Source organism: Cinclus cinclus, chromosome 3, assembly GCF_963662255.1.
Source record: "Cinclus cinclus chromosome 3, bCinCin1.1, whole genome shotgun sequence".
Taxonomy (NCBI): domain Eukaryota; kingdom Metazoa; phylum Chordata; class Aves; order Passeriformes; family Cinclidae; genus Cinclus; species Cinclus cinclus.
The window spans coordinates 82,032,590-82,320,947 of NC_085048.1; the positions used below are offsets into that span (position 1 = coordinate 82,032,590).

A 288,358-nucleotide genomic window follows, 5' to 3' on the forward strand; every position below is an offset into this window, starting at 1 on the left:
GACAACAAGCAGTCTGGGCTTCTGTATTTCTTGGGAGAGTGTGCCACTTCCACCAGCAGCTGTGAAGTCTCTGGCTCCTAACCTGGTCTATCAAGATTTTTCAGAGATGTAACATTTGACCATAGCTGTGCAAATAAGCACTGCTTTTGCTTGCTACAGGAACAGCAGCATTAAAAAAACCCAACAAAACAAACCCACAACTGGGGGTCATTGGGAAATTCATTATTTTTTCTGTTTCTTTCTGAAATGAAAAGCAGAAAAATCATCTTGTGTTGAGTAAATTACTCAGTTTGAAAGTAAATGTTCTGCTTAGGGATATATAAAAAAAGGTCTAATGGGCAATTATAAATCTGTAAAAATAAATTGCTGTTTCAAGAAGCTAAACCATCTAATTTAGAAAATGTTGAATTGGAACCTTTGAACTTTTCAGTTTTCTTCCCCTAAGATGAAATAATTCACTGATTTTTGTAGCCGTTCGTGGTTTGGTTTGGTCAATGCAAAGCAGAATCTTTCAGTGAGAAGCAGTGACCCTGAAAGTTGTCTCCTTCTCCTCCTCAGGACCACCCCTAAAATGTCCTCCTTCTCCTGCCACACTCATTTTCAATTGCTGCAGCTTCCCTGCTGTCCTTGTCACTAATCAGCTCTCTGGCACATCCCTGAGACACTGCTTCCCTGGTGAAGGTCCTATAAAAAATAAGCTGCTACAGTGTTGTCTGCCTCATTTCAGCCTTATCCTCATCAAGGGTCTTTTTTTTTTTTTCGTGAAGTGACTTTGTGGCTTTATGTGTGCTTTCAGCTGGACAGTACACAACATTTATCATGGTCCCTGCTTTTCTGCCTGACATGGAAAGTGCAAAAAAGGGAAAAAGCAGCAAAGGTTGCAAAACTTTTGTGGACACCTGTGTTGTTTAGGAAGGTTGATAGTGGGTACATCATCTGGCTGAAGGACCTAGGATGCTTATGCAGACCTCCAGAGAAGATCCCCATAGCTGGGTTCAGCTGCTTTAAGAGGGGACAAAGAAGATGCTAAGCATTTGTTTTTAGTCTGATACTGCTGGGTGGATATGGAGCAGTGGGGTGCATGGAGCTGTGGATTTGGAGGTTCACTCAACAGAGGAACATTCCAAGCACAGGCAGGACTTCTGGGTATGTCCATGCCATCATGGTAGCTCAGGGCTTAGCTCTGCATGCCAGCCCAAACTCCCTGACTGCTCCTTATCCTTGGAGCCTGGCCCTGGTCAGCATGGACACAGCCAGCTGGAGCCCATGAGGCAGTGAAGGTGGGCCTGACTTGGCAGGCATGGGGAGGTGAACTGGGGCAGAGCAAGATTTTGCACACTGCTGCAGATGGATTTCCTGCGTCGTCTACATCGCCTGAAGCGATGCAGGGAGGGTAACCTGTTTCCAGAGGGCTGTGAGGCCGAATTCATCAGTGTCCACAAGGAGTTCAGAGGTGGCTTTGGGGAAGGCTCAGGGGAGGACGTGGTGCTGATTAGTCACTTGTAAATGTCCCCATGGTCACAGGGACCCTGGCACTTGCTAAACCCCATTCCAGGAAAGTAGAGTCCCTTCTCTCACATGCTCTTCCTTCTCAGTCCCCTCTCACTTCCCAGAGAGGAATGCAAAATTAACACATTTATCACACACTGTCTGATAAAACAGAGAATGATCAGTTTAGAACAGGTTGTATTTGCAAATATCTGAGCCCAAAATAACACAAACAAGCAGTCTCACGACAACTCCATGGTTGCTTTTCATCTGAAGCCTTTCACTGAGGTAAAACACGCCTCTTGCTTTGTTTTTCACTGTCCTCTGGAAGGTGATGCAATACATTTCCACACTCATGTCTCCAGTTAATCCAGCAAAAGCTTTTTAAGGGGCAACCAATAGGATCTCATTCAGTGACCCATGCCCACTGCTGGCTACCCCACTACTCTTGCCTGCTGCAGGGTGCTTCCCATGGTGGTTTTCTCTAGGTAGCCAAGTTGTCCTTGGTGCTCCGATCCTCAGGAGGAGATATTTTTGTCCACAGAGGACTCCTGATCTGAACTGGGAGAAGCTGAGAGTAGCTGCATTTCCAGGGTGGAAGACACTTTCTCCTTTGCAGTAAAAAGCAGAACCTGATTTTACCCACATTTCCTATCTGCAAACAGAAAATGTGGTGGTCCTGGAGGTGAATGCCCCACCTCTGTGACGACATACATTACAAGAGGAACAAGCTCCTCTTCCAGTATGGCATTGCTAGTACATCTAGCCACACCCTCCAGAGATTCTGGTGGCAACAGGGAGCAGCCTGAACTGCCATGGTCCACAGAGCCCCAGGCAATGCTCTCAAGGGGCTCTGCTTCCTAACATAAGTTGTGGTGGGATTTTTTTTGCTGTGGTGTGGGTCACTCCCATGGGGCTAAGGTCTGGAGAGGTATCTGCAGTGGAAGACATCTCTGTGTGGAAATCTTGGAACATCTGTGTGAAGAAAGGCAGTGACTTAGGAGGGAAGGAGACCTGTGGGGTGGATGGGACACTCCGTTAGACTCCATTCCCTGCTGTCACTGGCCCATGAAGAGACCTGACACTGGAAGTGTCACTCTCAGGGGGTTGTTTGTACAGACAGGAGTGGATGGAGGTGCAGAGACATGTGGGATGAGCTGTTTATTTTTAATCTATGCCAAGTCTTCAGAGCCAACTCCCTTCATTATGTTTCTTTCTCAGTTCTCCTCTCATCCCACCCTTCCTCTTGTCGCTGTCAGAGGCTCACAAGGATGATGGATGAAAGGCCTTAAAAGCAGCTGGTTTCACGTTTCATCACTGTCACATAACTTGCTTTCCTCTTTGCCTGATATCACTCCTGCCAGAAATGCCCTTGGCATCCCAGGGTGTTTTCCCTTGCCAATGCCCTGCAGGGATGGCCTTCTGGGATGGCCTGCTGGAATCAGGGGCCTCTGTAGTTTTGCAGAACCCCTGGATGCCTTGAGAGGAAGGATACATCACAGTCCTCTGCTCCTGGCAGCTGGAGACATCAGCTTTGATTGTGGGAAGAAGGGATGATTTGAGGTTGGCAGGGTTGTCCAGGCAGAAGTGACCAAATAGCTCTGATGAGAGAGGGAAGGGACCTGGGATGGGAAACCTTGGTGGTCCATGGACATGTGGGAGTGCCTTTGGGATTCTCTGTGCTTGTGTAGCCCAGCCTCCTGCTAGTTGTGTGCTGGGTAGCTCTGCTCTGCCCACAGGGAGGTGTGCTTCAGGTGCAGTGGGCATGACAGTGACTCCTCTGAGGATCAGCACTGGGTGTCTTGTGTCCCTTGTGGCGCAAAAGAGGATTCCTGTCATAGGCAGGAATACCCTTGATGTGGGTGCAGAGGAAAGCAAGTCCCAGAAGGACTGCAGTGCAAATGCCCTGATGCCAATGGATAACCACACTGCATCTCTGTGTTATCTCCCCTTGCCTGGGCGTGGCCAGACCTCAACCTACATCCCCTGTGCTGGCAGGCTCAGGTCCAAACAATGCCTCCCAGACAAGCCCTGATCCTCAGGATGGATCTGGGCAGGGACTAGGTAGAAAATATTTATATGATTTCTTCTCAAATTTTCTCTGTTTGCAGTGCAAGCAGGTGAAAAGCTGGGTTGCAACCTCCCCTTGCAGGCAGCTGTGATTGAATACCTAAGGAGGGTAGGGGAGGGAGGGAGAGGAGGACAAGAAAAGAAATGATTGAATAAAAAAACCCTGAAGTAAAATAAGAATCAGTGTGAAGTGAGAGAAGACATAGTAAATCAAATTCTGCAAAAGGAGGCAGAGAGCAAACATTTCAGCCAGGTCTAAGCCACCACCAGTTATTTATTCAGATAACATATTATTAGTAAGGAGAGACACTCACATCTGATATATATCTCCCAGTCCCAGAGAAATATGAAAATGCAGCTGGCTCTGCTCCTATCAGAACCATTCCAGATGTTTTCAGCTGGTGTCAGATGTGCTGCTTGGCATGACAAAGCAAACGGGGGAAAAAGCAGAGAGAAAGAAGGGAAAAGAAATGTCATCATCTTTTTTTAAAAACACAGAAGGAAAATAAATCATGGCTTCACATATTAAATGTTTCCCCTGGCAGCTCCTGGTGTAGTTGTCATTAACAGTTGAAACAGCAAGGGAGATAGCAGAACACAAGACTTCTATTTACCATTGTTAATCAAGCACTAATTGGTAGTTTAGACATTCTAAAATTATTGTGGGGAACATTTCAAAAGTGTCAAGAATCCAAGATCTGTTCTCAGAAGTGTCACCCTAATCTGATTTCCACATCTGAGTCATTAAAATGTTGTTGAAAATTTTTACCTTAGCAGTCACAGCTGACACTGGAGCATAAATTCTGGTGCCAGGCACTGCAGCACAGAGCAATGGCTGTGCCCCAAAGGTTTTGATGAACGTGCAGGAGGAAACCCAGTCACCCTGTTTTACATCTGAGGAATTAAGTTATGCAGGGATTAAAGGTGGCATCTATATTGCTTTACTGGGTAATCCTGGAAGCCACCCAGGCTGATGTGTGTGCACAAACCAGCAGTGCCACCCCACCTGCCCATGCACCATGCCTCTCGTGTGGCACTTGCTGATGCCTGCTGGCACCTCCAGGCTCCTGTCAGGCTTCAAACACTGATTCTGTGCTTTGGTGATTAACCATCTCTGCTGTGGACTCTCAGGTGATGAGCAGGGAAGGTGTTGAGTGAGGTAATGCATTACCTGTGGGTATCTTCTTGTCTGTGGTTAACACTGTCTCTGGGAAAGGAGGCTGGGAGCTGTTACAAAACCTCACTTTTTACCTTTGGTCATGAGAAAGAAGGAGTAAGCTGCAAATGGAACATAGAAGAAAAACACAAGCTCTATTGAGGAGAAGCAAACATGGAGCTGGGATGCAGCTGAGACAGTTACCATAGTTACTCCCCATCCCTACAAGGAGGAATGCTCAGGCAGCACTCCACTGCTTTGGCACACAGAGCAGAGGTGTCTTCCAGAGCTCAGGGGTGCTGCTGGCAGTGGGAGTCAGCTGAGGGGGACATCAGTCTCCTTGTCTTGAGCTTAACCCCTTACCTGTGCTGATGTGGGCAAGGGAAATGTCCCAGGTACCCTACAGCTAGCAGCCTTGGAGGGTGGGGCACAGCTGGGCACCCAGGACCAGTGCAGGGATTTGCTAAATTATGAGCAAAGCTGCAAGACTGCAAAGAGCATCTAGAGGTTGGTTGAAGACTTAGCTGGGGTGCTTGTGTAGATTTGTGCCTGGGAAACTGAGGGGGAAAGAGGGATCAGGTCAGGGTTTGCAGGATAACTGACATCTCCCAGTCCAGTTGGGGGATTGAGTTTAAATCTCTTCAAGGTCATTGGAAGAGGTGCATGCAGGATGACTGTGCAGATTGATATTGTGATGCATGGAGATGATTATGCAGCCCCAACTCAAGCTATGCTTTGGGCAGTCAGTGGAATGATATGACATGGAGCACACATTACTTGTATTCAGTATGAGCCTGAACCCCAGAAAAGCCAGCTAGAGGCTTGAGTCATGCTACTAGGTGACTATAGAGAAAGAGTAGTCATTTTTCCCCATCAAGAAGAAGCCTTTTATTCACATCAGCTGATGTGCAGTGACACCTCATTAGCTACTAGCTGGCTTTTCCTCCTAGAAAGAGTAAAGAGAGAGATGCACATGCAAGAGATAAGCAGCCTACAAAATGAACCACAGGGCCCTGGAAGGCGCCTTTTCAGCTCCAACCTACCAGTGGCCAAACACATCATGACACAGTTTGTGTCCTGATGGACAGCCCCAGCATCAGCCAGACTTGCTTATTCTGGCTGCCAGCAGTCCCACTGCTGCTTCCCTTAGGTGCAGGGCTCACTTGGAGTAGGATGTGCTCAGTGCTTTCCGTGCAACAGAGATGTGTTTCAAAGCCAGAAATCTGCAGATACAGAGAGCTGATGGAGAGGTGACAAGACAAGTTGTCAATGGAAGTTAGTGCCAGGCTGTCCTGTCCCCTGGGAAGAGGTCGGCATGGCACACAGGCTCCCAAAGACTCAGCCCACTCCAGAGGATGTAGTTGGGAGCTGGATATTGGCTGGTTGGGACTGTAACCATGGCAGCAGCAGCTTCTGCATCTCAACACGGCTTGGGGACCCAAAAAAACCAAAACCAAAACCAAGCCAAAAAAACAAAACAAAAAAGAAACCAAACAAAAAAACCAGAAAATAAACAGAAAAGAAATTAGAAAGTTTAATAATTATGTAAGCTTGGTGGCAGATCAGGTTTGCTGAATACCTTCCACCTAGACAGGGCCCACCCCTGGGCACCAGCTGAAGATGTGATTTCTAGAGGAAGCCAAGCATGTGCTTTGGGAAATCAGGCTGTGAGTATTCAGCTGAAGCCAGGGAAGGGGCTCTCCTACAAGCTCTCATTACACTAACAGGGAACATCGTGGGCAGAGACACGGGTACCAGCACCCTTGCTGTGCACTTAATAAAGTGCCTGAAGCTCCTCTATGTATTTTTATTAAAAAAGTGTCACTGCCTCAGTGAAAGGCAGGAGGGAATGACTAAATTGCTGTTAAGTGACATGTTCAGACACCAAATCAAGCAGAGTGCTACATTTTTAAATTAGTTTTTGACAGTATTTTCCCCAGCATCTCACCAGGCTGCAGCTTCTGGGAAGAGGTGTCCAGCCCCTCTCCTGTCCCCAAAGCAGTCCCCCCTGCTGGGACCTGCAGTACCATGTTCTCTTTTTGTGGAGGTGAGATGACCACACTGCCTTATGGACCCTGTGCTCCTGGAGTCTTTTAGGTACCTGGTGAGAGCTGGGAGAAGTGTGGTGGGTGCATCACCACATGTTGGAGCTCCTGTGGACTTCCCCAGCTCTTGTGGGTGCACGAGTGGCTGTGTGAGTGGCCTGTGACTGCTTCACACCATCATGGATTTCATGCCAGGGTGATGGGCTCTCTCTCCCAGGAACTGGCTGTGCTGACCATGCCAGACTCCTGCTTGACCTGAGTAAGCGACTCGATGGTGATCCCAAGTTTCATGGCTCCTCAGTATGAGACTCTCCTACTGCCAAAAGCAACTCTTGGTCCATGCTTACATCCAGATGCCCATCCCTTGCCCCAACCACATTTTGCCATGTCCCTTCTCTCCTGTATGGCAGCAGAGGCTGGGATGATGGATAGGGTATTGCTGGGGAGAAAATATGTGTGTTGGACTCCCAGTGGTGCTGTAAGCAGAGCATAGAGAGGCAGTCTTGTTCATGTTGCTCAGCACTAGAGAACATCCCCCTACCACCCTCTCCCTGGCAGAGTGGGATTCCTGAGCTCAGTTTGCTTCAGCTTGTCTGGAATTTTCATGTAGGGGATTTAGATTGCAAAAAAAGAAAAAAAAAAGACTTTGCAAGTTAGGAATCAGGGTAGGAGCCTCATTAGCTCTTACAGAGAAGACAGCAGTGACAGAGTGGGGAAGGCTAAAGGAATGAAGAGAAGCTCAGAGAGAAGCTGTGGACTTGTGCAAAGTACTGGATGTCTTCAGTGCTTTGCTCTCTTGCCCTCCTTTCCCAGCCCAGAATGCTGCAGGGGTTCTGTTGATGTCTGTGAAAAGTAGGAGCTGTGAGCAAAAGGCTGTGCTGCTTTAGCATATGCATTCCAGGTAATATGCTGGTGGATACCACGGAAAAGCTGATGCGAATTCAGGGATATGCTGGTGCAAACTCAGGGATAGGCATGTACTTGCCCAGCCAGGAGCCAACATGCACATCCCCAGCTCCTGTATCTCAGCATATGCACAGCCATGGTACCTCTCCTGCCACGAGACAGTGGGGCAAGGGGCCCATGTGAGCTTTGTGGCACACACGCCTTCATCCCTGGCAAGCAGTATTTGAGTTTAAACCTCCTGAAAGCATCACGAGATTTCTCTGAGATTTTCTCAGAGCACTTGGGCTGCATTTCTGGGTGCAGGCAGCTCACATGTAAAACTTAAAAACTCACCTGCAGTGCATCTCTTGAAAGCCTCTTGGGTCAGAGATGTGAAGACAGTCCATGGAGGGAACAGAGGGGGCAAGCTGTCATCTTCGATGGGCAGGGCGTTGCGAAGAAAGGAAGAGTTTTCTGTCTGACACCCGCTTGTTTCTCTGATCCATCGCTTCTCTTATGGACTATTAAAAATTAACCGAAACTTGTTCGTCATTAATATGTGCTGCCTTTGTTCTCCAGGCTCCTAGTACCCATTTGTAGGGCTTTTGTTATGTATTTTTCAGCACTTTGTCTCTTTAATTGCTCACTTCTCTCTGATGCGCTGGGTTGTGGTTTGCAAGTCAGCTGGAGGGATCAGAGGGGCATTTTTATTGCTCCCGACTGGATGTCAGTGGAAGGAAAGGCTCGGCAAGCCCCAGCTATAGCAGCCGAAGCTGCTATAGACCCTGCAGTCTGGCGCCTATGCACTGGATGCTCCTTGCTTCCAGGCAGGCAGACAGACAGCTCTTTAATCCATTACCAAGGAGAGGGAAGGAGGCTTTTCTGAAGCCTAGTCTGCCTTTGCTCCTTTTTACCCCTTTCCTCTCAGACAGAGTCCTGCTGCTTTTCTCACTCTCTGTTTTTAAATGATGTAGCTGTTTTTGGCACCCTGAAAGTGTGGGGCTGGCTGCAGTTCTGTAGTGCTGGATGCCCTGGGCTCTGCTGCTGGCTCCACTGCAGGGGCTTGCAGGGCTGTGGAGATACCTCCTGCCAGGACCAGGCTGGAGATATCCCCACAGGCCTTTCCCGATACTAGTCCCTTCTTCTGAACTTAAGTGCTGCCTTCAGTGGAGTCTAGCTGAGCCAGGCAGGCCTCCTAACAGCTTGTATGGTCTGAATCCCCACAAAAAAAAATGGATGCAGCATGGTAATCCCACCAGCTGGGCTGAGACTGAGCAAATGCCAGCAGGAGTTGTGAGCAGCTGCCCCACTCTTGACGTTGTGCTGTGGGCATCACTGTTGCTAAAAGGAGGTGGGCATGCAAGACCATGGTGACCATGGGTCCTGAGATGCCTTCTCCTGTTGAGGGCTCCAGAGAGAAGGGGTGAAACTGGAGAGCGAACTCAGTAGTAGGCACATAGGCTGCTATTGTTGTCAGGAGAGCTTTCTCCTTTGCTGACCTGGGAGGAAGCCAGGAAAAGAGATTATAGGATAGGGTACTATTGCTGAGTCTCCTGGGACACCCCATCACTTGAAGCGACCAGTCATCCTGGCAGTCAGGTGGAGAGCAGGAAGAGATGGGTCAGCTGGTTGATGCTCATGCAGAGTGAGTCAGTCCTCTGCCCACAGCTCCCCAGTGGGATGCTGAGTAGAGCTGACAGGCAAAAGCGAAACATCTGCTTCAAACCCTTGTTCTTTTTAAGCTCAGAAATTCTCAAGCCGAAAGCTCACCCTGTGGAACAGAAGTGCCCAAGGGAGATGTACCAAGACCTGAGGTCTCTGGTTCAGGAACAGGGGTCTGTTTGGCACTGAATCCTTCACTTTTGCAACTTGGCAGGGAAAAAAGACTTAGCTTCCCTTTGGGCATAGACAATTAAGACTAAGGCTGGGACTTACTACTTTGATCAACAAAAGAAAGCCTGGACAGCATTCTGCAGTTCAACAAACCATAATATTAGGAAAGGCAAAGATAATAAGAAGTTTATTGTGCCCTGAACCTCTGTGAAGCCCTGAATGGAGGATCTTTGGTCTAAACTACCCTCATTAATGTTCCTAATGGTCCTTATCAGAAAGGTTGTAGATCTCCAAAGTACTGATGTGTAAAAGCACACTGGAAGGACTCAAGTCCTTCTGAAAATGATGTAAATATTTTCCTTGGCTTCATCAGTCTTTGGATCAGGACTGGAAGCATTGTGGTCTCTGTTTGGCCACTGTGATTAAAACAGCCACATGCAGGGGTGATGGTAGGAAGTGTTAGAAGGGGCAAGGCTGTTGTCAGCATCCCCTCTAAGGGCTTTAATGCCCAACATGTTGAAATTTAATAATTAAGGAGATACTTTCAATTTTTCTTTTTTTTTTTTAATAGTCTAACAGCATGAACTAAGCCATTCAATAATTAATTGATAAACCTGAACTACACATGCCAGCACCTGAGCTGAGGGTGTGGGCTCAATCTTTGCAGACAAATGAAGTAAGAAGTAATTGCTTGATGAAGAAAATGAAGATATTAATGTAAGATTTGTCAGGTCCCTCATTGGAATTCATCACAGTGGGTCTGGGGCTTCAAATAGGATTTGTGCTGCTAATTAATCACTAATTAACACTCTAAATTGGCCCAAACATGAGGTAGGGAGGGAGGAAGCTGGGGTGATTCTAGACTACAAGAGGAGGGAGAGAGAGAAAAACCTTTTTTTTTTTTTTTTTGGTATGGGGGACAATTCAGAGGGCATAAGGAGGAGATAAATATGGACTGCTCATGCTGGACAACATATGCACATTTGTGTTTGCCATTGGGAGGGGTTTAGCAACAACGACATCCATAAGGATGATCCCAGTGCTGGATGGAGACTCAGTTCTGAGGAAAGGAGTTCCGGTTCCACTTCTGGCTGACTCCAGTCTCCTTCCTTCTCATCATTCTCGGGATATCTCTGCTGCTGCAGATGTTACATCTTGTCTGGGTGAGATTAGCAATTCAGCCTGACTCTGGTGCTCTGCTGCCTGAGTCTGGCTCCATGTACACCCTGTAGAAAGAACAAGGTGCCACAGCAAGGGGAGGTACCTCTCCAATGCAGGCTCAGTGTGGCTCTGAAATGCTGCTGTAATATGGGAAATAACAAATCCTCCCAGCTGCCACCTACAAATGGCAGCTCTACCAACAATGAGATGTGACACCTTGAAGCTGCAGCAATAATTTAAGTCTGTCTCACCAGGCTGTCTCTCTGTCTCTGTATGTGTGTTATGTGACTTGAGTCTCTCCCAATTACTTGTTACCATGTGGGACAGCTCCACAGGGAGGGACAGTGAGGGCTCAGTCAGTGTGCCCGAACCTGGCAGCTGGGTACTAACAAAACTTGAGGTGCACTCTTCCCCTCCATGTACTTTGATTTCCTAACTATTATAGGATGGTCACCTTTCCTGTGAATTTTTCTATTTTTTTTTCTTTAAGAGAAAGCTCAAAAGCCTATTTCAATATGATAAAAATACTAAAGCCTTGAAAAATGTTCCTAGGAGAACAACTTTCTCCTTCCCATCTTGAAGTTTATTCCCAGGACAACAGATTAGTAGCATTTAGAGCTACAAAGGAGCACTAGTTTAATCAATAGATTAAAAAAGATCACAACCATTAGTGCCAGACTTTGATTTTTACACTGCCACTACATTTTATCCCCTTTTGTGGCATTTTATAGCACTCAGGATACCTCTGTGTTACCCCAATCTAATATATGCCCTAATTTTATCCTATTCATCTATTCCTTTGCTATTCCTCATCTTCTCAGACCTTCCTGGATACATGTCCTGCTGTGTTTCCATCACTCATGAGTTGTGCCAGGTGGGAAGCCATCCCATGAGAGGCTGGCAGTGTTTGTGTGACATTTCCAAGACATTCCAAGGACAATCTCTGCATTGCCTGCTTTTCACTTCAGGACCAGCAACTCCTCATTTTGGCTCAGGGCTGACCAGAGACATGTGATTTGCCTCCCCAGGCACTACAGCAGAGTCCTGAGCTAAGCCTCTTCCCCTTGAAGGTGATGATGTGAACAGAGTGCCAGCCAGACTCAGAGCACCTGAGCAGGCTGCCAGAGTCCTCTGAGATGGGACTGCTGGGAATGGGATCACTTCTGCTGAAGAAAAAGTATTTCTCTCCTCTCCCCATTTCACCATTTACAGCAGCTGAGCTACTTACTCCCTCCCCACCCTACATGTTTTTGATCTTTGCTTTGCCCATGGTGACAACTCTGAAGCACTCTTATGAAGGACAAAGTCACAGGCTTCAGGCGAAACGTGCTGCTGTCAGCTGCTGCTCCAGAAAGGGCAGTGGCCAGAAGTGCCTGTGTGCCTCATGTTTGCAAAGAAAAATAAATGGATATAAAGAACAAACTTGTTTCCTCAGAAAGTCAGCAATGAAGGTCCCCTGAACTTGTGCAATCTTTTTGCTGCCTGAATGTGACTAGATATGTGAATAGATGGATTGAGGTGCTGCAGCAGGACAGGCTACAGACAGAAATGAAGGCACTGACAAATTACAGTGTTTCTTTGGTGTGGTTTATTCTAGAGACCTTGCTGCAGCTTCTAGGGAAGGAGTTACTCTTGAGGGAATGCAGCAAATTTTTTAAAATCTCAAGAGATAAAACCTTCCATAAAAATGCTATATTGGCTTCCAGCCAAAACCCCTCTAAGGAACGTCCCAGTGCTTTCTGGGCTTTAGGTTATCCATGGATTGTATGCACAAATATACTCTTTCCTTGTGTCATATACCCCGTAAAGGAGAATTTAGGTGTCAGCTGGTTTTACGACTTTTGGAAATTTTGAAAGCTAGAAAAACATAGGCAACTTCATTGAAGAGATCTACAAGTCCATTCTCTGACTTCCTGGTACAAGTCCCTGGATGAGTTTTCTCGAGTTCTGCTACACATGAATGGCAATTTCTATCCCAACCTCAAATTAATTGGCATTGCAGCTCTCTACTCCATTATGTTTACAGATGGGAAAATGAAAAATTCCCAAATGAGGTTTCCGGCTCTGTATTTCTGTCTCTGGGGAATCAATCTTCATGACATCCCCTCGGGCATTACTGATCTAGTCGAAAGCCCCCCCACAAGATTTTGTTTTCTGCTGATCATCAAAGTGTCTTCTTCATCAGATTTTCTCCTTGGATTTCAGGGTGAGTTGGAAATATTAATAGCATTTGAATACCATCTGTAAGCCCAAAACAGCTATATCCTCTGATAAAACACTTCTTGTTAGTTTTCTATCTTAGCTACAGAATGATTTCTGCATTGGTTTGTGTTTGCTCTGGTGGTGATGTGAGTTATACCCTGTTTCCCATGCATGAATAATCAGACATTGATTTGAGGGGGGTTCCTGCAATCACTGCAGCTTTTGTGACAGTCCTCAGGATTCTACGTGGGCAACACCTCACTTGTACCTTGATGAGGACACTGAGGCTCTTTTGCCAGAAAACACCAGGGGAACCTACAGCTATCATTGCTATAACTTCAGGAAAAAGCTGTCTCTCTCTAAAGCTCATCTAGGATGCACAAATCAGCACTGATCCAAAGGCATGGCAGACTAGAAATACTTGTTACTGGATCCCCAGTGCTACCTGTGGCTTCTGGATTCTCCTGGAAGGTTTCCTGTCCCAGAGGCAACCAAGGACTTAGATGAGGGTGTGAGCATTGCCTCAGTGTGCACACATGGTCCAGAGGACAGTGCAAGCTTCCTTCTTCAGTGAGAACAGCAAGCAGCTGCAACCTTGGAGAATATATCAACTCTATTTACTTCCACAGCAGGATTTTTAAGACAGAAGAGCCAGAGAACAGTCTCTGCTCTGTGAAACTCCTTTGGAATTGTGTCTTGCCACAGTAATTAAGGTGGGCGCAAGCTGAGAAGAAAAGCTTGGATAAAATAGCTCTATTTTTGGTGTGTGCTGGGTATATGGCAACTGATGGGGGAAAGAATGACATGATTATGGATATTCCTGTCCCTTCAGGTGGGATTTCTGCTCTTTGCCATGTGCTGTGTCCTGCAGCATTTCAGCAAAATGTAGGAGGATGAGGGTTGCTGATGCCTGGAAGGCAAAAGACTTCCAGTGAATACTTGCACCACACAGAATGCAGCCAAACTGGGATCTGTTACACTAGAAAAGACTCCAGATTAGGAGGTGGGGCTGTGCTGGCTAACAGGGATGCTGTTCCCACGTCTTTCACACCCTGGAATGCTTCCCTGGTCTCACAGACAAGAATCCCAAGACATATCCCAAAGTGCTATAAATCCTGGACCTTTTTCACTTTAGATGGTACAAATCAGATTTCCACTTTCCTAGCAGCATGGAGGCTAGAGAGTCCTGATTGCATTACTGCTTCACTGTGCCAAGAACTCTTCATCCAACCTATTACCTTAACATTCCTGCCTTCTGGATAAGGGATGTAGGTAGCAGTAGTGTGTACCTGGAAAACACATCTGCAATGTTAGTTTAGGCTTGTGGCTCCCTGGAAAGTCCTAGTGAACTGCAAGCAATAGCACTGCATCAGAGCATTGCAAGATAAAGCAATGCATTAGCTCTGTACAAGCAACTGTTACACCACAATAGCCAGCTCAAGCGGCTCTAATAGCTTTCTGCTAACTTTCTGCTGAAAGAATGACTCTTGGCTCGAACAACAGAGAGGTATCTGTGGCCAAGGGAGGTTCCCTTGTACCACAGGCTGCTGTGAGCTCTGTGAGGGACACTCCAACACTTCCAGACCAGAAAATCTGCAATCACAATGACTCTAAAATACCCACTTTGTTGACACTGAAAACCTTTCAGCTTCATAAATCAAACTGAGGTGAGGAAAGGAAGTGGAGGTTCTGCAGTGTGAGTCTGGAGGGTATAAACAGTGGAAGGAGCACCTTGAACCATAATGCTTGGAGTCAGTTTCATAAAAGTTTTAGGAGCTAGCAGTAGTGTCCTGGCTGTGTCTGATAGAGGATGGACGGCCTGGTACAGTCTAGGACAGGCAGATCTACAGCTAGGCAAATAGAACTGAACATGCAATACATATAAGGCAACTCAGCCTCTTTTCCTCCTGGGGGGAATGCCAGCCATCTGCCATGTCACTCAATCCTGTTAGAATACAAAATAATGGGAGTGGGTTGCAGAGTGGGGAAATAATCACATTTTTTGTAAATGACAGAAAAGGATCAACTGCCAGGGTCTGATCTGTCATGGCTTGTGCCAAGGCTCTGTAAACTTCTCCTGCCATGCCTATGGGAGCGTCATGTGTGACACTGGAGGGACCCTCCCTTAGACACATTCAGGATTTGATTTGCTTCTGTTGGCTACTTTAGAAAATTGCCTGCCTTAGGTAACCTGTCCATCTGCCCACCCTGGGGACTGGCGCCCTCTTCTTCCTTCCACTATCAGGGATGGAGCAGAGGGTGGGGATGCTGCTGGTACTTCACCAGAGGTGAAGTCAGCAAGAGGTGAAGGAATGGATGCTGGGGATGTTCCTTCACTGGAGGAACTACAGAGCTGACGCTGACGGGCAGAGTCATCAGGGCAAGACTAGACAGGGAAAGGTGTCACCTGTGCCTGGGGAGAAAGTTGTGGGGTTCCCTGGTCCCCTCCACAGCCCTAGCTGGCACAGCTTGGGAGAGACCATGCTGTGGGGTAAGGCACCAAGGGCAGGAGCCATCCAAATCTCCTTGGTCCGTCACCTCTTTTCCCTCAGCAGAGCATTCCCTGTCCAAGAGGAGCTAAAGTGCAGCAGGATAGGGATGTGATGTAGGGAAGGGGTGACCCCTCTCTCAGCCATCAGTGAAGTGTGCTGCCAGTGGCAGCAGGGCTGTAACTCTCCCCCTTGTAAACACTCAGCTGTTCCTTCGTTCAGGCAGATGTAAAAGGAAATCCAATGCCGTTTACAAGCTCCCAGCCCATTACCGAACGGGTTCATAAAGCAGCGAGCAAAGGCTAATCAATATGCTGAATGCAGGGGAGAGGGAGCCTGAAAGCATTCGCTAATCAGGGGGATGCTGCCGGCCTTATAAATAAGGAGGGTGTCTCTGATGGGGAGTGGGCCCGGGGAGCAGTTTGGCACCTTTCATCTCCATCGCCTCTAAATGTCTCACTCCAGTAATGAGCCCGGGCTCCTTTTCCTCCGCGGCGCGGAGCGGAGCGAGGAGGAAGAGGCAGGCGGAGCTGCCGCTAATGGTGACTTGCCACAGGGATCAATAGATAGGAAGCAAATTAACTAGGATCCCGTGGGAAGGGATTTGTTGATATGCGGGGTGACATCGGATCGGATGGCTGTGCCTTTTCGGAAATACCAGCCTGTAATGACCCCCCGAGGGAGGAGGAGGGAGGGGACCTTCCTACCACTTTGGAATGCTGTCTTTCCTCACCTAATCCTTCTATTAGCATATACACCGCTTTGATTTTTTCCCCCTAACGAGTTCCCTCTCTGCCTCTCTCCTTCTCCGAAGTGCTGCTCTCTCCCACAAAGCTTCTTCCACAGATGGCCCTGGAAACAGGGTAGGATCCTCAGAGCCCAGGGAGAGTGACCTAGGTAGCTTTGCATTAGGAGGTATTTGTAACCCTTTCTATGAGGCTTGCAGCCTTCCTGCCCTGGAAATGTGGCGTGTGCCTGAAAGAAAAGCCCTGGTCTATTTAGCTTGCCTCACTGTCATGGCACAGTGCTGTGAGGTGGGGAGGTGGGCAAGAGAGGGCTCAGCCAGGTGTTGCTCACCCCTTCCTTCTCTGGGCCTGGGGAACAAGGGACGGCTTCTCCAGGCAATGATGCTGGCAAACCATGCTCTTTTTCCAGCCAAGCCTGGCAGCTTGGTCAGTCTTTGATTTCTGTGTGAGCACTCCCAGAGATGGAGATCTCAGGCCCTGCTGCCAGCAGCCAGCACGGGAGGCTGGAGGAGGAGACTGTTCCCAGCCAGCTGCTCCACAGAGCAACCTCACAGCTGTGAGACTGTGATGAGGCTGGGATTAAGGAGCAAGCCTCTTCACCAGAAGCTGATGCAGCCTGTCCAGACTGTTAGAATTAGAGAATCATTTAGTTTGGAAAAGACCTTTAAGATCACCAAGTCCAACCATTAACACAGCACTGTCAAGTGCACTGCTAAACCCAGGCCCATAAGTGCTCCAGCCACAACATTAGGGGAGCAGCCCTAGTTGTAGAGTTTCCTCTCCTTCTCCTGCCTTTCTCCCTCACCTGCACATGGGTAGCCTGGCACTGTGGGTGTTAGTCTTGGCATTCTGCACCTCAGCTGGAGCCAGAAGAGCAGTCAGGAGGAAAGGTAAGGCTCGACTGCCTGCTGGGAAAGGCCGGGAGCCTTTCTGGGAAAGTCTGACTGGGAAAGGGCAGGAGCTGCAAGTTGTGGCACCTGCTGGAGATGGTTCAAAGAGGAAATCTGTGTGAAAGTAGTGCTTTTAAGAATTGGAATAGCTTTCATTATCTTCATGCTCATATGAAGCAGGCCTGGCAGAAGGGTGGGTGGATATGAAGGACAGGGGAATACAGTGGGCTAAGAAAAGCAACTCCTGAGCACACACAGAGCAGCAGGATTACCCTGCTGGAGTATCAGTCACACCTGCAGAGCAGATCCATTTTTAGTACCTCTCATTCACTGCAGATTTCAAGGCACAGCATAGAAAGGGATCAGTTGTTTGCTGAAACAGCCAGGAACTGTATTTCCCAGGGCAGTCAGCCAAGAGCAGGGAGCCTTGGATTCCTGGAAGCCACTACCAGCATCTTTGCAAAACAAACTTTGTGGCTGGACAATGCTGAACATTCCTCCCGGACCTGACAAAGGAGACCCTCATAGTCCTGAAGCTTGCTCAACACAGAAATCATGAGAGAGGCCTCAGTCCAGTGAGATTTTTGGAGGACACCCAAGCTCCCTTGGAAGTCCAGAGAGTGGGTGGGCTGGAGATGTGTCCCTAGCCTTGCAGAGGTGCATGTCCCGTGCCTCTGGCTCTCAACACTTGTGGAGGTGGCAGCAGGACAGAGACCATCAGTCTGTTCTGTGGCAGGCAGTGCAAGCAGTGTTCTGGCAGCTACTGATCTGAAGGAGCTGGGGCGATCTCCTGGCTGTGCTGCTTGTGCTGCTCTGGCAGGGAAAGTTCTCACTGCGCTGGCGTCCCCTCCTCACTGCCTGACAGCTTATGCCCCGGGGGGCTCATTTGGTGCACATCCAGCATCGAGTTCAAATCTCATTTAATTTTGCCCACACGCACAAAAGAGAAATTCCTGTTGTTTCTGCTGCTAGCTGCTTGACTGGCTGCCCAAACAAACAGGCAAGATAAAGTGACCCTGGGCCTCTCTGTTAAACCATAGCCAAGGCTCAATAGAGCAAGTGAACCTGCAGACAGAGAACAGAAAATGGCCTGAATTTACTCTGCCTTGGCTGTCCTCCCCACCAAACACTGCTGGCACTCACAGGAGTGGAGTCCCCTGGATACCTTTCCTGCTGGGGGGCTAGGAGGGCAGGAGCAGCTTTTCATGGTGAGGAGGAGTGAAGGAAGTCCTCATTTGGGAAACCGGAGCAGTGAGTGATCAGCATCTTGCTTACAAGATCAAGAACAGAATTTCTTTGGGAGGTATGCTTTGTCTAGCTGCTGGGACTACAGCTTGCTCATCTGCCCCAGTTTTCTTCTTTCCTCTCTGCTTATGGCTGAAGAGTCCAGTGTCTCTGGGCATAGTTAGGAAGGTATGCTAGGGGCCATGCTTTAACAACTTGAAAATAAAACTTCTATCACTCCTTCTGTCTCCTCTTCACTGCCTTCTACATCCTGCTTTCTCATACTTCCATCTTTCCTTCCTGATCTCTACCTGTCTTCCTTATCGTCCTTCCCATCTCTCTGTCCTGTTTGATCTTATGCTCCCTCTGCAGTGGAGCTGTGCCTTTCAAGCCGCCTATTGAAGGGACTTGCTGAAGGAGCCATTAGTTGGAAGCAAAGCGGAGGCCTGTGGTGGAGGGTGGGGAGGAAGAGCTGGTCTGTATAATACAGCTGTTCTCCACCGCCGAGTTAGGGTGACCCCCCCCCCCCTCCAGGCATCACTCAGCCACCTTGTGACAGCATTTCTGAAGAGTTTAAGCATTCCCATCTGCATTCCCTAATGAAGACCGAGATTCACAGAGCTCCAACTGCATCACAATCCCTTCCCTTCAGCCCCAATATGTGAAGCATGAGTATCTGCTGGAGTTTCTGATCCTCTGGAGGAGGTTAGCTCTTGCCAGGACGTGAGAGGAAGATGTGCAGCATGAGAAGGGACCTAAGAGAAATCTAGAGGAGACAGCAGAGGGTGGCAAGCTCCTGTCTCATTTAGGGTACCAGGAAACAGGTGAGAATAACTGTATTGTCCCACCAACAACACCTTGCCTTGTTGATTATCAGGGGCTGAGAGTGAAGCTCTCTTGCCTCTCGGTCACTGCTGGCAGTGACAAAAAGTGGTCTTTGTATAAGAATGGAAAATAAGATGGAGTTGGACATTCTACCTCTCTCTGCTAAAGCCCTTTGAGGTTAAAATGGTGTCTGGATTTAGGGACAGCTTCTGTTGGGACTGCTTGCAGGATCTTCTGAATATTACTGTTCTTTCTGTAACAGTGAAACCTGGCTGTTTCCCCAGCACCATCTGGGCAGTTTCCCTGCACAAAGCTCTGTCCTACCGAAGAGCCACCATGTGCCTGCAGGACTGCTTGCTCTTTCTGTGGCATCTGTGATCATGGAATGCCTTTGCTTGGGCAGAGAGATGGTGCCTGCAGGATGGCTGGAGTTCTGTGTTCAGGGCTTGTGCACTGCAGCCAGTAAAATACTGGGATGCTATAGATACAATTTCATGTAAGCAAATGCTCAAGATTCCAAAAAGGCAGCATTGCATTACTCTCCATCTGCTCAGTGCTCTGAGATCACTGAATGCAATGTTTGATATAAATGCAAAAGAATAATTATTTTTAAAAAAATTATTAATTTCCTTCCATTATACTCAAACGCACCAAGGATTGCATTCCCATTGCCAGGCATTTGCGCACAATCTCTAGAGAGTGGCTTGTCTGATGTGTTTATTCAGTGTAAATAAGTTAAATGCTGGGGAATTAATGGTTCTACTAATTGAATTTATTTTTGTAAATTTAATATGTCATCCTTGCCAAATGTGCCATCAAAAATGTGCATTATTATTTTGTTCATCTTCATGGTCATCATTGAAATTCAGAGAACACATTTGAAATCCTACTGCATGCTTGGAGGAAATGGTCTTTCCAGCAACCCATGGAAATACAGTGTGGGATTTCAATATTTGTATATCCACAATGATGGCAGTTGTAACACTGAAATGTGCTCACTGTGAAAGAAAGTATAGTTCATCAGCTTTTCTTACTCCTTGCATATTGATTCCTTTTTGGCTTAGAGTCCCTCCTGTGTTCAGTCCCTGCCCAGAGAGGACTTTAAAGCAGAGAGGAAAGGGACAAGGAAAAGTTACGGGTTTGTGTGCTTTGCACACATTGTGCATTAGGAATTATATCTGGGTGTAACTCGGCATCAGTCAGGTATCTTCTGCTCTAATTCTCCTGCTTTGTAGCTCTTATGGAGAACTGACTGCGATGAAAGCTGTTTGTGAGGACACAATTGATTTAGAAGATCTGAGTGCAGGAGTTTCTTTTGAAATCTGAGTGCTAAGAGGGTCTGTTAGATTTCTTTAAGCTCTTCATCCAAATCTTGCACCGCAGAAGGTCATGTATCTGCTGCAACCTCGGTATCATACTTTTGAGCCTGTTGTGTGGCAGTTCAATAGGATGGTTCAGAGATGGAGGAAGCTTCTGCTAGCCCAGCCAAGGAAGGAAAATGAAGCAAAGCAGAGAATGTCATTGTGCCATTGCCTGCGTGCTGAGTAGGCTACACAGGTCTGGCTTCTTCAACTCAAATGCCTTTTATATAAAGAAAGCTAAAATCAGCTCAGAGCAGCAAAGATGACCAAAGGTGGGAAGTGACCTGGGTGTGAAAAATTATTAACTGGGCTAGGAGTCCCCTGTCAGTAAGAGTCTGGTGAGGAGGTGTGGAATTGCGAATACCACAGAGGAGGAGAACAAAGAGCAATTGTTCTGTCCCAGCAACAGGACTGGGTTGGGGATGGGAAGGAACAGGCAGGAGGAGTTTTAGAAGAGACCAGAGAATGTGACTCCAAGACAGGGGTGTTGATGAGCTGTGAAGTGCCTGGAGCATACCAAATGTGAGTGGACAACTCTGTGTCAAAAAATCGGGGAAGTATTAAAGACAGGAATGACTTAGTATGTCTGGAACCCAAAGGTAGCTGAAAAAGTAATCTAGGTAAATCCTGTGGCATGCCTGCCCTGTCCTCACCTTCTGCTGTCTGGAGGCAGGCTACCACATGAGATAGTTCTTTGGTATTATCCAATATGATCATTATTGCACTTCCATGTCCATTGCTCAAGAAACACCCTGTGGTAGTCAGTTCAGCTCTAAGACCACTCAAGTTCAGAAAGTTATGTGACTATTAGCTGCTTTATCTTCCTGCCATTAAGTATCATTAGGTCCCTACTATGGGTCTAGCAGAACCCCTATGAGCCAAGAGGGAGAAATAATTGCAGCCCATATGCCTGAAACCATCCATCCCACTAAGGACTGCAATTCAGCTTATGAGCTGTAATCATATCAATTAACCTTTGTTCCACTGAACATTAGGAGGGCCAAAGAATTACAGTTTTTGTAATTAACCTCCTAAACAGGGATGTATCCAAAACAGAGAGAGATCCCTATGTCTCCCAGGCCTGTGCAAAGGCAGGGGGAAATGAAGATTACTGAACAAAGAGGGATTAAGATGCCCGCTGAGCTCTGTTGTTGCCTTGCAAAGGGAAGGGCTGCTCTGAGCCCTTGGGTCTTGTATGCCTCCCAGACGGGTGGCAGTTCTGCACCAAGGGCCTTGGATCTTGGCCAGAGAAAGGAGAGAGGTGGGATTAGGAGTGGGAGAAAGAGGAAGCTCCCAGAGCCTAAGTAAGGGTGAATAAAGGAAGCTCCTGCCCCAGAGAGGCACCCCGTGTGGTATCACAGCTCCCCTGGGATCAAGTGCTGAGCTGAAGATGCATGGGATGCTTGAGACCTGGTCTCTGCTGCTCTGTCAGAGGGTCAGACAGCAGAGCTGGCCTCAGGGGGAAAAAAACATGGAGCAGCCCATTAAAAGAAAAAAATGAAGAAGATTCACTGAGCAGTAATGGGAAAGTAATTGAGCTAAACTGAAATGTAATTGGAAAATAATCATGGTGAGCAGCAGTTTAACACATTTTATTGTAATCTGAACAGAAGGTGCTTTATGAGTTTGTGTTCAGCCCCATCTTGGGGCTTGTGGTGTGTCTATGATGTAGACAAAAGTCTTTTCCTGTGGCTTGGAATTGAAGCCAGAAACTGACTCTACTCCCTCATCCTCACTGCCACCTCTTTCTCCACATTCATCATTGGGGCAGAGCAGGAGGAAGAATCTGGTTTCCCCATCATTGTGGGAAAGGGTAATGATACCACCCACAGCAGACTGTGGAAGCTGCTGGCCAGGGAGAACAATGCTGGGAGACCCCACTTTGTGTACTGCATGTTAGTCCAGAATATTTTCCATCCATGCTTCATGGGTACTCTTCTGCTCCAAAGCTGCTTATACAAAATGTTCAATAAATACCCCCAGAAAGTGGAGGAGATGAACAAAATAATGTGAAGAAAAATAAAATGTCCCTCAGCCTCTAGGGAAGCAATATTGACCAGCTGTGGAGAGAGCTCATAATGAGCCCACTTTACCCAGAGAGAACAATAATACCCTTCCTTTCTGTAGCCCATGCTTGCCATCCTTGTAAATTGTGTTTGCTCAAGAAAATGATTTGTGCAGGAAAGGAGCCAGGCAGCAAATGCGAAATGAAAGGGATGGTGTGGAGGGATGGAGAAAGGTTGCAGGGGGAGTCATAGCTTGGATATGGCTCTGCACAGTCAGTCACTGTTGCAGACAAGGTCTGCAAGATGTAAAATGCTCCTCTGGACCCTGCTGGCCCAGGATCTGGGGGAGTGTGGGAGCCAGAGCTGGCAACAGGGAGTGGGTCTTGTACTCAGTGAGTGTGACTCTCATCCCAGTCATGGTTTTCCCTTGTTTCACCCAGGTGTGTCTGTTTTTTATGCAGATGGTGTGATCTCTGCACTGGCCACACTCTGTCCTGACAGTCACCCCAGGTTCTGAGCAATGCCCCTGCTCCCACCCCCTGTTCTGCTGCATCCATCTGGATGGAATCAGGGAACTTGCATGCTGGACTCACTGGCCACTCTCCTCTGGCCCCTTTACCCACCACTGTCTCCTGTGGAGATCTCCTGAGCTGTGGCAGAGCATCCAGCTGAGACTGTATATCTGGGCAAATGATCAGCCCCACAGGGGTGTAACCCAGAGTGCCCAGAGACTGGGCTACAGTTTCCCACCTGCAGTGGCTCTTGTTTTCTAGCCCATGACCTGGGGTTCCTGGTGGCCTCTCCAGCACCACAGTGTCTCTTGTTTCTCTTGTCATGTAGATTTTTAGAGAGCACCAGCTGCTCACCTGGTTTTAACTGTGCTATCTGTTCAGTGCAGCATCCCATCTACTTCAACCTTGATTGCACCATCCCTTCTATTCCTCATTTCCATTCCTTGCCCCCTTGTTATCTGGGGAGGCAACAGGTCTGTCACTTTGCCTTTCTGTTCTTCCTATTAATTTCTCTGCCTTTTACTGTCAGAGCATCCTTTGCCCGCTCCCTCCTTGAGCAGCATGCCAGTTGGGAATCAGCATCTCATTAGACTGCAATTCCCTTTACCTTGGTCCAGTGTACAAAGTGCCAGAACATCTCAAATTGAGCTGGGACTGTTGCCTCACAGACAGCAAGGTCACTGCAATCCAAGGAGTTCCTAAGCCTGTGTGTATATGAGGCAGCCCATGTTCACACAGTACAAAAGGCAGCTCTGCAAACTTCAGAACTGTCTGAGTCCCTAAAAGGGTGCATTCAAGCACCCACACACTGCAACATTTCTTTGGCAGATTTGGTGTTATTATTACTATTATTATTGCATCATTTATTTCCTCCATAATATCCAGAGCACAGACTCCTTCCTGCTTCTGTCACAGGTGAGAAAAAAGTGCAGGAGAAAACCCCAAATGGTTGAGACCTGGGATAACGCAGGAACCTGATAAGGGTGACTGATGATACAAGACTTGAGTGTGTGCTAGATCACAGACACATGGTGATCTTCCCTGCTGCGCTTTGATGTGGTCCATTGTATGGCTAAACCAGACTGGGTTTTTCAACACTTTGTGTTGTTCTCCATGGTCTCACCCCAGCCTTTGTGACAAGGGGTTTCTCCAACTGAGCTGTGGACAGCCCCATACTGACACCCTCATGGTATGTCCATCATCCTCTGCCAGGCAGCAGAGGGGTTAGGCTTCACTGCTCCCTGAGGAGAAATCTCTGGAAGCTGTTGGTCTAAAGCAAATTGGAAGAGCCCCCCTACTGTGTTCAATCTGTTGATTAAAGCAGTAGCTGATCTTTTTGTCATTCCTAGCAGATCAACCTGAGTTTTCCGAGGCTGCTGCTGAGCCCACTGTTAAGTTTGGCTGGTTGCAATGATCTGAATTTATCCTAAGGGTTTTTGTTTTTTTTTTTCCTTCTTACAATTTTGAGTCTACTTGGAAAATAACTTCTTTTTAATTTTGTGTTCATTGAGATTTCATATGGCAGAACCTGCCAACCTGGCAAAAAACATTTGATCATGAGTTGCTGAGAGCTGCTGAAGCAAATCAGACTAAACCAAGCTATGTGAAACCCAAAAATGCTAAGCTATGGCCAAACCAGACCAGATTCAAAACGACCCATCAGACCAACTACAACCAGAGCAAACCAGAGACCTATCTTAACTTGATCAAACAAATTAGTGTTTGAGTTAGGGGGAATAGAAAGGCTCTTGGGCAGAAAGGCATTTTCTTTGCAGCTTCTACTACCCCAGGAAAAGCTCTGCTCTGCTTTTCCTTGAGAAGTGGGCCTTCTGCTCGGGTGCAGAGCTCCCTAAGGTGAGAGAGTTGCTTGAAGAACTTGCCACAATGCCAAAGCATTTCAGCAGGGATGTCTTTTCTATCCATAGTAGAAGCCAAATGAGAGCAGAGAATCATCCTTACCGAGTATATACTTCCTTAGGAATCTCTGGAAAGGACATGGGAAATGGTGTCCATCATTATCATAGCACCGACTATGACTTTTCTGCTGTGGTTGACACCAGACGCTAACCTGGATTTCCTCCTGCCTGGAGGTGACACACAGCTATGATCTAAATGAAGGGATGTGCCTGTCCTTGTGCCTGTGCCACATGATCACAGCCAGCAGCACCAACTCATGGCCTTGCTGCTGTCCACTCAACAAGGTATCCAATAGTAATGCTGGTCAGGAACAGGAATTGTCAAATGGAACAGCTCCTTGGAGACCAAATATTTAGCAGGCTGTCACTATCCACTGAAGTCCCCTATGACTTTTCCTCATAAAAACAAGGAAACAAACAAATAACAAGGAAACAAACAAATAACCCAGAAGAAATAATTTTTTTATCATTCCAACACTTAGGATAAAATGTTTGCATTTAGACTTTCTCTTCTTCCCCATGCCTCATGTTGAGCTCATTACTTTCTCCTGCTAATTAGCATGCAGCCTGCAGGTTCCACAGCATCAGCTAAATATAAACCATCCTTTCATTTTTTCTTTTTGTTTGAGGACTGTTGACAGAGCTTTTTGTTCACTTGAAAGGTAGAGGATTAGCCATGTGAGGTTCGTTCCTCATGTCTGTCTCCTGTCATCTCATTAGCCAGGCATACATCCAAGGCAATGCACTGGGCAAGGTGTCAGACAGAAAAATGTCACAGCTGGACTCAAGGGAGTGAGTGTCTGGGCTCTCATTTGGCCACAGTCTAGTGCTGAGGACAGGAGCTTAGTTCTCATCACTCCTGGCTTTTCTTGCCTGCCTCTTGGCTGTTACAGGCAAGTTACCTCCTGTCAATGTGCTTTGTGCTCTCCACATTGTTTTTCTGGAGCAATCCTATTTGGGGAGAAGAGTGGCTGAGGTCTATGAATAGAAGAGTTGGAAGGAGATTGATGCCAATCATCATCCTTTTGGTTTAACCAGCTGGTACCTGTAAAATTCTTTGAGATTTGCTAAGAAATTAGCCTACAACACACATGGGGCTGTCATATGTGTCGTCTCCATGTCCTTTCATGCTTCTATCAACAGAGCTGGCCCCCATATCTCTCTTGTCTGCCAGCTTGTAATGTTTTAGGAGTGATGACATTCCAAACTGAGGAAGAGTGAACATAGTTTCTGATGTTAATTTCTCATCATTTGGTACCCCCTGTGTCCTTTTCATACCCATTAGGAGGACAGGGTGACATTAAGGGAGCCGCAGACCGCATTTCAAAGCCTAAGGGATCCTATCTTGGCTGAACTGTAGCTGACATTTCACCCACCCTGGGCTTTAAATTGCAGCAAAGACCCTCTGGGCATGATACACAACCATTTTATGGAGCACTGAAACAGCATTTTCCAGCTGGGATAATAAAGGAGGGGATTCTTTTTATCCAGTGGCTCCTGTTGGAACACATTATGAAATCCTTTGTGAGAGGCTTTAAAAAGTGCCTTTAAAATTAATTCAAATGGAGTGAGACTTGGCAGAGTTTGAAGTGGAAGAAAAATGTGGGGGATGGAGAATCTCCACACCAAGGGAAATAATTCCAGGAGCATGGAGAAAGCTTGTCAGCAGGATTAGATCTCTTTCCTCCTCACAAACAATGAAGCAGATGGCAAGACTCAGATTTCCCTCCCTGAAGTTGACACACAGTTGTCCAGTTTATCGCTGAGTCACAGGTTTGGTCACACATTCACTACCCTACAACAACAAACAGCTTGGTGTGGACCCTCAGAATGTGCATAAAGTGTTAAGATTGCTAGAGCCAGGGCTGATGTGTTAGAAGCTTTCTGGGGTCTCACAGTTCTGCTGGGGACCCTGGTGAAAGTGTGTGCTTTCTGATAAAGGCTTGCTTTCTGACTCAGATTAAAGGGTTTCTATAGGGAGTAAGGGATGATATTTGAAGATAGGGATAAGTGTGAGAATCTGTGTGGTAAGGCCTCTCCTAACATGTTGAAGTTTTCTTCAGAGAAAAGAGATAAAAATTAGTCCATGGCTAAAGCACAAGAGAGCTGTAGCTTTCTTTGGACTTGGTAGAGGGAGGGAGGAAGGAAGGGAATAGTGATTAGGGATCTTCGCAGTCTGCCAACTGAAGCCTTCCGGTGCAGTATAGGTCTTGTGTCATTGTGTGATGTCCAAAAGCAGCAAGATGGCACTCAAAACAAAAAGAGAAGCTAGAAATCCTGTGGCTGGATCACTATCTTGGCTCTGGTATCTTTTCCTTACATCCAGACTCATTGCTACACTAGAACCCCTAGTTTCAAACCCTTGATTCCTCTGTGCTTCTCCAAAGTTGATCCATATGTTAACTGTGCAAGCTGGGGTTTTCAAAGCTGAAAATATGCCTTGGGCTGTTTTAATGTTTCATCTAAATTGGGTCATTCATTTCTGAAGAGAAGATTAGGGGAAAAAACAAACGCCACTGCTCTGACCACACTGAGCAAAATTCTGACAGATGGGTGGCTGGGAAGTGCAAGGCTACATGTTGGAGATGGGAATAAATGTTCGTAAAATTCCACTCAACCTAACTAGAACTGCCCCAGTGAAAAGCCATGAATCTTTGCAAACTCCATGGCTATCTATTTTCTGCAGAGACTGTATCTGGACTACTCTCTCCTCAGAAGTACCTGTGTTTGCTGTGCTTGCTCTGCCTTCCTGTAGCTCCCGCAGCCCAGTTTGACAGCGCTTCTAGAGGCTGAATTTTCTGGTGCAGCTGTTGCTCTGTTGTATCACGGTAAAGTTTTCAGTCCACTAATCATCCTACAGTGCTACTGCTGAGAGTTGTTTCCCCACTTCCCATTTTCTAGAGGAGTGTTCCCTGGGATGCAGGTGAGGGTAAGGCTGGATGAGGCTCCCTCTCCAAGTGCTGCTCTAGCTACTGCTAATGGTGAATATTAGGAAGGACTAAATGAGGGAAATGCAAAATGTAGCAGAATGTTCTCATGCTGCCCACCCCAGGAGACTGGCTTTCTTTCTTCCTCTGTCACTCTGCTCCTTGCTGTCTTGGAAAGGTGGCATAAGGTAAGACGTTCATTGAGAGCAACTCATTTCTCCTTTCCTGAATAATGAGCCTGATTTGCACTGTACCTTATTATAACCATATGGAATAATGCTTCAAACACATAAAATCCCATGTAAACCCTGAAAAATCAGACTTCAAGATCTTTGCAAATCTAGCATCCCAAATTAATGATAATTTTGAATGAATTTGGCTTTTTTTCTGTCCCTCAGTTCACCAGGTGAAAAGATAATAAAGCCACTGGATTCAACAGGGGAAGCGCCGATGAATAATTCATTAATATCTGTGGTACTCAAATACTGTCATGAGCAGAACTTGGGAAAGGCTTTGAGGAAGATCTCGATTCGGCTGAAGACTGTGAATGAAGTGGAGCCAGAAAGGCAGAGGAAAACTGGTGGGATTGGAGCAGTGGGAGTCACCGTGAGCAAAGAAAAATGACCATCTGACATTGTGGTCCCTCGGTCTAGAAACCTTCTCCCTGGCTTCTCTGAGGGGAGATACTTGTCTGGGGGTGCTTGGTGATAAGACTGGAAGTGCTGAGGAACAACTGTGCCCTGATACTCGGGAATGGGATACCCAGATGGGATAAGTAGGTTATCTCCATTACAGTATTCCATCATGCAATTTCCACCTATAAAGAAGCACCAAGCTGAAGAGAAGAGACAAACGGCTGTCCTTGTGGGAATGTGGTATTAAAGGAGGAACTCCACCAAGCCCTGGCTCTACTCTGTGCACCAAGCTACAAGGCAGGACAATGTCAGCTGACTTAGCTGTCTCCATGCTGCTGGCCTTCATGACTCCTGCTCCCTGTCCACCCTGCAGCCAGGCATTAGACTGGGAGCAGGCAGCTTGTGCCATCAGCCCAAATGCAGCTAGCCTGCACGGGAAGGAAGAACATGTATTAAATATTAAATAGTGCATAGCCATTAAGCACTTCTGAAAAATTTCAGCTTGGGTATACAAACTCACATAACTGTTAATCAGTGGATGATCTCCCAAGTGGTAGTTTGTGTCAACAGAGTGGATTAAATGCTTGTGCACACAGTGCAAGGTAAAATCATCCCCAGAGCTCTGCTTCTCAGATGGGCTTCCTCCTGCTGTTTCTGACCCTGCATAGACAGTTTTCTCAACCCCCCAAACTCTGTGTCTCTTCCCTTAGTACCTCAAGATGCTAAGTTATTGAAGGGTTTAATTTCAAATATTGGCACTACAAAAGGGCAAGAGTTTTTTGAGAGGTGGCTCACATGTACAAAAAAAGAAAAAATAGGGCTCTTTGGCAATAATGGGGTGGTTCTCCAGTTGCTTGGCAATTCAAAGCATCTGACATGCTTCTCATGGCAAAATGATAGCATGAGCTCCCTTTATGCCACAGAAGTCCATACCTTAGCAAAAAAAATCAAAGTGATCTAAGTGATGGGAATAATCCATCTGGAGGATTGGTGGAGATAATATACATTCCCAGATGATCCAAGTGTCTGAAACCCTGGTCACTCCAACTTCTTCCATGGTATATCACCAGAACATCGGGACATGGATCTCCAAGTGCCTCATGACTGTCTTGGCTCCAGGTAGACAGTCTAGGTCGGGTCAAGCACTGAGATACTACTTTGTACCAGGTCAGAAATTACGTGCTTGTGATAGAAGTACACTTTGCAATAACCTGAGTAGTTTGAGCTCATATTTGATCAAGCAGTGCCACAGCAATGGTGTTTTCCACTGGAAAACTCCAGGTTATTGAAACCCAGAGTATGTAGCAATAAGAGCTGACTTCAGTGATGAGGAAAAAAAAATGTGCAAGAACATACATTTGTAGGGAAGGAAAAGTTCCAATTCGTGGCTTTCAGTTTGCAGGAGCTTTCCATTCTTGAAATGTTAGTTAATTCATACACAGAAGAAGAAGATAAAAAAGCCTTGAAAGCTGTAAAGGTTGAAGAGGCTGCATGAGTAGAGGTCTGCAGCCTTGGAGCTGTTGGAGAGGCACTCTTGCCATACAAGAGCCAGGCTGTCTATCAGAAGAACAGTATCTCCCATCTCCTCAGAGGAGTGCCCAGGCAGGCTCTCAGCCCTGGAGTGGTAGCCAGCAGCTGGCTAAGAGCACCCTGTCCAAAGGGCCATTTGTCAGTAAAAGGACATGTTGCCCCTGGACAAAGGGAAAGACACTGTGATTCCCTCTCCCTGCTGCTTTCCCCTCCCAAGTCACAGCTGGATCCATCCCTCTGCCTCTCAGATTGAGAGGAGGGAAGGAGAGAGGGGAAGATCTGCCAGCAAGAAGGGCTGGGTGATAGCAGTCTGTTTGTAACTCTCGATAAATGCCAGAGTGCAACCAGCGTGAAATGAAGAAATATTGCTTCTGGTAAATATTTATTTTATATCAGAAATTAGCATACCAAATGTAATTAAAAACAAATTTATGTGCACGACCCTCCCCCCACCAAGTCTGTCAAATTACAGCTTAGAATAACTAGTCATAAAGAATGTGGCCTAATTAGCAAGCATCCCAGCCTACTGCTGCTGCTTGATAATTACCCTACAATGAGCTTCTGAAATAAGGATTTCATTTCTCCTCTCTGCCCTCCTTCAGATGAAACCAGCACCTTTCTGCTGGTGAATACCGGAGTGCCTACATGCCAGAGCCAGCCTCGAAATCCCTTGCTTTGCTGAGCTGGGGACAAGTGAATGACACCTGTCAGCAGAGGCACCCCTCAATGTGGGGCAGTTTTTGCAAGGCAGGTGCTGGGGTGTCACCTGCGCTCTTCAGCTCCTTGTCCAGGCACCCGGGGCTTGCCTGAAGTGAGAAGAGTGATGGGATGGGAGGGCTTGGATGAAGGGAGACTGGAGACAGGCATCAGGAAGAGCAGTTAGAAAGGTCTCAAGACAAACAGGAAAGTGGGTAATCCTGATCTAGCATGTGGCTGCTTCATTGCTTATCCCAGGGCTGCTCAGGGAGTGCCTGCGTGCAGTGAGCCTGCTGCCTCTGTTCACCAAGGCATGCATGAAATAATAACCAGTTTTAAAGAGGGCTTGCGAGTCTTAAATCCCCTAGAAATGACCCATTAGCAGCAGGAGGAGGAAAAAAAAAAAGAACCAGATGGTGCCTTGTGAAAGACAGCCTTGTGGGTACTGTAAAACCAAGGCTGCCTTCCCCAGCCCTGCACAGGCTGAGCCTGTGGAGAGAGGCTGCCTGCTCCTGGGGACCAAGAGGTTTGGGAATGCGTGTAGCTCATTTTCTCCTCTTGAGATTTTTTACTCTCAGTAATGCCTGCATCTTGTGCTTGTGTGCACCCCTGTCTCACTCTGGCCCATTCCTTGCAGATCCATTCTCCCCCCACAAGCATCCACAGGCTCCCAGGGGCAAGGTCCTCAGGAGACTGCCTGTCTCAGTCTGCTTGTCTCTAAGCCCCTTGCTCCCCTTCTGCCTAGGGCAGAGGACATGGTGCTTTTAGGACCTGCTTTGTCTGACTTAGTTTAAACACTGCCCTTAGTATGAGACAAATGATGTAATGGAAGAGTCTGTTTTCCTCACCTGACCAAGCAGAGACCACAGGGTCACTCGCTGAGGTAAGAAAAACAGCAGTGAAACAAATTCTGCTCTGAGATCTTGTTTTCCCACAAATAGAGGCTAACCAAGACAAAGCAGAGGAGAGGGGCAGATAGTACTAAAGAACAACAGAATTAACTCTAATGGGAAGCGTTTCCCAAGAGGCTTTTTGAAAAACGCTTTTCATCAGCGCACAAAGAGAGGCATTGGCTTTGTTTGCCTTTGTCTGGGATGCTTTACCAAGAGGAATGAGGGCACGAAGAGATGAGATTTTGGAGAGAACCACAGCTGAAAGGGTCACTCTGGAGCTGAGCTCTCTGGAAATTCAGATATTTTATTGCTGATGGTTTTGGTGGCTTGGCTGAAAGGATGTAAGATCTAAGGGTATAAGGGAGTGTAAGGGAGCCAAAGGCTTTAGGGAGAAACCTTGTGCATGTCTGGGAAGGCCGTAGGGACTTCTGTTCAAGCCACCCACATCTCTAAAGGCAGAAGAACAGCGTTGTCTTACCCACTGCTTCCATCCCAAGTGGGATCAGAGACTTTGGATCCCCTCATGGGTCACTGGCTGGTGGGGCACTTTGGGTGTGAGGAACACAAAAATGCTGTACTGCTGCTGGGCTGAGACATGCTGGCAGCCTGAGGGAGGGCAGGAACAGAGGGAAAGGAACCTGGATGGCTTAGGAAAGCCTTCCTGTGACTCTGCAGTAGCCTCCATCCCCGTGCTGACAGTGCTCCCGACTTTATGGAGACTTCCTTCTCTTCCTGAAGAGGGCAGAGAGGATCTCCATGCTGACGCTGCAAATGCAGCAGCCCCAGGCAATGGTTTCCTAATTACTGTGCATGGCAGGGTCCTCTTGGGGATCCAGCAAGGAGGGTTATCAAAGATAGAGAAGGCTGGTGTTTCATTTAAGTCATTAGAGAATTCCTCAGGGAGCTGGAGGGAAGACAAAGTGAGAGGTATGGTGGGGGGGGAGAGAGGGAGAGGCAGGAGAAAAGGAAAAAAGGAAGGAATGAAGGAAGGTGTGGGCAAAACAGGATGGAAATATGGTGAAGTATCTGGAAAGCAGAAAAAAGAAGAAGGAAGAGTAGAGAGAAAGAAGGTTGGTCAAGGGAGGTGGAGCGGTGTGATGGAGGAAGAACGCCCCCATGTCAGAGGATGAGAAAAAAACCCTGGTATTTACCAAAGCAAGGAGCAGGAGCACTTCAAGTTTTTTTCCCGGGTGTGTGCTCGGGTGCTGTGGCCACCTCCTTCTTGTACCCCTCTTCCCTCTCTTTTAGCCTACTCTTTGTGTCATTTTCCCAGTGTTTCTCTCCTCAGTTAGTGGTCTGCAGCCATCTCCCTCCCCTGTATTGGGCAGCATCAGGCAAAATTTTAACCTTGGAGGTTTTTATTTTAATTTCTTACAGCAGTGAGAGCAGCTCATTCACTCACTCTTCATTTTCCTTCTTTCTTTATTTTTACCCCCTTTTATCCTCTTTTCCTTCTCTTTCCTTTTCATTTTTCTTCCTTGCTTTCTTCATTCCTGTTTTCTTTCCTTCTCTCCCCCTCTACCTCTCTATGTCTCTCCCTGCTTGTGAACTCCTAAGGTATTTTCCATCCCCTGCTTCCCTACCCTCAAAGGTGGGAAGCAGGCAGCTGCTTCCAGAGCAAGGAAAGGAGCTGACCAGCAGTGGAATGAGCTTAGCATTACAGGCTGTATTCTCATGAACTTCTAATTGGAAATAATTAGCTTGTTTTCTTTGGAAATATTTTCTCATGAAAGAAATAATTCTTTCCTATACACATTTTTGGGAGGATAACAGATTGCTTTTTTCTATCAGATATTATGCTTTGTAGATGGAGGAAGACCACAGATTTGTATAACAAATATCTCCTCTATTTCCACATAGGGAAGAATTACATGCCTGAAAAAGTGAATTATTTTCATGGATTATTTTGAAGTAATCTTTTTTAGAGGTTGTAAAGCAAAAGAGAAGAAAAGATAGTTTTAATGAATTTTGCTGGCATTTGCTGAATAGACAAAGCAAAATAACCTCACTGTAGCTATTTCACTGCTCTCTTTTAGCAAGGGAAACTGAGACATGCCCAGCTTCATGGGCTGACTCAAAGGCAAGCTGTGAGTCTGTAGGAAAGTGAAGCACCATTCCTGGCTTACAGGCAGTGCCACACTTGAAATGACTTCCCTTCTGGTCATGAATCCTATACATCTCAGCAGCTCAACATCTCTGGAAGCCCATGAGGTAGAGGGAACCACAGTTTTGCTTGCCCTGATGATGGGGGAGTGGGAGAGGGGCTGGATTAAACTAGGCAGCTGTGCCTAGTTGTCTTACAAACAGTTACCTCCTTCCAGGCTAAATTTCACCGTGCTTTTCTCCCACCGCATGCAGCACATTTGATCTCACCTGCTCCAGCTGCATCCCTCCCCAGCACCAGCTGCACCCTTGCCCTCAGGGCAGTGGGCACACTGGTTGAGAGCTGTCCAGGAAGGATGTTTCTGCAAATGAGGAGGCCAGGGAGGAACGGGAAGAAGATTTAATTGCTGAAGCTCAGTATATTTTCCAGAGCTTGCAATACAGATTTCTTCAAATACGGGATGTGTCAAACCTAATTGCTCTCCAGGCTGGCCTGCTCCTTAATTAGAAAGTGTTTTAAAGCCCCATGTCAACTCCCTGCTGATAAAACTGCTTTGCAGTATGAAATGAGATCCAGCTGCTCCAGCACCTTGCAGTACTGCTAGGACAGAGGAAGGAACACAGGATGCCCACAGGGCTGTGGTGTTGTGGGGTCCAAGGGTGGCCTCTACTTCTGGCTAACTCAGCTTCCCTCAGTCTGTTTCCAAACAGAACTGTCTCACAGGATATGTGTACTTTCCTGTGATAGAAATTCTCCTACTAGAAATCCCAGTTCAATGAGGACTCAAGAAATTGTCTTGGGTTCAGTATTGAGGCTGGACAACAGGAGAGCATCAAGGGGCGAGAAGGGGAGCTGCTCCCAGGCTTTCCCTGGCATGGAGATGCCACTGCCATCAGCCCTCCTGTCTAAGCTGGTCCAAGCTGTAGCAGATCCATGGGAGAAAGAGGAAGCAAGTAGTTTCCAGCACAGCTTCTTCCTTCTGAATGTGCTCCCCTCCTCTGCCTTTCCCCAGTCTGCCATTGTCATTTCCCAGTTGGCCGGCTCCACAAACATCTTAATTTCATGCCTGCTTGTCAGGGCTGCTTTGTGAAACATCTGAATGACATTAGCACAGTTAAAGAGTGTGACAGACTGAGGAGCAGCAGCCTCCTGTGATCTCCTATTCCAGATGGTTAAGTGACAAATCTCACTTCTGATATCTTAACTAGAGAGGTGCAGGAGGAAAACATCTCCAGGGAACACCAATGCCCCACCCCCAGCTCTGAGCCTTTACTGGGACCAGACAGCGGTTAATCCAGTCAGAAGGAGACATGCAGCAGATGCCATGTTCTTCAGGGACCCTGGAAATATTTTCCTCTCCCTCTGACTTGTTGCTCTCTCATATCAATTACATGCACGGCCATAAACAGCTCATCCATGCCCAGTGCATTTTTCTGCAAGTGTTTTTTCACCCAGAGACTCCTCTCACTGGGGTGATACCCTATCACATTGCTTTCAGAGGGCATTTGCAATTTCATGGGAATGCTCCAAGCCCCAAGGCATTGCAGGACGTTTGGGAAATGAAACTGCATTCACAGCAGTAGTGAAAGACAAACGTTTCTGGGGGTCAGTTCAGAGTCAAAACGTGGGGAGGGTGTGTGTGTGAGGGTAATGCAGTGGAGGATGGTGAGGTCCCTGGCTAAGGTCCTGTAACCTGCTTGCATCTTGCCTGCCTTGCTGGCTGCAGCTTTACTTTCCAGTGTAACCTCTCCTGGATCATATCTGGCTCCTGGGCACCTCATTAGTGTAAGAGTCTCCTGCTACCATCACCTCTGGGAGTGATAGAAATGCACTGTATGACTAGTGCTGACAGGTTCAAACTCTGCTAGCAAGAAAAACTGGAAGTTTCCGGGTCAGCACAACAATTGCATGTGTGAGTGTGTTTATGGGTTGCTATTCTAACTCTTGAAATGCAGCTGACCACAGCCTGAAGCACAACAGCTGATTGGAAGGACAGCACAGGAGGTAGCAGGGCAGGATGTGAAGAAAAATACTGTAAAACTGGGGAGGGGTAGTTAGTGATCACCAACAGCTGGAGTTTTGTGCCTTCTCTGCAGTATAGCAGTGTTACAATGCTTCCTTTTGTCCATGCAATGCAACGTAAATTCCCATCCTGGCTTGGGATCTGGATCCTGAGATGATGTTGTTCTTTCTCATGCTGTAGCAACAAATGTATTCTGGGTTTGCAGGCCACAAAAAATTCAATGCACAAGGTCAATATTGAGAGGCTATGTACTCCTATGCTCCCAGTTCTGTTCCTAGTGCTATAGGTACAGCATCTGTGTGTTTGCTTCATAAATGCCTGTGCCTCCCCTAATTCCTATTGCCCTCAGCCTCTATTCTCAAGATCAGACACCTCAGGGACAGAAACTCACAGAGCCTTTCCTGCCAGCTCACTTGACTTGCTTGTGTCAATAACCTGTACAGGGAGCTGAGCAGCTTTACTAGCCCACAAACGGGGAAAAGTGTCCATCCTTCCTGCCCTGATTCAGTCTCCCATTCCTGAAGAGAGGGCTCCCTGCCTCCTGGAGTGAGAAGCTGAAGTCATTAGTAATTGGTCTGGGCAGTGGGAATGAGAGACAACAGCTGATCAGAAAATAAAACCAGAGACTCTGGGGAAAGGAACTAAATCTGGCTTTTACTGATCTTACATAAAATAGCAGCAACCTGGTAGTTAGATAATTGCTTTTGTAAAATGCTTGGATTTCAATGTAATGGATGAAAGTTTCCTGGTGATGCCGCATGAATAAATTTGGAGTCAATGCAGGAATGCACTGCTTTCATCTTGATGAGATGTTTGCTTTTGGTGGCAGATGACTCACAATTGCAACTAATGCTCTGTTCTGTCTTTGCACTCAGATGCTGCAGTCTGGAGGCAGGTCTGACTTGCAGACTCCTGAGAAGTGCTCACAGGAGGTGCCTATCATCATCCTGGCCTCTGCCTGCCCTCCTCCTGTTACTTCAGAAATATCCTTTGAGCCTCTTAGAAATGGAAACACATGGGAATTAGTATATGCTGTTGAAATCCTATATTCTACCCTCTGCAGATAGGAGGCAGAAATGGGGTTGGATCCAGACAGGATTACTCTGGATAGCTGAAATGATCTCCAGTCTGGTCCCAGAAGAATGATAGGCAGAAAAATGAATGCAAGGGGAGCAGATATCTGAAACCTTGCCAGTGGAGAAATGTTTCAAGTTAGATACTCAAAGAAGAAAGGAAATGTTCAGGGGTCCAAGAAAGATGACCTGGCCTAATTTAGTTCACCTGAGTGGCTCTGGGTGTGAGGAATCCCCTGCCCCAGCCTTGGCTGGGACATGGTGTTGCTCATTATCTTCAGCCCCTGCTTCCCTCCCCAGGGAAACTGGAGGGAAGTGACAAGCAAAACAAAATGGAACCTGTGGGACTTGGAAAGACAGCAGCAAACTCCCCAGCCATGAGTAAACTGTGCATTTCTCAGTGCTTTTAATCTCCTTATTATAGTAATGGGCTGATAACTGATTGGGTAGTTAAAATGGAATTTGGCACAGGGCTGCCGTTCTCTGACTTCAGAGAGATTCTGCAGTAAACAACCTGGTAAAGAGCTATAAGAGCTGATGTTCTGCTTCAAACCTGTGCTAATGGGAATATGAAGAAGTGCAAGAGAATAAAGGGAAGCTGAATTTTTGTGGATAGAGGCATCAAATGGCCCTGGATAAATAAAGCATTTCTTGGCCTAGAAAGGGGGTGGTAAGAGAGGTCATCCTGTGGATGGAGATGAAAAGGCATGGGAAAAGTGGGAGCTGTGCCAATAAAGAACTCTAGGGTCACTGCCTTCAGTGTAAGCATCTGCACAATCCTGCTGCCATGGCTGCACACATAGCCTCAGCAGGCAACTGGCCGAGATGACACTGGTGGCCCCATCATCCTCATACCCTTGCAGGGGCACATCACATTCTTCTGATATGGTTCCCCTCTATTAGTCCTAGTTGCTCACTAAGTCTTTTTCCAGCATTTATTTTCTTTTTCTTCTGATGTTTTATTAATTCATAGATGCTGATTTTGTATTACCTGCTGTATTGTCTGCTATGAGGTCCAGCATGAACCAACATTTTGGCTAAGCATTTACCTTCCATGAATTTCCTTTGAATTTTCTAAACATTTCAGAACTTAACTCTATTGCTTTACATGATCTGACAGCTTTGCTCCTATCCTATCCTATCCTATCCTATCCTATCCTATCCTATCCTATCCTATCCTATCCTATCCTATCCTATCCTATCCTATCCTATCCTATCCTATCCTATCCTATCCTATCCTATCCTATCCTATCCTATCCTATCCTATCCTATCCTATCCTATCCTATCCTATCCTATCCTATCCTACTGCATATCTTACAATGTTCAGTGTAAGACTTTCCCAGCAAAGCACAGACTAATGTCTGTGGCCTGTGGTTTGTTCTTGTATATTCTCTCCTGCCCTTGATTTGTCATCAAGCCGTGTTTCTAAATAGGAGGAAAGGGATCTCTATCATGGTCCTAGCAATTAAGTTGCAGAGGATAAGAAACACCAAAGTGGCAGGGCTGTGAACCTATCTTTGTCTCCATCCCTATAAGCACATTTCTACCACACTACAGTAGAAGAAGGTGAAGAACCTCTTGCCACTCACCTTTCTGAGACAGGTGACAGCTGATAAGGCAAACTGCAAACCCCTCTGAACTGCTGGGCTTTTTTAGTTCCTCAGTTCTTAGGAATTTCAGTTTGATGACCTGATGGCTTCAAGGAAAATCCTTGAGCAGTCCTGCTGGGTTTACCCCAGTGAAGATCTGTAGTCGTGCTCTACCAATTACTTTGCCCGCTCCATTCTCCCTTTGAAAAACAGAAAGAAAAAGACATCATTATGAGGATCTGCTTTTACTTTTTTCTAAACTCACAGTCAAGTACATTTGTGGGGGAGACAAAAGACCCATTGAACTTCAAGGTCTCGGGCAGCAGCTATTTCCTCCATTAAGCAAGTAGACATGGGGAAATGAGGGAATGTGTATTGATTGATTTTACCAAGGTCCATTATAGGTTGTGTGGATTGAAATATCAATCTGACTTTGACATTAGGCAGAGAGGAAGCTGGACTCCTGAGAGGATGCTGTAATGAGAATGCACAGGCTTGGGTTTTTTGGTGGGCTCAGCAAGAGGGGGACAAACAGCGTCCCCAGGTGCCAAAACTGAGGCTGTGTTCAGATGCTGCAGGCAGCCATGTAGTGCTCACAAACAGCCTCCCAGCCCATCCTCTTCCACCTAGAGAACCATGGATGGTGTAGCCATGGGGTGTGTGAAGCCTCAGATCCCACCAGGAGCACATAGGGATTGCTCATGCCTGGCTCCACAGGCACCCTCTGCCCATGTGCTAGTGCTGAGAATGACACTTAACACTGCTCCTTCACTGGAGAAGCTTGGGGACTGCACTCAGTCTGTCCCTGAGTACTGGATGACTGTTGTGCTTGATAAAATAGCAGTATTTATGGAGGAGTCCACTGGAACCTACAGCCTGAAAGGTGCTTCTTAGGGAGAGTGCTGGCTCTCTGGCATGATGAGGTGAGAATGCCATTTGGAGGTTTTTATCCAGCTGCATGTAGCATCTTCGTGTAATGAGAGCAGAATCTGCAGAAACTCCTTGCTGGCCTTGCTCTGCAAGTGCTGGGAAGCAAGCAGTTCTGAGGGCATTATACTGTGATGCTCAACAGGGTTCATGGGCTAATGGATGTCTCACATGCACCTTTATTCTTGGCACGTGCAGAATAAGGAGAATTCACTGTGTAAATAAGAGCAAGTTCAGCTCCTTTAGGTGAAGCACTACTGCAAACCAAGTTGTGCTGATGCACACAGTGCATGCTAAGCTGTGGAACTCCTTGACATAAGAAATAAACGATGAGAATAATTTAACCAGGCTTGATGACACACACAGATAGGCAAACCAACATGTATAGTAGCATAATCTTTTGATCCATGGCATAAGATGGAGTTCTAGCTGTTCAATCTAGGGGGTTTTCCTAGCTGTTTTTTTCAGCCTGCTGAACACATACATCTTTGCTATATGCATACTATATGCATGCTTCTGTTTGCACTAATTTTTTTAGCAGGGGACTAGAGAGGTAACAAATGTGTTTAGTCTGCAGGATGCTGCTTGGATGATGTACCCTGAGTCAGAAATGCAGGTCACAGGAGTCTATGAGATTTCTTTCCTTCCCAGAGCTGTCAGTAAATCCAACAACACCATTCTAGAGGTCAAGCCCCTTAACCAGCCTGGCTGTTGTTTGGGAGAATTTGTGACCTTCTTCAGTTCTGACAGTCTAAAACATGCTCTACCCTCTGCTGGGAGAATCTCCTTGTCCTTTTTTGTCTACACCCACCTCCCTCATCCCAAACTTTGAACTTGTCAGACGTTGTCCATCAACTTGGAACAAACAGACATGGTTTGCTGCCCCCTCAGCTGCCTCCTTCATATCCCTGTCACTGTGGTTGCACACTAGATTCAAGACAGTGCTCCCTGGTGTCAGCTGGGCTCTTGTCTTTCCCTTCCCCTCCACTGCACATCATTTGTGTCTTTGTCATCTGTCTGATGCCACGATGCCTTCTCGCCTTGCCTTCTCCCTGGCCTCTCCTCATTAGATGCCACTTCCAGCTGTCGTGTTGGTCTCCTTCCCTTGACACAGTCCAAGGAACACCCATTAGCATGAGACTTCCCTTCCTGGCAAGTCACAGGCAGACCCACTCCTTTTGGGCTTAGTGTCTAGTTTTAGCATTACTTTTTTTGTACAGCTACTCTTCCCATAAGGTCAGAAGTGTCCCTGCCCTGTCAGAGACATTATTCTCTTGGCAGCAAACAGATATTTTGCCATAATAAAAGCCAGGCTTCTCAGAAACAAGCAACCTTTATTAGGCATCAGGTATGCTGTGATGTAGGATTATTAGGCTGGCATGGAAAAGCTCACACAACTGCTGGGGGTCCCTCTCCAGCCCTGCACTGGACAGCAGAGGGGTTCCCCTTTCCTGCCTGGTACTTCTCTATTACTATTCCTCCCAAGAAATTCCACACATGCACAGACCCGGACTAATGCCATCTAAGTGCTGCCTCTGGGAGCAGCTCCCTCTTTTTCTTCCCAGTTCCCAAGGGGTAGGTGATCCCTGCAGACTCGCCTGGGGATGACTCTAATCTTGGTCCTTACCCAAAGGTTTTTGCTCTGTTTTTGTGCTCCAGAGAGGAATTTAAGTGCCGGGGAGAGCAGAGTGCAGCAGAGGTCTCCCCTAGCTCCTCTGGGAGAAAGATGTGCTTCCCTAAGCAGGCATTCCCGGGTCATTCTACATCTCTTTGAGTATGGCTTTTCACAGAAACTGCCTCAGTCATCTCTGAGCTGACTAACACCCTCTGTGAAGTGAGCTGCCTTTTGGTAGCACTGCACTCAGGGTATGACAGGGCTGTGCACTGAGGTTCTTCGTGAAGAAAGGCAACCTATGAATTATTTAAGCACCTCTGTTTCTGGTTAGCTTATGACTAATGCTCATTGCACTAACCCCTTAGATGTAGCACGTTAAAACTAATGCAGAAAATATAATGGATTAATTGCTTTCTAGGTAGTAAGGTATACACAGAGCTTTTGTGGACTTTCGTGTGTTTGTTTTGCTTTTAGTTCTAAATAGGTATGCTGAAAGAGAGCTCAGAAAGTCTGCTCAGGGACTGAGAGTCCACGGTGGGCCTGAATCATTTTTCAAGGTCAACAGGGAACAACGGGGAGTGAATACCACAACAGAGGGAGGAATAGGAAAGAAATCTTCTGATTTTACATTAAGGTTTTAGAAGTCTTAAGACCAGGAGCAAGAAGGAGAGATTGCCTTGAGATAGTTTAGGGAATGAAGCGTGCATACGCATCACCAGAATATTTTACATCATGTGGAAAAAACATGGAAAATAGTGTTGGTGGAGCACAGAAACCAGAGCCTGATGTTAGAACAAGTTAAATGCCCGGTGTGCACTGACCTCTTTGTGGTGTGTGGCTGAAACTGGAGGCCATTTCTCCTGCTGGAGTGGATCTATGACAACCCCAAGTACCTACCTCTTACCAGAGTATGAGTGTTTCGTAACAGCTCAGCTACTAGACTCTGTAGAGATTGAAGACACCAGCTCAGAACCTGGCAATTCAGATATTTAATTAGCAATTTCATGTGGGATTTGGATTCTCAACACTACAGTTTTCCAAATGATTCCTGTACCTATTGGCATGCCCCCTTGTCAGGTGGCAGAGCTATCTTTGGGTCACTGGAGACCACAGATATCTTTTTGTCTGCTTCCCTTCTTTCTGTGGGTCAAATGAGTTTAAAACTCTTAGACTGTGCCTCTTTATTCACATGCACTGACTGTTAGCTGTGTGTCCCCCTGGGTACGTGTGTGCTGGCTTATTAATCACCTGACTTATCTTTGTTAACTAGGGGTCTTGATCACAAAACCCAAGCAGCAACAAAAAAGAGAAAACTTCATTATTCATTGTATTATTTCACAATATCAGAGCCACCTGTGCCATGTTCCCAATGGTGCTAGTTTCCAGCAGACCTTTTCCTCAGCTGAGCTCCCTATAGGTAAGACAGCTAGAACACAAGCCACTTAGAATGAAAATTTGGGGTTGAGAAGGAACATCAGGATATTCCCTGCTGGGAACTTCAAACTCCTGCAGCCTCCTTCAAAACTTGCATCTGGCTCCAAAACCTTTTTTTTTTTTTAATTGTCTGAGACCCCACTTAGCATCAAGAAAAAGGAAAAAATAAATATGTTACAACAAAGCTAAGAAACAAGGTCTCAATAGCATGATGTGCCATTCATTGAACTAAAGACCATTTTCAGTGGGTGCTTCATCTCTTCTCTTCATCTGGAATACATAAGACTTCTCTTGTCCTTAAAATTGCTCTTCTCCAGTCAGAGGATTCTGGGCTGAATATTTCACATGGAGGCATTTACACAGCAGACACACAGAGTGTAAGCAGGAGGGGACAGATTTTGCCCCTAGTTACACAAGCAGATCACAGAGATGAGAGCTGTCACCCAACTTGCTGCCTTGTAAAGCAGGAACCAAAGTGGTGCTTTCCAGAACAGACCTAACCAGTGAGACCCTGTTCAGACTTGGGAGCTTCCAGCTTCTACTGGAAGCAAAGGCAGTTTCAAAATGCCTTCCAAGAGCTTCTTGGTGGTTCAGTTCATTTGAGGGATCCCCCTGTGCAGTAGCCTGTGTGTGCCTGCTTGGTGCAGGGGAGAAAGGCAAGGGAACATCTGATCCACAGCTCATTTTCCTGCCATGGGTGCAGCGGGTGTGGAGCACAGGCTCTCCCATTCCTGCTACCCTTGCCCCTGAGGAAGCCAGTTGAGTCCCAGCCCTGAATTCATGTGGATGCCTGCTGCCAGTCCTACCTCACTCATCAAGGCATCTCCTCATTGTGTGGTGAGTGCTTGTTTTCTGCCAGTTTGCAGAGACTGCATCTCTCAGGCTAAGGCAATAGATGTGGAATCTTCTGATGCTTTTCCCCTTCTCTATCTTTGGGGGGCTAACTAGGTCTTTCTAGCCTTCTGAATTCACCAGAAGGTCTTACCATAGTCAGGATTTCACCAGATTTCCTAAAACAAGAAGGATTTTTTCTGGTCAGTGTCCCTGTGGGAAGCCCGCAGAGCACATGCAAAGTGCTAAAATGAACAGCAGTGGCTTTCAGCATCACTGACATGGTGTGACATGAAGGGAGGCTTAGATGCAGGATGAGCAGTCTTGTAGTTAAATCCTGAAATGATGACTGCAGTGATGCCTTGACAATTTTTAGCCCTGGTTTTATGACCATACCACAAAGCTTGTGAAACTGCTTTGTGCACCATAGTTCCCATTGGGGTATTCATTGCTGCTTGCCTGATTTCTTCAAGTGCTGCCTCACAGTCCACCCCAAGGGCAGCTGCACTGCAGCACAAAGGGACCCTGTTACTTTTGGGAGTCCCTTGAGAGGGGAGATGCCATAGCAGTGTGTTGATGGTGGCACGAGAAGGGCTGTTGCTGGGGACCAGCTGCTCTCCCTCTCTGCCATATGTCTGTTTCTGTTTGCAGCCTGAGTGCAAATACATTTCATTAAATAAAAACATCTTTAATCCAATGAAACTTCCAAAGCTGGTAGGACTCCAAAAGCAATGTTAGCTCCAGGCACTGCTTTCCTTTTCTCTTTGACTTTTACCCTCTTAAGTCCAAATATTTCTCAGATATTATTTCTTCTGCATTTTCAATTGGCAGGGCTCACAGGTTTAAAATATTTCTGTGCTCAGTTCAAGGAACACCCTGGCCTCAGCACTGCTGCCTGCAGGATGCATATGTGAGGCCATCCTGCTTTAGGAGGAGTTAGTTTAGCTGCATGAATGTCAGCACCACACCATGCTCTTTGCTTTCCTCACCAGAGAAGAGGCCTTGGTCTCTGGGACCAGGAGAAAGGATGTTTTGTCCATGAACTTCTGGTCTCCTGATGTTCCCTGCTGCTGCTTCAGAGCATTGAAGCTGGGCTGGCTATGGCGGGAGATACTTCACCTCCAAAGCCACCATCCTAGGAAAAGAATGGGTAGAGCAATTATTCAAGAAGATGAAAGCACTCAGAGAGGAGAGGTACAGTATCTCCCTCAATAACATCTTAAAGACCAGTGTGGGGGACAGATTCCCCTTCTCAGAGTACTGCTACAGGACCAGTTTTCTACTCTGTATTGCTACGATCACTTACAGGAAGATCATGAGTCTTCCCTGTGCATCCCTAATGTTCCTTTGAGATTCTTTTCCATAGTGGCCTTGCTACAAAACATCCTGCTGAACCTGTCCTCTCCATCCTAACAGTGTCAACTGCTGTGAGAGGGTACCTGTCCCTTTGCTACACTTTTAATCTCTCTTCCCAGAGGTCCTGATCCCCACAGTACACACGCTGTGCTGAACTAGCTGAAGCATGGGCAGCTGCACCCACCAGCTGCAAGGGACACATGTCCTGGTGGTGGCCACATGGGCTGGGACCCCTGTACAGGGACTTTAGGAGTAACCAGACTCCAGCAGGGCATTTTCTCCATTCCCAAGTCAGTCTGTGGCTGCCACACAAAGCTCCTGGCTGTGCTCTTCCCGCAGACACCCAGCGCTGGAGCATTACAGAGTGATGTGCGCTGGCACCGTGCATTAGGCAACCTTGACATACACTTAACTGTTGTTTTCAAACAAAGACAAAGGCAGTCATTAGTGCACAGACATTATCTCATCCATCCCAGCAGAACCCACTCTGGCTTCCTCAGCATTCCTCATGGCAGCCTTTCCACGATGACAAGAGGATGGCTCATCTGTCTGATTCCTCTCCATTGCACTTAACTGCTGCTCCCTGCAGCCAGCATTACAAAAAAACCTGTTTTCTCCCCACAATACTTTCAGGTTTGGGATTAAAGCAGCGAGAAGTCAGGGATATTTCCCTTCTATACAGTGAGGCTGTTGCTATTGACAGCCTTCATTTGACTGGTTGAAACTTGAGAATGGAGCTTGGAGATCTGCAATCAGAACCAATTCCTTCTATCACTGGATGCTTTCAGCACTCACCTGGACACAGTCCCCAGCCATTCCTTACTAGCATTATTTCTTGCAGTGAGAGCACTTTGCTCTTGACAGTTGTCCACGCTGCTATGCTTTTTGCAAGACTCTTGCTTAATGTGTTGCACAGATCATACAATACTGTCACAAATCCCTGGCATCTGTTGTGCTTGTTTCTGGGGATATTCCAATTTCTTGAGCAGGTTTGGGGTCAAATCAGCCTCACTTCATAATCACTGTTTGGGGGTTGTTTTATTTCCCTGAACACAGAGTACCCAGTTCCTTCATGCATCATTTATATTCCCTGCACCCTGGCAAAGCTCTGGCCATTTCTCTATTCCAGCCACGTTTTCAGAAATGTTCATTTTCTTTCAGATTCTCTTTATAAAAACAGAGCTGCTCTATCATCTCCAATGACTCTGAGGATAGGTGATTTTATAAATTTTCCACAGTCTCAGAAAATGCTTTGTCTGCAGATTTAATAGACACTGTTAAACTATGCAGCAGATTATAAATTTTAGCCACTACTATGGTGAGTAAACTGCCAGAATTTTTTTAGATGTTGTGCATTGTTTCCTCTCATAGCATAGGGGGAGCAGTTTTCTCCCAAGACACTGGAAAAGCCTGTTTTGCCCAGAGCTGAATAAGTTTAATCCTTTCTCCTTTGCCCTCTGCATGGGTGGGTTCCTCATATTGCTGTACCTGTCCTGTGCAGCTCCCTGTGCTCTACAAGTGGGTTGTGTGGCTCTCTTCAATCACCAGTATCCCAGAAACAGGACTGAGCTGAACTGCAATAATGGATGGGGATAAAATGGCTCTGAGTCCTGAGGGCTGATTAGTATCAACAGCTTTGCCAAGAGATGATTTTGTGCGCCCACATGGGTGGAAGAACTGTGCCCTCACCTTTTATGCTACCACCTGGGTCTCCCTCTATATTTTCTGTATTGCAGGGTTACAGCAGAATCTCTGCCAAATCCTGCAATCTGTTTGCATGGCATGGACCATGTGATTTAGCCACAGCAAGGGACCAGGCCCCACACAGCCACTCACTCCACCACCAGCAGGGCCAGGGAGAGAATGGGAAGAGTAAAAGTTGGAGAACTTGTGGATTAAGAGAGTTTAATAGGGAAAGACAGGGAATTTCCCATGGACAGGCAGGTGTTCAGCCATTTTCAGGAGAGCAGGAACCCATCATGAGTGATGATGACTTGGGAAGACAAATGGCATCACTGCAAATGTCCACTTTCCTTCCTCCTCCTTCCCCCCACTTTAAATCCTGAGGAGGATGTCATATGGGCTGGAATATCACTTTTGGTCAGTTGGAGTCACCAGTCCCAACTGTGTCTCCTCCCAACATCCCATGCACACCCAAATTCCTTGCCATGGCAGTACGGAAAGCAGGAAAGGCCTCAGGTCTATGCAAGCCCTGCTCAACAACAACAAAAACATCTCTATGCTATCAGCCCTGTGATCAGCACAAATCGAAAACATAGCCCCATACCAGCCACTGGGAAGAAAATGAACTCTACTTTAGCTGACACCAGCACAGGCTGGCATCCTCATCTTGGCTGGGACCCCAGCTGCCGTGGCTCAAACATTGCCAATCTGCAGGGAGGTGGCTAGCAGACTGCTGACACTTCTGTGTTGGAAAAATACTGGAAAAAACCCCTGGTGGGCTCTGTGCAGGTTTTTTTGCCTTAGCTGGACTATGTTTGAAGACGAGGGTGGCTGCAACTGAGCAGGTGAGGCATTGCATGCACTTCCTCCTTCCCCAGGCCTAGGCTTCTTTCTGAAGGATGCGTGCTGGCTGGCTCACATTGCTATTCTGTGGGCCTGGACATCTCCAGCCATGAGACAGCTTCCCACCTCTTTAGATTTTATAGGCTGGCTGATGAGGATCTGAGGATGCTCAGCAATTAGCACAGCTCCAGGAGAGCTTCGGAATCCTCTCACTGTCTCCTAACTCTCTGCCTTCTGATCCCATTGTTTCCACATGACACTTCCTCTCACAGCTGGATTTTTCTCATGGTCAGCTCTTCTCCTCTTTCTGCTCTCTGCAGCTTGCAGTCAGTTGAGTGGATGGAGGCATTGGGACAGGAGCAGGAGCTGGATGGCCAGAGCAGTCTGTGAACATGAGATACATAGTCCTCAGTGTCTTCGTGCACAGGGTGAGGCCTAGGAGTTATGGAACTGTTCAGTGTCAAGAAACTGAACACAAAATCCCCTCACTCCTGTGTTGTCAGATGGAAGCGTTGGGATGGCCAAGTGGTCTCTCAGGCAGAAGAAACTGAAGTAGGAGGAGAAGGGCTTTGCTGATATCTTTCAGCCCCTGGCCTTCACACAGTGGTGATGAGGTTACACTGTCCCAGTGTTCCTCCAGAGAGCTCTCTGCTCTGGGTTGCTGTTGTCTCTACTGAACCATTCAGGCCCCTGGAGTCTTGGGAGAGATGGATTAAAGCAGAGCACACCTGAGCCGTGGGAAGCCCACAGGCCATGATGCAGGAGGGCAGAAAGGCAGCTAGTGAGTCTGCTGAATGTTTTATAGTGCATTCAAGTACTGAGACCACTATCAAAGCTGGACATTACTAATTTAGAGCCTTGTCTTCAAAATAAATGATAACCCTTTCAAGATGAGCTGCTGACAATTGAAGAAGAGAGGTTGTATGTCTGATATGGGGAGAGAAACTATAACAAGAAGGCTGAAGGGCAGAAGAGATGGAAAATGAGCTCATAGAGCCCAGGCATCCCTCCAGATCATGGCATCATCCAAAGCAAATTTCCCAGCAAACATTATTTTTATATTAAATTGGAGAATTTTGAACCCATCACTCCCCAGAAGAGTGGGTTAGCTTTTTTTTTTTTTTAACTAGAGAGGTCAGTAAAGCCTGAGTTAGTATAAATGGCTTGGAAAGGAAAGGGGAAATAAAAAGCACTGTGTTCGATTGGGAATGTGATGCCATGGACACTGGCATGCAAGGGAAGGCAACATGGGCCTGAGGAAGCTGAGAAAGGAGCTGTGCTCTTGGGGAATTAATGCTGGGGTGAAGATGTTGTGGGCAAAAAGGAGCTGTAGGTGTGGGGAACAGGTAATGGGGTATAGGAAGAACTGCAGAGATCTGCAGGAAGCAGCAGGACTCATGAGCCCTGGGGAGGAAGGGAGACAGCAGTGGGAGAGGGAAGAGCTTCCTTCTGCAGGAGGTGTACAGAGCAGGTGACAGCATCCACACAACAGTAAAGCTCACTGTGTGCCCAGTCTTGCTCAGACACACAAAACTGCTGCATAGAAAAAAACACATGAGCCACGAATCCAGCAGTAAACAAAAGGGGTGAGGGAAAGGAGAACAGGGGGCCATTGTGAGCACAGGAGATGCCACACTGGACAAGATGAATGTCCCTTTAGGCCCTTATCTCAATCCTGACAGTGGCTGATATCAGATGCTCCAGCAAAAGCTGCAAAAACTATCTTCACAACACATCTGGGCATCTGTGCGATAGCATCCCCACAGGGGCTCTTCCTGCCAGACCCTATTTGCTGATCAGCCTACACATGGAAATCAGAAGACTGAGAGCTCTTGTCAGTTTTGCTCTGGCTGATGTTGCAGCCAGAAGGACTTTCACTACTGTAGCCTGCTAGCCCAGCTGGTTTCCTTCCCTGCTTGCTCTGCTCTGTGTGTGGGACGGGCTCCTCAGCCCCTGTGGCAAGTGCAGACCCATGAGCTATGTCCCTAATCCCTGTGTTCCTGCAGACAAGCACAGCTCAAGGTGGACTATAGCTTTTCTAGCTCCATCTATTGCCATGGGTTGGGGGCTCGCCCATTCTTCATCCTTGCTGTTTTAAACAGCAGGGTGCCACCACTCTTTCCCTCTCCGGGGGCCATTCCTGAAGGATGGGTTAGCAGGAGTGTGAAGAACTCCCATGGAAGTAATGGAAGGTCCAACAATGCTCCATGGCCCTACTGGGAGGGCGTATACCAACATTTCCAGGTGCTTGAGGTGTTAAGTCTGCTGCCTTCATCCTGCACAGACAGGACTGATGAACAGAAGAAATAAATTTGAGGAAGGATCCCAGGAACATAGGACAAGCATCTGAGATTTACTGACAATTGCTGATCTGGGATTTATTGGCAATTGTTGAGCAAGCTGATGGAGTGCAGCATTATAGAGAGAGATCTTTGACAGGTCCTAGGATGACATTCCATAAGATACCAGAGTGTAATATACAGACCTATTGTACATAGATCTCCTAAGCAAAACCTGACTCTATCTGTTCATACTCAAAGCACAATGAGACCAAACAAGAAGAGGGAGGGGGGGAAAAAAGGAATAAAAGAGCTTTAAAAGTTTTGTTTGGCTGTAAATGAGACTTGCTCCTGGCTCTCTTCAGAAGATTCTCTTCTGGAGAATTTCTCAACAATTTGGGTGATCACAAAATCACAGGTGGTGAACTCTGATCAAATAGATTTTCTGGGCTAAGTCCTCCCCATGGATGTGATTAGATGTGAGCCTGGGACTGCCTTCAGAAAGACCTTCCCTCTCCTCAGCGCTGCATGGGAATTGCAGCATAAATCACAGGGGACCTCCTGGCTCTCAGCTAGTTCAGTTCCTCTGGTAGACTGCTGATAACACTGGGAGGTGTGGGGCTTTTTTTTGGCCCTCCTGCGCCTTTCAGTGCCAGTGGTTTCCAGGTACTTGTATCTGTGATTTCCCCCAGCTTCAGGGTTACACACCCAGCCAGAAGATGTGGTTTTGTTCTATCGCCCATGCCCTCCCTCAAATAACTGATTTTGAGAAACACACTGTACCATTTCATTGCTACTCATTGATGTCCCTACTGTAACATCCTTGACCAAGGATCACAGTCCCTCTGGCCTTTTAAGTGTGTTTGGGTTCACACCACTACAGCCCCAGGCAGGAGCTGCATCTCACTGTGCCCTCTCCTGGAGGAGCCCCAGGAGGTGAGCACTTGGCTGCTCCCTGCTGCCAGCTCTCTGGATGCCTGTCCACATCTCCAATCTGCCCTCCATGCCTCGCTGCAGCCCCCAGAGGAGGCGGCTTTTGCTCCCTGCCTGGCTGCATCACAGGGTCACGGCTGTGCTGGCAGCGCATTGTCACTGCATGGCATGTGAGACCAGCAGAGGACAGCAGGCCATTCACAGGAGTTTTAGCACCGGGGACTTGGCTGTGTACTCCAGATGCATTAAAATCCATTGGCAGATAAATCAATGGCTCTCCAGGGATGTTCTCTCCATATACTAGCTTCTTCCCTCTTTCTCCTGGCCTTTGTGGTGAACTCTCAGGCTCATAGGGAGGTAAGTAAGGACACTTGAAAGCTATGATTCACACTTTTAGGCCTATGCTGCCTGATTTCTTAAGGCTCAGGATTATTTGCTGCTGGGACACCACACTTGTACTTTCACAGCTGCTTTAGTGTAACAGTGATCATGCAAAAGACAGAACACAAAGCACAAAAGATAGAGCCTGCTCTCCATGGGTTAACACTGCCCTTCCTTGGGAGCAGTGGCAGCACAGCTCACTGCTCTTTTAAGTTCAAGGCAATGGCAATAGGTAATATTTCTTGAACTGCTAATGGCTTCTGGTTTGGTTCATGTGAGCTTTGTGGTTTCTGATCCTTAGTTTGTAGTGTGGCTTATAATGCCTAATGAAGAGCAGGAAGCAAAGCCTACTCAGAGACCACACGAATTCTTGCACTTTCTTTCTCTTTAAATTAACACTTACACAGTTTCAACATGGAGCTTGCCAGTCCACAGAGATTCAGGGACTTTATCCCCACTTTAATGTAATTTTTTCTTCAATACTCATTGTTGGATTGTTGGTTGGTTGGTTTAGGGTTTGAAGGGTTGGGTTTTTTTTGCTTGTTTTTGTTTTTGTGTTGGTTTGGCTTGCTTTTTAGAGGTAGCAATGGTTGTTTCTAAGCTGCTTCCCAAACAAACAAACAAACAAACAAACAAACAAACAAAAACCTGTAATCAGGCCGGGAAAACCCACAAATAATACTAAGGTAGCTATGTGCTGAGAGAGGATACTGAAGCACACTGTACTTCACCACCCCTCCTTACAAGAACAATGTCTGCCATTAGTACAGAACAAAAATTCATGAAGTATTCCTTATATGGTTGAAAGAGTCCCCTCAACATATACTGCCCTTCATATAGATTGTAACTACTTCTCTCTTCCCCCCTTTCGCCACCCCAAAATAAAAGTGCAGTTTGGAGCTAGGGTAACCCCACTATCCACCCAATGTATTTCCACAGCTCAGGGACTGCACCAGCCAGCTTTACACTGGGCTGTTCAAGGTTTGCAGAGGGGTGGGGGTGCCAGGGGAGCAAAGCTTGTTCCTATGAAAAGAGTTTGAAACAAAACATAGGATTTTGAGCTTGGATACTCAGGAAGTCAGAAAAGGCAGAGATGGGAGAAGGGCAGAATTGTGCCTCTGGCAATACAACCATGTAGGAATGTGTTTAGCTGAATAGAGTAACATCATCTCAGTGTCCTAGAATATGCGTCCATGTCCAAAAATCTTGCCTTCAATGTTGCTAACACACACACTGAGATGGAGGACTGAATGATGGATTTGTAGCTCCCAAATTGCTCATATCAAAGATCCCAGTAGTGATCCATGCAGTTCCTGTTATTTATTCTGTGCATAAACAAAAGAATTCATCCTCCGGGGACTCTCAGTCTAGTTTCTTTCATTAAGAATAAATGAAGTATTAATAACAACAACAAAAATATTACAGAACAAAATTTTTAAAAGCATTTTCTTGATTGGAACACATTTCTGTAAAGCTCTGGCTGGAATAAGCAGCTTGTAGTGCAATGTATTTCAAATATATAGAAATAATGCCCTAAATAACCAGGCTAATTAGATGTACTTTCTCTACAAAACCACAATTCTAATGTTCCTGTCTCGCTGTAATTAAAGAAGCATTTACCATGAATTGGAACTTTTAATTAGGTCTAACATCTAATAAACTTGGAGTAAACTAACAAATATTTTCTCTGCCAGTGGGTAGTTTTTAATCAGTGTTTAGAGGTTTAAAATTTCAGATAGCAGACATCAGCCAGTATCTAAAGAACTTGAGGAGGCATTTGAGCATAACCATTTAAGTAACTGTTGTGCTCACCCTTGTAGTGTTGAGGAAACCAGTTCCCAGCCTCTTCCCTTTGGTAGTTTAATTTTTGTGGGAAGAATTACTCTAGAAACTGTATTTGCATGAGGTTTTCTAGGCTGTGAAGTGGATGTGGGTACCTGCTGGGTGCCAAGTGTGGGTTCCTTCCCCCTTTCAAAGCTGTCCAGAGGCTAGATCAGCACTCCTGCTGTAGTCAGTAGAGGAAAAGTAGGCTCATTCCCTCCCAAACAGTGTTTAGGAGAGGTGAAGCCAACCCCCTGCCAAAGATTCCTCTATTTCTGCATCAAGACAGAGCACCTTGGTGGCCATCCCAGATTAAATATCTGAATTATAGACATCCAAAGAGAGGTTAGAGGCCTCTCCCTTCCCTGAACCCCAAGAAAGCCCTGTTGGTATGAGATTGAGTTGGGAGTTTGCTGACATGTCCCTGCACAGAAATCAGAGCATGGCCCACAGGGGAGCTACTGGGGAGGAGAAGACATCTCCCAGTGGCAGTGGGGTTGCAGGGATCCAGTAGGGACAGCTTGTGCTAGCCATGTAAAGAACTGTGTCCCTTTCCTCAGGAGGGAGGGACAAGGCTGAGGGAACTGGGACTTGGATGATGAGGAAGACAGAAGGAGTAGGGGCAGAGCTATATCCATGTACTGTTCCTGTATAGGGTAGGGAAATGGACATGTCTCTTGGTGACAAGAGGCTGTGAGTAGGAAGGCTGGCAGTCCATCCTAAGCAGTTTGCCTTGGCTGTGTTGAGGTTTGCAAGGCAGTAAGATAGAAAAGACATTGCAGTGGCCAGACATGTACACGGATGGACAACAAAAGTGCACAGAACTGTCTGTGGCTGACAGGTCTGAGTCCAGGGAAGGAAGTCACCTGAGATCATTAGGACAGACTTCCCTGGCAGAGGAGTAGAGTCTGATGTGGAGGAGTGCATCCATCTGCTTTTCTGTGGCTGTTTCAGGGGGATCAGACAAGCACAGACCCTTTAGGTCTTGCCCTCTCAGGAAGTTTCCTGTGCAACAGGACAACCCTTTTGAATCATAAAACACAAATCCTTCATGTTTTCCTCTGGAAGGTGGGACATGATTAGATGCATAGCATAAACAGCATATTGTGTCTCTGCAGCATCCTAAACTGCCTCCAGGAACCTATCTTCCCATGATGAAATAGCTCAGAAATTTCCACATTCTCTGCAGGAGAAAAGGAGGAGGAGGAGGAGGAGGAGGAGGAGGAGGAGGAGGAGAAGGAGGAGAAGGAGGAGAAGGAGGAGAAGGAGGAGAAGGAGGGAGAAGGGAGAAGAAGGGAGAAGAAGGGAGAAGAAGGGAGAAAAAGAAGAAAGGAGAAGAAGAAGAAGAAGAAGAGTAGTAGTATAGGAATAAAGGACTTAATGAGGAAGCAAACAGAGAAGTCAGCAGGCACATGCACAGGGCAAACACTGAGGGTTATGCTCTTGAAAAAAAGAGTGCTATGGAAGATTTGATAGAGTGAAGAAAACTGGCAGGATGTGGAAGGGGTAAAGACTTTCAGATTTGGTCATGGAAGTGGGGTTAGGACACTTTGGAGGGACAGGTTGAAACCCTGGGGCTACTGAAAAATGGGCCACAAACAGTGCCCATGAAGGTAATATTTGCTTCAGTACAACTGACCTGTGCCAGTACTTGTGGAACAGAAGGTCATACATTTTATTTTTTAAGTCTCCTGCATCTAGGGAATTACTTTAATGTAGTTTGAAGTACAGAGAAGTGGAATAAGTATGTGCCATTACCAATAACAATAACAGCCCTGGAATATTTTCTGCTCAAAGATCTCAAAGCATTCCTTTTTGTGATTTATTCGTTGACTCTTTGTGTTCTCAGTGAAGGAAGGGATTATAATGATCACCCACTTTGCAGGTGGTGAAACAGAGGGTAAGTAGCTGAGAATGGTAGCTGAGCTGTGAATAGAGCCGTGACTGTTATCTCTCAGCATCAAGCTCCCAAGCCAGTGGTTGGGAAGCAAAAAGTTGCAACAGGTGCCAGGAAAAGTCTCTGGCATACCAAGCAGCATGCTAAGGGGGCACCTGTTGAACCTTCCTGATATGACTGTGATGTAAAAACAGACATTCAGTCACCATAAGGGCAGAGCCGGGCAGGCTCAGTCTTGTGCCAGGCAGTTTCTCTGGTGCTCTGGAGCCTCTGGCCTGGATCCCAGCACCATTTGAAAGTGTTCAAGCTGCAGACCAGTTTCTGAGAAACAGATTTACATGGGTGAACCCCAACTCTCTCTCCCCTCACTCCGAGGTACCTGGCTGGTTTCTCACTCACTCACAGTGGGCAACTCACAAGTCAACAAGGGTGTTCGGTGTGATCTGAAAGTGCAGAGAATATTTGGGGTCTGCTACCTCTCTCTGGTTATAACTGATGTTCAGGTTGGCTCTTAAGCTACCAGACCAAAGAAAAGGGCCAGAGGTCCACACAGCTGTGGGTGACACAATGTGTGTGCTCTCTATGCTGTACTGTGTGCAGTACATACAAAGTATACGGATTTAAATGGAAATTTGATAGGGACACCTATCTCTGTGTACATCTTTAAGAAGCCTAGTAGGAACTGATCTGGGAGCTACCAATGTAAAAGATAACTTCCCAAAAGGCAGCTTTCCACAGTTGTGCAGAAGGTTGTCTACAGATGCAGAGCAGAATTTTAAAACATTCCTGTTGCAGTGGGAAAAGCTCAGACCCTAAATGGACAGGATACAGTTAAAATGCTTGGACACTCCCAAAGCCTAGTAGTAGGAGGCTAGTGAAGCCTCTGTCTTTCTTCTATCTTACCTCCTGACCCTTTCCATCAACGTGACTCCCTCTCTTCACTTACTGCCTTTACTGGATCTGACTGAAAACACACACAACAAATGCAGACCATTGCAGCCAAGCTCCTGAAGAGGTTTTTCCAGTGGGGTCCAGCAGCCCAGATCATCCTGGGGGTGGAAGGTGGCTTAACCTTGCTTATACTGGCTGGCTCTGTCTCAAACTAGTACAGGCTGAAGTGAAAAGCCTGAACTTGCCTTCTGCAGCTGAGGAGGGACTGGGGGAGTAGTGTGACAGCACTGGGAGTTATTGCTGTGGCATTTATGGAGCATGTTGCTATGAATCAATATCTCACCATAATTACCTCACTTGCCCGTTTTTTAAATTAGATAACAAGGTTCAATGCTTGACCAGATCATTCTTCATCCATTTGCATTTCCTTCTTTTCTTTGCAGTGGAGGGGAGCCCTCTCCTATTAATCAGCAGCCTTGGGTGAGGGGGGTTACACCCTGAAAACTAGTGACTCCTTTTGTCTCTTATGCCTGAACACCATCATCAAAAGGTGGGAGGCCAGGCCAGACTGCCCATTGTGGGAGGACAGGGGACTCTTGGTCCAGCTGTCTCCGTGCTGAGACGGGAGGCAGAAAGCAATGAGCTCACGCTCTGTTCAGACAGTGACATTTCCGTGGGGCAGGGCTCATCCATCATGATGTGGTGGCTGAGGAGAGCTGTTAACTGTTTCGAGCTGGCTGCCTGCCTCCTGTGCTGCTGCAGCTGGGATTGCTCCCACGGGGAGCTCAGAATCGGCAGCATCCCTGGGGAATGCTGTATGGGGTGTGTGGAGAACCCCCACCTGAGCAGGGGGAAAGTAAGGAGGACAGCAAACCCCCACCATGACTCAGTGTTTGGGGAAGAGAGAGCATCCATTTGTAGGGGAACTACTTCTGTTCCAGCCCCAGCTCCGGGGAGATTTCCGTTTTGTGCTTGCTGTTCTCTTTGCAGAGGACAGGCAGACTGCCCCAAACATATTTCCTGTGCAGGAGCTCATGGTTTGCATCACAGACTGACATGCACCCACCTCTTATCTCAGGAGTTGATTTCTGGCTGAATCCATCACCCTTCAATCTGTGGCTGGGCCTTTTTTGTTTATTTTGCTCAGCAAAGCATCATGCTCATCTGGGTGGTGACTTGGCTTTTGTGAAAACAGCACTTGCTCAAAATCAGAAGATTATCATATCCTCAACCCCTCTTCATGCCTCATTCTCCTGAGCCAGCCTCCAAGGCAATATCTATTACCAGGTATTACAAGCAAAGCAAATTCTTGTAGTCAGATGGCTCATTAGTTCCTGCTTCTCTGGGGACGCCCCTGTGCCTTTTCTCTGCTCTCTCTCCCCTGTGAGGAGCAAAGGACTCCACCTGTGCCAGGGCAAAATAAAGAACAATTAGGCAGTCATTAATCTGCAAGAAGGGAGGGCAGGAGGAGCACCAGCTGCTGAACTGCTGTTGCATGGCTGAAGTGTGGTTTTCCAGGGCCAGGTGGGAATGCAGCTTGGATCAGAGATGTGGAAACTGTCTTGTGCCTCTCCCTTGCTGTCAATTAGTACAAGAGGTTGGCCTTATCTCTGAGTAGCCAGAGACCTCAGGAGCAGCTCTCAAAGCTGCAAGCAGACTCTTTGGAGACTAATTGGGGTCTTTCACCTCCTTTTAGCTGCTTCTCAGCAACACACTCTGGAGTGTAAGCAGGAGAACAGATGCTTAGTTTGCTAGGGAGTCAAAAGGGCTTTACCAGTCCCCTGTAGCCCAAGGGGTAATAGAAAGAGACCTGGGAGACAGGGCCCTGAAGCCAGCAAGCCACTTTCAATCATTTACCTGTAGTCCTGGCAAATCAGGGAGGTCCCAGATGAGTGAAGGTTAGCAAATGTGATGCCGATCTATAAAGGTCAGAGGGATGACCCAGGAAAATACAAGCCTGTCATCCTGATCTGAGTACCAGGGAAGGTCATGGAGCCTTGAATGCCACCATGTGGCATATATATGGGACAATCAGAGGATTTGGCCCAGCAACCACAGGTTTATTAAAGGTAGGTATTGCTTAACAAAGCTGATCTCCTTCTGTGACAAGGTGACCCACTTGGTGGATGATGGAAAGGCTGTGGATGTATCTACCTGGGCTGTATTAAAGCGTTTGACATAATTTCCTCCAGGAGAAACCAGCTGCTCATGGCCTGGATTGGTGCACTCTTCACTGGGCAAAAAGCTGTCTGGATGGCCAAGCCCAGAGAGCGGTGATGAATGGAGTCACACCAGCTGGTGGCTGGTCAAAAGTGCTGCTCCCCAGTGCTCACTGTTGGGGACAGTTCTGTTTAATCTTTATTTATGATCTGGATGAGGGCATTGAGGGCACCCGTAGTCAGTTTGAAGGTGACACCAAGATGGATGGAAGTGTTGATCTTCTGGAGCATAGGAAAGCCCTGCAGAGGGATCTGGACAGGCTGGATCGATGGGCCAAGGCCAACTGCATGAGGTTCAACAAAACCAGGTGGGGGATCCTGCAAGTGGCTGACAACAATCCCATGCAGTTCTACAGGCTGGGGAAAGTGTCTGGAAAGCTGCCTGGCAGAAAAGGACCTATGGTGTTTAGCCTGGAGAAAAGGAGTCTCAGGGGGCACCTTATTGCTCTCTACAATTGACTGAGAGAGGGTTGTAGTGAGGTAGGGGTTGGCCCCTTCTCCCAACAACAAGTAACAGAACAAGAGGAAATGGCAATGAGTTCTGCCAGTGGAGCTTTAGATTGGGTAATTGGAAAAAAATTACTGAATGGGCTATAGAGCATTGGAAGAACAGACTGTCCAGAGAGGTGGTAAAATCACCATTCCTGAAGGAGCATTAAAAGACATGTAGATGTGGCACTGAGGGACATGGTTTAATGTTGGACTTGGCGATGTTTGGTTAATAGTTGGACCCAGTGATCTTAAAGGTCTTTTACAGCCTAAATGATTCTATGCTTCAGTGACATGCTTTGTGGCTGGTGACAGACCTTGCATGGCTGAATGGTATCTGCAATGGCAGCCAGCATGGGGGCTCCCCATCCCCAGCTTTCATACCCTGCATGAGACTCCCTGCTCTGCTTGTGTCCTTCTCTGTGCCCAGGTCCTTGGGCTGATGGTCATCTAACTTGTAAGGGACATGTGCCTTCTTCTGTACATTCTCCTCCATGGAAACATGTGGGGAGACCTTTATGCATGTGGGAGAAGCTGCTGTTTTGCCAATGTGCTGCAGAGGAGGAACATGTAGATCCACATGGAGAAGTCCACCCTTCCCTCCTGCTGCAGGAAGCTGATGTTGGCTTACATGAAACACTAACAGAAGTGTCCTATGAAAAGAGAAGGGAAAACACTGCCCAGAGCTCTCCTGCAGGAAAGGGGTTTCTTCCTGGGGAGAGGAGAAAGGGATGAGGTTGTTCTGAAAAGATGCTCTGGACTGCACCAGAACACACTATACAACAAGTTTGAATGGCGGCTGGTTATGAGCCCCAGCGGGGAGGGCAGCAGGATTCAGGCTCAGTTATTAAGACCATAAATCATGGAGACAGTCATGGGAAAGGCTGATGAGAAGAGTATGTGCAGCCAGGAATGCCAGGAGGGAGAGACAGTGGGCATCAGAGGCACAAAGCTTCTACATATTGTGTTATTTTAAGAATTTTTCTTTTTTTATGGCAGTGCTGTCAGTTTTCTCAGAAGAAGGGACCAAATGATTTTAGGTCCCATTTCCTGAAGACCCAGGCATGAATTCCAGGTTGCTCCTGGTAAGAGCAAGGGCTGGGGAGTGAGGGGTGAAACAGCATTGGCAAGGGCTGCAGGGCAAAAATGAAAGGGCTGGAGTGAGGCACCAAAGTACCAGGAGCCACCCATGTTTGAGGCAGGGGCCAGCCAGGATTTAGGATTGCAGTAGTTCACTGTCAAAAGCAGAAGGTAGGTTTTGGGAAGGTGGGGAGGTCAGTCCACAGCACTGTTTGCAGTAGAAGGTGGAGCTGTTTGAGGTGGCTGGGAGGGAGGCTCTGCAAATCCAGGTTTGCTGCAGCCCCTTCCCTTGGGCAGCCCATGTGGCACTGATGGCTACTGTGCTGCCCGAGCCCTGCTGCTGGTGGCCAGCTCCGAAAGCTCTGTGCTGTGCTGTAGGTGTGCTGCCTAACTACCTGAAGGGTACAGCAGGCAGATCCTCGTCCACTTGCAGCTGCCCAAGCCTCCCATATCTCCTTAGGAACCATCAGCTCTTTCTGGTTAAATGCTGAGTTCTCTCAGAAATGTCTAGGGCCAGGAGAGGCAGCCACCCACAGCTGTGCAGCCAGTGTGCCTGGTGACTGCACTTTGCTGTTGGGCTGAAGGCAACTGCCTGGCTCTGGCTTAGCTCTGGCTTTGGTTTTGGCTCTCATTCAGAGCATGAGGCACAGCTGGAGCTGCACAGGGACACAGCTTTAGGCACTACCCATGTACTGACAGCAGCCTCTGGCTTGCTGCAAAGCCCACTCAGGACACTGGGTTAGAAGAGGCTGAGTCTTGTGAGTGTAAATCTATTGGATGAAGGATACCTCAGAGATTTTTCCTCCATAGTGTAGCTCTTTTCAGAGGAAGATGAAATTGAAATCATCCAGGGCAGTCCATGAGAACATAAAGACCTGTCCTGGTGTTTTGAACAGGTGTGGTGCCAACCAGGCTGAAACAGGACAGGAGCCTGTCCAGAGACTGCGGCTCAGTGTTCAGGCATGGGATGGGACCCCCTTCCTTTTCAAAGGTATGGAGCATTTTTTGGTGCTTGCACAAGCAGGAGGTGATACCTTTGATCTGCTTTGTAGTCTGCTGACAGGCTTCACTTGCAGGCCTGCACCTTGCAGGAGCAGCCCTTGTCCTTCTTCCTTGTCTGCTCTGAAGAAAAACCTTTAGAGGCATGTCAGTCTGGCTTTTGCATGGAGCAATCTGTGATGCATCTGTCTTCCCTCATGCCTAGGGGCTCATATAGGATGAGGAAAAGCCCTGCAGGGATGGATGGGTCATCTCTGAGCTCTAGCTGCCAAAACCTTTGGCCTGCCCTGGCATCCCCCATCACACCCACCAGCTGCAAGGTAGCAGGCTCTGGTCTAGCCTGTCTCTTCTCAAGGCAGTGTGAAATAATTAGCCAATTAATCCCCATTCCCTCTCCCCAGCAGGGAGGATTACTGGCTTGGTGCCAAGGCAGAGGTACAGGAGCAGGCAGTGATCTTGCCTTAGGCCACATGAGTGGAGCGAGTGGGAAGGCTACAGCACCCTGAGCCCTCGGTGCAGCAGGTTACAGGGCAGCGAGCCCAGGGAACCAGACTGCACCATCCGCCTCCTTCCACTGAGAGCCCCGAGTGCAGCAAAGAGGATCAAGATGCAGCCAAGAGAGGCTGAAGGGAGTCAAGGTGGCTGTCCTCACACAAGGTGGGACAGTGCTGCTGCTAGGCCATAGAGGGAGCAGGGTTCCCAGAGATGAGAGATCCAGCAGCAGTGATAATCCAGGAACGATCTATACCTGGCATCAGCACAGGGCTATTGCTGACAGAAAAGGGCTGGGGTAGGGAGTCAGGTTTAGTTAGAGCCCTCATGGGGATGAATGTGTGGCATGTACAGAGGGCCACATGACGGAAGAGTGTGCCAATGTGGAGAAACGCAGCTGGAGGGAGGTGCCCACTCCTAGTCAGATATCCAAGCATAAGCTAATCCAACAGGTCTCCCCCTTGCTGTCCTCACTGAGCTGATGGATAAGGCTTTCCCAGCCAGACTCAGGATCCAGCTCTACTCTGGGGCTCTCATGGGCTGGCAGGATGCTACTGTGGTGGGCTGCAGCTGTAGCCTGTATCTCTAAATCTTCTCTGCTTTTTAGGTCACTTTGTTCTGCTTATAAATCCTGGTCTTGTCTTACAAATCATAAATCTTCCTCTACAGTCAGAACCATTTATTTTTTTCTCTGGTCTTGTTAAAATAACAGGGTCAGAATATTTAAAATCCAGATTGCTGCATTTTCTGTGGTTTTGGCTCATAACAAGTATTCTTTTCCATTCTGGGAAAATGCCACAGACCTGTGGCCAGACAGCCTTGCTTGGGAATTTGTAGGAAGAGAGGAATAGGGAAAAGGGGTTCCAAAGGATATACTGAAATAATCTGCTACTCACACAGCCCTTGCATGCATGTACAATTCCATGTGTGTGGCACACCAGATGCACCTATGTCCACGCAGCGTTACCTTCCCTGCTTTCACACACTTACCACGTCACTGGCACCCACCACCTCTCTTCACTGAGACACAGCCTTGCACAGATCAGAGCTACATCTTGTCCCTCCACCTCTAACCTTCATACCCTCATATCCAATCCCAGGCGTCTGGCAGAGAATGCGTGGTTCCCATCCCTCTCCTTGCCAAGCATGGCCGTTCACACAAATCTGGTCTCTGCTATCCCAGCTTGGTGCTCTCGGCTTTTACACCCTCCCCAGTGTCAGGAGCTACTTCACAACAACATCCTACCCAGCTGTGCTCCTCATCCTTCCTGCAAGACACTGGTGGGTCCCCCCCTGGCAGAAGCAGCACATCTCCACTGCTGCCTGCCCAGAGAGAGACTCTGTGGGAGTTGGGTTAATGTGCTAGCACAGCAGTAAGTAGCCTCTGCCAAGCACCAGGGCAGCCCTTCATGGGATCAGGAGCCTACCAAAATGTCGTGTGTGATGGTGCAAGGCCAGCACTCCAAGGCCAGCCTGGAGCCTGCAGATATGCAGTGAAGCATCTGTGTGTCTGCATTACAGTTCTCTTCTTAATGACTGTACAACTCGTGTTTCTGCAGGTTTCACGTGAAGGGCTCTACTCACTTGAGCTTGCAGTCAATACTCCTTTCGATCTTCATCACTCACTGTCTGGCTCCAGGCTTTATTTATTGCACAGCATCAAATCACCAAGCCAAAGACAAAAACGGCTTGCTCCCTTGTGGCCCTTTTGGTGGGCATTCCCAGAGATCTGGCTTTAACGAAATTAGCATCGCTTCTATCTTTGGAGGTGATATTGCTGTCTGCAGTGCATACAGGAGGGACTGAGCTGCAGCAGCTGTACAATCAATAGCACAGAGCACCTTGCAGGAACAGCCTGAACCTCAGCTTGGTTTCTAATCTTCTTCTCCCTCAGGGAAGAATTGAAACATAAAGCTTGGGGATGTATTAGTGTGTAGGTAGTGAGAGTGACCGCAGATGGGGGATCAGGCAAACACAAACTAAATAGTAAATTCTGGGTTATCAGAGGTAATCCCCCATGGTGGGGCCCTGTCTGAGAGAGACAGAGCCCTGGCTTTTACAGTACGTGCCATTTTACAGCTGACAACACACTAAAAAATTTGAGTGCTTCTGCAAAGCAGACCTAGTGTGGGGACAACTAAAACAGCAAGAATTAACAATTAATGACAAAAATGCAAAGTTCCAGGACAAAAGGTCAATGGACGGAGTAGACTCCAGCTCTCAGGGTAATTTTAAACAATCTTACATTTTCTGTCTTTGGCTGCCCTCCTCTACCTTGTTTCCATCCCAATTTTTGTTCCTTCAAAATACAGCCTGTTTTCCTGCCCAGTCCCTGTCCAGCCTCACAGCTGTTCTGGCCTGTCTGCAAAGGGAGAGGGACTCTGAGGAGGAGTCATGGCAGAGCAGGACTCTGTGTCTTAACATGTGCATGACAAGGGTGAGCTGAACTTGGGCACAGATGACAGAGGTGACTGCTATGTGCATGGATATACATGTAAATACATTATATATGTGTGTGTTACATATATATATATACATACACACATATTTGTTTAACAGTGATTTCCAATACTTTGACCTGAATCACCACAGTAATTCCAGTATCTAGCTCCCTTCAGACTCCCATCTGTTATTTTTCATTATGAGAGGGAAAAAGGAAGCATTTACTAGGCATGATTACTTTTATAGAATCACAAAACCAAACATTCTCTTTGCCAGTGGGTTTCACAGCTGCTTGCTGTGAGGGAGGCATAGGAGGCAGAAATGCTGGGTTACTTTGGAAGACCCTTCTCCATTGCTTTGAGCATTATCTCCAGCTTTCTCCAGGCAGCTCAAAATACCACAGAGTCATCACCATTAACACCAGAAGTGGAGGGTATGGCTGTAGCTTATGAGATCTTCTTCGCTACAGTCAGGGTAGGCACCTGGGTGCTGTTTTTATTTTGGAATCTTGTGACATTCAGCCAACAGCAGCTTGTGGCATGTAAAACAAAACTTTGCTTGGCTTTCACATTCAGTTCTCTTAAGCTTTGTTCTTAAGGGCTGGGATGAGGCAAAGTTAAGCTGAGTAGTCCTGCAGATGTCATGACAGAGAAGACATGTTCACCCAAGAACATCTTAGGCATCACATGGGTCACAGTTGGCATTGCCCATTCTCTTATGGGCTCATGGAATAGCTGGACACATGCTGGAGAGCCTGGGGTGGAGGGGAGTTCCAGGACAAGGGGACCTGGCACCACACTGACAGCCCAGGGTTGTTGGCTTGTTTCACACCTACTAGTTTTGGAGCTGCTGCCTTGGTTCATCTTCTTGTGGGAGAAGTCAAGAGCAAAGGACAAAAGAATCAGTTCTAAGTAGTGTCATCCAAAGCCAGCAGCCTCAACAGCTGCAGGTCTGGGATGGGAAGGAGAGGTTTAGAAAAGGCAGGGGGAGTGCTGGATAAGGGAACGTCAGGAGACGGCTCTGAGGCACTCCCTTCACAAGGGCTCCCCAGCACCAGCTGCCCCAAATCTGCCTGTGCCATGTCCTGTGCCCAGCCCCTGTGCTGGGGTTTGAGCAAATCTGAGAAACCTTCCCCAGCAACTTAACCCAGATGTTCTGGGAAGATTCTGGGTCAAACACTGGCACGTGCCTCAGTGCTGGGGATCAATACAAGTTCCTCCCTGCCCCAGCCACTGTGAGCACCAATGGCAGGCTATACCTTGTCACCCTGACCCCACAGAGAGGGACACACAGGCTCACCCACTTGAGTACTGCAGCTTTATTTGAATGAAACAATCCACGTTGAGAGTCTGTAGGTTACACGACGGGTGCACTGGGGCTGGGGGGAGGTGGTGCATGAGGCAATGCTTATAAAACATCTCACCCTGTTTAAAAGGTTCAGTTCAGTCCCTTTGTGTTTTGTGCTTTTAATGTTGTGGACGGCTTGGTATCATGGTGGCAAGAGGGTCCCAGTTGCACTCAGTGGTGGTGATGGCACTCTATGAGATGCAGAGTGGGGATGGGACAAGACATGGTGGCCATGAGGGAGGTGGGTGGAGATGAGGCTCTGTCTCAGCATCCCCACCTAGGATACTGATAGCAAAAAACCCAAGAGACACCAGAGGACTCCCCTCCCTCCTCCACAGTATCCCAAAACACATAGACAAAGTCTGTCACTCCATGTGGGGTCTGTTTCCAAACACTTCTGTCAGGTCGACAAACACTTTCTTACAGGCCTTGGTGACCTACAAATGCAAGGTGATACAGTCCTACTGGAACTGGATCCCACTGAAGTGGCTCACTGTTGGGCCTGAGCTGGTTCTCCCTGCACCTCAGAAGCTGAGGATAGGATTTTGGTGTGATCCCCTTCTATGGGATCCAGGGATGAAGTCTGCTGCTGTCTCTCCAGGCTGGAAATGAAACACTTGGTGAGGGTAAGTAAGGAGCAGGGGGATGGAGTGAGAAAAAGTGTGGAAATCATTGTCTGATGCTCACTTCTGGCCAAAGGTAGATGTCAGAGTTGTTTGCCCATGAGACAGTTGTACCTTGGATGATGGCCTCTTTCCTCTGCTATGTGTACTGTGACACAGGCAGGATGGTTCTGACTGGGGAAAAAAGATGCAAAACCATGCTGGCACTAAATTTCCCATTCCATCTAGAGATTAGAAGTTCTCTCCATGCTGTCAGGCTAGGGCTGTGGCTAAAACCACAAAGAAGAACCATGTGTCTGCAGCATTCACAGCTGTTAGGGAATGTCTTGAGATGAATGCATGCTGTGGAGCCCCTGTAATGAGATGGTACATCTAGAAGATCCCAAAAACCAGAAAACAGGCCAAACTCATCTATTTGAAAGCACTGACACTAGGCCACTTTACCCAGCTTTAACACCAACAATTACATTAAAGTGCTGAGAAGCTGGGGATGGGCAGCAGAGAAGAACAAGGTTTGATGAGAGGAAAAGGTCACCTCCAGCAAACTCTGAGAGAGTCTTCTTGTCTTAGATGCTATATGCATAGAAAACTGCTTTGCTTGAGGTCTGTAAATACCTTACCTCATCAGCATCTGAATTTTCCCAGGGAAATGTCTAGTGCTCACCAGTCCCTTGCTCAGTCTCTGTGTGGTATGTGCTGCCACCCATACAAAAGACCCAAACACTACTCCAGTCAATGCCTGTGGCATTTTATAGACAGAATGGTATCTCTCAGAACAAGCGAGGTGCTGCCTAGCTGACCATGCTGCTACAGCCTGGCTGTTGCTCTGTTTCCTGAAACCCACAGTTGATTCTTGAGAACAAGGCCCAGTGAGACATGATATACTAAATGCCTCACCACTGAAGGTGCTCCAAGTTAGAGCATGGACTGTGGAGAAGGGAAAGGTGGAGGACTCCACCCTCAGAAGGGGCCCTGTCTCCTCCCTGCTGCATTTCTGGCAGCTGCAGCACACCCACACCTCAGCTTTTAGCTTTGATCCCTCTACAAGCTCCTAAGATAAAAACCTTACCAGTGCCGGCCCTACAGTGCAAGCAACACCTGCAAACAGCTTCATCTCAGCACCACATCGCTTATTAGGGTCACCACAAGAAAACCAGCTGGTGCCTCCCTGCAGAGGCTGCAACACAGAAGAGGAAGAGGGGTTGCACTTGCTCTTAGCTAGTTTTGGCTCAGCCTTGAGCTACTCTTATGCTGAGAACAAAGGAGATGCAGGTCATTTAGAGTGCCAGAGCAGGACTGCTGACATCTGACACATTCCAGCTCCTACCCAGGGCCTGTCTTTGCTGAGGATTGCTGTAGTTATGCAACTTCTGAAGATCTTGGAGTAGCTCTCCACTGGAACAGCTGGGCTTTACACAGCTGGAAGCCACTTCACTGCCTAAATGGCAGGACCAGAGCCCATCTTCCCCAGCCAAAGCAGATCCCCACTGGCTCACAGTAGCAGTAGCAGAGGGACTTTTATCTTCCTACAGACTTGGCTGGCAGGCAGGACAGATGCACAGGGGTGGAGAGCAGACGGGTACCCTTCACTTGGCTCCAAGCTTCCGGCAAGGGCCCAGCCATTACAGCATAAGGCACATCCATCACTATGAGCTTTGGGCACTGGCACTGCCTGGGGACTGGCACTGTATGACAGCTGTCCAGCTGGCTCTGTCTTATACTGAGTTCAGGCCATCCTGGGGGTAAAAGATCCCACTCTAAGTCAAACATTCAAAAACCAATTTCCTTTTAGAACAATAGTTAATGGAAGCACAAAATTTTGTCTCATTCCACAGGAGCAAATTGTTTATAGGCCGTAGCAAATGCAAGCAAAACCTGGATTTACCACAGAACTGCACAGCTCTCTACAAAGACCTCTAATCACCCAGCTCTTCCTTTGCACCACTAAAGAAAGCATCTCTCCCTTTCCCTTGTTCTGCCCCATTCTGGAAAACCCTCACCATGAAAGGCAGCAGAGAGAAGGACAGTGCTCAGGATCAGCCCTTTGTAGCTTTCCTCAGAGATCACCCCCGGGAGGACAGTGGCTTGCCTGGCTTCCTCATGTACATATATGGTGAGGATCTGAAGCTGGATTAGTGTATTTTACTGGGAAATCTGGTCTCAGGATTTTCTTTAGTCTCCTTGCAACAGCAGCCTGCCATCAGTGAAACAAAGGACAATGCACTGTGGAGCTCATCTTTCCTCTCTCCTTTTCCAGAGAACACAAGTTCTGTTCCATCCTTTCAGCCATGAGTGGGGCTGTTGCAAGCCCTCCTTTGCCTCTGATGAAGCCAGGACATGACCCACACTAGATCCCTGACGGAGCCCTGAAGTGCTCCTGCTCCACCAGCACCATCCAGCCAGCGCCACCAGCCCCTCAGGCTTTGTCAGGGCTGCAGGGAGCAAGATGGAGAAGGTGCCCGAGCAGATCTAGCCGATGTGGACCGAGCCCCCATTCCCTGCAGCCACACAGCACAGGGACACAGTAAGCCCTGCTGACTTGCTGAGTGTCTCTGGAGCCCTCTCTCCTTTTGAGAGAGGATTCTTGATCCTTTCCTTTGCATGCAAAGTCACTGAGCATGCACCTGACTCACAGCCCAGGGTCTGGATGTCAGGCACACATCTCAGACATCATGGAGTGGGATGACACTGCTTTTCCACGGACAAGACGTTTTCCTGCAGACTACAGTTCCCTGCAAGCTGCATCCTCCCCCTCTCTGCCATTCAAAAGTGGTCCTGGGCTGTCCCAGGACAGTTTAAAGCCTCCAGGGCACAAGTGGTCTGATGTGACCATACCAAACTATAAGTAGCCATCAGGAGACCCCAAAATCCCCTGTGGTGTGCTGGGTGTGGCAGATGGTCAGCCAAACCGACTTATGCCTTAATCCCAAAGGAAGCACTGAAAACACACATACATCAGCACATCATTTGGGATGCTGGGTGTACCAAGGCTATTCAGCTCCCTGCTGGAAATCAGCTGCTGCCATTTATTACCATGGAGTGTAAATTTGGTCAGGTTAAAATGTAATATCCAGAGCTCTCTAGCATTTTTCTTCTGTAAAAGCCTTTTTTCTCAGGATGAGCAGTTGGGCCAAAGCAAATACAAATACAAATTACAACAAATACAGATTATGGCAACAGCCTGCACAGGGTCCTGCTGCTGCACACTCATCATTATGAGCAGGCATGCACCCACATGGAGGGCAGCATGGAAAAAACAATGAATCGGGACAGTTTAAAGGGCTAAAAGTGGTCTCTCCCAAAGACAGGAGTGCCAGGAGGCCTATCCTTTGCACAGGAAATACTCACAATATAGCTGCTTGTCACCATGGAAAAGCAGGCTCCTTCTCCATGGGTGCAAGAGCTCGGCATCAGTAGGTGCTGTGGCACTGTGTCCCATCACACCCAGCTCGAGGCACAGAGCCCATGGTGATATGTTCCTTCATGCTGTTCCCTGGACACCCAAAGGCACCCAGGAGGCAAAGGGGTGCTGCAGCATTTCCAGAGAAAAATGGATGTCTGCATGGTGCTGACAGACAAAGGTGACTAAAACAGCAACATCGTGAAGCAGGAGCTTCCTGAGCTCTCTCTTTAAAGAAAAGGCTTGTCTCTTCAAGTGGGGTGAGGTGACACTGTTTACTCCATGGAGGAGGGAAAATGCCCTGGTTCCTTTGCCTGTCCCTGCTGCAGGCAGCATGAAGGACCCCCTGGCAATTCCCATAGGTAAAATTCCCTGCCTCAGCCTCACTGTGGTGGAAGTGATGCTTCTCCCACCACCTGTCCCCCCAGGCTGAGAAACACCCAGCACCAACCCAAAATCTGGGCACAGAGTGACAGGACAGGCTGAGGAGGAGGAATCCAGACTTTGCTCTCCCTTTGGTAGTAAAGTAGGTTTTTCTGGTAGTTCTGGAGTAGTGAACCCACAGGATTTTGTGTAGAAATAAATTAAATTTCAATACTTTGAAAAGCAATAGGGAATAAAATATGATTTGTATCATGTTTACTACACTCACTCTACACTCATGTTTAAATTACTTTTGCAAAAAAATTGCCTGCCTAAATATCTGAAGGGCCTCCCCCCTCCCCACAATTTTCCCTGATTGCTACTATTTTTTTTTTTTCCAGAAGAAAACTAGTTCCCAGAAGAAGGGCTCCCTATCACTGCTGCTACAGCCGTTCTACAGGCAGCACACTGTGCAGCTCTGCTGGAGCAGGTCTGCATTCCTGCCAATCACAGAATCCCAGAATATGCTGAGTTGAAAGGGACCCACGAGCAGTTCCCAAACCATTTGTGAACTATGCAAAGCTTTTCATATACATGAAACATCTTTTTGCTTCCATACAGCTGGGAAGAGTTGCACTCAGGTGTTCCTAATTACTTAACTTCAGATCAAACAAAACATATTAGGTCCATCGCTTTCCAGTGGCTGATCTCAGTGGAAGAAAAATAGTCTATTATTATTACCAGCCAGGAACTGCATTTCAGGGCAAGCAGTAGGGATTGATATTCATATTGTTAAAAGCCATGGATTAAAGTTCTGTCAATGACCTGCTATTTCAACTTGCACTGAACTGTAGAAAATTATAATTAAAAGTATATTTTTCAGAATACGACGAACAACTGCAAAAAGGGGTTTCAAATGTAAGTTTCTTTGTAAGCCCCACTTGTAACTACACAGTAGCATTCACTACTTCTAATATCTACAACTTATACCCAGGAGCCTGCACTCACATATTTTCTCTTCTATACTGTAAAAAAAAAATGAAATCGAATATATATCGGCTAACACCCACACAGCATTCTTCCTAATGTATTTCTACAACTACCAAGCAGAGGTCTCCTTGTAAATAAAAGCAGTCTCTTAAATTTATATTGCACTTTTCTTCTTCAGGGACTTTCGTACTATATACAGGAATAATATCCACCATTGCTGAAATGCAGCCACTTTTGGAGTGGAATAAAGCAGCTACTCAATAGGCACAGAGCAACATAAAACATCAGGAAGAGAAACATAACATTGGGTCTGCAACAGATATTTAAGAAGACACACAGTAATTAAGTTTAAGGACTATAATTTAGCCAGACCACTGTGAAAAATGTGAAGGGATCTTTAATTGGAAGGGGTACGGAGCATGGATTTACATCTCACCTGGGATGCGCTACCACCGCAAGGAGACTTGCCTCTCAAGCATGGGGTAGTAAAGCACGAATGCCATTACTCTTGAAGAAGAGGGACCCTGCCTCCCCTCCACCCCATCACTGCACATCTTTCCATCCTTGCTTCTGAAGTGCCTCTTTTCTCTGACACCTTCTCTCAGTACATCTGCCAGGGAAATGAGGTCTTTCCTTTTGTCCTTGGTACTTCTGACAAGCAGAAGCACTTGGGTTAATGACTTTTCCCCAAACTCACCATCAGCTGCTTTCTAGCCAGAGATAAGAGCAGAAATCTTAGTGGGAAGGGGCTTCCTGAGACTTTTGCTGAAGCTGATGGACACCTGACAGCAGGAGAAGGCTTCACCTCTGTCTGGGGCAACCTCCTTGCTCTGCTCTGGACCTACAGCCACCAAAGGGCTTCTTGCCCCCTGTGCCATGGATTGGTGCGGTGAGGGTATCCCTTCCTTCTTACATCCTTCCTCGCAGGGCCTGGCAACAGGACATGGACTCCTTCCCTGCAAGTGTCCCTTTCTAAAAGTGTGGTGCCCTTTTGCTGACACGTGGCTCACGGGTAATGCTTTGCCCATCGTCCTGAACCTTCAGGCTGCACCTCCCCAGCCCGACAGCACCTCTGATGCCCACTAAACACCAGCAAAACCTGGGTGCTTGTGCAACCTGGGCTGAGCAGTTCGTAGAAGCAAACCCACAAGGCCGTCTGCCTCAGAGCTTAGAAGGTGAGATGGTTTTATTCTATGGGCTATTTCTTACCGATGAGGAATTGTTCCTGTCTCCCCCTTCTGCCCAGCAGAAGCCTCCTGCAACCAGCAGCGCAACACAAATGTTTTGCTGCTGACAGATCAGGAGCCATTGTGAAGCTCCCAAGCGCCCCTGGAAAGCATGGTCTCTATCCTAGGAGTAAAGGTGGACTCTTACCAGGAGTGGGGTGAGGTCTTCTGACTTCCACAAGCACAGAAGAAAGGAAGAGCATGGGGCTGAAGGAGCTCAGCCTTAAAAAGGGCAGCACTGGCTGCCCATGAAAATGGCAACAGACAGCAAAACACAGAATTGCTGTTGGCACCCACTGCATCCCATGACACTGCCTGGTCCTGGACAAGTCATGGGTTTCCTGGTCAAATGTGTACTGTGATTGAGGTCTGCACTCTGGAGGGAGGGGCGGAGACAGAAAAGAGACAGTCCCAATTCTTGGAAGTGGAGAAAAGCAGAATGAGCTGGGGAGACTGGTATAATGCCCTCCCACTGTCCTGCAAGGCCTCCTGTGAAGAAGGTCCCCTTGTCCCTCAGATCTGATGTCCTTTCTCTCTCTGATGGTGGCTGGATCTCCTGGGAGTTAAGTAAGAGCTTTCCCCCTCCATCAGTGAAGGCAATGAGGTCCCAGCTGTGGCTATAAGCTGAGCAATGCAGGAAGCAGCTAATACATTCAGGTGGTTTCAAATATCTGTCTTAGAGAAGCTGATGTATTAATCAGAAATGGGTAAGCAGCCATGGGTACTGGGTCTTCAGTGAGACAGCTATCCTATCTTGTGGATCTTGGATGGGGTGTCCCTTAGCAGGAGGAATCACACATAATTAATTGCTAGTGTGGGCTAATAAACCCCAATTCACAGCCTTGTGGGGCTAACTCTGTCCTGTGCAGGGAGGTAAGTAATGCCCAGAGCTGTTTCCAGATGCAACAAGGCTATCACAGCTCCTGTTTGGCTGGTGCAGGGCAGATCCTTCTCCTGGGGGTTCATCTGGAGCAGCATGTGCCTCCACCTTGAGGAGGTTAGGCCAGACCTGCCACAGGTCTGCAGCAGAGAGAAACACCAGCTTTACCCACTCATGATACAATCAAGAAAAAGGTGAATTTCCCCCACCCCTGTTCCCTTGTTCCTCAGTGGCAAACAGGGCCATAAATCAGCACAAACCCCTCTTTTGGGCCAACTTCCTGCCTGCATCCTTCTTGGAGCAGTTTCCTGCATGTTCCACCTTTCAGCTCCTCTGCCCATTGCCCTGGCAGTGGAAACTGAGTGCCTGTGTGGCTGCATGTGCTGACAAAATTCAGCAACCCCAGCCCTGAGCAGTGATGCTGTTTCCACCTTTTGCCCACACTGGAGTGAATGCACTGGGCATGCAGAAAGGCCTTGGGAGGTGAGAGGAGAGCACTGGAGCTGCCTGAATGCCAGACCAGGGGCTGGGTCATGAGCACAGGATTTGCTGTCTGGCTGAAGAACATTTAAATGCCTGATTTTTCCTGTAATCCAGAAAACTTGAGGTGGAGGAAGTAATGGAATAAAAACCAAAATAAATAGGTAGCAAAATAAAGGTTGACAAGCAATCCTGTGTTTAGGGCTGAGGCGGTCATCATCCCAATATTCACAGGGGGAAGCCAATGTGCAACTGCTCCACCCTTCCAGTCCCATCCCATCACTTCCCATCCTTCAGCCCCATAGAGACCAGACTTTTCTGTCTGCATCTCAGACCTGCTCCCTATCCAGCAAGAGTGCTGAGAGACAGAAAGAGGCTCTTGGAGGCCAGTGCTGCAGCTGGATCCAGCCAGGACTTCACCACTCAGCGTGTCCCATGTCATTGGTCCCTTCCTTGCTCCATCTTCTTCAGGCCAGGGGATGAGAAGCACAGAGCAGTGGGGAAAGGCCAAAGCAAGCCACGCTGGGGGCAGTTAAGTACGTGAGAGCCTGGAAGATGTGGATGGATGGAGACACTGAAGCACATGCGGTGCGAGGCAAGGCGCTCCGGCCGCTGGCACACGGGGCAGCTGCTGCCCCACGGACAGGGCAGCCCAGCCAGCGGGAAAGCATGAGGAGACAAGGGGAGTACTGCAGGATATCATCCACTAAGCTGTGGGCTCTGCAGCAAAGAAGGTAACTGTTCTGGTAGAAATTTGTGCTTTAATATATTTTTGTTTGTTTGTTTCAAACAAGTTCCCATTTCCCTGAGGAAGCCCTGTCCGACATTCCCAAGGAAAGATGGGGGTGGTTTTTTTTCTTCCTTCACTTGCTCTTCACATTTCTTCATTCCTATTTTTTTTGTGTTTCATTCCTTCTTTTCTCTCTGTGTGTTTCTTTCCTTCCTCTCTCTCTCTCACTCTCTCTCGTGCACGTGCTTTTTAAAAAAAGTTTTGTCTTTATTTTTAAATTTTGTTCTAGACATTATGACTTTCTCAAGGAGTGCTCCAGTTCTGAACCAGATCCCTTTGCATGGTCATGCCTGTCAGTCTTTGGTAACATATGGACACTTTGGTGTGCCAGTGAGGAGGGGAGGAAGAGGAGCAGAGGTGGCTGAGTAGGAAAGGAGCAGGAATGTCTTGGTCCGAAGACAGGAGCTCTCGCTTGCCATCATCTGAGCAGCACGTAAAGGAAGAAAGTCAATGGGCCACAAAGCCAAGGGCTGTGCAGGGCTGGGACACCGCTTCCTGGAAGAGCAACAGCTGCCAGACGAGAAGGGAGAAAGAGAATTAGTGATGGGACAGATACAGACCTCATCAAACAAGTTAGCACACATTCACGTCTTCTCCCACCCTGAAGCACAGAGAGTTCCCTGATCCTTTGGAAGATACTTTGAGTCTTTCCTGGATGTTCTCCAAAGGTTCCCCAAAACTAACTTTGGAAAAAAGGTTGAATCTTAGACACTTTTGCAATCCAATCCTCCTTTCTTCCCCAGAACTTTCAACCTGAGTCAAACAAAAGACTCTCATTGTATTATGGTTGCATCCTAGGCCAAAAGAAACTTTTAACTGCACCTAAAATTTTGAAAATTTTGGAGTTTTCTGACTTTTGTTTCCCTCTTCATCTCTGGAGTTAAGAAAATTTGCAGGAAGTGACTCTTACTCTGAAGGTTTTCTTGCTTCAAAAATAAATAAACCAAACTGAACCTTGCTCTCCAGTGCCTGTGTGGCTCTGGTTTGCGTACTCTGAACATCTGCTGTCTGACCCACCTGAGGCATGTTATGGAGGGCACAGGCAGGACTGAGGCAGACAGCACACCTGTGATTCCCAGCCAATGCCTACGTACTGCTCACACACACCTCGGTGCGGCTTCAGTCTATGGTGCACCCTTGTGAGAGTGGAGTTTCTCCATTACTCAGTGCTGGCACCAGTTTATGTGGGTGGACTGGAAAGGGGCTGGTGGGATTTAGCCTGGCTGTGCCTCTCTGCTCAGACGGCAATGGAAAGAAGCACAGTCCTCCCTTGTTCTGCACCCCAAAGAGCAGATTTTTTTTCTTCTCAAAGTAGGACTGACTTAACACTACAGAGGCCATTAAAACCTGCAGATCTTTCCCTTTTCAAAGTTTTCATAACTAGAGTTTCCAGGAAATGAGATATTGCAGAATTCCTTAGCTTATTAGGGATGACATCTCCTGGTGGTTCCTTTGACTCTTGCTAACTCTTGACTGTATAGAACAACCCCAAGAGTCTGACGGTCCCTCTGGTGACTTCTGCTGCTGGGGTCAACCATCCTGTTGAGTGCCACCAACACATCAGTGTGTTCTGAAATCAGCCGCACATCCCTAGCATGTGCATTTGTGAATGCACTCCTACCAACTTGTTTGCCTCTGAGGTAGACACCGTCTCACCCTTATTCGGTCCAATTGGCTTCCTTGGGCAGTCTCCCTTTTTCAGAGTGACGTCATCAATGGCAATGTCCCCCTCATAGCTCGTGCCCCGGACACCTTCAAAGATGATCTACAAGCAGAGCATGGGAGAGAGCCCGGTGTGAGGCTGCGGGTGTGGAGAGCCCTTCCTGCACTGCAGGGCTTTGCAGAGGTGAGCAGGACACAGAACAGACCTTACCAGGCCTCTAAGAGAATTATTTCCTTTGTGTTTCTCCAATATTCACAATATCTCACAATAACACAGGATCTGGAAAGCCAGATTCCACTGTTTATGGGACCAACCTCTTTGTGCTGAGTGTCTGTGCAGTAATAAATGAGTGTTAGAGTTCTGCTTTATTATGTGTCCTGTTCTAACAAGCCAACCAATATGGAACAGAACTTACAAGAGTAACTACATTCTTATTTACTGCTTTGAAGTATCCAAAAGCACACTGGGCATTTTGCCACAGTGCCACAACTTAACCAGCCTGTACAGAGCAACTCTCACAAACAGCCCTACAACAGCAAAGTAGCCTGTTGGGTAAAAAACTCAGCCATGAAAAAAAACTCAGCCATGTCCCCAGCCCACAACCTGGGGACATATGAACAACTTGATCAGCACATGCAGAGTTCCCAGTTCATATTCACAAGTGCTCCTAGAGTCCCAAGCAGGGGGCACAGTAGAGGTGGGCTCTGCAGCATGTGCTAGAAGAAACCTCTAGCACTCAGTCACTTTAAACCAACAGGCCAGCATCCCTTGGCTGCTCAGCACTGAGGCACCTATCCATCACACAGACGTATCCAAAAGGAGCTCTCTGACAACCAGCTTCCAGACCAGCAATAATCAGAAAATTTATAGTACCGAACTGATGCTTGCACATTCAAACCTCAGGGAGAAGCGGAGTTGACTTCTATGCATCCACCAAGTCTTTGCCTTGCCCCAGTGACCCTGGGGGTTGAGAGCTCTCAGTGCCCTCCCTTGTGCACCACCGGCCCCTGTGCTACACAGAAAAATGTCTGCCAGGAAATCTACATCCATGGCACACGATTAGGGCAGGTGGCAGGTGGCTCCTTGACTGTGGGCTTGGCTTACCTGGAAGGGGCCAGGCGGGTTGATGGGCACATGTGCTTGCTGCCACATGTTACCCCGATTGCCACTGAGGGACCAGACCTGGGTGTCGATGGCTCGCTTGTTCCGCACGCGAACTAGCAGGTTCAAGGAGCCTGTAAGAGAGAAACAGGTCTCTGGCATGCTGGGGCAGGCAGCCAAGCCTGCCTGCTGGGCTGGCTCCTGGCACAGCTCTGGTCTCATGGCTGTAAGCCCCAGCTGGCCCAGAGACAGCATGCAGAGCCCCAGTGGCCATCTCTGAAGGGAACCAGCTTTCTCCTCTGTTCATGGACAAGTGCCACTGGCAATGTTTCATCCACCTGGCCTTTCCTAGGGAGGCACAGACCCAGATAAAGAGGGGCAGGATGAGGAAGAAGAAGTGTGCAGCATGGCTGGAACAACATGAGAAGGGGGTGGCAGAAATGCCAGCTGCCAAAGACTTCCAGAGGCATCCCATCCAGCCTCCTGCTTGAAGCTGTCTCGTGCTCTACATGAAGGCAGCATGGTTTTGCCTGGCCAAGTCTTCATCTTCCCTGAGGAAACCAAGATTTCCTACAGTCCAGTATGAACTCCAGCACTACCAGTTTTGGACACTGTTTCTTATCATATAATTTAATACTGTGAAAAGATTTTGGTTCCATTACCTTTGAATTTGCCCTTGAAAGAGTTGGGGGCCAATGGCCGATAGCAACCTCCTCTTTGCCAGACTGAGCAAGTCCAGCTCCCTTGACTTCTCTTCCTAAGGGCTTCTGCTCCTGACCCTTCACCATCCTGATGCCCTTCTGCTGGACCCCACCAATTTCTCTACATTCCACTTGAAATGGGGAGCCCAGAACACATATTTACCTGTCCCCATTCACCACTGACACCTGAAATATGCAATGCAGCTAGCAGGGCTCTCCCTGCTCTGGCCATCAGCTGTGGAAACATGACCAGTGTCCTCATTCACCACTTGACCTGGGAGCAGTCTTGGAGTGAGCAGCTGTTCTTTGAAGCACCAGACAACGTTGCCTATTCCACACCACCTGGTACCATCGCAGCCCAATGTTTTCAGAGGTTCACAAAGATCCTGTGAATCAATGCTGACTTCAAGTTCTTTCAAAAAAATCAATTCCCAAAAGGTTTTGTCTATCATTAAACCAAAACCGAAGCCAACAAATCTCAAAGCATTTCCAGTTCTCACTTTGAAAACAGTGTCACAGTTTCCTACCCTCCACCCACACACAAAACCATCTCAGTTTGTCTTCTTGAAGCATTTTGTTAGCATGCCCTCAGATTACTTCTTTTCCTTTTTTGCTTAAGTGAAAAAAATAAAATTTAAACATTCAGTCAGGTTTGACCCAAAACACTTGTTTTTTTCTCGAGTAATCAATCACAACTCTAGCCATGGTGTTGCTCATCAGTGTCTGTGGTCTTCATACACAGATATATTACACCCGAGAGTATGGAGGAAATAGTAACCCTTACTTATCCATCTGTAGTCTGTCTGCACTTGGGATGCTGCATTCCCACATGGGTATGCCCTTTGGAAAAGCAACAGAAAGAGGTCAGGGGAATAGATAGGGAAACACACTTTCCTGTATAACCCTCCTCCTACATGATCTCCCCAAATCCTTCATTCTTGGCACATTCACCTTAAGAGCACTGTGTGAAGGACAGGGACCTGGAAATGCTCCCATCAAGTGCCTGGCTGTCAGAAACTGGGAGATACATCACAGGGAGTTCAGAGCATAATAAAGATGATGAAATGTTTAGATTCTTAGTAAATGACTTACAAGAAAAGGTTTAAAAAATGAAATATGTATACAATTTAGTGAAAGGAGGATAGAAAACACATTACTGTCTGGAAGTATTCAGAAACATTAGCTGTAAGGCCAGCTGAGAAAACTAGATGAAGGCCTGACAGGACATAGCATATCCAATCCCCTTCCCTGGTAGTACTAAGTTTGGGATGCACACCACAACCCAGGACAAGGAGAAAAATAGCTTGTTTCTCTCTCTCTCTTGAGACCAGCTGGCACTGCACAACCTTGGGGGATCCAAGCCAATGAGACCTCCCTCCTGGAAACACAGTGCCACAGATAAGAGAAGTCACGATAGGAGTCTCTGGAAAAAATAGCTTTGAGCTGCTGATTCCCTGGCATCTTCCCTTCCTTCAGCAGCTTCCTGTGAAGGAAAGTCTCTCAAAGGATACCAATTCCTCGTGGAGCACCTTGTCCAAACTGACAGCTCACGCAGGAACTACATAACCCCATAGATCAATGTCAACAGGAGTGTGTTCAGAGCAGCTAATTACAGACACCAGAGCCAGTGAGGTGAGGGATTGAGAGCAAATGAAGAATTAATATGAAGCTCTAGCAAGCAAGGATTAAAAACAACCATTGTCTATTCTATCCTCATTTGGGGACTTGTAGCTAGGATTTGCTGCACAATAGCCTGGCTGAGTAGTCAGCACTGGGACAAATCACGCAGCAAACGAACTTTGATGCCCTAGGAAAAAAGCAAAGGCGAGATAGAAGGAAACCCAGAGAAGCATCTGGAATGCAAATTAGTGCCTCCAAAGCACTGGTTGTGAATGCCTGGCCTAAACCCAAACCAAGCCTGAGCACATCCTGGCTGACAGCTCCATGTCCTTGCAGCATCAGGAAAAACAACCTTTTGGACCCCGAATTCCCTAATTCAACAATACTGAATGCAAGCAGGCATTCTTCAAATTGTTTGCAATTGGAAAGGAAGCTCCCTTATCTACTCACAACCTGCAGTGTTTCACTACTCTTGTCTACACATGGAAAACTGAAGGTCAAACAGAGGAGCAGCATGCCCATGGCTATCTTAGAAATCAGTCAGAGCTGTGAAGGGCAGCCAGCTCTCACAGCCCTACCTGCAATCTCTGCTAATTTACAGTGGCTCCCTGAGACTGGGAAGAAACTTCAATGCCTTCATTTTCCAGTAAGACTGTCACTGGGAATATGCTTCTGGGAGGCATGGAGGAGGCTACTGGACTTGAAACAGTGATGAAATGTCTATCCCATCTGAACTGAGTCCACAGTATTACAGATGTTAAAGTCTGTGCAGGTCTTCTACTTTACTCCCTTCTACCATGTGTCAGTCTGCCACCAGCTGCCAGTCAAGTTAAGGGTACATAGCCTGTGATGGAGGTATCTGTAAATGAACCTCCAGATCTGTGCTCTAGGCCAAGCCATAAAATATTGCAGACTTGGACTGTGGGAATCTCCAAGTCATCTTCCTTTCCAGAGGTTACAAACTGAAGAAGAATCGAAGTGTGAGCTGCTCTCCAACTCCTCATCAGTGGAGATGAGAAAGACTCGCGTGGGACAGTCTCCAGTGCCAGCTGCTGCAGTCCCTGTTTTTGACTGGTTTCACACTGCAATCATGCCTGGTTTCCTCTATCAGAGTCCAAAGCCAGTTGGACAGTTTTATTATCTATTTCTCTCCTTGTTGCCCCTTCCCCATCTCCCCTGCCTGGCATTTTAAAAGGGCACCTGCAGGTGAGGCACACAAAAAGACAAACCATCTATCTGCTGCTCTATCTCTCCAGCTGACCAGAGACAGACTAACAAAAGGGAAATCCCAGGACACCAGCAATCCTGTTGTTACCTCTTCCCATACAAGGCAATCTTTGCATTTGTCTTGTAATCTGTATTATTCCTTCTTCCCAATCAAAAGGGAGAATAAAGGCAAATGATGAATGATGAGGAATTAATTACAGGCAAAGCCAGCTGTACCTTCTGCTGGCTGCCTTGAAGACCAGAGCTGGCATTTCAAAAGAGTGGCACTCACACAAAAGACCAGCTGGGCTGCCAGATAGAGCAACCCAAGGGATGCCTTTAAATGTTACATTCTCACAACAAAAAAAGGTCTTCACTCAGTTTCCACAGGGTGGGGACTTCACTTGCAGTGTAGCTCCAGAAGAGCTGGTGCAGGCAGCCGTGGGAGGGACACAGAGCCTGTACAGGCAGGGCCATCAGCACAGCTGGTGTGGAATGGCAGAGAAGGAAGAGGTGTCCTCAAGAGTGCTCTTGGGGAGTTAATGCAGGGTGATGGAGTGGGGAAAAGGCTAAGGAACAGCTCAGATTGCATGGTTCAGATGAAAGTCAGGCAGCTGGAGTAGTCAGGAAGAAAAGGGAGGATGACGCTATGCACTGAGAGATGGGGTGCCATACAAAGTGCAGCAGAGCTCTGTGGGATGGGTAGGGAAGGCTGTTGGGATCCACAGACAGGAGCTGGCATGCAGCCTGGTCTCACTGCAACTGCCTGCTGCACTCCTGTAAGATCCTTGTTCCAGTACAGGGCAATCTCAGGAGATCAGCTACTGATGAGAATTCCTGACTGTTGCTCCAGTTTAGATTTGGCATTCAACTGGGAATTCAGGGCTGAAAACCTCCATGGAAATTCCCATGGCATTTCCAGTGCAGGCAAGATCGAGATAAGAAGATGATTGATTGCAAGATATATCCAGCAGCTAGAAGGAGATTCACGGTGTGGAGGGGCTTTAGACCTTGCACAGCTTAGTGGAGTCACTCATAGACCCAAAATGAGGGCTAAAACCAATCCAGGGAGAAAAGAGCTTTTATATTTCTAACAGGGGCTCTGAGGACATCTTTGAGTGTTCAATGTTAATGCCACTGATCAGAAACTAAAAGTCCAAAGCTTAGTGCAGGCAAATACCAGGAGCAAACGACAGTCTCCAGAAAGGATCTATTACTGTTTGTAATCTCCACAACAAACACAGGTCTCTCTCTCTCCCTCTCTCATTTAAATGGATGTTAATGAATAGCAGTCAGCATCAGGCTGGTTACAGAGCTGGGGGGAAAGTTATTGCTCTGAGAGCTAGAGAGCAGAGGATGGAAAAATAATTGTAGCACAGACAGAGATGCAGAAATAATACCAAGTGGTACTGACTCATAATTCCTAGGAATGTAAGTTGTCTTTGTGCCATGGTAGGATGTATTTACTCATTCACAGTCTCTCAGGATGCTTCACACATTAACATATGAGCAGAAAGACAATTAAAGCCTCTGGGCTTCTTTCCACTCCCGACTACAGAGAACTTTTTTTCTACATGTCTTTCACTGTTCTCACCTTGGTGTGCAGGGTCCCCTCTGTCCAGCCATAGGGTTACTACACAGACCTGTTTCTGCAGCCACCTCTTCACTAAATTCAGAGGACGAGGGTTCAGAGAGCTCATCCTGGTCAGACTTTGGAAAGCACCATGATCCCACCTCTACTCACAAGGTACCTGCACTGGGGCAAGGAGAACGTTCAGCCTGTACTGCCAGCTGATTGCTGTGGGACACTCAATGCTCTGGTACTGTAGGGAGGCTATGGAGAAAGGAATCAGGGGAATCAAAACCTCCTGTTTCCTGCTGTATCTAGGACTTTCTGAGGATATAAACAGCAATAAGGTAAGTTTTGATTTGCAATGTTTCCCCTACAGCAAACCTGTGAAAATTACTTATAAGTGGCTACCGGGAATTTTCTTTGGAGTTAACTGTGGATTTCAAAAACCCAAAGAAACAAACATATTTCCACCTCTGACCTCCTAAACCACCATCAAATGAGGCTGGACTTGAAGCAATATTCCCCGACATGGCAAAGCCAATTGCACAGATTGATCTATGATTCATCACTATCTGTCTGACCAGTCTGGCATGTACAGGAATGTCAGGAAGGAGGAAATGTACCAGCAGAGAAGCAACAATACTCTAGAAAGACAAAGCAGACATATGGCTGGGTCCCTGGGGAGACATACTGGGCAGGGGGGACCTGGGCCCTGCAGACAGTGGGGTAACTGCAGTGGTGTTGTCTTGTGATGAGGAATAATGGGAGGAAGGCAGGCAAGCTACAGCTATAGCTCCTTTTCTCCAGCATATCCCCACCTGTCTGTGTACATAGAGAGCAGATGGTGATATGGCAGGAGCAGACTTGCAATGGAGCTATGCTTGAGCTCCTTTGCTCATTTGATCCACCATTCTAATTAGAGAAACTGTTAGCACAGAAAGATGAATGATACAAGACTTCCATCTTTGATACTGTGTTTATAGAACAAAATCCTGGCACCCCTTTTCATGGAAAATTCCCTCAGAGGTTGTTTGTGACCAGTAACAGGTTTTCTATGTGTGGACAACAGGATGTCATTTAGGAAATTCAAAAGAGGGAGAAAAAAGGTCTCCACCATCCATAATGTTAAATTTATGCTATCTCAGAAGAACAAAGGTCCATCTGATGTTCAGCTGGAACAGAATAGAGGGAGGGTACAGGGAGGGTGACTCAGGTGTAAGTTCAGAGCTGGTCACTTGTTGGGGCCATGGCTGTGTAGGAGCCCAGTGCTGCTGGTGACAGCTCCAGGCAGGGCTGGGGGAACCCCAGGTACTGGGCAGGGGAATGGATGCTCTCCTTCATTTCTCCTGCAGCTGCTGGCAAGCAGGATGGGAAGATGCCAATGGAAGCTCCTCCCTTCTTGCCTGCTGGAGCTACTGGTCCCCAGAAGTGCTGGGTACTACCTTAGAGAGGAGAGGCCAGCCTGGGGGAAAATCATAGAATTGTTTACATTGGAAAAGATCTTCAATATCGAGTCCAACCGTTAAAAATTAGAGTATGATAAACCTAGCAAGAAGGAGATCATGTGTAGGCAACTTTCCCCACCAATTTTGCAGACTCAAGAAGCAGAACTCATCTGTGAGGTCTGTTTGTTCCTTGTTCACCCTCTGTTTCATGACATGCCCAGATGCCTTCAGGTGATGCTCTCTCTCCTCCCAGGTTTGATAACTCACCCTTTCATCTTTGGCACCAGAGACAGCTGGGTCCTTTGTGGGACTCATGTGCTCAGCTCTCAGACTGAGAGCATGCACTGTGCTCAGCACTCTCCAACGAGCTGAAACAAAGTCTGTTTCATCGACACTGCCAGGTTTAAAAGAGCACAACAGCCAGGCAGGGGACTCTGCCTGTCTCCCTTCTGTGGGCAGGCTTTGCAAAGACCTCAGCAAGAGAGGAGATAGCCTCCCAGAGCCCCCAAAAATACAAAAGATGCGTGTGAAAGGGTTCCTGACAAAAATTCTGCACACACAGATGTACTTATGCTGAGGAAAATTTTGCCTGTCTCTTCTCTGTCTCTATTAACAATTTCCCTATTTCCCCATCATCACCCTGTCTGTGGTGTGTCTCAGTCCCGGGAGCCAAGCACAGCAGCTGCATGGCTGCAGGGCTTGGAGCAGATGGGCTGTTTAATGCCACGCTGAAGCCAGCGAGACAGCAGGAAGGAGCAGCTGAGATCACATATTCTTCCTGCTGAACTGAGGACACCCCTCAAAAGCTGTTCTCTGGCCTCATCCTCTGCCTGACCCAGGGAGATGTGAGAGGATGAATGGTTCAGGCCTTGAAGGTGATTTGCTGCAGGAAGGCTGTTTGTTAGAGCAGGCTGTGCTCCCAGCTTTGAGCTCATTATAGCTGGGATGCATTATAGGATGCATTATAGCAAGTGACTTTCCCCACTTCATGTCTGCCTTACTCGCACCACAAAACTTCAAGGTGACTAGCTGAGACAGTGAGACTGCAAACCTGCAACTGCAAACTCCTTCAAGTGTTGGGGTGCCTGTCACCCTTGCAGAGCTCTCTTTGGGAGAGGAAGCCACTCCGAGAAGTGATGGTGGTGACTGACACTTGTTGAGCATTTATTTGATTTTCTGGGACGCATTTCCTTACGTTACGAAATCACATCTGGTTGAAGCCTGAATACAGATAGGGATGGATGCACAAGTAGTGAATCATAGTTTGCGCTCTGTCCCTATAGCCTTTATCCTGTCAGGGTACCCGGGGGTTGTCCAAATGTGCACCTGGAATGACCAACAGTGAAATAATTAATGGTCTATGGAGACAATATAATGGTCTATGGTGACAAGGGAGTGCTAAGAAGCAGCTGGATATGCTCTGAGAGGTCCTGTTAAGTCTGTTACCAATTTCAGAGTCTGACTAATTGATACAACACCTGATGTCTCAGGAGATGATCAGGTTGCAGTGTATCCTTACAGCTCCTCAACTTTGCGCAAGGCTGCTGCTATGATTAAAGTCTGAATGGAAAGATGTTCTGCTGAATGAAGGGAGGGGGGATCACAGCAACTGCCCACCAGAGGAATAATCAGGTGATCTGTCATGACTTCCAATCAGGTGATCAGGAGCAAAGAAAATCTGTGGGGATTCAGGGTATCTGCAAATGAATGGGTGCCAGCAATCTGTGCTCCAACAGCCTTCCCAACAAATCCTGCAGCAGCAAAATAGTCAGACATTCAAATTGTAAGACAGAAGAGGACTTTTGAAGAAGGCAACATTTCAGCGCCTGTCTGCACTGGGAACTTGATTCAGTGATGCCCTTTTAGTGAGGGGCAAGGAAGGCCAGGGATCAGTGAACCCACACTGAAGGTACTAAACAGAATGCTGACATCAACATGAAGACACAATATTTGTGGAATGAAAATGACATGTAGCCAATCCACATCTGAACACCTTTCTCTCATATCCATGTCTTCTTTAGATGTTATGCTCTTTGTTTTAGGGATGATCCAATCCTACATATCAAACATGCTGTTGGTGCTCTTTGTAAGTAATCATCTAATGAAGGTATAGACACATAGTATTTACTGGGCTCCAGCAAAAGTAACGGAAGGGAATTCTCTGCCCTTGGTTATGCAGGAATTTTGATTAGATGATGTATCAGTACCATTGGGTCTTAATAATCTTTACATCTATGCCTCTAATCCAAAATTCACTGAATCCTTTAGAAAAACAATGGCTTCATTTGTCTCTGGTTCAGAGCCACTGTATTGAACCTACAGAGGTTGAATGACACTTTACAAATACCTGGTCTTTTTGCTAGGTATTTAAAATCCTTGCTCATGATCATGGTATTTGACTAACCCAGAAAAACCCATGCAGATACTACTAGATGAGACCATGATCTATCCAAAGGGTCCATACCACAGCCCACAGGAAGGTGCTGGATCTCTTAACAAATCAATAGTCAAATACTTACTTATTGATGGCCAAGAACACATCTGAGGAAGTGGAAAAAGAATGAGTATTAAAAAAATTGAATAATTTTTTTCATTACAAACTGTTCACTTAACTCTAACTGCAACTTGTTTTCAAGAGCCTAGAGGGAAGTGAATCATACTCATTAGGAAAATCAGCCTCCCCTCAATCAATCCAGTGATGTAATCTCTACTGTGTAGAGTTATTGCTCTGGAGATAATGGCATGGATTTAATGAACTACACATTTCTGTATAAGGCAAACTTCATGTATCCAAAGAATGCAGCTACCTCCAGGGTGCCACCTGTATTACTGTGCAGTAGCAGGGTGCTGTGTTCATAAACAAAGTATTGGTAGGAAAAAGGGAGCTATGATGTTGAATCTTACAAAAATGATGCCATTGTGGTTCAAGCTGCTTTTGCATTGATACCTCTGGTACCTCTCAATCCCTGTGACCTGACAGCTCTGACTAACGTCACTTGCCAGGAACAAGTTGAAGCCACATGGCACCTGCTGGCTCCTACGTGTGATCATCCACTACGGCCTTTTAGACACACCTTTGCACTGATCGTCTGATCTGAGTTGAAGAAGTAAAGAAGCAATTCAGTTTGGCAGGCCTTCCAGACCTTTGGTACCTCCTCAGCAGGAGGGTTTCACTTGTGACACTGCCTGTGTAAGTGGCCTAGCCACAACCCAATTCCCTCTGTGAAACAGCCATGACTTTCTTGAACTCAGATGCTGTGGCAAGTGATCTGATCAGGTCTCATTGTTTCCACTGACTCAGAACCAAAATCTTCTTAAATCAGTCCCCATCACTTTTCCTCATGGGATCTTAGAATAGAGTAGAAGAGGGAAAAAAGAAAAGGGAAATGAAGGAAAAGAAGAGTTGGAAAGGACCGATGACCACCAACTACCCAACCACCTCTCTAGGAAGCCCATTCCAGTGTCTGACCACCCTTTCAATAAGGAAATTTGATCCCCCCGATGTAGTTTTGAACCATTCCCATGCATCCTGTCACTGGATACCATGGATCGGCACTCTTCACCCCTTTTGCCTCCTCAAGAAGCTGTAGAAAGCAATGAGTACTTTACAATTTTATTGGAAGCTTCCCATCCTGATTATACATAGACCAGACTTAACTGGGGTGGTCAGATAAGGTCTGTGTCAGCATTGGAACAATCACACCCTTAACTCTCCATTCAGTGGCTGAAATTTCCATGTGTCTCTCAGCAGCCTTCATCCTGTGAGCTGACCATGAAGACATCTCTTGCTGCAGGGCCTGCAGTGAGCAGGAGGCTGTAGAGATCATAGCCTGGCTACCACTGAGTTAGGAGGCATGAGAAAAAGGTGGCAGGGGACTGTGGTGGAAACAGTCTGTCAGGGAAACTGTCCTCTTAAAGCATCCCCCTCTCAGGCAGCCCCTGGGAAGGGAGAAAGGGGAGTCTGATGGCTGAAGCAAGGACTTGAGGATTTGCTCTGAGCCAACCTGGCAAAGAGGCTTTTTGAACTTGGTGAATAGTTGCTAGCTGCCATGGCTAGCTTCCTCCCCTGAAGAAAGCAAGCAGTTCCTCAGAAACACAGAAGCACAGAATATTCTGACCTGGAAGGAACCCACAAGGATCATCTAGTCCAACTCCTAAGTGAATAACTCATCAGGAATTAATGCCATGGCAATGTCATCATGAGCACCAGGCTCCAACCAACTGAGCCTCATTTGACATTTCTACACCAGCCGCAAGTAAGACACCCTTGTTCTTGAATGCACGGTGGAAATGGGATTTATTTTCTTCCCCTCCTCCCAGATTTTGTGTTGGGGCTGGCAGGATCATAGGTCAATGTGAATGCTTGCTACAGAGGTGGCCAGAGGAAGAAAAAAAGATGACCAAATAACTTCAGAAGAACAGGGACTGCCTCCAGGGAACTCCCCTTCATACTGCTCTCTCATCAGCTGAGAGATATTCAACAGCTTCCTGCTCTGCTAGTCACTGAATATTTTATATCATGGCTACAACCAGTGCATTTGTATTCTGCTTCTCTCTTTCGTCATATCTATTATAAACGAGTAGTGTCTGGGAACTCTCCCAGGGAAGATTTGCCTGGATGGCTACGGATATTTTATAGTCAAATTGTGAGAGTAAACCAGCTTTCATGTTCTGTAGTGGGGGAAAAAAAAGGTAATAAAAGGGTTATTAAAAAAATAAATAAATGTCGGGATTTTATACGGCTACCTTTTGTAGTGACAGAGCTTCAGTTTACTCCACGACAGAGCTGGAGTTGGTAGAAGAGGCTTGGGATGGGAGACACCCTCTTGCTGGCATTGTCTGCTGACAGGAGCAATCTGATACACTCCTGCTGGCACCTGGCTTGGCAGGACTGCACTAGCACTCACCCCTGGTGAGCCAGGGATTGTGGCTGTGACTACAGGCATCAGGGATAGTCAGGTCTATGGAAAGAAAGGCATGGCTCAGGATTGCAGCAACCCCACCTTTACCTTCACATTGTTGCATATGTGAGATGGATGGGAGGGCAGGGTCTTTCTCCTCATTTCACAGAAGTCCTACTGCGTCCTACACCCTCCTCTAACCCAGGGCTAAAGAAGATCTGAATAAACTTGTATGGCCCTAAGAACTCTGAGAGCACTTTAGCCAATAAGGGAATCAAGCTACTGAGTTTCAATTTGCTGGCAGATATATGGTGGACCAAGTCATGTATTCCACAGGCCAAGAGAAAAATAACTTCTTTCTCATTTCATTCTCTTTCTATGTCTGTCTCTGTCTAATCAGTCTGATTTTAAAATTTGCTCTCAGCTCAGCAGCACCCAGCGTGGAAATCATATGGCATTAGAAAATCTATCCAGCTCACAGAAATTTATCAGCCCCTTTGTACAACAAGAGGAAAAACAGGGGTCAGGCAGGGGCCATAACATTGGGTATGAAGGGAAAAATCAACAGATATAAAAGGTGTCTGAAACTGAGGAACAGAAAATGGCACTCAGAGGCTTTCCTAGATCTCAGGAGTCACCCTCACTTCTGGGTAATTTGTGGGTAGAACAAATCAGTAAAGATTTAAAATGCTAAAAGAAAAAAAACCCTGTAATGAATTGATTCTCTGGCATGTCCAATCCACCCCATCTCTAGATAGACCACCACAAGAGAACTGTTAAACCAGGCTCTTTTCCAAAATCGAGGAAATGTTGATGAGCTTTTACTTCACCTGTGAAATGAACTTGGGAATATGACACAAGAAAAAAGCAAGAGAGGCCCCCTCTCTCCACATCCTTTTTTTTGCCAATCGCCCACCAGTCTGGCCACTCTTCATCAAAGAATGAGACCCCTTTCCAAGCCTCCAGGAGAAGACGAGCAGGAGTTAGGCAGCAGAGCTGACTTACCATAAGGGCCAGCTGCAGGGAGCATGAGTTTTCCAGACAGCATTAGCATCTGGACTCTGTCAGCTAAGCAGGACCAGCAGGTCCAGGAAAATCCAGTGTGAGCCAACATTGACAGTGCTCTGTCTGAGCAGCCTGCCAACACCAGAATGACTACAACATGGAGCAGCCTGTCTCCAGGGGGAATCCAGGTGTGTGAAAACACCTCCAACCTAGCCCAATTCCAAGTGCAGAGAGAGGATACAAACCCTCAAAACACAGACACAGATGGAGACCTGCTCAGTGAACTCCAGCCCAGCTCCTAGTCCCTGACACCTATGGTGTCAAGGTTTCAGCCTTGCCCAGATTTTGCAGTTTAACCTCTCAGCTGTGCCAGATGTGCACAGAGATGTGGCCAGACTGAGGAGCATGTTCCCTCTCAGTGACATCTGCAGTACTGAGCAGAGAGTGGTTAATTAACCCTGCTTATTGAAGGGCGGACACATTCCTGCCTGGGCCTTGATTTTTCAGTCAGGCTCTAGTCCAGCAGGTGATTAATAACCCTGTATTCTGTGGAAAGAGTGCATCTATTATTCAAATTAATGAAATTATAATCAAGAGGTGACGAATTAGCAGTTGCTCCTTGACTGGATATGGAAACTCATTAGTGTGCCAGGCACTTCTGTGGTGCTCGCTGCACTCGAGGCTTACAGCAAAGACAGGAGGGAGCCAGGCAGAGCAGGCAGCCCCTTGGCACAGCTGGGGGAACACATCCTGCACATCCCGATGTGGCTGTGTCCACCCCAGAGCTCTCTGGTTCACAAAGTCCCTTCACCCTCTTCTCCTGTCCAGTGGACAGACTGACTGTAAGGAGCTGCCCCAAGGATGGGCTGTGACAGCCTCACAACTCTGACACTGCTGGGCTATGGGACAAATAATTGAGTGCAGCAGCCCCGCTGCTGCTTGGAATGCTGGAGTAGGACTCCCACCCTCTGGAATTGCTGGTCGCAGGCACAGCTGCTGAAGCAAGAGGCTGGAGACCTTCCCCAAGAGCCCACCTGAGGCTGAGTTGACCCTTCCCCAGAGGGTACTCACCGATGTGCTTCCCGTACATGTGGTAGTAGAAGGAGACACAGTAATACTTGGCAGAGATATTGTAGAGGGGGCTGATGAGCCGGGCTTTGTCTCCTGTCACCCGGGGCCGGGATGCCTTGATGAACATGTAATAACCTGCAGAACGAGAGGGAAAGGTGGGCAAAGGCAGCATGCACTGCATCTCCCTGCCTCCAAATGATGGGATGCCAGTGTGGCTGGGAGACCACCCCTCCTCTGGGAGACATGACCTTGCTCTGCCCAACTGCTCTGTGCCCACTGTGATCCTGGCCAGAGACACTTGCAGGATATCTTGAGTATATCCTCCCCTCCCTCGGCAGTATTTAGGCAAGCACAGGAGAGACAGGCATCTGCAGACCTGCTGTGAGCACATGTAGCAAGTGAGCCCCTGAACACGCACATGGCACATGCACATGTCTCCTGCACAAAGAGCCTCAGAGCTGACTGCACTGTGCAAGGAGAACACCAGAAAGAGAAACTATTTTAGACTAATTTCTCTTCCTCAAGTAGAGGGAGAGCAGGTTCAGTACATCTAGCCTGAGCAATATTGTTGTCTAAAGAGAACAATACCAAAGCAGTTGTTAACAGCCCAGGGAGGAAGAGATTAGCCATTTAATTTGTTAACATCATTTTCAATCCTCAGTCAGGTTGGTGTACTGAACACTAATGGGAAAAAACCATTTCCTTTAGTGGGCTATTGGATGTTTCCCATTTTTTTCTGAGTTCAAAGATATGTGTTTGCATACAAATTTGCTTTTCTTATTACAGAAAGAGGGATGTAGTATCCAGATAAACTGGGAGCATGTACTCCACACACAGCTAGGATGAGCAATACATAACACCAGTCTCCTCCAGATATAGGTGAGGCTTCCTCCTGCCCCACAGGCAGCTCCTGTCTGGTCTCTCATGCTTCTGTGCTTAGTACTAAGGAGATCTGTTTGCATCACTGAGAACTTCTTGGAGGAAACAGCTCACTAAAACCTACAGGGCCATTTCTAGGTGTTAGAGCTATTCTCCTACTTGTTTATCCATTTTTATTCTTCAAAACAAGCATCAAACAGTGCAATGACATTAGGCATCAGGCAATTAGCTGACAACAAGAACTAATACTCACACTATTCCCTTCAACAAAGTCGTGGGTGTTTTAATTGTGTGTTTAATTCCAATCAGTAACATGCAAATTAATTGCCTGCTCCCTGCACCCTGTGTGAAGTAGGAAGCAGATCAGCCCTCTATCAGCTCCCAGAGCTGTAAGATTCCTGACAAGAGATGGTTGCACCTCCCCTGCCCTGCCCTGCCAAGCCAAAATAAACCCAGAGTTGTGCCTACCCTCTGGCGTACCGCTGATGTCCGTGGGGGGCCCGGTGTTGACAGTGCGCTTGGGGTTCTGGGTCAGGGCGTTCTGCCGGGTCCAGTCAAAGTTGTCCATCTTGTCCTGCATGAAGCCACAGATCTTCTCGTCCTCAAAGCGGCAGGTGTTATCTGTGGGGATGGGGAGGGAAGGGGCTGCTCAGCTGCTGCTTTTCAAACACCCTCCCCAAGCTGCCTGGGTGCTCACAGGAGTGCTGTGTCACCACTGAGGCTCTGTGTCAAGCTGGGGGCAGATGGGCAGTCCCTGACCTCGGGAGGAGGCTGAAAAGGAAAGCATCATAGAAATCATAGAAATCATAGAATGGGTTAACTTGGAAGCAACCTCAAAGTCCATTCAGATACAAACCCATTGCCATGGGCAGGGATGCCATTCCCTAGGTCAGGTTGCTCAGGGCCCCATCCAATTTGACCTTGAACGCTTTCACAGATGCAGCACCCATAACATCTCTGGGCAGCCTGTTCCAGTGCCTCACCATTCCCTGAGTAAGGAATTTACTCCTAAAATCTAATCTAAGTGTCCCCTCTTTTATTTAAAAATGTTCCCCATTTTCCTATCACTACCCATAATGCATCAGTGATTAGTGTTACTACAGAAGTATTAATCCAGGCTGATGGATGTGATGGTCTGACAAAATGGAATAAAGCTATTATGGCTAAAGAGAAAGAGATTCTCTGAGAGATCTGAAGGGGCAAATGTAGAGGAGAGTAAAAAGATCACCGAAGGCAAACTGGCTACGAGGGCCTTTATATCAGAACAACTTGATGGTAGAATAATTTCCCTGGGAGAGAGCAAAATGTAGAAGCAGATGACCCTCCTTCAGGCTATATATTTAACTAAACTATGACACACATGAAAAAAAATCAGCTGTGGAGAAGAGGTCAGCTCAGCATGACAAACGTGTCATTTAGCCAGAATACATCTAATTTACACCAGCTAAAAGGCACATTTGATTTTGCAGCTTATGCTGGTTCCCCTAACAAAATAAAGCACATAGGTAAAAGATTTTTATGTAGGATCAACCACATGTGCAATAGGGCTCACTTTTATTACTACCACAAGACAGCTACACCCTACAGCAATATTGTAAAACAGATGAAAAATCTTGTGCATAGACATAACCCAATATGGACTTGCAGAGATTGGAATGAATTGGACATTACCAGGCTGAAGATTGTAATCTTTGTATTAAAAAGGTACTTTTGAGTCACAAAAGCAAAGGTCAAGAATTATCTTTACACTTCTGGCATGATAGGAGACGGATGGATAAAACAGGCAAAAGAGAAAGAGAAAACAGGTCCCAGAACTGATGTGCAAACTGCTGTGTGTTTTGAAAAGTCCCTGGGCAGAAACCAGAGCTGGAGAACGAGCTGGAAGTGGGATCTTGGACCTTGTGAATGATGTAGATACAGCAAGCACAGATACCTTTAATTGCTGCTTTTAAGTAAGAGCAAGGAAATGTGCTATGAAACGGGAAGATAAAGCCATGAAATAACATATTCACAGAGGAAAACAAGGCTCTCAGTGAGGGCTTGGAATGTGCTAGGAACCTCATCTGTGGCACGCTGGTGCAAGACTCAACTTTTTGGGGTTTACCTCCCACTATTATTTATCATGTCTAGATGAAGAGAAGCCCAAATGCCTCCTGGGACTCCTGCACTCTTGTATCTTCAGTGATGACTTGCTCTGGTTCCTGGACAGGACGCTTTTTCTCCTGGCATGTGTGACTCCAGAAGGACATGTAGGACAGAGCAAGGTCCTCAACCTATGGGCTGGGTGGCAAGGATGGGACACACGAGGGAAGTTTTCTGCAGTGTCAGGGCCAAAACCTCCAGACACAGTACAATGTGATGGTAGGAGCTTCATACACCTACCATACATAACAAAATCTGTTATCTCGTACCAGATAAGAGAGTTTACCCATGAAATGAACAGAATCTTGACTCTGAGATGCTGCATCTTCTGGTGGCTACCCTACAGCTAGCATCCTCCCCATCCCCTCCCATTTGGAAACAAAAACGATTGTAATCCAAATGGACATCAAAGGTGTGCACACCCCTGTGGTAGGGAAGTGGGTTCTCTCTTCCTATCTATCTTTTTCCAGCATCCCATCAAAGCAGTGAGAAAAGAGGATACATCCTCCTGCGGTAACCTGCAAAAACGTCTTTGCCAGCATAGGTTGGACAATGTGTGGCAAGCCAAGAGGCAGGTTCACAAATCAGGGCAGCTGGGTTTATCAGTAAACTCAGCGGAAAACCCCGCATGCCCACTCCTTTGGGCTGAACAGACATCGGGAGCTTGTCTGGGCTGGCCACTTAACTGCTGATTAACCCTGGCTAAGTGCTTTCAGCTCAATCTGCTCATTTCTAATTAACATCCAAATCCAAATTAGCCACTGCTCAGCAGTGCCTAACACAGGGGCCCGAGTGGCATCTGGAGTTGAAGGAGAAGGGAGCAGAGGACAGGGCAGATGCTTGCAGGGTCTGAGACAGGGTAACTATGTGGGATGGGGGGGCCTCTTTCATCCCCAGAACAAAGAGATGGAAGGAGAAAAGTCATAAGGCAGCGCCTAAGGGTCCTTTCTCAGCTCTTTTGGCTGAGAGAAGGAAGTTCATGGCTGTATCAGATCCCCCATGGTCTCAAAGGAGAGGCTGGAGCCCACAAGTTTGCTGATGTTGCTGGGTGGTGTAATACCCCTGGTTTCTCTCCACTGGACTAAAAACATCTGCATGATTCCAGCCCATGGGTTGCCAGCTGCAGTTAAAAGAGACACATATTCTCTTAGAATGACATTATTTTACACAGAGGATCCACAATGACTGTCCTTTTGCAAAAACACCAGGGCGGTTTGCACTTCTGACCCTGTTGAGCACGTGGACTTTCAAAGAAAGATGACCTCTTTCTCCAACACAGAATTACCTTAACAGGGAATATCAGCTGGAAAGCAGAGCTGGAAGCTGTAGCACAGAGGTCAGCCATGCAACTGACTGAGGGGGAGCAAACCACAAATGAGGAGGCACAGAAATCAAAGGAAAGGCAGATTAAGGAGAAAGCACAAGCTCAGGTCAGAGATCAGACAGAGTTGTACAAGGCAAGAGGACCTGAGGGCAGCATTCCCAACTTATCATCAAGGCCTGGTTGTGCCAGCCTGGTGGACTACTGTGCCTTTCTTGTAAGAAGCCAAACACATGGGATGAGACTGCTCAGAGAAGTTGACTCGAAAGCCTATAGAGAGCTCTTTTAACATCCAAATAGTGCCCTGAGTGCACCCTCTCTTAAATGCAGCTCCTTCCAGAAGGCAATGCTTCTAGCAAAGCACATAAAACAGAGATGGGTTCCATGCATCACAGACTGAGCAATGCTGATGATCCATCTTATGTGCAACACCACTTGCTGTGCAGGAGTTTGAACCTCCAGCACATCACCTCTGCTTAGCTTGGGAGCTCAAGGCACTTTAGAACAACTAAGGAACGAGGCTTAACTTCTCTGTAGCATAGCAATGCCTCTTTCTGTGTATCTTCTGCATTACATGTGAGGAAACAGATGCACAAAGTATAGAGAGACACATTTAGGGTCACAGCAGGCAGTGCCTAAGCAGAAAACAGAAGCCAAGTGCTCCGACTTCTGGTCCTTTGATTTGAAACAAGCCACAGGAAAGCAAAGCTTTGTGGCTCCTCTGAGCTACAAGGAGAGGTGCCATGAATAACTAGGAAGTGTTCAGTGTGGTTTGGGACACTGCAAGCATGTCACCTCTGGATGGTTATCAACAAGGTTCTCTAGGACAAACCTGGCAGATCCAGCCAAGAAGAAAACCTTTAAAAATCACCTGCTGTACCATAGTCAGAGCCCACAGAGGTGATCTGACTTCTGACATCGACTGTGTGATGCAAACCTTCTTGAAGATTTTCACCGTTTGCCAGGGATCCTGGCTCATCATCACAGTGTAAAGGAAGCTTACTGTTTAAAATTTAAGCAGTGGATTTAAATATTGAACTCAGAAGTTGTTCTCTGGATTGTTACACATAAGGTAGAGGTGACAGGGGAGCTGGCTGCTCAAAAGCTGGATTTAGTGCTGTCTTCACCAAACAGATTTCTTTGGTGGGCTTTGCAGTGGTGGCAGCTCAGAGTGCAGAGATTTTTGTTCTCAGTTACAGACACCTCCCTGCATTCCCAGGGGAGAGACCCTCTACTGTGGCTATTAGCATTTCTTGTTGCTTTGCCTTCTTGAGAAACATAATGGAGGCTTTCCTTTCAGGTCCTTAGGGGAAAGCCATCCCTGGTTCTGAAATTCTGGCTGCCAGATGAATGCAAAAAATAATAATCCTATTCTAGCTGCAGACTACGGGTGAATAGCAGATGGAGTGCACTTGAATAAAATTTCCTTCATCATTTAGCTGTGACGTGGCAACTGACACTGGCTTGGAGCATAAAGGACCCAGCTCTGTTGCAGACCTGCTGTGTGACCCACAGGCTATCATTTCCTGGACATCAGTTTCCCCAACTACAAAACGAAGACAATGAACTGTATTGAGACCTCAAAGTACGCCATGATCTAAGAAAGGATATTTAAAAGTCTCTCCCATTGCAATTTTCTAGGGATTTTATAACCAGTAATGGAAGAAAACTTTGCAATGCTGTAACTGGTTAAGTCATCCTATTTGCCATCAGGATACAAGGAACTGTCACCTTTTTTAACCTTTGCATTACAAAACTTTCTTGAAGAATGGGCACAAACTTGAGTAATCCAACTCTAAACACAGGCTGACATCTCATTCCCACATGTTCTTACCTGAATAAACTTGGATTCCTCTGGACTCTAAGCATTATCAGAGACCAGACACACCAGCAATAGACAGCAAGCAACAAGCCAGGCTAATCTACAACAACCAACATCTGCCACGGATGACCACCCACTGTACTTGCCCACGGTCCCAAAAATCATGGTTTTAGCACCACACACAGCCAGACTGCAGGTATGAGAGAAGCAGTGTTGCTGCTCTGGTAGGGCAAGACACCTTGGCCAACCAAAAAAATGAACCAGTTGTCCCATATACTTCTTAATGACATCATCACTAAGGTTACAAGGTTACCTCTGAAAAAACAAGGGAAACCACTCAGGGATGAGGAGCTGAGTTTAGTTTAGAAAGCAAAGGTTATATCCAAATTTATTGCAGAGGAGGTAAGGACAAAGAAGATTCCCCAGCACTGGAATTTGATCATATTAAAACAATCAGTTATTCTAAGAGAACTTTAAGGTAAAATCCTATAATTAAGATAATTCTTATACAGTTTTTAAAATACAAATTCTGTTTTTTAGAACCAGATTAACTGATTTTTAAGAGTCAGTCTTATTTGTAACGTCTAAATATTTGAAATTCCCAGCGTCTTTTGTTCACTTCCTCTGCTCTTCTTTTCCTTTATAACCCAATACCTGACTCTGTAACCATGCCACACACATGCCTGCCCCAATGTTATTAACATCTTATTAGGCTGAGAGAGAAAATGCATGAAGAAGTAATTGTATTAAGTGACTCTCAGAGTTTGTAAATTAATCACCATTGTGCATGCCCTTGGATCAGGCTGCCAGAGGCATTAATCATCTAATCTTTGCCTTTCACTCCAGAGCTCTCAATGTTTGCTCCCAGAATTTGGCTCAGCAGCCTAGTCTGAACTTTTCCCTGAGGGTGGTGGTAGCAGGGGAAGTATGAAAAGAAGAGGTAGCAGGAGGGATTTCCAAGTTTTTGGGATGAGAGTCAGGGAACTCAGCTGTGGTCCAAAGAAAGAGCTAAAAGCCTTTGGGCTCATATTTCACTGGCAGCAGGTCTGAAAGGAAAGGGTATGTCTGAAAGCAAGTGTGGTAGGTCTGATTTTAGGCAGTCAGTCTCAGGTATGAACTCAAAGGTAAGGCCCTCACAACTGGCTCAGAGATCCCAATATCCATCAGAGGCTGGGCAATTTATATCAAGGGGAAATCATAAGTGTTGGGTTTACTGCATGAAAAACATGAGTGGCTGAGTTATGTTCCACCATAGACAAATTTCCTGCAGCTGTTCTGGACTCAATCAAGCTGCCAAAGCTAGCCCAGGCAGGCAATCTGAAGACTCAGTTTACAAAGACCCCAAGAGATTGACACAATTAGGGCTGAAGCTGCTCTGGGTTTACCAGTGATTTATGCAGTCTAAAAGCAAGCAGCAAAAGGCCAGATTTTGTCACTTCCACCTGTGGGCTGGGATGCTTGCCTCCTCCAAGTACTGAGAGACACATTTTAGAGTAGGTCCCTGGCAATATGCTCTGTGTTTCCCAGTGAGTCTTCTATGGAGAATATTTAAAGATCAGAAACTAAGGAAAAGAAAGCAAACGGAATCAAGAATTAGAGCCACAATATCTCTCTGACTGTGTAAGAAGCTCCTACTCTCAGGCAGAGTATGCTTCATCAAACCATCTTCAGAGTGTGAATGTGCAAGAATTAATGCCCTGTAGCTGCCTTAACAAGATAGCTCCTTATCCTGACTCTGCCATCACCTAATCCTGGCTTCTCCTCCCCACTACTCCCCTGCATTGCAGCAGTAGCATTTACCTGCACATAGAGTAATACATAAAAACACTGAATACTGACTCAGCAGCTGGAAACAGGGAGAAACAGCCCCATGCTCTCCATGGAGCACTAGCAAGTAGTCAGCCCATCTCTGCCCAAGAGCTTTGCCTAGGCTTACATCCTACAGTCAAAGTGAAGGGGCCTTGTTGCACCCCCTGGAGATCATTCCCCCACTACTTAGAGCAAGCTAGAATTTCTCTTTTATGTTCATTGGGCACTACCACATCAATGTTAAAGAACATTGCTCTTAGACATAGAGTATTCTGCTCTCAAAATCAATGGGAAATCTGGATGCTCAATACAGACTAGCCTGCATCTTGCCAAGAATAACCAGAAGGTAAATAAGCAAGTTAAAAGTGATGACACTAAAGGAGAAGTAGAAAGGGACTGTGCTCAAAGAGTTTGCAAGAAGTGACAGATCTGAGCTAGAGACTGCTCCACATAAGCATGCAGAGATACCAAGTGGTATCATTCCTAGTCAGAAGAGGATGGGAAATATTCCTAAACACAGGTATTTTGGGGAACTTTTAGTAACCTGCTTACTGGAAGTAGATTGCTCATGCTGGGGCATGGGGGTCGGTGTTCAAGATCACAGTCTACCTCGTCACAAAGATATGTGTGAGTGAGAGGCATATCCCTGGCATAAATCTCTTGGCAATAACTCAAGGTACAACTAATGGCAATATTTACTGGAAGCTTTAGTGTATGCAATTTCATCCTCTTTTGGGGAAAAAAAAGATTTGACAAAGTCAGCTGTGTGCTCCAGCTGCTTGTCTTGCCTGATCTGCTGGAGCACTCAACTATTATACATTACATTCAAAGCATTAACACAAAGGTTTTGCTGCTTACCTGCTGGATTGGGATAGTTGATTGCTGGAAAAAGAAATAGAAAAACAAGTCAAAACAAGAGCACAAATCATAATCATAGTCTGAAAATAAAACAAACACATCAAGAAAAGTCACAAATGCATGAGTCTCCTGGCAGCATCTCTGTGTGAAAGCAGTGCTTGGTGCCTGTTTTTGTGATGGAAAAAGATGCTGATACTCTGATCCAAGCAGCAAGAGACCTTAAGAATACCCCACTTAAGGGGTGATCCTGGGATCATAGGGAAACCCTTCTGGCAACCCAAGTAGTTTCCTTCTGGAGGATGCAGTGGGACAGCATCTACTTAGATACCAAAGCTTGGTATCTAAGAGGGACATCAAAGCTGTTGGATGCACTGTGGAAGATTGACATGACAGGTATGCTGAGGACACTGGACACGACATCAGTCCCCGGGACAAGAGGGTTGTGTGAAATCAAGCAAACGTAACAGGAGAAGGATCTGTACTTTCTGCTGAAACAGAGGATCCAAACTCCTGTTGGAGAGTAAAGGGATCATAGACTTGTGGGAATAGAGAGAGTTGGGAGCTGTTGGGATGATGGGAAGAGAAGTATGGTCAATGTATACCAATGGGATAATCTGAGATTCAAAGTATTGGACAGAGTAACAGCTTTATCAGTAACTAGTTAGGAAAGAAATCATGCATTCAGCTCTGGAAATAACTGAAGTCTCCTTACTTTTATGGGTGTGTGGCTAATACACAGCATCCAGTGGCTATCTTGCATAATAAGCCACTGGGATTTGCAGCATGGCCTGACTGGGGTTTTGGGGATCTCCTGCCCACAGAGTGCAGAGTGTGAGTCAGAGCTGCTGAGTGAAGGATGAGTGGAGACTGACCTTCAGAGGTCTCTAATGCTCTACATTGAAGGCAGCATCCAAAATACAGTCAAATGCGACAGCGCTGTGCCACCGGAACTCCTCAGAGCACAGAGACCCAGCCAAGGGTCACAGTAGACCACCTCTCTGCATGCCCACACCCCCAGGCCTGATGCTTGGACCTGCTCTCGTAGGCAGGACTGAGCAGGAGACACCTACGTTCCATGTACCGGATGATGCGAGCAGCCATATCTCCAGCCCCAAAGCTGGTGATGGGCGTCAGGCGAACTTCATAGCTCTGAGGCACTTTCAGGTTGGGCAAAATGTGCTCCAGCAACAGGCCTTTCTCCATTTTCTTCACAGGAATGAAGGTTTGGATGGTGTTTCTCTGAGACAGCTGCATAGAAAAAGAACCCATAGTGTTATGAAAATCCTGAAACTGGAAACCTGAGCAATTGTATCCATCATCTAACACCCTATTCCTCCTCTTTCTATACTGATGTACACCTGGTTGCTCCATGAGATCTTCATGCAGTATTGGATTGAAAATTGCTATCCCTGGTACAGAACAGTCATCAGAAGCCTGAGCTCTCCCTAAAGGGAAGCCTTGGTATCCTCCAAAGGAGGGACTATAGGGACAAATTTAACTACAGGTCCTGAAGCAACTTTGTGTCAGAAGCAATGGTTTCAGGAGGGAGAAAACGAACCAAATTCACTGGTTAGTGCACCCAGGTCCTCTGCAAACACAGCATGTCATTGCACCAAGACACCCTTCAGTTCACAATCACTGCTGCAGAATGCATTCATTTGCTGCCTGGGCCATGTGGAACTTCATTTGGTGTCTCCCTGGAAGCAGTCTACTACCATACTTCCTCAGAAACCTTCCACAGGGTCCGTCCTTGGACTGCCTCTGCAGACCAGATCAAGGAATCTAGTTCAAGCTGATGGTTCTCTGGGGTCACTCACCCCAGTGAAGGCTCTGCTTCCTCTGATTCCCATTGGAAGGGGCTGAATTATGCTAGCTGAACCATACCAGCTAAACATTGTTCAGTTTGCTAAGGCAGCAGGCAAGCTTCAAGAAAAAAATGGGAAAAATACCGTTATCAAAATCACCACCACTAAAAATGATGAATTACATGTCAGTGAAACTTCCCTGCTATGGTCATGCTTGCTTGGCTGGGAAAGAACAAGAACGAGGGTTGCATTGTGAAGACACAATTTCCTGCCTGTTGCTGAGCAGTGCCTGGATCCTTGTGGCAAAATACGTTACTAGGGATGCTGCTGCTGCTGGTAAAAAGACCTTTGGCAGGACTTTCCATAGTCCAGTGTTCACTAAGCTTTCCCTTGCCTCGGACATATCCTCTAGGCTGAAGTTCTCATCGCAAAGGCAGTTCTCCTCACAGGCAGCCTCAGTGTCCGTCATGAACTCTGACGTTGCAGGATTACTGGAACCAGAATGCATGGAAGAAGGTTTACAGCAAATCTGTCACTGTAGACAGTGTGGGGCAAGAAGATGGAGTGAGGGCACAGCAGAAGCAAAGGCCACTATCAAAGCAGGGCAGGAGGCAATGCCGAAGTGGTGCTTAGTAAAAACAAGTGCATGCAATCCCTCCTCTGCCTGTCTCCAGCTCTCAAGTATGTAACTTTGAGTTCAAACTCAGAAGCAATGGCTGCTGCTGGAGAGTTTCCTGTGCCAAAGTTCCATTCTTTTCCAACACAGCTGGGACCGACTGACCCACCTCGCTGATCACCCACAGTTTGGATACTGGTCCCAAGTGAAGGGACAGGGACTGGTCCCTGGGAACCTGTGGCTCTCACAGTGAAAAACAATTTTGCACCCACCTTACAGATTGTACCTAAAAGAGGCCTTTGTACCTGAGCAGATCAGGGTGTAACTTGCTTGAGGAACTACTTGCTGCACTCTACTACTCCTCCCCTGGAAAGGTGGAGCAGAGAGCTGGGAGTTGTTCTGGTGCCTTCAACCAGCTTGGTGCTGCCCTACAAGGCACCTGGGAGCAGTCCTAGTGGGCAGGACCAGGGCAATGGTTCCCAGAGGCACCAGGATGCTGCCAGGATCTGTTCATATCAACAACGCCCTATCTGCACACATGCCAGCTGGGTTCTGACCCAGCTGGCATTCCTACTGTTCAGCCCTCCCATCTGCCAGCCCTCCACACCATCGCTCTGGCCAAGCAGTGGCAGAGATGGCTCCCAGGGGCAGGGACTTAAGCTTGGATCATTAGCATCAGACCCCCAGTTATCTGGGAGAAGAGGAGCAGCCACAAGCCAGAAGCAGGCTAGAGTTGTACAGCTCCTGGCACGAGGCTTTTTGGGGAGCAGTGTGTGATTGGGAGGGCTAGCAGCAGCTCCTCCCCACAGGCTGCTATTTGCTGGGGTGTTGGGAAGGCAGCCAGCAAATAGGAGGAGGTCAGGAGCCATTTCCCTCATCCAGACATAACCTTTAGAAGAGAAACAAAATGGAGAGTCAGAGAAAAGCTTGAGGGTGAGATTCAGACAGTGCAAATTCCACCTCAGCTGGGAGTTAGGTGGAATTTAGGTATCTAAACCCTCTGGGAGCAAGGTCAAATCATGTACTCTCCCACATCATCTAATCCAGGACAAACTGAGAAATCAGCCTCCAGTCTGGATGCAGAGCTCTGGATCCCCTGGTTGAGCCTGTCCTCAGGGGCTTGTGTAACCAAATAAATAACCGGCTGCCATGCAGGTTTGGCTGCAAAACAGAAATAATTAAAGGCACATATCCTTCCTGTGGGTTGCAACCTCCCTGCTTTCTAGAAGAGGCTTGAATCAACAGGTAATGGCAAAGACACAGCCAAGGCTCAGCATGTATTTCCTCTTGGTGCACTAAGGGAAAGTTTTAAGAGAGTCTTTTCCCTCCACCAAATGTTTTGTAGCTATACCTTCTCCCAGCATATGTCCTGTCTCTATCCAATATGCAACTTGGACTGACACAGAAACTGGCTGCCAGCAAGACTGCCCTCTGCACATCTTTTCTACGGTCTCTACAGCCCTGGCATCACAACAGAACTGGCCCTGGATGTCTTTGGAAAGGTCGGCTTCTCTGTGAAAGCAGCATGGGCCCTGAGCTAGCTGCAGCTGTCAGTAGAAAGAGCCAGGTGCACTGCCAGCACAGTTTAAAGGGCATGAAATAAGTGCAAGGGAGAAAAGGGGGCAGCTCCAGCCAGCTGCTTGCTGTGTGGATGTGGAGCAGGTGCTGGCTAGGAGTCACTAGCACAGGTCCAGCAGACAAAGACATAAAGGCCAAGGTCTGCCTCTGCATCCCCCTCCTTAAACATCCTTTGCGTCCCTGATTGCCAGCAGCAGGCACCAGCAGGAATCCATTTTTCAATCCACTTCAATTGCCAGCTGTTTCCCTTTCTCCTGCTCCATGTGTTCTCATGCTATCCTGTTATCTTCTTCCTTCCACCCCCATCTCAGCATCTCTCCTCAGGATCACGTTGACCCAGTGTTCCAGTTTAATATCGCTGCAGTGCAGTTAATAAAGCAGAGGCCGGCACAGAGGACAGGGAAACACTGGCCACCTTATTAGAGAGGCTGAAGCCTCAGTGGAGGAGCTCATGCTACAAGCTCATTCATCACCAGGCTCAGGAAGCTGGCTCAGGGGCCAGAACAAGAGCACTGCGCAAAGCACAGGCTCGCCTCTGCCTTTACCTCCTTCCATTCCCAATAATCCGAGGAAGGGGATGCGAAGGGAAAAAAATGGAGCAAATCCACAGTTTTTACCAGCTGGCTGTGAGTATCACACAGGCTGCAGAGGTGAGAATGTCCTTGTGGAATGGGTTCCCTAAAAACACCTTACAAAGGGCAAAGTCAGCCCCTTGTGGTTTGTGTGTATTCACGTGCAGTGTATGCAACCTGTCCCCTTCCCTGTCACTGTAAGCAGATCACTGGGTCCAGGGAGAACTCACTCACATGCACTCAACCACTAAACCTCTGGGAGCTGCAAACCAGGGCTGCCCTTCCTCATTCCTCACTATCATCCACCCTGTTGGTGGGCACTGTCTGCCCTTTCCCCTGCTGTATCATTTGAGCCAGCTTGTGATGCTTGCAGAGTGCTTGTCCCATTGTAGCCGGCAGAGCTGGCCCATGGGTTGGGAACACACACCAAGAGTCTCAGAGACAAAAGCAGGATGCCACAGTACCCCTGCCCTGCTTCCATTCCCAGGTGGGGCATTGTCACAGCAGAGGGCCCAAGGTATGACACTACTACACCTAGATTTTCTGTTTATATAGGCTATTAAAGGAATAAACCAAGATGATGTTTTCAGACTGAATGATGTTTACACCAGATATGTACCAGCTAGCAGCCTTTATAAAGCTAAAGGATGTTAATAGACAATCTGTCAAGAGTGTCCTGCTCTACACCACCACCACAATAATCTGCCTGTGCTGAGACTGGTGTGACTTGTGAAGCCATGCACACGGTCTCACAACCAGCTGTATCTTAATGCTTGTTTGAGGGAGAAATTAGAAAGAAAAGCTGTTTTATCACCAAGCCCCAATGTATTTCTAACAAACAACATCTAGAATAAGGAACCTTAAAATCATGTCGATCCCCCAACAAGCCGATAAGAGCCAAGGAACTGTTTTGCAGGCATCCAGCTTCCTAGCATTACAATTCACTCCTGAAACTCATTCTTTACTTGTCTCACTTCTTCAGCAGCTTCTCAGCTCAGGGCACAAGCACCAGCTCTGCTTTCCAATATCTCCATTCAAATCCTTTCCACACATGCTCTCTCTTTCACCCTTTTTTTCTCAGCCTCATTCAAATTCCCCTGGCTGCTCCGTCCTGCAGCACGAAAGAGACAGGGGTGGCCGCCTGCATTCCCACTCTATCCTCACTAACTGCAGATATAGGCTGCGGGAACAGCTCCCAGCTCCATCTGCAGCCTCTCCAGCCTCTCTGAAGGCAGAGGAGGCAGCAGATAAAGGCAGGCTGCTGTGGCACAGCAGCCTCACATGCAGGCTCCATCCCTCTGACAGTCTCTTCCTTGTTCCCTGTGCAGCTCAGCACACCAGACAAATGCTGTCTCTGGCATGTGTTCAGGTGGGGTGTCCTAAGCTCCCCCACTCTCTCCCTCTTCTCTCATCTGTGAGTGTCAGGACACTTTAGAGAGCAGACATCCACCAGACTAGGAGCTGTGGAGAGCCTGGTGGTGCAGGAAGCACAAGTATCTCAAAAAGGTTTGAAAAGAAACGTGGGGCAACAGTCTGGACAAAATAATCTTCAACTGCCTGTGCAGCTGGTAGGCTCCACTCTGCAAGCAACCAGCAATCAAGGTGGTCTTCAAAGCTCAGTGCCAAGCTGCCCAGTTTCTCAGCACACATAGACATTCCTGTTTAGCAAGGTCCAGGGTCCAGGAGAAGGTGAGGGTAGCAGAAGGACACTTCTCTTCTGACAAGCAATACCACTCAGGGTGTGACAGAGCCTCCCACGTGTACCATTTCAGCCTGTTTGCAGAATCTTGTCTTCATTACATAGCTTTGTCCTAGAGTGCTGCAGGCATCACCTCTTATCAGATTTCCCCAGTGGCTTTGACTGTGATGACCTCATCCCAACAAAGTCCATCTAAGATACAGCTGCTCCCTTCCTAAGGGAGTGTTGCTCACAAAGACCAGAAACAATCACATCGCTGCTCTCACCATGATGGAACTGGCAGTGTCTGTGGCCTTGAACTGGTGAGAGCCAGGAAAGATACTCCCAAGATACTGGAAAGGGCTGAGCTTTTTTATGGCACTGGTAACAGCTCCTGGGATGAACATGGGGCTCTGCAATGGCAAACCTCCTGCTACTTCATCAGACATTCCCTGTTCTCTATTCCTGCCCCAGATGTGCCTCCAAAACTACAGGATATGCAGCAGTGAGGCAACCTAAAAAATGTCAGAAACCATGGACTTCTTAAATTAAAAAAAAAAAAAAACAAAAAAAAAAACAAATATGATTGTAGAATTTATGTGTGTTGGAGTTTATAGTACCAGAGATTGAAAGCAAATTATCTAGTTCTTGAGAGCTCAGCAAATGAGTTCCCCAGATATAAGTAATTTCTTGGGAAAAGAGGAATGAAAAATTCTCAGAAACAGGGTCAGGTGGGGATTTTAGGAAATTTTAGGAAACTTTCTTGAACATGAGGCTCCAATATATTCCACAATGCTGGAAAAATATGCCATAAATCTGGCCCTTCATTTCCCCTTCTTCCTATTCACTCTGACACACAGCAGTGGACTGAGACTGTGATCCTTGATGTCACCTTGGCACCACAGGGCAGAGCAGAGGAAGATGTCTTTGACATTCCTTTTGAACACCATGAATTGGATGCTTGATCTCTGTATTTTGGCAGAGGGATAAAACCCCTCTGCCCCCAGAGTTCAAAGAAGGGAAAAGCATGGCTGCAATCTAGGACACAGCAGGGACATACACTCCTGGCTGACAGGGTCCAGTCCCCTGTCACCAGAGGGGCTGCCTCTGCTTATTAATTTTACATATGTACCACATCTTATCTTAAAAGTGGTTTGTTCCCTTTAGGCCTGCTCCTCCCCCTGGACATCTGGAGCCTGACTGCCCTAATGTTCTCATTTCCAGACTGAATTTATTCACATGCAGCTTGCACCCAGTTACTTTGTGCCAGTATTGTCCTTAGCTTCCATGGCTCTTTCCCCTTGCTGCTGCTTGACCCCCTGATGTTTTACAGACAGCAATATCACCACCTCTCAGCCTTTGCTTTGCTGGGCTAAGCAGGCTGAGCACTCTGTAACACAGAGACTGTGTTAGACTTCTCTTACAATACAGACTCTCACTTTCCAGGGTTGACTCTTACAGTGTTTTTCTGCATGATCTCACTTGCTGGAGTTCAGTGCCCCAGCCCTGCATATAGGATGCAGTGGCACATCTCCACCTTGCCCAGAAGTACCTTGAGCTTCATTTAGGAGTACATTTGCCCTCTCTCACACCTGCATCTCATTAGCTGCTCCTTGAAGTCAACTCACTTGCCCACTGCACTCATATTCCAAAGATGAACTCCCAGTCTGCACCACCTTCTGCATCTATGACCCCGCCTTTGTACCACTATATTTCATCCCACCAGAACCACTCAAATAGTTTTCTGTTTTTCAGATCTTTCTTCCAATCCTTCCTAATCCTTTATAAAGTGACATTGTGTCCCAGCCTGGTGTCAGTTGCACAAAATTTCAAGAGCACAATCCTTATACGGGATTCTGAACTCTGGCTGGTATCAGCTACAGGGAAGATGCCTGCCTATTCTGGAAAAAAACTATATTGGTAAGTTTTGGGTAGTGAAGAAATTTGGTTTGGATATGAAGATAGTAATTTCGATGGGTTTTTTTTATAATCTCCCATCAAACTTTTTCTGCCTGTCACATTGAATTAAAATATTTTCTTTGGTTAGTACTTAATCACCATCTTGGTTGGAAGCATTAACCTCATAAATTAAAGGGCTAAGGTAAGTTTAAAGTTGGATTTATTTTATTTTCCTTGCTGGATAACCGTTACTCTTGAGGGGTTTCCAGAACAAATAATCACATTGCAAGCACAAAGCTGTCATTTCTCAGACAAGCACGTTGGTGAACTGAAATTCATGCCTATGTTTTTCATCAGCCAAGCATACAGGTTCAGATCCTGAGATTAAGCAAGGATGGATGCCCAAACCAAATCCATTATTCAGTCTAAATGAGGAGTCCTGGAAGACTTTTGTACTAAACTGTCCTTTATCAGGAGGCCCAGTTTCTTGGCTGAAACATTCCCAACTTCAGAGAGAGAAGCAACTGCAACTTTCAGTGGTTTCTCAGGACAGCTGGAGCCATCAAGGCTGGGAGTCTGTCTCTCTCTCTCTTCCTCTTGCACAGGCAATCAGCTGCCCATCCTCATTAGGTGCCAAGAGAAGCAGTTTATGGCTTCCTAGAGAAGCCAAATTGGTGCTGTCATGAATTACCGTAAGTGCTTGTTCTACACTCTTCAATAATATCTTTCATTAGGATCTGATCAGAAAGCAATATGTATTGTATTAGTGTATGTTCCCCGGTCTAAGGAAGAACAGACCTAGCCTTCACTCTGACAGAGAGGCAGTCTAGCACAAGCCTTAACTGAGGCTCTCTTCTACTGTCTCGCAGCCTTATTTTCAACCCTGAGGGCACATGTAGTCCTTCTGTTTCAGACTGGAAACTCTCTACTCTTACTGCAAGTTCCTACCTGTACTGACTCTTGACTGTGCACTGCAGAGCCTGAGATCACCTCTTTGTCTATTGTATGGGCACGAGCTGGGTAAGAGACAATACCTCTCATGTTCCTACACATCCCTCTCTTGCAGAGAGCAATGGTTCCAGATTCTTTTGAGTGTCACATCTGAAAATCAGCACTGCTCAGTGCCTTACTGGATCCAACTTTATACACATCCCTACATCAGTAAGCACAGTTTCCTCTTCCACCAATTTCCTTGCACTGGACTCATATGCTTGCAGCCAGACCCATGCACATGTCTATGCACAGTGCTGTCAGCACTTCTGGCTCCAAGAAAAAAATAACCATTTGGCTCTGCACAGCCCAAGTCTACCCAGCTGCAGTTAGGTTGAGCTCTGAGCCACTTCACCTGTAATATGGGTGTAACTTGCAAGCAGGACATGCTATCCCAACAGGAGCTTCATTTCTTTGGTTCTCTACAGACCCTGGCAGAGCTCTCTGTTAAGGCACCTTCACCCTTGAAAACAACTAATAAAGGATGGGACTGATGCTTCCTGGAGCAGAAATAGCCTTTTTGTGTGACTCTGGGCTTTCCAGCCTGGTACCTATGATGAAGGTATGTAGGCAAGTATCATTTCAGAGCCTCTAGGCTGTCTTTATGGAAGGGGCAGAGGCAGCACAGAATATGCAGGGAGACCCATAAAGCCTTTCACATTGCTTCATGCTGCCACTTCATGTCTTTATGATTCACAACCAAAACATCCATCTAGTGCCCACTACTTTCATTCATGACTACCTATGGGAGACACTAACATCTCTCTTCCAAACCCTTCCCCTTCACACACTCTTATCTTCAAGATGTTCTAGGAAGTGAGAGCCAGGGGAAAAAAGAACAAAACCAAGAACAAAACAAAACAAAAAAAGGAAACACAGACAAAAAAAAGACGAAGTGGAATATAGCAAGGGGAGAAGGAAAAGGCACAAAGGTCCACAAAGAAAATATGGTGAAGCAGTAGGAAGAATATGGACTGACTGCCAAAAATAACAGATGAGCAGAGTAAACAGGGGGAAGCCACATCACTGCTATCAACAGGGACTTTCAGAAAGACTTAATACTAGCATATACCCCTTGAAGCCACTGAAGGAGTGTGGATAAGATATGCACAAAAGGGACTGAATTTGATACCTGGCAAGCATTTTCCATTTTGTACTCAGCTTTGTAAAACACAAGCCAAGATTGCCTGCTGGATATGAACAAGCACAGTGGTGTGAAAGCAACATCTGTATCCTGCAAAGCTGCTCTGAGGGGTCTATTGGTTTGGGGAATCTGATTATCACTTCTCTCACGTTTTTCTTACCCAAAATGAACACTGAACAGTGGTGTTAGGAGCTACAAAGACATGAGATTTTCCTTTTAGATGTGTTTTAAGATCATATGAGCCTTCCCAGCAAGATTATTTGAATTGCTCTTCTCAGTCACTGTAACTCTTCTTAACACAGCTAAAACTGGGACATGTGCTTGAAATACGCCTTTGCACTAGGAAAGCTAAACAATATCCTGCTTTCTCTCTTGCCCAGTCAAGTACTTGAAGGGCACTAGGAGCAGTACTTACAAAAAGTTAATGTTAAGACAAAATCTCTCTGCAAGGCACCTTATAGAACAGCAAGACACCTTGTAACACTGTCAGCTACCCTGTTTTGGCAGGTTCCCTTACGCTGCGGATCTGGCTGAGACAGAGGTAGTTTTCCCAATAGGAGCCCTCACAATGCTATGCTTTGTGTGGGTAGCTAGAAAGAACTTGATAACACACCACTGCTTTGGCTACTGCTAAGCAGAGTTCCCACAGCACCAGTGCTGTCTCTGCAGCACTCTCCTCTCACCAGTAGGCTGGGGGTAGGCAAGATCCTGGGATGGGATGTCATATCCAGGAGTGCTGATTCAAATAGACCAAAGGGATATGAAAGTATGACTGTGACATTTGTTGTCCAGAGCAACTGCTACATGTACTGAAGACCTGCTTCCCACAGAGTGGCTGGACATTGCTTGCTGATGGGAAGTAAAGAATTAATTGTCTGTTTTCCTTTGCTTCTGCACATGCCTTAGCTGTTGGTTATTAAACTGACTTTATGTTGACCCTGTGTTTTTTCCATCTGATTTTCTCTCCCCCTGTCCTGCTGAGGAGGGGAGAATGATAGGACAGTTTGATGGGCAACTGGGATCCAGCCAAGGTCAACCAACTACACTTTACTTACTTTGGATAATCACAGAAGAGAAATGATACCTTAAGACTGAAGCACAACTAATCTGCCACTGCTCATATTACTAATTTTCCCAACTAACTGATTACAAATGATCTGTGGACTAGGCAAAAACAGCTCAGGAAAACCATGTATCATATTGAAGAGCAATTTGTGAATGCAAAAAGACAGAATTAATCAAACTAATTCAGTAGTTAAGCATCATGTGCTAAGCTCTCATGGGCAAAGGGAAGAAGTCCCCACAGTGGCATTGGAAATGGTTAAGACTACCAAAGGAGGAAACCTTTTCCCATGGCTAACAGTCACTTCCACTGAAATCAGCACCATCAGTGCTGGTCAGGCCTGTGCCAAGCTCCCTCAGCCACCCTTGTAGAAAGCAAGGCTGGATCCTCTGGCTGACAGAGCCAACAACAGCCATGACCAGGCAGACATCTCCACCTGCAGTGAGTAATGGCCAGGGCAAAACTCCCTCCCTTTGTGCTGGTGGAGGCTCTGCTGTTGTCAGCTTAGCCAACAGAGAGTACAAACATGAAACATGGAAAAAGATCCTTGTTTCCACCCCCACCAAACATTCAGCTACCCTGTGATCTTCCCTTATAATGGAGGTGAAGAAGACCTTGTTCTAGCAGAATCTTCTGTGACAGATTGCTAGGGATGAAAAGAGAGACGGCTCCATGTGCTATCAGCTGCAATGACTGATGGTGAGTCCCATTTCCAGGCAGCAGAGAGCACAGCTGAGGTAAGATTCTGCTGTCTTCAGTCCCACATGCCTGTGGCAAAGACACTGCTTCACCTCCAGGTCCCACACAGCAATCTTACTGAGCTTCAAGGACTGCTTGTCCAACCAGCTCTCCTTCCATCAGCATGTAGCTGACACTCAGTCCCAAACCCCTCCTCCTCTTGCAGCCTAGAAAGGCAGTGCCTCCTCTCCCCTCTCTTGCTTTCCCTGGCTTTGCATCATGATGACAGTTCAAACCATCCACCACACACACCTTCCAGTGACACTGGCTTATTTCTGTATCCTTTTCCACCTCTTCCTAAGGAATGAATCCTGCCCAGCATCACGTAGGCTACTAGCACAACTGAATGCAATTGTCTTGAGAGCACAGATATAGTCTGCCTATTCTCACTGCCTGACCAAAAGTTGAAATTAAAAAAAAGAGCTTTTTCCACTACAGAGGATGGCTCTGCAGGTCAATGGAATTGCGTTGATTTGACATCCCATATGACAGCAGCCTGTGATCAAACATCAAACTGGCAGACAAGGTAGGCAAAAAAAAGAAAAGAGGACTAGAGAAGCTTTCTGACAGATGTGACTTATAAGCCATCCTGCAACAGAGGGTCTGCTTTGAGATTTAGTTCTGGGCAAACGCTGTGAAGTGAGTCCCCAGTCCTAACACCATTGAGAGAGGAGACCAGCAGAGCCCGTATCGAGTAAAACAATGAACAGTAAAGGGGTGTGTTTTGTCACACCCCATGAGTATTTCTGTCTGCAGAGCATCTCACGTGCAGCCAAGGCCACCATGTGCTGCTTCAGGAAAAGCCACACTCCCTGGTTGCAGCCAGCTAGGACTGTGATGCTCTTGGTAAAGGGACTCACACATCCCTGTTCTATGTGCCCTGTCTGTGTCCTACCCTGGACATCAAACTGGCCTGTCTAATTAAGCACCCTGTCAGCTGGAGGATTTTTGGTGGATGTGGCATCACATTCCCTTTTCCTAGGTAACACCAGGCCAGTGCACCACAGAGCACATTTTATCCAGAACAGGATGGGCACCTCCCTAGCTCACAAGCTGCAACTCTTCTTTAACTTTTCATTTTCTAGTATGAAAACTAGGATAACCCTGACTGCTTCTTAAGCAGTTATGTCCTGAACCAGATATCACCTCCTCAGCTATTGCGGCATCCGTCAGCTGAAAACCCCACTGCAATACTACTGTGGGAATGCACAGGATGGGGCCAGGGGGGTCACAGTGCACCAGAGAGCCTTGGGATGAGAGCTACGTACCCAACTTGGTCTGCAGTGGTTGCCTTGGCAATGACAGCGTTGTGTGCTGTGGAGCCAGCAAAATGTCAGAGCCTTTATAAAGCGAAATCGGACACCCTGAACTTTGCCTTGTGCGGAGCTGCCTCCTCACCAAGCCTTTGGTGTCCTGTTCCCCCCCCACCCTCGAGGTGTAGACCCCAGGCAACCCCCAAGGTGCCAGCTGCTCGTTTTCCGAGAATCTTTGCCTGAAGCCGTGGTTGCATGTGCAGAAGAAAAGGAATTTTTGTTCACCTTCCAGGATACGCGGCTGGGCTGCTGCAAGGATCACCACCTGCTCACGTACACCACCTTTCTGCAGTCACAGCCTTTTCTAATCTGGGACCCAAAGGCATTCCCAAGCAAACATTTAGGTGAAAGTGTGGGCAGGTGCACTGCTTGTTCATCCTCCCTTTTGCTCATACCACCCCTGCTCAATGCACAGAGGGAGACCTCCCTGCCCTTGGAGGGGTGGCTGACACCAGGAGGTGATGAAGCCAAAGAAAGGTGACAATAGACACTGCTGAAATGGGCTCAGAGGAGAGGAAAAGAACAATTGAGAAGAAATGAAGTGATACAGATCCATAGTCCATGGGCATCGGTGTAAAACCTCTCCTGCTGTGTTGGGATGGCCATGAGCAAGTTAACCTTCCACTCTAATCACAGTCATTAAATTCCTGCTAACGCCCCTGTCTTATGTCTGTCCCAACAGCTCTATTATCTGTCACCTCCCCACATGGTATGCAGGCTCCCCACTGCCCCAGCTCTCATTAATGCTGCTCTGGCTGGCTGATGAGGCAAGTGGCAGCCAGCTCCCAAGCCCAGATGAGTTTTGCAGACAGCAGGGAATGTTTATCCAACATGGAGGGGATGAAAGTACAAACAAAGAGAGACCACACAATTACTCAGGCATTGCACAGGGCCAGTCTCATTAAAGATGGTCTTCCTGACAGGAATTAATCTGAAGTGACAACCCAGGGAGCTAATTTAACAAACCGGTCTGGGGCCTGGCCCAGTGCAAATTTCAGGGGTCTGTCTGGCAGGAAGACTCAGCCTGCTCTGAGGAGGGGAAGCCAGGAATATGCAAAGCTGGCTCAGTTCTGGCCTGAGCCTGTGTATGAGAAAGTACAGAGGAGACAGCAGCCTCAGGTCGCCTTGAGGGGAACAATGAAGATTAAACTTTCCTACTGCACCAAGAGCTTCTCCTTCCTTTTTCTCTTGCAGCCTCAGGTCACAGATGGGTTCCAGCTCATTAAGTGCACAGTTATTCTGCCAGTATCCCCCATAACCATAACCACCAGCCCAGCTTAGATCTTTCCTCCATGATGCAACCTGCTTGCAGTATTAGATGGCTTTTCATTTCTCTTTAATGTTAGAGCAGAGCCCTGGGACGGGTATAAAATACACAGAGAGAAACAAGCAACTTAAAAGACTTTTTATTTTTTAAGCAAAGATCTGGTTTGGGGAGGCTGCTTTGAATCCCCAAGCAATGAAAATAATTTTCAGTTGGAATGCAGTACTTCAGTGCCTTTTCTACATTGCAAGAATCCATGGCAGAAAAAAAAACTTGACCGAATAGCCCAAAAGCCTTGTGGCATCTTGTGACACCCAAACCACCCAAGGCTGTGACCTCATTGAGGTCATCGACTAAGGTGAAGTAAGGTGGTTGGAATTTGGATCAGTTGCCTTGCAGCAAGAAAGGAAAGACCTCCCAAGCTGTCAGGAGAGATGGCTGTGGGGTCGCTGCTGTTCTTCATTGGGCACGTTTTCCCCCTCTGAAATGTTGCTCAGCAATGCCTTTGCCTAAGCCCACCTGAACAATACCTTCCAGGAAATTACAGCCTCTTTGCCCAAACATAGAGTAGAGGCTTCACAAGAAGCTTGCTCCTAGTTGCTATCATATGTGTTTTCCTGGGTCAGTGGCTCCAAGCTGTAAAGCTGCTTATATGGTTTTAATCAAAACTTAATTCTTATTCTACTGGAACTGGTGCGTCTGTTGCACCACTCTGCAGCGCTGGGAACAATCAGCTCTGGTGGAAGTGCATCTGCCCATCTTGCTGGGAGCCCCCACACATTGTTTAGAAAACCAGATTCCCCCAGACTGCTTGCAATCCCCCCAGTAATGCCATAGGAAGCTGCTGAACAGAAAGAATTGGAGGAGGCACGGTGCCAGCCAATTAATAAGCAGCACTCTGACTCTCACCCAGCCCCATTTTCAGCAGCTGCAGCAAGCAAATTTATTTCAAGTGTTCCCAGGTGCCTTGCAAAGCATCCTGCTACTTGGGGATCTTCACATTACATATGCCGAGGGCTCCTTGAGCAAACCAGGGAGTGTGAAATGAAAACCAGCAAACTAAATTGCAACCAGTGGGCATCGCAGATGATTGTCTTTTGGATTCCACCTCAACAGGAGTTAATTCTCCTCTTTCCATCCCCTCTTCCCCCTGCTAGCCCTCACCAACCCAAGACTGCAGGCTGCCACATTCATTCATCCTTCCGGCACTGAAGAGCCCCTGTCGTGACCACTGAGGCTGCAGAGCTCCCAGGACTGGGGAGAGGGTGGGCTGGCTGGCTGGGTAAGCTTTCACCAGCTTGATGCTGGCAATAAATCAGTTGTGAAAGACCTGTTCCACCTAAGGAGAATATTGCACTTCAATCCAAGCTCTCTAGGAGGATTTTTGTGCCACCACAGCTAGTGCCTGGAAAGCCAGTGAATTCAGTGAGGAGTGTGTGCGGGCAAACAGCAGCTCCACACTCAGGCAGAAAAATCCCCTTTCTTAAGAGCTCTCCAGTCAGAAATCTTTAGGCTTTTGAGCTTTTCAGTTATATTCACTAAGGTCCCTATGTTTTGCAGTCCAGTGACAGAGCAGAAGGACGCACAACTTAGCCCAGGTGCCCCAGCACAGAGAGGAAGGTGTGATAAAGCAGCAGAATCTGCAGGACATGGGAGAGGCTGACGGAAAAAGGGAAGGAGTGAAAGGTCAGAAGGTGTCACAAGGCTGCTTGTAGCCCAAGTGAGATGTCAGAGTGAAAATACCAGGAAGGCAGCACATGAACAGAGGGAAGCAGCAGGCTGGATGCAAGAGGGGATGTGATCCTCCAGGACAAGCAAATTAAAAGGGCTCCATAAGACCTCAGTATGGCTCATGGAGGTGGAGACATCACCACGAAATGTCAATGTTTTCACTGGAGAAAGGCCAGGAGGAGGTAATACCATGAAAACCTTTTCCAGTGTGTCTTCGTTTTAGCCAGGACAGGGTTAATTTTTTACAGTAGTATCACAAAAAACCTATTTCCTTCATGTGCTTGACAGAAGTTGGAACAAAGCTTCCCTCTCTCCTCCTCTCTCTGCCTTTCCTTATTCAGTTCCAGGCCACCATGATGACATCTGTAGCCATCTCTCAAAGCTTCCATATATATGACTGGGCTACAGCAGGGTCTCCATATCATGCTCCTCTAAAATACAGCACTCAATAGTCACAACTATGTCCTGGCTAAACAAACAAAACATTAACAGCAGTAACTAACGGGCTACAAACCAAACTGGGCATGTGTGTTTCAATTTGCATGGCGCTCAGCTTTCTTCATGTCATAAGTTAAAGCAGAAAAGTGATTTTCCTTTTTCTTGATCCCTTTTACTAGGAGCTCAGTGAAGGCTAGAACCAAGATTACTTTTAGACACTGTGCAAAAGGAAAAAAACCCTCAACTTACTGGAGAAGGATAAAACCTACAAATTTGTTCACTGAGTTGCAGTGCTGATAATGGTGAAACTTGGCTCAGAGGGAAGATCTACTATGACAAACTGCCTTCATTATTAGAGACTCCCCCGGGTCCTGTATTATTATTAAGTACTGACAACGTGCTCCATGCAGTGTGAGTAACAAACAAAGGCTGTCCCACCCCAGAGAGCTCACAATCAAACGGAGACATAAAACTAGAGCCTACTGTGCTGAACTAGAGGAAAGAGACACTTGAATCTTTTTAATTATTTTGTTTTCTATCTACAGTAAATAAAATTTTCCTTGCAAAATGTATTTGCTTCCCAACTACCATTGAATGGCATGAACCACCAATTTTATGTGTTCCCATTTTTAAAAAGTGTTGAATGTGGGCGCTTTGCTGGGCATGGATGAAAGTACCTGGAAATCCTGCTAAGATAATGTGCTCTTTAAAAACATCAAACTCTTTTCCCTAACCTTCTCCAACCAGTGATGTCTTCAGATTTCACTCAGTTCTCTCCCTCAGCCCTCAACCCCCAGTATGATTTCCCTTCACACTCAGAAGCCTTGAAACCCACTTCTCTTCCCCTGCAGAGTTCATATAGTCCAAATAGCTTAGTTAGTGTGACAGAATGAAAGCCCTTCTGCAACACAAACAGCCATTGACTTTTTCCTGCAGTTCCTGCCTGGAGAGCTCTTCAGCTTATTCCCTTTTTTTCCATATGAGTGAGGAGGATGGAATTCCACTCGTTTGAATCTTTGGCCTACAAAATCTGTGCCACAACTAATGACTATAAGACGTTGTTCCCACTAAAGCCCCATTAAAAACACTGAGCATGAACAGCCCAATGGGGGCTGCAGGGCTTTGAAAGACCTCGACTGTACCCAGCCCCAGAGGTAAAAATGAAGACCAAGCTGAACACTTGGCCTGTCTCTTCCATTTAGTGGGAAAGGTGAAAGACCATCAGGATCTGCCAATTCCATCACTTTTAGCTCTTAATCAGCAAGGAAACCTTGGTGTGATTGCCTCCTGAAAGTCCATATGCTGGGCTCCAGGAGACCAGACCTTACCTGCCGGACTTCCAGGCGGTACTTGAGGATAGGATCCACAGCATCAGGCTCCTTCTGGGTCCACTGCAAGATGTAAGAGTAATTCTTGGATTGCTTCTGGCTCAAGGTGGGGTTGGGAGTGTCATAGTAAAACTCTGGGCTATAAGCTTTTGCTGGAGGAGAAAAAAAAGAAGAGGGAGGAAAGTAAAAGAGTGGGATCAAGTGGAACAAAAATTACAAAGAGATGTGGTGAGAGTGGAAGAGCTCCACTCACCCAGCTTATCGATCTGCCTCTAGCACAATGGCCACCTTTACTGTTGCACAAATGTGCCACTCTTTCCTGTGAACCACTACTGCTTTCCAGCCTAAACTGTTGGGAGGATTAGCAGCCCTGCAACACCAGTGGGACACGACCAGCACCTGAGAAGGTGGGAACAACTTCAGTTCTCCAGCTGGAACCAGCTCTAATCTTTTCCCTCTTGCTTTGTAGTTTAGATTGAAGTAACAGCTTTAAACAGGCATTTCTCTCGTTTCATCTGCTGCTTTACAGAGACTCCTGCTAACAAACCCTGAGGAAGATCATTTGGCCAGTAGGTCATAGGAAAAGTGTTATTTATCACACAGAGACCATGGCATTAAAAAGGAGACCTTGCTCCTTCTGCATCTCCCCTGCCTTGGCAACACAGTGCTCCAGCCCCTTTGTAACACAACAGTCAACTCGACAGCAAAGAGGACACTGACCTCAGCCTGGGTAAAAGCAGTGGGAGCTTTGGCAAGGGCAGAGATGTCTTTTTTTAAACCCACATCTCTCCTTAAAAACAAAGTGCAGCAGGAGAAGGGAAACACAGAAGGAAAGACGTACCAGAGAGAAAACGAGCGGTTCAGAGAAGGGACTTCCTGTCACTTCCCCAGCAGTTTCTGTCATGGATCACTACCAACCAGAATTTGAAGGCTCCTGCCATGCAGCCCAGCAGCTGGCAGACTAATGCACAGGGAGCACAGGCAACTCCAGGTCTTACCCACAACTGGATTTGCCCTATTTGAAATTATGATCATTTCACTCAGTGGAGTTCAATTTTTGGCAGGTCCTGTCCTGACCTAGGCAGGAGTTGGACCTGAATGAAAGTTCACTTGTCTGGGCTCAGGTCCAATCTGAACCAGCAGAGACCAGAAAGATGCCTGGGCAGCAAAGGATGCTGGAGAGCAGAACAGGAATAACCACCATCTCCCCAGGATGCCTGCTGCACCTTTCCACTTGAATCACAGGCCCTGCCATTCTGTGTGGTTATAATTAGGTTCGACAGGATTCAATGTTTATTTTTTATGAACTCAGATGTATAATATTGATATTTATTTCCAAGTCCTTTTTCTCTTATTATTTTTATTGACTTGAATTTTTGTGCAAGCAAGAAGTTCAGAACCACCTCAGAGACTAATTGCTGCTTATTCAACTTGTATTGACTGTGGAAGTCAAGCTTTATAATGGATTTCTAAATAAAATGAGAACTGATGATAATCATCATCTTGCATGGTATTAATTCATTATTAATTGACTCCAATATGGAAATAGAAGCTAGGAAAAAAAAAGCGCTTTTTGATAGAAATGCTGCATATCAAAATACTTCCAGAACTTCCTTCTGGAAGCTTTTACTACTGCTGGAAAGTTTTGTCTTTTGCTTACAAGTGATGGGAAGAGCTGAAGATTATCCACATCTCTCTTTCAGGCCCTTCCGTGCTTGTGGCTAGTGAGGGAGCAGATGAAGAACAGTATGGGCTGCCCTCATAACTTCCTCAAGGGGAATGGGCTGGATGTTTCACTATCCGTGGAAAACATCTTGGAAAGTTAATCTCTCATCCATAGAAGAAAACAATCCCATCCCAGTCAGATGCATGTACTACATTTTTAGTGCACCTGAACACCCCACAGTCAAAAATGAGTCACTTTCTATTGTGCAGGAAAGTATATGGCATTTTTTTTCCACAGAGAAGAAACAGAAACAAAGAGACCATGACATTTTCTCTGCTCCAACAGGAATTCTGCAGCTGTTGGGAATTAAAACTCCAGCAATCCTGAGTCCAAGTAGAACACTCTAGCCACTGGAACACTTTTCAGGTTGCTCTACAGGCTTAAAAGGTCTAATTAATTTATAACTGTCCAGGACACAAGCAGAGATGTCTGGAGTTGAACAGCTACCATCAGATATCAATGTCTTGGAAAAGGAGAAAGGATGCAGGAAAAATAAAGGCTTGCTGCTTTCCTGATCAGTGCTCTCTAGGCATGAATCCTTTCTGCTGAGGGGATCTTATCTCCAGCACAGCATGGCACAACAGGTGCCAATATGTATTTGTTGTTGCCACCAGCAAGAAATTCCTGGGAGCATTCCCAGGCTTGACAGGGATGCAGTTTCTGTGATGGCTCATAGAGGGATATGGTTTGCTATCAGTTAGTGATGTGAGACTTACAAGCATATGAAAAGGGTAGAGAGGGCAGAGACGGCCAAAGCTCTCAAGCAAAATTCGCTGCCAGACAAATACCAGGAAATCTCAAAGGGTGAGAACAAGGTCCTGAAAAGGGACCCAAATTGTAGAGGTAGTTTGGGCTCCCCCGTTTCTGTAAGCATCCCAGACTTACAGCATACCTGAGCTTTCCCAAACCCTGGGAAAGACCAGCTTCAAAATCAGGCCTGTGTGGATGTTACTCATTCTCATTTTTTTCATTCCAGGCTTGAAAAGTATTATAAATTGGCCCTGGACTCAAACCCGAGTATTTGGACTGAATTTATTGCTTATTAAGGCAACTTTGTGGGAAAGCTTTTCTAGAAAATTGTGCCCAAGTCAGTCCTGGGGTCAGGGGAAAAGCAGATTTAATGATCAGCTGGAGAGGCCAGGTCAGATGTGCAGTTTTAGATACTATAACTCTTCCATCCCTCTTTGCAGTTGCAGGTGGCTGGAGAGGAGTCCTGTTACAATGAGTGATGTATTCAAAGAAAACTGTGAGCAGCAAATCCACTGTGTACTAGTGTCCATTCCCAGCTCATGTTTTTTTCTAGAAAGCACTGTGAGATGCAGATAGACAGGAGTCATAGGGAAGGCACAGGAATACATAATGCAGTTTTTGTGTCATTTGTTTGCTTTTAAAGAGGAAATCAGATGGTTTGGACCCTGTGGAAGGGATGTGCAGAGTTTTTCACTTCCCCTTGGTCAATATTGATTGACGATACAGGTTGTCCAAGCTTGAAAGCTGATGGCAGCCTTGAGTTTAAGTCCTGTAAGTGGTCAAACACTGCTAAAATGTAATAGTGGCTAGCACTTTGCTGCTCCAGATCCATCTCCCTGCTGGCTTACGGAAAATCATTCCTCCTAAACAGAATGCTGGGAACAGAGGAAGCACTGTACTGGCACCAGTTTATGAGAAGCAAGCTTGCCATGACCCCATCCAACAGCTTGGTCTGATGTGCATCCTGTGACTTACCAGACACCTGGAAGAGGCAGGCAGAGACTCCCACGTCATTGGAAATGCTGCACTCGTAGCTCCCACTGGTCTCCCGGCTGACGCTGTCCACCTTGAGCTCCGAGTAGTCCTGCTGCTCTGCCAGGGGTTGTGCCAGGAGGCTCCCATTGAAGCGCCAGACGGAGGTGGCCACCTTCATGGGGCTGCCCTTGAGCATGGTGCAGCGCAGGGTGACGCTGTGCCCCATGCCCTGCCGCACGTCCTGGAAGGCTGGCTCCACCACGGGGGGGACTGGAGACCCAACAGAGCAACAGACAGGGATGCTATCAGGGAACAGCTGCCTCATCCAGCATGGTCACCCCGATCGCCTCTGACAAGACAGGTACCTATGATTTCCAAGGGGTTGAAGCCGGGATCCATCACACCAAAAGAAACAGTCATCTGACATTCCCTTCTGACTGGGCTGGAGCCACATTCTATCTCCCTCCCACTTAATGAGTAGGGGTAAGCTTTAGCAAGTACTCATCCCACACTGAGCACTGCTTGGAGGAGCTACCAAGCTCTGCTCTCTCATGTGAGAAGTGCAATGCCAGCAGCTGTATCACAGCTTGGATTCAATCCTCGGATCTTAAGCAGAATGACTGGTCCTCTTATACAGCATAAAATACACTCCCTGAGCTGGCAGGTAAGTTCCCAAGCAGTCATTTCTTCTTGTCAGTGTTTGGCAGGGTTATCAAGGACACTGTGTTTAGATGGAGGGATCTGCATTGGCTCTCCCCACAGACCTGAAGGGGTTTTGGAGGGCCTCTCCCAAATACATCAATACAACACATCACAGACAGGCTACAGGGACTCAGTCCTATTTTTATCTCTGGCAACAATTCCCTTGGGATGTTGGGAGGTGAGTCACACCTATCCGTGTCAGCTTCTCCGCAGGTAGTGTGAGAATGGGAATAGTGATGTGTGTTCACCTCCTTAGCAAAGGGAGACTGCTATGTCTTTTGCACTTGTAAAATTTTATGGGAACCTCAGGATTTAGGCATGGTTGAGGCCCAGCAAGGAGAAAGTTGGATTGGTACTATTTGGGTTATTCCTTATTTAATGCAATAAGAGAAGACCTAAATCTCCACTGTCTCTGACAGACATGTTTCACTTGCAATAAACTCTTAATTAAAACATTACAGCATTGGGATAACCAGAAGCTCTCCATCTAAAATGAGAAAAGATTCCTGAACACAAAACATCTGTTAGCTGAATGTAAAAGAGGGAGAACTGATTTATAGCTGCTTCAGCACAATCACAACTGACCTTCTCCAGGTTCAAAGCAAGTGATCTTCCACAAACAGTTTCTATGCCCTTACAGACTGACAGAGCTATAGCAGAGCATCTGCCTCCTCTAAAGGTCCATCAAGTTGCCAAGCATGGCCAGGCCCAAAAACCTGCAACACTCAACATCTGCAGTGCCACAGACACTGGTCCACCAACAACCATGTGTCATTTAGAATCTCTGCTGACCTGAACAGAGCTATGCTGGGAAGGGCTCCAGCACACCAGTCTCCTCCCATAGCCTGACCCCAGCAAGACCAGCTTTGTGACACGAGTGACATCTCTATCTTCACCACAGATGAAGGTGGTACATGCACTGTCCCACACATGGGCATGCAGTATCCCATCTCCAGGGGGCACAAATGCATCTGTGGGTATCCTGTGTACAATTATCCCCACCATCCCCTACACCTGGCAGCCTTTTTTTTGACATGGCTGATTGTTTTCAAGGTACCTTGTTCTCAACTCTAAGGTGGATTAAAAGCAGCCCTTCCCTGAGCTGAGGATTCTGTGCTGTGCTGTGCTGGTATGGTCAGCTCATTACAGATGGCTTTCCTGGGGATGTGTGTCTGTGAGTGCTTCAAGTGCTGACTTGCCTTTGGCTCACACGTCTCCCACCTCACAGTGAGAATAATGTGAGAAGTTTCTTGATTAGACCTAGTGCCATGCATGTGTCATCTCCATCCCTAGCTGTTATCCTATTTCTTCAATCATGTCTGATCCTTAATTGAAGCCAGTGGGGTCTCACATTATAATCTAGGCCAGCTGGTGATATAGGGAAAAGAAAGGGAGAAAGGGGAGAGGAGAGAAAAAAGAAGGCTTGAAAAAATGGCATAGCCACTTCAGATGTACTCAGAGCAGTCTCTACCCTGAGGAGGAGAGAGGTGGGAAAGCAGCTTCCCTCACTGCATCTAGCTGTGCCAGGTATGGGGCTGGGACAGAGGAAATGGTCTGAAGCTGGAAAAAGTGCCACCTGCAAGGACATGTGCTGCAAGGAAAGTGCCCTCCTTGGCCTCACTGTGGGAGTGTCTGGGGCTGGTAAATGGCCACAGAAGAGCAGGGCTGGGATGCTCCAGAGGCTTCCTTAGGTCACTGGAACAGCAGGGCAGCCAAGGATGCAGAAGATACTTAATCTTCTTCAGCTGGAAAATGGGATGTACTTGATTTGCACTGGGACAGGCTCTGCGACTATGTTACTGTCTTGCAAAGGGAGTATCTGAAAGAGTCTATCAATTAAAAATTTATTACGTCTACTCCTCTGGTCTCTGGCACTAGGAAACACCCAACAAACATTAACTCTGCAGGTAGTCCTGTAGTTCCTGGGTTTTCTGGAGAGAGAGCTGAAGCAGGTTACCCCATCACTACAAAGTATAGAGATCTACACCAGGGGTCAGTTATTCCCCAAGGTTCCCAATGGATATGAAAACAAAGGAAGGTCAATAGTAATTACAGAGCCAGACATTAGCTCTGGCCTCCAGTGCCTACTGGGGAGTTCACACTTGTTCAAGGAAGTTGTACACAAAAGGCAGACTCACCACCAAAGCAGGGATCCAGTCCTTAAAACCTCACCACTAACTACACAGCCTTTTCTATTTCTGTTCTTTTTCCCTGGCTTAAAGGCAAAAGAAAGCTTGTTTAAATGAGCTGGTGCTCCTGCTCCCCAGAACAAGGGACTGAACAGTTCCAGCACACCTCAGAAGGGGGCTATCTTGGAGGAGAGACCTGTGATATGAACCCTGCACAGGCATCTTTAGGGAGCTTCAGAAAAGATGATTATTTTCAAGGTGCCTCTTATACTCACAGGGAAACAACATTCCTGCTGTCTATAAGGAAATTATATTTGGCTATTCTGGCTTGCTAAGCTGTTATTAAGCACTGTAAGTTTTTAGCCCAGTTCCAAAGGTGAGCCCTCATCCAGAGGCTCCTCAAATGCCTCTTTGTATCTCCCTTGAAATCCAGCACCTCTATCAGAAATGCTCCTTTAAGCAGCCTCCATGGTGCAGGCAGCAAGTTACTACACTTCCAGAAGGTAAAAAAACCGCTGTGCACACAGAGAGCTTCAGGATCCCCGGCAAGAAACACAGCAAATACAGAGAATTACTCTTCTCTCTCAGCACACAGCTTAACTCCAGAAGAGCTTGCTGGCAAGAGCAGTGATGAAGGGGGTAAAGAGGCAATGTTGAAGCAAAGCTCCTCCACCAACCTTGATTAAGACACGGCTGCTGTGAAACACAGGGCAGGGCGGTCTGCCTTTGCAGCAGAATTAGCTAGTTAGGAGCAGTTCCAATCATCCAAAAACAGGCAACCTACTCCAGCGTGCCAGGCACCCTAAAGCAAAGCTGGGCTTGCAGGCAGCTCCTCGCTGTGAGCCAGAGCAGATGCTCTGCACTGAAGGGCTGCTAAGCTAATGTTGCTCGCAGTCATGAAGGGCAGAAGGGTGAGGGAAGTACAACAGTGAAATGCCAAGCACCAAGGAGTGTTGCTTTGTGTCCCAGTAACCTCTTATTTTCTTAGATTTAGTGGAAATAACCAGAACAGAAATGTTTATCCTGCTTGGAGAGTGAGAGTGAGAAGTCTTCTCACAGTTTAGAGTTATGGTCTGCTTGGTGTAAGTCTGTTTTGGTTTTGGCCTTGAGAAAAGGTAAAACTAAACTAGGGCTCTTCCTTACAAGAGCCAAAGAGCTCAACGGAGAGACCACAGTCTCTCCTTTCACTGCCACTGTGCTATCCTGTTCAGCAAGGGATACTTGGCCCTTGCAATGTTGTCAGATTGCTGCAGGTTCCTCAAGAACTCAGATGCCTCCAGAAGGCAGAGATGTTTCTTTCACCAGTGATGAAGTCAGAGCATCCCAGGATAGCAGAGATGCACTTGGACGCTTTTTACTTGTGGGATAAATAGAGGGGAGAAAAAATTCCCCTAAATTAGAAACTGGCAATGTTGTCATGAGGCTGTTCAATCCAGCATGGATGTAAGGCAAAGAAAGGCTCCTATTGGAGTGGACTCGTGCTGATGTCTAAAAAGGCTACCTAGAACAGAGGCTGGACACTGTTAAAGGAATAAAGTAGGTATTTATTAAAAGGCCTTCAGAGGATACACCTTGGGCAGTACAAGAGCCCGGCTGTGGGTCCATCCAAGGTGGACCCAAGATGGACAGCATGCCACAAGTTTTCACACTTCTATAAGTTTTGTTTCATTTACATATTGGGGTTAATTATCCAATTACAGCTTCAGGTAATAAAGTCCAATCCTCCCAGATTGCACTCCTCAATTCAGTGTTGTTTACACTTTTTGGGCCTGAAGCTGCAACAGTGTCCTTGGTTCTCAGGCTGAAAAAGGATTGTTTTGTCTAACTAAACTGTGAAGGAAACTTGCTAACACTTTATATGAAGTTCAGAGTTACATACTAATGCAATACAGAATCTGGAAAATATGAAGGCTAAAACTTAAGGCATCAATGCACAGAAATCAGTGACAAGCTTAAAAACAGACCAGCATCTGGGGAACAGGGGAGCGTTGAGTGAGCAGACCTCACACAAATTGTTCAGACAATAATTGAGAAGGTTGAATATCCTAGACATCACAGGACAGCACTACTATGCAAGACACATGCAAACTCTGCTTCCCCACTGCAGTTTAGCAACTTTGAATAGCATAACCTGATCAAATCTCAAATGCTGGCTTGTTTTGGAAAGGCTGTCAGAGCTAGGGAGCTCTCTCATAATCTGCTTTCTGACTCACAAGCAGCCTTGTCCCCTACGTAGCCATGTACAGCTGACAACAGCCATCTCTGTGGGTGGTGAGCTGCCAGCGCTGTACTGCTAGTGTGTGCAGCTGCCATGGGCTGCTACATTCTTATTTTGCTACAGGGATTTACTTCCCACAACACTTCCTCTGCTGCAAAGAGCACCACAGAGCAGCAATGTCATGGGGAAAAGGAGAGGCACGAAGAGAAAGATGCCCTAATCAAGGTCACACACACAGAGATCAGGCAAAAGCACTGCAGGAGTCCTGTATCCTCACCTTCACTATCTGGTATCCTGAAACAGGAAACCTTCCGTATTGGGACCCATATCCTGGTCCTTCCACTCTTAGCCCAGTCTTCCTTGTCTGCGAGAAACACCCTCTCTTCTATCCTCCAGAACCAGTCTTCAATTTTTTATTTAAATCTAGACAGTGCTGTACATAACACAAGTGATGAGAATAGCAAACTGTGCTAGATTAGAAAGCTGCTTCATTTCAGCAGGTCTCCTCCCAACCTACTGTCTGACTGCCTCAAAGCTTAGTCATGCATCACAGCACCAGTGGGACTCCTGACTTTGGTCATCTCACCTTGGTGAGACCCAACTGACCACTCATTTGTAGGATTAACATTGCAAACAACACACAGATAAGCTGGCATGAAAGAGTGCACACAGTGGTTAGTTACAATTCTTAGCTGTATCTTGTTATCTGAAGAAGCTAATGACAACAGGAAGTAATGTCTCTCTCTAGAAAGCAAGTCAGCACAGGCAGCTACTTGAACCTTGTGAGACCTATATGAGTCTATCCAGCATCCATTTAATTTCTTATTGGTATCCTTTCATAGTCATGCTGGATGAAGTCTTCCCTAATCTTCTCTAGACAGCCAAAGCAACCTTAGCAAAAGATGCCTCCCTTTTCCAACACCCAGTTCCCATAATCTGGGGTAACAAAAATATCACAGACAGCAAAGGTACTGCAACCCTTTTCTCACAGCAGGCAGAAAACTTCATGGCTTCAGCTCCAGGAGAGACCAGAAGTCTCTACCCGAACAAGAGGGAAGCTCCTTTATTGTCACAAGGCTGGGAAATCACAGCTGAGCAATTCTGGTCCTTGCAACTGCACCTATGCCCCATACCCTGGGAACACACATTAGGCACCAATAGTTTTCCATGAGGAGACAAATATCCAACCCGTATTTACAATCCCAGTCTCATGCGCTTTTTTAATATATAACTGAGTAGTTAGAAAAAGGGACATCCAGGAAGGCTCGCTCAAGCTGTTTCAGCTAAAAGCCAAATCTCATTCTTTTATTTTATATGACTTTTGCCTTTGCACTTCAATCTCACCATGTATTGATGTCTTGAAGAGATAAAACATGTGGTTTTTGCATAGTGCTTGAAAGCCAAGTTGCAAATATTGTTATTTCAAAGAAAACAAATTTGTTTGAGTATAGTTTCTGCTGGACAAGTGAGTGCAGAGTCTGGAGAGCCAGGGCTCAGGGAATGCTTAGATCTGTGCTAGTTGACTGCTTTTAAAAGAAGAGTGAATTAAATGTATTCACTACCAGCTTTCCTGCTTTCCTCTTCCCTGAACTTTCCAAGCCAATTAGATTTACCAGTCATCACCTATTAATAAAGAGGGATTTACTAAAGAACTTCCTCTTCTGCATGATGAACTGTGCTGATTAATACATGAGACCCCTTGCTCACTTTACAGAGTGCTTTGAAGAAAGTCCATCCTGGGTGGGAATTTCCAGACCTTTAGCCTCACAGATATGCCTCCTCAAAAAAAAGATCTGTCCCAGACATGCTGGAATGTCACTCAGACTCATTGCCCAATTAATTAATGCTAACAAGACACTACAAAGACAAGTATTCTTCTGCAGTGTAAAGCCACCTCATTCCCATGCCTCACTTACCTTCTAGCACCTCGTTTTAAAACAGTACACTCCCTAATAGAAAAAGATAAGAAGAAAAGGATGGTGCATGTACAGGAAACACGGACATATTTATATGTGAAATGGATGCTGCCAAGCCTTCCCCCACACACATACCACCCAATCAGCCAGGCTGTTCACAGGAGAAACATAGAGGGTGAGAGTGGACATTTCAGAACTCATACCTTCAAGTACTGCCAGACCAATAGCATAACCCCAAACTTAGATTTTTATTTTTTTTTCCGCAGACTAACATGAAAATATTTTGTCTAGCTCACAACCAAGTTTGCTAATTATAACACGGTTAAGCAGCATGATGGCCACGGTGGATCTGCCCACCCTTCATTCTCCTGCCCACCCACATACCCACAAGAGGGGAGCCCTCCTATGTGTAGCAGTGTCAGACCACTAACGCTTCACTCAGGTTCTGCCTGTCTTCTACAAGATAACAAGGTGTCACCTCATACACATGCATCTGTTATTACATGTCTCTGTTTAACTAATTGGGCTGGCAGTGACACGCTGCTCCCAAGAGCATATAAATAGTTTAGATGCAAACATTCACTAACAGTCAACCAATGATACACTTTCCCCAAAAGCATCCTATATGCATTAACTTTTGGCAGAGAAACAGTTGTCCTACTATTCAATAATTCATAGATGAGCTACTCAGCTGGACAGTTCTGGGAATAAAGCAACTCATTGTCAGTGCAAACCAAGGAAAAGAAAAAAACACCAAAATCAACCCAACAAAAAAGAATGAATGAGGTTCTTCCAGAGCAAAGAATCCACATCTTTCCTCTTACTTCAGAGTTTGTCACTAATTTTTCTTACCATCTAACCTAATTCCCTTGCTGCAGTTTAAGCCTACTGCAAATCCTCTCCCATAGGTGTTTTTGATGTCCTAGTAATCAATTCTGTACTATCCCCAGGGTTTAAAGAAGGGAAAATAGAGGGAAAACAGCCAATCTATGAAGTTCATAATCCTAGGATAGGCCCTCTACATTCCTGAGAAAGATTTGGAACAACTGGGAAAGGACTGATAACCTCCCATACCCAGGTTTGACAGCAAACGTGATGCTAGCTGAAGCAGGACTTTAAAGCCCAAATTTATCACATTTTTCTTCACTGAAACATTCATCTTAGGAATGCCACCTCCCTCCAAGGCTATTGAGTGAGAGGGACATCTCCAGAGGATAATTCAGATGTCAGGAATTCCTAGCTGGTATACCAGCCTCTGTCCTGTACCTGAACAGGCAGCTTAAGAGGATGCCAGCCCTCGCAGCTCTGCTTGGTGGGATGGATGCAGAGCAAAGCAAATGCACTGAAGTGGCCAGTGCCCCCCTTCCATATGAACCTGTCATGAACTCCCAGTGAGTCTTGCTTGATGAGCTGATCAGTAAGGTGAGTCTATCACACAGACCTGAGCAGTGTAGCCTGCTCTTGGACAGGAGACGTCTCCTCTGCTCCAACTGCTGCATGCCACAACAGAGCTCACCTGGGCAGGAAAACAGACAGGAGCCTGCATGTTCCCCACAGTAAGAAATCTTTGGACTCCAGGAAATGTCCAATTAGTGCCTCTACAAGGGCTCGTGTCCAGAGTACATAGCTGCCTCCTACAAGGAATTGTCTGAATTTCCCCTTGTCTCCTGGAGGCTCTCACCCCTAACCAGAGGAGCTACTGGGCAGAGTTGACTGCTGATTCCAAGCATCAATCCAACAGCTCCTGTTCCATTGCCAGCTGCTGTAACAATTCAATTACTTCCATATATTTACACCCCTTAAATGAAAGAACTGAAATTTAAAAGCTGGGAGGCTGCAGGAGAAAAGGACCTCTGAGGACTGCAATCCTGTCAAAATGGAGAAGAGCCCCTGCTTTAGAAATGCAGTTATTGTCAGGGCTGCAGGGGATCAGAAGCTTCTGCTCGCAGCTGGACCACAGCATTACTTCACCTTCTGTTTTCAGTTTGAAAACTAAATTGGGACCACAGGACAATCCCTCCACAGCTGTTTTCCAAACAGGCAGGCAAAGTGGGAGGCAGCACAGCCAGAATCAGAAATACTGATTAAAAAATCAGATCTGCTGCAATGTTGGCGTGGTGCGATCAGAGCTGTAAAGGGAAGAGATCCAAGGCAGAAAGAGGCCAGTAGGGGAAGGAAGGCCATCCAAAGCAATTAATATAATCAATACTAACCAGCACTCCTTAATAGGTTTACTTTGAAATCTTCATTTACAGTAGTAAACAAAAAGGATGCACAGGACAAAGTTAGAACAGGAAGACTTAATACAGTGGTTCATTGTTTATCTACAGAGTGAAAAGAAGGTAAGTTTCCCCACACAAAACAGGCTGTTCCTCAGCTTCTCCTTCAGGCTTAGCAGGGAATTTGGAGACCAAGGATGAAGAATTCTTCATAGAGCAATTCTCAATTCTCCATCACTTCTCTATCTTCTTCCTCAGAGTTTTTCTGCCAGTTGTTTAATATCCTGCTCTACTAACTGCCATCATTACCCCATTTTTCCATCCTTCACCCTTGATTGGTCTTGATTCATCTGAGGAAGATGACGACAATGAAAACGTAACTGTTCAGAAAGAGGCTGAAAGGATGCTCAAACGAAAAGATTTATGGCAAACATTCAGTCTCATAGATGAAAGAGCTGAGGTCAACAGATACCAAAGCAATTTTCCCCAAAAGAATTAATATAACAAGGAGGGTAGTGCATACAGGAACTCAAGAAATGCATGCAATTTAAAAACACGGGATCAGTATATATCGCATAGAGAAAGGAAAGGCAGGAACATTTTTTACTGTAAGAATTTTTACTGTCATTCCCTGGATGGTTACCGCTTCATCATTGTCATCATCATTTTCAGATGAATCAAGGTAGATCAAATCAATCATGGGCAAAGGATGGAAAAATGAGGATGGGTTCAGAAGGTCTTCAGATGAAATGGCTAAGGCCTTTCAGAACAGTGACTGGCTTCAAAAAGCCAGCTGCCAAACAGCCACCATTTCTGCCACCTGTACATCCTGTTTTTCCCCTCCATCCTTCACGCTATTACCTGCATGCATTTAAAATGTGTGACATCCATCAGGATCTTTGCCCAACTCCTCCTCTATTAATTAATGATGAAAAAAATACTTTATCTGTCCTATTAGTACTGTCATAGCTTTTCATGGATGTATCTTCAACAGATTGCTTGTTCCTGCAAATCATCTCCCTGCACTTTATTCCAAAAGATTCTGCCTGCCTTTGGAGACAGCAGAGGATCTGGCAGTCCCATTTCTTTAGGAATGGGTTATGTCACCCACCTGAGAGAATGATATGGACTCAAGCTATAGAGGACTTACTCCTTCATTGGAAACCTCCTGTCTTCTCTTGACTCTGGCTCCGTGTTTCCCAAGGTACACCAGCTCTGCTGCTGAAGCAGGTGCAGCCCTGTAGCCCCCATCTTTTCCTGCATGAGGGAAAACACTTTCACTTCTGACAGTCACAGGTGCTGTGGGCTCCCAGAAATCAGTTTTCAGGGCTTGGGGTCTCTTCTGCAGCACAGGGCACAGAAAGGAGGCCTTTCTGAATGAGAGAACTGGCAATGATTCAGGGACAGCAGCCTGCTTCTTAACTTCCCCATATGGCTATCGGCTCTGTCCCATCTCCTCTGGACTTGGACCAGAAGAGGGAAGTTTATTAACAGTCCCACTCACTGGATAAATCTGATCTGACATTCAATTTTACATGACAGGCCTCAAACTTGGCCAGTTCAGCAGGAACTTTTTAGATGAGCAGCATCCCAGCAATGTGGTCACCTGCCTATCTCATACAGATGCTTCTTTGTGTTGGCTGAGGAGAGCTTCAGCTGCAGCCAAGGTGATGTGCAGGATGAGTGGGAAGGACATACCATTTCTTCTCCCAGTTCTTGGATTTTGGTCCAACACACAAACATCTGAAGTTGGTTCCATAAGTTTTCATTATTCTCATTCTCAACTCTTCTGGGACACAAAAGTTAAGGCTGTTAACTTCCTCATTCTGACCCACTGCATCAAGATCTGAAAATGGATCCTGGCCTGAGTCAATCTATCAGCAATCATCATTCTGAGGGGTTGCACCAGTACACATTGCAGCACATCATCCTGCTCCTTTCACCTTCTCCATAATAAATAATAATGCCTCCCAGAATCAGCTATCCCGGGTAAAAAGGATATTTTAAACCAGTTTCAGCAATGTTTGTGGAGACATCCCATTGTAGTGGGCAGGAAATAAATATAATTCTGCATACAGTTTTGGAAAGAACCTGCATGGACTTAAATCTGGTAATATTTGTGGCTAATATTTGTGGTAATATTTGTGATACAAAGCAGAGAAGAAGGAAAGACAGGTTGTAACTGTTTGTAAGACTCTAGCTAGCTCTACGTACCCTCATCTGAATTCATCAGTGCAAAAACGGCAGGCTAACAACAGATCATAAAAATCTTAAAAATTACAAAGAAAATAGTAAAATATGAGGCAAAACTTCATCCAGCCAGGTCTTTGAGGGGAAGTTTGTGATAGCACCTTGTGAACACCAGAGGAGATAAAATTATTCTGTACCCTCAATGCATGTACTGCCTATGGAGGTACAAACACAAATCAATTGGGCCAACCTAAGCAGATGAAACCTCAGAAACCTTCAGCAATAAGCCTTTTTATTCCTCACTGATTCCACAAAAAAAACTGGAAGATGAGTGTGGGATGCAACATTCAAAGTTAAAAATGAATGATGATTAATATAGTTTTATGGGTCCTTGGCAGACAAACCTGGGTGGTGTTTGAGAAAGCAACAAGAAAAGTAACTATCTTGTCATAACATCCTGAGGCTTTGGAAAGAACCTGGCTTGCTTCCACACGACAGACTAATTGAAAATGTAATACTACTCATATGCAGCCCACATTATGCAGATTAAAAACACATTAACTGAAAGAGTTCAAAAAGAATTTTTAAATGGATGCACATACCATTAGGATCTCTCTAGAGAGGGGGAACACCTATTCTAGGAAGACATCTCTAGAAAGAACCCACATGAACCTCCTAAACTGGTGCTATGTCACATTTCCATCAAGGTCAGAGATCCAGAGAGCAGGCTGGCAATGCTGAAGTATGTCAGTTATAAAGCACCCTGTTCAGGCCGTGTAGCCAACATTGCACATGACCACCTAGAGTGTCTGAATGACCTTACATCTGTTTGCAGCTGGTGTGACTGGGTGCACATTTTGGCACATCTGTGGTATATGGGCTTGGGCTTTGCTTCCTTCTCTCCCATAAAAAGGCAGCAACAAGTGACAATCACCATCCCTAAATGTCTGTGTCAGGATAAGAACCAACATTTCTAGAAGATACAAAATATGAAGCAGTAAATAACATACTAAAGAATGTATTGTCTCTCACAGGACAATTCGACTTGCCTGATGGAATAGTATTTTGGTAACTTCACTCAATTTGTCCTGGGTTTTTGCAGAACCGTAGAAAATTTGGGGTGGTAGGGACCTTTAAAGGTCATAATGTAAAGGTTCTTGAAAGAAAACTGTTGAGGAAAGAATGTGTCACTCTTGAAAGGAAAGAGATAATGACTCCAAGAGGAGCCTGAGTTAATGCAACCCATTAACATCAGTTTTCAGCTTAATTCTGTTGTCCAAAGATGTCCAAATCCTTGGATAATTAAGCCAAAGCTTACTAAACATATCGTGAGATGGGCATCACATCTACACTGGTGAGATAATTTTTGAAAGCTTGTTTAATATGTGTGGCCATGCTGACAGAATGATGTTGAGAAAAAAATGAGAAGAAGGTTATAAAAATAAATATAGGGCTGGAAAACATGCCTTGTGGTGAATGGCTAAAGAGACCCTTTCTGGATTGCATACTGAAAAGGCTAAGAGATTACTTGTTATGGTGTCTGAGACTACACGAGGAAGAGACTGATGATAACAAATATCTCGTTATGTGAGAAGACAAAGGCATAAAAAGAGCTTGTAGTTGGAAACTGAAATGAGACAGGCTTAGATTAAGTGATGACAACTGAACCGTGAGAGTAAAAAACGACTGGAACAACTTACTGAGCAACACACGGAATTCTGTGTCACTTCAGGGTGTGAGGAGATGCTGCACTGGAAATGTACAAATAATCCAAGTTTAGATGCACAAAGGTAAACTCTCCTTGTTCCTCAGCTCCATCAGTGATAGGGACTATGCCTGGCATATAAATAAGTCTCCTGTCCAGACAAACAGCACAAAATGGTTAGAAAGGGATTCAAAGATCTCTTGCTTTCCCATAGTGATTGGGAAGCTGGAGTCACAGCATTTTGTATAAGCAGATTGGAGAACATTAACTAAAAAAAACAACAAAAAAAAAATCCCAACACAAACCCCAACTCTTTCCTCTTCACTTTAAAATCTGTAGGTAGTTTCATTTGCATTTTTTCATTTATACATGTAAACTGGTTCCTAGAACGTGAATCAGTATGAAAACTTACCCACTTCCATGCATAAGTTTGGACTTCTGCAAAGCCTCATTACAAACAGCCAAAGGGGAAGAGAAAGATTTCCAAATCACAAAACCCTCTTTTGAGTTGCTCTGTTTTCCTCTGATCGAGGCAACTGCCACCATTTTCTTATCCCTTTAGATCCACTATAGTCTCTCCAGAAACCCATCTTAGATGGAGGGCTGCTCACTTTCCCTCAAGCCCCATTTTTCAGTTTTACAGCATACCAGAATGTTGGCTGAAGGGCCTGTATTATGCATAAACTATGAGCTGCTCAGAAAATCCCAGCAGACTTAGCGCTATTAAGCTCATCTATATTGCATTAAGTTATTAGCTACTATATTCTAGGTTGTGATTAGGACAGTGAGTATCTCCTTGCAATCAGCACTTTGTAAGGAAAATCCCTATTCAGTGTAAATGCCACTGTCATTCATTGTTCTCTTGACCTCAGTCACAGCCACTGTTGTGAACCTCCGTTTGTTTTGGCACTCCAAACAATTCCTCCTGTGAAATGCTTGGCCGAGTTGGACCTAGAGTTGTGGCATATTTGCATGAGACTTGCAACACTCATTTCATCACCTGTGACAGCAGGTCACAAGAGATCATGAACATTATTTTTCCTTCCACCTCTTTCTAATCTCGGGCACCTGTAGAATTTGAGACTCAATCATTTGAGTATTTGAGAATTTTCAGTCTCAAAACTGCCATTTTGGTCTAGCAGTAGGTTTTGGGTTCAGAGAACCATGAAGGCTACAGCTGCAGGGATACTGGGACTGGAAAAGGCATGGCAAGTAGAGTACAACACTGCACCAACATTGATCTCTCCACATCTTTCTTAACCTGGGCCACCCATGATACTGGGGAATTCAGGCTCTGTCCAAAGCTGTAATTAGTGGTAGGTTTCAGAGAAGCAAAGTTCCTACAGCTCCAGGGATACTGGGACTAGAAAACCTGCATTTCCAGGAATCAAAAAAAAAAAAAAAAAACCAGTGCTGCTCCCCAGTGCTCACTGTTGGGGACAGTTCTGTTTAATCTTTATTGATGATCTGGATGAGGGCATTGAGGGCACCCGTAGTCAGACTGCAGACACGCCAATTTGGGTTGGACTATCAATCTCTTGGAGCATAGGAAAGCCCTGCAGAAGGATCTGGACAGGATGGATCGATGGGCCAAGACCAGCTGTGGGAAGGCCAACAACGTGAAGTTCTGGGTCCTGCCCTTGGGTCACAACAACCCCTTGCAGCACTACAGGCTGGGGCAGAGTGACTGGAAAGCTGCCCAGCAGAAAAGGGCCTGGGGGTGCTGGTTTTCAGCAGCTGAACATGAGCCAGTGTCTGCCCAGGGAGCCAAGGAGGCCGATGGCATCCTGGCCTGGATCATCAATAGTGTGGCCAGCAGGACCAGAGCAGGGATTGTCCCCCTGTACTCAGCACTGCTGAGGCCACCACACCTTGAATCCAGTGCTCAGCTCTGGGACCCTCACTAAAGGAAAGACTGAGGTGCTGGAACATGTCCAAAAAGGGCAACAGAGCTGGTGAAGGGTGTAGGACATAAATCCTACAAAGAGTGACTGAGGGAGCAGGGGTTGTCCCACCTGGAGAAAAGAAGGCTCAGGGGAGATCTTATTGCCCTACAATTATCTGAAAGGAGGATGTGGCAAGATGAGGGTCAATCTCTTCTCCAGGCATGTAGTGAGAGGACAAGATGAAATGGCCTCATGTTGTGTCAGGGGAGGTTTGGGTTGGATATTATGAAAAATTTTTTCACCTAAGGGGTGGTCAAGATTAGAACAGGCTACCCAAAGAAGTGGTAGGATCACCATCCCTGCAAGTGCTCCAAAAATGAGTGGATGTGGCACTTTGTGATATGGTTTAGTGGCCAGGTGGTATTAGGCCAGAGGTGATCTTGAAGGTCTTTTCAAATCTTATGATTCTAAATAAAAAGTCTCAGAAGTCATCTTCCTCCCAGTCAACAGTAATAAAAATTTCCATGGTTTCCTGTGACCACATGTGACCCTAGAAAAAAGGACTCCAAAATTAAACAAAATGCAACAGGTAGGCACGCAAATAGGAAATGTAAGCATGTCTGTCAATTCTTGGGACCACTGATGGATTTTCAGGTTAATTACTGAGATCATGAAAGAAAAACAACTGTTTTACTCTGAGTAATGAAGGCCAATTTTATTTGAATCAGAAGCAACAGCTGAGATAAGGAAGGAGTGCGTGCACACTTCTGCTTATTTGTGTTTGCAATAGAGAGGCAAAGAAGAATGGAGATCATGAACTATATGAAGTGAAATAGGGTGAAAGGGATGCATGTTGGAAATATGATTTCACTGAGGAAACACTATTTCCTGGCTTCAAAGAAAAAACAATTTCTTGCTCAGAAACTGGCCCAAGTGGAAAAGCCCAGAACTAGTCACTGAGCATCTCTACTGAAAGCTCCAAAACGTTCCTAGGATCTTGCTAAAAATGGAGCCCTCAACCTCCCTGTAATGTGTCTCAGAATAGAACTGGAAACAGGGAGACTCGCTGCGATGCAGTGAGGCCTGAGCACCTCTGAAATTTAATTCTCATTTAAACAGTTTCCCCAGAGCCTGGGGTCAGGATGGTCACAGCTAATTCCAAAAACATCCTGGATGTTAAGTTTTCCACTGGGCCTTCTGTTCATATCAGGGATGTCTCAGGGGCTTCCCTGCACAAGTCCCCAAAAAGTGGCACTACTATTCCGTGCATTGCTTCCATGTGCCTGCCACAATCTCTCCTTAGCAGAGAATATCCCATAACCCCACATTCCAGGATCCATAATGCTTTCTCTGCCCTGGCCAAGCTCCCATGTCTCTTGGACCTGTACTGGTTCTGCACAGGTCCAAAGAGAAAGCAACAGCTGCAGTGCCAAACTCACTATCTCTGACCTACTGACCGGAGATAAACACATGGCAAAAGTGTTCACAGTGTATGTTACATCCCTGTGCAAACAGAAGCAGAGCCAGGACAACCTCTCCCTTCAGCTAGGCTGAAGGATGCAATCTGGATGCTCTGGATGCAATCTGGGTATCACCAGCTGTATTGCACTTTGGAGAACTTTGATAGAGATGGTTTTACCCATGGTATAAGCCTAGACAACAACATGAGTCAAAAGCAAAGCAGTTTCCTCAGAATGGCAAGATGGGCAGCACTGGGAAAATGTCTGACAGTCCTTTGGCAGCAGTATGCTCCTGTGACTTAGAGACAAGCACATGCATGGGCGAGGTCCAAACATGCACAGCTTTGCAGGATGCTCAGCACAGAGCATTTGAGAGGATTCTGGACTTGTTTTTTATCCCAACGAGTTGATATATACCTAGGTCCTACAGGGGAAAATAGCTGCCATGGCAGGTAAACCTTAGAAGGAATGTCTGCATTAGAACAGTACAAGATTTGGTGTTCAGCCCTAAAAGGGCCACAGGTGAGCAAATATTTACAGGGACATGACCAAGATTGTCTGCCATCCACTGTGTCTATACAGCTCTTGTCTCTTCCTTCCTGACAAAACTGTACAGCTTGAATGTGTCTCTCTCAATGAAATTAAGTTGCCCCTCCTGCAGAGTCTGGCCAAAAAACAGGATAATGGCAGATTATGGAATGTGTATTTGTTTCTCCCAACAATATCTGAGAAATGGATTAACTGATTTAAACCAGTTCTCTTCTGAACAAACAAATTCATCTCTCTAGGTGAGGAGCTCTCACACAAGTTTTTACTCAGCCTGTTTCTGCAAGCACAGAGGTGCTGAGAGATGAGCAATGAGCTGCACAGAAGCTGAATGGCAGCACAGGTGGGCTGCAATCTCACATAGCAGACCCAAGTTCCAGCTTTAAGGCAGGCTCCCACCTTCCTGACGCACATATCTGGGGATTTTCCTCTCTTCTTTCATGGTCTTTTACCCAGGGCACAGCAAGGAGGCCTCACTGTATTTTGCATCTGATGCGGGGTATAACAGACTGGACATGCCAACTTTGCAAAATCTGCTTTCCAGCCTCTGAAATCCCCCTGCCATCTGGGCCTTTTGCTTTATGTCTCAAATCTCTTGTGTCTCCTGGCCACCACAGCGTGCAGGCATGCTCTGTCAGACCAATTTAAATCAAAGAGGTAAATCAGAAAAGCTCTCAGGGCACAAGGGAAACTTCCCATGAAATCTGAGTGAGTGGCAGCACAGGGGAACCTTCCCCACAAGGCAGCAAGCAGAGACCACAGCACTGCAGGGTAAGATCCAACTGTTAAACACTGATGATGAAAATTCAGACCAGCCAAAATTCATACAACTGCTTTACTCTGTGAAGTACCGGTTTGTTTTTTTTTTTTTTTTTCTAAAGCTGCAGATAACAAATGCTGCAAAAAACCCCCAGCACTGGGAGTCCTAGGGCTTTGCTGTACGAACATAAAGGTGCTCCAAAGAAGAAAGCTTTAGTTAAGCATCCTTAGCCTGCCAGACTATCTGCCCCTTAATGCCATAAGGCTTCCAGGAGGGTAGGGCCAACAAGTCCGACACAGTAAGTTTTGTGAGGACCCAGTCCTAAAACTGACGTAAATGTTTTCACAGGCTCCATGCATCAGGCCCCAGGACCAATAGATGGTAATTGTTATGACAAATCTGAATCCAGCTGTAAGTGTCTGTGGTTGTTACTTTGCTCTGAGCTGTGGTCATTTGTGTTTACGGCCATGACAGAGTAAAACTTCAGCCTGTCCTGAGACTGACAACTCTAATTAGTTGTTGGCAGCCCGGGCATTGGGAAGCAGAGTGAGCAATCCTAATGCCAGGACAGGGGTGCATGCACAAACGTGAGCTCTAAGGAGCTTAATCCCAAATGCGGTGCTGCAAGAAAGAAGTGTGTTGACAATCAGGAATGAAATCTCTGCTCTTAACAGGAGGGAACAGAGGGTGCTGTGTATTGACAGAAATGCAGGAATTACATGTATACTTTCAGCTCAGCCACACAAATCTCTGTATTTGGGATAAACAATAAATCAAATAAACTTAATTGGGGATAAGGGGGGAGAATTTCCATCAAAGTGAAATCCAACTACCAGGTCAGGCTTTGTTCAGACTTGGTGGTTCAATATCATGCCCATGGCTATGAAATTATTCATGGCTATGAATTATTTTATTCTTTTTACCAATTAAAGTCTCTAAGTTTGCAAACACTGAACTTGCAGAAGGCACAGTTTTCTTTTGACTTTCAATACAGACACACTTGCCCCAGAACATCAGTTCATTCTTAAGCCTCTGATGGTGTAAAATGAACCAGAACACACCAGAGTTCTAGCTGGCAGGAGAGCCTGAGGTTTCCCTCTCTTGGCAGCAACAGATGTACCATGAAGAACAGCAATACTGAAACATGAATGAAAGAGTAGGAAAGCTCCAGACACTACAAGAGCAGAAAAAACATTTTATGCCCCCAAGTTAGCTCCTGAGCTGTGTTCTTCAGCTTGGAGGAGGGTATCAGAATGGATTTCACCAATGAAAATAATGTAGAAAAACAAAACAGTCACAATAAATAAATAAATAAATACACCAGAAATTAAACCAAGCAGGTCTAAAATTCTTAGCAGATGGCTCCATATTGCAGGTCACATGGCCAAGCAGCAAGACAGATAAGCCAGCTCAGCCACAGACGGAGGGGTCAGCTCTGGCACCTGACAGTCTCATTTCTCTTAGATTCCCTCCATAGCAGGGAAAGCTTCAGGGAGCTCTGAGAGGCCAAAAGCTCCATCTTAGCCACTCTGCAAAAACATCTCCATGCCCAAAACATGTCTCAAGACCACTTTAAAGAGAGCAGTTAATATCCAAGCTTATATTTCAGGAGGGGGCAGGGCAGCAGCAAGAAGCACTGACACTGAGCTATGGCTTCAACAGTTGATCGAAACAGTTTAATGCATTTCCATTTCCAGTTGCATGGATCCAGCCATGCTTCTTACTTATTTACAGTATCACCCCCTCCCCTGCTCCCCACTCCTGTGTTTGCTACATGGATAACAGAGGAAATTGATGCTGACTATCGCCTGCCTGATGTACAGCACTGCCAATGGGTTCAGCAGGATTTTAAAGAGCAATGAGTCAACAGTGTGTGACCAGGAATAACATTTGCCAGCGTGTGAGCTTGAATAGGAAAACATATCTATGCCCACCTGAACATTAGTTAAAGTGACAATGGGAACAGATGCCCCTGCAGGACGTGTTCTGGCAGTATTCCAGGGCAGGGCAGAGCCAGACCCACTAGTCACCAGCCCCAAAGTAATGCCTGTGTCCAGGACTATAAATGGCTCCTGAAGTCCTGATAACCATTCCTCCAAAGGGAATGCCAGTCTGCTTTCCTGATTACACCTAACATTTACTATGCTTTGAAGATAAAGCACAATAACTCACCTACTTCCTAATGTGGCAGGACTTTATCTAAGGACAGTAAGTGTAATCCTTTGTAAATCAATCACAGATCATTGTGGGCTATTACTTTAGATCCAGAAGAGGTAAAATTCACAGGCCATGTTATTGCAGAGAATGAGATACTCAGGTGAGTATCCTTTTCTAATCTTTCTTCCTGCAAATATTTCACCTACAGTATGATCCCAACATGGGAAACAGGGCCAACTTTCAGACTTGGCTGTTGAAAACAAAGTCAGCCCTATATAACTATCGCCTTTTCCTCCTACTCTTCTTTCACTGGGCACTCAGGGACACCAAAACCTCTGCCACAGACAAAAAAAAAACATCAGCAAAAAATCTGCTTATCTCATCTTCAGAACCTGGTGAAGTAATTAACAACTCAACAGAAGACACAGGTGCTCTTCTACCAGGCTTTGATGGTTAGCCAAAGAGGGAGAGGTCATTCAGATGGACAAGTGTAAGCCTGAGACAGCAAGCAGTGAGTGCCGTGAAGGAGGACAAAACCATCTGCTGGAAAATATGGGAGTAGATGTATCAAGGATCAGGTGGGATGAGGAGTTCAGGGTTGAACTGGGCTTGGATGGAGATGTGCAGTAGTTTATAAGATGTCGTTTAGGACTGCCAAAGCATCAGAGCTGACAGAATATTATTCAAGCAGGAAAATGTACTAAGATTGCAATTTTCACCACACTGTTTTATGAGGCTCTAACAGAGCAAATGTCATATTCACCATGGTAAGACAGTCATCTCAAGGGCTAACTCTAGCAACAGCCAGACTTTAGAGTCACTACGGACCTTTGTAATTCCTGGAAATACTGTTTTGACCAGCATTTTACATTACATGGCTAATACAGGTCTTTCAATTTGTTGTTACATACTTGCTGAATTAGTACCTAAGTAGCATCCTTTTCACTGATTTACACATGCATGCTTTCTTTCCTCTCATACATATCAGCACAAATGACACTATTGTGCTCCAAAACCCAGACTGCTGCACATTTTTCAAGCCCAGTGTCTGTTTCACAGCCTTTGACTAGTTCCCCTTCACAGGGTGGCCCAGCCCTGATTTTAAACACACCTCTGCAGAGGATTCATTTTTCTGCTGGGATTTTCTCAAGTACCTGGTTCTGAAAAAAACCCTTGATAACAGCATCAGAGATAGCATCGATATTATTAACAGCACTCTGACACTCCATTAATATTTTTATTTCAAGACTTTGAAGTGCTATGTTTATTATGGTCCACAAATCTTTGATGAGATGGGTCAGTTTTATTTCTGTTTTGAAGATACAGGAAAAAAATGACAATACATTGCAAATCCAAGTGTAGATTCCCAGGAGTTCTGACAAGCCCAGTCTCTCACTCTAACCATTATACAACATTTCTTCATCTTAAACACAAAGATATAAGGCTGCACAGACTTTCATAAACTTATTAATTTTTGAAAGCGCTATACTACAGACCAAGAAGTCCAGGGAACAGATCATCTATCCTGTCAGAGAGCTGATGATAGACAATTTCAGCTCATGAGCTTAAAGAAAACCAATTTCTTCTGCTTTCTAGATACAAAAAGAAAAACAACTTTTTCTGCTTTCTAAATACAAAAAGAAATGCTAAGACGTCCAAACACCTTTTTTTGACAGCTGACTTGTTCTTTTAGTCTTCTTATTCTCTTTCCACTATTACAGTGCAGTTGGAAAAACCTATTTCGGGACTGGTTTGTTACAATACAGCACTATATGCACGAGGATGAAGGGAGAAAACCGAGGGAAAAGGGAAACACAGAAACAGGTTCTGACATCTAATCAGATCTGCTGTATTGATTTTGCAACTTTAGCTTTGGAGCAAATCAGAGAAACAGCCACATTACCATCCTGAAAGCGCTGCTCCCTGGAGCGAGGCCGGCTCCGGAGGAGCTCCCGCGGCCGCACAAACAGGCGCCCGGGATGCGCACACACGCGCGGCCCCCAGGATGCGCTCCGCTCCGACGGGACGCGCGGGCTGCGCGAGGAGAGAGAAGCGCTCATCACGGAGGCTGCGGGAGCCACACGATCTCCATTTCCAACGAGATGAGAATTCCAGAGCAAGCCACCGAACTAATGAGCTGCCCACGCTGGAAAGCTGTGTTTCAATTAACCACGGCAGCCCTGCCGCACCCACATCCTTCCAGCAGCATGAACAAGGAGGAGAGGGATAAACAGCGATTCTTGTTTCTGGGTCTATTTTCTGCATGAAGGGAAAGGGAGGAGGCTGTAAAAGGGACGAGGGCAATTCTTGCCCTACTTTCTTGGTTTGCAGTTTCTTTATCATACTAATGGAAGCAGCAATTGACGGCATGGAAACCAAAGCTGCCTGCTGAGGCGCAGAACGGGCAGTGTCACCATAAAGTCCTTCCACATTTTCCAGGCAGGAGGAGACAGCTCAGGTGCACACTCAGTATGCACCCCACTTCCACTAAGGGTACACAGAACTGAATAACAGGGGAAGGGGGCTGTTTGGGTGGGCTGGCACGTGGATTATATGACCATTACTTGGGCAAAATCACGATAAAGCACTGCTTGGCAACGGGAAGAGCTATAGGAAGAGCATCTCTTTACACGGAAGTTCATCACATCTTTGCTTTCTTGAGGGTTACATCATAGCTTCTGCCACAGACAGCTTCTGGCTTGCACCTACAATCTTTCTTGTGTGGGGAATCGAGTCCTTCTCCATCAGCCCAAGGTTCAGGTCTGTGATCCCCCTCCAGGCCACCTAGCAAGACTGAAATCATCCCACGCTCAGCACTGTTGCTCCCTCTGCAGGGACAGTGAGGGTCAAGCGAGGTCCACAAAGCTTTCAAACAGCAACACCAAACCGGGGACACCAGCAAACACCAGCAGGTCTGATGGTTCTTTGCTCCCTAGTGAAATTTTGCTGTATCTCTCATCGTCTCTTGATGTGACCAAGAGTTACTTCCTCTGCCATGTCCCTCCAAGTTCTATGACTGAACCAAGCTGCCTTCCTGAACAGCTCAAACCAAGACCCACATTAAGGGAAGCTTCTCCACACATACTTACCTGCCTAGAAATCTTCACACATTTCCCTATCTCATCCTGTAATCTAAACCCGACATGCTCCTGAATAGATAGAGATAATTTTAAAAGGGGCTCTTCAAATACTCAGAGTGCCTACAGGATTTCACACACCTCTGTTATTGCTGTGCTCCCAGCATCTCACATCTGTGAGTAGTTTGTCTGGTTGGTTTCAGCCAGGTTGTTTGCTCTGGTCTGACTTCTCTTATTCCTGGGGAGCGAGCCTGCAGAAGTGTGGCAGCATGTCTAATGAGTGCTGCTGTGCTGTGTCTGGAGGCTCGTCAGTCACAGCCCACAGGCAGCATGCCCAGGTGTAAATTAACCTGTTCCCTGCCCACCCCACACCTGTCAGACCTGCACTGCTCAGAATACTCTGACAGCGTTCAACAATTGCACCGTAGTAATGGGACGAGGTCTACAGGGAGACCCAAGGCATTTTATCTGGCTGCCTTCCCCCAGTCTGATTTGAAATCTTGTGTGAGAGAGAGCACAGGCTGCTGCATGTCAAAACACACCTCAACAGCTGTGGGAGCTGAGCAGGCACTCACTTCTCCAGAGGGAGAAACCACTGCAGGGAAAGGATGGAGATGTCACCCAATGCAGCATCCCACCCTCTGTGTTCACCTCTGTGTACAGATACTGCCTTCAACTGGATCTGGGAGAGTCGCCCATAGCCAAAATCACCCCACACACCTGCTAAGAATCAGCTTCCCGTTACTCACAGTCTGGTTGAAATTAATGAAAACCATTTGGGAGTATAGATTCCCTGTTAGGTTTACCTATCACTACTTTTCAGACAAAGTGATTCAGGCATATCCAGGGGTAGCTAAGTTGAAGAAAGCATTGTGGCATGGAAATGGTCTGAATAACATTAATTTTCTACTTTTTGAGTGCTTGACTTTACAAACTTACTAACATAGCCTGAGGGTATTTTATGCACATGTAATGCACATAAACACCCAGTAAAACTCCACTCACCCCCTGACACGGAAATAGAAACCATTGTACACAAATACACACAACACCTCTCCCTTCCACTTGCAACATGCTTGCCATATGGTACCCTGCCCTTAGCCTGACCAATTATGTATAAACTGTTCAAAGGTCCCCAGACAAAAGACACGTGTCTGCTCAGCCCAGTAAGAAAGGTCAACCCTGCCTAAACCCTGAACTTTTGTGTACACAGGCATTCAGGCAGGCACTCCAGCACTGCATGGTTGTACTCACACTGCACGTTGAGCTGCACCAGGGCTTCCCGGGGTCTGATGTTAAATCCATTGTACCTGGCTGTCTGACACTTATAGGTCCCACTCATTTCTCGGCTCACGCTCTCCAGGTGCAGCTTCCCATCGTATGTCTCCATTGTCATTGTCCCTGAAGGCATGGGGGTTTCCTTATCTACCCGGGACCAGATGATGGGTGGTTTTGGCTTTCCTCGAACCTCGCACTGCAGCTCAGCCCTGGAGCCTTCCCGCACAGTGATGGCAGACTGGCCCTTAGGGACACTGATTGTTGGTGGCACTGAAAGAGAGAGTGACAAGAAGGGAATCATTTTACACTGAGTTTTCAGCAAGTAAGGAATATTCTTCAGATGTTTCTGATTGTGTCACACCAACAGCCTTGAATTCCAAAGGTTTCCACCTGACACGCTCCAGTCCCTCTATGAACACACTGTCCATACAAGTAATCCTACAGGATCTGGAGCTTCAGGGTACCAAGGAGGATTCCAGCCTTTCCAGCAGTGTGTCCCAATATCAATGGTGAGGGCCAGCTGTATTGAGGCAGACTCCAGGCTCCCACCCCTGTTTGCAAAATGCTATCCAGCAGCAGGGATAGCATCAAGGAGCACAAAGGCAAAAGCCTCTTTGATCCATTTCTCAATTTCTGGTCAGTGAATTTCTCAAGTGGAACTGCAGTCTTTTGGCCAAAAATAGAAGTCATGTCTGTCAAGGTGTCTAGATACCTTATCCAGGTCAGACCAAAACCAAGACTTAAAGGGCAAGTGCTTGTAGATTCCATCTCCAGCCTTCTCAGGGGTCCAAGATCCCTGGTTGTTCCTAAACCACAGCTAGGAGTTAGCTCTGTTAAGTGTCTTTCCTTATTTTACTTTTATTATTTATTTTGCTTTTATTTTGCTTTTATTAGTGAATGCACTGGGAATTTGTCACACCATTAAACCTCTGGCTCATCTGAGTGAGAGATGGGTCCCAGCAACAATCACTCCTGGCATCCCTTCAAGGCTGGGAAGAGCTCACACAGCAGAATTGCTGCCAAGCCGAGGCTAGAGTTGGAGGCACAGTAACACTCAAGGAAATATCTAGCTATCAACTGAAAACCAAAACTTTGCTGATAAACAAAGCTTAAAAGAAATCCAGTGAATACAGGGTACTGAGATGTCAGTGGGAAGAGGTTTGCTGTTCACATCCCTAATTCCACAAAGAGCCCAGAAAGGGGATTTTTGTGCTAAACCACACATAATATTGACAATTTATTTGTGTTAGACTTTAGAGTCAGCAGTTCAGCTGAGATAAATATGGTCACAATCTTTTCTGAAAGCTCCTTTTTCAGCCCTTCCTTCTGACAGTGGCAACACTTGGATTGACACTTCCATAACTGCAAGGGCCATGTACTTAGTTTCCATTTAAATCAAAATATAGACCTACAGAAGCTGTAACAAGCTGGTCTGACCAACATTAGCCCAATTCAGCTCCAGCAAAGGAGAGTGTGCTATGGTAATTGTAAATGTTATAGCCTGCAGCTCTTTATGAACAGATTTAGGATGGATCCAGCCTAATCTCCCTCTGCAGTGACCTCCCTATGCAACAAGGAGGCCACATTTTCAATTTGCAGGTCTCCTGTGGGCCAGGGAATCTCATCTCACCCTGTCCTGCATGGTGTGAAAGGACGGCAGCACTTTCAGTGCTGATGCTGCCGGCAGCCGCTCACCTGGCGAGCAGCAATTTTCTCCACAGGTAAAGTTGTAAATTGCATTTGAAGTTTTTTTTTTAATTAAAGCTATCTCCTTGGAGTGGCTCAGTGGAGGCAGCCGCTTTGATGAGCTCAGGTTTTGCTCAGTGGGGAAACACGGAGCCACTGCTGCTGCCCTCTTGCTCTGATCCTGTGGTTTGGGGAAAATCTGATGTTTTATATGGGAAGCACATGATGGAGGCGGCTCGGTGTTGGTTGTGGGGATGTTGTATGTTGGACAGCCTTGGCTGCTGCATGGGGCGCTGCTCCAGCAGGGATGACTGTTTTCATTCCCTGGGACACACAGTGGTCCTGCTGGCCCAGGCTGCCAAAGAGAGGCTTCAAAATAGCCCAGGCTGCCCTCCCTCCCTTCCTCATCTGCAGCATCCAGACAAGCATATGGGACTCACTCTCCTCCAGACAGGCACAGGGCAACCTGTCACCACAAACACCTCCTTTGAGACAGCAACTGACTGGTGCTTGGACCAACACCTGCACTGACAGACACTGCCAAGCCTCTGGGTGGAATCATCCAGGGTCTCCCAGCTCTTCACAGCCCCCTACCCTTGCAGTCTTAGACAACTGCACTCCGCCATCTAGTGATCTTGGGCAAAAAGAATTGTTCCAGGTGGTATCAGCCACACAAATTTGGGAGAGCAAATTTTGCACCAGGATTGGTGAGTTCCCCCAGTTTTGTTCCCTGTTGGTATAACAGGGTTGGTTTGGCTGGCATGGAGAGGTCCTACCTTCCATAGCTGTCCACAGAAAGGAAGCACCATTCCTCAGTGTTTAGTGTATCCATGGCACAGTCAGGGCTCAGTCACCAGGCTGCCAACAAGAACTGGATGCAATCCTATTGGGAGCAGGCTGGCCCCAGTATTTCTAATGGGAGACAAGGGCTTCCCAAAACATCAACAGCACTTTTTCTGGGGAGCTGAAGTCAGCAGCATCCAGAATCAAGAGTGAGATCAGTCTAGCCTGTGGATCCAGCACAACCAGGGAATGAGAAGTAATATTCTGTGAAGGTGTAGGTCAAAATCTGTGGGCAGCTGACTCCCCTGAGGAGTCTTTCATCAGATTACTAATGCTGTGCTTCTTTGTGCTGTACCCTCATGGTCCTGGAAAGGCAGCACAATGGTATGGATGTAATGGAGACCACAGCTGGACCCACCACTTCCCCAGAAACAGAAAAACAGCCCTGAGACTCTGTATTTTAGTCCCCAGAGTGACTGACACTGACATATTTGTCCTGTTCCCACTGAGCCATGGGGTGAAGCTCTGACCCTGATTTTATATAGGCATTTATAACACTTGGGCCCTAAGACAGGCTGCATTTGCAATCCAGCAAATATTAAAAGTCTTCACAGAATTTCTATCCTGGACACAATACCAAAGAAAAGAAAGAGCAGCTTGCTTTCTCTTTTTTTCTAAGCAAAGGGACACTTGAAATTTGCTGAAATACTACCACTTCTTCCTTCCTTCCTTCACAGTGTGGAGGTTTGTTTGAACTGTCTCTGTAGCTTTGACTGGAGTGCACTTTGGACTTTTCACAGGGAGAAAATATAAAGGAAGATCTGCTTGGTACATAATACATCTGACAGAGAAGTTGTAACTATTACCCATCTCCAATCTGAGCCAAGTGCTTGCCCGAGGATGTAAGACCTTTCTCTACTAACATTCAAGACATGCATGCGAGGTTCTTCAAAAAAGCCAGAGGCATGGGGCTGTGGGGCAGCCAGAGGTGCCAAACACTCCTCTGGGGTCTCCACCTGCCAGAGAGAGGCTCACCTGTCTCTGAGGAGATGTTCACCTCCACACTGAGGTCAGGAATGGGTGCTCCCTGGAAGGTAGCCACACACAGGTAGGTGCCATAGTCACTAAATCTCAGGTCAATAATCTCCAAGCTGCAGGTCACAGGGGGGAGCTCGGGGTCATTGCGGGTGATGAGCAACCGGTCTGAGAACCTGGCTGGTTTTCCGTTCTTGTACCACGAATAGACAACCTTCTCCTGGGGGACAGCATCTACATGGCATGAGAGCTTCAAGTCCTGGCCTAACTGGATGGTCTCGCTCTCTTTGATCACATCAGGAGTGATTTGGAATGTGGCATTCTTCATGGCTGAGGTGAAGAGAAGTGCGAAACCGGTTAAGGATATCAAAGTATCCTGCAAGGGACAGGAAAACTGTTCTTTGCTCCTCAGGAAGGCAACATTTCCACACAAAATTTGCCCAAAGCCCACTCCCACTTTTGTTCCCCCAAAATGTCCCAAGTGCTTCACATCTGGCAGTCTGGGATCATCTAACTCAGGATAATGCTACAGCCCAGGATGAAGCTGCAAGCAGTGCTTGCACAGCTGTTGTTCTGGGAGCAGAGAAACTTGCACAGGCACTTCTCCAGAATATTAATTACTATTAAATATCACATTCGCCCTCAGCTGTACAAGAACAGCCAGGAGGAATGCAATTCCCCTGCTCCCTGAAAACGCACGCTCAGAGAAAAACAGCAACTTACATCGCACCAGCAGGTTCACAATCTTCTTTGCTGGGTTCCCCACATTGTTGATGGCCGTGCAGTTGTAGTAACCTGAGTCCTCCACACGGATCCTCCAGATGGTGAGGTTGCCTCCTTGCACAAGGCTATTGGGAGGCATTGGGCCAGGAGAGTGGGACCAAACCACTTCTGGCTGTGGGTCACCACCTGTCAGAGAGCACTGCATAGTGATGTTGTCACCAGGGTTGACCACCAGAGTCTCATTGACAGACAGCTTCAGAGCAGGTGGGGCTGGAAAAGCACAAAGAGAGGCACTTCAGAGCTTGAGAAAGACCCACCCACTTGCCTGTGCACAGCTTCATACTTTTTATGATTTGCTCTTGTTGATGGCTGCTTTGAGTAGGGACAGCTGGAAAGATCTATGGATTGATTACAAATATGAGTTGTTTGTGACTCTAAAGCGTGATCATTACCATGTCCTCAAGTGAGAACACTCTGCTCTTTTATGGCTAGGAAACAGAGCAGGCAGGACCTCACACTGCCCCAGAAAACATTCTACCTACAACACACTACTCTACCAGTAGTGCTTAGGACTGGGACACAAAGCAGCTCTGACATTTTATCAGTGCTCAGTGCAGGTTCTGTACGACTTAGGATGCAGGTCATAAGAAAAGCCTGATAAGACCACTCTGCCCATATAAGGGTGGCAAACAGACAACATTTGGCTGTGAAAAACCCAAGGCCTGAAGTTTCTTGACTCCTAATGCAAACAACTGCAGCCAGACATAAGGGCAATGGAAGGCTTTGTAGCCTTGACGGAGAAGTGAAGGAGAAAGGATAGCCTCAAAGGAGCCTGCTTGAACACAACCACTGCTTGTGCTTAGGGACAGCTGGCATTAAACCACTCCTCTCATTCAGAGTTTCCACCCCAAGAAGTGAGCTTTAGAGAAGGTGTATCATTTAAAAAAGCTATCCTCAGCTATGCCATTATATGCCTCTCTGTCTCTCACACCCAACTAGACATCTTTGAGAGGCAAATGCTTTGCCAAGCAGACAGTCTTTGCACCTTGGAGACTGATATGGAGGACCGGGACCTGTCTTCACCTTAACAGACCATTAACAGCGGCTCTGAACCTGTTCTTAATCTCCTTCACCTACTCAGGTGAAGGAGAATATGCTCCTCTGTCAAACATGCTTTTCTGTACACTTGGGGGCTATCATAATTACAGCAATTCTCCTTCACATTCAGTTAAGCAGAAACTGATTCAAAGTGTCTCACAACTTCTGCTTTTAATGCCCTGGTACCTGCTTTTTTTTGTTGTTGTTTTTTGTTTGTTTGTTTGTTTGTTTGTTTGTTTTATTTAATTTCTGCATCCTTCTCACTGCAACCCTCCCCAGTAACTGATCAGAAACCATTCCCTTTTTATTCTCTATTTCATTCCATGAAAAGTCTTTCAAAGCTTCTATGAGCACTATCATTGACTCCATGCAGAGAGAGCTGAGAAAGTAGCAGAACCCAGCAAAAAAACATGGAGTATGTTTTAACTAACAGCCATAATAATGCAAAATAAGACATTGTTCCATATTCATGAAGCCTGATTTAACAGCATCATTATTTCTGCCTCTTCTCTCCCTGGACCCTGTGTTAATGAGCTGTGCTGGATTTGTGTTGGGTCTCTGAATTACAGCCCATACAAACAAGGCAAGGAGGACTCTTCTCTCCTCAGCACCAGGGCCATAATTTAGTAGCACAACTACTGCCGTGCTGGGATATTGCTTTGGTGTACTGAATATAATGTCCTCCCTGGCCACTGCACATGCTATTTGTGTCAGAGGTGGAAGAAGGTGGCTCTTCTGCTACCTGCATGGGCCATTTTGAGGCCAGTGGTTGGAACCTTTGAATTTCGGGAGGCCACAGCCTGCAGCCATAGAGACTTTGCCAGATCTCTTTGCAGGAATCTTGTACATAGTGTGCAAGGGTTATTGCTTATTAAATAGCAAAGGAAGGATTTGTATGTCCTCACCAAGCTCCAGATGGTTTCATGAGATAGTATGAAGTCCAGAAATGCAATAGCTCAACTCACCATGGTTGGGCAGGACACATTCCTGTCACTAACTCAGCGTAGCTGACACCAAATAGCTGTTTCTGCCCTCGGACATTGAACTGGTCTCAGGTTCACAGTGCACAGACAAACTGGCAGATGCAGCCTCTTGCCTGGGAATCTCCATCCATCCCTGTCAGAGACATGGAAAACCTGCGACCAGCCCATGTCCAGAGAGAAGGTGTCAGAGCTGGGGAGTACAAACCAGAGGTCCTGAAGGCTCTGGTTAAAATTTAGGGATATTTAGGGTTGGATGTGCAAGTATCTGACCCACACTCATCCTGCTCATCTCTGGGCAAGGCAACATGTTAAAAAAATGTGACATAGTCCTAGCACTGCATCAGGGCAGGCTGTGTGTGCATGCATGAAGGAGGCAGGGAAACTGCAAATCTGCCACCTGCACAGCTCCAGGAAGCAAGCTCCCACGACATGCCCCAAAATGGAGCCTTGGCTGTGGCAGCCTGCATGGGCTACCACTCCCCATTCCCGCTCCCATCAGCAGACAGAGGTTAACAGACTGCAGACATTGTTATGCAGGAGATGATTCTCGTTTATTTGTAACCTGTGGCAATTCCTTTTGTTCTTGGCTCAGAAAACCTGCTGGCGGAGTCTGCCGAGCATCGAGGGGACCATTAAAAACAAAGAATCGCTTTCAATTCCCTTTGAAGTCCAATTTGCTGCAGTAAAACTGCAGGAGAATTAACCAGCTGGGCGGCATCATTTTGCAGAAATTGAGGAAGGGGGAAAAGTCAGGTTGATCCTGCTGGAGCAGGTGATGGCAGGCTGGTGCTGAACTGGTCCTGTGGCTCTGTGGACCCAACCTGCTGCTCTAGAGCCAGGCAACAGCAGCAGAGCAGAGGGGGAGCAGGGACACCTCCGTCCCACCAAGGTGCAGACAAAGAACCCATTCCCTGCTGCAAGGCCTAAGCTGCTGAATAGAGCTGGGGAGAAGTCCATCTCCTCACCAGAGACTATGATCTACCCAAAGGACATGGAGGAGCCAGCTGAGGAACATTAAATGAGCTGAGGAGATTCCTGTGGCCTGACCTGACCTGACCCACCAATTCACCTCAAGGTCTGTAGTGTCTGGACTATAATATTTAAGAGAGAGACATGTCCAAGCATTTCAGCATCCTTTGGGCCCTTCTCAGTTATAAAGGAAAAGACATCCTGAGTGAAGCTGCTCAGGATTCTGGGCACAGGCAAGTTTAGAGAAGCTGTGAAAGCACAAGCACAAAGGCAACAGGAAAAAAAAGGAGAGACTTAAAGAATTTCATTTAAATATTTCCTCATCTATGCACAATACTACCTACAGGGCAAGTAACCCATATAATATTTCATGTTAAATATAGTCATGCTATTTAACACAAACCCTGCTCACACTGCAATGCCAGCTTCATTTTCATTGCCAACTTTTAATACAATTTGCTAAGAACACATTTTCCATGGCCCCTTTGAGCTTGTAGTGCCAGGCTCCACTATAACTATGTATAAATATGCATCTATAATTAAAAAACAGGGGAAAAGAAACTAACCCTAGATAGATGTGCTAAAGAAGCTGGTGTAAATTGAGCCATATCGCTGACTTGTCATCGAGTACAACCTGAAAATACATTTTCCCCATTCACTTAGTTCAGGGGATTAATTGAAATGAAGAGTAGTTTCCCTGTGCTTGGGCTGGCAGGGGGAGTGGACATGAAGAGAAATTTGATTTTCTAACTCTTCAAAGGTAAAGGTACACAGGGAAGAAGAGCTGTATAATATCCCTTTCTTCATCATGAACAGAAGATAAGTTTTAAAGGGAATATTTCAACATTTGCTGCACATCCTGAGAGAAATTCAGCTAATAGGGTGAGTTGTTCGAGACTTGTTCAGAGATCTTACTACAAAGGGAATAAGTTTTTCTGACATGAGCTATAATTCACTTTCTTAAGCTCATTATTTTTATTCCTCCTACATAAAATGAGGCAACTATTGTTCAGCACCTTGGAACTGAACTCAGATCAATAAACATAATTTAAACAGTATCAACAATATCCTGTCAACAGTTAACAACATTAAAAAAAGTTCTGTTTCCACTGCACAAAGATGACACAAGGGATGCAAAATACTTTGTGCTACATTAGAGAGGTGAATAATTCAAACAGCTACAATGCCTTTCTCTGATCATGGAATGCCCCAGGGCTGGAAACAATTTCCTGACATTTACTAATTATTTGCAAATATTCAACATGCATGGGGGCTTTGCAGGTGGGGATTTTTTACTGTGTGTGTGGTTTTGGTTAGTTTTTGTTTTTTTGTTTGTTTTCTTTTTTTTTAATGGACAGGTTGCAATCAAGTCCTTGCCAGCATTTGATACATGACACTCAGTTATTGTTCACTTATTGCATGTCAAGCCACAGGCACCAAACTGAATCTGCTCACAACTGGAGATTCCCTCAAGCACTGCCAGTATGAATATGAGTGTAAATTTATTTATTGGGAAGGCACTGGAGATGCATGCTTTCCACAAACACAGGCACCAGCAGAGCCTGTTACCTGGGAGGTGCTGACCTCACAGCCTGGCAAACCAGGCTGGAATCATACATGGATGAATTATTTGTAAGAACTCCTGCAGCACTGCCCCACGCTAGACTGTATCAAATCTATTTTTAAAGTCACTTAGAATTATAAATAAATAAAACAGTGTATGAATTAGAAGTTACATAGTGCCTCAACACCTACACGCAGTCTGTTTTAATGATCTCATGGCAGGCTTGGCCAAGGCAGTGGCTATATGCAATGCTATGAGAAACTAGAGCAGCCCTGGCCACAGGACTTCCATGTGAAGGATCTGAAATGCCAGCAGCCATGTAAATGAGGTTGAGGTGCTGCAGGCCCTGGACAGAGTGCTCTGTTATCCTCCTGGAGGAGTAAAGGCTGAGTTGAGGAGACAGGTGAAGGGTAAGGCTGAAAGGACCCTTCCTGTCCCCTCTTACCTGTGGTGTTTGTGAGCTGGAAGGTGATAGCTTTGTCAGGGATACTGCAGACATTGCGGACAGACACCTGGCATGTGTAGCTGGCATAATCCTGAGGTCGAAGGTTCTTCAGCTTCAGGACTTTGGTTTCACCCTGGGATTTGGAAAAAACAGGGACAAAAAAAAAAAAAAGACACAGGTGTCCAAAGCACAGATCATCATTCCAAGCCCATATCCTATCCCGAAGTTTACAGATTATCAGAAGCTCCTATGAAAACCTTAGGAGCTGTGCAGATTTCAAGGCCCTCCCCCCCCCCCCCCCCCCCCAGTTCTATCTAAAGGACACATGAAATGCTTGCAGTGGTCATTTCACCTACAGGGTTTCACAAAATATACAGCAACTGTCTGACATGACCTGAAAGCACTGCCAAACAAGTCTGGGCATGATTTCTCATCAACTACTGCCAGAAACATCTTGTAGAACATGACAAACATTAGCTATCCCAGAACAGACACTGAGATCTAACTCTGAGATGTCAATAGGAACCCAAAGGAAGTCACTCGGGACTCAACATTGCCAAACCAAAGTAAATCAGAGAAGATTGAAGCATTAATACTGGCCTAAATATGACAAGTTCAACAGTTATGCTCTAGAAATCTGCAGTACAGGAGGAAAAATACATTAGAGAAATACTCAAAGACCTTCCAAAACTTTCTGATCCCTCCTCTCCAGATTCTAATCTCATTTGTGCTGATGTAAATCCAGAGTGACTGCAGAGACTTCAATAGCCTTTTCTCATTCTAAGGTAACAAATAAAATCACTCTCTGCACTCCATTAGTTACTGGCTTCTTATAGAAACATAATCAAGTTGTTACATTAACCATAGACACGCTATGTAGACTTTTATTTATGGAATGCAGAAAGCTCTGAGAATCATCCTATGGTTTGCACACCCTGCAACTCATATGTCTTCCACTGACAGCTTGGTGCTGTTGTTCTCCTTGAGTTTGTCTAAATCTCTTTTGGAGAACCCATTCCATAACTGCCTGCAAGTGTAAGGAGGTGTCAGCATGACAAATCCTCCTGAGGACAACCTCAGGGGACTGGACAATGAGTTCAGGAATGCTAATATGCAGAGAACAAGGATGTGAAGTGAGTAAATTAGAATTATATAACCTAGGACACCAATAACCCTAGGAAAGTCCTGTCCCCTGAGGATGGTTGCTATGCCTCACAAATTATGGCATTTACGATATGAAGGTCATCTACATACCTACATGGTCTTCTGTATCCTGTTTATTGATTAGTGAATTTAGGAAGATCTGTATAAACCCTCAGTGTAAGTAAGTTTTAAAAAGCTTAAACAGTGAAATCTTCACCTTGTTTTTAATGTGAAAGCCCATTCAAACCTGACACTGATAGAGGTCCATCTCTAAGGCAACACTGCAAACTCCAGTGAAAGGTACTTTGTTAAACATTCCAGCAGGATTTTCCCCTTCCAACAGTGTTGCAGAGGTGTGTTTTTGTTAACTACAACTCTTACCAACCCAAACTTACAGGCTTATGCTGGTGTTAAGGAGAGGATGGCAAGGGCATGCCTGTCTGAGCACAGCAGTCCCAGCACCCTCTTTCAGAGCTGGGAATGACCCATCATGTCAGGAGCATCGCCTGACAGGAGTTGCAGCACACTGGCTCATTTAAACATTAATGCTGATACATGGTGAATTTTTGCCAGATGCCTTATTCAGCTAGAGAAAATATCCTAAATCCTAAGACATCCTCTCATTAGGCAACATCTCCTGTTAATTACACCAAGCCCCGTGGAAACTGGAAGAGCCCATGGTGGCTTCCTCCAAGGCCAGGGATGTCCTAGTTGGGAGCCACATAGCACACAGACACAGCTGTCTTCAGGGCCAAACAGCAGTGCTGACCTACAGCGTTTCTGCAAATCTGCCACTAACCTGCAGCTCTCTCCTCCCTCCTCATCCCCCTGAATATTTCCATTTGGATGCCCATTTCCATGACCTACAGAGATGGTGTGTTTCAATAAAATATGAACATGACTACATTAACTTAAAGGTTGCCTGGGGCATTGCTCAGAAATCAAACTCAGCCAGAATGTGCTCTGGGCCCAGCTTTGGGAATGCAGGAATGTGCTTGGGATGAAACCGGTGCCCTGGGGAGCTGCCTTTTCAGCCCTCCCTTCCCACCCATGTGCTCCCTAGCAGCCTTGCTGGTAGTACAGGGGCTGATTAGCATCTAATGGACATTCAGATCCGGAGCTCAGTTTAGAGTAATATGCCCAGAGTGCCCTGGCAAAAGAAAATTTCCTTTCAATCTCCCATCACATTGGCAGGCTAATTACTGTGAAAAAAGTGGTGTTTATGGGGTAAATCTAGCTGTGCAGGGCAAGTCCAACACTGGCAAGGAGGAGAAGGAGAAAAGATGCGGACACCTTGGACACAGGACAACAGTCAGGAAATTCCCAAGCAGCTGGGCTCCCCATTACTTGTGACCATTAGAAAAAACTCATGGATCCCATAGCAATGCCTGCCATTTTCTCACACTGCTAAACAGGAAGCCCTCCCCTGATATATGGAGTTTGGGTACTCCATTAAGGAAAAAAAAAAAATAGTGATAGGACATAGAGGAAATCCAGTCTTGGGATTGTTTGGATTTTAGTCTCAGCCATCCACATAACCTCAGTAGGGGAGCTGTGTCACTGCTCTCAGGGACAGTGATGAAAAGGGAAAGGTCCTCCTAGGCCACACTCCATCCTACTGCTCTGCTCCTCTTGCACCCTGGGAATTGCACTCAGAAGGAAGGTCTACCAGCCCTTCTGGAGGCAGCGCTCCTTGCAGCAGCCTGCACCCTCTCCCCAGCATTATAATTCATGCAGGGAAGGAAACACCACCCAATACAGCACCCTGCATCAGCAAGACACTCAACACAAGCTGTCAGAGGTTTGGTTATTTTCACCTGCGTATAAAGGGGTTCATAGATGTCCACACCATTGTCCTGACTGTGAGAAAGTGTCTCAGCTCCCCGTTTCCAGATGAAGCGAGCGGGTGGGTTGGAGTTGACAGTGCAGCGGAGGAAGACAGTCTTCTCCTGGTAGAAGCTGCCACGTACATCACTGATGGTCTGGTGAACGGTGAGAACAGGTTCATCTAGGTCTGGAAGGGAGGGAAGGAGGGTCGCAGCCACGGTTAGAAAAGCTTTGTCTGTGTGCACAGCCTGCAGAGCAGATGATGCTCCAGGTGCCACTGAGGAGAGGGGAAGGTCCCGCACATTTGGCTGATGACAACTGCTGATTTAAAAGCTGATCTGAGGACAGGTAGTACAACCAATATCTAAAGGGAACAGACAGGAGAAGCCAGAAATCTCTCGCTCACCACACAAACCTTCAGAGAACAGAAAGCAGTCTCTGGTTTGCAGTCCTCAGAAAAAACACCTGCCTGTCACATGTGTCTCAGAGCAGTGGGCTGCCTCACATTCCCCAATGGCACCCCCCTACAGAAAATCACCACTTTCTACTTCAGTGACAGGTCAAAAAGATCCCAGGAAGCTATGCTCCATCATAATTTCTCCATTTTCTAGTTCCCAAATCTCTCCTGAAATCATGGGGTCAGCCCAGGGCTGTGAGATGTTCATACAAATGTCATGACAAGCCTTCAAGACAAGGAATTAAAGTAAAAAAATCAGGACAAGATCAAGGAGCTGAGTGTCATCTAGGCAGAGCAAGTCTCATGAGGAGTCATAGTAATATGAGATGCAAAACACTGTAACAGGAATGCATAATTTCTCTCTCTTCCTATTAAATATCTTTTGTGTATTTTCTTCGAATTCTATATCAAGTGTCCTTTGGCAACTTCTAGTCACTGCAACTCCATTACTCCTCCCTAAACTGATAAGATTATTTTTTTCTCTTTCTTTTCAGAAAATGCTCCTTTCAATTCCATTATTGCACCTGCACCAGACATGCAGCCACCACGACTGAATCAATGGTTATCAGTGCCTACACTTGCAAGGACAGAAGCAATATCCCTACAGGAAGAGGATTTTCTCCATCCATACAGAACATACTGCCCCCCTACAGTTGTCCACCTGCTAAAAAGGAACGATTTTCTCCGGAGTTGTAGCAGGTGCCAATGTCTGAACATCAAGGTAGCATGAGAGATGCCCCAGTAGATCTTGCTCCTCACAAAACCACTTTGAGACTGAGGTTAAATGTGAAGATCCCTTTTGACAATAACTGACCCTCTAAAATGGAAATCTGTCCCTGTGTCTTTAAGTATGTCTTATAAGACGCCTTTTGAGCTCAAGTTGAAGGAATTCTCTATTTTCAGGAGTGTTATCACCCCATCTTCAGCTGCAAGGAAACTGAGGTACATGTACCCAGTGCTCTCTTGCGCTGCCAGCATGATCCTCTGCACATGCTTAACACACTCATCACTTCCTGCCCACCCATGTCACCTAGTTTTCACAGTATTTTATTTTTCAAATTTTTAAGTTTGGAGATCTGACTCCCAGAAAGGAAAAGGGAAGCAGGGATGAGTTTCTGCTAACAAGTCATCCAAACAGTGTATGCTCTCTGCTGAATCACAAGTGTCAACTTGTGGGTTTGCATCTTTTAGTGAGCTGTATGCTCAGCAGACAGCAATTGTTATGAGACCTCAAATTTGTCTGCTTGACCATAGCTCAGAGATATAAGTAGAGCCATTAATGGAATAATGACAAGACACAAAATATATCCCAGAAAATAAAAAAAAACTCTGCCAACCAAAAAATGCCCATGGCTGAAGAAAAACATATGCAGATGGAAATAAAAAGTCACCTCTCCATACAGTGCTGTCTTCATGTGGCCATAGGATGACATCAAATTCTTTTGGACCAGGACCCTGAGCACAGCCTCTCTTCTTTTCCTCATTCTTTGTCCTTAACTCTCCTTTATTTCTCAAACTTCACATGGATAACTGCAGCTGCCATCCTTCTGAGACTGTTTCTCAGCATGTAAAACACTTCCCTTATTAACTGAAGAAGCAGCTCACCATTCCAGTCTCCTGGCTCCCAGCTACTCCCCACACAGAAAACAACACCTTCCTTTCAGTTGCTAAAACTTTACTCCTTTGAATCCTTCAGCCTTCTTTTTTAGAAGTCAGCTCTAGGTCTAGCCCTCCTGAGAAAAGCTAAAATAAGACCTACGACAATGTGTATGTCCTTGGATGTAAGAGTAATGCCACTAATGTCAGTGAGCTGCTCAAATGATAAATTTGGCCCAAGGCTATCCAAGGAGACGATCACATGGGATGTTTCATGCACAATAAAAGCTTGTAAACATTCATTCTTTTCTTTTCTTCACTTTCTCTCTCTCCCACATGGAAATACTCAGAACAGCAGCTGCCTCTCTGCCAGTATCCAACCAATCCTTTAAAGCCTCACTGATGCCCACTTGGAGCAGAGGAATATCACGCTACACAGGTTAGTGTTTCCAGTTTAATATCCTCTTGGCACCAACGATGCTCTCTGTGCAACCTCCCTGTCAAACACTCAAAGTATGACTGAGGACTAGCAGCAGCTGTCAAGGACACCAAGGTACACATGAGGGTGATTACTTACCTCTAGCTAGAAAATGGGATGCAGGAAAAGAAGGGATTTGTTTTCAAATTCTGGTTCATTCAGCTGAAGGTTGCCTGGGTGAGTATTCAACAAAAACTGTGGCTTTTCCCATGTGTTCCCTTTGTACATACTGCAAATACTAGCAGAAAATAGTCTCTCCTCCCCAAAAACCAAGTGAGCAGAACAGAGGTGCAGTACCAAGTCCATCTGCAGAGTAGATGTTAGTATGAGAAAGCCCTTGGCCACCCCATTAGCCCCACAGTTCTACAGGTCAGAGCTGCATGAGGGACCATGGGATGCTACATCACTCTAGCTCCAGCCTGCACCAAGAGAACACCCTCAGGACATGAAGAGATTCATGGCACAGTCCTATTCCTAAAGACACAGGCCCCAGCAAGGTGTCACACTGAGCCTTGAGAAAACCAAATATCCTTTGCAATGGAGAGTTATCATATGCCTCCACCACACATAGGAGAAGAAACAGGCAGAGAAGCCAAGCAGATCTAGGGTAGGTGCCAGAGTGTCTCTAAACAAAGTGATGGAATACCAATGAAAGAACACTCATCCTATCCACAGTGGCTGCTTTTGAAGCAATCCATTTCCACAGCCTAGATAGGATAGTGCCCACACTACACTAATAAAGGGTAGGGAAAGGAAGGGATAGATGGGAGTTACTCCCAGCCATGTGGTATCACAGTGAACCTACCAAAAACTAAGGAAGCCCAGGTCTGTGGCACATTTTGTGAGAGTCACATCACAGTGGGGCTGGACAGCAGGACTAAAAGGAAGCAGTCAGGCAGCAGTTGCTGTCAGCAAAAAGGTCTGCCCAGACTCCAGGCATGCATTCGGGTTTTGAAGTGTGGAGGTTGTTCCCCTGGCAGGCGACCACAGTGCCCCTCAGCTCAGAAGGAAGGACCTTCTTGCTAGAAGGAATGTAGAACAGCTCATGACAGGTTCAGGGACAGATTCAGCTGCTTTATCACACTTTACAACTTTTTAGCATCAATCTCTTTCCTCCTTGGATAAGATGAGTGAGGAGAGGGATTTGGTGTTAGTTGGGCTGGAGAAAATTGGAATACTGGATACTCAAGGACAATATAATGGCAATCTCCAAGAGAGCAAAGCAAGTTGCCTCGACATTAAATCTTGGATTTCTCCCATTTAGGCCTTACAGAGTTTCATTTCCCTCCCCTCTGACTACATCAACCCAAAAATAAAGTCCAAGAAAAAGCCATTAAGATAAACTCTCAAAACTTGAAGCCCAAGGTGGAAAACCAGTAGCACCATGTCTGGGACTCAAGAAGGATTGGTACTCGCCAGAGAAATGTTGAGTCACCTTCACATTATGGACACTAAGACCAACCAGGGCAATGTTGAGTCACCTTCACATTTACCCTATCATAGCTCAGCCTCTTCAGCTGCATTCCACAGTTTTCAGCTCTGTTTCCAGCATGCTACAGAAGAAGCAATGCTAGGAACAGGACACTGGTTTCAGGAACGCCCCCAATATCCGGGGCACTACCAGCTTCAAGAAACATTGCTTGCTTCAAGCTCCGTCAGCTTCAAAATGAAGACAAAGAAAGAATCTCAGACAAGTGCTGGGGAACCCTGTCAGTGACAGACACCACAACACCTAGGCAAGAATAACTCACAGGGACAGCAGAACTACATTTTGGAAGGAATGGATCTAATCTCCTAGGCAAAAAAGACACTGAGGAGACCACGTCAATCCCTCTATTCCTGAATCAGGTGCGTGTGGTCCTAGGGCAATGCAGCTCCCTGCTGGCCCTGCAGCGAGGCAGAGACATGCAGTAGAACTGTGGGAAGGTCTGGGTTGCCGCTAAACGACTTACACTGCACATCTACTCGAATGGACTTGATGGCAGGGACCCCAACCCCATTTTCTGCTTTACAGTAATAGCGGCCCCCCTGCAGCCTTTGGATCTTCTCAATCCGAAGGGTCTCGTTAAGCACTGACGTCTCTTGGAATTTGTCCGATGCGCTGCCAGCAGTTTTGGTCCATCTCACCTGCATGAGAAAAAACAAGAGAAATGAAAGCAGGGACACAAAATAGATATCCAAAGATTCAGAAGAGCTCCCTTTGTTTCTCTTTCCCCTCCTCCCTAGCTACTTCCATAAAGAGGTCCTACAGCACCAGCACACTTACCAAAGCTTAACTACTGATCTCAGTATGTCTTAGCAGCCTAGCCACTGATTCTGGTCCATTGCCAATCCCTACATCCAGGAGTCCAGGACAACCCCTCAATTCACCAGACACACCCTGCATGTTTGCCACTCCTCATCTGATCTTGCAAACCCAGCAGCTTACTCAGTTTTATGCCACTATCTGCACAGCACATGACTTTCAGCATTCAGCCTTGAGACCCCACATGGCTGGTAGGCCATGACACTACAGCAGACACCAGCTCACAGCTATAGAGCTTTTACTGCAGTCCACACTCATCTTTTTTCTGGATAGCAAAGTTATTTCTGCTTTTTGTTTTTCTATGAGTGAAAAAATGCAGTTGCTATCTGACTCTTGCCCCTTTCCCACTGGGACCCCCTGTGTATTTTATTTTTGTAAATCATCCTTTTGCAGTACACAAGCTTTTCCTCTGCTTTTAAAGATACAGAGGAAAAAAAAAAAAGAAAAAATTCCCTTCAGATTTCAAGCTTTTCATTTCTTTGTCCCTATTTTACATGTCTTAAGATCTTGGCTTGCAGGGGCAACAGAGCTGCATGATATTTCATGGTGAATGGTGGCAAGAAGACAGCAATCCCGAAGACCGAAGGGTTTCTGTTTTGTCTGGAATGAGGTCCAGCCCTCACAGTGGCAGTACAAGCTTCCCCCTTGTTTTGTGCACTCCACACAATGAAAGAGAGAGATGGCGAGATGGCTTTTCTTAGTCCATTGGTTTTCTATATCTGCAACCTCCCTTCTAAATGCTGCTGACCACCAGCCTCCTACTCTGGAACAATTTAGACTCTGGAACTGAGATCCAGTAAGATCCGCCAGCAGAAAAAAGAGAGACTTTCATTCACCATTGGCTGTAGATAAGATGGACCAAATACCTTGGCCACTGCGACAGACTTTGCCTAAATCTCACTGCCATCACCTGATTGGTGCTGATGTTCTAGAAGAAGCAGGGGAGTCTACATCCCACCCTAGAGCACCAGGCTGATCAGATTTTTGGAGCTATTGACCATGGATTTATTCAGCCTTTGTAGGCTTATGAAATTGTTGGAGGGCACCAAGACTCTTGGAGTCTCCTGTTTTGAAGGACACTTCAGCTAGCTCTTTAATCTTTTCAATCACAATCTCATTTTAGTATTTTGGCCACATTATCATGCTTTAATAGCTGGCTGATAGAAAGGCAAAGGGAAGATTAAACAAAGGTTAGGATAAGAGCTTAGCTGGGGAAGAAATCAATCCATTAGGAGGGAGGGCAGAAATGGGATGCATGCCACATTTTATATGTGCAGGTTCCAGTCTCCCTGGTCATGCCTGGTTCCAGGCTCTGGTGCCCCCTGTGCAGGTCTGGACAGTGACAAGCCAGAGTGTTGCCCACTAGCACGCTGTCTGCAACAGGATCTGCTCCAGAAATCTCTCTAGCTACTCAGGCTCAAATTCCTACAACCTGCCAGGACCTTTCCACACATTCAACAGCTTCAGGCAGGGCCACTGCTACCAAAATCCCCATTTCTGCTGCACACAGGTATCATTTGCCCATCACTATCACAAGCCTAGGCTGGTTGTTTTTGCTGACTTGGTTCAGGTAAATTTCTTTTTACTGTTTCCAGAATATCCTTTTGATGGAAAAACCATTTCAAATCCTTGCCTTTGTCATCACCTCATTGCCAAGTAGCTCCTCACAAGCAAGCTCCCAGAGGCATTGGCTGGCATAAGAAGATGCATGGCTTCTTGCCACAAATATCTTTGGTAGGACTGAGGAACGGGGCCAAGCACGTATCACATGTGGCTCCCCTGAGTGTATTCTGGCACATCCAGCCTCGCAGTGTGCACCAGCTGCCACTCCAACCATGCTCTGTCCCAGAGCTGGAAGACCCAGGCTCTAGCCGAGTACCTCTATGGACACATCCACACTAACACTGAACTTCCCAGCCCAAGTATCTGAGTGCTGAGGTGACTGCATGGGCCTGAAGCTGTGCAAACCTCTGGGCACCCCAAGTAAGGGCTGCAACCATTAGTCAAGCTCAGTTTTGTACCTCCCCACTGTGTCTCTGACCACAGCATAGATGTGTCCAGTGCTGCAAGTCTGACTCTGCCTCTGCTTGGTGGCCACAAAGCAGTGAACAGTAGGCTCTGTGTGGGGCTCAATGAAGTGTACTACCAACAACTTCCTAAACTCCTCGAAGCATCATTCCCTTGTTTGTGCATCCAGAGAAGCTGAGAAACAGATGGACCATGAAGGACCGACTCCTAAGGCAAGCACATATGGGAAGCATCTTCTAGGATGTTCCTATTTTGTAATGAGAGGGTTGAAGATTTGATATTTCAGTTTGGACTTTCATTTTCTGGAGGGACTTCACATACTGAAGACAAGTAGAAGGTCTTTGTAATCTTCTGCAAAGGTTTGCAGAGTGTTTTGTATGAAAGCGTGCTTAAATGCTTCATAGCTTAACAAGCTAAGTACTTGCAAAATGGGGCATCCCAACCCGAGTCCAGTGTGCAGGAGAAAGCTGGACACCCCAGTTCTCCTCTTTGTAGAGACTACAAACAAGTGCCATGGGTGAGACTGAAGGGTTACCTGTGGCCGGGGGTGTCCTGTGACCAGACACTGCAGGACCAGCGTGTCCCCCTCCCGAATTGTGTAAACGCGTTCGCTGATGTTGTCTTCCTTCACCACGCATGCTTGCCCGGCATGGATGATTTGGGCCTGAGCAGGAGCTGTAGAAAGGAAAGAAGAGGTAAAGATGGAAATGAGCAGTACCCCATCTCCTTATGTCCATTGCCTAGGGTGGCATCTCCCACCTCTTAAGCCACTGAGGGGAAGAGCCAGGCAGTTCTGAGAATGAGTCACAGAGGTCTTAGGAGATATATTATTAAGAAATTTCCCCCATTTTCTGAGTGACTGATATCAACTACTATTTTAAAACCTTTGGTTCTGTTGGGATGAGCAGCTCTAGACACTGAAAAGTGGAATATGGAGTTTTTTTGGGGTGGACCCTCCTGCATGGATTGAGGACTAAAAATTTCCTGCTATCGTCTCTCCCAGAAAGGAGTATGTGCAAGCAGCTGTAGCAGGGACCTGGTCAAATCACAACTGCTCCATGCCTGTCTAAAATAAGCCTGATTACTATGATTTACCTTGCAGGGGGCTGGGATAACTACTGAGCAGAGTCAGAAAGGGCCCTGAAGCTCTGTACAGCTATTAGCACATATCCCTAGAACAGACATAGCATACACTGCAGGAAAAACAAGTCTTTTCCATATTAAATAGCAGCCTGTCTCAGCCCTGAGCCAGAGGAAACAGCCTCTGCAGGACCAGAGGGCCCCATAATCTGTAGAGATTTCTCCATCTAAGGCTGTTAATGAAGATCAACTGCTGCCAGTCCAGCCAGGAAAATGGGTGAAGACCAGTGCAGTGGAAAAGTACATAGACAGAAAGTCCCCAAAATAAAGTTATAAAGTGCCACAACCCCAAAAAGCACCTATAGCTCCACAACATCCCTGACGAGAAGCAGGAAGCTCTACTAGAACTGGATTTTATAAAGAAAAAAGTCTCAGCTCTGAAATTCTGTGCAAATAGCCTTCGGCTCCCTACTCCAAAGCGTTTGTGTGATCAGAGAAATGGCTGAGATGCATTGAAGGGGACCATGCAGCCCAGCCACACACCTGCACTTGTTTGAGGGGGAAACTCCAGTTGCACTTCAAGATACAGAGAAACCCACAAACACGTCTAGGAGTTGGTGTCTCACTGACAGTCCCCTGTGATACTTACACAGCTTGCTAGAATGCTTTCAGGTGACTCTGGAGTCACAGCTCTAGCTCCCATTAGTGGAATACAACAAAAATAAACAAACCACAGAGGAGGTGATCAAAGGGTTTAAAACAATGAGCCTCAGAATGCCTTCCTAAACAAGAATAAATTTTGCACAATCTGTTAAAGCTGAACCAAGCACCCACTTCTTCTTGAAGGTTAGCTGAGCTTCAAAGACTGCCTTAAAAAAAAAAAAATCATTCCCTTGGCATGACCAAAATACTCTAGACCAAATCACCTGGGCAAGAGAAGCACTCAGGTTTTTGCTGGTTTAATCCACCAGCAGTACAGACAGCAGGACAGGCTGGGCTCAGGCAGTGAAGAATATCTGCCTTTGAGATCAGCCTTTGGTGTCACCAGCCTCTGGTGTCACCACAATACACTGACCAAGAAGCAGGGACATGAGAGTGGACACCAGGCTGCTGGGAAAACTACCCTTGCTGCTGGGACTTTACAGCCTGCCATGGCCACCCAACATCTAGGCAGCAGCACTGCACATACAGCAAGCTAATCTCTCATTTTCCATCTCTTCCGTCTTTCCAGCATGGTGGCTCTTTGTTAAAATCATTATTACTCTCCCAACATGGACAAATCCCTCATCCTCTACCATCTTCCCCTTCTGCAGGCCTCCCAGGATGCCTGCCATTGCTCAGGCACCATGGAATGTCAAAACTGACTGTTAAGGCTTCACTGATAGAACTGAGCAGACGAATGACCTTCCCCTGCCTGGATGGCAGAGAGTCTTGTTGAGCCCAGGAGAAAGCACAAATCTGTATATTGTGCTTACACACATCTGTGTGTTAGTATACACATACATGTATGTGTGGACATATATGCAGATATGTAAATACATTAATTAAAACAGTGATTTATCAGGAAAAGACATCATGAATGCTTGTCAAGACAACAGTTGCAGGGGAGGAATTCAGAAGCCTCCATAACCTTTGCCAATACACCTTGATCCAAATGACAGCTTCTTGTGCTGTTTCAGCCCTCAGATCAGTTTTCTGCAGATCTGCCATAACACCTTTTGTTCCACTGTACTGCAGTGTACTGCTTACAGGGCTGAGACACAGGCTGTGATGTTGATCAATCTCTGCTGATTAAAAGACAGACTCCATCCCTTCCCATCCTATGCCACATTCCCCCAACCCCCAAATTGTGCTGCCTACATTTCACCAGGGTCCTGGCACCCTGAAGCAGCAAGGCTTTGGTAACCTCTCTTCACAGTCTCTGGGCTTCATTTGCCAGCTGGTGGCTCTATTCTCCCTTTGCAAACATGACCTTGCTGCAAAAACTAATTTCCAGACACCCCATGGAGAATCAGAATATTTATTTGCAGCTCTATCTCCCAGTTAAATGGTGCTCTTAAGTTGCTCTGCCATACCCCATATGGTATACAAAGTAAGCATTGCAGCTTTCATTCTTCTCTTTGTCTATCCCACTTCCATTATTTCACCTGTGTTGTGTAACCCTTTTGTACCAGTTGTCCAGAGGCACTTCCACATGGGGAACTTCCACAGCAAAATCATTAGGTAGAGTAGTATAGGATTAGAAGGCTTTTGTACAACTATTCTGGTGCCAAAATACCTTGGTGTAATTTGCTGGCATAACCCTGAGTTTGAGAGAAGCATTATTTAAACTAATCCTTATAAGGTACCGTGAACAAAACGACAGCCCTGGGGATAAGACCTGGGTCATAATTTTGTCCTCTTTCCCAAATTCTCTCTGGATGCACTGAGCTGTAATGAAGCTTACAAGCAAGGGTTCACAAATCTGGCTTTGTTTGCATGTGTCTGAACTTCCTTGTGCCACCATCACTAACACCCATTTCAGCTAAATCTTCAGAAAAGGACATCACTTTAAGGGAACCTCCACTGCTTAAGCTGTAACATTTCTCTGGCAATAACAGTACCAGGTCTTCAGCAGAGCAACCACCATTTTTTCATGTCTTAAACCCCATGTGAACCCAGATCTCTCAAAGAGGAACTCAGAAAGCTTGGGGTTGTCTTGGAAAGAAAAGCATCCAGGTAGATGGCACAGGAGTGTGAGATACTGCCTCTGGTTTGGTTATAACTTGACATTAGTAAGTGTGAGGCTGAGCAATGAACAAACCCAGTTCTTTGGGGACTGCTTTAAGTCACAAGATGAGACTCAGGAAGGTCTTTGTTTCAAGCGCAGCCTGCCACAACACACAAAGGCTGAGAAAGTCTCCTCATGCTGTAATACAGATGGGCAGAGAGACTGCAAGGATTAATTGCACTTTTAATGTGCTTGAACAGAAGGAATACATTATTGTTTGACATCACCCCATGTCTCCTGGAGGATCTCAGCATGCAGACAGCTTGTACACTGCCAGCACAACTGAATGGCAGGACCATGCCTGTCAGAGTTCCACAGAAGGGCCTTAGGAAGGCAAAGAAGGGCTGGAGATGAAGGAGTAACCACAGCAATTCTCAGCAGTGCTCCACACAAAAAAAGTCTTGAACAGAGACAATCTCCCCTGTTGGGTCCTTCTGGGGCAGAATCCCTCACCTCAGGCCAGCCAGCCCCAAAGCAGAAGTCCAAGGAAGACCTCTGATGGCCTCTGTGGAGGAAGAAGGGACAGATTGTTCACAGGAATTTTGAGGGACAGAGGCATCATTACTTTAATTCCACTTTCAGGTAAGAGATCAGCTTAAGGATGGCTCTCAATACAAAGTCCTGCTGAGAAACTAGGCCAGCCATATATTGAGTGTCAGATGCTTTAGACGGGGAAAATAATCAGACTATGAACATGCAGCATTAGGTCCTTGCTCAGAAAATGGCTAGCCTGTAATGCATTTGGCCTCTGCATCAAGATTTCCTAATATGCTTTCACTTGATATATTTACACATTAAAACAAAAGGAAATTGAAGTGGATAAAATAATTTTATTCCCAGTGCAGTGTACTGTGCAATGTTATTATTACCATAACCTGGAAAGTTTATGAGACTCTTGGTGCTTAGAGGCTGCTAATACCACAAAAATGTAGAAAAGGAGAGAGAAATGGTCTTTTGTAGAGGACTGAGTCATCTGTATTTGTTCACAGGTCTAACCATTCATCTTTTTGATCCTCAGATCTCATGAGTATAATGACAACGATGAGATCTCCTTCACAGAGAGGATGGTGAGTGACACATACTGCACTGACACTCCCTCAGTCACTGTCAGCAGAGGGGCAGCTGCTCCGTTTTGCAGTGCAGCACCTACCACACTTCTCTTCTGCCTTCTCAGCCCTCTAACAGCAGCATCGTTGTTTGACTCTGTCCCACCACCACCCCTGCCATCTGCACGTCCTGCTGACTGCCCCAACGATGAAGAATGTTTATCTCCAAAGCTGCCGGGCCAATACTTGCAGCTGAACACACAGGGGTACGGAATTCACCCACCTCTGCTACCATCCTCCTCCAGGGTGGGGAGAGAGGGAAGCTGCACCTGGAGTTTTCCTTTTCCTCAACCTGAATCTACCACCCTGCTTTGCAAGGCAAGCGATGATCTTCCACGCATCTGGTGCAGACATAATTCAGACTCTTGCACATACCCTAGGCAAAGAATCCAAGGTCCTTCCCACTCCTGTTCACAGGCTCCCTGGACTCACACTGCTTGGCTACACTCAAAGGAGGAGGGCATCAGCTGCTAATCTGCAGCTTAAACCTCTTAAGAACCTATCTGTATCCTTTCCTCACCTTTCCCGTCCTGAGCAAGGGGCATGTAACAGATGCATCTTGAAGGGAGTTCCTAGAAATGGGAAAACACATTCATGGCATTCATGGACCACAGTGGGGTTGAATAAGCATTTCACTAAGAAAATCCACATGTGGAATCTCACTGTCAGGAACTGCCTCTCCAGGAACTGCCCTGCAGCACTGTTAGTTCCAGACCACGCACGGCAGAGCACCCAAGGGGCAGCTCAAGCCTCAAAGTTGCTGCTGGTAGCATTTTATCCCATCTGCTCATGCACTGCACAGATCTGCTTGGAGAGCAGGGGCACTCAAACATGGTGAACTACGTGGAAGGGGTCATGTCCCCTCAGCAGAGCACAAAGGAAAGCCAGCACACATGTAAAGGGAAGAGACATGCTAGCAACACTTTGCAGCAGCAAGGAAGGTCTAGTACAACAGGAAGGGTCTGCAGGGGCAGCATCCTGATGGCCAAATAGAACACCCTGCTCTGGGAGGGGATGGAAACTGCCTTGATGTGTGCTCCAGCACTGCTCAGCTGGTCTCATTGATTGCTCCACTAGGGGTGAAGACCACAGGCTTTGCTGAAACTTTAGACAAAACAAATTAACCAGGCCAGATCCAGCCCACAATGCAGGGCCCCATATCGATGGGCCATTTGAAAAGGAGAATTCACTCCAGCTTGAGGACAATTATGGAAATAATAATACACAATCAGTGTCCATTAACACTGTCAGCAGGACTGTGGATCAATATTGTATTAATGGCTGAAGAAAAACAAGCCATCCCCATCAGTCAGCAGTTAAGACCAGCACAAGAGCAGAGAGAGAGGAGGTGGCAGTGGGTGGCTGTAATCGAGCTCAGGCGTTGGATGTCATTGTGCAGCCTGCCCGGGGAAGCCCATTTTCCAAACCAAGTGTCACCACCATTTCCAAACACATTCCCTGTCTGCTTGCCCAGGACTCTCCTTCTCCTCACCTCAGTCCTTCACAGCCTCTTTGCCCAGTGAAATGGCAAAGGGAGCCCAGTCCCTGCAGGGAACTTTCCCCATGGGAGGTGCTTGGAAGAGTTCAGTCTGATTAAACTCCAGCTTTCTACCCAAGGCCAGGCTGGTCCCCCAGCACAGAGAGAGGCAATGCAGAAAGTCCAGGGACAGCTGATGATCAAAAGCATCCATAGTCCTGTGTCTCCTCCCATTCCTTGGACTTCTGTCTCACCCAAGCTCCTTCTGTTGGCTCTTCCAATGTCGTGTGCTGTCTCGGGCTGATCTGTGCTACCACAGTACTCTCCTAAAGCAAAAGATATCAGCCTACTGACACTAAGGGGTGCAACCCCAAATAAGGCAGATCTCCACTGAGGCTCTTTTGCTCTCATGCCCCAGTGTTTTCATTACAGGCCAAACCACATATGCTCAAAAAAAAACCCCAAAAACCAACCAACCAACCAAAAAAAAACTTATCAGGAAACACATCATGTTTCAGTGGCAAAATGTCTCTGACTCCTTTGGTGTTTGTACACTGATCATGATTAAAACACAAACATCAATTCTCCCACAAAAAAAAAACAAAAACAAAACAACCACATCCAAGATACGCAAAGAACTATGTCTGGCCCCACACAACACAGCTACTCTTGAGCAAGAAGAAAAAAATTCTATGATAAGTGCACTGAGAAATTACAGAAGTGTGGAAAGTAATCACAGAGCACGAAACTCGGTTACTTGAAATAGCATGGGATTTTTCTTCACTTGGAAGAGACCAAGACTATGTCTTTACATCTCTGTCTGATTTCATCTCCAGAAACCGAGTTTCTTTTTGTAAAGCTCAGCCAGATGATTTCCACAGTCTTAAAATAACTTTTTGCTTAATCAATGTCACTTCCTTGAAGCATCTCTATAATTTTGTTTATTTTAGAAAAATGCCAGCAACAAAATCATGAAAGACGTCATGAATAGCAGGTACACCCCCCAGCAACTGCAACACCTGCTCCTGAGACCATTGTTCAACTTTAAACCAAAGCAGGATTAAATGCTTTATTAAAGTATCAGTTACCAGATCATCACTGATCACCTCGATCCCCAACTCCACTGCCTGCAGCAGCTCACTAGCTTTCCTAGATGTTCACAAAAATATTCTTACATAGGTCCACCTAAATGCAAGAGTGCTCAGTAGAAGAGCAAAATTGATCAGCAACTTTGTTTGATAAGAATCAAGTGACAGATGTTACACACACAGAGCATTATGGTGGCATAAACTCTACATTCCTGCCTGACTCTTATGCCTGAGTGGAATTCCTATAGACCACTCAATGCCAGCCATATGAAATAGCTTATCTTCAAATCTTTAGGGGCTCCAGATACAGCGGCAGTCAGAGCCTGCACCTCAGCAACACTGTCCTGGAAGATTCCAGCTTTGGTTGGGAAATGAAAGAAGCATGCCTGTCTTATAATGGCCCTAAAAGAGGCTTTATAATCTCTCCCAACTAACCTCCTGCTGTGCCAGCTACAGAGCCTGACCTGTATCTCTAAATCTTGTGCTAAACCCAATGAGCCACAGAGACACATTTGGGTGAGGAGATGCTGCCAAGCTGATTGCTCAAAATACTGCACATTTCTTCTCTAGTTGCCACTTAAATCTCCTGAGCATTTTAGGGGAAAACACAAATCAGGCAAGAAGCCTGGGGAAGAAATCCTCTAGTCTAAATCATATAGACCACAAAGAGAATGACTTGTTTGTCAGCTGGCAAAATATCTAAAAATGAAACAGTCCAGTCAGAGAAAAAAGGGTAACAAAGAGAGGAGCTCAACTAGACATGGGCAGCACAGACACTTGTTTATCTGATCCCTGTGCTGCAGGTGAGCACCAGACTCCTTGGTAGGTTTGATCATTTGTCTCTATGTAAACTCCCACCAGGTCTCCTGTCTCCTGAACCAGTCTCCAGCTGTTCCATGCACCCACCACCCTCTGAAGGGCAATGAACAGCTACAGGCATCCAGAAAGACTGCAGACCCTCTGGCCTTTGGTTTCAGCTTACACTGTGCCCATGCCCCAGGGGTCAGCTCACCAGAGAGCCAAGGCTGGCTCAGATGGAGATTCAACTCACACTTTTGCTCCCTCTCTTTTGCCTCTCTGTCACAGCACACAAGAGCCACTGAAGCTGCGTATCCCCACTCAGACAGGAAAAATGCCTTTCACAGACATGCGGCAGCTTGCCAGCACTGGTAGCAAAGTCCAACAGATGATGTCCCCACCATCTGCTGCTAATAACTTGTGCAGGCAAATGGGCTTTGTTTGAGTGATTCCAAGGGCTTTACCTTCTCTCCCCTGAATTCAAGATCAGCTCATTTCCAAAGCACCACTGGTGCTACTTCTTCTGCTTTTTCTCCCTTTTTATACTGTGAACCCCTTTGGTACAACAGTGACTCTTCAACAAAGAGGTCCATGTGCACAGATCTTTAAACCAGAGTACTTTGAAACTCATCTGTTGTTTCATGGCTGGATCATTTGACATAGGAGATAAAAGGAGAGCACAACACAGACACTTCAGTCCTTCAAAATGGGGAAAAAAAGTCAATTTGCTAATCATCAGTTGACTAGATTAGCAGCGAAGGGGCATGAACTCCAATCAATGAATAACTACAGGCTCCTTTTCATATCAAAACCATAAAAAAAATATCAGATGACAGCTGTAGTTCCTGAATCATGAAAAATAAGGCAAAGCAGAGGTAGTGGTTTCAAACTGGATTCCCTAGCCAGTGGGACACAGGGGGAATGTCCCAGACCTTGCTGGAGAAAACTCTACAAGAGTCACACCCACATGGTAAAATGCACTCTGGAAACACAGGAAGAGAAATTAATTCAAGCTCCAGGTATACTAAAAACAATAAAAAATGGAACAAAAAACAAACCAGTATGCAGTCTAAGTACGCTATCAGAAATTGCATAAGAATAGGAACATTTCCATGAAACACCAGATGATGCTGTTCAAAATACTAAACCCTGAGGTGCAAATACTTCAGTGCTGAGGTGGAAACTGGAGGCTGGTGGGCAGGAGAAGGACTGACAGAGAGGAGCTGTCAAAGAAGAGGGCTTCTCTCTACATGGGGAGCCAAAGGGGATGATGTACGCTCAGGGCTGCTAGCCCCAGAGGGTGGGTGTGCAGACATGGAGCAGCAAGGCAAGGCACTGACTACTTCGTGCCCCAACTCTCCTGAACACATCCCTATGTACATGTCCAAAGTAGCTCAACCACTGCCAGGAGAGTTTCTGCAGAGGCACAGAGCTCTGTGCAGACCACAAAGACCCTCTGCAAAGCTGGGTAAATACTCAGGCACCGAATCAATGCTAAATCCTCACCTGTCACAGCTGCACTGCTTCCAGGGCCCCATCCAGACGGCTCAGAGAGAGCTGGGGATGTGAGAGCAATCATGCCATGATGGCAGTGCAAACATTCTCTTCACGCAGGACAGGAAAGATTCAACAAATAGCCATGTTTACCTACTGCTATCCCCATCTTTCACGGAAAGCAAAAGGCTATTTCAACTGTGAAACAGAGGGCAGGAGGGGGTACAGGGCAATGAGAGCAGGAGAGAGTGGTAAGAGCCACAAGAAAAAGCCACTGAAATAAAATTTCACTCAAAGCCTGTTTAGAACAAAACATAGAAACAGATGGAAGTACAAATGCTACCCTTAATTCAACTATCTAAAGCCCAACATCACTATTGAAAAAATGATGGGCATCAGGGACTTGTCTCTGTCCAAAGCTGTAGGAACAGCAGCGCCCATCCCACATTATACCCCACATCTCCTGAGGCAAAGTCACCTCTCAGAGGATCAAAGCACAAGGTCTGCTCTCAGCTCCAAGCCACTTGGTGGGACAGAACAGGCAACCAGGGCACCAACCCCAGCACAACCACTCACTGGCAAACCTGGCAGAGATGCCAAGACCCATGGGGACTGCAGAGACTTGGCACCCCTCTGGAGGGTACCCATCCGCTCCCAGCAAGATCAAGGGTTGGAGACAGGTGCTGCTGATGATACATGGACGCTGCTTGTGACACAGTCCCTCAGTGGAAAGAAGCCCTTGTGCTTTAATGAGTTCCAATGCAGGCCCTCACAAAACACTGAGGCTTTTATCCCCGAGGGTGCTGTTAAGCAGAGAAGGGCTGCTGTTGTGCTCTGGCTCTGCCACTGTTGGATGGGAAGCCTAAAGCACAGCCAGGGATCAATCCATACCCAATTCCAGTCTACAATGCAAAGGCCAAGCTCCACCCAAAAGGAAGAGAGAGAGCATCAAAAGCAAATGCCAGCAAATTGTCAATAGAACTGAGGCAACAGAGGCTGAGTGACACCCCTGGAAATCAAGCCAAGTCATGTTTTATCTTGACAGCATCTTTTAGGTCCCTGCAATGCCTTCGGTGAGCAGAGTCCTAGAAAGTCCCTGGTACTTTCCCTCTTGAGTACCAACAATTAACAACCACAAACTGGCAGACTAGCGAGAAATTCCCTCTGGTTCCGATAAGAGGAGCTGACATCTCTCTAGCCCCAGCCACCCCCATTGCTTTATTCTCTTTGTTTATTGATCCTTTTATGCACATAATGCAAATTGACATTTAATAATTCAGCGGAGTTAACGGTGCTTAAATCTTAAAAGGCTTTTCTCTTTTAATTAGCTGTAACAAAATAGGCAACAAAGGAGTGCTAGATAGACGCCATTTAAAATACTCTTGTTCAAGTTCCTTGGCATTTTTCTAGGGATGGAAAAGAATAGTTCAATGGAAATTTTGTACAAGTCTCCTACTCTCACCAGGAAGGTAACTGACCCATAGAACCATTTCCAGAAGCTTTGATTCATAGAGCATATTAATCTCTGTCAACTCTTTGTTTTCTCTGCCTTCTCTTCTCCTAATGAAGACAGAGAGGAGTGGAAGGAGGGGCTGAGAGTGGAATGAAAATCCTTCCCTGTAAGATGCGTCAGAACCCATGTAACATGTTGGAGATGGGGATGCAGAAGCCTTCTGATACATCATTGCAAGACCTGCATCCAGGTGAAAATGGAGCTAAAAGGTAGCAGTGCACACAGCTATTTGAAGAGTTACAAACAGCACAGAAATCTTGCAATTATTCCCTGGGGCAAGAATAGCTTATTCAGAAAATTAATTGAATATTACACTGGGAAAAAAAATCCCATGTATAGCAGGGTAAGGGAGCACTCATTTCTCTTCTGCTCATTATGCTAAGGGTTCAGAATAAGAGGTAAAATACATGGTATCTTTAAACCTCAGTTCCATCTCAGCTGGAGCCGATGGCAGTAATACATCTTAGTCATAATGTTGCTGGTGTGAATCACCATAACTGAAAAGACTTAGTATTATTTGGGGTGTTTTAAATGTGCATACCTGCTCTCTGAATTAGTGCTCATTTGAAGTCCTCAATTGGTTTGAATTTGGGATAATGATTTCCCACCTAACCCAGAGGAGAACCACATAGTCATAATAATTAGATATAGAAACTGTTAATAACTTAGTTTAATTACAACTTATTTTCTTCAAATTTAGCCTAGACATAAGATTTCAATGAATTTTAATTGCATGCCATGTTTGAAGAACCTGTGTTATTAATTCCAGACAAAGAAACAGACTGACAAACACTAAATTCCTTTCTGAAGATACTTTAAAAAAATTAATCTTAATTCAAGTCAATTAATATATTGACTTGCAAATTCTGTGCAAGTTCATTCTTCGAGGGAGACACATTATAAATCTGTAGAGAGTAAGATGCATTTTCCCCACGTAACAAAAATATCAAATTCCCAGTTTAAGTGCAAAGTTGAGTTCATCCTTGCTACCAGATCTTCTAGGGGCATTTCCACAAAACACTGAGTTACTGTCCTGTAGCTGCCAGGCAGGACACCATGTCAAAGGGTATCCTCATGTGCAAAGGCACACAAGGACTTCAGGATGATGGGAGAGGGCAGAGCACCTGTCCTTCTGTCCAGAAGTGATAGGGGTGTGCAACACACACAGTCTTGTTCACAACCAGCATCACTCCCACATACACAAGAGAGGGCAGCGGTGCATAGCTGACACTCGGCCCATTATACTTCTATGACTGACTTTAAGGCGGTGAAATTTGGGTGCGGGAACTGCTACTTCATCTCCCCTTGCACAGAAAATCTAGAAGAACAACCTACAGCCCTGTTGGACTCTGGTTACTGCCTGCCCATTGCTTTGGCAGAACATGGGGAACCCCTCCTTGCCTCTGTAAGGCTCTGCACAGGGAGCATTTTCTGTCACTCCACATCCACCACCTGCAGCTCATGCACTGAAATACTCTTGACACCGTAACAACAGTTTGCATTGTTCCCCTTTAATAGAATATCCATCTACTCCTCTCCAGCTGTGCAGCACATCTAGCCCACTGCCTCTCCTGGGCAGGCGCTCCTTACTCCAATTTTGTGTTTATTGTTGCTCAGGAGGCTTAGGAAGTGATAAGGGAGTAAATACCCAGTGGACAAGTGGCATCTCCAGGCGTTTTCAGAAGCAATAAAATACAAGTTCACTTGCAGCCTCTTCAGTTCTGAGCTACGACTTCTGGCCTCCTGTAGCTGTCAGGACTTAAAGAATGCAATTAACTTGTCTCACAGCACACCCAAAGAAGGAAGTTTCCTTAGGATAAGCCACCATAACTGGCAAAGACGGGAAACAGGAGGGTGAATTTCAGGCTTGCATGGATATGAAAGGTTTGGAATTGGCACAGTGGACAAAATTCCACCATGCATACCTGGGGGAAAGTGCAGATGGCAACAGGAAGATGCCAGACCTGGTGAGGTAGATCTGAGCAGCCTATTTGGCCAAAAATTGCCATCATGGCAAACTGTGAGAAAAGGAAGCAGCTGCTTACATACATAACATCCCAAGTTGTGGGAATTGCACATACATCTCCTGGACTGTATAGAAGTGGTACCTCCAGAAGAACACCTGGGGACTCCCACCACCAAAAAGACCAACAGGAAGCCATGTGATAGTGACTACAGTGTGTCTGTCTCTTTCTAACACCCTCTCCTCCCTCATGCCCTTTTCTCTCTCTCTACATGTCACATTTACTGTTAAATAAAATCCATACTATTGACTATTTGGCATATGATCTTGTTTGCACCTTAATTTGGGCATAGGTATCTTTTAATAATCAGACCTTAACATAATTTTGTGTCATAACATTATTTTTGTGTGAGAAGTGGGATCATAACAGTTGTCGCCTTTTCACTTGCAGCTGCTCCCAGTAAAATGGGGCCACACCCTGACTATACATATGATTAATTAACTAGAACTAGTGTGATTAACTAACGGCTACTGGAAGGCTGTTCCTGCAAATGGCATGAACTTTGGGTCATTACTAAGACCTCTCTCATTACTATAAAGAGCTCTCCTCAACCACAAGGGCCACATGCTGGCCTCAAGAGCATCCCCCAAACCCTGCAAAATAAGGGTAACTCTGGCAATGCCATATCCTGGCTATATTGATGGAGTTCATTCTGACAAACAGCTGGAGCAGCTCAGACAATCAGACTGGGGGAAGAAAAGGGGGGGAAAAGGAAAAAATGAAAATGGATTAGCAAAGAGTTTCACAAAAAAAAAGAAAAAGAAGAAAGAAAAATCTGATTACAACTGAAACACAGGGAAGGAGAAGTGAGGCAGGCTGATGATGGCTTGGCTGTTCCCCAGTGAGAGACCAACAGCAATGAACTTAGGAGCAAAAGTTCCACAAAACAAGGTTATGAATTTATTAGTCTGCATCTGTGCAGAGTCAAAAGATCATCTGAAACACCAGAGACTTGCAGAGGAAATTGGGAAAGCACTAATCCACATGGGATAGTGTTTAAAATAATTTCTCAGCTGGCTGACTGCACAGGGGGTAAGAACAGGGATTAATGCTCTACCCAAGATCATGCATTTGTGCAAACATTGTTGAGCAGCTTGTTCAACAGGGGACTCGGGGACTAATGCAGCTGTATCAAAGCAGCCAGGGTCTGGCTGACAGCTTCGCAAAGGAAGTAAGATGATCTTTGACATGAAGGAAATAAAGCTATGAGAGACTAAAATGCTGACAGGCACCAGCCTCAAAGCCAAAGCATCTCTGAAGAGGAAAGCTCTTTAAAGACTTTTGTTCTTAAGCTTTCTTTTGCAAGGGAAAAACTTTGGCCTACTTAGGCAAGGCCAAGGGCAGGCTAAGACCCCAGTATATTTTGAAATCACTTATGCTCAACTCCATTTGAGGTTTTCTCAATATTAGTAAGAAATTCCACTTTATTTAAAACATTCTTTGTCCTTCAGCTGAATGTGGAATGAAACAGAGCAGTCCATCCCTTGGAGAATGAAATGGTCCCTTGGTCTCTGAAGGGGACAGGAGAAAAGCAAACCCACACAGAGACCAAAGTCTGGAAACCAGCCTCCTTTCTTCAAAGACCTCAACCAACCCAGCCTGCTGCAGAACACTCTGGGACAAATGAACAAAAACCTAGGGAGTGGGTTTCCAATTTAAAAGACCAAATGTCTGCAGAGGGAAGGACGCACAACTTCAGTTTCAGTCTACTCCAGCTTTTCCCTGAGGGTAAAGACTGGATCTGGTTACGCCCCAGAGGAGCATACCTCTCCAGTAGTCCACCAGACTGATAGGCGGCAGGGACTGTGAAGCTGTTTCGCAGAGTTTGTTCCACAAGACATGTCACCAACCACCAAGGCACCACCAGTCTGTTTCACTGAGATGGGAAGCACACCTGTCTTGGGGCATTTCACAACCCAGCGTGATGAATGTTTGCTTGGTATAAATTTTGGGGAAATGACCAAGAACCATTTTGAGTCTTGCAAACCACTTTTGCTAATCCTCATCTGGGGGGACAGAAGTTAGCCTGGGCAAACTTGGGAAACTGGCTGGTGCAGAAAAAAACAAGTCACGTCTTGCTCCTAGTACAATCAGGACTTCTGCTCCTTCCACAGGCCAACAAATGTGCATGCTGCTGAGCACCCAAAAATGAGCCACTCTCTCATATCTTACAACCACCTCACCTCCAGACTTCTCTCCCTGTTTGATCATATCCCAGAACATGTGGGGAACAATAGGCTGTTATCAGCTATGTGTTTCCTGTGTCGATGCCTGGCACAAAGGAGGCAGAAAGTCATTTGAGGTAGCTGGGGAGCTGCTCCATACACTTCAAAGGATTTCATTTGCAGCAGCAATATTCCAAACCAGCAGTCACCACTGAGCACTGATGTGAGTATTTCAGGACCCTATTCATCTCAAACTACCCCAACTCCATCCAGGAGACATGACATCTTGTACTTTTGCTCACTTCCATGGACCTAATGGTCTTCAGATTGTAATCTTCATCGTTTACCAGTCTCATACATCCCTGCTCAGCCATGGCATGAAGGAAGACAGAGAGTGAGAAAGAAATCCCAAAACTAAAAATAATCTGTAACGAGGACTTAGTAATCACCTTGATGTGTGACCTTGGGCAATCAGGTTCTTCCCTTTTTGGTGCATCTTTGTGTCACCACGTGTTATTTGAATAATTGCACTACCACGTCGTACAGGCTACTTTAAGGCTTAGTGCTTATACAACTTTTTGAAGATGCAAAAATCATATAAATGCTAAGTCTTATTGTGATTATTACCTTCCTCACAGGGGGGTTATGAAGCTTTCTAATTAACACTGGTAAAGCAAACCTCTGTTATTGGATAAAATGTAATGTGCTAGAGAAGTGTGAAGGATTAATATCCTCAGTAATCTGATGTGGGTTTTACTGTTCTGCGCAACATTTTAAAAAATAATTAAAAACAAACCTAAGCTGATACTGATAGGAAGGATGAGGAAGCAGAGACAGATGCATGTGGGGACAGACTGCTCTCCATTAATTAAGCCCAATATCATCCATCTCCAAGACACTGCCAAGTATTTTCTTGTGTCTGGTGATAATCATGCATTCAATTTAAGGGTGATTTTGGGTAACCAGAACTCCTGAGCATCCCAGAAACCCTTTCAATGAAAATACCAATACCAAACACAGCTAAAAATAGAAAATACCAAACACAGCTTAAGCAGCACAGCTCTGACCCCACAACTTTTACACAGGAACTGCTGCCCGGGGTAGGCAACAAGCAGGTGAGATATGCTCAGAGACACGTAAGAGACCTGAAAAAAAAAAGCTGCAAACCCACAGGGTCTCGCGCCCATACACACAAAGTTCTGGCCTCCACTCACTAGCTCCGAGGTGTAGAGAAATTTCACTCCTGAGGCTGTGCAGAATTCATGTCCCCTGCAGCACCAGCAGCTACCAGTCCCATGCATCAAGAGCCAGCAGCTCAGTGGCTCTGCAAAAAATACATAGCGGCTTCAAATTTCTTCAGCATGAGGAATGTGGCTGCTGAAGTGTTCTGCAGTACAGCTACTTCCAAGTGCACAAAGATGGAGAAGTGTTTGGAAAGTCTCTTGAAGAACAATTACCACCAGAGAAGGAAAATTGCTGGCAATTGCTTTTACTGCTTGAGCACTTTCTCCCCAGCACAGCAGATGCAGCCAGAGCACCTCTCTCCCAGTGTCTCCATACATGCAAACACCCCTCCAGATAATTCACATGACTGAGTTCACATCACAGATTCTTGTACTCAGGACAGTATAGGTACTATTTATATACTGTACATGTACTATTTATATACGATATAAAGTGATAGGAGCTATCCTGCCTTTACACACACAGCTTGCAAGAGTAGCTCCCTGGCAGACTCCAAAATCAACAGGATGTCCAAGCACTGCAGATTTTTTTTTTGTTTGGTTGGTTTTTTTGTTTGTTTTTTTGTTTTGTTTTGTTTTTTTGTTTGGTGTTTTTTATTTTACTGTTCATCAGGCTTCACTCTTATTTACTTCATTTGCCCACATGGTTTCTTCTCATGCCAATTCTCTTTGGTTAATGCCAAAGGGATAAAAGCAATACTGGTTTCCCCCAGAACATGTGCATACAGAGATGCCAACACTTTCCAAGGGCAAACAGGCCAACAGTAAAACTCAGAGAAGTTAGATATAGAGTTCAAGGAACCACACATATTTCAGACAGAGTCCCACAGTACTGCCAGGTCATTTGCAAGCCTTCCCTACAGTGATGAGCTCGACCAAGCTTTAAAATGTCCCCAGAGAGGCATCTCCACAGTTGCTTTCATGTTTGCATCAGGAACTTGTTCTGGCATTCGGTCCCAATTGTCCCGAGAGAGAGAGGGTTAAGACAGGCTGGAACAACAGCACCCAAAGCACCTGTCTTATAGGAGGCATGACATTTTTTCTGTTTATCACTTGAAGGCAAACAGCAAGGGGATCTGAGCTCACATCAAGTATTAGAGTAATAGGTGTGATTATCAATAACCCTGGTAGTGTCTGATACTCCCCCACAGCAAACAAGACACATCCTTTCTCTTTAGAGGGCTTCAAGTGATGATGGGAAGCAAACTGCACCACAGCAAGAAAGACAACAGCCACTCAAGAGTCCATGGGATGGGCTGGGAGCATGAGAAACTAAACAAACACCGCTGTTCACCTGTGGGACTTCACTCATTAATCACTTTTAAATCCTGAGAAGCCACTTACACTGAAACACTTGAGACTCAAAAGGCATACAAAACACGTGGTGCTACAGAACAGTGTAACATACCTCCTCTCCCTGCCCTGTGCAAAGGATCAAGCCAAACATCCCTTCCCCATCTCCAGTTTTACAGGGGAGAAGCTGGAGGGGCTGTGCTTCATTGCAGGAAGCCCTGCTAATCCTTGCTATACATGAGCAATAAGGGTAAAGGATTAGCATCACCAGCTGCTCTGCTGGAAAGTGCAACAAGGAAAATTAGATGCATATATGCAGTGTGGAGCCATTAGGAAGAACTCCCTGAAGCACCTCCCCCTCCCCATATTGCAGCTCATAATTCCTCATGTCATGAGCACTGTGCTCCCCTTCAGTACCGCCTTTATCTCTTGTCTCCTCTGCAGCCTGTTACCCAAAATGTCATTGCCACCCCTGAAATACAACACACACACACAAACACACACACACACACCCCTTTCCCATTAGCACTGCAACAGAGTCTAATACTCTGATCAAAACCATCCTGGACAGCTGGTACATGCTGCAGAACCATGAGTGAATTCAGCACCTTCTGCAGCTTGGCTTTAGCAGAGTGGAGATGCCAGACACCCCAGCTGTGAGAAGTGGTCGCTCTGCCTCACATTTTGCTATCATTTGTCACATCAAAAAGACTTCATATGTACACAGGTTGGGGAACAGGGGCTGCTTTCACGAGAAACAGAGCACAGCTTCCTCTGAGGTGGAACACAGCTGGTTAACAGGGCTCAGGAACATTATCTAATTGCTCAGGCTAGAAAGGGAAAAGCAATCTAAACTGATTTGAAGCTTCAGAGGGAATTAGGGAACAGAATATAATAACCTAAGTTGGAATTTGGCCATGACTCATGGGAAATAGAAAAAAAAAAGTGATTCTGGTCTTTCACAAACACAAATAAATTGCAACTTGGTGTTCCATTCCTTTCCAGAGTGGTACAAGCATGCATTTGATTTTATTCACACTAACAATGCTCTTCAAGAGGCAGCTTTGAGGTGAGGAAAATATGCACTGGCTTTATACCCATATAGCTGTCAATTACACTGTGACACTATGCTAGAGAGGACACAATTGCATAGATGACCTTAGCTTTTGGAATATGCAGATTCTCAGTCCTTGAACTTCACTGTTTTTAAAATCCTCCAGTAAATCTTCAATAAAGAAAATACACCCTAACAACCAACTGCAGCCAAACACTTTACAGAATATTCCATATCTGTTGCCTCAAGACTTTCAGAAAACACCCATGGAGGAACAGCAGATTTCCTATGGCCAGGTATCAGCTCCATAGCGCTGGGTCCATGACACAGGACAGTGGCACCGCCCTGGATTTGTGCCCCAGCTGAAGGTCTTGGTGGCTAAAAGCTCTCTCAAGTCCTGAATCCCCAAAGCAATGTAGGTACAGGTCTTAGCAGTCCTAAGGTACAGTCAGGTAAGACAAGAGAAGTGTGCATTATCAAGGCAGGAAAGATTTAACCCTCATTAACTCAGCCACATTGCTACTTTGAAGCTTCCCTGGTATTTTACGAATTGTGAGAGGCAGCCAAGCCAAACCTGGTCTGTTTTAAAGAACATCCAGACTCCCACACGGGTGGGAAACACTGCACAGCTGCCTGCAGCTCACATGAAGTCCACATACGGGACAGGTCATAGCTAAAACAGTGCTTGGAAAAAGCTGTCAGCAGTGCCAGATTACTCCTTTTCCACCTCCAACCTTACAAGCATCCGTGAGCAAGTAAAGACAAGGTTGGTCTCCTTCTGCTTCAGCCTACCCAGAAATTCAGCTCTGACAAGGTCTAAGCCTTGGCTATTCCTGTTGGAGACATAGCAGGAACAAGCTGGAGAGTACACAAGACCCTGGAGAGAAAAGCCCACTTCTCCTGTTGCCCTGAAGAGAGGGATTTTCCCACAGCAGCCACCGCCAGCCCTAACTTTGAGAGCTTTGACAGGCATGAAGTGAGCACAAAGGCCACAGCCCTCTCTGTCCTAGCTAAGTGCCTATTTCATCCACTCCCTAATGTCAGCCTTGTCCCACTCTAAAATAGCAAGGACAGAGCTAATGCTGGGCTGATTGAGCATTTAGGCTGATTGATCTGCAATGAAAGTCATGCCCAAGCTTTACTACAGCAAGGTGTCCACACTCAGACAATCCAGCACCAGTGTTTAAGCCCATGGAAATAAGTGGATGTATTATAAGCTACAGCCAGTGCAAGTGCCATGCTGAAGTGGGCTTGAAGATTAACCCTCTACTAGAAGGATCACAAGGGGACAGGTAGGACACCAACACCATCTCTTCAGCAGCAATCACACTTGATAACATTGCTTTGATAACAGCTTTGATAACATTGCTGTTCTTTTCTGATGTAAGAGACAGAAGAGGTGGGATTGGAGCTAGCTTGGGGGGGATAGGGAGGTCAGCCAGGAGGAATTAATTTTAACAGTTTTAATGCTTAATATAATCCAGAAAACAAAAAAACAAAAAACTCCAAGCCTTCACAGAATGGAAACTGACAGAAATTTAAACACTTAACACTTAAAACCCATGTACAAACAAAGGAACAAAATAAATTAGTAGCCTTTGCTCTCCACCTTGTCACACTTAATGATAAAGCAAGGTGGTGGGAGACACTGTCCACTGCAGACTGAATGACACATGGATCCCAGACACTTAGAAAGTGCACTGACCTTGGAAAAAGGCCCAGTGGAAGCCAGTGATGGGTTTTCTGTGTCAAATATGCATGGATACAATTCCACCTTCTGCTGCAAAATGGTAACTTTCACTGCAGTTGATGGGAATTACCCTTATTTAATAGACAGACAAATTGATTTTGTGATCCCACGTGTCTGGGCCTGCAAGATTTCCACCCCACATAACTTCAGACAAATATCCAGCAAACCCCAAGATAATGAAGTCTGAGATTCCACAAACGCTGCTTCACTGAGCAGAGCTCGGATGTGCTTGGAGCTCAATGCAATCACAAGCTTCTGCTAAATTACCTTGGGCCAGAAGCATTGCAGATCAGGATATTTCCAGGCAGGTTAGGGACTAATGGCATGAGAATTGCTACCTAAGGGATATTTTTATAGCCACGGTATTGCTCCTGGGCAAAATGCAAAAGGCATTATGTGTACACAGAGCTACAATTTCCATCTAAGATCTGGGTCCAAGCTTCACATCAAGCTGTTTGACTTTACTCTGCAAGCTTTGCTCATCACAACGCAAACGTGCCGACGTGTGTAAGGAGATCCCAGTACCAAGCAGAAAGAATGAGCAAGGCAGCAGGAGCAGCTGTCACCTGCCGAGACCAGGCTTGGCAGCTCAGCTGGTGTCACACTCAGGGCTGTGAAGTGCCTGACGGGGCAACAAAAGGTCGTAGAGATATACTTCACTAGTTGATCCTGGCACCTTGATCAAAGTACTCTGGGAACTGGGAAGAATCCTCAGCTTAACTCCCTTTGTGCTCTCCTTGCACTCCCCTTGCTGAGCTTCTGAGCACGAGTCAAAGGCAGGAGGCTGCTGCTGGAGCCAGCAGGTGCCTGGCAGCTGAGGGAACTTGATAGAGAGAGCAGAAAGAAACCTGAGGCATGAGGACAAGCATCTACACATTTTCTCCAGAAATATTTACTCTTTTTTGTAGCAAAGAAAGACTCATCGTGCCGGAAGAGGACGAGGCATCCCCACAGCAGCAGTGGGGAGCTAAAAGTGGAGCCACACTGACCAACAGCCTGGGAGCCCAGCAGGGGTCACTTAGCAGTGCAATCCCATGGCAATACCTGTTCCAGACCTAAAGGCTGTCCTAGAGTCCTAAAGATGAATTTAGAGTGCTTGAGCAAGACTTGGGCTTGCAGTCCCTGTTCCCTCACAGAGCAAAGCCTCTGCTCTCCTCCTCCCTTAGGAGCACTCAGGGAGTGTTGACTGCATCCAGTTCAGCATTCTGTGTCCATTCACAGTAACTTCACCCCAGGGGACCCTGCAGACCTTGTGTAATTTTGCTCCCACTGCACAGAAATGACACTGATTAGCAGCACACTGGTCACAAACTGCGTCATTCCACATTATTTTTTTGGCTCTTGGCCATAGTGATGGTGACCTACTGAGTTAAAGTGGATGCAGCCTCCAGGGAGAATATCCTGCTCCTGACCTACTGCTCCTTTCCAAAGGCAAACAGCTGTGGCACCTCGTGGGAGCCTGCATTACACCTGGAGAAAGGGAAGTGGGAGAAAAAGGAAACAGACACATCACCTCTCCTCTCTGGAGGGCAAGTGCTTGGACTAGAGGGATTCAGACCACTGCCTTTCCTCTCAGCCTTGTACAGGCTTCTCATTTGGCAGGCTGGCAGGCTGGTCAACAGTTGCACAAGTAAAGGAACTGGGCACAGAGAGATTAGGGATTGTGGTGGGGATATTCAGGGAGCCAGCTGTTCAGTCCAGGAGCTCACCATATTCATTTGCTCCCATAGATATAGCAGTCTTCAGCAACAAACAGTGTGGAATAGCCACTTTGGTGCTCATCCTTGCAATTTCCAGTCCAACAGCCCAGTCACACATTTACCAGCCTTCCACAAAGGGAATCACGGTATAGGAAATAACAGGGCCCTCAGGGTATGTTTTCTGTTTGGTATCCAACACAGGTTAGCAAAGCTGCCTGGTTCATCCCTATGGTAATGCTCACTGCAATAGCTCACACCCCAGAACACCCCAAGGGCCTAGAAAAAGAGGTGCTATGACATGGGGGGGTTACTCCACTCATAAGCAACCTAATTTGTTGCTGGAGTAATCCAGCCCCTGAGGAATAACACAAAGGAGAGAAGTGATGAGCAGGCAGTAGGAGACTGAGACAGAAAGTCTTCTTGGTGTTTATTAAAACAGTGTCAGTCACCTCCTTGGCAGTGGTGGCATTTAAGCAGTAAAGCACTGCCTTGAGGCAGAAGCCAGCAATCTTAGTGCAAATGCCTGATTCCCGCAGGAGGCTTCCAGCAAAGCCTAGCCAGCAGTCCACATGGCTGCAAGTCTTTCACTTCCAGACTGTCCAGACACGTGGAGCCCCTCAGTCTCCTTGAACCCTGTCTCACACCCCCACAGCTCTGCAGGCTATGCTGCCTGCCAGGCAGGGCTGCACTGTCTGAAACACCCAGAGGCAGGGAGGAAGGACACAAGAAGAAAGGGCAGCTGGAGATGCAGGAGCTACCTACCTTAGCTAGACATGTGGTCAGCCCAGCCATGAGAACTTGCTGGGATTGCCATGTCCCACAGCAAACACTAGCATTGCCCTCCCAGTAACCTAATAATACTCATTACAGTAGGCTGGATCCTTCATCAGGGAAAGCACAAGTTCTCCCATACAACTTCTTCAGCAATGGGTTTCAGGCTATGGAACATGCAACCTGTGATCAACTCTATTAATCACCTGAGCCAGGTTCTTCAAACTGGAGGCTGATCCTTGCCCTTTCACCTTTATCACTTCTCCCTTTCCAAGGTCCCTTCTTCCTTAAATGATTAGACACTTGTAGACTGTTTCACGGTCTGTCTCACCCAAATCAGCCCACTTGCCAAAGAAATGCATCCATGTGGGGCCAGAGCCCAGACACAGTTTAATGATCTGTTGCAGTACCAAACACCACTTGAATAGGGCTGGAGAAAGAGGAACATGAAATACAATATCACACCAAACATGAAAATCCTTCTGTACTCATAAAAAATAAAGCCTAGAACCAAACATAAACCCCTTGGAGGATTTTTTGCATTTTTTTTTTTTTTAATCTCTAGGTAACCAGGCAAGCTAAAAGACTAGTGCAATGCTGGACAGTCAAACTGACACAAAGAGCATGACAGCATGTTCCCACTCACTGCCCACTGATGCTACCAAAGCACTGGGAGATGCTTCCATCTTCTCCCAAACAGTAGACTTTCTGCTATATCCCATGTTCTAATGCATGCAGCTGTAAAAAGAAAGGGTGAAATAACCGACCTGGCAGCTAATGGCTAAAGGCTCAGAGTGCCCTCACCTCTGCAGTCATGGCAGTAGTGCTGCTGCACAGGCACCATGACACCAGTTCCTTCATAAAAGGCATGAGTTAGACACCCAGGGAAAGCACATTTTCAGTAGCTTTGGGGGATGGCTGATGTCAGGGTTTGAGAAGGGTGGGAAGCAATGAGGACTTTTAGCCCAGACATAGCCCCATCCTAAGCTGTTAATTGTCCTGGGGTGTGTGCGTGCTCTGGGAAGGACTCGCCTCAGGAGGCCACCGAAACCAGCCAGGTTGGCAAATGGATTTGCCAGGGCACCATGACAAGAAGAAATTCCAGGTTCATCTGGCTGAAGGCATACATGCTGCTTTCCTTCTAATACCTTCTTGCGTAATGCTTCTGGTTGCCAAGCCCAAATGAGGTTGGAAAATGAGTGGGTAGTTTTGGCGAAGAGTAGGGGGAAAAAAAAAGAATAGCCTGCTTCACTTGTATGGGGAGAATTAAGGTTACTCTCAGAGAGAGAATAACAGGGAGCAGCATCAGACCTGCCTGGGGAAAAGCAATTCTGCTCACCTGGGGGATGATATTTTGTTGAAAGACAGAATAGTTAAAACTCAGTTCTCTGCTCTGTAGCTAAGACAAGAATAGATGTGGTATAAAGAGCAAGTCTCATTCTGTAGCATGAGAATTGCCTTAAGTTTCTTTGGATCACATTTCTCAACCTTTTTCTTCTCACCATGCCCACAATCCCTTCCATAATTAAATCATGTGCCTCTTATGCAGATACAAGTCTGGTGAAGAAGCGGGAAAACATCCAAACAGGGAGCCAAAAGCTCTGATGGAAATTCTAATGGAAATACAATGGGTTACAATGATTTAAAGGTAACATGACTCTAGCTGCATGTTAAGGAATGACTTTATCAGGAACCACCTGAACCAGTGGAACATAAGCCTTTCAATGAGCAGTGCAAATGAAGCAGTGCCATGACCTGAGCTGGCTTTGGTGTCCAATAAGCCCATGCAGCACAGCACATTTCCTGTCCCAAGTGACCACCGTAACAGATGGAGCCAATGAATGAACTCAGTGGACATTTTGTAGACATTTCTGGACATTCTGCAGACCTTTCACAGGGCTGGTCCATCAGCTATTGGAATGGTAACTGAATTATACCAAAGGGAAGGAACGGGGGTGCATTGGACAGTATGGGACCTGAGCACAACAAACAGTATCTTTAAGGGATGAAGAACGTTCTGGCTTTGGTTGGGATGGAGTTAATTATCTTCATAATAGCTAGTATGATCTGGTTTGGGTTTGTTATGGAAATGTTGTTGATAACACAAGGATGTCTTCTTCATTGCTGATCAGTGCACAGCATCAAGGTCCTTCCTGCTCCTCACCAGCAACAGGGCTGGGAGTGCACAGAAAGTTGGACAGGGACACAGCCAGGACAGCTGACTCCAACTGACCAAAGGGACATTCCACATCATACAGCATCATGCTCAGTATATCAAGCTGGGGGAAGGAGGAGGGAGTGGGGGCATTTGGGGTTGCTGTGTTTTACCTTCCCAAGGCACCATTACCTGTCATGGAGCCCTTCTTTCCTGGGGATGGCTGAGCACCTGCCTGCCCATGGGAAGCAGTGAATGAACTCCTTGTTTTGCTTTGCATGCCTGCACGGTTTTTACTGTCCCTATTTTACTGTCCCTATTAAACTGCCTTTAACTCAATCCATAAGTTTCCCTTTGTTCTTCCAGTTCTCTCCACCTCCCTACACGGTGGGAGCCAGTGAGTGGCTTTGTGGTGCTTAATTGTTGACTGGGGTTAAACCATGGCACAGGGTCAGGAGCAAGGGCCACTGAAGGGAGCTGATCACTCTGGTGCCATGGCATCAGACCCAGGCAAGGAGGAGATGCAGCCCCACAAGTGCATACACATGTCGTGCAGCACCAGACTGAGAACTGGAAGACACTTCCAGCTGAGCCGTGTCCTCCCCTTGAGTCACGCCAGACCCCCAGCAATGTGGGCAGGCAAGCACATAAACAGGCAGATTGCAAGTGGAGCCTGCAAGGAAGACTTCCTCTCATATTCCTGGGGAAATAACCCTGCCAGTGGTGTCACCTTCTAAAAAAGAAATGCACCATACAAGACATTAAAAGGAACACATGAATGAGCATCTGCAGGGGTGGTAGAAAAAGCAGGTGCTGTTTGCTGTAGTCCTGAACCAGAGAGAGCCTGATATCCTTTCTAGGAGAAATATGATGAGTCTGCCTTGCACAACAGCAGGAACACCAAGAGGGTGTTATTCTGGGTGCCTGTCACAAACTGTGCAGTGCATCCCAGGGACACACATGGCTTCTACATACACCCTGTATTACTTTTCCAGTAGTCATTTCCAAGCCATACTCCACAATACACGCTACAAAACTTTAAATGTTAACTGGAAAAAGTAGTTTTCCTATGTCCTTATGATAATCTGTGAGCACTCTCCTTCCCTACACCCCCCCTTCCCTCAGCAAGGGTCACTCCCAGCATTTTCTCCCTACAACCTAGGCAAGGCAGCCCCCAGCTGCCTTCCTGCCTGGTGCTATCCCAGCAGTCCTCTCCTGTCAGGTTGCTGCTTGGTGCTGTTCACCACATCCCCCCATGGGAGCAAGCAGACGACCTGATACCAGCTGAGTTCCATCTCCTCAGCACACTACCAAAGCACAGCTTGCTTGCTTTGCCAGGGAACCAAAACTGCAAAATTAACTGTTGACAGAGACAGTTCAGTTCCCTCCTATGGCTTGTGCCACAGCCCAGGAGCAAGGAGGCAGTGGAATGAAAGGGCAACACATTCAAAGCAAGGCCAAGCACCTGCAGTTTGACAGCTCTCTTTCATGAGTCATTCCCCTTTCTGCTGAAGCCCGGGGCACTGGTCATGTTTAGGGCAGGCGTTGGACCAATTAGACAGCATGAAAGGCTTAAAATCCAGGACCTAATGGGAGCCAATCACCGGTGCATGTCGAGCAAATGGTACCTTGGACTTTAATTGTCTCCCTCTAACCTGCTCAGAAAGCCAGGCACAGTGGTTGCTCTGCCTGTTGTCCAGAAAGCCACAATACAAGCTGGAGGAACGGGAATTCTCCTTCCCTCTCCTCGAGGAAGGAATTCTCCCCTTGGGAATGTGGCTGTCAGCCCTTCTGCAGCAGCCAGCATCCTTGCCAACTGGGCAGAGGAGCCTGTTCTCTGCCAACCCTCCAGCACTGTAACAAGCCTTCTGCTAAGCAGCATCAGCTCATTCCACAGCCCCAATACTGTTAAATACTCTACTAAACATTACAAAATGCTGCTGTCATTGTACCCATGTACATTCCCCTCATGCCATCAGCTGCAGAGACCTCCATCTCAATGCTTTAAAATCTCATAAACTTTCCCACTTTTTCTCAAAGGTGGAGTTACTCTCTCCATGGTACTCAGGCTGGCTCCCTGAAAGTTATGGCAAGTCAAAAATAAACCTGTGGTTTGCAAATTGCACAGATTTGAGATTTAAAGTCATTATTTATTTCTGCCTTCCTGCCTCCTTCCTCCCTCTAAGTGTTTCTGTAACCAACACTAAATTAAAGCAAGTATAAACAAGGCTGAGGAGAATTCCAGTTAATTTTGAAAGCTAAAAGCAACATCTCTCCCACCCTATTACTCCCTCCTACTCTTATCCTTGTATTTTATATAAAGGATGGTTTCCCACTCTTCCCACCTTTACTAAACAGATTTTCCAACTCATGCTCCCACATTTGGACAATTAATGGAAAACAGGCACCATAGTGTCACTCATTAATGAGGAAGCCAAATATAGACTTAAGGAACAGGAGCTTGGTCAGGGAGCTAAGTTTAGGAGTGAAAAATACTTCTTACATATTTCAAGACACTACCCTGATGCTCCTAGCCTTCTCAGAGGCAGAGTGGATGCTTGCATGCACATAAAAAGTCCTTCCAAAACATTTGCACATCTCTCCAGCTTTACAACTGACTCATTGCCACAACAGAAAGGCTAAACTCCAAGTCTGGAGATAGCCAAGCTGGCATGGAGTTGGGAGGAACAAGTTGGCATCAGACCTGCTGCAGACCCAAAAGGCACTGGAAGCCATGAGTCTGGCTAACCTCATCAGGCTTTTCACTGCTGAGATTTCTGGAAGCTCTTGATAGCTCCGGCATCTGGATTTAAGGGATACTGAGATTGTGTTTCTTTGTCTGGATTACTTCTAAAGCAGTTGTGTATCATGAAACCAACAGGGAGGAGTGAGAAACGGAACTCCATGACTCTATGGCACCTTCAACACAGCTATGGGTGGAAGCTGAGACCTCAAGCTTCTTGTTATCAGGCAGCTTCTGTCAGACTCCAAGAAAGCATCAGGATTCAGCAACCCCTGTAGCAGGCTCTCAATTTGAGAAGCACAACCCACAGGCCCTCTCCAGCAGGACCAAACTGGGATCAAACCAGTTGTGGAGCACAGCTGAACCAGGCTGAAACCCAACTGTGGAGAGAGCCCTGCAGCCATCATCACAGGAAACCTGTTCCTGGCCACATGTGGAGGGAAGGAACGGGCATGAGGCAGGAACCCTTTCTGCCCTCTCTTCCCATCTCTTTAAAAGGCTGCAAGAAGGGCAGCTTTCTCCTTTCTGGGCCATCTTTGACATGCCAGGCCTGTGTCCCCTGTGCTGCAAGCTTTCCCACTGCCCTTTCAAGAAACCTGCTGCAGTGCTCAAACAGGGAAGCACGTGGAGGGTACCCAGCTCAGAGTTTAATCAGGCTTTTTTTTCAGCCAGTTACCTGGCTCAAGCTTTATTCCCACTTGAGAAGCACCACCCTGCAAACCCCCAAGATGGGGCCCCCTCTGTAGGCTGTGCAAATTGGAATACAAATCAGAGGAAAAAGCTTTCCTCTGTTTGAACAAATTGCTATAGATTCACCCCCGTCTCAGGTCAGAGCCCCCGATGGGAAATATTTTCACTGGCTGACTGCTAATAGACTCTGGAGCAGCCACTGGATCGATACCTGAATAAGAAAATTAGCCAAAGCACACAATCTGATTTTACCTTGTTTTGAATTACAGCAGGTTTGTGTTTATTTCACTCCCTTTTCCCTCCTTCCCTCTCTAGCATGCTTCCCCCATCCTTGCTCCCTGGTTACCTATCTATCAAATCTAGTCAGATTTGTGGGAATATAATAAAGTACGTGCAGGAAGATGTAATGCCTTCTGAAAAATGTTTACATGCATTAATATTTTCTAGTGACACTGCAGCGCTACCACTCCCTCAGAAGAGATAGCTCAGAAGCAGCAGCTAGATTTCCATACATCCCCCTCAAAAAAGATATATGCAAACAATTTTTTAAAAATTTTCACAGGAGGATGGAGGCTCAGCTGCACACACCCTCTCAGAAAACCCAAGAGGTCAGTAGCAAGGTTTCAATATCAGGAATTTAATATAATAATAGTAACAACAACAACAATAGCAACAACACCTCGGTCCTTTCATTTGGGGTTGGTAGAAACGGGGATGTGTAACCACAGCTGGGCTATATTTCAGATGTGAAAGGCTACACAGACACCAGAAGTCATCCTGTTCTATGAAAGACTTCACCAGCAAAGGGACAAGCCAAATGCTGTCAGTGCTGTGTTTCTGACAGCTGAACACATGAACCATCCCAGTTTCCTAATCCTTTCTTGCTGGTTTAGAGCCTATTTAATTGTAATCTGGGAATGGCCCTACAAGAAGGGGAGAGACAGAGAAATAGATTGCAGATACTAAGCACATTAAAGAAAAAAAGCTGCCAAACCAACTGCTCAGATAGGGCATGTTGCCCAGATAAAATTCAGTGGGAGTAAAATAATTCCTGCTACTTCTTACCCCAGCATCCCACTCTTCATGCCACCTACAATGGTGTCAAATAAAGAGAGAAAGCACGACTCAATCTTCAGCTTCCTGCTCCTGCACATCATGCTGTGAAGCAAAGCCACCAGCCGGGCACCCATGGAGAACTCAAAGTACAAAGAAGCCCTGGAGCATTTAACGTGAGATGAGGTCCCCCTGTCACATTACCACACCACAAGTGGCTTCGAACTAAACAGTCTGAGCAGAACCTCACACCATCCTCTTTATGAAGCTTCCCTGAGAAACTGCATGTCTTTCTTTCTACCCAGTCACTTACTGCTACACACTGGGAACAGGATCCTCTTCCTTTGACTTGGCACACAGCACCGGGCATCTGTTAGACATTACCTGCTTTCTATTCAAGGAAACAGACTGGGTATCCCAAGGGCAGCCCTGAAAAATCACTCATGCATCTAATAAATAAATATATATGTGTTACATATACATGCAAATACACATGGAAGTACACATATACATACACACATAACTATTTTACTCTCTGTGATATGTGGTCAAGAGGTTCAATACCCTTTCTCACTGTCTCTAACCCCATTTTTGTTTAATCTTTATGTTACACTTGTGCAAGACTACTAAGCATAATTGTCAGCACACATGCTGCACATAATTGAATATATACAAATGTCTACCAGCACATCTTCTGTTTCCCTCTTTGTCTGTAGCAGACTACACTAGGAGTTTGCTAATTACAGCATGTTAATCAAGGAACTTTAAAGAGGACGATAGGCCATAAATACCTTGTAGCAAAGACAACCTCAATGAAAGAAAACAGAAGAGATAATTTTTCAGGAAGCAGTATTTAGAGTATGTGATACTGGATCAAGTCCAGTGAAGGACCGCCAAAATGGCCAGGCAGGTTGAGTATATGGTATATGAAGAGAAGCAGAGAAAAAATGTGGGTGGGTATCTTTGGTTGGTTGGTTGGTTGGTTTGGGTTTTTTCCTAAGTCTTAACACAAGACAAGACAGAACTTACTGGCATTGCTTTATTGGCAAGGGGTGGATGGAAGGAAGATGGACACAGTCAGACTCTCCTCAGTGGTGCAGGGTAAAAGAAGGGCAAAACCCACCAGACACAGCCCAGGAAATTTGTATTTCTAAAGACAGAATCTATTTCACCATAAAGTTGGTCAAACACCAGCAGAGGGGACCAGAAAGTGTGTGGACCCTCCATCCTTAGGGAAGATCACAGTTCACCTGGATGAGGTATTTAACATCCTGCCTTGATATCAATCACCAAAGTGGCTCAGCTTTGAGCAGAGGGCTGGACCAAGCGACTTCCAGAGGTCCCTTCCAACCTCAATCATTCCACAAAGTAACCACACACAAAACAGATTTAAACTTGGATATGTATAAAAGAGGTAAACACCAAAACCACAAAGGAAGACTATCATGGACATCAGACTTGTTAGCATATATTTTTCTTCTGACTTAGTTGGTTTGGTTCGGTTGATTTTTTAAGATCTGTTGCATTATTGCAGATGCTATCAGAGATTAACAAGGGTTTTTATGGTTTAGGACCTCTAAACCAGGCTGCGATCCAGGAATTTTTGTCAGTATTTTCACTGAGATTCAGACTGAGCCCTCAATTACCATTACTTTGGTGGAGATTTAAGGCTTTGGACTTTCTATCTCCCAGAAAATTGTAAGAGGAATGGAAAGTTACCACAGACTAGCTGTAAGCTTAGTCCCTATGAAGCAGAACTTTTTTTCCTTTAGAAACAAACATATAGTTCCTTCTCTGCTCTGTTTACCGTGTTGATTTTCCTCAGTAGGAAGTTGCAGTACCACATCCCTCCTTGAGGACCATAAAACCCAGAAAGAGCTTCTGGGAAGGTGGCCACAGAGCTCTCAACACAACACAAAATGTCACAGCTTTCCCCAGGCAGGGAATCTAGAGAAAACTAGCATATTATCAGAGAAAAAAGCAGTTGCTCCCAAATGGATGAGTGATGCCTTTGCCGCAGTGCCTACAACTGCACTGCTCCTCTAAGGCACCTGGCTGCCGCCATCCAAGGGGCTGCACATTCCTGGGGGAGAGCCTCCAAATACTGCGGAGGAAGAACCAACCAGCTATGAAAAGAGAAGAGTCACATTCCTGAGACTCTTGAAAGATAAAAAAGGAAGGTCACTCTATGATTTGAGTAGGTGAGAGCCTCCTGCAATTCTTTTCTTCAGCGAAAAGGCCTGCACTTACCTCAACTCAACCTAACCATCCCCAGATGACGTGGAAGAACTGCAGATTTTGATGTATTATTCATTGGTTACCCAAGAAACAACAATACAATGATCCAGCAGCAATGAACATTATGAGCACAAAAGTATCTTGAGGAGACAGCTTCTTCTTTCTACACCTAGGGAAACTTAGTGTCTGGAGGTTATTCTGTCCTGGAATGTGTGGAAGTTAAGTTTTGAGTTTTGATGCTTTGTTCCAGCATCAGCACTGGGCTGAGAGGTACCCTGGCCCATCTGAGCCCCACCAGGCAAGGCAGTGCTACAGGATACACACCAGCTCCAGAAGCACTCACAGACCTAGAGCCCACACTTCTTGGAGGGTGATGAGATGATGGACAAGTGATCTGGGAATGTATCTGCCCAACAAAGAGGCAAAAAAAAATTTTTAAATAAAATAAAGGCAACAAAAGCAATAATGCCTGTTTTAGGAATATCATAAACTGAATTTGTGTGTGCAGATCAACACATTTAGTTGGACAAGGAAGATGGTGAAACTGGAAAGAAGTCTCTAGGGAGATAGGCAGGATAAGGGAGCACTGGTAATCTGAAAAGCTATTTGACAGAAAAAAAGAAAACAAATCAGCTGACAGTAAGTTTGTGCTCTCACTCTTGCTCTAAAATGGAAGCAGTGATGAAAACTCACGCCAGCAAACACTACAGCAGAGATTGCTGCTGTGACTACAGAAACAGCCCTGGAAAACTTCAGCCCTGCCTCAGATCACATCTGATCTCACACACAGTCCCCAAAAGAGCCAGGAGCTGGCCATTAAGCCCAGACCCCCAGCTCCAGCAATGAACACCAGGCCAGGTTCTTACCCCAGTGAGATGATACATTTAAAGTCAAAAGTGTACAAATAAATACAAAAACACTAACAGAAAAGAAAAAGTGAGTGACATGAACCCAGTGCTGTCCATCCTCTCTGATCACCAGGGCAATCTAACCACATCATACCTAGGTCTTTCTCAGCTGTTTCTCTGCTGTGTTGAGCTCTCCAGTCACCATTCCTTCAGCAGGTGCTGAAAGCACTCTGTGCTTCTTCACAAGTGTTCAAAAGCTTTGTGGAAGAGGGTCAAGAAAATACCCCTCATGAGCACTGTGCCTGCTATTTAATCTTATTCATACAAAAAGATCAAACCAAGCTTCCAGCTGCTGTTTGCCTTCAGTGTTGCAACTCAGTATAAAGGCATCACTTGGGTTTTCTTTGCTGCTGCTTCAGGCCGTAGGAATTTCCATTGTATCTGGAATTAGCATGCAGGAAGCAGGGGAAAAGGGCTCTCTTCAACTTACAGGATTTTGTTGACATACTTTATGTGCAAAAGCATACACTCCCTTCCTTTGCAAGCCCCTCTCTTGCAGAGCTAATATGTGTATTTAAAATAATGTACCCCTTTAATACAGCTTTTATTGTTCAAACAAGTATTATTTTAAGCACAGTGAATTCAGGAAGAATTCCGAAGGTGAAGTGACAGGAACTGAGGAAAGAGAGAAGGCACACGGGATGACAGGGTGACAATGGGATAAAGACTCATCCCCCAGCAGGCCCTTATCTCCAAAATAAAGTGAGATCCTGAACACTAGCTCTATTTATGTCCCTTCCTTCTAGCTGCACTTTTTAAGGACACCAGAAAAGTTAGGGAACAAACACAGGTGACAAAGGCAAGGACAAAAAACTTGAACAACTGTACTGCAATTAAGAAACGGTAAGGAAAATTTCCCTTATTCTGGCATAAAAATCCTATGGGAAAGCAAAAGATGGAGAAAATAAAAAAGAAATTCAAATAATTCTTGCCAGCTACCTTCAATTCACTTCAAGACAGCGAGGAGAGACAGGCCTGCAGTCACTAGAAAAGGATATTTGAGTGGTATCACATATCTGATAAAAGAGCCAAAAAACTTTTGGGGTAGGAAAGACTGCTTTTCCTATTATTCCAGACTGGCCAATGGTAGTGAGGACATGACTTGCAGAGAGTTAAGCTCTGTAGATCAAGCGTAAGAATTATCCCATTCTGGAATAATCACAAGCACAATCCAAGTCCTCCAGAGTAGTGGTGTTTGAAATCTAAGTGCCCAGACACTTTTCAAGCCAAGCAAAACAAGAAATCCCCCTACAGAAACTTCCATCTCAGAAGGCAGATCCAAAAACCAGTGACTGCAGTTCTTGGCCTCTCTGGCAAAGTCTTGAGGCACTGCACTCTGGTTAGACAAAGCCAGGACACTTTCTGAAGAGGGTTCACACTCCAGGATGTTCTGTGCTCTGATGACAGATCTGCCATCAGGTTCTCCAGCAGCAGCTCACAAAAGGCAGCTCAGGGAGTGCCTGAGAGTGTCAGCAGAGCAGTGACCACAGCAATCAGGCAGTGATGAAAAGATGCTCACCAATGCAGCCAAGTGGAAACTAAACTGAAGTTTAAAGCTAAAAATGTCGAGTGAAAATTTAACGGTGATGGATTGGGGGTAAAAAAAATACCAAAAACAAACATATGTTCATGAAAACTGTAAACTGCTAAGGCAGGATACCACACAAAACCTGTGGCTGCCCTGTCTATGCTCCCTCCTTTCACATCCTGATGAAATCACCTCGCTGAAATCACTGACTTCATCTCCAAAACCTCTGTCTGAGGCAGACAAATGGCATCACTCTCCATTCACACAAGCAGAAAGGCAGAAGAAACAAACAGATTTGAACTTTTTTGCGATTTAAAGTGAATCTGTTTGTTGCTGGTTGTTATGTTTTGGGTGTGTTTTTTTTTCTATTTGAATTACACTGAAGTCTTTAAAATAAAAACATCTTAAAGAAAGACTGACAGCAACAGGAACCAAGCCATTATGTGCAGCATTTTAGGCCAGCATTTTTATGAGAACAACAGCTTAGTTGGATTTTACTCCCTTGTCTTAGAATTAAAATGCTATCTACAGGAGACAGCACAGCAGAGCCAAAGATTGTGTCCAGGAAAGTGAATCCTCGAAGAGTTGCTCCACCCTGATTCCAACTTCTTTTTTCCTGACAATCTGAGGAAAATCAAGCATTTCTCCTGGTCAGGCAGTAGCAGAGGCTTGAATCAGAGTTTGTCCAGCAGCTTTTGTTCACAGATCATAGGCTCAAGGGCTGCCTGCTCACACGCCCATAGCAGCATCACTTCTTCTGGGCAAACAAATAAAAAGTCATCCATGTCATCAAGGTGAGCAGGTGTGACAAAGCACATATGAGAGCTAAGGTATCAACAAAAGTCCAATCAGCCAAACATGCCTCGAAATCTAACTACAATGACTCACTGGATCAGCCAAAGAGGGAGAAATACAATTCAGGAAAAATCAGTTAGCTCAGCAACTGATCCTCTTCATTACAAACTATCACCAATTTTACACCACCCTGGGATTTGGACTCCAGCCTTGGTGTTCACCCACAGATACTAGCAATGTTCACAGAGCATCTGGGACCCTTAAAAAAAAATAAAAGAAGCATCTAGAAGTATATACACAAATGCTGCATTTATCCCCCTCTTTCCTGCAATGAAGGTGCTGAGACAAGACCCCAAGACCCCTTTTACATGACCCTGAACTTACTGCTATTGCTTTCTAGCAGATCTGCAATCCTGCTCAGGGAAGGCTTCTGCCTGATGGGGATGGCAGTTCTCACTTGCTCTTCCAATCCTTCATTTTCAACAGCAACAATGTCATGGCTATTATCTTGAGATCAATGAAAGAAAGAAATATTCTCATTCTTCAAACTTACACACCAACAACAGCATCTTTTTTATCTTTTTGCTCTCTCTCCTTTTATTTTTTTTTTAAAATCCAGCAATAGCTAGAAGCATTTCCTTCTCATTTCCCTGTCTACCTCACCAAGCACATCACATATCTTAGTATTTTTTGGTATTTTCCCTTGTTTCCTCCCTCTGAACAGCTTTGATTTAAGCCTAGCAAGCAAAAAGCTCATAAGCATGGTTTCTTTCCCCCAACATCCTCACTTACTGCTTCCTCTAGACTTGCTTTGAGACAATCAAATGTAATTCTTAAATTAAACTCTGTCTATTATATATCAGTTCTGGTGGAGCTTTACAGCACGCTGTTCTATGCAAGGAAATGAAGTTGGTGGTGCTGTGATGTGGGGTTGGCTCCTCATTTTTCTCTACTGCTCTTTCAAGTGTCTGTACAAAATGCCCTGCTGACCCAACTGAAGCTGAGTGATAAGTAGCTGATCTACTGCTTTGTACCCAACATCTCCTATCTAAAACCATCTCCTTAAGCAAGCCATATGCTGCAAGCATACTTTGAAATGTCTCCATAATAATCCAAGAAGCAGAACTGTTTGTCAAATAGCACACACACTACTGCTGGCCACTTGGAATAACCATCAGCCACAAGTAGGTACATATGCTCATTGTGATCTGCAAAAATCAGCATGGCATCTTTGCCAAGGCTTAGCAAATGCCAGAGTGGTTTCTGGTTTCAGTAACTAACATTCACTTTGGCTAATTTCTCCTTCTACATGGAGTTCCAAGCCTGATTACCAACCACAAATATGTAACAAATTGCTTCTTTCAATTTGTTGCCGTGATATTCATGCCTCTCACCCAACATCCCAACATGAAAGATTTATGGTATTAATCATGCACATCATAGTAAACAGTCATTCTCTACTGTCAATTGCATTTTTCTGCTGAAATAAGGATGAAAGTGCTGAGCTGCTTATCGTTTGACCAGCCAGAGCACAAACTATTATTGTGCTATTTTAATCAAAGCTGGGGCTTAGTTTCTGTGAGTAACATCTTCATATGCAGCTACATGGTACAGGAGCTTGACTATCCTATTTTGAAAAAACAATTTAGAAACTTAATCACAGCTAAAAACAGGGCTTGTCTATGCAAGGAGTTATTCAGAAACAGCTTTTCAAAATTAAAGATTAATTCCAGACCTGTTGTTCAGAGGTTTTCTTTCACCAAAACAAACCGCATTAAACCAGTTTACACTCCTGCATCTATGCTTGCTTGAAAGACACCACAGATCAAGAAGAGCTCTGGCATTTGTCTTGCTAGGGTTCACAGCTAAGCTGCTGCAGCTGTCAAACTTCAAACTGCACCCCACAATATCTAGTTGGATTTACAGGATTCCCACGCAGTGGCACAAGCAGGAGTTGAGTCAACTCCTCTTGTTTGCACTGCAACCCAAAAGGAAGCATGAAGCTGGTGTAGGTGCCCCACAGTTTATTTATCAAGGGGTTGCTGCCAGGTGATCCCAGGCACAGAGGGCTCAGCACACACCACAGGGCTCACTCAGGATGTGTGAGTTGCACAGTGGCTGGAGCACAGGCCAGGCTGAGCTCCACACTGTTACTGCATTGCAATCAGTAACCAAAGTTGCTAATCTAAAGCTAGCTCAAGAGTGCACCCACAAGTCACAGTCCCACTTCTGAGTAGGCGTAGTGTGTGTGCACCGTAAGTCAAATTGTCAAACAAATACCACTGGCACCAAGTCCTTTTGGTCTTCATTAGCATTTGGGAAACAAACACTAGAAATTTCTCTCTGTCTTCATATATGTAAGAAAACTAAGAATATGGTTTAGCACATACTTAAAATGACAAAATGTGTTAGAATATTCATGTATCCCTTTTGCTTCTTCAAAAGCTGTGCTCTGCTCTGGCACCCAGTCATATTTTAGAGTCACAGCACTTGATACCACATTTTCTCCTTTGTCCTAGGCACTGTCCCTAATCATGCACCTGCTTTTCTTCCCATCCCAAATCTTTGCTCCTTCATGGCAAACACAGCCTTTCTGTCTTTCCACTGGGTACCATCAATAGTCATTTAACCTCCTCCATTCATGACAGAAGTTTTCCATAGCAAGAAATAATGCTTCTTTGATCAAGTGCAAAATAATTTAAATTGTTGCAGCTAGTCAACATTTCCAAAACTGATCCTTCTGCAGATCCAAGCACAGCAAAGCCATGTGTGTGCCCACAACTGAAAGATTTCTGCCTCTCCCAGTGCTGTACAGTTAAGGCTCAACTTCTAGAAGACCTCCAAAGGGTGTCCTAACATAAATCCTAACCTGTGTCAAAGATGAGCTAAATTAGTAGTGAATGACAAAACGTGGTTTTGTTTTCTTACTAAAAAAGAATGGCTGTAACTGGATCAGAGCCTATTTTCAATGGCTTATGCCTTCTTACTGAGGAAGTATTTACTTGGATCTGTCAGCCACGGGGATTGCACTTAATACCAGCTGCACTTTACCAGAGAGGAAAGGATGGTTAAAACTTTGTTGATGTTCAATTCTCCATTCTGCCATGGGCAAATCACTTAATCTCCATCTCATTTCACCACACGCAGAGTGGAATAACCAGGCAACAGAAGCATTGTAAAGGTGGAAGTTCATAGATATTAAAGGGATGGGAGACACATAAGCCCACAAGAAATCCTGAATGTACACTGTGAGAGGAATTTTAATGGTCTATCAACTGTGGATACCCCTACCAGTTAAATATTCTTAAAACCCCAGCTGTATTCACTTGACTGGCAGGGGAATTCAGTCTCCCATCCCCAGCTGCCTCTTGCTGTTCAGGTTACTTTTATGAGCCTCAACTGCTCACTTTTTTGCTATTTTGAGGAATGCTCCAAGTCAGAATAATGCATTTATTAAACTTAAGAAAAGACACTCATTCTTCACTCTAAATCTATGAACACCTTTATCTGCCATGCAAGGCACGCAACAAGCACCAGAAGGTGAAACAGTATTTGTAAGCAAAACCCATTTTGACACATTTCTCAAACATCTGTCTGAATCACATCTTTGTTTTTCCTTTTTATTTCATCACAAAGGCACACAAGAGATGCACAAGATTCCCATCCACATTTATTTTAAAACAATTTACACTAATTAGTGAAGGACCATTTCCTTCTGAAACAGGAGCTGCAATAGCAAGCAGTTACTCTTGTATTAAATGTCCACCTGCAGATATCCTAAAGCTTTTCTCACAGCTTGACTTTAGCTTTCAATGTTTTGTCAGTTCTTCTTTAGGCAACATTTGCTAATTTGTCTTCAGAAACTGCCGTTCTTACTGCACCTTTGTCAATTGCTATCCTCACCCTGCCATTTCCATTTACACAAACCCAGCAAAAATATCTGGATGCCATTTGTCCTACACTACAGCTCACAGTGGAGAGAAACCACAAGCCAGTAGATCACAGCCAGGAGGATTTTTAGTTACATTGTTGGTGTCTCCCCTGTGCAAGCTAAAGCAAAGGGTTACAGCCACGAGTGATTTGCAGCACGAGAGAAAAAGGAGCCACAAGAAAGCAATAGGCTGGTCAGAGCAATAAAAACCGCTTGAGGTCCTTGCTTGCCACCTCGATGCTTGCACCCTCTCCCTGGAGGTCTGCAGCCCAGCACAGAGCTGTGACCTGCTCACAGAGCAGTGCTGGTGACTTCAGATCACCAGGCCACTCCAACACCACGGCTGGCCCCAGTGGGCTGTCCTGCCCTGTGCACAACCACTGAAACATATAACTGTGTCTACACAGCTGTTCCCTGCTAGCACAATACTGAGAACACCCAGTGCTTCACAAAAGGAGCGTCCTTCTCAGAGGAGTTCAAGCATTACTAGAACCATAAAGCTCTCTGTTCATTTTGGGAACACAGTCACAAGCACACACTGAAGTAACCATATTGCCTAGTCTAGAGAAACAAGTGGAAAATTTAAAGAACTAATAATTTATATCCAGCTGCCTCTCTACTTCCCTGGTTAACTTTAGGTGTCTCCTTCTGCCAGCCACAGACTACAGTATTTGGGCAATTAAACTAAAGCTTTAGTAATAAGATGACCTTGGATACAGTGTGGCAAATACAGAAGTGAAAAGAACTCCCTGCAGGCAGCCACAATGCTCAAAAGACACTGCTGCTTTAGGCTAGAGTCCCTAAGCCATGTTTTCCAAGGGCCAAAGCACCAGCATCAATCCTACACCTCTGCTGTGGGCCACCCAGCTCTGCTGCATCACAGAACCAAGACTATAGATAAATTACATTAATGACCTCAACTGAAAATTTTAAAGGCCGATAGACCCATCTTTTCTTCCTCTCCAACCAAAGCCATTCATGCCATCCCTCTTTGCTCCTACCCATTCAGAGTGTTTTAATATACCTTTTCGAGAATCAAAACCAACCAAACAAAAGCCTAAACAAACAAAACAAAACAAAAATCCCCAAACCACAACTACACAGATATGCTAAGGACAAAAAAAAATAAAAGAAAGAAAAAAAATTAGGGAAAACCAAAAAAAGGATTTAACAGGCCTGCACTCACTTTTTTTACAGTCTTTGTTTGGAAATGGACAAGAAAGAGTGAAAGAATAGGGTGTTCGTAATCCAGGAGAGAGTGGGAGAGGAAGGAAAGAGGAAAACAAAGAGAAAAGGGGAAAAGGTAAAATGGTAAAAAAATAAACAAAAACAAACAAACAAAAAAAAAAAAAAAAAACCACCACGAACGGGGAGGTGGGGTTGGTTATGCGTTGCTTGGGTACAATTGGACAGAGCTCCAGATCCTAAAACAAACCCGGGGCAGATGTAAAACCACGCGCGGGCAGCCAGCGCCAAAACCCGGACGCGGCAGCTCCATCCCGGGCTCTCGCTCCCGCACAGCCTCCCGGAAGACGCCGGGAAGTTGGACAGAGGGATCCCGCCCGAAGTCCGCCGAGGCGACCACGGGAAGAACGAGCGGCCCCAGGGCGTTCCCCGCGTACCCGTCCCACGCGTGTCCTGCCGCAGCGGGAGCGCGTCCCGAGGAAGCCCCAGCCCGTCTCTCCCGGGAAAGGGGCGCTCGCCGGCACCGCGCAACGCCTCCCTCTGCCGGGCAGCGGCGGAGGAGCGGCCCCGCCGTCCACATGTGCTCCGCAGCCACAGCTGGAGAGGAGCCCGCAGGCAGGACGGGGAAGGACGGGCAGCCTTTTCCTCGGGTGGGGGGGGGAGCAGGAGCCGCCTGCGGCGGCGCTTTCTGCCTGGGCAGAAGTCACGGAAAAGAAGCGGGGGGTCTAAAGCTTGGTTCCCAGAAACAGCTGACGCCGGGCGCCAAGGCGCTCTGCCTCCCATCATGCGCTGTCCCAGCTATGCTGATGGTAACAGCCCTTCTCCTGCTTCAGTTCCCTTGAGACAAGATCGTCTGTAGCCCAGGATCTCCTTTTCCTGCTCTGCTTCCCGAGCTCTTTCCTAGCTCTTTAATGCAGCACTTTTGAGTCTCGGCTGCATGATTGTCACATATTTAATTTGTTCTTTTAAACAGTAGGCAAGTGCTTAGCTATAAGAAACAAACTTTTGTTGTTTCTTCAATCATTTCCCCAAATGAAGAACAGATTAAAGCTCTTTCTTCTTTTCAAATCAAAGTACTTTGAATCCCACCAGTGTAGAGATCTCACCAGTTAAACATGGGCACAGAGACACAAAACACACAAATTCTCTGTTTCCACTTCTCAACACATCACTGTCTCTGGTGGAACATGAAGGCCTTCTCAGATCGGCATTCTGCATTCTGCTGTGTGTTGTCAATGCCCGTAGCTCTCCCCTTGCCTTCACAAGCCCAGGGGACTCAGGCACATTTTACCATTTTGAATTTAAACCTTTACCACACCAGAGGATGACAGTCAGCATAAAGTGTCTGGGACACAGGCACTGGGTGTGCTCACCTTGACTGCTTGAGAACAGAAATGGTGTCAGTTTTCTTAACAGTTTCAGAGTAACTGAGATCTGGGCTACTAGGTATGGCCTAAAGAAACACATATTGTATCACCAGATGGTACCCACAGCCTTTCCAAGAACAAACCAACATAATCCACTGTCTCTTCTCTAGAGGGCTTATCTTCCTTACAGCAAAACATAGCCCCTTCTGACAACACAACACAGCAACCCCTCTGCACAAAAGATACCAAGATCTCACCTGACGAGAAGTCCACCAATGAACTGTCTCTCCAGAACTGCACATGCAAACCAGTTGCATGTGGACTTAGCTTATGCCACCTAAAGAAACCTTTTGCAGGTGGGATTTGGGACATTTCCATGAACAGAGTAAGAAACACCTTCTACCCCAAGCTGTCTTTCATTACTAGAAATTCATCTCTCTCTCTATTGCTTTTATCAGCATGCTGGCACTGGGCAGAAGGCAATTTTCCCTCATCCCCCCCACCTCTGCCCTTCTGATAACAAGCCATAGCCATGCAGGCATGGTTCTTAGCTTAATGCTAATAGACTATGCTTAATGAACCAAGAGAGCACAGTGTGTATGGAGGGAGGGACTGGAAGCCTGAAACTGCTCTATTCAAGCAAGCAGAATAGCAGTAACTCATCAAAATACAGGCAAAACAGTAGGGCTTCTGGTTGATGGGAAGTGTCACAAGATCCCTGAGTTACCAGCATGGAAATAATTTTTATCTTTACTTTAAAATAAGTACAGCAGCCTCAGCAGCACAGAACTCCTTACTGCCACTACTGAATTACTGTCTTGAACCTCCAGAGCCACCTTCTGCTGCATCTTCCACTTATTGGGAGTCACTTACTACACCTACCTTCCTGTCTTTCAAACTCATCTGAAATCATACACATATATTTTAGAAATTCCACTGTGAACCTGACAGGGTGATAATTTTAAAAGCTGTGCTGCTCATGTCAAATTGTTCAACATCTGTCTTCATGTTCCCACAAAAATTAGCATAGGATGGTGGTTTCTGATGACACCTATAGTGAAATATTTTGACTTCATCCAGCAAGTTGCAAACAACCTGTCAAGAGGATAATGTCAGTTTTCTAGTAATGCATATTAAAGTCAATTGAGGGCTTATCTGGTATGTCAAGCTACTGACCTGACCTAAAACCAGAGGCTCTAGTGTCACAGAAGAGTGAATCTGACACATTACAATTGAAGAACAGCATGGCATTCTGAACAGTGAGCTGGACGTATTTCATGCCTTGACCTTAAAGAGCTGATCAAGAACTATGGAAATCTTGGACCAGCCCAGTCCATTGGTGAAACTAGTCCTATGGCACTCCAGTTAGAAAACTCATTCCTCAAAAGACTCTATACAGCCTAGGCTGACATATATTTAGGAGCTGGACAACAAAGAGAAATGACTGAGCACAAAGGATGTGTGTACATCCATGTATACATGTATATACACACACATATATAGTTTGGAGGGCCACTGTGCTCAAGCACTGCATTTTCCCAACACAATCAACCAAGAAGTGGCTCACAGGAGCCAGCTCCATCATTCCTTTAGCCAGCAATCTCTTCAGCCATTTCTGAGGACACAGGGTGCCCTGAGACAATAGCAAGGTAGCAGAAGAGCTCCATGTCTTTGCTCCCCTGTTCCTGCTGGCAAAACAACTCGGGCAGAGGCACATGAGAGGGTTGGATTCAGATCAGCAGGGTCCTGGTGCCTGTGTCCCAGAAACTGTCAGCAGAAGACATGGACACATAAATGTTGCACAAGGGTGTGAGGCAGGCAAAATTAAAAAAATTATAGGAAAAGTGTTTTTACTTAAAAAAAACCCAACAAAACAAATGAAAAATGAACATGTAAAAGGAGCAGGAAACAAATCATGTCAGGTGTACATGAAATTAGTGTGGATGTTAACAGCCTAAACTCTGGATATGTTTTAGTACAACACTCCTCCATCACAAATGCAAGAAAAAAGTCTTCCAGTAGTTTGTGTTGTTTTTTTTTTTTTTTTTTTTGCTGTCTGTAGTGGCATCTCAGGGCTGATTCAATGTGATGGTGTCTCTTAAAACAAAGAGCCTTCACAGGTCATTTATTTCCCACCTCTGAGGCCAGGGCAGGACTACTCAACACTCCAAGTGCTTCACCCCACCAGTTTCAAGAGCAGACCACCCAATCCCTCTGATCATGGTGCCAGGCAGCTTTCCTTGCTGCCCAGCCTACATATTTCCTTGTATTCCATTTCCATCCTCTTACTGTATGTAGCCCCTCACCACACACTGTGATGCCCATTCCTGCAATGCTTTCTCTTCAGCTGAATTAGGAGAAGCAGGGGACACTTTCTTATTCTGCCTGAAAGACTGCTGCTGTTCAGTGGGACTGTGCTAATTGCAAGACAACCCAGAAATGTTAATTATACACTGCACACGGAGCAATCACAGCAGCAGCACTGTGCACACCAAACCAGAGCTACCCAAATTCTGGTATCTAGAAGGCAGAGTGGAAGGCAAGAGGCATACTTTTCCTTTTGAATGCCACCACCACGCCCCAATCCTCCCCTCAGTCTAACTTGTGGTCTTTAAGTGTTGATAACTCCAAGCTGTGAAGGGCAAGTCCCCTGTCTCCTTACCTCTTTCTTCCTCCTCCTCAGTTCTGACATTTTCTAGAGATCTATTACAGTTGGCTTCTCATCTTGACCAGCTGCATTAACACACCAGGACTGAAAAGCACATGCAATCTGGGAAACAGTCTACCACAAAAGACTGGTAAAAGTTGCCTCTTGGCAGCCTGCTGAATTGCCTTCCCCATCAGGCCAGCCTTGACTCACTGCAACAAACAAGGCTGAAAGAATGGGATCAGCTAATGAGAAGAGGGTTTCAGACACACTTCAGTCATTACAACAAATGCCAATTTATATAACAAGCCTCTTCAGGTAGCAGGCAAAAAGCACCTTGACTCCTAATTAAATTGCGCCTCAATTGCGAATGCTTCTTTCCCAGAACCCCCCTTATACACATTTTATTTATACCATTCATCTCAATAAACCTCTCCAACAACTCTGCTCTCCCAGACAGAGGTCTTTTGTGCGCATCCATGTGGGTGTATTATTTAAAGGGTACATCACATGGATACTTTATCTTCGTTAATCTCATTTAATCTCAGGAGATTTGCTAAAGCAAAATATATTTATAGACCCATATAGATGCCTCCCCCAGTCTCCACTGCCAATATGCAAAGGCAGGAAAAGAGATCTGAACCATGACACTTGAGTTCCCATAATTTTTACATTAGGTGCCACATGATATCGACATTCACAACATAGAGTGCTGAAGTACAGCTTAAAGCTATGGCAAGAGACCAATATAGAGGAAAAACTCAAGTGGAGGGGGGGCAGCGGGACTAATTTCTAATCCTGCTTTTTATTTATGCTTGCACATATAACAGTATTAATCCAGCCGTGCTTGAGCTGTCAGTAACAGCCCTCTCGCATCCAAAGAAACAGTGCTGGCTGCAGAAGGCATGAAATCAGCCCAGGGTAGTGGACTGAAGGCAGTATGAAAACTATTAGTCACCGTCCAAGTTTGCAGTGTGCTGATTCCACGAGACACTGCTCTGGGCTGCACTCAGAGACAACTGCGTACTAAGGCTCTTGTTCAATAGTTTGAAGAGCTGGGGTGGGAAGAGGAAGGAAGACACTAGATTTCCCCTTTGTGTAGCTAAGTACGAGAACAGATAGAAGTAGTGGACCATTTTGGCTTAAAAGGATGCCTTCATCTTAGTATATGTCTGCATCTGTGCTTTCTTTTGTACACAGCTTCTTCAATCCCTCTCTGAGAGAAAAATAAAAAAAAATCAGTAAGTTATTCTAAAGATCTAATAGCAGCAGCACTGTCAAATGCAAGTTCACTGAAGTGTATGAAAAAATACAACAGGCAACCCTCTAAAGCACATTTAAGCAAACCTGGTTTTAAGCTCTGTCCCTCTTGTTACAATCCTAAGCAGTGAGTCGACTCTACAGCAACTGACAGCTATTCAGCAACAAACATGCTGAAGCGAAATAATAAAAGTTCAGCTAGAAGCAGATTACCTATTTTAAAGGATTAAATTATATGCTCTGACCAGGTTTCTGTACCACAAAGTCATTCTACTCCTCATCTTTCCAGCCTTTCAAGAGTCATACAGTTTTCATCTGGATATGCAGACTGGGAGAAAATACATATACTGAGAAGAAGCAAGGAAAAAAAAAAATAAGGAAACTAAATACCCTCTATTTAAAACAGTTATTTTACAAACCAGACCCAAACTCAAATTAACATCCCAGTGCTCAAGGAGAAAGGAGGAATTGTTTCCATTAAAGAAATACATCATTAAAAAGTGACCTACAAAGACTTACCCATAGTCAGTGAGACTGAACTGATCTTTGCCAGAGCTCACACAAGAGACTGGCTGCGTGCTGTTAAAAAAGAGGGAGCGGGGGGGAGTCGCGGGCTGGATTCTCTCACTAGGGTCTCTCTTCAGAGCTCAGAGAGCCTGGCTTGTTAGAGGCAGTGGCATGCCTTCCAGAAGGACTTAACAGCGACGCACAACTGAGTTGTAAGCTAAGATAAAGCCGGTTTGTTATGAGAGACAAGTCTTGTGGGTTGCTTTTATTTATTTTTTCCCAGTGTATTGGAAATGCAGATCTTGTAAAGCAAGAATTCAGAGAGGGCTGGGAGAGGGAAAGGGGGGCTGCACGTCTGGCTAAAGTAAATCCCGGGTGTTCTCTCAGCCCGGGGCTTGTGCTCGGCGGCACGGGGTGTAATCCCCCTCCTCTGCCCTGGCACTGAGGGGCTGCGGAAGCCAGACCGCTCATGAGGAGACCACTGGAGCTCGCCATTTGCCACCCTGCCTGCAAGCAAGGAGAGGAAGTAAGCTCCGTTAATGTAGAAATAGTAATAGTAAAAAAAAGGGAAAAATGTCAAGCATCTCGGCATCATCTCTGCCACAGACCATCACCCACACATCTCCATCACCTCAAGAAGAAAATCAGCAGCAAAGTTCCACAAGGTGCAAAACCAGCCTCGCCTCGCCCTCCCGGGAAGCCCGGCGGGGCTGGCAGTGGGGAGCAGCGGGGATCCGGCCCCGCCGAACCGGGGGAAGCCGCGCCGGGGGAGGGAGCGGGCAGCCCCCGGCACCCAGGGAGAGAGACCGGGCAGCCCGGCCGCCCTTCTCCCTGCTTCCCCGTGCCGGTGGTCCTGAGACCAAGGAAACCCGAGAGCGCATCGCCGAGAAGGGATCCTCCATCCTCCCCCTGCCCCAAAGAAAATGCAACTCGGAGGTGCTCCCGGAGCCGCCCCCGCCGGCATCAGCGCGGCGTTCCCACGCCAGGCGGGTGGGGAGAGGGGAGGCAGGGCCGGGGCTCCAGTCGCTCCCCCGGCAGCAGTGCCGCCGGCGGTCCCTGCGTGCCATCTCGGCGGACTCGTACATGGGAGGCGGCCAGAGGTTACGGCGAGGAATTATGAAGTAGCTACTGGCGCTGGAAGCCCTATTGCTGCGTCAGTCTCTCCGCTCAGGCTGAGACGAGGTTCGGCGGCATCATTTACTTTCTCCTGCAGGTGCTTTTTAACTTTGATCCCACCGCCGCTGTCTGCGCCCTCGCCCCCCACCCCTCCTTCGCAAACAGCGACAATGTCTCTTACCGTACACTCCTTGTCCCCTGCTGTACACCGGCACCAGAGACAGGAATAAAAAAAAGATCATGTCCATCTTCAAGGCAGAGCCTTCATCGCCGGCGAAGAAAAACAGCCAAAACAGCTCAGGCAGCATCCGGCGGGGGAGCAAGGAGCAGCCGAAAGCCTCCTGAAACGCCGCCCCATGCGCCCCGCTCCGCGCCGAGCACCGGCGCCTCTCGGGCGGAGGAAGGGACCCCCAGCCCAGGGGCCGCCCGGGGGTAAAATTTAAAATTTAGGGGAAAAAAATAAGAAAAAAAAAGAAAGAAAGAAAGAAAGAAAGAGAAAAAGAAAGGAGGGAGAGAGCGAGAAGGAGGCAGGGAGGGCAGAAACGCGGAGTGCCGCTTCTCGCTTCCCCTCGCCAGGTTGCTCGAGGATCTCCAGGCGAACAGGCAGCCGGGACTGCACTCGGGGTACGGGGAAAGGCCAACCCGGGGGCACCGGGCTAAGGCAGGGGCAGGGCCCGGGCCAGCCCGGCGTTATCCCCCTATCCCTGCGGGAAACGGGCTCCTTTGTCCAGCGGGAGCTGCCGAGCGCTGCCCCAAGTCCCGCGCTGCCCGAAGTGCTGCCAACTGGGGCCAACTTGAGTGAGTCCTCACCCTCCCTCCTCCTGACGAGGCTCTGGCCGCAGCCCCTGGAGCGGACGGGGAGAAGGAGAAGGAGGTGGAGAAAAAGGGGGGAAGCGAGGGTGGGGGGGGGTAGGAGCCAGCTGCTGAAAGGCGGAGGAAGGGATAGGTGATTCTCGCTCCTTTTTTCCAGATCTTCTGAGGAGGGGATTGTTGTAATTAATCAAATCCAGGAATGATTTTTCTTTTTTTTTAAGCGGCTCCCAAGAGCTCCCCCAGCTGCACTGCACCGCCCCAACCAGCCTGAAGGGAGTAACAACCGAGGGGCAGGCAGACCACGCACCCTCTCTGCGCCTGCAGCTCAGCCCGGCTCTCCTCGCCTCCTCCCCAACCTGCCAGGTTCTTCGCCCTTCAAAACTTTCCCTGATGTTGTGTGCCAGCCTCTTGTGGGTGCGTCGCCTCCGTGCTTGCCTGCTCCGCCCGCCTCGCAGAGGATCTGCAGCTGTACAGGGGCCCGTGTCTCTCTCCCCCGACGGCTGCCGGAGCTCCTACAGGGAACTAACAGGATGCAACTGGAAGGTAGCCGACAATGAGGGACAAGAAGATGGACAAAGTCGAGCTACTCCTGCCAGACTCCATCTGGAAACCGCTTGGGAGGTCTCTATCCCACCGCTTTTTCCTGAAGAGCCAAAATCTCCTGCGAAAGTTGCCGGGAACGTCACCGCTCCCCAGCCGGCGCCGGGGCACTCCGCTCCGCCGCCCCCCGACGGGAGGGAGCTGGGGGGGGCCCGAGGGCACCTCACACCTCCCTGCCTTGCCGGCTCTGCCAGCCGCACCTTATTTTCTTCTCTATTGGCTTTCCAGGTTTCCCCCCTACCCTCTTCACCGTTTCATTCCCATTCGCTAAAAAAAAAAAAAAAAAAAAAAAAAAAAAAGCAAAGCCAGTTAAAGCGGGCGTGCTGGGGAGAGCCCTGCCTCCTGCCCAATTCTGCGAGCTTACCCACGCCTCGCCCGGCCCAGTTATAGACAAGACCGTAGGGAGAAAGAGGGACTTGCTTCGGGCGGGAGCCCGATTGTCAGTCCGGGGTACTCTCATCCTCAGGACCCTCGCGACAAGGTCGGCTTCTCCCGGCTGAGACCTGAGATGCCAAGGGATGGGGGGCAGCTCAGGTTTCTGGGCCGTCTCCAGTGCTGGCGCTCGCTGGTGCCAGCAAAGTTTTTTGGGCCCCCCCAGGTAGGTTGCAGGCTGGCGGGGCTGCCTTGTGCATGCTGCTAGGGAGCGGCGTGGCGCGGCGCTCCTGCGGGGCGGGGATGCTGTGCGGGGCCCCAGCCCGGTGCGTGGCTGCGGGGGCCGCGGTGCTCGCCGGACTGCCGACCCGGGCCGTGGTGATGTTCCTACATGAAACCCGGAGCGGGGAAGCTGTGCATGCCCCGCTCCCCGTGACACCCGTGTAGGGCCCGGGTGAGAAGCCGGGAGGAGGAAGAGGATGCTGCTCGAGCCCCGAGCATCACCACCGGCAGCGGGGGCTACGCGGGGCCCTGCTTTGCCATCCCTTTGCTAGGGAGATAAAACGCTGCTTCTGGGAACCCTAGACCTGCTCGCCCCCGGGCCCATAGCAATGAGCCAGACCGTAAAGCGGAGCCAGCGCCCTGGAAACCCCTCTTAGCGGCGCGCTCTGCTCCCAGGAGTCGGGCTCCGGCTCGCCTCTTCCCCAGCGCTGGCCTAGCCGGGGCTCCCGGGGACGGGCTGATGCGGGTGTCCCTTAGCGACAGCGGGTCGTCTCCGGCACATCCTCGGAGCTGGCCCCTGCCCGCCCCCCGCCTCGGCCACGCGTGGGCTTGGAGCGCAGCCCCCGGGGCTCCGGGCCCTGCATCCACGCCCGCTCCCCGCGGCAGCTGGCGAGGGGTGCGGGACCCGGCAGGTGCGGAGTTGTCATGTGAACAAGTCACTCCCTGGGTAAAAATGTAATTAAACAAAAATTTAAAAAATCGAAAGATACGGTCCAAAGAGCTGCTGGCAGATCAGTCGTGCTCTAACAAAGAAGCAATTAATAGATATAGCCCCTAATTAGCAAGTAGTTATTCCTATTGTAAACGGTGCTCAGTCAGAAAGAGAAAAGCAGTAGCATGCATCAGGAAGAGAGCAGGGATACAGACAGGACAGCATCACCCCAGTGCCATGAATGTGGGAGGCATGGCAGGAAATTTCCCACTGGACTCTATTCTATCACTTATCAGGATACCACCAGTATAAAACAGCCTTGGTTTGTTTTTGTGATGGTTTAGGGTTTGTTTTTCCTTTGTATTTCTTTTTGCTATAACTAAGGGAAAATTTGCAAATAATCTGTGGTTTTCACACTCTTAAGATGCCTTTTCCATAGCTGATGGCATAGAGCAGGGCACCTGTGAAAGCACCTGATGTGAGCAAATTTCTTCTTTCATACAATAGACCCTTATCTGAGAAGGATTTAAACCTTCCCGCAGTGGGTGGCTGTAACGTTAATAAAGGGTTCATAGGTAAGAAGGAGGCAGCCAGCACCAGGAGTACAGGTGCATCAACTCCTTCGTCAGGGCATGAGGAGAAGAAGGAGCTGATGATAATGAGACAAACTAAAATTGTCTACATCTACACAAAACAGGCTGAAGGCAACCCAAGGAAAACGAGATGAAGAGATGTTTGCAGGAAGCTTTGTGGCGATAAAATAAAACCGTGGTGACATGAGTCTTGTTCCTTTTCTGTGCATAATTTTTAAATAAGGATATTTATGTGGCATTTTGTAGACTTTTCATTGCTTTTTTTTCTGAGATTAAATTATGGAGTAGTGCCTTGGTGTTTGAATGAGTATGAATTACGTATCTGGCTAATGAGTAAAAAAAAGAATCAAAAAAAATGTGTGCTTCACACCCTGTGTGCTTTTTTGTGTTAGTATGCAATGCACAAGCTCATGTTTCACTGGCACACATCCTTATGAAAGATGAATTTCAAAGTAAATTGCCAAAGTATATTCTGAGTAGGAAAAAATACTGCCAAAACCCAAGAACATAACTGCATTTGCTAAATAAGGTAATTAATAATTATTGCTTGAGGCCTAATAAATCATAGCATTCATAATTATGGAGTTTCCAATGGGTGACAGTGAGGCAGCACTCCCATGCACACTTGCTAAGCAAGCTACTTGTTATAGGGAAACCATACCCTGTAGTGATTCTACTTGTCAGAAGGCAAAGATGAAGGATGCCTTTCCTCCCCCCTGACTGTTTTCATGGAACATATTTGTCCCATCTTTCCATCTGGGAGTCAGTTTCTCCGGTCACTTCTCAAGACCCCACTTATCAAATGAGTCCTGTCTCTGAAATATTTATACATACTCCATCACCTATATTTCACAGCTCTGTTAAGAGGTAGACAGTCTCTGGGACAGCTGCTGTGTTCAAAGAGAGCAAATCATATAAAACACGACACCAGGCAAGAAGCAATTGAAGGACTGTGTGAGGCCAAGGTCCAGTTGCACGAACATTAATTATCCCTGTGTCAGTGTTTTCATGCTATTCTCTGGTGCAGTCAGTCATTTCAGTCTTTCCTGGGATGATGCAACTATCTCTGGGCCCCGGTGATCTCTTCAGCTCGTGGCCTGACATTTCTATCACCTCTGTCCTGTTCATTTTCTTCTCAGCAACCCATCCAAGAATGTCACCAGGACCTATGAAGTCTGATCTCTTCCTCACCTCCCTCCTTCCACACATACATGGAAGCTTTACAGCAACATTTCCCTCACTATGCCTTACTGAAAGAGAGTAGAAATAGAAAGTAGGAATGGAAAAAGAACATAAAGGAGGACCTTAAAGGCAATGGACAAAGCTAGGGTGACTCCAAATGCTGCAGGAGGGATGAGAGTTGGGAATGGGAAGGCTGGAGGACTCTGTAGCACTGCAGCAGAGATGTTAGCAGGGAGATGAGAAAACAAGGGAATTCCAACTGCATCATAAGTCTGCGTCAAGGAGCTGAGCATACAGAGCTGTTCCGGTGCTGCTTCTGAGCTGGAGCAGGTTCTGCAGCAGTGTGGAACAGGGCAAATGTCTGACCTGAGGCAGTGAAAATAGGCAGCAAAGGAGCCAAAGAGGGGGAACTGGGAAAGGGAAGGGAAAGCCAGTGCATGTGAGGGAGGGGAGACCCTTTGAACTTCTACAAACAAACTAGACACTACAGCACCAGGTACTCTGCAACACACAAACTCCTGGAAGATGAGAAGCTGGGCAAAACTACAGTGACAGGATGCAGCTGAACTGTCTGCAGTCTGTTTTCTTTTTGTTTAATTGGTCTTCCCAGGAAAGCTGTAAAAAATGCATTAAAAATTCCTAGTTTGCCATTCTGAAGTGCTGGAATCAGAATCTCTGTATAAAAAAACTCCCCTGGCCTAGAGCAGTGTTTCCCATCATTCGTAACACCAGGCTGGTGCTGCTGCACTCCTAGATTCTCCTGGGTATCTCCTGCTTTCAGTATGAAGCGTGCCAAGATAGGGCTATAAATCCCAAGGGTTCTGCTTTGCTGTCCTCAGTTTTCTCATCTCCACTCCAGGGAGTAGACCTATGCTGTGCCCACTTTCTTCCCAGATGCATTTTACACCACTAGTGATATCTCTGAGCCTCTTGTGTATTCCCTGCATTTTTGATTATCTCTTCTCATCACAGATAGTGTTTGGTACTGAAAGGAGTGATGGAGAAGGAGTCCATCTCTATTGTTCACCCAGGGTATTCATCCTATCTGAGCTTTACCACCCTTCTTCCCTGCACTTCCCAGATGCTGTTTGTCACAGGGCTGTGCTGGGATTTCTGACAGCTGGTTGCTATTGTATCAGATTCTGCTATTCCTGCCTCCTGCCTTTACCCAACTATACTTTGACAAATTTCTGTTTCCTAGTTAAGCCTTATTTGAAAGCCATTGCAATCCCTTGCCCTGCGATCTCGGTGTGTGGCCACCCTTCTTTCCCTAGCTCAAGTGCCCTCCCCACTTCCCCCCTCCCTGCTTGTGCACTAAACCCACAGGCTTTTAACGCAACATTTTCTCTCAATCGCTCGGCTTCTTAGCCTATATTTCTAGTTTGACCAAGATCCTGCTGGTTTGTTTTTTTATTTTTTTTTCTCTTAGGACAGATTTGGGCTGGTATAGGGGCACAGACAAGCGTCCCAGCATCACTGGGAACACCATCTTTTTGTTTCACCGTTTCTTTGACCTTTTTTCTCTTCTGCCTGCTTCTCCTTCTACATTCATGCTTTCTTCTTCTTTCCCACCCTCCCTTTCATGTTTTAAAAGTGAGTTGAGAAAATGTCAAGCTGGTGCTGGTCAAAGGAACTTGCTCTTCTTTTCTTCCATTTCCTTTTATTGCCTCAGTGCCCTCTCCTAGCCCACGTCTCCCAGACTGCACTGGAGAGGAGAGGGATAGTTTTTCACAAAGAGCAGAAACAAAGGGCTCGGGCATGGTTTTCCCCTGTTCATGACCTCTGCCACTACAAGCAAAAGGTGCATCGATTACAGCTTTTGTCAGTGCCAGGCAGCTGATCTAAAACATGTGATCCCTGCCCTGAGGTGGAGGTGGTGGTGGTGGTGGTGGAGGTGACAGTAAAGGAGCTACTGAAGTAGATGCCTTCAGCCGGAGGGCTGTGTTTGAACCAGCTGTCTGCACTCCCAGGAGAATGTGCTACTTGAATTTCCCTTGAGGGGTTTTAAACAGTATTCACAGCACGGGGATGGTTTGTCGGCTCATAAAACTCTTAGATGGGACCTTCCTGTTCAGCCCTGGGTGGAGGCAGCCTTTGGCCACAGACAGCACATCATGAGTCCCTGATGAGAGGAGGAAGCCATCCTGCAGAGTCACTTCTGTGGAAGCACTCAGGTGAGGCTATGGCTCAAGTGTCCTGACACCTCTAGCTGGAGAGAAAACACTCCAGCTGGTGTTCTCACTTCAGCTGCCCAGTAGCCACACTCGTTTTTGGGAAGCTGGTCCTATCAGCATATAGTGACTTAAAATAACACACAAGAAGTTCCTCAGTCCCTTTTTGTCCTTAGAGAGAGCCACCCTCACTTCAAGAAATTAAGCATTCGTGTTTCGGATATTAAAAGGTAGCTGCAGAGTAAACTATTTTTCTGCCAGAATCTCTCTTCACTATCTATCCCAGACCACAAGAGCTGGCAGAGCTGGTTGCAGGAAGATCCAACAGTGTGCCAGGTAGGCTGCAGAGAAGAATGTCCCATTCAATGCCTTGAAGAGCTTCACTGCTTCCTGGGGAACCATACACTGCTGTTCAGAGGTGCAGCTCTCCACCAGCCTCTCACTGCAACACAACAATGAAAAAAGAATTGAAATCTGTAGCTTTCAAAGCCCAGTGTGCAGTGCCACAGTCCAAACAGCTTGGGCAGCCAGACCTTCACAGGGGTGGGCTTTGTTCCATCCAGGAGAATGGGTGTGCAGTCCCCAGCTCACCTGGCCACCACTGGCTGTTTTGACTGACCTGAGTCAGCCCAGTGACTGGTGGAGGCTTACTTCAACTCTTTTTTTTGGCATCTTTCCAACCAATTGCTATTTTCCTTCACTATTACAAATCCACTCTCCAAGCCTGACTCACCTTCCCTCTGCCCAGACTCCTTCCAGGAGAGTTATAAATAAATGCAGCTTTGACCTGAGTTTTGGAAATCCTGAGGCCAGGGTTCTTCTTGGAAATATAGTGACCCCAGTGTACTTATCTCTTCCAGAGGCACTCAAAGATGGATGTGGACACTTATGTTTTAATTCAAAATGACTTATATAGCCTGTTTCACTGTCATTCCTTGCTCTGCTTGTGCCTATAGCTCAGGGTGGCAGGTGAATACATCAGAGGGTTTCTAGGTTTAAGGAGAGAATGCAAAGAGCTACTTTACTGGGCAATGTATGTCTCAGTGCCACTGAACTTCTTTTCTTTGACTCTATAAGCTGATGAGGTCTGGAGGGATAAAGTGCTGCAAATCTTACTTCCATGAGGGAGGATGCTTTGAGCTCACCTACGAGGACTGGGTCTCTGTATGTGCAGCAGTCTCTGCACATACACCACTTGTATAAAAACATTATTTCATCTCAGTGTTTTGATCCTGTATTACATTAAAAAAAGTGGATGCCTGAAGTCCAAGTGCTTTGAGAAATATGGAACACAAAGAAAGTCATGGGTAGTTGGCCCCTCTGACTAAATCTAAAAGCCACTCCCTTCTCACGACCCAAATCTAGCCCATGGTGCAAAAGTAGCACACAAGGCTCAGCTGCTTTAAGTGAGTTTGACAATAAAGCCCCTACAGTTAACTTGTGCAGAAGTAGTTTTCTTATTGGCTATTATATACAGTCTATGAGCTACCCTTAAAAGTTGCTATTGCCTCTTCATTTTCAGGTGTTGTTTGCCACTGCTGCAGTACTTGACTCAAGGATCCAGTGATTTTTATTTTTGTGTTAACCTCTATGTGTACACACACACACACATAAACAAACACATCCTTTTTCCTTCTGACCATTGATACACCGCATCTACATTTTTAACAAACCACCTGTTGAAGTGAAAATATCTTAGAAACTCATTGCACAAATCCAGAAGTTGCAAAAGAAATGTTGAAAGAAGAGAAAATGGACTGTGCCTGCTGAAAGGATGGAAAACACAGTGTGCACACACATTCACACAAGCACACAAGCACCAGGGATTGCTCCTCCCTCTTCACCTTTGGGGCAAGTCTGAAACACAGTTCCATGTTGCCTCTATGCTTAAATATTCTCATATCCTTAAGGCACAGCAATATCCTTCGTTTTTCTCTGTAAATTGATCCATTTTGGAAAATCCATGTTGAAATACTCTGTTTCAACTCAACGTGACCATTTATAACACAATTGTACAGCAATTCAGAGTTAGGAGAACCATTACTGTAAAACTAAGTAACACTGGATGCTACCTACATACAAGAAATTAACAGAAAAACCCTACTGGGGGGAAATTATAGAAACACCAACCCCATTTACCAACATATTTTTCATTGGAGTTGCTCTGACCATTTTAGAGAAGCTGGAGCTGGGGCTGTGGCTACCTGGGAGCACAAGACAGGTGTTTGAGTTCTGTGTAGCATTGAAACACTGCTCCTGGGGAGGCAGTTTACCAGCAGAGCTGCTCTGGCCAGGATCACCCATCTCCTCCTTCCTTCCAATCAATACAACAAGTGAACTTGCACTCACTCTGAGGGGTTCTTCTGGCATGGCTGTCTCAGCCAGGAGCTGCACCCCTGATCAAAAGCGAGCATGAAGGAGCACTCCCCTGTGACAGGAGGGGGCTGAAACACAGAGCTGAGGTGTGACTCACCCAAGCTCAGACAGCAAGGCAGGGAGATGAGCAGAGCTGGAACAGAGTACTTTCTTGCCTCATTTCTCAGCATGGCTGCAGACAGACAGCATTGCCACTGAACTGTGCATTCCAATGTATAATTACTTGCTTATTAGCTGGCTAGCTTGTTATGCCAAGAAAGTTATCAGGAGTGTGGAACAAAGACATTTCTCCTCTTCCTGCCTTTCAGACCAGAGAAATGACAGATCATACAACCCACTGGGAACCTCCACCTTCTCCAGCCTTCATAGGCTGGCAGAGGTTGAAGTTTGGTTGATTTCTCAGTCACATCTAGTCCTCAGAAGAAAGAGAAAAAGAGTTAATCATGCTAGCCTGATACTAAAGTCAGAGACTTTGATGGCTGTTGCTATTGCTGCTTCCAGAGCGATGTGCTGGGCACACAGGTGATCTTGTACGGAACCCTGAAGATGTTGGCAGCAACCAGCTTTACCACACTCCATTGCTTGGTGCCTCACAGATGGGGAGGACTATGTTATGGAGTGTCAGCCTGAGGCAAAGCCAAATACAGGACCACTGGAGCCAAGGTAGGAATTGACTTATCTGTCGTTTAGGTAGGCCTTTGCTAAAGCTTAAAAACACAATCCCCTCTGTTGCAACCTCTCTCTAGGGGCTCATCAGTCACTGAAGTGTTTCAAGGCATATCAATTCATGTCTGAAGTATTGCACACTCACCCTGTGGGTTTCCAAAGAAGTTTGTCCATGCAGCTCCCTAGGTGGCTGCCCTCCACTGAAGGGTGAGGCACTTCTCCTTGCTAAACCAACCCCTGCACCCAAATTTCCCCAGGCAGATCAGTCGAGGGCTCTGAGCAGCAGCAACAGACTTCCTTATTAGCTATGTTAATCAGTAAAATTAGTGGAAAATAGCATAATTTTCAGATGGACCAAATCATTCCGATTACAGAGACAGAAGGAAACACTACTGGCCTGATCTCCTCTTCTAATCAAAGTGCATTGTGAGGAACAGCCTCCAGTACTGATTTCTGATAAGCCAATAATAAATCATTCATTTCTATTTCACACAGTACAGTGCCATATTCCATCAGTATGCACAAACCAGTATTCTGAAGGAACAAAACCCATCTGGAATCAGATTTACAGCTCTTCAGCAGCCCTCAGATTTACAGGTAGACCACAATATCTGACTTGGTAGAAGGTTTCATGGCATGTGATTCTGGCACTGAGGAATAGATATCTCTGATTTCCCCACTCTGAGTTTTCCTGGTCTTTGGCACAAAGAATGAAGGAGACAGGTGCCACCTCTACACCCAGCTTCGGAGAGGACTGGGGGAATCAGCAAGATCCAGGTGAGAGGGAGGAGCTAGTGGGAAGTCAGGTAGCACTGACTCAGGAGTTTAGGGGGTGGACAGAGAAAGGAGGGACTGGAAAATGGCCTGGAGGAGGGATGAAAGACAAGAACTGGGGCAGCTTGAAGCATGGGAGGAGAAACAAGAACTGGTGGAAAGATGCTGGGAGCAAGTAGACAACTGAAGCTTGGGGCAAGACAGGATGAAGAAGGCGCTGCTTGCTGGGGCAGGGACTGGTGGCCTCTGGTTGGGCTGAAATGTGGTCCTGGGCAGTGGGTATGGCAAGGGGATGCTTGTTGTGGGGAGGCTGGGCAGGGTCCCCAGGACCTGGCAGCTCTGCCCCTTCTTCCTGCCCAGCTAGCCCTTATTTTTCTCCATCCCACCTCTGTGCAGTCCCTCACTTGCCTCACACCCTGCCTCAATTCCCTTACAGTCCCTCCCTTGCAATGAAGCCAGTGGAGTTGGAAGGGTTGATATGAAGGGGGAGTCAGGGAAGAATAAGGTGAAAAGTGTTTCCTTGTGTCTGAAGATCCAGTCCAGCTGCCCTGGGCACACCTGGTCTTGGGAGTAACATGGAGTTGGGTCATTCCAGCTGACAGTGGATGAGCTCATCCCTAGTCCAAACATCCTGTGTGAGGTGTCTCATGTTAAATGCTCTTCTGTATTCTCCATGTACCTCTAAGTCCCTGAAAATAGCAGATATATTGATAAAAGATGCCTGAGAAAAAATATTTTACAGGAACCAATAGATGCATTTCTCTCTGGAAAATGAGCATTGGTTAATCAAGAAATTACCAATAAAAATTTCTCATATGAGCACTTTTTCCCCCTTGTGTGTTTGGGCAGAGGATCTCATTTCATTTTCAAACCGCAGTTCTACATTTATCATCCCTGATTTAGCAAATTGCCTGTTGTGGAAGCAATGTCTAACCTACCTTTATTTAAGATTTTGCAGGATAATGTGTTTATGTTGGACTCACAGAGGCTCATGAAAAAGTGGCAAACATATTGCAGTGGAGGTAATATAAATGATTTTAGATTCAAAATATTCCTCCTCAAGTAACACTTTTAGAAAATATTGTATTGTCAGTAAGACTTAACTCTAAAACCTTGAAGCAAGAAGAATTTTGTTGTCTTTCTCCTTTACTTCTTTTTTCTTAACAGGGATCAGAATCAACCTTTCAATAAGCCTCTCTTTGTAGTCAAAATAGAAGAAGGTGAAGATACCCCTTTAATCAGAGTTCGCTCAAGGCTTATCATCAGGGTGGGTAAAATTTAATTTTGCAGCCCAAAGATTTTCACTTCACCCTTGGGCAAGCAAGTCAGCTCTGTGGCAGCAGCAGAGTGGGCCCCTCCCTGGATGTGTTTCTTCTTTCCTATCCTCTTCATAGCAAGCAGCTTGGAGGGGGAAGGCTGGAGAGTGGGGTCATGCCTGCTGCAGCCACAGCCATCCCCACCTCTTCCAGACAAGAAACCAGGCTGCTGGTAGCTCCTGGCAGGCTCCTATCTTTGGCAGCCAACACCTTTGCCCATGCTTGAAACAGCCCTGTCTGTAATAAGGTAGAGAAACTCATATCTGCAAAGCTGAGTCTGGAATCTTATAGCTGCAAATGAAGCCTCCCACTTCAATGGAAGGACCCAGATAATTGGGCTATCTTGTAGAAAACAAATTCTTCTGCCCTATAAACTGTAATCAGTACATATGATGTGATCTCACTGTGCCAGGGTGGAAAGGGGAGTCTTGGGAATGGGGGTGGCTTGCTCACCCCAAGCAGGAGAGGACTTCCGTGCCCTTGGCACACACAGCAAAACTCCAGGAGCTCATGACAGTCACATATATGACCCCTTTCCATTTGAGCTCCATGGGAATACTGTCAAGCTGATGATTTCCAGTGAAATCAATAAGAAAGTAAGAGGGCATCAACAAAATCATTAATAATTTCTACCAATTATATTCTAGTTTCTTCAAATACAGCTGTTGCTGGAGCCTCCAGTCAGAATTAATGATACGGAAAATCTGAAGGACAATAAACAGTATATCCTTGAGCTAGCAGGATGTGAACAAACAGTAAACAAAAATGAAAATGTCAAAGGGGTTAAATCTTTAATAAACTACTGTTTCACTATTGTTTGATAAGCTCTCCTTCAGATGTTGCACAAATATTCTTGTTTGCTTTCAGAGCGAGCCTGGTCTTTCTCAAGCCAAACACATTTTACAAGACAAAACTGTAGAGGAACTGAAATGGGCCTTTAAAAGAGAAACAGACTGTAACCTCACTCTTACATTTTAAAAGCAGTAACATGAATGCATGATTACATATTCCTCAGAGTTGGGATTCCTCATTCCTCATAGGTATGGAGCCTGTCCTGCATTCAGCACAGAGCTCACTGATGTTCAGTACATTCTGCTTGTTTATAAAGCGAAACGAGCAGGTACATATTGCATCTGTTAATACCAAGGGTAATAATATACACACACACATGCATCCACCCACGCAAACACAGAGAGGTTAATTCCAATCTAAAAATATTTCGTATGGCAGAAAGAATACAAAATCATTATCAGTGGAGTTGTTGGAAGACAGTGTCAGTTAATGGAAGTTTTGTAGTCCTGGGCACACTGTCCATCATGGGCAACCGCTCTATTACCTCTTGTAAAGTACTTTATCAAATGCTTTGTTATGAAAAATGCTACAATCCCTGTCTGTTTTAAATAAGTAAACAGCAAGGCAAATGAAAGAGGTACATTTATGAAGCCGAGGAAGGAAGGGATAAGATATCTTAAGCCTGATTTTATGTCACAGGTGCATTTTTGTTACTTTTAGACTTGTCATGAGTGACTCAAAAAGCCAAATTCTAATCTCCCAAGATATAGAGACAATCAATCAAAGGAGAAATACTGAATTCCCAGTATCCAGCCTTCTCTAAGAAAGCCAGTCAACTGTGTAATGCAAACTAATTTGTTTCAAGCATCATCTTTTTTGTTTCTTTCCCTGGTTCACATATATACACACATGCAGTGGGAGAGAGAGAAAGAAAAAAAAAAGAAAGAGAGGGGAAGAGAGAGGCTACATCTACACATATCTATTACTGTTGGAAAAAAAAACTAATATGTGGAGCAAAACCTGGAGAAGGTAGGACTGCTCTACAGTTCCCTTGGTGCACTGTAATTAACATTGGTCCAGAGTGATCATAAGTAAAATACTGCATGGAAGACAAAAATCAAGGCATGTTTTTGACAGTCTGGTGGGGGGAAAATAGCTACAGATCCTGACTGGGAGAAGCAGATGGCGATGAATTATGGGAATAGGGCACTGCTGCTACTGCAGCCGCTGCTGCAACTGCCACAGCTCAGCTCTTTTCCATCTGACAGAGGGGCCCCTGGGCAGCCATACATGAGTCACACTCGTGTGTGTACAGGCATCTCTGGAGAACCCCAGTTTTTTCTTCTCACTTGTGTGACACTGGTTCAGGGTTTGAAAAGAGTCACACAGTCCCTACATCCTAAGAAAACTCTTTCCCCTTGCACTTACTTTTCCCAGTGTCCAAGATGTGGGTCCAAGCCACAGTGTGGCTGGCTGGCATCATGCAGGATGGATCTGTACAGTCTCCAAGCAAGGGTGATATTGGCATCCTCTGAGTGGTGCACGAAAAGTCCTCAGCTGATGCTGAGATGCAGAGAAGGAGCCATTGAGGACACCCATGTTGAAGCCATCTTGCTTGCACTTCTTGGGAAGACCTGCACCCAAGGATGCACAGCAGCCACACTGCAGAGCATGAGGATTAGGCTAACACAATTAAACCCTGTAGGTTACCTGTTGGCACTGGTGAATAGTCCCCTTTGGCTCTGGGAGACACCGCAGCCCCTATGCAATGCTGGCCCAAAACTCCAACTAAACAGTGGAAGCAGAAGGAGAGTGCTTTGAGCTGGAGGCTGGCCAAAGTACACATCCAGAGCATCCACAGTGTGAGAAGCTCTTGCCTGCTTGCAAAAGAGAAACTGTGCCAGCACTGGCACCCTGGATTGCTTTTCTTTACAGAAGACGTAGATGTTGGATTGAAGCTGAGATGTTTCCTATCCTCAAAAGACTATTTTAAGCTCCACAGAGAGCAGTTGTTGAACAAGCTCTGTAAAAACAGAAGAGCAGTAACAAATTAATTTCACCTTCTTAGCTAATGGCTTCCCTTCTGGAAAAGAGATTCCTGAGGAAGGAAACAAACTGTCTCTGCCACCAAGCCTGACCTGAGATTCCTTGCAGCAGGCTGCTCCCTTCAGCAGGTGGGAAAGAAAGGGGCACCTCTCTGAAAAAGGTGTCTGCCTTCAAATACAGGACTGCAGGCTGAGGTCTGTGGTAAAGGAGGGGAGATGAGCTGGGTGAGGAATTTTTGTTTTCTGTTCTTTGATACCTTTTGGGAAAAAAATTAGGCATACTTAACTGCTGTCACACAAACACTTTATGCAAATCTTATCTTTATCTTCTGCATACTGGTACATAATTTGCATCTGATTATCAACTTTGGGTCTATTGTTTTATTCTAAACAGTATTCTTGCTGCTGAAAGGTGTTAGATTGACAACCCCGGTGAATAAATCATCTCATCATCTCTCTATTGAGGGGGTAGGAGAAGAACAGCTTCTCACAAAGGGTTCTGCCATTATCTCCCAGCCAGGGCCAGCAGTGAGGATGCCAGCCCTCAGCATCTTTTGAGCCTGCCAGCTGATGTATAGCAGATCTGTGAATATGGAATCCTTGTGGAATTTCTACAAAGACAATCTATAATCACTTAAAAAGTCAGCAAGTCTGTTGGGTTGATTCACATGGGCTACACGCACAAAGGGTTCCAGCACCTAGCTGGTTCTGGAGTCACACCCAAGGATCATGAAACAGTTTGCATGGTGGGTTCTTCACACCTGAAATGAAAACCTTTACACTCTTGACTTAGAGGAGTGGAGGTATTTGCTCCCTTTCACATATGCACAAATATTGCCAGCTGGATACAGCCCTGCCTCCAGCAGCAGCATGCTGAGTCCTGTTCCTGACTGTAGCAGGGTGTCTTGCCTTGTGTCTTATGTTAAAAATATTTGCCTGGAACTAAAGTGTTTCAAGTCCACTGGAGTCAGCGACTTGACTGTTCTACTTCAGTTTACTCTGGTTGACAATTTGTCTCAGGCACACCACATTAGCAGGAACATTTTTGGAAGCCCCATGCAGGAATCAATGACAAGCAGAAATCACAACCTTCAAGTTTTGCAACATGTGGATCTTAACACTTACCTCTTCTGTCGCTGGAAAGATACTTTTCTTTCACCTTGAGTGAGGGCACAGAGTGCCCTCCCTTTCCTGATTCTGGGGAAGAACAGGCAGCTATTCACAGTAGCTAAAGGATGAAGTGAGGACTGAATCAGTCCTGCAACACAAGGCTGCTTCAGCCAAGCCAAAGGATGAGGACAAACAAATGTTAACCTGATTCTTAGGCTTCAGCAATCACAGTGCTGAGCAATAGGAGTCTGTCCACTTGACTTTGGGAGGGATGCCTGTTCTAGCTGTGTTTGCTCTGTTGATAAAATATTCAGGCCCAGTAACAGCTGCTTCTGTAAGAGCGCCAGATTAAGACAAATAATGCAGACTTAGTGCTCTTTTCATGGATTGCATGGGCTGACCCTGCTGCAATATGCACACCCACAAATCTTCTCAGCTCATTACCTCATTGAACACAGCTGCTGCTCTGTGAGAGCAGGAGCCTGGTGACACCTCGACAGAATTTGAACATGACATGCCAAGTCAGACATGGAGAGAGCTGACCGAGAGCTCAGGGCCTGCCTCGGCGGGAAGGTGGATCCCATCAAAAGGTGCAGCCTCAGGAAGAGCACGTGACAGCCCTGATGGACAGGACCCTTGGCATTGTGGAGGAGCTCATTAAGACATCCCTCATTGTTTCTGTTCTTCTTCTTGGCTATCACCCCCTTAGTATTTCTCTTCTCTTCTCTTCTCTTCTCTTCTCTTCTCTTCTCTTCTCTTCTCTTCTCTTCTCTTCTCTTCTCTTCTCTTCTCTTCTCTTCTCTTCTCTTCTCTTCTCTGCCAGTTTTGGATTAAGAAGGGAGGAGTATGTATTGAGTAAATAAAGCTTGTTGTTTTTCTTTAAAGTATGTGGGAAGGCTTTGAAAACCCAACTGTAGCCGTTTCCAATAATCTCAACTTTCTGCTCTATTTCTCTGGTTAACCTTGCTGACTCAAAACAACAAAAAGCATAGCCTGAAGGAAATAGTGCTCAGTGCTTTCTTAACTTTCCAATGGCATTTTCCCAGAGATACTTTCTTTTTGATCTTTGAAGTCCATTCCTCTCTTTCTGTCTGGATTCCCACTGAGACCAATGACTTCCCAGCCTGCTTCCCCAGGCCTCCATGGGATAGGAAGCATGGCTGCCTTCCCCAGGTGATGACAAGAATAACAAGATAACAAGAAGGAAGAGTCAGTGAGCGGGCTGCTGAGATGACAGCAGCAAACAAGTGAAAACAGAGACGTGTTTTGTTTTCTTCCCAGAAGATGGTGGGAGTGAGATCTTCCCTCACACATGTCCCAGTTAGAAAATGACAACATCATTTATTAGAATTTTTATTATTTTTGTCATTTATATTTTTAAATACTAGGATTTGCTCTGCCCATCTAATAAGACTGAGCAAGTTCCTTTTTCATACTGCTTTACAGTCAACTCGAAAGGTCACTCTTAACTTAAGCAAATTTTCTTTCCCCACCTACTCTTGTTGCCCCTCACCCCTATGGGCAGTCACAAACTGATTGGCTGCAGAAAGAAGTGATGGGAACTTCACATTAAGGCAGGCTCCTGTCAAGCTTTGCCAAGATACCTGCCTGGAAGAAGAGGGTGAAATGTGCCAACAAGATGACTTGAGATAAGGAAGACACCCTTCCTTGCTCCATTCCTGCTGCAGAACTTCTAGGCAAGAGTCTATCTCCTCCCTCGTCTGAGCCCAAAGGACTGTGGCTTCCTTGCCAACCTCAGACACTTTTCCACATGCTGCTCAGTGGCTTGACAACCATCCCATAATTCTTCTGCCAAGGTACAAATCCTGAGTGTGAGTGTGTGATGGAGAAGGGCATTTGCCAACTGTGAAGTGAGCACCACAACACTACACCATACAGCAGGCTGAAAACTGGAAAGACACAACTGGGAGATGTGTCTGCCAGGAAAGCCTGTCCCACAGGTAGAGCTTTCATCCTAACCAAGTCAGCAGAAACACCCTGTACCCACCCACAAGGATTCAATATCACTACCCTCTGCTTTTGCCTCATCTCTAACAAAATTTCATCAGGGGAAGATGAAGAAAAAGACATGTTCTACTTCCATAAACACCAGCCCTTCCATCACAGATGTGACGTGTAAGGGGAGGGAGAAAGGACAGTATAAAGAGGCCCCTTGAACATAATTGGAGAACTGGACTAATTTGGCTTGTCTTCATAAACAGTCCAGAGCTGGGCACTAGACTTACCCACAACAGATAAAAATGAGTAACTACATAATGAGGTTAAAATATTCATTAAGCTAATTGCATGTTAATTAAGTAAATGACGCTATCAGGGATCCATTGAGCTCCATCTGTGTGTGCAAACAGGAGTGAGAATAATCACATCAGAAAGCAGGGGAAAAAACAGTGGCAGCACACAGGCATGAGGGATGGAAGGGACAATCAGTGGGGGAACTTCCAGGTCTTGGGGGGACTGACAGCTGTGAAAAGGAGGGTGGTCTCATGAGAAGAGGGGGCCTGGTCACAAGAAATCCTAGGTGCCATTGCCAGCACTGCAAGTGGGCATATAATTTTCCCATGCTCTGTTTCACACATGTAAAACATGGACCATAGCCCTGTCTCAAGAGAGAAAATTCATGAGGAAACTCAGGAAAGGGTCTGGCCTAACTCACCTTCACTATTGTGTCTTTTGATTTTATCAGAATTGCTTGCGGGGCAGAGATCTGTCACCCCAGACAGAGCAGTAGGAGTCAAGCCAACAGGCCATAAGGCACTGAAAAGGTCTGCTATTGAAAATGGCCAACAAGAAGGCTAAAAATAAGGAGGCAGAATAACTCTTGCATTTAAACTTCCTCTGTCAGCACCATGGAGGACAGTTTCAAATAGGGACTTTCTCAAGAAAAAATTCCATCTGACATAATTATGGCCAGTGTTCTATATGGCAGAATAGGGAAAAAGCCTGCATATTTCATGTTAAAATTCATTAATAATGAAAGGCAGGGGTTAAATTATATAACTGTCACCCTAATGTTAAATAATATTTTCAGCAGAAGGAAAGGGAGATGGGACAACTCCATAATCGACACGTTTATTTCAACACATGAATAATTTAGGCAAATAATACAACAGATTTTTAAAGGGGAGAAGATTTGAGAAGGAGATTGGGTTAGAAAGGACTCACACTGCATTTGGATATTTGAAGGACTGGGAGAAAAATTCATAATCAATCACTAATTCAATTAATTTGTCCTTTCTTTCGGGCCATTAATGGGCAGATTGTTCTTTTTGCAAATGCACTTACAGTTTGAAATTACTGGAATAAATCTGGTCCATGGTTCCCCTTGCATTGCCAGTTTTTTGAAAGGAGTCACTGCACAAAATGGAAAGAGGTCTGGATGGGGAGGTGATCTCCCAGCGGGTTTCTGATCCCAGACTAGTTCTTCAAGTACTTTATCGATGAATCTAAATTTAATATCTCGTCATTCTCCTGCAATCATTGCTTAAAATTTCTTCTTGCTCAGGTAGACCTGGCAGCTCACCCCAGTTATCCTGCATGGGTACAAAGTAGAAGGCAAAACTGGACTGAACATGAAGGAAGCAGATTCATTAAAAATTTAGACCATTGTTAATGAAAAATTAGTTTATTGTGTTAGCTTGTCCCCAGTGAAGCTGGCATTGTTCCAGACAACCCTTCTGATGAGTGGGAAGGAGAATTGGTTAAGTCATTCATATTTCTGCAGTGAATCCTGACAGATGATGCTTTATCCAGAGGCTGATTGTTGTCTTGGGAAAAACAAAAATATCCCTGTAGATTCTGCCAAGTGCCCAAACATATGTGCTCTGCTGTGCAGACCGAGAGCCTCCCAGAAAAACTCTGGCTCAAGAAGGATGCCCAGGAGAATTGGCACAGCCCTTCCCACAGGCTCCCAGATAAAACCTCTGCAAAAGTTAACCAGATTTCTCCGAGTGGCTGGAGCCATTGGCAAGAGCTCTGCGTGGGTCTAGGGATGATGATCCCTGTGTAACAAAAGAGCTCTGGTGCCCAGAAACCATTCCTGTGACTGACTCAGCAGGAAACCTTAATCCTGATTATTTTATAGCTCTTAGAGGCCTGTGCCTAATGGTTTTTGTCTGGGTTGTCTGCCCATTTCCAGGTAGATAAATGTCTCTGTAGCAAAAACAGAAGCCCTGTTTGGCACTGAAATTCCTGCCAAGCCAGGGATCTCAACAGGCAGCCTCAGGGCTCCTGCTCAGTTCAGTCTCTACTCCACATCCAGGGAAAGTTGCTTTGCAGTGAAGGGACAGACAGCCAAGGAGGCATAAATACATGTTGCTTCTGCTCTGGTAGTAGGAATAAACAAAGAACACCCATCTCTGAGGATGCAAATTAATTCTGCACAACATTATCTTCATTTAAAAAAGAAACCTGTAAATATTAAAAACTTCTGAAAATATTTCCATCAGGTTTGAAATGCAAGTGAAATCTAGGGTGTCCATATACATAGGCAAAATTAAGAATGAGCAGTAATGAATGAGAGTGTGGGGGGGTGGTATGTGTGAGCAGGAAAAACTGTTATTTTATCTGAACTCTTTTATGGGGTTAGAAGACCTAGTAAGTCTTCTCCATCTCTACTTTCTCTGCTTTACCTGTCCCTAGTTTATCATTAAGGAATCGCTCACACAAATTCTATTAAGTATTTAACATTTTCCTTCCTGTAGCTCTCTGCCTCACTGACTCTTCATCCCATTTCAAATCTCAGCTGACAACATCTCTTACCTCTCTGGCTCCCACTTCTTCACCCTTTAGACTATTAACTCGGTAGGTGTGTGACTTAATCCATGGAAATATTTTGTATTCTCTTTTTCTTGCAAAGGAGACACAAAATGAAGCTGTAGTGTAGGGCATTAGCAAAGCCCAGCTGCTGACTGCACAGTTGTGTGCTGCAGGAGATTAGCCTGCTGGTCTGTCAGCTCTGATGACCCCAGTTCAGTGCTGCATTAAATGAATGCAGGAATGAAAATGAGGTTTTACTTCCCATTGTTTGTGTTCACTAGCTAGGTACAACATACAGGGCTGAGTTTATCAGAGTGCATTCATGAGCTTGGGATGGGAAGAAGCAGGCTGTGACATGGGCTAGAGGAGAGGGAAGACTTGTGCAATAAGGACCTAAGGGCTGAATAAGAAAAGGTGAATGGCTTGCAGGATGTACAGCAGTGGTGCACAGTGGTGCTCAGTCTTAGCCAAGAATTACCACTCTGCTGGGCCTTGAGAAGGAATTTTTAGGTGCTTACCACCTTGGATTCCATCTTTCTGGGTTTTCTGCCATTAGTCTTCTGGGTTTTTGCTCTCTCCCTTCCCACATACATGTTAATGCAATTATACATAAACTTGCTCAAGTTGAAAACCAATGTTCTACAAAGGCTGAGGAGCAAGTCCCATCCTAGTGCATGATTACATAATACTTGGAGTAATTTTCCTGTTCCTCTGAAAATACTCATTGGCTCTGATTTTTCTATCTGCAGATTGTAAACTCATAATTAGCAGTAAATTACTCACACAAGTGACAAATTTGTGCTTTCGAGTAAACAGACAAGATACAGTTCACAAATTGCCTCGTGGAGGCACAGGCACCTGTCTTTTCCTGCTTCCATTTATCCCACTTGCTAGAGGGATGGATGGATCAGAAAACGTTTCATCAAGGAGCATGGATGAGGATATCATTAACGGAGTTACCACAAAAAGCTATAATAGGCAACTGCTGAGCTAATGCTGACCAGTCCCTGAGGATTGTGTGGCTTGGCTGGGTGTGAGAAGGACAGCATGTGGCAGAGGGACCTCAGGAGCAGAGAATCTCCCTGCAGCCAACTCAGAGTGTCTGAACACATCAAGAAGCCTTCGATGCAACAACTAGAACCTCCCCTTTCAAGCAACAGGGGAAAAAAAAAAAGTGGTCAGGAAAGTGGCTGCAGAGCACTGGACGAAAATCAAGGTGCTAAGCTATTGTGGAGAAAGGGCCAGGCCAAGCCTAGAGGGTGGAACAAACTTCTTAAACTGCACTCTGGTCTTGGGCAATCTTGTGCGATGAAGCAGTGCCAATACGATTTGTTAATCACAGTTAATGGCTGCTGGGGGCAATGTCCTAGTCAGAGTGGGTGGACTTCAGGGCAAACAAAGCAGGTATTTTTCCAGTTTTAAGAGCCATCAGCTGAGAAATGGCTTCTGGAAGAAGCCCCTGAGATGAGTGTAGCTGAATGGAAGATCATCTATAGTGACTGGACATCTGTCTCAGACTCAGAGAATGGCAACAGACCTATTCATCTGATTAATGAGCTGTATGTTTTCAGGGATCTGACCCGATGGTCATCAGTGTCTCTACTACATAGCAAGAAGGTGTCTCAGGAAAAATTGCCACAGCAATTGTTGGAGAGGTAGAGATGACTACAGAAAAGAAATTTCTCCTGGGGTTAAAAAGTATTTGTTTGGCAATGTGTAAATACAAAGGAGGGATTATTGGAACATGCCATTAGCAACAGAGGAATAATGTGAGGAGGTTCTGCATGAGGGATGTTGATTAAGGCTAGAGTAACTTTCAGGAACCAGTGTGTACAGTGGCAGAGTAAACACTGTTCCTTGAACACTGTCATGGATGCTGCTGTGAGAGTGTAGGCATAAGGAAATGCAAAAATCATATTCTCATTTCATCTTCACTGGAAATTCAGGGGGGAAAACACATAATCTACCCAGCAGCAGAAAATAACAGAAAAAGGAAAGGAAAGGAAAGGCGTTAAAAATGGATTAAAAAACCCAAACAAACAAACAAACAAAACCCCCAAACAACAGGAAAAGATTATACAAAAAAAAATTGAAACCAGAGGTTGCTGTTGGCCTGGGATCATAATCCTTTTGTTATTACATATTAATATGTAAGAGATGTTTGCAGGGAAAGGATTGGATAAAGCAATTAATCTAGAACATCCATCCAAATAGAGGCAATTCTTTCCTAAGTATAGCATCATGCAAATGCATTGGAAACAGAGCTGATCACAGAATCATTTCATGTAGAACTCACTCACATTTTTAAAGGTGGACTGAAATTTTTCAATATATATACATAAATACATATTTTTAGGAATACTGTGTAAGTCCTTGAATAATAGTGCTTTGCACTATTGCAGCAGCTTCCTGCTGAAGAACTCAAAGAACTTTACAAAAATGGATGAAGAAACTTTCTCCAACCCACTGTGAGGGAGATAACTGCTTGTGCCTTGTTATACAAAGGAGAAGGAGGGGAAAGAGCAAGACAGAGGAGTTAAGCAATTTGAAGAAAGTCATGCAATACATCCAATGGTCTGAAAGAATTTGAGAAGGAAGTTGTTAAGTTGATGCAGAAAGTATACAGCCTGGCTGATATCAGCTCCAGGGCAAATCAAGGGGTGGCAGATGTTGCAGCAGCCCTCTGCAATAGGTGTATGGGAAAGCAGGGCAGGAAGTGTTAGTTACCTGTGATGAAAACAGGAGTGGAATGACAAAATATCTGAAAGTTGCAGATATAACAGGGACTCTGGAAGGGCATTTGCAAAAACCACTTCAATCTATTAGCACTCTTTGAGCGTGTCAGCAAACATGGGACAAATGAAAATTGTCTTCCTGTTTTCACTTGGATTTTCAAAGCATTCTCGACAGGATCCAAACAAGAGAGTAGGCAATCAGGTACTCTATTAATGAGAACATCATGCCATGGCAAACAGACAAGCTGGCTAAGCATCCAAAAAAACAACTACACAATTTAGCATCAAGTCTGCCATTTCCAATGCAGCAAAATACTTGTAGCAGTATGCACCTATGCCTGAGAAATTTCTCTGTTGGTTTGTAGATTAATGGACAATGTGGTAATGGCTAATAATCAGTAAGGTGGAGGTACTTGCAAATGGTAAATATTCTTTGTCAAACCTAGAAAAATATGTGAGTAATGGACCACATAATGGTGCAAAGTTCCCTGGTAATAAATGCACTCTGGAAGGATTCATTTGAAGTATCTATATCTGTTCCTAGGTTCAAAATCAGAAGGATCTGAAGTCCTCCAAGGCTGTAGTTTACAGCCTTGTAGCACCATGTTCCTCCAGGGTCAAACAGTGCTCTCCATTTGTTGGTGCCTGCCTAGGGAATAGGGTGGGGTTTCTTACCAAAAATAGTGTGAGATCAATATGAAAGAGCATTATGTCCAGAATGCCGTGTTCAGTTCTGTATTCAAAGAAAATTATAGCAGAAATCAACAGGGTCCTGAAATAGCCAACACAATTGTTTCAAAGAATAGCATGATTTCCATGTAGGAAGCAAATTAAATGGGGGGTGTACTTATTTTAAAAATCATATGAATAAAATAGGCTTTCAAAATAGTTAGAATAAATTATGTAGAAAAGAAAATTCAATGTTCCTATTTACCTTGTCTTTCACACTCTAGCACCAAAGGCACATCTCATTAAACTGAGAGATAGGAAAAGTATTCCATCAAAGGGAATGTTTTTCCTCAGGCGTCCTCATTCACCTGTGGAAATCTCTTCTACAAGATATCTCTGTGGTGCAGGGTGTGGAAGTATTCAAATAAGACAGAGATATTTGTGGATATTGAAATTTTCCAGATTTACAATAGAAGAAGTTAAGATACAAATGATGAATATAAAAGCTTCACAGCTTCACACTACAGCATGTCAACCAATCGCTAATGAGGGTGCTAGGAAAGCTATTTCCCTAAGCAATGGTTATCCTTAACTGTTCAGCATGAGATTCTGTGAGCCTTCCTTTGAAATTTCTGGTACCCATCAATATAAAAGACAAAATACCAAAAAAAAAAAAAAAAGAATAATTGCCCAGATCAGATGTGGCATTTCCTGTGTCCTTGAACCTTCTTTTCCTCTATTTCTTTCTGTCATCAAGGCCAACCTTCCTGTCATCTAAAGTGCATGGAGGTACTGTTGAATCATTTAACATTTCTATCCATGTTTTCTTGGCTCTTTTAAGCAATTGAACTCATGGTGCCCAGCATCACCCTCACTGCCAATTTTGACTTGACCTGGTCACAGTTTTGCAAACACTCTCAATGCCAGAGCAACAGCTGAAATGGAAATTTTAATGATGTTAATGAGTAAAAGCTTAAGCTGTGCTTCCTGCACCTGGGCAGCAAAAGTACATTTATAATTATTCTCTGAACAAGCCTCCTGGCTGCATTCTACATGCCCCAGGCAAGTAGTCAACTGAGGTTCTCTCCTTTCACCAGGATTATTTTTGAGTGAATACTTCTGCCAGTGAAAGCTTTTGGATTGACAGCTGTGGAGGCTGAAGTCCTCTATTATGTGACAGAAGTGAAAAAAATCTCTAACAACAGTTTTTATTAGGTCACCTAGTTCATCCCTCTGTCAACACAGGATTGTTCGTTATAATACATTCTTGAGTGATTTCCACTGCCCCTATTCTCCTCCCGCTCTTAAATATAAATCCCTAGGTCTTTTCCATTTTGCTACACAGTCTCTTCTTTACTGACATTGTAGAAAAAAAACCCTGTGTGTGTGACTGTGAAGATATGCATGTGTATCTTCCAGGCTCCCAGACTTCATTAGAGAACGGGCAACAAGAAAGTTTGAAATCTGCAGGGAAGATGTTGAGAAAATAGCAGATAGCAATTTCTGCAAAACAATGATTTTCCTCCTAGAAGCATTCTGAAAAGCAGTGTTCTTTTCCTTGCTCTGATGCTAATGCACTACAGATACTGTCTGAATGATCACCAACTTTCTACCAGCAGAGCATCCTTAGAACTTATCATAGCAACTTTGCATTTGTTGAAACAGAGGGAATTGAGGCACAGGGGGATTAAGTGACTTGGCCAAGTTTACAGTGGGTAAAAGGAGTCTGCTACCTTCTAGACCAAACCTTTAAATCATCTCTGGGGACTGATTGAGTAAAATTCAACTACCAATGAATCTTTGCCTGTCACAGGATACTGGTCCCATACCAGTACAGTATGAGTAGGGGAGTCCTTCAAACCCTGCTTAGCATGGATTTCTAGGAATTCTGATCTCCTCTTAGCTCCTTCTCCCCTTGCAGATTGACAGGATTCATAACCTCCATACTGTAATATGAGGGCATTTCTTCCAGAATACGTCCTTCTCTCTGTCAAAGTCAAACCAACAGATGAAAACAGGAGCCTGGATAGCCTCATGAGAAGAACTGTGACAGCTGTTTCTGTTTGTACAATCACAGACTCGCAGAATGGCTTGGGTTGGAAGGGACCTTAAAGACAATCTAGTTCCAACCTCAGTGTCATGGGCAATCTTCCACTAGAACAGATTGCTCAGAGCCCCATCCAAGCTGGCCTTGAACACTTCCAGGGTTGGGACATCCACAGCTTCCCTGGGCAACCTGTTCTGCTGTCTCACCACCCTCACACTACTTAGTACATGAATGGGAGTGGAAGCAGGAGCTACACTAGAGATGACCAATTTATAGAGATGCATTTTCTTTCTGTTTTGAAGTCATGTATTTACAAATAATTCCAATAGTCAGCAGCAATTACCACACACCCTTTCTTACCACACTCCTCTCAGTCCTTGTACTGGAGCAGTCCTGTGCTAGATAACTTCCTCCAGAGAGGCACTCTGAACACCTTTAGCTTCAAGAGATCATTATCAGTATACAAAATAGCCAAGACTACTGTGCCAGTCATGATCCCATTTGATTAGCATTTGGGTTCCTGATGTTTAATTTTATAGGTTTAGTTTATAAAAGGATCTTAGTTGGCCAGTGTCAAGCAAGTAACCAAGTGTGTTCAGTCAGGGAATTACGACCGATTTATTTATTGCTGAGATAGTGCACATGGATGGATCCTAGACTGCGTGCCCAAAAACAGAGGGCATCTTCTGCTCTTACACTACAGAGCATATGTCCATCATGCAGTGCATCTCATGCGGAAATTTCCAGGCTTGCACGTCATGATTTTGCTTTGGTTTCAAAGGCACTGGAGCGTCACTGTGTGGTGCTGGCTCCAGGGAGCTGGTCCTGCTGGGAGCAGTCTGCTGGCATTGCTATGCCACTTCCATGACCTGACCTAATGTTTCCATGCCATTCCCTGTTGTTGGGCTCACTCAGCGCTTCAGCACAGCAGTGCGCTCTGCAGTGTGGACGTGCCCTCAGGTCACTTGCCAAAGTAATTTTATTCCTCCCAGCTCATGCCATGACAACACTAGCATCCAGATGTGGTTATCAAAAAAGAAGGTGATAACAAGAGGATGCAACAGTCTTGAGGAGCCTGTACAGGAGAAAGGCTGGCTCAAGAGAGTCAGAGCATGAGTAGAGCTTAGAAATGAGACTAATACTGGGGACAGCCTCTGTTGGGATTTTGCTCTGCAGGAGAAAGGTACATGAATAGTCCAAAATCAGCAAAGAAATAAAGGGTATTGGAAGTGAACCTATGCTGAAAAAGAATCAGCAAGGCACTTTAAAGAAGGTGAGAATCTGGGTGGCAAATATGGGTTGTGTCAGATATCTGAAGCAAGCCTGGCCACCTGGCCTCCTTCTGTCTTATATTGTTACTTTGCTCTCAGCAGAACAAGGTCTGGCTTGCTGAGCTAAGACACCTGGAGTCTGCCTGATCCTGGAAGAGATACTGGGCCTGGCTCCCAGCCACACTCATGCACCACAGAGCAGCCAAGGACTGGAGCTTCAAGGACCACCCTGGGGTCTCATCCACACCTTACCCACAGTGCTCATCCAGAATCACACTATTTTGTGCCCTGGCAAAATTCATGCCCTCTCTAAGTGAACAATTTCCAAAAGAGTAACACAAGTGATTCATTCTGTCTTGCAGTCTTTCACATGTAAATATTTTATACTCCTATTGAATATTTTTAGATGATTATGAATTCTTGATGTGATGAGGACCTTGCTATGAAATGCGGGCAATACCAAGGACTCCAGAAAGAGGAAAAACATCCAATAATAAAAATATATATTGCAAACAACAAATTAGAAAGAGCTGGGGTAAAAACACAGGCACATACCACTCTTTCTTCCTCCTTTGTCTGGACATTTTCAGAAACTGTCTGGAGCTTTGCACATGGGTTGATATGGAATTGACTGCCTCTCACCCCTTCCATCACTTTCTCTCTCTCTTTCTTCTTTCAATTCAGATTTTGTTTCACTGTTCCTGTTGAAAGATCCAAGACCAATAGCCCGAGGGACCCAGGACTGAAGTCATTCCAGAGCTTCTGCTCTGTCTGCAGTTTGACTCTTTTTCTGCAGTGCACCCAGAAATCCGGACTGAGCCTCTGAATCCATATAGTGAAGCGGGACTGAAGGCTGAGGATTTCTGCAAAAGAGATAGATCCTGAAAGGATCTGCACAAGACAATGATTACTTTCATAACCCTAGTATTGATAGCAGCAGTGTGAGCTTCATGTACAAGTACCAAAATCCCTCAGTGCGAACAGGGGGGACCTCTGCTAGATTGCAGTAACCTCTCTTCTAGGTCTCAGTCATCCAGCTGGTCAGAAAGGTGTGCACACATACAGAAGTGAAGGGGTGAAAAATGGTAAGTCTCAGTCAAGTTAGGACAAGGTTTGTCAGCAGAAACCTATCCTCTTCATTGAGCTGAAATAAGTAGGGTGAGTTATGATTTTTGTTTTACCCTATGTATCCATACATAAGCTTAGCTTCTCTTCTAAGAGTCCATTTCTCATGCCAGTTGTTTCTGTAATGTCCTGCCTGACAAGATGTCAGTGTCTGTGCGTCACCACAAGCCGGCTGAGGCCTCACCTGCTGGTCCAGATCTAAAAGTACATTAGCCTAAGCCTGTGCAAAGGGCATGTAGTTTGTGTTGTGGTATGGCAAGCTAAACTAGGAATAATAGCCTTTCCAGGGTTTCTCTGGGATCCTTTTTGTCCCTTTTCCAAGGTCCCAGCAATTGCATCTCCATAGAAGTACTATGACAAGGAGTCACACTGCTATCTGTACAGGAATAGTTACTCAAAGTCACTACAGAATACAAAGATGCCTTAGCCTTCTTTATGTGGTAAGAGAAGAGAACACTATCTTTGTCAGAGACAAAGCTAATTTGGACAGGCCTAAACTAAAAAGCTGACTCAAAAAATGCTTATCTGACCCATCTTCCAGACCTGTCCACCTCTGCCCATGCCTCCCTAAGTAGCTGTCTCCAAGCATAGCTCCCCAATGATTGCTTAGCATGTTTCCTGCAAAGACAAAACATCCCACTGTCTACCAGGGAAACGTGGCCAACCAGCACAGCACAGAAAGTTCTCAGCTGCAATAGCCCAGATAAGGACTGCACAAAGGACCCTGGTTATCTGGTCCCTGTTGTGCTGGTATCAAAGTCCTGCACTGAGCATTAGGGTTTCCGTGCGTCCCCAGGGTGTAGTACACTGACTTTGTTTGAAGTGCAATTTAAGATTGATGAATTCACACATTTTAAATCAACTGCAAGCATCGGGCTGGCCCCTTGATGGAGACTATTAACTTAATGAAACTGAAAGGCTGTGAAGTCAGATAACAGGCATTAGAGTCCTTATTTACCTAGAGATTTAAGGAGACCTTTCTGAGATAGGTCATGGCTTCTCTTCTGAGAAGTGTAAGCTACTGCCTAGCAGCTCTTCCTAGGCACCTGTACACATGTACTCAAGCTGCCAGGAAGGCCCTGAGTGCTGACAAGTGCTCATTCCATCTCAAGTTGGCTGACAAGTGTTACATTGCAGCACACAGAGAAAGGTTTCTTTTAAAAGCCCATGTTATCTGCTGCAGTGGTGGTCCAGTATGAAAGGAAAGATACCCAGCAAGCATCGGGATTCCCTGTTGCCAGCCCCTCAAAATGATGCAGTTGGATGACTCATGGATGGTCTTGACCAGGCGTGTGTGAAGTCACTCAGCAAATCAGCAGCAGGGCCAAAGGTAGAGTCTGACTCTCTCAGCTGCTGCCTGGGCTCTGTTGGCCACCAAGCACCACAGCCTCCCATCATACACTTCAAAAGGAAGAGCCAAAGCAGTTCTCCAGCCGAACGAACCAGTGTCTAGCAGCCTCTGGGATCCCCCTGCTCCCCACCTCATGGTTAATGCATGCAGCGTAGCACGTGCGTGCTCATTCTGTGTACAAATGTTGTCCATTTCAACTGCTATCAGACTGAGTCTCTCTGATAAGCTCAAACATTATGTTTCCTGCCTCTCCCCCGCTCCCACACACAGCTACAGTGCCAGGGTGCACAGTTGGAATGCTCGGGTGGCTGCTCACGAGGCAGGAGAGGCTGGGCCATCTGGCTTGCTGCTTTCAGGAGGGAGAGCAGAGCAGCAGAGCAGGCACCCAGCACCCACACAATTCCCAGGCACATCTCACGTAGATTCAGTGCCACAGTGTGCCTCTCGCAGCATCCCGGCATCAGTGGTACAACCAGGGAAAGAGCAAGGAGGACCAGAGCAGAGGATGGAGAGCAAACAGATCTAATTACCCCCACAGACACTTGCCTCCTGGGCAGTCAGTTCAAGGAGAGAGGGTGCTTGGAAAAATAAATGTGCATCAGCTCTGAGTCCCTGCCTTCGCTGCAGTCAGTTTGAACAGCACCAAAATCCAGCCAGGCTTCATGAACCATGGAGATTGTGATGAGAGCTGTAAGAGATTGGGAGTAGCCTCCTGCAAGGAAATAAGGATGCCCTGCTCGTGAGGTAATCTGGAAGAACAATCTTAAATGAAGCACTGGTGTTCAGATATGTTTGCAGTTATGCCTTCTTTATTCAAAAATAGACCCTTACTAAGTCACTGAAATGCAACAAAGCCAAATCTTTATATAAGTCACTTTTGTCCTGGAAAACCCACTGCAGACCCTGGTATATCTAGTTCAAATGTACTTGGGCTCCTCCCAGCACCAGGCAGAAGAAGCATGTGAGAGAGGATTTAAATGTCAAAATAACTAAGGAGTATTAGGGAATTTATTTTGGCTAAATGACATATGTTTCAATTTGCACAAAGCTGAGGACTATTACATTTGAGCTCTTATGCAAATGATTTTTGCTCTTGTTCACCTTGATCTAGACATGCTTTTTCAGAGAAAGTCAGGGGTCACTCTGAAACACACCTTCTATTCAATTCTCTTAAAAAGAGGAGCAGTTAAAATTCACTTTTTAAATTCTTTCCAGTTTCCAGTTTTCTCCTTTTAGTGATGTAATATCTCTTTGGATTTTCCTGTGGGTTGAATACATTAGTTAGACTTCAGCAAACAGACTAAATTTAAATTACAGAAAAATCTTCCATCTGCAGGAAGTTTAAATCAAATATTACATGCAAGTTCTTGTTTATAGGCACAACGGAAATGCAAGCACATGTACATATATTTTTATATATGTATTTAAACCCAAGAATCCATTGCTAGTATAATCGAAGCCTTAACACTGTAATCCAAGAATAAGGCTCCAGATCTGACTGTAACACAAAAAGGAAGCATAATTCTGTACAGAAAGAAAGCCCTCAATAGTAGTAATAATACACTTTAAAACTTCTCAGTTGGCATCCCTTTTCCTGCTCCTGTGCTCCCCTTTCCACTGTTCTTCTGGGTCTTGATGGTGGTGGTTTCTCTCTGGTGGGAGGTGTCTGTGTGTCTTCAACATCTGGAGTCCTTCACCAGAAAAATGTGATGGTAATATCGATGGTTCCTTCTTCCTCACTCCAGGGTCCTGTTGGGATCTATTTCATGTATCTGTTTCTACAACTTGCTCTTTTTTTCATTGGTCTGCCACCCCACATTACATCCAGATGTATTATGTACGGATAGATGCTTATTCCTTGTTCTCTTAGTTAACCAAGATTACTGGATTTGGGCAGCTCCAGAGCACCTGTCCAGCTGCATTTCTTAACTGGCTGTTGCTGAGTGTTTTGTAGCCATGCAGCCAGTGCCAACCTGTGACCCATCTCCTGCCATCCCACACTTGTACTCTTCTAAACCTCTTCATGCCTACAAAACTGACAGAGATACACGTGCAGCACAGCCCTGCTGGTCCAGGCATTTTTGCCTCAGTGTTGCTCTTTACCTTCACAAAATCTTGAAGACCAAACATAAAGACAGGGAGCTTTTCCTTTGAAATCCATGTGGCTTTCATTCCTCTCACCTGCTGTCTGCCATCTCTAATTGAAGTGCAATTACCATGTCATGAGGATGGTGAAGTTGTACCCAGACTGCAAAATTTGTTTTTTGCCCTGTCACCAACTTCCCAGCTGACACCAGACAACAACACAATGTGTGCCCTTTGTTTTTCCTGTTGTAAGAAAAGGGTGACATCGCTTGTATTATCTCTGCAGAGACTTTGAAGGAAAGACAGATTAACCTATGTTTGCAGATGAGCTCTGACAACTCAGACAGTGAAGGAAGAGGCTAAACCATAGTAATTCTCTAACCAATTTTTCACTGGTTGTAGGTCCTGGAGCACAGAAAAGAAATCCTGGGAATCACCAACAATACCAAATTTAGGGATTATCCACCTGCAGGGGATAGTGAAAGAACCATGATTCCCCACTTTTCCCGTATTCCTCATATGCTCAGTGCCAGGGATGCTTTGGGGATGATGACGTAATACATGAGATCTGTGCCAGTTGAGTGTGAGGAACTCCTCAGCAGCCAGGTGCCCATCTCCTCTGGCAGGACAACAGGATGGAGAAGGTCTGCTAACTGTTCAGAGGTTGTAATAACAGCAATAAGAGGAGCTGTCTCTCTCACAGCCTGCCTCCCAGAGAGAGAATTTCTTGCTGAGGTTCTCATCCTAATTCACTGCTTCATGCCTCCTGGCCTGCAACTGCAGAAGCATGTCATTGTGCTCAGAAACATTTCCAGTGTATGGCTTCTGGCTCCATTATTACAAAATTATGCATTATCTACTGGTGACTGACTTGCATGGTAAAAGTCACCCATGGGGCCGTGTCCCCTGTGCACACAGGGGGTGCAGCCTCTGGTCACTAACATCCAGCACTTTGTTTTAAGCTGCTTGCAGACCATGTTTCCTCTCTTTCACTGTGTCCTTCTGCCCATCTCATTGCAGCCATGATGCTGTGTACCAAAGAGCTGCTCATGCTAACCACGGAGCAGATGGGCAGCAGTCTTGCTGGAAATTGATGGATATATTCTGGGGGGGAAAAAGCAGAATTCAGCCTTCCAGTTCTCTGACACATCTCCTGCAGCAAATGCAAAAAAATACCATAATACAAAATAATTATATCTCCTACATCTTACCTTTCAGCATTAGGAATAGTTACGGTCCTGGATGCAGCCCATATCCTGAGTTAGGATTGTAAATTTTGCCTTTTCAACATAGCTGATAATAGGTATCAGAGAAAAAAAGGAAAAACAAAAGAGCAACAAAATTATAACTATTCCTTCCCCTATTCCCTACTGGAGGATTTCTTCCTTTTGGTTGTTGCAGAGCCAGAGAAATAGCAGACTGACTGGCTGTCAGATTTTTTCTTTGGCAACTGGCCTTTCAAAGGCAGTACCTTTTCCCTTCTTCTTTCTGTCTTGTCAGACTACTCCTTCCTGTGCCCTCACCTTTGGTTTTTGTCCTGCTTGACAGAAGCAGCCAAGTCCTCATACCAATCTGAAGTCAATCACAAGTGATATCAGGGTGACTGATATAGAACTTCTTTAGCTTCATGGAATCACAGAATCATTTAGGTTGGAAAATACCTCAGAGATCATTGAGTCCAACCTATGATCAAATACCTCCTTGTCAACTAGACCACTGCATTCCATGTCCAGACTTTCCTTAAACACCCCAGAGATGGTGATTCCACCAGGTCCCTGGCCAGTCCATTCCAATGCTTAACAACCTTTTCTGTGAAGAAATTCCTTCTGACGTCCAGTCTGAACCTCCCTTGGTACAGCTTGAGGCTCTGTCCTTGAACATTTCTCTGGGGAAATGAAGGGGAAGATTGCAAAAGAGAATAATTAAACCAAACCTATTATCATTAGTGAGAACAATTATTATATTCACTGTGAACTACTCTAACCTATCCCTCCATTCCCCCATCTGCCAGGTTACGTGTCCTAGGGGCACAAATATAGCTTGAAATGAGAAGCCACCCCAAACTGAGATGCCCTGGAGTTACCTGAGCATATGCCATGTCTGTAGGAGCACCTGGGGACGCCCAGCCCATGGGCAGCTGCCTCCAGCTACCACAGAGAATTAAGGACTTTGTCAGCTGCACTGCCCAGATACCCTGATACATCCTTTACCCTATAATACATGAGGTGGATTTTACAAGGTGCAACTTTGGCCAGGAGCAAACCCAGGAAGGCAGCTAAAAGAGAGCACTGAAGAGGAACATCTCCCAGCTGTGAAGAAAAGTTCTGCATTGCCTGCTGCTTAGGCAGGGGATGGGGGGGGGGGGGGGGGGGGATGGGCATAGTCATATAGTGACTGTGCAGCCACATGCTTCACAGAGAGCAGAAGACCCCCAGCTTCTGGGTCTTTGAGCCATTCACAGCCCTGACCTGGCTCTGCCTTCCCCACTATCTTCTCCCTTGGAGGGGAATTAGACAGTGCTTTCCAGCCAGGCTGGCCCTGCCCCATGTATTTAGCCTTTTCACTCCGTCATAGCTGGATTAACCCTCCTGCTCATCTGGACAAGCTGATTAGTTTAAAGAACTTGTTTCATCCCTCTCTGGGGCTTTATTTTTCATCTGTCATTTTCCTCTTTATTACCACAGTAAGCTTCTGCCTCTCCAGCTCTTTCCATGCTTTCCACTCACTGTCCCTTCCAGTTCCTGGCCACTGGACTTTGCCAGCATTTCTCAGCTGGGGTAAGAGTGCAGAGCATCCCCATTCTCCTCAGTGTGATATTTCTCCTTTTACCTCCTTCCTTCAGATGTTCCTTTTCACCTGAGTTAATCCCCAGTTCATTCCTTCCTTACTCCCTTCTACTTCATCCCTCTGGGTCCGTGTTGGTCCCATGCACAGCACTGCACTTGAAGACTCCGGTGCTCTTGCACATTCCAGCATAACTGGAGGACATCTCAGGGGCTTTTATCACCATGCTTGGTAATCCTGGGTCAGGAGTCAAGGAAGAAACTGTATGCAGGTAGTTGTCCTATAGAACACTTACACATTCATGCTTCTTGCTGGCCAAAAGCAGCTTTGGACCATGAAAGGGAGGCTCCAGGACTTTGAAGTCCATTGGAATGAGTGGTACTGAACCTGGCAGCTTCTCTCAGCCTTTTGCAGGCCCAACAACACCACTCTCTCCACTGCCTTACTCATCTTGGCAGCTGGAACATGACCTTATTTCTCCTTGGCTGGTTACCTGATCCTGACGATTGCTCCCTGCTCCTGCCATCTCCTCTCTCTGCTGTTGTCCTTTCAAGTGTCCCTGCACACCCTTCTCCATCTCTGACCAATATAGGCAAACATTCTAAATGGTGGGCAATTGAAATGTATCTTTAGGAGGAAAAAAAAGAAAGCAAAAAGAGCCTATGATTATGCTACCCCCGTGGCTGCCAGCAACAGCTCTGATCACTTTGATTGTACGTAGTGACCCCTTTTGCCATGCTCCATCTGTTTGTTTTTATAGTCTGGATTTGTAGCAGCAGCAAACGGACAGTGTCTTCTTATTTGGATCTACAGGGCCTCCTGTGCAATCTGCCCCAGCTCTGACCAAGGCCTCGCTCTACGGGAGAGTTCAGGAAGAATAACAGTAAAGAGTGGGAGCCACAGCGAGCAGCATAGCCCTACTTTTGGAAGCAGAATGAGACAATTAAAGAAAGAATTTTCAAATAATCCAAATGAAGAATACAAGGGAATAAATAATACTCCGTCACGCAATTTCATCCTCTCTAATAATCCCTTATGTTTCTACAGCACCTTTCAAAAGGGAGCAGTGCAAAAAGGGCAGATGCAAAATGTGACTCCGACAGGCCAGGGTCCTCCCTCTTCCCCAGTGGGATGGCTAGTGTGCTGCTAGAGCCAGGACTTGAGGGAGTCCTGTCAGTAGAAGCCACAGCTGTAATTCCATGGAGCTCTGTTGGAAGGATACATTTGCTTAAGCCATAGCTGTGGCTGTATTTCCCACTCTTACTCCCCTTGACTGCACAGGCAGAGGTTATGGATTTAGAACACAGTAATGCTGTGTTCAAAATTGAATAAAACCAGTTCACACTTTTTACAACACAGTCTGCGTTCCCGTCTGTCTGGTGGCTCAGCAAGTTACTCTTCTTGAAGGGAGAGGGTGCACTGATCATAGCTTCCCTTCAAGAAATTTCTGCATGACACAGACAATTTCTCTGTCCTCCTTTTGCCCAGGCATTTTCAGGTGTCAGGCTCCACTCAGGAATTCCCAGTACATACCAGTGCTGGTATGACAAATACTGATGTCCAGGCTGGGTCAAGGGGAATTGAGGACATTGGGAAAGGACAGACAGATTGCTGGAGGATTGGATTCTCTCTTCCCAGAGAGAGGGAAGGACAGGTAGAGGAGCTGTGTGTTCCTACTGGAGTATGCTGGAGCCGGCACCTGGGATATATGCTGGATATTTTGGAGTGGGAACATTTTTCCTTTGTGTGTGGAGAAAGGGGAGGATTTCAACAGTCTGATTTTCAAACCTTTTTCCCCTTGTCTGATGAACAGTTGTGATCATAATCAGAATTAACAAAATTAACAACCCATGCTTCTACTGGGTAGGTAATATCTGTGAACAAAAGGTCACATCACACACACACACACTCACACACACATGAACACACACACACACACACACACACATATATGTGTATATATATTTATATCAGGGAATGGGCCACCTGCAGAGCATCTGCAGCCTTCTCCCCTCTCTAAAAGCAAACTTGGTCTAGTTTCCTTCTTAGTAGTCTAAGGCTAGCTGCAAGGAACTGGAGGGAGAGGGAAGAAATTACCAACAAGCTGTGTCTCTGCTTCTGGGAATACTTGGGTGTCTTTGGGAAGAAAAGAAATCCCAGTTGTGAAGGATGACTCCAGATAAATCTAAGTCTGGGATCTAATAGACTTACTGGGGTCTGTGATAGCTTCCAGAGTCTTGGACAAAGGAACCATATTCCCTTCACAAGTTCTCGGGATTATATATAACTCTTTTCAATTTTCTGCAAAATCAACCATGCACATGGAGAACACACCTGCTTTGTGAGGTGTTCTTAAGGTGGTTTTATACAACTCGGTTTCAGGTCCTGCCTCCCAAGATGAAGACAGGATGGCATTTCTGAAAGGCATTTTTTCAGTAGTTCCCATTTAACCATGAGTGCAGCACTGTATAGTGGCCACCTTGGGTGGAGAAGGGATCACAATAAGGAATTGCAGAATAATCCAGGTTGGAAGTGACCTTCTAACTCCTGCTAACTTCAAGGCTGAGTTGGGTTATACAAGGCCTTGTTCAGGTGAATTTTGAGCATCTTCAAGGATGCGGTTCCCACAGCCTCGCTAAACCCCTCTCATGATCACCCTCCCGGGAAAAAAAATATGTTCAACTGGAATTCTGTGTGTGCTGTAATTCATGTTTGATGACTGCCTTGTGCCTTTTTGACCTCTGGGAAGAGCATTTTCGCTATCAACGCTTTTAGGCAGTAGAAGACAGCAGTTAGATCTCCTGTCTGCCTTCCTTGTTTAACACTAAACTGAGTTTCCCTCAGCCTCTTCTCTCTGCACTGTGTGCTGCAGCTTTCAACCACCCTGGTAACCCTGCACTGGACTCCCTCCAGTTTGCCAAGCTCCTCCTTTTCTAGAGAAATCTTATACTGGACATTGCACACTAGGTATGTCCTCATGAGTGCCAAACAGAGGGACTAATCCTTTCCCCAGTTTGATAGCTCAACTTCCCAAATCTGCCCCTAGTAAATGCTCACCATGGATGTGACTTCTGCAGTTCTGCTCTATGCACTGCATGGAAGAAAAGGAAAAACTTACTGCTGAGTGTCAGACAAAATTTCCTTTAATACAAAAAAAAAATTAAACACTTGAAATAATTAATGTTTGAAAGCTACAAAAAGGGAAGAGCTTTTAAGTGTCCAGAAAAATTTAAGGGCCAATTGTGTGTGTATGCTTGTGGGATGTGAGTAGGTGGTTGAGTGGGTGTCAGTAACACTGGAAAGGAATTCTTACTACTTTTTAAAATAATAAACATTAAGGATCAAGCAGTATGAAATAGCAATTATTATGAAGCATGTTCTCATTTCTGAATCTGGTATGAATTTCAGGATCTGCAGCTATTACATTTTGAATAAATAGCAATTAACATCTAAGGCTTTTCTGCTTCTTTTAACTTTTTTTTTTTTGCCCCCAAAACTTCTGGATAACAGACTAACTTCAACCATTCTGAGATTCAAGTACCTCTGAAGAGAATGTCAAGATCTCTACATCACCACTAATGAAAAAAAAATAAATCCAAAGCACATTATCCAGCTTTGGGATTTTGCTTTATCTTCCTGGACTGACAAGTGCTGACCACTTGTGGGTTGTCATTTATTGTAGTGTCAAATGCCTGAAAATCTCATACTGACTTTGAAGCTGATTTGTATTTCAGCTTTTCATTCTAGTGTTTCACTGTCAAGTTTCGACATTTTCCCCCCTTGTTTGTGCAATAAACCCATAGAAAAGTTTTGCAGACCATGTTCTACTGTCAGTGGTGTCTGAACAACTCTGCTTTCTGTGGTTCACTGACATTGATACAAGGGCATATGCTAAGTCTCTAACTTGTGCCTGAAGCAGCAGGTGTGGGATGCCCCCACCAACATGGAAAGAGTGAAAATGAAGTGTAGAGATGAAGTATGGAGAGCTGGAGCTTCAGGTCACCTTTCCAGGTCCATAATAGTGATGATGTAGACATAACATGGAAAACCAATGAAAATGTAGTTATCAAAAAATAAAACTTTAATTCTCAGGTGGTGTATTTGCCTTTTACTAGAAAATCCTTTCTGACCCATCTTTTCCCTTAAAGGTCTCCAGTCAGTATGTCTAACATCTACAATTAGAAAAAAAAGCCTTGAACATGAGATGAAACATCCACATCAATGAATTAAACCATTCTTTTCAGTTTATGAGCTTCTTTAAAAAATGTCCAGTGTAAGTGTTATTTATTTCCTGTAGAACAAATGTAAGACTGCATTCATGTTTCTTTGTTATCATCTGAACATCCTGTGGGAGCAGTCTGTGGACTTCCAGGAATCTGCAGAGCTCAGACTGAAAACTATTGCAGTGATATATGTGGAACGGATACACCGCCTGCAGAGCAGCTGTTGGAATGGTATTCAGAAAGATATGAAAGCTTTGGAATAGACAAAACACTTCACTATTAACCTCTGCTTAATAGAAAGTGCTGCTGCTGAAGGACTGATGGAAGTTTTGCTCCTGAAGAGGAAGCAGTTCTACATCCCACTTGATCCTAAAATGCATTAACCTTACCAAGTGATTACCTTACAAGTGATGCAAATTGACCAAGACCAGCTACTGCCTGTTTGAAGGAAACCAGAGTCTGCCCCTCTTTCACGCATTGCCTCTCCAAGTGTACTTTTCAAACCTCCTCTGAAGCAAGCTGGGGTGTTGGCAATGCCTTCAGAGTGTGACACACACTCCAGTCAGTTGTCCTTTACCCTCTGTTCCTGCTTTATTCCACATTACTCTCCAGCAGGCACAGCGGGAAATCTGGACAAAAGAAGATTCCTGGAGTTTCCTCCCTGCAAGTGCAGGGGGAGGATGCAGCCTCTGCTGTGGTTTCCAAGGGGCAGAAGCGGGGAGCCAAGTGGTGTTGCTGAATCTAAATTCATGGCCATTATCAGAGGTCACTTTCAAATGCTTCTCCCTTAATGAAACGCTGGCTGTTCCTTCCTGGTGTTTCATTAAATCACAAGCTGGAGCAGGCAAAGATGCACTGGAATGAAAACAGGGAAAGAGGGGCCCCAGCTGGGCCCCTCTGGGTTCTATTTGGGCACCCCTGTCTCCTGCAGCTGGAACTCTCCCCCAGCTCACAAAAGAATAAAGAAACGATTTTCTGTGTTGAGGGGTTTTGTTGTTGTTGTCACCTTTTCCCAGTGCCGTGCCCAACGTTCCAAAGAGAGAAGAGAATATTTGATTGCAGTAATTAGTTAATCAGTAACTGGCATAATTTTTTTCCCCCTGATTAATGTTCTGAATAATCATTGCAGTCCTATCTGTAGGCAGTCCTGTTATCAGAGTCACTTTGAAAACAGCTTTGAAAAGATAGATCTGCATCCCTACAGATAAAATTAGACAGGTCAGATGCTCCACCCTCCAAAAACTGCTCTTTCATTGAAATTGGCCAGGGGAAAAATAAATCAAAAATGCGTTCTCTTCTCTCAGCTCACTCATTTGCACTTCCCTGTAAGCACCATTCTAGAAGAACCTGGGGAATGAATCCACACGGAAAATTTCAAACTCACAAGGCATATGGAGGCACAGAATGGGCCTTCCAGGAAATGAAGACCAGGAAAAACATTTATACCAAGACTAATCCATCTCTGTCCCAAGAGCTTATTCCACTGCTCCAGGGGAATGCTGAAACAGAGGACCATATGCTGATCTCAGGGAAGGGCAATCTCAGTGTGGACTCTGTATATTTATACATATTTACAGTACATGTATATAAATAGATGGGGTTTTTTAAAGACATATACTATATTTTTGTATAATGTCTGTTTCATATGTCTTACACATAAAAAACATGCATGCATAAGATAAACAGTAAAGCTAACTTCAGAGAAAGAAAAATATGTGATCTCTTCCACCCTACAGGAGTTAGACCAATTCCTAAAGCAGTCTCAAAGCTCAAATCAGTTTTTGGAGGCATGGATAGTGCAACTCCAACAATTTTTTTAACAAATTATTAATTCTGAAAAACTGAATCTCTCCAGAAGAACATCCCAGGCTCAGAAGCAGTCTCTTGGCTCCTGGGTGAGACTTCTAAATTGAGTATTTCCAAGAGGAAGACTTCTGTGAGAGGAACAGTACAAGTGAATAAATGCAGTACTCAGAATGCTCAACACAAGATAGTGCTCCATGGGAAGGGCCCAGTTGTCAAAACCATGGCTTTTCCAATTGACTTTGAAAACCCGGACCTGAGTATCACTCATCTCTGGTCAGTGCTGTGGTCTCTTGCACATGAATTATTTTGAGTGTCCACTCCCAGTCTGTCACCTCTCACCAAGAAAACTTGATAGAATGGAAGTTTTCCTTTTTGTTCATTTTCTCCTGTGAAGCAGGGGTATTTCCAAAATCCTGAAGGTGCTGGGAGAATGAGATGCCATTTCCTGGACAGCTGGACCACCTGTCCCCAGAAGTTGTAACATCTGCAATGGGCATATCAGTAGCTGTGGGAAGACCCCATCAGCAACAGTGACTTGACCATCACAGATACAAGCTGAATCCCCTCCTTGAGCCAGTTCTGAAAAAAAATCAGAAGGTGTAAGGTAAAAATGAAGAGAGGAGAGGAGAGGAGAGGAGAGGAGAGGAGAGGAGAGGAGAGGAGAGGAGAGGAGAGGAGAGGAGAGGAGAGGAGAGGAGAGGAGAGGAGAGGAGAGGAGAGGAGAGGAGAGGAGAGGAGAGGAGAGGAGAGGAGAGGAGAGGAGAGGAGAGGAGAGGAGAGGAGAGGAGAGGAGAGGAGAGGAGAGGAGAGGAGAGGAGAGGAGAGGAGAGGAGAGGAGAGGAGAGGAGAGGAGAGGAGAGGAGAGGAGAGGAGAGGAGAGGAGAGGAGAGGAGAGGAGAGGAGAGGAGAGGAGAGGAGAGGAGAGGAGAGGAGAAGCAGACTGTGTGTGAGGACAGACACTGCATTATTCAGAAGAGCTGGATCCAGCTACATTGTGTAACCCCATAGATATCAGCAGCAAAGGGGTGAAAGAAACTCCTCTATGAAACCAGGATTTCCTGTAATTTGTGTAAAGAAATATATTTACCAGTCTTACAATGTGATACCACAAGTAAATCAGGAACAATGGGATAGAATTACAATCAGACCATTTTACCTTTATCTAAACTATGTCCTCAGTTATGTTATAACTAGTGAAAAATTGCTTCTTGGCAATGAGGCCATTCCTTCTGACCTTTTGCTTGTGGAGAGCCTCAAATCATTTGTCTTGCACCTCCAATATTTCCTGGACATTTAACTTCCACTTAGCCTGCCTAATGCTGAGCTGACAAAAGCTGCCTTGGTAATGGGTACTCATATGTGCAAAACTACTACCTATACTCCTATCATATTCCATTCCTAATGATTATTGTATAATATTTCGTACTTTCTCTTATGCTTAATACTATACTTAGACTTCCTAAAAGAGTCAGGATTAAATGACATGTGAACAGCTATCAAAATGAATAATACTATTCCCTGTGCGACAGGAAGACTCCCAGAGTGATATGCTCTGGCTGGCTAATGTATTTGTAGTCATGAGAAACAGATCAGACAGATCCCTCCTCATTTCTGTCTCTGGAGGAAGGAGAGCAGCTTAGAGCTGCTTTCTGTCTGCTTAATGGGTAGTGGCCACTTACAGGGGTGAATACAGTAGGACCCAGACAGTGACTGGAGAGGACCCTTGGACATCTCTGTCTCATTCCTGTACTTGGAAGAGCCAGGTCACTTACTAGTAAACCCAGTAAAATCCATGAGATTCATTCTTGGTTTTATGATTTCAGAAATAGCTATCAACTTCCAAAGACTGTTTATGCCTTAATAGTTGACCTGGTCCTGCCAGTACACAGATATCTGCAGAGAGGAAAAGATGATAACTCACTAATATTTATTCACTCTCATCCCAGTGGGGATGCAAATACAGAAGGTCATGGCCTCCCTTGTCCATTTATTTAACTAAAGGAATTTCTGCCTCCAGCTGACTGGCAAACCCAGACTGGGGAGAGCTAAGGCTGCTGTCCTGTCCCTGCTGGTGGCAACTCCATAGTCCCAAGAGACTGAGACTTCACTGCAAATGCAGAGAGCAGAAGCGCTGTTAAATTTAGACGATGTTCATTCCTGCTGTCTGAAGGAAGAGTGAGCAGCTGCCTATGGCCTGGATTCCACATCTGAGCTGTCTCTCTCACGCTTGGATGCTTGGGCACACAGAAAGTCTGGGAAAGAACTGGGGGCAAAGGCAGGAAAGCTGGAGGACCTCTGTGCAATCTCATCCTCAGGGAGAATCTTCCCAGGCTTGGATGTATTTTTAATCTGTTCCATCAGCAATAACAAACACAGTCAGAAGAAGTAATAACAGGGATTGTGCTGTGTATGAACTTGTTATCATGAAATGTAATCTCTCGATCAAATTAGAGCTGTGTTCACACATTCTCTTTACTGACCTTGGGCTCATCAAGAGAAACACATTTTCTTCCAAAGGTGGCCTATCACAGCTATATCCTTTAATCAGCCACCTAAACGCTTTGCCCTTGTAACTACCTCTTTAATCTGTTGATGCCTTACTCTATCTGAGTCAACAAGTAAGGTCAAAGCAACATGAGATGTTGTCTTTTAACATGAGGTGTCCCATAAAAAGCACAGTTGAGTCTGATTACTATCTTGTTGCTTCTGTGCCTGAACCAAATACCAAATCGTAAGAGTTGCAGTTCATCCTGGATTTATCCTTTTGTCTTAGATGGCCAAGAGTAACTCTTTCCTTCATACTCTTAACTAATGTGTAGCTAAAAACTGAAAGGCAACAGCTGCAGTTCCAGAAGGGCTGTGACCAGACTGCAGTGTGGGGCAGAGTGCTACCTCAGTATAGGTAATAAGTTGGTGAAGTTTTCTAGATCTCTTGAGTGGAAGATACTCATCATTCACTGAGATACAACTTCTTAGATAATCAATTCATGATGTCAGACATCCTCCATCCCACAGTGCCAGTGCTGAAGGGCTCGCAAGGACCTTACAGCTACTGCACCTGCTTGCAGAGGCAGTATGATAAATATCTGGTGGATTTCTGAAGCTGATCAGACAATTCCATGATGCAAACTGGCTGAGTCTTTGTCCAGTGCTCCAGAAGACTTGTCCAAACCCACACAAGAGAAGTTAAAGGGTAGAGGTACCGAATGACCCTGCTGTGTCCTTAATGTGCCTGCATGCATAATTCATCATCTTCAGATAACCTGCAGTCCTTCCACCCTTCTGGTGACTGTATCAGCATTTGCAATGCAAAGCACTCCTTTAATTTTATTTATTGGGGGACTGATTTGCACAGCAGGGCATCACTTTGTTTATTCTCTGCTATCGTTGTTACCTTTAATGAAGACAATGAAGAATTTTAAATAATAATTATAAAATAAATCCCCCTCAGTTACCGTGGCAACAAGCTGGAGCTTTTTAACACTGCCACATATTCCATCTGTTTCTTTCTTTTAAATGACAAAACAGCTTCCTCCCATACCAGCATTGCATGGAGGAGAGGAGACTCTCAGGAGGAGGAAAACAGAAGTTCCAGCTAACAAACAGCTCACTTTACTACCCTGAAGGAAAGCCTAGTCAAGAGCGATTTCCTCCCACCAGTGCTGTCCAACAAGGTTTGCTCTACACAAAAAAAAGCACACAGGTCTTTTAGCAGCCAGGCTTCCAGGACTTCATTCACTTGTCCAAGGAGCAATAGGTACAGTGGTGAATGTCTTCTTCTCTTACCTCCATTTGAAGCTAAATCAGATGCTGTCAGCTAAATATCCTTCAGCTTGGAGCAAGTCTACATATGACTCAGCCCAGTTTGGAAACAAAAGTGTGTTCTTGTGATACTGCACAAGACACGTCACAACAAGGTGATTTCCAACAGATTTGTGGGATGTGGATTAATAAAGTACCATAAAAATGTTGCTTTTCTAGACTCAGTTTTTCTCAGTACTCTCCCACCCAGATTTCCAGGACTGACTTTTTTCTCTTCCTCCTCTTTCTCAGACTCTGTTTTGGGTCTTACCCCAGCTCATCCCCATTCCCAGAAATTTCTTAGCTCTCTAAAATGAACTCTGGTCTTCTCTCTTCCCTTGCTGGCAGATAAACCCTCTCCCCCTAAAGACTGGCTGTCTGCCACTGTTCAGATGTATGTCACACCTGCCTCCTCCCTAGCATCTGACTCACAGATGGAACCATTTGTTCTACGAAGTCTCCATCTGCAAGATTTTACCCTTACTTGTAAGGATGTAAAGCCAGTGCAATTCTCCCAGATTTCCTGGAGATACTCTGTCTCTCATGCTTGCAGTACCAACACCACAACTATGATCAAATGTTCTTCTTGGTCTCGCAAAAATGTTCTACAGAGAAACATCAATGGATAAAACTGAATGCTTAGGAAGAAAGCTGGGAAATGACCTTACAAGCACAGCAAATACAAGCCTCATCTTCAGAAGATCTTCAGAAACACCCTCCCTTCCTTTGCAGCTCCCCTCCCTTTGCACTCTCCCTTCCTTTCCAGCTTCCAGGGTTCATTTTGGTCTGTGTAGGGCTTTTTTTCCCCCCTATTATCTGAATATTTCCTGCAGTCTTCTGCCTTCCTTTTCAGTTGGTTTTGTTTTTATCATCTTCTGTCCCAGTGTTTCTCCCAGAGTTCAATTTAATTACCCACAATTTTATTTTCAGGCAGGCTGTATAGTGTTTTGGGGTCCTGCCTCTTCTCATATCCATCTGTTTATTGGTTCCTTCTGTCCTTCCAAATAAACAGCAAATTGCAGCTGGGGATCAAGAGGGAGCTGGGAACTGGCAGCTCACCTATTGACATTGTAGTGACTCTAACCAAGCCTGAAATGAGAGTCAACTAGTGGCCAGGAGAGTTTAGTGCCTTTTGCTTCTGTATATATGTGTGCTGGCCAGAGCCCAGCCTCACCTTGGCCACTGCTAATGGGCACCAGATAAATCATCATGGTGGCATCTCTGCTTTAGAAAGATTCAGGGCTGAACATCAGAGGACTGTGACAGCCAGTAGCAAGGATGCATCTTCAGGAAAGCCTGGAAGTCACAGACTGAAGTGGTAGAAAGTGCTGTACCACTGACTGAGGTTGCCTCAGGACATGAATAACAGGACATGAATAACAGGACATGCCCCTGGTGGTGCTGAAGGGAAAACTATATAGTGGTTGCAGTGTAAAGAACTGCAGAAGTGAGATTGGTCTGACTGGAGGATGAGCAGGAAAGTCTAGGTGTGGACATACAAGAAAGGACAGCAGAAGAGCTCTCAGAACAACCAATGTTAATGGCACCAGAATCCAGAGGTAACCAGGATCATGGAATATCTACAGTCAGTCTCACAAGAAACCTGGGAAAACTCTGGAAAAAATAAAGAACAAACTAAATATTGATATAACTTCTTTATTTTGTTTTTGGTATCACAGCCCTGAAAAGTACCACTAGCCTTTCTTTGTCACATACAGACTGGGGTGCTCTTTCTTTCCTTCTTTTCTCCTTATCTTCATGCATAAAAAGCAAACTCCTAGAAATGATGTTAGTTTCCCAGAGGAAAGCAGCAGAGGTGTTTGCCTGTAACCTGATGAGCCATGGAGCTAAGACTTGGGAGCTGTGAAGCTTGTATTCTGGCCAGTAGAGTGTGGGATGAATGGAAGGGAGCTCCTCAGTGAAGTATTGGACAATGGTGGAGAAGCAGCAGAAAGGTCATGTGGCCTTTTAAAACTGGGATAGAAGAGCTACTAGATGAGCAGTAGAAGATGGAAAAACCAGGCTTGTTTTGAGATACCTTACCTTGGGATTTCTGAGAGCAATGTGCAGTGTCTGAATGAGCAACTACCAGAACTGTGGTTGATACCAACCTTTAGAGATGCAGCATTGAAGATTTTGAAGGGCAGAAGGGGAGAACAGATGAGTAACATCTTCTATAATACCACACTCCTGAGCCTGGAAGGCGTGGGGCAGAAATGCCACCATCCTGCCTTGGCCTTGCTATTTCACAGTTTCCCATTACTGGGGATTTTAAGCTTCATCCTGAGGTGTCCCTTTGTGTCTAGTGCAATAAACAGGGCCCTGGTGCCAGATGGTCCCATTAACAGTCCTGATGCTGGCAAGACAAGAGCATAGCACTTGGCACTTTGCTACCTGCTCCTTTACATTGCTTATAACTGATGGCTGTGCTGCTAAAAAGGACAAATATGATAAATAACCATGGGGAAAAAAAAATCTATGTAGATGGATATTCTACTGTAAACCATACATCTCTGTCCAGGGCTACTGCACAGTTGTTACCAAAAGAGCAGGGTAATAAAAAGGAAGATTTCCTACATTTTCAATGATGTTTTCTGACCATGTGTAATATCAAGTGTTGAGAGACTGGCCAGAATTCCAGCCCTGGAGGCAGACAAAGCCTTCTCACGTCACACCTTCTGGGATCTTTTGCTAAAAGGAGGAAACCATTGCTTCCGGCCAGTGCTTGCCTGGCACCAGGCCCTCCTCCTCCTTCTGGTGGTGAATCTGCACCTCCAAAAGAAGCCAGTTTTTCACTGCAATCCCAGCGATCATAAAGCTAAAGGTGTTGGCCCTTGACAATTAGCTCTTCAAGGGCAAAAATCTTCCTTAGAGAAAGAAAACATGCACAGTCTGAGGAAAATCCAGAGTACTAGTGCCAGCAGAGACTTAAACCCCCAGTTTTCCAGGATCCCTAATGACAGAGTCAACTCCTCAAATTACTTTATTGTACACTGATGAGGATGTCCTCAGGGATTCTGGACACCCATCTCCCAAACTCCACTCATGACTAGGCATACCAGCTCAGGTTCCCACAGAATACCCTGCCTTTGCTGTCTAAAAGCTAATCCAGCTAATTATTCACCTCAGTTAGCATTTATACAGAAAGGATTTACCAGAGTCATTTCTGCTATAACATTGCCTTGGCCATCAACTTTCACCTTAAAGTCTGTAACAGCTGTCATTGTCAATCTTTCCATCTCTGTTGGCTCTCTGAATTCCTTGATTTATATCTTCTGCAGCAAAACCTTAGAGGATGAAAACGAAAAGTGCTTAGCCAAGCAAGGACTGAGATTGATGAAATCAAAGGTTTGGTACTCCCAGGTGAGGAGCAAGACATGAGCAAATACAATATGATCCAAGTTAGAAACAGATCTATCCTGTTACCTTCATCCAGGGAGATATGGTGAGTGGGCAGTTAATTGTTGCCCCCAAACACAAACATTTTCTGCAACTGAAAATCAATAATTTTTTTATCTTACAAATCTGAAATCCCAAGTAATAGTGGTTTATTGCCCTGTTACAAAGAGCACTATGAGTAGGGAATCCATAAAAATGGAAATAGTCAGAGTCATTTCCTCCTCTACCTGAGTAGATGGAATAAAGAGTCCTTGGAGCTCTGGCTCTTGGGAATTGGCAAGCTGGAAAGATTACCTTTTTGCTAACAACTGTGGATGCCCCACTGGGTTGGTGGAAGTGAAGCATTACAGGAGAGAAGAGCATTTGCAATCCTTCCTTCCAAGCCTTATCATCCTTTCCTAGCTGTTATGATGAGCCGAAGGATTTGTTCCCCTACCTGTCTTCCCTGAACTATTTTTCATAGTGGATTGAGAAAGGCTTAAATACTACAGATGGCTGAAAATCTTGTGGCATCAGCATGAAATGGCTGCTTCTGTTCATGCTAACAGGCTGAAATGAAGAGCAGCAACAACGTGCCATTGTGAGCCTTGCCCTGGCCCCTTCAGTGTCTATCAGCCAAAAAAAAATGAACCAAAATACCTGGTAGCAAGTACTGTCCAAAGTCTTTCTGGCCCAAACTTGCCACTGTTTCTAAGACTGCTTTGGCTACCTCAGTGATAGAAATGGACAAGTGACCCATCCAGAATGCACATATCCAGAGAGTTGCCAGTATTTTTAATGTGTTTTCTTTTTAGCAAAGATGAACCTAGGAGACTGCTTAGGATACTTGTTTTTAATGCGAGTTTGCAAAACCTCTAGTTGTGTTTGAGACTATTTGTCTACCAGGTCCCATTAAGACCAGCTGTCTACAATAGCTGGGAGTCCTCAAGTCAGTGTCACATATCCTTTTCTTTGCTGTATGGTTTGGGAGCAGCAATAAAGATGGCCAACATCTGACTAAGTGCTTTCTGCCTATTAACCAAAGCAGCAGGTAAATGTGCATCCTATATATCTGTACTTTTGCTTGGAAGGCTTCTCAGTCTGTCCTTGTACAAGTCCTTCCTCATACTTGGTCCCTTCATGACCTGCCTTCTTTTTCCCTTCTTCTTCCTTTTACTAGAATGTAGCTGACTCTGGTAAGATGAAAAACCAGCACAGCAATCTGATTTTCGTTCTCACATCAAGGAAAAGCAGTAAATCCAGGTTCTTGGTGCAAAAGCACCTGTAATTGAAAGCCATCACTAGAACACTGGAGCCCTCTGCTTCCCATCCTCCTCCTCCATACAAGAAAGGCATTTGCCAGGTGTGTGCGAACAAACATTTGCACACACAGGTGTCATCTCTACAGCCTTCTCTGACACAGTGTGTAAGGAGGAGGTCAGCCACACCTGTGTTTGAATTGTTCATCCAACAACCAAAAGAGTGATCCTTTTAAAAGAAAAATATTCAAATTAAAAAGAAATGCATTTGTTGGAGACAGATTTCAGGGTGTTTCTGAGCAGCTGAGCTTGGCTAAAATTATTAAGTGACACGACCTAAAACTCAGTTTCCATGTTTTTCTGCAGATATGTTTTTAACATCAACCATGATTATGCGTTGGACTGGCATCCTAGGAAAGCAGATGGGTTTTCCTGGCATCAGGTTTCCTAGGCTTTTGACTGTTGGAGTCTACTGCATCCTGTTGCAAGGGGAATGTATTTTGCAGTGCCATAACAGGATTCTGTCTATTTCCAAATATAGTGGTTCCCTCCTAATTCTCAGGCATGAGGTACTGCCAGGAATGGCTCAGCCTGACACCATTTTACTACAATGGACATGTGAAAATAGCCTGATTTCTTCACTGAGATTCCATGCCAGGAATTAATTGAGCCAAGAACAAATAAATAATTCCTTGTTTATTCTTCAGCTAAGGTTTGCTAATGTTGTCAGGCCATAACAGGTCAGGGAGGAAAATTGCTCTCTCTGCCTTGAAGAAAATACTACTCACAGTTAGAGATAATTAATAAATGGCAGGACACCTTTTCCTCCAGGAAAAAGATGTGGCCCCTTCTTTTTAATTTAGTATTTTTAATTTGTCTCTTCACTACAAGTGGTTAGATTATCATTACTACTTTATAAAACATGAAAATCTTCATAACTCCCCTGGAATTTTCTCTCACCTCAGACCCCACAGTAGTTACTCATTGGGGAAGCTGTTAAGGTCACACTTGGCTTTCGGGGCAAATGCAGGGACCACGTGCCTGGAAGCACTGAGCTTGTGAACTGAAACCATAAGTTTCCATGTGGAAGTATGGAGGAGTTAGTGAGTTAGGGGGTGTTCTACAGGACATCACTGCCTCACCAAAGCCATGAGATCTAAACCTCAGCTTCCTTCTGCTGCTCTCCTTTCCCCTATCATGCTGGCAACATGACCTCCTCGTACCCACAGCCCTCTTCTTTCATAGGTACTATTGAAAAGCTCTTCACCTTATTGTTCATGTTCTGATCACCAGAAGTTTACTCTTGGCTTTACATCTCAGGTGAGTGCAAGAACATTTCTTAGTAATGCCAGCATTGCTTCTGCGTAGCAAACCCTGAAAGAGGAGTAGGTTTCCACAGCACTCGACCTCCTCTGTTGCAGGCATCTCTGGCAGCTGAGGGCACTCTCCATGGTCTCTGTGCAGCAGGACACAAGATGTGCAGCTCAGGAACCTGGCTTGTGTCCCACCAGGGGAGACACACGCACTGCTAACACCCACCTGTAGCACAGCAGTAGCCTGTGGTCGTGTTTTCGAAGTTGCTGTGGGGGCACTGCCAAGATGCCTCCTTGGCTAAGATTGTCTTTAGGAGCAGGTTAATTACAGAGGCATCTGTGAGGACGCACAGCAGTCCTCCTGCAGCAAGGCAGGTGCCCAGGCTGCCTCTCCTTGCTCAGGGCTGCTCAAGATGCTCCTCTGCTTGGTGGGACAAGGGGCTGTATCATGATTCTGCTCCACACCTCTGCTACCCCCCTGTCCATGACATGTGGCTACTGTTACTGCAGAGAGCTTTTACCTTAGTGTTTTACATTTTTATACAGCTTTTAGTTTTAACGTTGTCCGACAATCAACTGGCCCCTTCCATCACAGTGTTAAGCACCACTAAAATAATTCACAATTGGTAGAACCTTCCAACAGAGCCTGATTTTCCTCCAGCCTTGAGACAAAAAACTTGTGGAGAAGAAAAAAGTGACTGTTTAGTGGTGTCTACTAAAACTATGCAAGAATATAGAACAAAAAGCAAAGTGAAAATGTGCACTAATCTGAAATGTTTGGGAGAGACAGGTATAGAGGCGGCCAGGAAAAGCTTGTTTAGTGCCTCTCTCTCTTTAAAAAAGGACCTGAATTTTGTTCATGTATCAAATAAAGAATTTACCAGACTATTAACACATCCCCATTCCTATATTGGGTACAAATATAAGGTTCTAATAGGCACCCTTGGTACAAATAGAAAGGTATTGTTGTCTGCCCATGGTCTGTTGTCTTTGCTACTTAAAGATCCCAAACACTTTGCATTTTGCCAGCCACTTGGAATATATACACTAGCTATAAAATGATACTTAAAGAGTTCCTGCACTTTGCACAAATGGCTATTTATGACCTGCCATCAATGTTGTTCTACAGAGAGGCATGGGGAGGGGGGAACTGATGAAGCACTGAGCCAAATCCATCAGTCACTTTGCTACAAACTCTAAACAGATTTTAATTGTGAGGCCAGATTTACTCCAGCCATCTGTATACGAAACGTGTCTCACCACTGAAATAGAGAAATACTTTATCCTGAATGTTCTTTTGCAATGTATATATTGTATCAATGTCAATAAAATATTTGTCACAGCAAAAATGTAAGCCTGTCTGCTGCGTAACAGAGAGCCCCAGTGGAAGGCAACATTCCCAGATTTAATGCTGACTAAACTTCTCCATTTCACAGGAAATTAATGGGGCTGGGGAAGAGCCTTGCAATTAGAGGAGCAGGGCTACAAATTCTTGCCTTGCTGTTGCCTTGCTTTATTGGAAAGATCTCAGTTCTCAGAGCAGTACTGGGTTGATGGCTGGAATTGCTGGGAGCTTTTATTTCTACTCAAAGCAATAAAAATAAAGCCACTGGCACGACTAGCTTACCTATGCCTCCATCCCCTGCTCTGTCAGAGCACCCCAGGTTGCTCCCCACCCAGAGCAGTGGATTTACTCCCCACAACCCCTTTAAACTACAGCATCACTGCTGAGACTGCCAACATGGGAGCCAATTAGGTGGTGCTGCAAAGATGTGAATGCCTGTGGTGTGACATCTATCGGCTCATCTCAAATATCCCCTGAACTGCCGTAAGTGGTAGCAGCTTTTAATCATTGCTGAGCTTGTCTCAGTTCAGGCCATTTCCTTGAGCTATCCAGTCCTTTTGTCCATCTTACTTCCACGATGATGACACAACTCTGTTTTCTGTAAGAAGGCAGTATCTTCTTTAAATGTTATTCTTTTCGTCATTGCTAGCCAAAATACAATTGCTTCTGAAGATCCTTGGGTTATGTGACTTCCCCCTCTCCTGTGATAGACCCAGTCTGCCACCTCAGATCTCTGGGCAGCCCAGCAGAGTCCTTTAGACCTGCTACCCAGTCCTGCCACTGCTCAGCTCTCTCTGGCACTCAAGAGAGGCATTGCTCTACACCCTCCTTTCTGCATTGCCATAGACACTCACAAATACGTTTTACCCAGGCAGAACAGTTCTCCTTTGCAATTTGGAAACAGATTGCAAACAGAAGCAATCCTCCTAATGGATCTGTTAATGATACAGACAAAAAGTCACCAGTACAGGCTGAAAGGTTGGTGTCTGGGACTCCTCAAAGTGCTGTGCATGTGAGAAACATTTTCTCCACAATCAGGTGACCCCTGCATGCAGGTGTCATTCTTATTTTCTGTGAAGGTGCAAACCCTACCAGCCCCATCACACCCACATTTGTACTTTTTTCTCCTATGACATGTTGTTGCCACTCACTCATTTGTTGTGATTTTAGGTTATTCACACAGCTTGTGGCACAGGACTCCAGTCTAATTAACCTGAATGGATGCTGGCATTCTAAACATTACATACTCGGATTTATAGAGGATCCCTCAAAAGCTTATCCTTGCAAGGCTTTTTAAAATCCAATTTACTTTTCACATTCTGCTGTTTCCTTGTTCCTTGGAATTTCTCTCTGATGGACAATGGAAACTGACATCTGCCTTCCACTTCAGTTTCTAGTCAGGTTTACTCTGAATTTTGTGTGCTAACAGAGTAACATTTGTGTTGCAAGTTCTAAAAGGGGATTTTTTTCCTTGTTTTTAAGAACATCTCTTTAATTAGAAATTTTTAATTAATTGCTGAGTGATATCTTTATTGGTCTGTGGTATTTATGGGGCAAGCAAAAACTGGGCTGAGGGTTAAGCCCTAGCCTTGGAGCTTCCCTCAAAATGGTGGCCCCTGGGTCACAGCTACTGAAGCTAAAACATCCATCACAGGCTTCTGTGTGCATGAAGGGAGGAAGAGATATCGACAGCCTCTTATCTCCATTTCTGGTCAGCCATGCTTGTCATCACGGCAGCTAATTCTCAAGTCACCAGATGAACCTCTGTGCCGTGTGATTCAGAGACATCTGCCAAGGAAGAAAATAATAGGTCAGTGTCAGTCCTTCTGCGTTAACCTGGCGATGTTCGTTGCACAGGCATGAGCCCTGTCTCCTGGGTGATATTGAACAATCAAGGAATGATTCCAAACTCCTCAGGCTTTGCTCTTGCTAGGCTGGCAGCACATGTCACCCTTCTCCCATTAGTGGTGAAGCGAGACATGGAGTAAGTATATGGATTTGAAGAGGGGAAGGAATCCCAGTGAGGCAGGCAAGAGTCTGGCAGTTAAATTTACCATCAAAACCACTCTAACTATTCCAGAGGCACTTTAAGTGCACTGCATTAAACACAACTGGTAATACAAAAACAGAGCAGAAATATGTCTTTGATTTCCTTGCCTGTTTTTTTATTGCTCTAGTGTAAAACACGTGAGCATTGGTATCCAGGATAAAGCATTAAATGACAGTGAAATTCAGTGGGCAATGTTCCTGCCTCTAGGCAGCAGCATTGAAGGTCTGTATTTTCCTTCAAGCTCATACCTGCTAGTAGGAAAGCAGGAAAAGGCTGGAGGGGTAAGTTGCTTTTTGGACCAAGCATTAAACAGAGAAACATTGTGAGATGCAACAGGGTGAAAATGAGGATGCACATCACTCATTCCAGAAACATTCTAGCAGAGTATGTACATCTGACACATAACAAAACTTATTAAAATGACAGTACAAAGTCAAACACTGAAAAATTAGGAAAAGGCAGGGATCTTCAGGCAACCATTAGTTTGTTCCCTTATGCATTAACTATGTGGCTACACAGTGTTTTCCCCGCAGGGCCCTGTTTCATTCACTGCACAAGGTAGGCAGCACAAACTTAATAAATCGCATTTCAGTATTTCCTTTCTCCTTGGTGTTCGCTCTGCTGCCTTCACGGTTGGGTTCCTCATCTCCTGTCCCCCTTTCTGCTTCCTCGGTCCCTGTGCTCCCAGTCATATTCCCCTCCCTTGCTGGTGTTCCAGTCCAGAACCCCTCCACAGGCACAACACCAAGTCTTGCTGCCCTTTCCCATCAGTGCCTCCAATACATCCTGTCACATTTGTCTCTGCTCCCATCTATCCTCTTCAACTCCTTTCCAGGGACTGCTGCTGTCTCTGTAGGGTCCCACCATTATCTCCCCACCCACACAATCTTGGTCACTGAGGACTGGCCTCCCATATGATCCTTACCCATCCTGTCCCCATCAATCCCAGGGGAAGGACCAAGGAGTCAGCACTGCATCCAGGGGCTGCAGGGCTTGGACTGCGACATGGAGAGACATCCTGCAGAGGGTTTTTGTGCCAGCCTGGGACCAGGGATCTGCAATACAGGCAGATTCCCAGTTCTCATCAGCCTCGGAGGGTTTAAATCACCCGGGGGCGCTCAGCAGCTGATGTCCCTCCGGCAGGCTGTGAGCCCAGACCCCATTTGATCAGACGCAGAGGTGTCCGTCAGAGCTCATCATTTGATGAGCCTTTTGTCGTCAAGGCAGAGAAAACACAGCAGTCCCGGGGCATAATTCATCCTAAGCAGGCACTTAAATATAGGTCAGTCAAAATGTTCCCTAGGAGTGCCGGTGGCTTAACAGAAATAGAGCCTGCAAAGCTGTGCAAACCCAATGCCACACTGGTGGCCAGGAGGGGGAGATCACACGGTCACTTAGACGTGGTCTCAGCCTCTGTAATCTCAATTCCAGCCTGATTCCCTGATCCCACTTCCCTCACCCAGATCATTTTCCAGGCCCAGTGCCTTTGCTTGTGGTGTTTCAGTCTTTCACCCTTCTCCAAATCCCAGGCTGGTTTCCCTCTCTCCCTCTTGCTCTTACCAGCTCCCAGGTGAAGTTCCAAACTTCACCAGGCTCCTGTGAAAATCTGCTGCCCCAGCAGCAGCTAAAAGTGACTCCACATGGCTACAGACCTTGAACAGCAAATTCTGCATAGCTTGAGGCATCAAACATGCCAAGGACAGACAGATTCTTGGGGTAATGATGTTTCTACAATCCAAGTGCTTCCCAGTAGGCATGTGTAAATAGTAGTTTCTGGGGACCACATTTGGGGCAGGCTCATTGACAGACAAAGGGTGCATTCCTGACTCAGAGGCTACCCAAGTGCTCAATTTCAAGTCTTATTTCCACAGCATGCTAGACACAGAACATTTAAAGGAAAAGGTCACCTTTATTTTTTAATATGCACAAAGGCATAATTTTTTCCAGGCTTCATTCCTGAAAACTGTTACATCATTTTGGATGTAACAAATGTATGTTATATCCCAAAAAGGAAGACTGAGTAACCATGAAAAATCTCTGCCCGGAAATGCTCTTACATATTGAAAAGTAAGATCTTATGATGGGAAGTGCTGGACAAGCTTAATTATATGTGGGTCTAACAACCTGCACGTAAAGATGAGGCACTGTCAGGAACTGATGTGTCAAAAGAAAAATATGTTAGAATAAATGCACTACATTAAAGAGTTATAAATCACCACTCTCTGATGGCCCAGGTTAAAAAATTCTAAATGCGCCTAAGAAAGAAATTTTGGGGGAAAATACATGATCTCTCAATAAAATTTGTTAGCTGAAAGACAGCAAACACCAAGTCTACCATTTTCAGAAACACTAGGGTTACTCATCCCATGCAAATCAATACATCTTACTGTGAAAAATGTTTTGTAATGAAAATTTAAAACATAATTACAGTGCCACTGGTTGACATGCATTAAGGTCTAACAAGCAGATTTTCAACACAGGGAAATCATGTTCCATTGTTTGATTTGACTATGGATAAATAGGCAGTGGAGAATTGGTTGCTACAGGCTGGTGGATTCCTACAGAACTTTTGACAAAGTCCTTCTTAAGAAAAAAATGAATAAATTAAGTAGCCAGAGGCAAAAAAAAAAAATAAAAAAAAAATCATAAACTAGAGCAAGACTGCAAAGCAAAAGAAAATCAAGAGGAACAAATGACCAATTTTCATTATGGTAAAACAGCATTAGTGAGATACAGTAAGTTCTAGTACCAGGGGATTGTACTATTTAACATAGTCTTTGGTGCTCCTGAAACGTGAAAAAAAACTAGCAGCAGAATGAGCTGATGAGGTCCCTTTATCTAGCCAAGGCTTTGTAAGCCTGGGGGGGTGCTATGTGCCTGGGCTTCTCAAACCTCCGGGGCCACCACTGAACCATCAAGCCAGAATTGGGGTCTACAAACCTCGCTTAAAGCTGTATTTGCCTGCACTGCTTTCACAAGATTGCAGCTGCTATGTTGCTTCTTTCCAACTTTAATTCACAGTACAGCTGGTCTTCAAACAAATACTCCTTTAAAAATCACAGATATTACTTATGAAGCATAACCTTCCCTCCTGGGAAGCTGTCAAACACAGCCCATGCCATACTCACTTTGGACATTGAGAATCAGCATTTGTACAGCAGGCATGTGTTCCTGGAAACCTTTACTTCAAACTCTGAAATTGCATCATGTACTGCATGTATTGCATCATTTATAGCATTATAAAAATAAAATAGTCTTTTTATGACAACCAGTCCACTCCAATCAAGGGTCAAGCCAACCCAGATCCTTTCTCCTGGCCCATTTGGATAGGAGACTCTTTAAGCTCTCAGCAGGGCCAGCCAAACTGAAGCCAGTTGCTGTGGAGGGTGGCTGCTTTAGGGCCTCACGTGTCTCTGCCTTTGAAGCCCTTGCTCAGAGCTGCTGAAGACAAGGCACCTTTAATCCCAGAAGCTGGGCATGCATCCATAGATCACAGCTCCCATTCTCTTGGGCCTGACCCCACTTTTTGTTTTGGCATGAACAAATCTCCCAGATGGTGCATATAGTGGGTAATAAACATGCCTTGTGCTCCCAGGTATGCTTCATTGCTTCAGCTGGGGAGCCAACGAGGACGTGCTGTTTCTTTTGGCCTCAGAAATAATTCTCTCCTGGGATTTTCCTCTCTCCTCCAGTAGGTAGGAATAGCAACACCAAGGAACTTTGAAAAGCTCTCCACCCACAGTAGCTCTCTCCCAGCACTGCAAAGAGGGACGCGGGGAAGGAATGGAGGAAGAAGAGGCAACATAAATTTATGAGGAAGCAGACTAAGACAGGGGAAGCATTACTAAGCCTTTGCCTGAAGTTCAATACTCAAAGTGATCAGGCTGGTTTGGAGGCTGTAGTTCTATAAAAAAATTTGGGGAGCGTCCTAGAAAGAGCTGGGTAGTGCCCAGCTTGCTATCTCTGCTGTACAAAGGCAATATGCTCTGTGGCTATTCACCTCTGTGGAGTGCCAGCCACTGGGGTCCCAGACACTGCCCATGCTCTCAAATCAGCTGCGTGTTTCAGAGGTGGTCCTTTCTTCTCTCTGTGTGGTCATTTCCTTCTCTGCAGACAGTGGCAGGTGCTCAGCTGGAGATAATGGGGATCATAGTGATCTGTTTGAGACAGCCTTCAGCTCCTTTGCCCCTCTACCTCTGTGCTGGGGTGGGAGAGTTTGGTGTCTGATGTCAGCGTGGGGCTGTTTTCCCTAGTGCTCATGTCAGCACGACAGATTGTTTGGAGGATGACACCTCAGAAGTAAGATAAATATTTGGGGCCTGATTTGGATGGCAGCTGTCTAACAGATTAAAAAAAAAGTCTAAGAGGACAGCCACGTGGGTCTGGCAGCTGGGGACCAGCCCTCTGCTTAATATCTTCACATACAGGCTAGAAAGTAAGCTCTCTCCTCCTGTCCTTGTATCTGACTGCTTCAGAGGTATGGGAAAATGTTTTTGGAAGCTCCTCTTGCAGAAGAACATCTCTTACAGCAAGGAAAACATGGTCCAAAGGAAGGCAGCTCTGGGGCATGGTGCACTCAGGTCTCCCTGAAGTGATGTGCTGAAGTTACTGGCCTGAATGTGCACAGTTTATAAAAAACCTCTCAGCTGCCTTAAAGAGGGTCAGGCCATGGAAAACAATAAAACTTTCACATTTTTGCCATGAGTTTTGCACTATAATCTGTATTCGGGGGGGTCACATGTGCCCCTGTCTCATACCTGCTCTTAAAAGGCAAGGTTCTGGGGAGAAGAAAGAGGCAGGCCATCATCCCCCATGCAAAACTGGATATTGCTAGTTGGATTTCACTGTCTTTTGCAGGGAAGGGGGCGGGGGGAGGGTGTGATAGGGACTGCTGCAGCCTCCTATCTTGACCCAGCAAGGACACACATGTGTCATGCAGCTGACAGAGCACATCACGATACCTCCAGTTCCTTGGCAGTCAAGGTTAGGTAGGGCATCAGCACTTAGATGCAGCGTGGAATTGTGCCTGGCCATCAGCAGACACATTGAGGAGTTTTGCTTCTGTACCTAAACCGTCTGTGGGGGAAGGGAGATGTTTCAAACACACCTTCTTGCCCCAGACAAGGGGTTATAGTAATGATTCTATTGACATAAGCAGTTTATACCGTTAGAAACCGAGGGCAATGCCCATCAGTTTTCTTTTTTCTTCTTTTCACTGAAAAAAACCTGAGGACTGAGAATAATTTTGGAAAATGTTCATTATTGGATTTTCTGAGAAAAGTTCGTAAGTTGGTGAGGCACTGGAACAAGTTGTGGATGTTTCATCTCTGGCAGTGTTCAAGGTCTGGTCGGATGGGGATTTGAGCAACCTGCTCTTGTGGGAGGTGTCCCTGTCCATGGCAGGGGGTGTTGCAATCAGATGATCTTTAAGGTCCCTTCCAACCAGAATCATACTACGATCATATGAAGTTTGTTGGGAAACCCAACAGGTAATGCAAAATTCCTCTGATACTCCAATAGGACAAATCCTGGTGCCCAACACAGGGTCAGGTAAAAATCAAGAGCAGCAGTTGTTTGACTTTCTTGACAGTATCATGAGTCCCAGTTAGCAATCTCAGGCATTTTTGTAGTAGTGCATCTTTTCTGTTAGGGGTCAGGATTTCACCTCATCCTTCTCTAAGCAATACCCCAGGGGAATCAATATAAAGGTCCAAGATAGGCTCTGTTAAGTTGTGTTCTCTTCAGCTAAGCTATCAGAGTTCAGCTATACAACATAGACACATGCAGCAGTTTAAGTTGGGCAAAATGTACCATTTTGAAGTTGAGTATGAAGCTGAGAGCAGGTTTATCCTTTTACACCATTCTGTCAATGATTTTCTCCATTAGAATTTCTCTTCCATAGGAATGTTTCAATTTAGACCCTTAGGAATAGTCTGTGTATAATTTTTTATTCTGACTTAATGATATTAACTTCAAAGCCAATGTAATTAAAGCAGTATTCCCTCATCCTCCACAGTCACACTTTAACTGGTATAAAGGGACTTACTTATATTGGTACTATTTACATGAAAATTAACTACATTAATTTTTCCTTCTCTGCACACCTGTATCACATGCTGTATAACAGCTGCAGCTTCACATGGGGATGAACTGGTGATGAAATACTGAAACCCTTTTGACAAATTAAAATGTGTTCAGGATTAGGCAGGTGACACTAACAAGGCAGAGACCACCTACACTCTGGTCTTGCACTTAGTGAGACAGACTGAGAGTCGGCATCTGTGGGTTTGAGCAAAAGGAATCTAGAAGAGTCTGATTTGGGATGATCTGTCAAGGAAGTCCCAAAAGAATGGGGAATTTACAGCTTCTGGTGTCACACCAGCATGAATCAGAATCTCCACTCCCGATGGCAGAGAACTAAGTGCTGGTTTCAATTACTGCCTCTCACTATCTTCTCCTACACATGGTTCTGTCAAGTCTCACAGCTCCTTGTTTGGATACTGAAGTTTGCAGCCATCCCTCCACCCTCCCCACCCTGCTTTTCCATCTCCCAAACTCCAGGTCTCCTTCCAAAGCAACCAGAGGCATCCCACATCAGGTAAGCACCTCTAAGTCACCACAGTCATCTTCCCTGAAGAGATACCAGACAAAGTGCAACATAATTTCACATTTGTCACTTCCCAGACTCCTTCCCAGTCTCCCTGATTTGTGATTTCTATTTCAGGAGTTCTGCAAAGGAGCTCCACTGATTAATCCTCCATCTATGAACTAAAAGCAGCTTTAATCCCAGGGCATGGGGGAGGGACCCTTAAACATTCCTGGTGGAAAGAAGCAGTATTAATTCTGGCATGGGAACTGTACTTAGCTTGCCTGTAGAATTACTTCGTTTCTTAATGGACACAATGCTTTGCTGATAAAAGCCCTAAAGTGCCTTTAAAAAAAATTAAGAACATGATTGTTCCTTCTTTACCCACTGGAGATTTCATTTGTAATGTTTATGCTCTATCCTGGAAAGTGGGAAGGGTTATGCTCTGGATGGAAAATTAACAGGTGCAGGCTCAAGTACTTTGTTAACTTTGAAAGGGAAGGGAGGAGCCCACCATAGGAGAAATGCTGACAGCAGCTCCTTGTAAGAATTACTGTCCAGCCAGAGGTTCTGGGTGAGGCAGGAGGGATGCCTAGATATCCAGGGAAATGTTTTACATCTAATCTTGTGTGTTACAGGAAGAAGAGATCAGAGCTTAAACCCAGTCTCTAAATTTCCCTAATCTGGATAGTAAGGAAAGTCAGTTCTGCCATGTATCAAGTAAAAGCTGGGACCAAACACCCTTTCCTAGGCAGAAAGGATTATCAGGCTCTTTCTTCTGATGCAGACTTCAGGTGCTGTAATTTTCTTATAATTGCTGATGTCTCAGCAAAATGGAGGAAGAGGAATGGTAGATCCTAAAGATGAGAATAAGGAAAAACGTTTTACATTATATATATGACATCAGAATATCAACCAAATATTCAGAAACCGAAAACCAGATCCCTGCCCAGCTCTGGATCCTGGCCCAGCACTTTGTTTTGGCCATTTCTGCAGGCTGAAATTGTGCTACTGACCACTGCCAGGCAGTCTAGCTCTGAGATAGATGAACCAATTGTGTAATTTAATATGACAGGTCCTGTGTTCTGTAATGCATTATGTGTTTCCAGGGACCCCAGGCTTTCATCTTAAGCCCCACAGCCAGATTTTGGTACCCAGGCTAAAGTGCTGTGGCTCCTGTTTGTACTCCTTGCCACATCTGCCTGGAGTTGCTGGGTGGGTGCTGGATCCAACACTGCCATTTTTCCACGTCTCCATGGCAGGCAAAGTCTTTCTGGCATCCCCTCAGTATGTGGTGTGTGCTGGGTATGGTGCTGCAGCAGGGTTGCTCATGTTTCCTGTCAAGGTTAGTGGATCACCCACTCTCAGCCCTTCAGGTCTGGGATACCTTGTTCAGTTATTCCCAAGCTGGACATCTTGGAGATGAGTGACTGAAAGCACACCATCTTCTCTTATGCCTGGAAACCTCTTCCAGGAAGGAGGGGAAAGCAACCCATCCTCTGACATCTCTCTCTCTCTCTCACTCTCTCTCTCTCCAGGATGGGGACAGAAGGCTGAGTTGGACACAGAGAGCTTAGAGGTCAGTCTCCCCACAGCAGTAGGCTTTCTCCCTGTCCAGGAGATAAGGATGGAGCAACAGAGCTTCTGGAGGCTGGACTAAAGTAGATGAGAAACCAAAGTAAAATATCTGAGCTGACAGAGAAAACTTGATGATCCAGGAGTACCAGTGGAATGAGGGAAGATCTTTCAGAGATCAGTGCTATAAGAGCAATAAAGCAAAAGAACGTGACTAGCTACTCAAAATAAAGCTCCTTGAATCATACTGCATTAGCCCATGCAGGAGAAAAATACCCTGTGTAATGTACAGAGCAATTATGTACAGAAATCCTGGGCCAAAGCTGAGAGAGGGGGAAAGTGCGCAGGAGTCTCTGTTTTAATGTCACTCTGTCATAAGCACTCATCGAGGCACAAATGTCAATGAAAGCTGCATATCATCCTGCCCTGGTGAGCACAAAGGGCACCCTTGTGTCTGCAGAAAGAGACAGGGATGTGGCACCAGATCCAACTGACACTGAAAATTCCTTGACATTGAGAAAATCTAGGTTGAAATCAGCAGGAAGTTCCATGCTATGTTGGGCATCCCTTTCTCTTGTCTAGCAGGTAAAAATATTGGTAGTCATTCAAACAGGAGAAATCAGGGAAATCCCATTCCTAAATGCACTTTTCTGGCACTTAGCATCTAGCCCAATACTGATCTCACTTTTACAGGCATCAAGGCAGCATTAACATCAACTGAGGACTTCAGAGTGGTGTAACCACAATCAGAATCAGGCCTTCAATAATTTCTGGCATGAGAGTCTGTTCCCCTCCCCCTGCTCCTCCCATTATTTTCTGTGGTCTATAAGATAATTCACTAAAAATATTACTATGTGCTGTTTGTACCTCCTGCCTCCTCAAGGTGTTCCTATGCCGTCATTTCTTCCCCACTCCAATCTGTGGAAATTTCATAAATCACTGCAGGTTACACTCACCTGCCGTGGGGACATGCATCACCTAAATACCCTCTTCACAAACTGGCTTTCACCTCAAGGACATAAGAAAAGATGCTCCTGCTGGTTAGTCTGCTTCTTGCCTCACAGAGGATGTGTGAGGAAAACTCCAAATGCAGAAGTATATTGATCTAAATTAAACACACAGACACAATCTAATTACACTGACAGGAAACTGGTGTTTAAAGGCAGAAAATTAAAGCTGTTAATATAATAATGAACAGTTGTGCTTACTGTCTGTGCCTCTGACATTTCATATTGTCATCTCACAGCTAATCACCACCTCTCCCTCTTTTGTGGGAGTTAAAATGTTTTCATCCATTCACCCAACAAGGTAGCTCTCCAGTTCTTTGACAGTTACTAATATATCCTACCTGCTAATGAGCCACCGAGCTGGAGCTGCCCAGGTGATGGAACAGCAGCTGCCCACGCTCCACAGTAACCCTGATCAGGTCAGGCACAGCACACCATAAGCCTTTTGGCTGCTTGCCTTGATCCCTCAGATGAGAGCAGCACCCCAACAGCCCCACTCACCCCCTTGCTGCTGGTGGAGGGACATCAGGAGCAACTCTGAACAAGCTTGCCAGGCTGCTGCAGGAGCAGGGGAGAGCCACAGCCACTGCTTTTGGCCAGGGAGGTTCTTTCCTAGCTCAGGGATGGAAAGTCAGACCCTGCCCATGGATATGAACCCCAGCTCAGCTCAAACTGCTGCACTGGCCATGGCTTTGCAGGGGACCTGGCAGCTCTGCCCATGCAGCTATTCCCAGAACAAGCTGCAGAGGCTTTTGAGGCACTGCACTTGACACTGGTCCTGGCTGCTACAGTAATTTGGCTCCCCTCATCTTCAGCCTGCTGGGCTGGGCCACTGCAAAGGGCCTCTGCAAGTTTACTGGCCAGCTGCCACCTGCCTGCTCTCCCAGAATCAGGGACATGAACACCGCAGCTCGATGGTTTTTTTTGCCTGGGAAACTGTACTCACTGCTAAGTATCTCTGCTCCACAGACAAAGAGCCTGGAGGGAGGCAGGAGGACAGATCCGCCTGAGAGTCAGCAGCTGGACTGGGAAATGGACCCTTGCCCCAGCCTCCGGCATTGCCAGCTCCCATTTCCAACAGCAGAAGAGGGAAAAGGGGAATGAGGCTCATTTGCCTTTAAAGACAACCTGCAAGCTGATTTCCTCCAATGATTTTCCAATAAACTTGGCTACATCGCTTGAGTGGATTCTTGACAGCCTCAGCATAACAGAAAGGGCACCACATTCTCCCACAGTAGCCCCCACAAGAGCTGCACAAGCTGAGAGCCTGTGGAATAAATGTTACATTACCCAGGCCAAATTCTGCTTTGTACTGCCCACCGGTTATGTCCTAGGTGATGAGTAACGACCTTGTTAATGGTAAAGGGGTGAGCTTGGAGTTGCCAAAGTGATTGGACCTATGGCTACAGATCATCATGGCTGGGAGACACCTTCTGCTTGCACAACCAGTGTGTATAGAATCCCACATCCAGCTGGGAAGAAGCAAATCAAAAAAAGAAGAAATTTAGGGCAATTCCATAATCCATATTCATGCTTTTTTTTAATTTTCATTTTTTTATTTTCTTTGTCCCATTCTGTTTTTTGGGCACATTAATTTTTGTCAGGAAGAGCTTCCCACAGGCCTGGAGCTATGTATTACACAAAAATATTTTCCTAGATTTTTATGAGCAGCTTTTCAATATAATGAATCATCTCTGAGAAAAAACATAATTAGGAAACTCCAGTACACCTTGTCTAACCCATCTATTGTTTTACTCTGGTCTACCATGCCTTTGTTACTTATCTCCTGTGCTTGATGAAAAACATTCAGCATTTCCCACCCTTTTTCTGCCTGAATACCAGTTCCTTTTACTTCTCCTACACCTTTTGTGGAGAGATCTCCAGGGCAGAGTACAATATTGCAGGTAAAAGCAAGCTATCTAACAGTATCATGGTATTACCACATAGTTGATCTCTTCACACATTTCCAGCTGTTCTTTGCCTTGCTTCACCACCTTCCTGCATACTGGAGGGGTATCATGGAGTTCTCTGCACTGGAAAGCTCATTTTTCCTTCCCTTAAGTGAAGTCACAGCAATGTCACTGAACAGTTTAAATTACCTCTCCTTGTTCCTCACCAATGATGGCACCCACATCTTTAGGAAACAGGTTATTTGCTTTGCTTGGGTTATCAGTTTTCCATCCCCTGCATTTCTGTCCACCTTTCACATTCTTTGTCAGCTCCCTCTGTTTATGGATTGCATGAATTGCCTACCAATCCCTCAGTCAGCCCCATGTATGCAGACCCACACTAGTGGCTGGGAGAAGTGCTAGATGAAGTCCTTTCTCCTGCAGTTTGCCCTAAAGCTTCCACTGAGGATCTACAGGAAATCAGCCTCCAAGCCCAGACTTTCCACTACCAGAGACATGAAGAACAAAATAAATCATTCACCCAAGAGGGAAGCAGTACTTCTAGGGTCACATTCAAGTTGCTGTGGGGAACAACAAGGTAATCAGGAAACCCCAGCTGCCACACAGCTTTCCCAGGTTCATTCCAGTGCTTGGGTTGACTAAATCCAGAGGATAGTCAGGAAAGGCTACTGAGCAAGCAGGGACAGTAGAAGTCCTGTTTCAGAGGGAGAGTAAGGACAGCAAGGCAAAGTGGAGGGGATCTGTCCTGCAAAGCAGAGTCAACCCCACCATCCTCACCACCACACCGCAGAGCATTAGTGCACTGGTCCCTGGGGATTGCTGCCAGTGAGGGAATTGCTCAGTGGAGATGCCTCAATTCTGGGCAGCCATGGCCACTGGCACCACATGCAGCAGAGATGGGAAGTGGTGATGGGGATGATCAGAAAAACAAAGATGTGATTATCTGTAGCAGTGAATCAGCGTTTTCCCTGCTGGTCTTGCACACACAGAACAGAGAGTGGACAGTGGATGCAAATCACGGCTACTACACCTGCCTTTCCCATTGGGAGTGAGCCCACTAACATCCTCCTATGCATGGATCCCATCCTCTGACAGGTAGGCAGCATCCAGGCTTGCCCTGCAATTTGTCACTCTGATATCTCTTCTGGGGCACTCCACTCCTTACTTGGCCCCCAGCACAACCAAGAGGAATGCAGAGAAGGATGTTATTTCCCATTGCCCAGGCAATGAAAGTATCTTTCCTCATTTTATAGGCAACTGCCGACAGGCTTTAAAAATAGGGGACCCAATTTCAATTTTCATGGTGTTCCCTTCTAACAAAAAGGAGCTTTAAATTGGAGTGATCTATATTCATCTCATGGTTCCTTTCCACTGCCATAGTGCTGTAAAACCTGCTGTAGTGTAAATGAGAATCAGGTCCTAAGTGCTCCTCCACAGCACAGAGCAGGTCCAAGTCTTTGAGCAAGGCACCTGGAAAGGGGGAGAGAAGGAGAAATTCCATGGTCAAAAAGGGAGGGAAGTAAGAGGGCAGGATGGCAAATGTGACCTTGATAGACGCATTTGAGAAATAACCCTCTACTTCCTTATGGCTGTGGGATGAGAATGCTCAAACTGTTCACACATCATGAATTAATGTGAGTCCAGCCTTGAGAGAAATGGGCACCATGCAGGTGACACCTTCAGTGACACAGTGTGTATGTGCATGTATAAATCTATGTATTTATACTCACAGATATCCCAGAGTTTTGGCAAATCTTTTCAAATTTTTTTCAACTACCACCATGAGCCAGTGGATTACTGATAATTTAGAGTTACCCTTCCTGTACAAGATAAGCATTTTCATATGCAGTGTAAGCAAATATGTCAAGCAATTTCTTGGTTCACCCATCTGTAGCTACCAGTCATGCTGGGATTTATGTATTAACTGCTTTGGATCAAATGTTGGCTCAAATGTTGGATAATTTGGTGAGAGAGGCCAGTATTTTTCCAGCTGGAGAGAGAACATGATGGAAGATGGACAGGACTGTGAGCAATGGAAGTTTTACTTTTTTAACCCCTGACAAATACCACAGGCAGCAAGGCTATTCACCTCCACTCTTAAAACTGGGAGGACTGTGGGTTTGGTGTATGCACAGCTTACGTGCAGGTAGCCGCTGCCAAGGGCAGCACTCCCCTCTGACCACCTCTGCTGTGCCTATGGATGCAAACCTGTGACTCCTGGGCTTGGAGAAGAAAGCAGTGCAGAGGTCAAGAGTCAGAGAACAACTGCTCAGCAAGAGGTTTCTCTAACAACTCTCAGCCTCCAAAAAGCCCGTCTTTTTCTGTCAGGGTGTCTGTGCAGCTTCTCCTCTCACTGCTAGGAGGCATTTTGGTTTTATGACCAGGATCCACAAAGATTCCCAAGTAACTTCGTGCATTCATCTTCTAAAGAAATTGTTATGGAGAGAGGAGAGCATCCCACCCCTTGGGCACTCACTGAACTTCAGAGAAACTTTCTAGCTTGAATAAACTGTGCTGAGCAGAACCCTGGGACCTGCACCAGGCCAGTGGATGAATGTTGGCATGTCCCAAGGCCCCTACAGAGGTGCTTTGAGGACTGGAAGAGGGACAAGGACAACCTCTCTGACCCTGTTGCCTTGCTCTGCTTTTGGTACCTTCTGCCCTTCTAGTTCCCTGTGGGACTCTGAAATCTGACTGCCTCTCTCCTTGGAGTATCATGAAAAAGTCAGGTATAGGACTCTGGGATGTTGAAAGAGAAAGGAAGGAAGAAGGGATATTCCCAACCTAGCAAAGATGAAAGGTCATTGAGTCTGTAGAAGGCAGCCTTCAGCCAAAAAAGAGGCTTTGTCTGAAGTCTCAGACACATTAAAAAAAGATGTGTAAAGGGCAAACACACTGGCCAATGCTTTGCACCATAGAGTTATCACTGTCATAATGTGACACAGCATTTGGGGTGACAGGACTACCAGAATGTCAGTGGTGTGGGTAACAGACCAGGAGACCTCATTAACTCACTCCTCTCATGAATTTCTGCTTCAAAAGAAAATGACAAATTGGCTTGAGGCTCCCCATACAGAAAGCAGGTGTTTGATTGGTGGTCTTCTCATTCTGCAAACATCCATTGCTCCTCACCATCGAAGACAGAGGTACATAGTACAGCAGCTATGAACTGTAGCTGCTGTACATTTCCCAGCCAGGAATTCTGAAAACAATTAAATTAATTGAGTGGGTTAAAATGTCTGCAGGATGCTGGTACTCTGTCCTAGGGAGAAATGCTGTGGCATTTGTCAGAGATTAAAGATATCGCTATCTGTACAGTTTGTCCAGGTCTTGCTAACTCAGTCTTGCTAACTCATGGATTCAAATAGCAGAGAGTAGCTGTTTCCTGCAAGCACAGACACCATTTCCCAGTGCCATTTCCCACAGCAGTTAAGTTTCCCATAGTGAGGTAATGACACATACTGGGGCTACTTACTTTGTAGGAAAGGTCAGAAACAGAGACCTGAGAAACATCATGTGCTTGTCTTCTTCCTGTAACTTTCTCTTGCTGACACTGGTTATACCAGTGACCTTGGCCAACATATCTGAAGCACAGAAAGTGCTGTCACCAGTTGAATCAGACCTGACCAAAAAAAAAAAAAAAAAAAAGTCATAGCCACTGGCTCTTCCAGAGCAAGGCCTGTTCATGAGATGAGCATGAGTCAAGAGCAGATTTCCCTAGATCCCAGGCAAGAAACTGTTCATGCCAGGTAGTGCTTCCCAGAAGAGTTACCTGGTTGGCATTGGTCCTCCAAGACTCGTTTCGCTTTTGCTATTTCTTAGCTCATATTTGACTAGTTAAAAGTTTTATCAGCCAGGGCCATAAATTATCATGACAGCTTCTAGGGAAACTCAGCCCTTTCGTCTCTTGCTCATTTCCTCTCTGTCCCTTGCCATTGATCAAACCTGCAGAGTTTTAGACTTTTCAAAAACAGAAACAAAGAGAACTCCAACCCTGTCTAATTGAGATGTAGGTAAAGTTAAAAAGCAGCTGCCACGCATGTCTTTGCCTCAATTAAATTGGCTCATTGATATTTCTGATAATCCCTTTTTCTTCTTTCCTTTTCATATCTTTTTTTTTTTCCAGAGCAGCTTTATGATTAATGGGTGCTGTGATGCGGTGACATTTCAGCTTTTTGCATATCCCACGCCCCTGTTAAATGGCAGGGGCTCGAGCTCCTGTTTACAAGGGGCAGGAGGACTGCAAGTTGTACTATTAATCAACAAGGTAATTCAGCAGGGGTGTGGAGAGAGAGCTCAGATCCCTGCTCCTGGCAAACATGATACCCCCCATGAAATTTGAAAATGTTTGTATCCAATGCACTCTGCAGCTGAGAGCAAAGTGGCTCATCTGAGTAGCGGGCTGAAGGAGTATCACTGCACTGCTTGAAGGTCATTAATTTGTGTCTGACGAGGGAGAAAAAAAGCAGTGAAAGCCAATGCTTTTCCAATGTGTGGATTGAGGGCTCTAACAGGCCCTGAAGAGCTGATGCTGGAGAGCTGGAGTTGTGTTTCAACCCATTAAGCCCTGGCCTGACTTTCAATGTCAAAAAGGAGATGGATGATGGTGCTGAGAGCAGTTTCCGTGCACAGGGGTTCAGAGACGGTACAGTAAACTTTGAACTGGAGGAAGTATGAGGAATATCAGGCTTTGCTGGGGGCTGCCTCGGTAATAATTGTAATTGTCTCTGATCCTAAAGGGACTTCAAGAAAACTGGGCTCAGGAATGCCTCACTGTGCTGAGAAAGGAAGGGCAGGGAAACTTGTTTTCCTGAAGGGAAACAAGTGCAGTGTAGTAAGACAGCACTGCATGCCAGGAAGGTGGGACTGATCCTTCTACTGAAAGATCTTGTTGAGAATCCAAGAGCAATTAATGACTGTAAAAGTAATGTTTAACCATGTCCCTAAGAGAACATCATAAGATGCATGAGCATTGTGGTTGCCTGGCAAAAAGCCTCAGATTTCCATAGTTGGGTTTCTTGGTCAGGTCTCTGCTATGTCAGTCGTTGTGCAGCTGGGGAGGGCAGATAAGGTGGTAGCCTGACATGACTGATAAGCTTTGTGCACAAGCAGAGGAAAGCACAGCTGAGAAATGGGCTATCAGGATTCTCCCTTTCTTTCCCTGGTGCAGCATTTCTGATCAGGGGTGCCAGCCCAGCATCTAGCATCTGATGAAACATCAAAGCATAGAATGCCCTTTCTTCTGAATGAGAGCAGAATAGGCTCTCCCTTACCATTCAAGTGGGAGTTGCACAATGTGGCATGTTCAGCAACAAACAAAAAGACACAGGTTAAAAATAAGACTTCCAGGAAATGCTGGAGAAGCTAACTTTGATCTTCTTATCAAAACACAGAACACAGCCCTATAATCATCAGTGTCAGGACAACTGAGGGGGCTGCAAAATGTGTTACAAGAGGAGAAATTTCTTAAGTCAGCTTTCCAAGTGAAGGAAACTTATGATGTAATTACGCCCCACCAGCAGGCACAGCAGCAGCAAGTCTCTGTTGTCTCTGGATGTCTCTGTTCCTCCCTACATGGGTGTAGTTACAGTAGAAGCAACCAAGCCAGCCCAAGCTATCCCACATAAAAGAGCAGCAGTGAAGAAAATAATTTAAAGCTTTGTCTGCCATGGCCATATGGGGCTTGCAAATTATGTTCCCAGTTCTAAGAACAGGAAAGGCTTCTCTAGGGACCAGAACACCTAAAATCAGTGTGTTGTCTAACAGCTGTGGAGATGGAAGAAGTTGTGCTTACTCTTTGGGGAGATCTGTAGAGCAGCAACCCTCAGAGAAAGCATCAGAGCAGGTGCAGCTGTTGTGCGGAGCTATTGCAGAGGGCCCTGTGGTTCAGCACCACAGCAGCGATCATCCCGCAGTGGCTGGGAGGGGAGCAAAGAGGGCAAAGCAAAGAAGAGAAACCCCCAGTCAAAACCCCCCTGCATTGCCACCTCTCTTTGCAAAGCACCAGCTGAGACATACAAAAGATGAAAGAGTCCCCTCTTGGGCAAGCAGTGTCCAAACATCATCTTTTCTGCTGCCTAACTCAACTCTGAAAGGTACTGAACAAATATTCTCCAACATAAGCAAACCAAGGGATGAGCACCAAGTGCTTTCCCTAAACTAGAGGAGCTCCCAAAACAGGGGTTGGCAGGCCTGGGAGGTCAAAGAGGAAGGAATTGGAGGAGGCTTTGACATCAGGTTCAGGGCCACAAGCTTCTGGAGGGGGAACATCAAAGGGACATGTTGGCACAGCTAAGCTTGCCCAGGGAGTTTCTGGTGCAGGCACATGTCTGCTGGGAGAGACCCAGCTCTAACCAGCCCTGCTGGAGTAGGAGAATGGACTAGCAGATTTCCTTACTTTCCTCATGACTCCCATTTTCTGAAGCTCCTGTGAAAGGGGCCTCTTTGTAAATAAAAGAAATCATCATCTTAATTCTTCCACAACCAGGCTTAAGCAAAGCAAATAGATTTAGATATAAACCCTAAGGGACAGAAAGCTCTGTCAGAGGCCACAGTTTTATCCAGCAACCCCAGCCACATCCTCTCCTCCCTCCTCTGCTGAATAATTCAGAGCTTCATTTTCTTATCTGTTCTAATCTGGGTTTGTACAAACCAGCCCTGCTGTTAAGTAACATGAGAAAGATAAAGAACAACAAGGCATCTTTGTGCAGGGGGAGGCTCAGCGGGCAACAGATACCTCCCCTTTGTGTTGCTGCTGTTCAAGAGGGGAACTGGCAGCTTTCCTCTGCTCTGGCACACTGGTTTCCCTTCATTTTTATTTCTTGCTCCTTTCTCCACAAGGATTCATTATGTGCCTAGGCTGGCCTCTACCTGAAGCAGGAAGAGCCAAGAAGCACTGAGGGGGGAAAGGAAAAACAAAAATGCCCCAAGCTCTGTAATAGACTTTTCATTTACTAAATCTTTTAGAAGTTTTCCTTCTTTCTGCACTAAATATCAGTTGCTTAAGATAATCTGAGAACCTGCAGAACGACCATTAGGAGCTCCCTGGTGACTAGGTTAATTCACAGTAAATTACAGTCCCTGCCAAGGAGATTGCAGGGAGGTTAGGAAGAGATTGGAAGCTGCAGGCAGCAAAGCACTGTAGCATTTACTAAAACCAGAAAATAGAACAATAATCAAGGATTGTAGGGAACAAGGAGTCCAGGCAGTGAATGCATGTTGGAATAGTCATTTCCAAACTCTGACAAATGCTGGTGAACACTGGAATCAACACTGAGCAAGATTTCTGAGTGACAGATCAGCAGTAGCCTGTGTTACCATACACAGGAAGCACAAAGAACAGGCATAAAGAGAATGCCCTTTTCCCAACTGTTTTTTAATGTGGGAAACATTAAAAAATATTAACAGGAATGCTGGGCAAGAGCCAAAAGGTTGGCTGCACCAGGCACTGTACGCATGGAAAGATGTTCTTCAGGAAAACGACAACCTTTTCCACCTCCCCCTTCTCCTCCATCCTTCCATCCTTTTCCATTTGACTGTTAATATGATGACACTAATCTTGTCATCAGCCCCACCACTGGTGTTGCTGTGAGGACCTGGGCTCTAAACTGAGCCAGAAGAAAGGAGGAAAAACATGCTCTGTGACATATGGCTTTCACAGGGAACTTGTCCCCCACTTTATGCTTGCAACTAGGCGGTCTTTATCAGGAACTGGATGGTGCACCCAGAGAGCCTTCCTCTGAGCAGAAGCACACACAGTGCACTAGCAAATATCTGGGTTATGAAAGAGACCAGGACCTCTCATGTGCTTGGCCACTCTGATGCTGGGAATAAGTACATTTCCATAATCACACTTGAGAGGAAAAAAAGGGAGAAATGCCACAATCCAGGCAATCCCCGAATTACTGAACAGTAATTTCAGTAACAGAAATGTCTAAGTGCAACAAAATTGTGCCTGGAGAGCTTTAATAGAATGCCAGAGTGGTCTCCACTGTAGGACTGTTCCTATCTACCTGGGGACTGCAGCTGCCCACTGCAAAGCTCTCAGGGCTTCCAGAACATTTGTGTGCATCAGAAAACTGCCAGGATTTCTTCACCATAGCTTCCAGACACAAAAGACTCCCTCAACACATTTACCTAATGTCTACATCCCTTCAAGAGACCAGTGTAGTGAGGACCAACTTGGCCCATAGTGGCAGTGCGGCCAAAAAGAGGTCACACAGCAATTGTCACCATCCCACAGTGGTTTCTTTTCAGCCTCCTACCCAAGATTTGTTTCCTTTCACGTGCTATTTTCACATTCCCTTACACCAGCCACTGCTGTGGCTACCAGCCAATATTCAGATCCCTGTGATATTCTGTTTGTGGTTTCCTAGTGTATAAAAGCCTGGTGTTCAGCACTTTCCCAATACGTTGGTAGTAGATCATCCTCCAGTGTTCTGGAGTTTTCTGCACTATTCAGCTCAATTAATTCTCCCACCTTTCTGGTGGGCAACAACCAACAAGGTATAGAGGTCTCTGGAAATTCAGCTACCATTTAATGCTCCCCTTCTTCCTTCCTTTTCTTCTCCCTTCCCCCCCAGGCATCTCTGGGCTGCCAGGGCTTTTTAAATATGAACTTTAATTTTTTTCTGCTAGTAAAATATAACTGTACCAAAAAACCATTTCTGCCTTTTTTCTTTCTTCCTGAAAATATACATATTAACCTATTGGAAAGCCTTCGTTTCTTCTGCCAACTGGTATCAACAGTCAATCAGAATCTGTCAACATACCAATTTTATCATCTCCAACTCGGATAGCAGTGCAGTCGTCATGGGAACCAAAATAGTAACTATGGAATAGCTGCCTTAGTAACAACAACAAAAAAATGTGCTGGCATAAAATTGCATTTGTAGTAAATTTCAGTTAACACTTTAGAAATTAAACAGCTGCTGTGTGAATCCTGTAGTTTGTAAAATCAAGGGCCCTCTCCAAGGAAATGGTGGCTTTTAAAGTTCCCCAAGATCTAACCTTGTTGCTGGTCCCTAGTGCTCTAATTTAAAACAGAAGTAACAGAGGGAAACATATATTTATTTTGATCTGGTCATTTGTGTAACACGAGATTAAAGATGCAGCAGCTTTATCCTGTTTGAAGAGGTAACCTGCACTCCTTATATACAGAGCTAAATTTGTGATGCTGGGGAGAGCTACTAACTACAGAGACTTTAAAGACAGCTTGCTTTGGCCCTTGTGAAAATCCAAAAGAACATGACTATGGGCAAACAGCAGGAAGGGAAACATGGAAATTGCTGTATCAGTGAAGACCAGTAGCCCAGTACTCTGGGGCACATGCACATTTCAAAGGAAAGCATGTATTCTCAAAGTGCTTAGGTCACATATGCACAGAGACTCAGCTTTTCAGGATAGTGGGTCATTCCCTTAGTCCATTTAATGCTCACATTATATTCCCAAAAGCAGGTGAACAGAAAGGGAGGGTATGTCTCAGAAGAACACTTGCTGGGTTTGTCTTTTCAGAGAACAGGTTAAATACACTCTGTGCTTTTATCCCCTCCAGACCGCTGGTTTCTGTCCTGAAACACCTTCAGAAACAGGAAAAGTCAATCCTAGCTTTACTTTGTATGTGACCTGTAAAGATCCTGCCAGATCTCCATGCATTGCATAGATGAACATGATTCTCTTGACAGCAAAGATGAATAACTAATTTCCAGGTTGGCTTTTTTAATTCACTGTCAAGGAGGTGACCTGCTCAGCTGAGCATTAACACTACCTACAGCAGCACGTTCAAATCCCCTCGCTGTCTTCTCTGCCCTCCATAGAAAAACTCAGTTCTCTACCACTGAGGTCAATCAAATACTGTGAACAGTTGAGGAGGAGCCCCCAGAACAATAATAAATTCCTTAATGAAATGTCTTAGGGCTCTTTTTGAAATGACAGTACTATTAATTTCAGTTTACCAAAACTAACAAATATATAGAAAGCACATTTGGCACTAGAAAGGCTGAGCCACAGGAGGTTGAAGGCTGGAGAAGACATGGGGAACTACCACTATCTTCTTACATATTTTCTGAAAGGTCCAATTTTTCACTCCTGACAGATGAAAGATGCTGTGCTGTGGGGATTGTTGACACACATGGTTTAGGTATTATAATCTTCTGTACACATACCCAATTCATTACTGGCCTACAGCCAAGGAACAGTTTTATTTAATCGGTGCTACATTAAAATTGTGAAACCATTGTCATAAAAAGGGAATGGATAGGTAGTAAATGTTTCTCTTTCTAGAATAAGAGGTAGTTTAAATATTTGTGTAATTCCAGTGTCACAGGGTTATAATCCATTCACTTTAGCACCAAGACACTCTTTACTGGGAACAAGGCCATTGAGACTGCCAGTTTGGAACTAAGGCCAGTGACCCAAACTCCTGCTCTAGCAGATCATGTCCCCAAGTAAAGAACAATCATTATGGTATAAGTGTTATACATAGTTTAAGCGACCTTTTGGCCAGTCGAGTGTGTCCTAGTGACTAGTCACCTAAAGAGAGCACGCTTAGAGGAGAGCAATGGTCAGAAAGTCAAGAAAGCTTTCCATTCTTCCACTTTTGGAAACCTTTCTGTAAGAATGCCTTGGGATGCTCCAGAGGAATCAACAGAGAAATTCTGCTGGAGCGGTAACAAAATCTGTGTCATGTAAAATGAATTTAGTCCCGCGGTTTAATGCCATTATCTTAAAAGGGCATCTCTTACATTCTTCCTGGCACTGTGATAGTACAGTTCAGAATGGCCTGAAAAGGTGTTTCTCAAGAGGAGGTGTGACTACTGAAGGGTTTGGAGGATTAACCTTTCAGTTTTGAACCAGGGCTGTGAGAAGTAGAGCTGCAAGGCTATCAGCATGGACAGAGTTGGCAAGGTTACAAAACAGTTTGGGTGATTAGCCGAGAGCCCCAGTGGAATCAGTGGCAGAAGTGAAAACAGATTAGAAATGCTGCAGCTTTGAAGACAGGAACCAGGACATTGGCTGGAGAATGAGTTTAGTTTGCTCAGAGGCATTTCTGTGCTAATAAACAGGGGTCAGGGGACTGTGGGGGGAGAGGGGCCCTGTAAAGCTGATTCAGAAAGCAGAACTATGGTGGAAAAAGGACCAGCTCTGGAGGCATTAGCAAACACAGGGTGTACCCATGCAAAAGCTTGTAGCTATTATTTCCTTACTCCACACATTTACCACTCTCTATCACTTGCTCCTTCTCCCTTTCATCCTGACATACACAACCACTTTTCCAAACATAAGTAGGGTGAGGTTAGAAACCTTTGCAGTTTTACCACTCAGGAGAGCTGAGCACTACCTGAGATGTCCACAAGGAGCTGTAATGGACTAATCAAGTTTAGTGACTGTTTGCCAAATTTCCTGTGTTTTCCTGTGTCTATGAAGCACACGCCTTCAGCCCATGGAAGATGGCTACTACTGTTCTAATTTCTAAAAGTCACAAGAGAATTGTGATTTCTTTTTGCATCATGGAGTTATGGGTTATTCCCAGTGTTAATGGTGCCTAGCTACTGCCTATAATGTTCTCTAATCCTCAAAAGTTTCCATATTGCACATATGCTACAATTAAAGTGTTTTAGAGAGCAATTTAACACCAAGAAGAAAGAGGCAGGAATATTTCATAAATTCACTAAAATCTACTGGGATAAGGAAGGCTTTAGGAAGGGCAAAGGGAGAAAATAAAGTTATTTCAAAAGGCAAGTGGGACATAACATAGGACGTGCATGAGAACCAGTTAGTCACTGCCCCTCAGTGCCACCTCTGGCTCAGGAGGTCGCATGACTGGAGTCCACAGGCAGCCAAGGAGAGCACACCAGGGAAGCTTCATTGTCTAGTGGCTTATTTCTGGTGCTCTTCTCTAGGCCATTGCTGCTGCCAGATACTGGATTCTGACTGAGACAGCTCTTGGGTCTCACCCAGAGCAACTGGTTGGATGGTTGTGTCCTGATCCATTCCTGGAAGGCAGCTTTGACTACATAAGCTGGAAAGGGAAGATCTTAGTACAGAAGGAGACAGTGTAAGAAGCTCACAGTTACTGTGTACTAAAAGCACATGTTTACTTTTGACACTTCCAAGAAAATGTTTCTGAGATTCAGTCTGCAACTGCTGACCTATTTTTCCAGTTACAAAACATATGATTTTTGAAGAAAAAATGACCCAAAATTGAAGCCAATTTCCTCATATCTCAAAATAAGGAGCCAAACGGGGAAGGTATTTTCGGTGTACCCTACATGGCTATAAGCAATATTCCTTGTAATGCAGCAGCCCTCAGGGAAGGGAGAGGGAGGTGAAGCCCTGTCTCAGCCACATGTATGTCACAGCACAGGCAAAGAGCTCAGCTCCACTTGGGTGAGGAGTTCTCTGAATGCCACAGCAAATGGAAATCCAGGCCTGAAATGGTTCCATGCCAGCTTTGTGCAGCAGTATATTATCATTTGATGCAATTATGTCATTAACTAATTTGCAAATTTGCATAGAACCATTCATTTAATCTTTAAATAAATAGCAAGGATTTAGCACCAGTGAAAGCTCTCCAGATTAGCTGCTTGGTGAATGAAGCCTTGCACTTATCTGTGAGACAGCAGCAGGACTAGCTTTATCCACATGCTGACCTGCCAGCACACTGCAACCTCGATTTGACAGATAATGCACAGCTTCATCCGAGGAGTTGTAGAAAGGAGCTCAGCTCCCTGGCTCAGGAACCTCATAATCCTTCTTGGACCTTTATTGCACATCAGGGCAGAAAGTTTTCAGAGAGTGCAGCTGGCACTGAGACTTATCTCAGTTCCTGTGCTCAAATCTCGGTATCTTTGGAATTGAAATGACTAGCAAGTTGTCACAGGGAGCCAGAAATGGCCCCTCCACAAAATGAGCACTCTGCATCTGTGAGCAGCCGCAGCAGAATAACATTTTCACACATTCTCATGCTGTCTTATTGTCCTGTGCCAACC

The 288,358-nt window shown here is 45.9% G+C and overlaps 1 protein-coding gene across 1 annotated transcript; it reads right to left on the bottom strand.

The window, feature by feature from the left end:
- Positions 1 to 73,409: 73,409 nt before the first annotated feature.
- On the bottom strand, positions 73,410 to 211,318 carry MDGA1 (MAM domain containing glycosylphosphatidylinositol anchor 1). Its single transcript, XM_062490317.1, has 17 exons — positions 210,711 to 211,318; positions 163,615 to 163,754; positions 160,699 to 160,873; positions 156,206 to 156,402; positions 153,246 to 153,378; positions 148,187 to 148,456; positions 147,464 to 147,793; positions 143,936 to 144,229; positions 119,717 to 119,986; positions 116,266 to 116,417; positions 99,179 to 99,356; positions 98,109 to 98,132; positions 90,625 to 90,777; positions 89,278 to 89,412; positions 75,759 to 75,889; positions 74,648 to 74,756; positions 73,410 to 73,501 (listed from the first exon to the last, which is right to left on the bottom strand). The coding sequence occupies exons 1-17, from the start codon at positions 210,835 to 210,837 to the stop codon at positions 73,410 to 73,412; spliced, it is 2,910 nt and encodes a 969-aa protein (XP_062346301.1). The 5' UTR covers positions 210,838 to 211,318.
- Positions 211,319 to 288,358: the final 77,040 nt, after the last annotated feature.

What these genes read in the sequence shown, in the direction of transcription:
- MDGA1 (XM_062490317.1), bottom strand. Translation starts at nt 210,837, where the DNA reads ATGCTGCCTGAGCTGTTTTGGCTGTTTTTCTTCGCCGGCGATGAAGGC. An exon ending in ATGAACCCCTTTATACGCAG is followed by an intron (nt 153,379 to 156,205) that starts GTGAAAATAACC and finishes TCCAAATCCCAG; the next exon opens with GGTGAAACCAAAGTCCTGAA. An exon ending in ACCCGCCTGGCCCCTTCCAG is followed by an intron (nt 74,757 to 75,758) that starts GTAAGCCAAGCC and finishes CTCTGCTTGTAG; the next exon opens with ATCATCTTTGAAGGTGTCCG.